At 43.7% G+C, this 288,358-nt stretch overlaps 3 protein-coding genes and 1 long non-coding RNA gene across 13 annotated transcripts; 3 read left to right on the forward strand and 1 right to left on the reverse strand.

The window, feature by feature from the left end:
* The first annotated feature begins 2,015 nt into the window (after positions 1-2,015).
* On the forward strand, positions 2,016-12,300 carry drc1 (dynein regulatory complex subunit 1 homolog (Chlamydomonas)). The gene is made up of 16 exons (XM_029631878.2): positions 2,016-2,257; positions 2,441-2,528; positions 2,640-2,752; positions 3,022-3,205; positions 3,275-3,412; positions 5,122-5,208; positions 5,326-5,448; positions 5,537-5,676; positions 9,426-9,560; positions 10,002-10,449; positions 10,592-10,681; positions 10,813-10,899; positions 11,047-11,192; positions 11,637-11,789; positions 11,936-12,038; positions 12,151-12,300. Exons 1-16 carry the CDS (start codon positions 2,130-2,132, stop codon positions 12,205-12,207), a joined length of 2,220 nt encoding a protein of 739 aa, XP_029487738.2. The 5' UTR covers positions 2,016-2,129; the 3' UTR covers positions 12,208-12,300.
* A 5-nt stretch (positions 12,301-12,305) lies between these two features.
* otofa (otoferlin a) lies at positions 12,306-154,162 on the reverse strand. 7 transcript variants are annotated; one of them, XM_029631868.2, is made up of 46 exons: positions 153,760-154,162; positions 133,366-133,424; positions 109,276-109,364; positions 93,723-93,822; positions 89,981-90,177; positions 53,482-53,552; positions 53,205-53,337; positions 52,972-53,026; positions 43,210-43,341; positions 41,878-41,940; positions 41,603-41,687; positions 41,311-41,470; positions 40,962-41,148; positions 40,529-40,715; positions 40,041-40,264; positions 38,626-38,734; positions 38,266-38,467; positions 37,718-37,838; positions 37,240-37,340; positions 36,925-37,015; positions 36,701-36,817; positions 36,208-36,360; positions 35,450-35,642; positions 34,349-34,473; positions 34,098-34,232; positions 33,195-33,356; positions 32,543-32,614; positions 31,039-31,158; positions 30,591-30,752; positions 30,252-30,414; positions 29,567-29,742; positions 29,308-29,337; positions 29,030-29,164; positions 28,787-28,862; positions 27,946-28,094; positions 27,283-27,555; positions 26,956-27,083; positions 25,311-25,481; positions 25,037-25,197; positions 24,692-24,834; positions 23,984-24,072; positions 20,854-20,952; positions 18,721-18,962; positions 18,042-18,220; positions 17,550-17,650; positions 12,306-12,730 (listed from the first exon to the last, which is right to left on the reverse strand). In XM_029631868.2, the coding sequence occupies exons 1-46, from the start codon at positions 153,836-153,838 to the stop codon at positions 12,544-12,546; spliced, it is 6,186 nt and encodes a 2,061-aa protein (XP_029487728.2). In that variant the 5' UTR covers positions 153,839-154,162; the 3' UTR covers positions 12,306-12,543. The 7 variants fall into 7 exon arrangements, with proteins under 7 accessions (XP_029487728.2, XP_064864983.1, XP_064864982.1 ...); XM_065008911.1 differs by lacking the exons at positions 32,543-32,614; positions 89,981-90,177; positions 93,723-93,822; ... (1 more) ...; positions 133,366-133,424; positions 153,760-154,162 and adding an exon at positions 56,570-56,788 and having other exon boundaries at positions 34,101-34,232; XM_065008910.1 differs by lacking the exons at positions 20,854-20,952; positions 32,543-32,614; positions 89,981-90,177; ... (2 more) ...; positions 133,366-133,424; positions 153,760-154,162 and adding exons at positions 20,549-20,647; positions 56,570-56,788.
* LOC115108017 (uncharacterized) lies at positions 65,300-76,983 on the forward strand. 4 transcript variants are annotated; one of them, XR_010460902.1, is made up of 3 exons: positions 65,300-67,385; positions 72,675-75,954; positions 76,278-76,983. It is a non-coding gene; the product is annotated as an uncharacterized LOC115108017 (long non-coding RNA). The 4 variants fall into 4 exon arrangements; XR_003860289.2 differs by lacking the exon at positions 65,300-67,385 and having other exon boundaries at positions 67,393-75,954; positions 76,278-76,471; positions 76,623-76,983; XR_010460900.1 differs by lacking the exon at positions 65,300-67,385 and having other exon boundaries at positions 67,393-72,819; positions 75,847-75,954.
* A 29,504-nt stretch (positions 154,163-183,666) lies between the features above and the next one.
* On the forward strand, positions 183,667-268,061 carry LOC115107505 (fibronectin type III domain-containing protein 1-like). Its single transcript, XM_065008915.1, has 23 exons — positions 183,667-183,801; positions 196,144-196,338; positions 196,633-196,719; positions 199,609-199,677; positions 204,131-204,412; positions 204,568-204,666; positions 211,329-211,446; positions 211,530-211,717; positions 212,218-212,325; positions 218,964-219,158; positions 219,304-220,560; positions 221,314-222,593; positions 222,745-222,856; positions 223,081-223,422; positions 228,869-228,901; positions 230,119-230,265; positions 235,695-235,931; positions 244,841-244,949; positions 262,665-262,744; positions 262,909-262,938; positions 263,750-263,911; positions 265,356-265,478; positions 265,725-268,061. Exons 1-23 carry the CDS (start codon positions 183,729-183,731, stop codon positions 265,838-265,840), a joined length of 5,442 nt encoding a protein of 1,813 aa, XP_064864987.1. The 5' UTR covers positions 183,667-183,728; the 3' UTR covers positions 265,841-268,061.
* Positions 268,062-288,358: the final 20,297 nt, after the last annotated feature.

A 288,358-nucleotide genomic window follows, 5' to 3' on the forward strand; every position in this document is an offset into this window, starting at 1 on the left:
TGACATTATGGGATATTGTGTGTAGGCCAGTGACTAAAAAAAAATCGAAATATAATCATTTTAAAATTCAGTCTGTAACACAACAAAATGTTATAAAGTTAAGGGGTCTGGATACTTTCTGAAAGCACTGTAATACAGCATAACACTTAAACACTATTTACCATAATCAAAAGTTGCATAAATAGCATTTACACACTCCACTACTATCTTACTCCTGCCTGGCTCTCTGTACACAATCTCATCAGTCGTTGGGCTCCAAGCCTCAGAACAGAACTCAGTCTCTTCACTCAGACCCCTAAATTTGAGATTAACATGAACGTAGAGGTGCTTAGGAAGACGACTGAAGCCTCAACCAGGTAGATTAGAATATGTGTGTGTGTGTGTGTGAGTAGGTGAGTGAGACAGAGGACATCCAGAGGCTGTCAGAGGGTAGATGGGGTGCAGTGTGTAGAAATGTAATGCACAGGACCAGAAATACCTCAAGTAATTTCAACAACTAAAGGAGACAAAACTAAGAGCCAGAAAGAAAGAACTCATGCAGGTAGACCAGGAAGACATGCTTTACACTGAACCACATTCTCATCAAAGATACATTTAACACAGCATCCTCGCTTTGAATAGAGTATTCCCTTTGCCAGGATGTGTGCAAATGGTTAGGCATATGATGAGCTCCTAAAGACATATATGTCTGGATCAGGACTCAGGAGAGAGAACAACATCAGAGACAGAAAAACTCTCTGTTAATAATGCATAGTCCATACTGAACAAAAATATAAACGCAACACGCAACAATTTCAAAGATTTTACTGAGTTACAGTTCATATAACAAAATCAGTCAATTGAAATAAATTCATTAGGCCCTAATCTATGGACTTCACATGACTGGGCAGGGGCGCAGCCATGGGTGGGCCTAGGGAGTTGTTGGGAGCGCACCCAAAGGGTAGCCAGGCCCAGCAAATCAGAATGAGTCCCCTCCCCCCACCGGTTGGACATACTTCATAATTCTCTAAGACAATGCTGGAGTCGGCTTATGGTAGAGAAATTAACGTTACATTCTCTGGCAATAGCTCTGGTGGCCAGTCCTGCAGTCAGCATGCTAATTGTACGCTCCCTCAAAACTTTAGAAATCTGTGACATTGTGTTGTGTGACAAAATGGCACATTTTAGACTGGACTTTTATTGTCCCCAGCACAAGATACACGTGTGTAAAGATCGTGCTGTTTAATCAGCTTTTTGATATGCCACATCTGTCAGGTGGATGGATTATCTTTGGTCACTAACAGGGAGGTAAACAAATTTGCGGACAAAATATGAAATAAATAATCTTTCTGTGCATATGGAACATTTCTGGGATCTTTTATTTCAGCTCATGAAACACTTGACATGTTGCGTTTATATTTTTGTTCAGTATACTAGGGTCTGTATTGATGAAGCTCCCTCATGCACAGGAAATAAGTTCATTCCACACCGCAAGTTGTAGATTCATAAATAAAGAGTGTAACCCCAATGGCAGGCTGTCAGAGTGGAGATATTCAGGGAGAAATATGCTGCTTGTTTTGCAGGAAACTGAACATCCAAAGACCTTTAGCCCACATGAGATCAAATACGATCTGGTTTTATAAACTTTTCATGAATAGAAAATAGTTAGATCAGCAGAATTCTAACATTATCCCACACGTGGGATGTTTCTCAACATTGACACTGAAGCTGATTTTCTTGTTAAATAACTACTCAGTATGTATAGGTCTTGACATGAATAGGCTACTTACCAGGGCAAAAATAGACAGTGTACCAAATGCCCATTATTTGTATTATTATTATTAGACTTGAGCAATAATAGTCTGAGATGTGAGGATAGCCTACCCTGTCTATTCCACATTAGAAGAAAGGTTATAATTTATTTTTCTGATTCACTTTTATTTCATAATCAGTAGCAAAGCGCGACATTTCACTGCAGTTCACATTTCTTTCCGGTAGGGTGCAGAATATCCTACTTTTTTAGACTGGCCATCGTACCCATAGCAACAATTACAACAACAAACCATCATATAAGTGAGTGATGTTGACACTTTCCACTTTTGTGTAGAAGCGAAGTAATAAGCTTAACTAGATAGTTAGCTAAGAAAAAAATGAGCCAAGCCGGTAACCTACGCGAGGATACGGAGGAGGCTGGACCTTCCGTGGACTCTGAAAATCCAGAGGAGAGAATTGCAGCCCGTCGCCTCCGGATAGCTGCACGAAGTGAAGCCAAGAAAAGGTAGCTAACGTTAGCTGGCTTCTGTTTGAGATAGCACCTGTTAGCCGCCTGTTAAACTTTTAGCTTAGCTGTTTAGCTATTGCAGGTGAAGGTGTACTCTGTCCTCTGCAACTTTAGTGTTAGCTATAGTTAGTTATATAGTACATGCCAAAATAAGATGTTCTTTTCCCATCTGTCATTCAGACAAGAACTGGGAGATGACTCCCGTGAAAAGAAAGAAATCAAAGAGGAGGCCAGGAAAAGCCAGCATCAAGTGGAACAGAGTGAGAAGGTACCATTAGGCCTATGTTATTGTTAGCATTAGAAATTAATTTGAAGCAATGAAACATAACGTCAACACAACACAGACACACTACATGTCTCCTTCTCTCATTCCCCCCAGCGTATGATAAAGCTGCAGAGTGATGGGACGGAGCTGGTTACCAACATCCAGGTAGCAGCTGATTCTAGGGAATCGCAGCGTCAAACAGAGGTGGAGGAGGCCCACAGACTCAGGTACCATACCCAGGATCAGTGACTGTGCCCCGCAGCAGTTGTAGTGGAAGTGCTCCCTCTGTTGACCATGGACTGTAAATGCGTATCTCATTAACACAAAAAGCAGGTCAAACTAATACAACCTCCTCACAGCACCGCTCAACAAACAAACTCTTCTACCAATAATTGGAACGTTGTTGACTATCAACCAAACATTCATGTGCTCCAACCCTCCTCTCCTCTCCGACCTCCCTCTATCTCTCTCCCCTCCCACCCCTTCCCCTGAGCAGGGTGGAGAAGCTGGAGAATGAGGCCAAGTCGAGCCTGGAGAAGTTTGAGGAGATCACCAGGAAGTGGACGGTGGCAAAGATGAAGGAGATCCCCCAGGACCTGAGAGACTCTCTGAGCAGCCAGCAGCAGCTGTGTGCCCTGCTCATTGAGGACAAGAACAAACTCATCCACGAGTTGCAGAAGGTAGTGTGTGTGTGCTTGTGTGTATTAATTTGTTTTGTCTGTATGTATAATGTGTGTGTGCGTGTGTAGGAGATGAAGTTAAGTGACGATCGCTACGTCAAAGATCTAAAGAAGCAGGCAGAGGATGTGGACCTGATGATTGAGAGGATGGAGGACCAGGTCAAGTTTCTGATGGGCTCCTACAGGGATGAACTGGACCAGATAGAGGTGGGACACATTCAGAATCAGTGTTTAATACTCACATGTACAGGCTTGCAGGTGTGAATGCAGGGTACTGTGAAAATCTTAGGCTCCGAGCTAAAACATGCAGGACAAATTGAAATAAAAGAATGAAAATGGTGATAAAAAAACAAAAACAATAAATATAAATAGCACTATATAGTAAAGAGTGTTGAGGACGTGGGGGGGGTGACCATAGGGGGAGCAACATGACCATTTAGAAGGTGTGGGGACCAAGTGAAATAAAAACAATGCAAATTCTAATAAAAACCATCTATAATATACATATTAAAAACTGCAACAGTGATGATTGTAGTTGGGATGTGGGCAGAGTAAAAGTCATTTGCGGGGGTGGGGGGGGAACGGTCCATAGTGAGATCAGCATGTAAGGTAAGTGACTGTTGAGTGGGTGTGGGGAGGGGGAAAGGTCCATAGTGAGAGCAGCATGTAAGGTAAGTGACCGTTGAGTGGGTGTGGGGAGGGGGAAAGGTCCATAGGAGGGGGAAGCAGCTGGTGGTGGCTATTCAGCAAACTATTGGCCAGTCTATTGCCATGATGCTCCTGTACTTCCTGCGTCTGAGGAATTGAAGCGGGGAGAACAGGACGTGGCTGGGGTCCTTGATGATCGTCTTGGCCTTCCTGCGACACCTGGTGTTGTAGGTGTCATGTAGGGCAGGCAGTGTCCACCCAGCTGTGGTTGAAGAGTCGTTGTCGTTTCTTCTTCATCACGGTGTCCGTATGGTTAGACCATTTCAGCTTCTCTGAGATGTGTATGCCGTTGGAATTTGAAGTTATTGACCGTCTCCATGGCGGCCCGGTTGATGAGGATGGGGGCGTGTCCAGCCTGGTTCCTCCTGAAGTCCACAATCAGCTCCTTTGTTTTGCTAATGTTGTGGGAGAGGTTGTTTACCTGGCACCATGCCGTCAGAGTGCCTACCTCCTCCCTGTAGGGTGTCGTTGTTGGTATACAGGCTGTTATGTACATTATGTTGGGGATATACGGACTGTTATGTCGTCAGTGAATTTGATGATGGAGTTGTAACTGTGTGAGGCCATGCAGTTGTGGGTATACAGGGAATACAGGAGGGGACTGAGGACGCACTATTGTGGGGCCCCCATGTTGAGAATGAGTGTCAAGAAGGTAATGTTGCCTAACTTCCCCACCTTGGGGTGGCCCGTCAGGAAGTCCAGGACACAGTTGCATAGGGAGGAGTTCAGACCCAGGGCCATGAGCTTTGTGATGAGCTTAGCACTATGGTACTTAAGGCAGAGCTGTAGTCGATGAACAGCATCCACACATTCCCTAGGGGTTACCCCTTGGTGGGTGATCCACGAGCTGACATGAAAGATATGAGCCAGGTGGGAGGACCTAAAGGAGGACGGGCTCATTGTATTGGGTGGAATGGAATTAATGGAAAGGAGTCAAACATGTGGTTTCCATACGTTGAATGTCTTTGATACCATTCCATTTATTCCATTCCAGCCATTACAATAAATACATCCTCCAATAGCTCGTCCCATCAGCCTCCACTGAGCCACCTTCTGTCTCCCCTGACCATGCAGTGTCCTGCCGACTTTGAGTGGAGCTGTTTCCTGCGTTTGGTTGGGTTTTTGGTCACCAGGATGGTTATTGTGGTTGTTGACATGTTCATTGATCTGTTTGTTGATGGTTGTTGACCTGCTCCTGTTTTGTGCAGAATTCCTTTGAGCACGAGCGGAAGATCCTACTCACAGGGAACAGGAAGAAATGGGAACAGTACACGAAGGAGCGCCGGGACAAAGAGGTAAATAAGATTCAAATAAATACACTCTCTCTCTCTTCTCTCCCTGAAAATATACTTGAACTGTTTGTGTCTCTCTTTGTCTCTCCTTTCTCTCTCTCTCTCTCTCTCTCTCTTTAGCTGGAGAACGTGACGCAGAGGATGAAGAGGGTGGAGGAGTATGAGGTGTTGCTGCAGCAGCTGAGGACAGAGGACACGGAGGAATACAATATGATCAAGATCAAACTGGACACAGATGTTCAGGTAGACGGAAAATATGAAAAAGTGGAACGAGTATGCAGGTATGTTAGGGACTGTATTTAAATGAGCTGTGGTGTGTGTGTGTGTGTAGATCTTGGAGCAGCAGCTGCAGCAGATGAAGGCTACGTACCAGCTGAACCAGGAGAAGCTGGAGTACAACTTCCAGGTGCTAAAGAAGAGAGACGAAGAGAACACCATCACCAAGTCCCAGCAGAAGAGAAAGATCACCAGGTAGCTACATCTACAATGATTCAAAAAGTATTCAGACCCCTTCACTTCCTTCATCCATCTACTCACAATACCCCATAATGACAAAGTAAAAACAGGTTTTTGAAATATCACATTTAAGTATTCAGACCCTTTACTCAGTACTTTGTTGAAGCACCTTTGGCAGCGATTACAGCCTCAAGTTTTCTTGGGTATGACGCTACAAGCTTGGCACGCCTGAATTTGGGGAGTTTCTCCCATTCTTCTCTGCAGATCCTCTCAAGCTCTGTTGGGTAGGATGGGGAGCATCGCTGCTCAAGTTATTTTCAGTTCTCTTCAGAGATGTTTGATCGTATTCAAGTCCGGGCTCTGGCTGGGCCTCATGGACATTCAGAGACTTGTCCCGAAGCCACTTCTGTGTTGTCTTGGCTGTGTGCTTAGGGTCGTTATCCTGTTGGAAGGTGAACCTTTGCCCCAGTCAGTCTCTTTGGATAATTCATTCCAATCATTTTAAAGTTAACAGCAGGTATTTTGCATGTAAGTTTAAGTATTTTGATATCTTCACAAATCTACAAAACAGCTGTTTTACATCCTGAGTGCTCTGGAGCAGGTTTTCATCAAGGATCTCTCAGTACTTTGCTTTGTTAATCTTTCCCTTGATCCGGACTAGTCTCTCAGTCCTTGCTGCTGAAAAACATCCAAACAGCATGATGCTGCCACCACCATGCTTCACCGTAGGGATGGGATTGGCCAGGTGATGAGCGTCACCTGGTTTCCTCCAGACGTGGCACTTGGCATTCAGGCCATAGAGTTCTATCTTGGTTTCATAAGACCAGAGAATCTAGTTTCTCATGGTCTGAGAGTCCTTTAGGTGTCTTTTGGCAATCTCTGGCTGTCATGTGCCTTTTACTGAGGAGTGGCTTCCGTCTGGCCATTCTACCATAAAAGCCTGATTGGTGGAGTGCTGCAGAGATGGTTGTCCTTCTGGAAGGTTCTCCCATCTCCACAGAGGAACTCTGAAGCTTGGGTTCTTGGTCACCTCCCTGAGGTGTTTGGCTGCTGGGCCAGCTCTAGGAAGAGTCTTGTTGGGTCCAAATTTCTTCCATTTAAGAATGATGAAAGTCACAAATGTTTTGATACCGTTCCCCAGACCTGTGCCTCGACACAATCCTGTCTCGGAGCTCTATTGACAATTCCTTTGACCTCGTGGCTTGGTTTTTGCTCTGACATGCACTGTCAACTGTGGGACCCTATGCCTTGTGGCTTCCAAATCATGTCCAATCAGATGATCAATGGAAAAAATGTAATCAAATCAAAGTGTATTTGTCACGTGGGCCAAACAACCTTCCAGTGAAATGCTTACTTACAAGCCCTAACCAACAGTGCAATTTTTAAGTAAAAAATAGGTATTAGGTAAACAATAGAGAAGTAAATAAAAAAATAAAAACAGTAGTGAGGCTATATACAGGTGGTACTGGTAGTCGGGGTATTTGAGGTAATATGTACATGTAGGTATAGTTAAAGTGACTATGCATAGATGATAAACAGAGAGTAGCAGCAGCGTAAAAGAGGGGGTTGGCAGATGGGGGGGGTGGTGCTGGGTGGCGGGACACAATGCAAATAGTCCGAGTAGTCATTTGATGACCTTTTCAGGAGTCTTATGGCTTGGGGGCAAAAGCTTTTGAGAAGCCTTTTGGTCCTAGACTTGGCACTCCGGTACCGCTTGCCATGCGGTAGCAGAGAGAACAGTCTATGACTGGGGTGGCTGGGGTCTTTGACAATTTTTAGGGCTTTCCTCTGACACCGCCTGGTGTAGAGGTCCTGGATGGCAGGCAGCTTAGCCCCAGTGATGTACTGGGCCATACGCACTACCCTCTGTAGTGCCTTGCGGTTGGATACCGAGCATTTGCTGTACCAGGCAGTGATGCAACCAGTCAGGATGCTCTCGATGTTGCAGCTGTAGAACCTTTTGATGATCTGACGACCCATGCCAAATCTTTTCAGTCTCCTGAGGGGGAATAGGTTTTGTTGTGCCCTCTTCACGACTATCTTGGTGTGTTTGGACCATTCTAGATTGTTGGTGATGTGGACACCTCTCAACCTGCTCCACTACAGTCCCGTCGATGAGAATGGGGGCGTGCCCGGTCCTCCTTTTCCTGTAGTCCACAATCATCTCCTTTGTCTTGATTACGTTGAGGTATAGGTTGTTATTCTGGCACAACCCGGCCAGGTCTCTGACCTCCTCCCTATAGGCTGTCTCATCATTGTTGGTAATCAGACCTACAATTGTTGTGTTGTCTGCAAACTTAATGATGGTGTTGGAGTCGTGCCTGGCCATGCAGTCGTGGGTGAACAGGGAGTACAGGTGGGACTGAGCACGCACCCCTGAGGGGCCCCAGTGTTGAGGATCAGCGTGGCAGATGTGTTTTTGTCTACCCTTACTACCTGGGGGTGGCCCGTCAGGAAGTCCAGGATCCAGTTGCAGAGGGAGGTGTTTAGTCCCAGGATCCTTAGCTTAGTGATCAGCTTTGAGGGCACTATGGTGTTGAATGCTGAGCTGTAGTCAATGAATAGCATTCTCACGTAGGTGTTCCTTTTCTCCAGGTGGGAAAGGGCAGTGTGGAGTACAAAAGAGATTGCATCATCTGTGGATCTGTTTGAGCGGTATGCAAATTGGCGTGGGTCTAGGGTTTCTGGGATAATGGTGTTGATGTGAGCCATTACCAGTCTTTCAAAGCACTTCATGGCTATGGATGTAAGTGCTACGGGTCGGTAGTCATTTAGGCATGTTACCTTAGTGTTCTTGGGCACAGGGACTATGGTGGTCTGCTTGAAGCATGTTGGTATTACAGACTCAATCAGGGACGCATGTTGAAAATGCCAGTGAAGACACCTGCCAGTTGGTCAGCACATGCCCGGAGCACACGTCCTGGTAATCCGTCTGGCCCAGCGGCCTTGTGAATGTTGACCTGTTTAAAGGGCTTACTCACGTTGGCTATGGAGAGTGTGATCACACAGTCGTCCGGAACAGCTGATGCTCTCATGCATGCCTCAGTGTTGCTTGCCTCGAAGCGAGCATAGAAGTGATTTAGCTCGTCTGGTAGATTTGTGTCATTGGGCAGTTCGCGGCTGTGCTTCCCTTTGTAGTCTATAAAGGTTTGCAGGCCCTGCCACATCTGACGAGCATCGGAGACGGTGTAGTATGATTCAATCTTAGTCCTGTATTGGCGCTTTGCCTATTTGATGGTTCGTCAGAGGGCATAGCAGGATTTCTTATAAGCTTCCGGGTTATAAGCTTCCCGAGTCCCAAACCTTGAAAGCAGCAGTTCTACCCTTTAGCTCAGTGTGAATGTTGCCTGTAATCCATGGCTTCTGACATACAGTCACTGTGGGGACAACAGGTATTGTGTGTAGATTAATGAGGAATTGTTTTTATTTAATACATTTTAGAATAAGGCTGTAACGTAACAAAATGTGGAAGAGTCAAGGTGTCTGAATACTTTCCGAATGCACCCTATAACACTATCACTCCACTACAATGTGGCGCTGAATTTCTGAGTTCTGTTTCCACCGCTGTCCGCTTCTGTGGTGCTGAATCGCCAATCTCTTCTATCACAGTGGGTTTGTTTACTTTAGCACCATTAGATATTTTAAACCTATTGACAAAAGTCGACAACAGTTTGGGGCTGTAGTTTGGGGGAAACTGGTTATCTTGTAAATAACACTTATACCTGTGTAGTTCTGCTGTAGTTACTGGGACTTTTATCATCTAGACTGCAGGATGTTGTCAACAACCTGAAGATCAAGTGTGCCAACCAGGAGAAGCAGTCTCGGGAGGAGAACCAGAACCTCACTGACGACTACACACGCATCATGCAACAGTACAAACACATGCAGAAGAAGATGAGGTGAGTAACACACACACACACGGATACACACACGGATACACACACGGACACACACACACACACACACACACACACACACACACACACACACACACACACACATACGGATACATACACGGATACACACACGGATATACACACACACACACACACACACACACACACACACACACACACACACACACACACACACACACACACAGAATGTAATTGTCAGTCTTTGCATTTTCATTTTCTCTCCCTGTCTAACGCTATAACCTAGGGATGGTCAAAACTGCAATTTAACTGTACCGAGCAGACCAACAAATGTCACGTCAAGTGCAATGTCTCAAGCACTTGGGGAGACTTCGACACAATGTCTTACTTGCTTTTCGCTTCAGAAAGCCTTGTTTTGCCCATTCCTACTAATAAGTCTATGCTCTTTCCCCTCCTTCCATTCAGGCACTTTGCGGCCATCGATGCCAAGAAGTTTGAGGAGGTGTGGCTGATGAACGAGGAGGAGGTCAAGGCGCTGGTGGAGAAGGCCCTGGATACAGACCGGCTGGTCCACGAGCAGCAGTTGGGCCTGGCCTGGCAGCGCCCATCACTGGCTTTCATGGAGCGCTGCGGCCCCCTCCAGCCCCAGAGACAGACCCAGAAGACTGCGCACCAGGCAATCTCCGAGCTGCTCCAGCTTGGGCAGACCAGTGGCCTGGAGAAGGGGAAGTACCAGGAGGCCGGGGTTGGGCCTGGGGCAGAGAGCCCTGGGTTGGCTGTGGAGGTGTATGACTCAGGAGCAGGGCTGGAGAGTGGGAGCAGTGAGGTGCAGAGAGAGAGTGAGGGGGAGCACAGTGGGACGGTGTCGGTGAAGATGGTCAAGAAGCTCCTGGAGCTGCTGTGTGACGAGGCGGTGAGCAGGCTAAGAGTTTGTGTGTCTGTATGACAGAGGAATAGAGAGAGGAAGAGGAACTGTGTCATCTAACTCAACTAGTTCAACATTTAGCCTTTACAGCTTCTCTGTCTCTCTCTCCTTCCCTCCCTCACCTCCACAGGGTTTTCTGATAGAGAGTAAACTTCTGAAGCTTCTCTCTCCACTGGAGAAGGATGAACAGTCCCTCATGAAGCTGGACTCCATCTTCACTGTGAGTTACAACGTGACGGCTATATGTATGTTATGTCACCTGTAACTATACATTTACTGTCACATAAACACATGACAGTCGCGACAGAGGAGCTGCGTCAGTGTTGTCTCCGCTCTGTTCTTCTCTGCCAGGCCATGGGGATCGAGAGCGAGGAGGACGTGTACAAGCTGGCGGATTTCTTCATGAAGTACAGACATACACAAGGGGAGCTGACCCAGGTAAGGAGGGGGGGGGGGGAAGAGAGGGGAGGGAGGGAAGAAGGCTGATGTTAGTAGCCATGATGACCAGCTCCGCACTGACGTCTTGTAAGAATGATCATAAAACATGATCCCCCCTCTTTCTTTTCTTATTTTTTTTGTATTCAGGATGTGTCTGCAAAATGGGGCGTGGCCAGTCCTCAGGCGGAGCGAGGGGAGTTTACCTCCTCCTGCAGCCCGCCGTCTGACCTCATCCATCCCAATGATGTCCTGGTGGCCCTGCGGGCCTTCACTGCTCAACACTGCCGGCCCAGGTCAGCACTGGGGCTCTCTGTTTCAATACCCAAACTAGCATACCACTTATAATCAAGCAATGTATTGGGCATGCATTCTAAGTGCCTTGCCCATGTATTAAGCAAAGGGGTGTAGTAAAGGATCAATATCCCGATGCAACACAGAGGTATATTGGCCATATACCACAAACCCCCCGACGTGCCTTATTGGTATTAAAAACAGCTCTTAGGCTGCTCTTAGGTACGCCGCAACACAGAATACCTGGATACCGCCCTTAGCCCTAGTATATTGGCCATATACCACAACCCCTCGGGCCTCATTTATTAATTATGTGGTGACACGTTGGACTCAATACGGCGAACTTAAATCAGTGTAGAAACCACCTTACAAATGTTATGTGGGGAAGCGTAACTTTACACACAATATTTCTCACAATGAAAGTGATGATTGTGACATTTCCCCAGAGAGTTAGCTGCCTCTCACCAGCCCAGTATGCTGGGTCTAGGAGGGAGAGATGACACCGAAGACACTGCTTACTGGGAGGCCATGGGTGACGTCATCCCTGAGGCCAAACTCAAGATCTGGGGCGCCCTGGAGGCAGCACTTGACAAGTACCAGTGAGTACCACACACTCGCCCACACACACATACACGCGATGACAAGATAGTAGCGGCCTCGTATGGAGTTACAAAACAGGCGATATAAAAAGTGGTGATCGATTGAGCGTCATTTTGATTGATTATTTGAATCTGTCTGTTCCTAGCATTGTTCTGACAGAGAGGTCCAAGTTCATCACAGACACACAGAGCCTGAAACAGCAGAACACGGAGCTACGGATGCTGCTTCACCAATACGTCAACTCCAGGGTGTGTGTGTGTGTGTGTGTGTGCCTGTGATTGCATCGAAAGGGTTTGTGTCCAGAATGTGTTTGCTAATTTAATGACACGTCCACTGAACCTATCTACATTCTTCTCATAGGTCAATGCTGAGCTGGAGATCCCGCCCAACCTGGTGATGCAGTTGGCTCCTGAGTGAACAAACTGACTAATCGGGAAGAGCACACACAAACCCACAGTGCAGTTGAAATGCTTCAATATTTAATGATGAAAATAAAGCACTTCATCAACATATGGTATGAGAATTGATGTTTAACACCTTTAATAGAAAATATAAAGTGCATAATGGGAGTATTACCTTATAGTAAAGTAGAATGTATAGAAGATTATACCAACAATATGTGATAATAGTGCAATGCATTAGAGCGTGTACAAAGAGCCTTTCAAATACCAACAATGCTTAAGAGAGTGCAAATACACTCAGGGATCAGGCACATTGAGAGAAAGTTTGCATGTGTGTGGTTGATAAGTGTGTTCAGCCAGCGATGTTGAAGATCTTGTTGCTGAGGGCAGAGGGCATGGAGAAGAAGAGCAGGCCCAGGAACAGTAGTCCCAGGACAGCCCCCAGCAGTAGAACACAGTGCAGCTTGTACTGCCTCCAGGCCAGGATACACACCACATGCATTGGGCTCAGCAACCACGACAGACTGGTATTGGGACGACTGCAGGAAGAGATGTTTACACACACACACACAAAACTGAAATGTACACGCACGGACACACAAACACTACTAATAACGAGTCATATTGATACATATTGAAACACACAAAGAACACAACGACACACACTGGACGACACATTGTAACCAGATACAAACCCAACAGTTGTCAAAATTGTTATTTCAATTAATTCCATTTATTTAAGATCATTGTTAAAACAGACAAAATGTTTGTATTGCATACTCATCAACAGGAGAATATAGACTTAGTGCAAACAAAATCAATTTTTGTTGGTTTTGTATTTTGTGAACATGAGATCACTAAAATGACTGCAACACAAATGATGTCATAACTACAAGTAGGTCAAGCAAGGGGAAACCAGAGGGAACTGCACACTGCAAACAAAGTAATCTGACAGGCCGACAGGGCAGAGGTCAAGAGGCCAAGCCACACCTCCCTTTTACCGGACCTCTTGTGCTATAAGGTGCACATAACCACTTCCGGGAAAATCTGCATGGATTAAAACGTGTCAGGATCCATACAGATAACAGGTTTAGAAGCCGACTATAAAAGCTATAGTAGAAAGGAAGTCATACCATATCTGATGATCATGTAAACTCAATCACCGTGAGATGTTAGAATACTGATGCATGCTTATATTACTACTGTATATTTTCTGGATAACTAAGAACCAATAAGAGCATTCCAGGTCACTGAAGAAAGTGGTGAAGAAACAAACTTTGTTCCATAAAATGTTGGTGTTTGACGACATAATTTAAGCCAAACAATAGCAAGTTTACTTCTCTAATGGATTCATATTCGAAAGCTATTCTTGTATTCCTTGTCCCATTATTTTAGAAGACGTGTGCAAAGGCTGCAAGAGCTAAAGAGGAACGCTAATGAACTGTTGGAAAAACATTTAATTTGATCCGGTTCAAAAGCTCACACCAACCCCATGATTCCCATTTCGAAACCGACACATAGTGCCTTCAGAAAGTATTCAAACCCCTTGACTTATTCCACATTTTGTTGTGTTGCAGCCTGAATTAAACATTTATATAAAACAACATTTTCACCCATTTCAACACAACACCCCATAATAACAAAGTGAAAACATGTTTTTAGAAATTTGAGAAAATGCATTGAAAATTAAATACAGAAATAATATCTATAATTTACATAAGTATATTTACCTTTGATAGCGATTACAGCCGTGAGTCTTTCTGGGTCTCTAAGAGCATTCTTATTTTCTAACTTCTTCAAGCTTGGTGAAATTGGTTGTTGATCATTGATAGACAATCATTTTCAGGTCTTGCCATAGATTTTCAAGTAGATTTAAGTCAAAACGGTAACTCAGCCACTTGAGTGTTGGCCTTGTGTTTTAGCTTATTGTCCTGCTGAAAGGCGAATATTTCTCCCAGTGTCTGGTGGAAATCAGACTGAAACAGGTTTTCCTCTAGGACTTTGCCTGTGCCAAGCTCCATAACATTTATTTTTTATCCTGAAAAGCTCCCCAGTCCTTATCGATTACAAGCAATAACCCTAACAAAGATTTGTTATAACTAACCCAATATAGACCACAGCCTATAATTTCTGAAGGCAGCAAATGAATCATAGTGGGCAGAACAAGCAACTTTGATAACCTCTTTATAATGTCTGCTTTTTAATTTTTTATCTACCAATAGGTTCCCTTCTTTGCCAGGCATTGGAAAATCTCCCTGGTCTTTGCGTTTGAATCCCTATATGAAATGTTAAATTCAGGTTGCAACATGACAAAATGTTGAAAACGTCAATGGCACTGAAGGCACTGTCTCATGGGGTGGCAGGTAGCCTAGTGGTTAGAGCGTTGGACCAGTAACTGAAAAGTTGCTAGATTGAATCCCGAGCTGACAAGGTAAAAAACCTGTCGTTCTGCCCCTCAACAAGGTAGTTAACCCACTGTTCCTAGGCCGTCATGGTAAATAAGAATTTGTTCTTAACTGACTTGCCTAGTTAAATAAATAGTTTACAACATCACTTGAGAAATGATCAAACTAACCATGTCCTTCCAAATAATTGTATATGTTTTTAGGAGACCAGGAGCTCCGATCGCCTTCCATATTTATTATTATTTTATTGACAAGACAGTTATAAGTACAGAATAGTAAACAATGGAGAGAGATACAGAAAGGAAGGGCGTGGACAATCCGCCGAGCCGGGGATCGAATCACCATCGACAGGGGGCATGTGTAGTCCGGAATCGGAAGCTTAGATTGCTACACCAGACTCCGGCAACTTCCAAATCAATTTAAGTCATAAATAAACAAATACATACATAGGTAAATAAACCATCTCTGAAAGGTAACATCAGGGTATGCTGCATTGCTGATGATGAGATCAGGGTTGAGTTGTTTGATTGGTTAGTCAGTGGCCAGTGCAGGGATGAGGTTTCTGATTGGTTAGCGTCCTGAAGCATTTGATCGGCTAGGCCCACTGTGCTACTGTAGCAGTCGAAAGTAGATGGTTGTTCCTAGTTTTCAGAAGACCAAGGGATAGGAAGTCCTTGAGTATGTGTGTTGAGCAGCACTGCCATGGTTAGAGGGGCGGTGGAGAAGGGGCAAGGCTGGGATGCGGAGGGAGTAGACTGGGGGGCTGCTGTCATCTTGTCTTCCCATCTATCCACCTTTCCCTCCCCTATTCTCTCCCTTACACCCCCCCTCTCAGCAGCACTGAGGCGAGTGTGTTTGGGGGGAGGGTACTGATGGAGAGACTGTGGGATGTTGTTTGGTGGATGTGAGTATTAACAATGGAAAGTGGAAGTGCATGGAACCCCGCCCACCACCCCCACCACTCCTCTGTGTCTCGACAACCCCAACCCACCCTGGTACCCATCCCTGCAGCCCCAATCAGCCCCCTCAGGCCCCCAGCATCTTCTTGACCAGGTAGCCAGGCATGCTGTAGAGGAAGAGCCCCAGCATCATGAGCAGCAGCAGGGCCACAACAATCTTGATGATAAGCCACTTGTAGCGGTTACACACCAGGTAGCGGATAGCCTTCAGCGGGCTCAGGAACCACAGGAATGTGGTGTCCGGCCGACTGGAGGGATGGGTGTAAGATTAGAGGGGAAGGATGAGGATAGAGGGGTAGATAGTGGGGCATGGGATGGATGGGATGGGGGTTGAGGGTTAAAAGGGTGTGATGGAGGGTATATGGGAAGGAAGTGGGGAAAGATATGGGGTAGATGGGGGCGGTTGTGGGAGAGGTAGAGGTGTGGAACAGAAGGGTGAGTGGATTAAAGGGAGGGTAGTGGGTGGGGTGGGGAAACAGTGGTAAATGGGGCCAAAGTGCAGGGTAAAGAGAGGAAAGATGAGAGCAAGCGTTAGTGGTTCGTAAGCCATATGATGTATCACTATTTCTAACTGATCACAATTTCTCCACACACTCCTACACAAACAACCCTGTTTACAAAATAGCAACGTTCTTTTTTATTTTATACAGAACCAGAAGAACCACCGCACAATCGGGAAGCACAGACGATGGAGACTCAGACGATGGAGACACAGATGTAAAATTAGATGGTGTTTGTTTGACAGCTCGCTTGAACGCAGCTACATATAAAAAAGTATTTCCCCTGAAGCCGCCAGTGTAATGACAGTGTGATGCACAATGGAAGACTCGGGATTGACACCAGACACTGGCAGGTTGAGCGACAAGAGACAGAGGACAGTATAGGGGACAGAGACAGGGACATGAAGATGCTGAGAGCAAAGAAAAAAAGGGGAGGGATGCAGCAAAAGCTACCAGAGACCATCTTTGTATATTTGAGGAAAGACAAAGACTGAGACATACCTGGGGGAAAAAAAGAGGACGAGATGAGCGGTTGAGGGATGGAAGAAAGAGGTTATGGAAAAGGAAGGTGGTCGAAAGCAGAGGAAAGAGGTGAGAAGGGAAAAGACAGAGAGTGAAGCGATGGGTTCAGTGAAAAGGGGGTAACAGAGGAGAGAACAGAGAGAGGGGAAAAGGAGAAAGAGGAGCTGACAGAAAATGCGGAACGGAGGAGAAGAGAGGAGAGGCTAGGATAGGACAGAGAGAGGGGGCTACCGGTGGCCCTGGTGGGTCGACGTTCTCTCAGGCCCCCAGCATCTTCTTGACCAGGTAGCCAGGGAAGGAGTAGAGGAAGAGGCCGAGCAGGAGCAGCAGTAGCAGCAGGCCCAGGGCCTTGAGGATCAGCCAGCGGTAGTTGTGCCAGATGAAGTAGCGGATGGACTTCAGAGGGTTCACAAACCACATGAGACTGGTGTCCGGGCGACTTCAGAAGGGGGAGGAAAGGAAGGGAGGGGTGGAGAGGATGTATATGGAAGGAAAGACAACGCAGGTTGGAGGGGAGGAAGAAAGGCAACACAAAGGAAGGAAGAAAAGAAACAGAGGGAGACAGGTGAAGGAATGACAGGAGGAGAATGGAGTGATAGTGTGAAGGTGTAATGGTGGCATTTTCACAGCGCAAAGAGGTGCTGTTGACAAAATAGGCCGTATGTCTTGTGTGCACCATATATCCTCTGAATAAACCATTATTAGCTTCTGATGGATGCACAATGAGAGGATTTGAATATACATTGACATTTGAATGAAATATGGTCCCAGTTTTTTTTTTTTTTTTTTTTTTTTTTTGCGTCTTGTAAATAGGACTCCTGAAGGAAGTGGATGAATATATGAGTCTGACTCCGCACCATTATTTTCTTTCCCACCTTCACGTTTAAAATATTTTTTTTTGTGATTGTGTTCATTTTGTCTGTATGTGTGTATCGTCTTAATGTGTGTATACTGTAACTGTAAATATCTTACTTTGGTTTCTCCAGAGGGTCAGGCTCATTGCGTCCCAGACCAACAGGACTTTTCTCCGCTTCCTCTGCCGACATCAGATGAAGCTCCGCCTCCACTTTACCCTGAGAAGACGACACAATCAATCCAATACTCCAACGTGTGTGTGTGTGTGTGCGGTGCGTGTGTGCGTATGCGTTTGTGTCTATGTATGTGTAATCTCTAGTGGACAGACTACTTAAAAGAAAGGGTATCATAACAGCCGTCAAAAGGGTTGTGGGATGCAACGACTAGCTAGTAACAGTAGTTCCAGTGCCCAGGTTTTTAGTCACTGGTTATTTGGACGGCTGAGAGTTTCCAGATAGGGGGGTGGAGACTTCGCTAGTCGCGTTAGTATCTTTCTCTCAACATCTTGACCCTGAACCTAAATAATCATGTGACATTTTTATTCTTGGTTTCGAAGATTAGTCTCTCTCTCTCTCTCTCTCTCTCTCTCTCTCTCTCTCTCTCTCTCACCGTGAGTTCCATCTCGTCGTTTTCGTCGCGGGCCACGAATGGCCACCAGCCCTTGACTCTCTTCTGTTTGAAGATGGAAATGCAGGGCAGCTCAGCCTCATTCTGGACCATGCCTATGGAACACTGCTTGGCTGTCTTCGCCCCGCGGGGAAACCTGTTCAGGTCCAGCTCTATTGCACCTGTCAGGAGAGAAAATACAGGGCATTAGTGAATAACTGAGGAAATATCTGAGGAGATACAGATGTCGGATCCTAATTTAAGCCTGTTTCCTACGGCAGGAAAATAACCCCGTAGCAACAGGAAATGTGAATTATTATGTTGAATTATAATTTACATTTTTGATGCATTTTTTCATACGGGAATATCAAGTCTGAAATATCAAAGTGGAAATGACAAACTTTAGAAAGTCTTATTAAACCTCAAATACACGACAAGTAAAACATTTCTCCTGCAATAGGGTTCAAATTAAGATCCTACGCCTGTACAAAGATGGAGAGGCAAAGACAGACTGAGATACAGCGAGAACCTGGAGAGAAAGAGGACAAGAGATGAAAGAGGTCGAGGGATGTGATCTAGGAGCTATAGAAGAAGTGGCTGAGAAAATACAGAACATTTTAGAAAATAGACATGAAAAGAAGAATATGTAGCATTCCAGAGAGCCCTAGCAGTGTAGGCCTACCTAGGAAGTCATCAGCGGAGAAGTGGTCAGCGTCCCAGACCTGCAGGGTGAGGCGTGCAGGGATCTTGTACTCTGTCTCATCCCAGGAGAACATGGACTCCTTCTTAGAGATGACAATCTTCTCCTCGGCCATCAGGTAGTCAAAGGGGAACACGAAGCGCCAGTTGAAATTCCCCTCGCCTGTCAGAGAGTGGTAGTGGACATCTGTGTCCTGTTTGTCCTCCTGTTGCCCTTTCAGCCACCTGGGATAAAGGGTTAAATATCACAGGGGTCAAATGTTAGAGGTCAGGGTAATAATGTTGTAAATTGGGTGTAAGGACCATGTTATTATGAAGTTTTTTTTTTTTACATATCAGCTAGCTCTGTGTGAAGGTTATCTGTGGAGGTTAGGCAGATGCAGTGAAGATCAACCATCTTACATCAGTGAATGTGATTTGAGATTGTTAGTGGATAATTTATAGTATGGCCGAATGTGTTTTATGCATTACAGGTCTGGTCCATTTAATACAAAAAAGGAAAGTTAGTATTTTAAAAGCAAAACACATGCATGATGTGACCCTCCAATAAAAAACAGTATGAGATTAATGATTCAAACAAATTGAAATATGCCTATGAAATAATGCTGATTGTGTGGACCTGGGTAAATTCCATATGAAGTGTACCATCTGATAACGACTGAATAAGAACACGGTTTGAACTGTGTATTTAAATACAAATGACCTGATTTGGTGTTGGGAGGGTCACATGATTTCTATTGCCATGCACAACACAAAGCTTTCCAAAAAACAAAAAAGAGTCACATAAATGATCTCAAAAGAGTTTATGACAGTGCTTTCCTTCATTGGAGGGAAGATGCATATACGACGAGGTTAACATAAGCAGAAGTGTCATACAATGCAAAATGTGTCTCAATGCAAGGCTCAGTAGAGTACTGTAGGTGAGTTGTACTGCTGCAGTGATGTCAAGCGGGCAGTGGTTGCTAAAGAGGGTTGGGTTCCATTCATTTTCAATTCAGAAAGGAAATCAAAATTCTCATTTCAATAATTTAAAAAAATGTATCTTTCAAAAATTGATGGCAGTTTTAAATTCTTCAACTGGAATAAAAAAAGAAAAGATGAATGGACTGAATTGAAACCCTGAAGGTGGGCACATTGGAGAAGCGGGAGGGGAGGCCAAAAACATTTCTATGACTTTCAATGTCCATTAGAATTGATTATACTATTATCATTAATAAGAAGAATCATATTACAATAAAATTGCAAAAAACAATAAGGACATTTCCCATGCAAACATTCTTGACTAATGCTATCGTTTAACCCCTGCCCAAGACAATGTAGGAATGTGCTGTAGGAATGCAGGACCATACCAGTTAAACAAATGGCAGTAAGGATGATTAGAAATTGGCTGCCATGGACATATCCTGGCTTATATCCAATATAATGTGTATGAGACCTACTGAAAAGAACAATTCTAAATCAATAGGTGTGTCATCCACAGAACATATTGCAAACTATTATCCATGATCTGGATAATTCAATAACGATTAGTCCATTTTAGATTAATAAATGGCCTGGCCCTAGTGTCATTTGTGTGATGTCTTTGATGACACTGACTCTTTAGGCGGTTTTAGTGGTATGGCCCTGATTGGCTCCCTCTGTCTGTAGGCGTGAAGGCATGGTGGTTTACTGCGTGCTGATAGGAGGGCTGAGGGAGAGGGGTGGGACTTGAGCAGGGGAGCAGAGTTCTGGTTGTTTAGCTGAGGAAGGGGCGGGTAAAGGGAGGGCGAGGGGTTTGTACGAGCCATGCGATGGAATCATATGTGTTTTACCCCTTGACATAGATGTCAGACATCTTCTCTCCTGTCATGAAAGCATCGTCCTCTAGAACTACGTCATCAGTGTTCCAAATAATAACACGCAGCTCAAAGCTAGACAACAGCACAGCATCGACACACAGGAGAGAGAGAGAGGACATCAAACGAGACACAACAAACAAACACCCAACACACGGAAAACGTAGAAACAAAAAACAACAAAAAAAAAACAATGATTAACACCAAAAAACGCAGCACGCCACTTTGTCACACCCACGGGGCGATCAGGGCTTAGCGCCACGGCCCTCTGTGGTACCTACCCCCTGACAAATATGTCACTGGACTTTTCCCCAGTGAAGTAATCATCGTCCTCGAGTATTACTTCGTCTGTATTCCATATAACCACCCTGAGCTCATATCTGGCGAGGAGGGAGGGAGGAACACACACAGTTGGACTGCTGTTGTCTGGTGCTAGTTAGCCTTGGAACATGGCTGTGTGGACTCTACAGCCATGTCCCAGGGTTAATACTAGATGACCAACCCACTCTAAGGACATAAAACACTTACCACAGAAAACCTGTAATCGCAATTTGTAGGAAAACTACAAGTCCATTTGATTTAAGAGTTATAAAAACAGCACTTCATATTGGACCATAAATAAGATACAATACTTCAGTCAACCTTTCAGAAAGGAGTTCATATGTAAAAGTTGTCACATGATATATCTGTGATGTATATACACCAGAGGTGTGGACTTGAGTCACATGACTTGGAATCGAGTCACAAATATGATGACTTAGACTTTGACACCAATGACTCGTGACTTGACTTGGACTTGAGCCTTATGACTCCGACCTGACTTGATACCCTCCCCAAGCCCAAATATTTAAAATGATGCTATTAAAAAAGTGTGCAGCGCATCAACTCTTCATTTAAACGGATTACAGTTTGAATTGGACAGCAGCCAATCAAATGTGCCAGCTGAGAAAAAGTTGTGCGTGGCAGTGCAGAGGAAAGTCGCCGGGTGAATTCAGATGGAGCCCTTGGAAAGATGATACCCAAAATTATTATTTTCGGATATAAAGACGACGCTGTATCAACAAAAAACGCATTGCAACTTGCAAAACATGCGGGAAGAAAATTATAGACGGAGACGCAACAATTTCCAACTTTGTTTGACATTTGAAGCTGCTCAAAGAACGGTAAGTCGTGGTTAATATAGCCGACAGCTATATAATTTATAACTTACTAGTGTAGTAATGTTAAATCAATGAGCCTCTACACAGTCAGTCAGTGCGGGAACGTGATCATTGCACCCAAGATTGAGCTACAACTGGCTAGGCAGTTGGTAGCCTAAATCCTGCCTGATGTTACTGCTGTTCCTAAAACCATTGAATACGTTAGCCTACTGTAAACACACACAGAGAGTGTGTGTGTGTGTGTTAAGGTTGGGCAATTGTGTACAAGCCTACATCGCCCGATTGCGCCCCATAGCGATCCTCGATAGTCGACCACTATTGGGGGTGTTTCTCATGGCTACCCATGTATTTACATGGAAATATAACGTTTATTTGGAAAGTAATAAATATATAGATATTTTTAAAAGCATTCATGATTTGCGTAAATGTAATATACACTGCTCAAAAAAATTAAGGGAACACTTAAACAACACAATGTAACTCCAAGTCAATCACACTTCTGTGAAATCAAACTGTCCACTTAGGAAGCAACACTGATTGACAATACATTTCACATGCTGTTGTGCAAATGGAATAGACAACAGGCGGAAATTATAGGCAATTAGCAAGACACCCCCAATAAAGGAGTGGTTCTGCAGGTGGCGACCACAGACCACTTCTCAGTTCCTATGCTTCCTGGCTGATGTTTCGGTCACTTTTGAATGCTGGCGGTGCTTTCACTCTAGTGGTAGCATGAGACGGAGTCTACAACCCACACAAGTGGCTCAGGTAGTGCAGCTCATCCAGGATGGCACATCAATGCGAGCTGTGGCAAGAAGGTTTGCTGTGGCTGTCAGCGTAGTGTCCAGAGCATGGAGGCGCTACCCGGAGACAGGCCAGTACATCAGGAGATGTGGAGGAGGCCGTAGGAGGGCAACAACCCAGCAGCAGGACCGCTACCTCCGCCTTTGTGCAAGTAGGAGCAGGAGGAGCACTGCCAGAGCCCTGCAAAATGACCTCCAGCAGGCCACAAATGTGCATGTGTCTGCTCAAACGGTCAGAAACAGACTCCATGAGGGTGGTATGAGGGCCCGACGTCCACAGGTGGGGGTTGTGCTTACAGCCCAACACCGTGCAGGATGTTTGGCATTTGCCAGAGAACACCAAGAGTGGCAAATTCGCCACTGGCGCCCTGTGGTCTTCACAGATGAAAGCAGGTTCACACTGAGCACATGTGACAGACGTGACGGAGTCTGGAGACGCCGTGGAGAACATTCTGCTGCCTGCAACATCCTCCAGCATGACCGGTTTGGCGGTGGGTCAGTCATGGTGTGGGGTGGCATTTCTTTGGGAGGCCGCACAGCCCTCCATGTGCTCCATGTGCTCATATGGTGAGACCATATGCTGGTGCGGTTGGCCCTGGGTTCCTCCTAATGCAAGACAATGCTAGACCTCATGTGGCTGGAGCGTATCAGCAGTTCTTGCAAGAGGAAGGCATTGATGCTATGGACTGGCCCGCCCGTTCCCCAGACCTGAATCCAATTGAGCACATCTGGGACATCATGTCTCGCTCCATCCACCAACGCCACGTTACACCACAGACTGTACAGGAGTTGGTGGATGCTTTAGTCCAGGTCTGGGAGGAGATCCCTCAGGAGACCATCCACCACCTCATCAGGAGCATGCCCAGGTGTTGTAGGGAGGTCATACAGGCACGTGGAGGCCACACACACTACTGAGCCTCATTTTGACTTGTTTTAAGGACATTACATCAAAGTTGGATCAGCCCGTAGTGTGGTTTTCCACTTTAATTTTGAGTGTGACTCCAAATCCAGACCTCCATGGGTTGATACATTTGATTTCCATTGATCATTTTTGGGTGATTTTGTTGTCAGCACATTCAACTATGTAAAGAAAAAGTATTTAAGAATAATATTTCATTCATTCAGATCTAGGATGTGTTATTTTAGTGTTCCCTTTATTTATTTGAGCAGTGTACTATTACTCTTGTTAAAAATATGAAATGGTATTACATTTGGCGAAGAGCACATTATGACTTGTTTGGGACTCAAAACTCAAAGTTTAGGACTTGAGACTTGACTTGGTGGTCTTGACTTGAGACTTGACTCGGACTTGCCTGTCTTGACTTAGGACTTGAATGCTAAGACTTGATACTTATTTGTGACTTGTAAAACAATGACTTGGTTCCACCTCTTGTATACACTGTATCTACACTGACTGAAGACTTGCGCCAGCCCCAGACAGGACCTACTTCTTTGGTTTCCGTGGTGATATGTCAATGGCGGGTCCAGGTGCTGGCATGTCCATGGGGAACATGTCTACCCACATCTCAATCCGCCCCTGTGGAGTTTAACAGAAGTCACAAAAGGTTATAACCGCTTATTACAGATTCATTATCCACTACTCTTAATTATTCACAGATCTGGGTTCAAATACATATGTATTTGAGTATCTGGTATTTCAAATACTTTTTTTCTATGTATTTTCCAATACACAGTCCAAAACATATGAGTATTTGAATGGCTATTTTAAAACCAAATAGTCTACCAAATTGTATTGAAAGTATTTTCAAATACTTAATTCAAACACTATTTTCAAATACCTAGGTTAAATTCAAGGAAGTGTATTTGAGTATTTTCAAATACTTTCCAAGTGTATTTAAACTGCTTTTCCTTTTTCCTAAAATATATCTAAATACTTATTTGAAATGCATGTGAAAGTAATTGAGATATTTGAGATAGAATTTGTACACAGGTCTGATTATCTCACCCTTGGCGCTACATTACCTTTAAATCAACTCAAAGCGCTACATTACATTTAAATCTGTTGGGAAGTTGCAAATTGGGGAGAAAAAAGGGGTAAAAAGGTTCTAGATAAACCCTAATAATAATATATATAATATATATATTATATAATAATAAAATGTGGATAGTTTTTGAGATATAGGAGTTGGTGTGACCTGTTCGATGCCAGGTTTCTCAGGGTGGAACAGGGGTCTTGTCTCGACGTGTTCTGGGATGAGTTTACAGCCCACCCTAGGGATCTCCTCCCAGTGCTTCAGCACCGTCAGCGCCAAGTGCTCATCTGTCTGCTTCTTTAGACCTGTACACACACACACACACACACACACACACACACACACACACACACACACACACACACACACACACACACACACACACACACACACACACACACACACACACACACACACACAAAATACCAGGTCTCTCTAAATGTAGACAAAGCTTAATAAAGCTTGCTCTGTTAAATTACATAAATGCATCAAATACTAACAACATACCAGTCTCATCCTCGATCTCTGTGGCACCCATGAAGATACGGTTGGCGACCTTGACCCTTCCCCCGGGGCCGTAGTGGGGTCCGTCCAGCTTGCCCTCCTTACAGAGCTTGGCCAGGATCTGGCTTGGCTTCATGGGGTCACGCCACATGTTGTAACCATGCCTACCAGGAACAAACAACACCACCAGACTGTTATCGATATTTACTTGCTTTTTCTTTCGAAAGAGACAGACAGACAGAGGAACATACTAACTAACAGACGGACAGGAACTCACACAGAGTAGTTGTTAGCGATGCCACAGGTAGCTCTGTGTTTGCTATAGTAGCGGTTCTCCAGGTCGATCTTGGTCTCCCCGATGAGGTCATCAGTGCCCACCAGATCCCAGTCGTACACTGACACGGTCAACATGGACTCCATGGGGAACGTAGCCTCCATGTCAAACGCCCTGAAAAGGATTTGAGGGAGGCAAGGAGAGGAAGGGATGGAAGGAAGGGATAGACCAAAAAGGATGAGATGAAGAGAGTACGGATGACATTTGAGATAAGATTTTGATATTGCAGAGTTCAGAAACAAATATTTAACTGTCACTTCACAATGATACACTGATACAAAATACGAATTATTTACAGAACCACATCGTGGACCAATCAAATTGAGTTGAGACACTTAAAACAATCATAGTCAAACATGGGACAGGCGTCATCTATAACACATAACATCATCTCTACCAGGGGTCCAGGGAGCAGAACTGCAGACCGAAAAATAACATCATTTTTTGATGAAGGGAAACAGAATCGGGAACGAAAGTGATCTCTGGTGTTCTGGAACAGAGCCGTTATTTTTAAATCTTGATGATTAATAATGTTAAAATGTTAATTTTTTGTTCCAAAAATATTCCTGATGTCTAGTATATCATTTTGTAATTTGGTGACGTTATAACGCTAATAATAGCCTAAACACATTCCAAGCCCCATCCATGCCCACCCCTCTCTGTCGCTCTGTCCTCTTCCCATCGTGAAATTTCAGTCGCATCTCACGGCTGCACTTATCTGACCAATCAAACATGTAAACAACTAGCTGACGCATTCCATACTGTAGAAGGATTCTCTATCCGTGCTAATGGTTTAAATAAATACATTTGTTATTATCTAAAACCTTTGTTGATTTCATTGGTAAAACAACAGAAAATAAACCATATGAACCGTTACTTTTTGGGGGGGTTCAAACTGGTCGGAACACTGGAATGGAACGAGAAAAAAAAGGGATTCTGTTCGGGATGGAAAGTTTGGAAAATGATTTTGGTTCCATCCCCTGATCTATATACATGTATGCATAAACAAAAACAAAGCACAGTAGATAAAAGGACAATTAGGCATTAATAAACAAATGTGTCCATTGGAGGATAAGGTGGCAGGCATTTACATTATTGTTAGCTGATAAAATGTCACCGTATTTATCATTTTCATCCAGACCGTTATAACATTCTCATTTGGTCTGGACAGCGGAAGGAAAATATCATACCTAATGTAATCGTATATCCCCACACCTAAAGCAAGGCTCGAGCTTCTGTTCAATGGAACCATTGTTACAAAAAGTACAAACACGTTTACCTAAGGGGGTATTTGTGTATCGACCAGGTTCAATAGCGAGGGGGGCCACTCCACATCAACATTTTCCAAAAGAGCTTTGATATTGCTTGGATAAAACTGTATGTCGAAAGGGTTCTGTCACCGAAGGTGTGTTTAAAAAGGCTCTGGATAACAGCGTCTGCTAAATGACTAAAATACAAATAGGAAATGGTAAGCTTTTCATAGATGGCGCTGCCGATGCATCTATGTGAGTTACAAGAGTCAAGTAATGCTTCAATGCAATAGCTGAATCAGAAGCAAAGTGCAGTCAGTGTATGCATCCACACTCACTTGCCAAAGACAGGGTTGAGCTGTTTGGAGATATAGTTCTCTTTATCCTTCAGCTCTGACTTGCCCAGTTTGATGATGACGTAGGGGTCCGCTTTCCCATTGACATCAGCAGGATGGAGGTCTGTGGCCTGGAACAGAAAGTTGAAGAATGTGGTATAGTTCAGGTTTTTATTCAATCATTTATTCTTAAAATCTTTTGAAACCTTATTTTACCCCCCAAAAAAATAAAAATAATTATTGACTGAGAATACATGACTAGGTCGCTATGCTTTAGAGCAACAAAGGTTTGGTTTATGGTCAGGTGTTAGAGTCTAGGCTGTTACTCACCCTGACCACGAAGACTCGCACCAGAACATTGATTGGGTCATTGTGTGGAATGCTCTGGAACATGCCCATGTTAGGGTCGAAGCCCGCCTCCCGGGTGATCTCCTCAGACAGAGGCAGCTTGTACATGCACATGGAGCCCTTGAATCTGCCCACGATCCTGTCGTCATCCAGGGCTGCTTCATCGTCGTCCCCTGCCTTCCCTCTGTACAAGTTGAAGGTGTGGAGCCAGTCCTCAAAGTTATCATACTCTGCCTCCAACTCCTTGTTGTACACCTGGAAAGTATAAACGCACGCCCCCACACACACACAGTTTTATAACTGACATTGTGGGGACACACAATTCAGTCCTGTTCAAAATCATACTTTCCCTAACCCCTAACCTTACCCTAACCTTAACCCAAAAACTAACCCTAGCTCCTAACCCTAAACCTAATTCTAATCATAACACTAATTCTAACCTTAACCCTAAACCCCCTAGAAATAGCATTTAACCTTGTGGGGACTAATAAAATGTCCCCAGTTGGTCAACTTTTTGTTAGTTTACTACTCTTGTGGATCCACAAGTATAGTTAAACATGTCCCCCCCCCCCCCCACACACACACAGGTATCAGAGCAAGGGGTGTGTATGTTTGTGCCCAGTGGAATCTCTAAGGCCTACTGACCAGCAGCTCGTTCACTTTGGGTTTGCTGGGGCGTTTCTCTGTCCCCTCTCCTGCATGGTGACTCTTCTTCTTGTCCTTGTTCCTGCTCTTGTCTCGGCTCTTCTCCTTCCCCTTGGAGCCTTTTACAGGGAGGTCATCAGGTTTGATATCTGAGGGTGGAGCGAGGGAAATTAGTGGAGAAGGGGGAGTGGAGGTGGCAGGGGGCAGGGGAGGGGAGTTGAGTGGAGCGAAGGGATGGACACGTTACAGCACCCCAGATATCAATCAACATGAAAGTTGACATCTGACCCCTCTGGCCATCCATTGCCATGGCAACTGATATCCATGCCATCATGAGTAATTTCAAATGGAACATATTTGTTATCACAAGAGCCACCTCATCCTTTATTCAAATTCTGGGAGAATGTCTTAACAGGAACTCGGTAAACAAGACATTAATAATTTATGTGTTTTAAAAAAATTTTTATTTAAAATTGAGTTCATGCTACATGCTAGTAGATGTATAGATTTATATACATGATTTGATATGGAGTCATGCTTTCCTTCTATTTTAGGTGGAGATGGGCGGGGGTAATCGGATGGGGGGGGGGGGTCCTAGGGATGAAGGAGGCGATTGATGATGGTGTGCAATGCATACAATGCCTTCACATTATCAACTCAACTGGTGCCCTCTCCACCAGTCCGCAAGCAGGCAGAGATAGACACTATGATCCTATAGCATCCATCTATAAAAGCACACATCACAGCCATCCACTGCTCCCATTCTTATCCACTATTTAGAGCTTAAACAGAATCCTGTCATTCTGAGAGACACGGTAGTCATCCTGAGAGACCGTTGTACCTGCTCCCTCTGCTGCTATCTCCTGCTCCTCCCTCTCCTCGGCCTCAGCCAGAGCTGCCTCCTGGGCCCTGAGGATCTGAGAAAAGATCAGGATTATTCCCACAACACATACATATAACTGACTTTATACTAGGACACTCTAGTAGTCTAATTGGAACTACTCAAACACTATTTCCAGAATATAACCATATTCCTACTAGACGGAACAAAAAGCAATATAATAGATTATACTAGATCTCTCACCTCCATCAGTGTCTCTATGGAAGCAAAATATTTGGACCACCAGTCCAGCATTCTCTCGTCGGTCTCATCGTCCTCCTCCACCTCTCCCTTCTTTTTCTTCTTCTTCTTCTTCTTCTCTTCTTTCTCCTCCTCATTCTGCAGATACGAGAGAGAGAGCGTCTGAACAAACGAACAAAAGTGCTACCTGGCATAGTAAATAAATGTTACAAGTGGCAATTGATGTCTGTCCACATGGTGAAGCTCTATCAAATGAGGAGGGACAGATCCATACCACTTACCACATCAACTTTAATTACTGCATCGGACGACTACAGGGAGAGGGTCACACAAAACGGCACCAAATTACACACAAATGAAAACGCTAAATATATCAATATAAAACACACACAAAAAATCTTGGTTTTACACCACACACAGCACCAGAGGTGTAAAAGCCATAAACCTCCATTTCAGTCCTTGAGTTCATTCTCTACTTCTGTCCTTTTCAAAAATCAAAAGAGATCAAAAAAAATCTGAGACATGCGTGCCAAAGCTTACAGCATCTAACTTCACCACCGTGTCCATTTTCCTGACTGAGGGGTTGGCACCCATGTTGACTATGACATCACCTGTGGGGTGAGAGAGGGTGCGGGGCAGGGTGCGGGAGTAAGGGGAGGAGGGGCGAGATTGGGACCCCCCGTTGGTCAGGACCATGTAGCCATTCATCAGTCTAGCTGGAGTGGGGTCAGGGGTGTGACCGAGGAGGAATAGGACAGGACGAGAGAGAGAGAGAGAGAGAGAGAGAGAGAGAGAGAGAGAGAGAGAGAGAGAGAGAGACAGACAGACAGACAGACAGACAGACAGACAGACAGACAGACAGACAGACAGACAGACAGACAGACAGACAGACAGACAGACAGACAGACAGACAGACAGACAGACAGACAGACAGACAGACAGACAGACAGAGAGAGGGAAAAGGCAAGCGCAGAAAGCTTCAATATAAGTAAAGCAGAAGGAAACATTCATATTCACACAGGTCTGAGAGGAAATCAAAAACAGTTGAAAAGAAAATGGAATATTAGACTCAGAAAATATACAGTATATCACCAAATGTCCAGTATATACTCAAATAGTATGAATGCATGGTATTGGATTCCCCTGAACAATACAAAAATGTAAAATCTTGTAATAGGAATAGAAAGTACTAGAAAAGTGTCTTGCATAGTGTGAGTAGGTCTACCTGCGCTGGCCCAGTTGTTTTGCGTCTTGTCTGGGGGGCTGTAGATGAAGCGTCGTAGGCTGGTGACGGCGTGGGAACCCACCAGGGTGTATCGGCCAAATGCCCTGCAGTCCACTACCCGGATGTTAAGAGGAGGGTGGAGCAGCTCGTTCTCTGGCAGGTCCTGATGGTGCCATGGGGGCAAAGGTCAGGGGGTCACATATCGAGTTAGGACTAGGTGGTATGAAGTTGCCCTGATCTAAGGTTTAAACATCTGGAATCTATTTTCTATACCCAGTACAGTATCTGTTGTCTTTCATTGTCTGAAAGGCCATCAAGATTTGACCAGATTCTACTCACCACCTCGAACCACTTGACCAGTGTGCTGAAGTTGGGGTTCTTTTTGAAGTTCACGATGAGTGCAGACTGGACTCCTCTCCCTGCACACTCTATGTCCACCCTGGGTCTGTCCACCTGGGCCAAATTCACCCTCTTCAGGTCCCGCAGGCCCCAGAACAGAACCTGGACCACAACCCATCACACTGGATCAGACCATTTGAACAGCACCCCCCCAGATCTTCCACTTATTTGGGGGTTCCGCATCTAACACACTTATGAATAACTTGTTTTGGGGGTTCCCTTTAGTTTCCCTTACAGGATCTCCACTTCTTGAGGGAGTTCCTCCTCCTTTATGTGTCTAGTTTTGGGGTAACTTCTCTTTGTCCTCTAGTTTGGGATACCATCCCCCTATTTGTAGTTTTAGTGACCTCTCGGAGTTCTGTACCCTAGTCATAGAGTGTTGTCTCACCTCTATGCGATAACGGCTTAGGACAGGTCTGATGCCCATTGGCACAGGGAGGATGGGTCCACGGTCTGAGTCTGTCGAACCATTGATGGCAGGAAGCTCCGCCCTCCCCCCTTGCCCAATCTACTCAGGGAAGAGAATTGGGGTTATTTGTAAAAAAAAAAAAAAAAATTGTTTTAACCTTAACTAAGCAAGTCAGTTAAGAACAAATTATTATTTACAATGGCGGTCTACCCCGGCCAAACCCCAACACTGGGTCAATTGTGCGCCACCCTATGAGACTCCCATTTACGGCCGGATGTGATACAGCCTGGATTCAAACCAGGGACTGAAGTGACGCCTATTGCACTGAGATGCAATGCCTTAGACCGCTGCGCCACATACAGTATACACAGGGCCAGTTGTTTTGGTTGTTTAAAAAAAAATGATTGACTGGTATTTCCAGCATTATCCACTTGGTTTGCTGCAGGTCGAAAATCCAAAATCAATCAATCAATGTGTGGTGGTGCGCGAGTGTATGGTAAGCCAGGGGAGGCGTAGTTGTACGAATCTTAATCGCACAAAGCGATTTATTATTTGTAGATCAGTGATTCGACATCTTACTTTGCTCAAGCTGATTCTCTCTAATGGACTCGGAAGTTGGTGCTAAAAAGGGGTCAATTAGGGGCAGGTTAAGGGGAGAGTAATTGAAACCAACCATGGAAGTATGTTATAAGGGATTTGGGCGTATCCCCTACCGGGACTCGAACCCGGGTCCAGTGACTATCAAGCAGGTCAAGCCAACACCTTAACCATTATATTATTATCTCCCCTTAAACTGCCCCTGATTGACCCATTTCTAGCTACGGTACATCTTTCAAGTCCATTAGAGAGGACCAGCAGCAAACCTAGTGGATAATGCTGGAAATACCGGGTTAAAAAAAAATCAACAAATAAAACAAACAAAACAACTGTCACTAAGTATTCAAAAAAACAGAAAAACATATACAAATTATACATGTAGAAATATACAAATTGATATACAACACAGTCAGCATCAGTATTCCGAGATAAAAGTGACCCAACTGAAGCTGTTGAAACTTAGTTTTTGGACTTAGGACTTTTAGTTTGGCTTCCTAGTTTGGCCTGGATTCTCTTCCTAGTTTTGCAGAGGTACAGACGTTCGAGAGAATCGTTACAGAGCAAGACACTGAATAGAGATGGATGGGGCAGAAAGGGAGAAAAGCACCTTTATAGAATAAAACATAGCAGAAGACGGAGGAGGCTGGTGGGATGAGCTATAGGACAGGCTCATTGTCATGGCTAGAATGGAATACATGGAATTGAGTCAAACATGTGGTTTCTATATAATTAATGAGTTTGATACGTTTCATTTATTCCATTCCAGCTGTTACAATGAGCCTGTCCTCCTATATCTCCTCCCACCAGCTTCCATTGGCAGAAGAACACTTAGAGTGAGAACCAGAGAGTGACCATAAAGGGATGGGCAGAAGAGTGAAAAGAGCACCTTAATCTGAGGAACTGCAAAGTCATGGACAGCAATCAGAGCCCTCCTGATCTCCTCATGGTCATAGGGAATCTGCAGAGCAGGGGCAGGATACCGGAGTATGTAGGTTGGAGGGCACAATGTAGGGGTCGTAGGGCGAGGTTCAGTGAGGGACAGAGGGAGAAAAGAAGAGGAAGGAGGGTCAAGGGACCACAGGGTGGGCGTGGGATTAGGAGACGGTGGGAGTAGGGGAGAAGAGGCATAGAGGAAGAAGGAGAGGAGGACACATAAATGTGGGAGAACAGACAATTAGATGAAATGGAAACGGATAACAGGCAGATGAAGAAAAGGAAAGACAGAGAGAGAGAGAGACCTTTCTTTTCTAGATTTGCTGAAGAGTTAGCTAGTGACCGTGTTCCGTGCGTAAGGGTGTGCACAACTGTTCAGTAGTTGCATATTCCATGCATTTAGTAAATCGGTAGAAGATCATTCTCTACGTGATGCATTTGTCCAATAACTTCTTGCTTGTACGTTGGGTGTGTATTTTTAAACTCTTTTCATGCTTGTCGCTGGCATGCTCTCAGTGTGTCCTTGTTATGTGTTAGTTTCCTAGTGTGTGTGTGTGTGTGTGTGTGCACATGTGTCTATGTGCGTGCATGTGTGATCAGTTTACCTGTAGCAGCTCGAAGGCAGCCAGTAGGTCACCGGCGGTAGAGTTACCACGGTAGATCTGGTAGTACTCTAGCTGAGGGGGGAACCTCGGGGGTCCGTAGTGCTCGTCACACATCTTAGTGATGGGCTTAGCAAATGTACGACCAATGAACTCTGCCTTGCCCTGGATGCCACCAACGGTAGAAAGAAAAACAAAGTTACAAATGTTTCTGGGGTGTACTTCCTGTCATGTCCACTGGGGGTCAGTGTAAGCACAAAGGTAATGCTGAAAACAGTGTAAAAAGCGGGGACTATTCAGAGAAGATGCGACTGTAATACTAACAAAATACTTAAAAGAAGTCCTACTAGGGGCCATACCCCTATGGGTTCCATCAGTTTATGAGAAGCATGCATGACTATTAGAGTAAACACTTTAACCAAACTAATCAACTACTGTTTCAGCTGTCAAACACAACCGTGTCTACAACTACTAACTTCAACCACTACCGGAGGAATGCAAGAGGACCATGCTTATGGCTACGTCATGGACAGATGGTAAACCTAGTTTGGGAAGGGCCTTTTAAAATAGCCTGTCCTGCCTCTTGTATGACTCCGCTAACTAGCTACATTGCTACGCAAACAGAAGCCCAAAGCAGGAGAGGCGCTACTTCAAGCGTTCACACTCTACTTAGCCCCAACAGCATCCACCACATGAGGAGGTACCGGAGGAACATGGTAAATGAAGACAAGAACAGATACACAGTCAGGACATATGGACAAAACACCGTGTTGGGATCACAGATCTCACAGTACTTTGAATCCTCGTATCCTTTGAATCCCACAAAACAATTGCTTCTCTATGGGTATAGATAGACCTCTAACACAATGATAGTTCCCCCCTCTCCCTCTATCTTTAGGGTCGTACCACAGTGTCCTGGTCGTAGACCTCTACCACAATGATAGGTGGGTCGTCTCGTAGCTCGCCGGCCTCCCCGAACAGCTCAACATCATCAAACACCAGCAGCTGATCCCACGTAGGGCACAGAGTCTCACTCAGGACCTAGAAACACACAACAGGTCTCTCTTGAAAAATATTTGTTAAATAAAAGTTTTAAAGAACTCACACCAGCACACACACACACGTACGCACACACGTACGCACACCCTCTCTCTTACCTCAGTGACCTGGCTGTGTGTGGAGAAGAAGACCCTGGCGAAGGGGTCTGACAGGCCACTGCTGTCTGCAGCAAACAGACTCCTGGCCTGGTACATGTGAGCCCTCAGCTGGAATACCTGCTTCACTGCAGCCCAGAGAGAGGACACAGAGATGAGACAACACTCAGATACACAGGAGAGCAGAGAGAGGACACAGAGATGAGACAACACTCAGATACACAGGAGAACAGAGAGAGTACACAGAGATGAGACAACGCTCACATACACAGGAGAGCAGAGAGAGGACACAGAGATGAGACAACACTCAGATACACAGGAGAGCAGAGAGAGAACACAGAGATGAGACAACACTCAGATACACAGGAGAGCAGAGAGAGGACACAGAGATGAGACAACGTTCACCTACACAGGAAAGCAGAGAGAGGACACAGAGATGAGACAACGTTCACATACACAGGAGAGCAGAGAGAGGACACAGAGATGAGACAACGTTCACATACACAGGAGAGCAGAGAGAGGACACAGAGATGAGACAATGTTCACATACATAGGAGAGCAGAGAGAGGACACAGAGATGAGACAACGTTCACATACACAGGAGAGCAGAGAGGACACAGAGATGAGACACCACTCAGATACACAGGAGAGCAGAGAGATGACACAGAGATGAGACAACGCTCACATACACAGGAGAGCAGAGAGAGGACACAGAGATGAGACAACACTCAGATACACAGGAGAGCAGAGAGAGGACACAGAGATGAGACAACGCTCACGTACACAGGAGAGCAGAGAGAGGACACAGAGATGAGACAACACTCAGATACACAGGAGAGCAGAGAGAGGACACAGAGATGAGACAACACTCACATACACAGTTGTGAGCCACTAACACTTGAGTACGTACTTCAATAAATGGGTAGAGGGAATGTGTAACTATAAAACTTGGCTTTTAAAGCAACTACCCACTGGACATGTCAATTCAATGTCTATTCCACATTGGTTCAATGTTGATTCAACCAGTGTGTGCCCAGTGGGTACTTACCTACTTTAGCTACAGTATACAGTGCTGTAGGGGTCACAGATTGTAGACAGACTTACTGTTATAAACCAGACTGATAGGGGGTAAAGACTGCAGACACGAGCCTGTCCTGGGAGCCTTGTTCTCTTCAAAGCCGTTGGGCAGGCCAGACAGGAAGTCCTTCCTTTGTTTGTTGAGGCCCAGCCACAGGTACATCTCCATCTTAGCCTGCACTGTCCACCCGGCTGGACCAAACCCCTTCTTACCAGGCAGCTGGGGACAAAAACGTTTACAGCGACGTTGCAGGGATATTTTTGTAACTTTCGTCAGCTATAGTAACATTTTCATCTTAGCTTGGGTTATAGAGACGCAACGTCAGACATACAACAGCAAACGCTAACGTAAATGGACTTTCATCAGCTCATTGTTTTATCACAGGTTTTGCACTCATCACTTCATTCTCTACCAGAAAGTAGGCTGGCCCTCTCTGACACTGCATTCTGTACATTTATAAACCCCTTTTTGCAAAAACGGCCACATCACCTAACATTGTTACTAACCTGTACGAGAGACCGTACCCGGTCACTCTTTACATTTTGTACCTAACTTACATAAATATTCTTCGCAATACCCTACAGTTGGACGCGTTGGTGCCTTTCTGGCAATCGGCATTGTCGTTAGAGGAACGCTTTACTGAGGGATGTGTTGTTGTTTTTTTATGTGTGTTTGTGGTACTTTTATTTGTGTGTTTCCAATGCTCCTGCCTTGATTGTGTCATGCAGGCATCCCTGGAAGAAGAAGCAGAGGGTGGACAGAGAACCACAGAAGCTTCACGTACCCTGAGGAAGACAGCTTTGACCTTGCCACAGTCCTTGCCTGTCTCCTCGTCTACGATGGAGTAGAGGATGTCTTTGGAGGGGATGCGGGCGTAGGCGATACGCTTGTTGCTACTCATCATCCATACAAACACGTCTGGGATACTGTGCTGGGGCTGGAGGGCACAGGGGATACAGGTTCAAAGTGTTATTGACACCCACATAGTGGTCAATACAGGCTGAAATTCCTGGGCGTAACATAAATGACATTGATATCCACAAGGACGCACACTATTTCAACAGTGAAGGGCATTTTATGAGTTCACAGTGGTGCTCTTAACTGTACAAAGCGATTGGTTATTATTAAGCTAGTGTTTTATATAAGGGAGAGTTAGGATCCACTGGCGGGAGGTTGCTGAATGTTTTTCTGAGGTTGCCTGTGCTCTCTCTATCAATTGCTCTGTCGATGCATCTGGAATGTGTTATAAATAAAGTTGAGTGTAACAGAATCTGTACCTCGTCGGCAAGGAAACGTAGCCTGTGCAGGAAGTTCTGAACCATCTTCAGTTTGTCTCTCACTGTGTTCCTCTTCACCTGGGAGCGAATCAGCTTGGCCTGCTGGCCCATGCTCTCCTATAGAGAAGGACATGACATTATACACATTCCCACCCTCTGCTGCATAAGGATAGATCCGTAACCATAGCAACTCTCTCCATCACTCTCTCAGAGCAGCGCTGTACCATCTCTCTCATGCAGGACTTGAGTCTCTCTTTGTCCAGTTTGGTTCTGCCTGCCTGGTTCTGGTTCTTGTTGGCCAAAGTGACGAAACGACTGAAAGTGAAAACACAGAGACACTTAAAGAAGATACTTTGCATAATAGGATCAAATCAAAATCAAATCAAATGCTATTTGTCAAATACTTACTAAACAACAGGTGTAGACTAACAGTGAAAGGCTTACTTGCAGGTCCTTTTTCCAACGTTAAAGGTAAAAAATAAAAAATAAAAAGTAATTATGAATTGATTATGGTTGTCGTAGCGATAATGTTATCTCACTTGCAGCCAGTGCTGAGTTCCTCCAGCACCCCTCTGAGTCTGCGCTCTGGATAGGCTGTCTCTGTCTTGATGATCTCCTGCACATCATTCAGACCCTCCTCCTGTCAGACACAACACACAAACAAGGGCATCAGATACAATATACTCTTAGACAAAAAGGTGCCATCGAGAACTTTAAAGGGTTCTTCGGCTGTCCCCATAGGAAAACACTTTGAAGAACCCTTTTTGGTTCCAGGTAGATCCCTTTTGGGTTCCATGTAGGACCCTTTCCACAGAGGGTTCTACATGGAACCCAAAAGGGTTCTATGTGGAACCAAAAAGGGTTCTCCCTGGAACCAAAAAAGGGTTCTCCTATGGGGACAGCCAAAGAACCATTTTTGGAACCCCTTTTTCTAAGAATGTAATACCTTGAGTTATTTGGATGAATTAACATATTATCCTGCACAATGGTGCACATTCAACATGAGTGATTACCGACCAGTTTGTCAGCGATCTTGTCCATGATGTTGGAGTTGTAAAGTCTTCTCCTCTGGTCCTGCCACCAGCTCTTGATGTAGATACACGGCTTCTTCTCAAAGTAGGGCAGGTGGAAGTAGTTCCTAAAGTTTGGCACAAATCAAATTAAACAACCTTTTCTAGACTGTGTAGAACAGATGTGATCCTGTCAATTCTTATCTGACAGGGGAGAGGAAGAGAGTTGACATTATCAGAGTGCTTCAGAGAATGAGATCAATGGAAACTGATTTCTTTCATATCTCTCTTTTTTTTCATGTTGTACCGTGAACCATGTTATTTTTTTAAAATCTCCATTATCTTATGTTAGAGTATTTTGGTATACATACTGTATCTTATTCTATGAATAAAGAAGACCAAGTGGTACACTGACTTTTTTGAGTTGTGACACCCCATCAGCAAAACAATATTTCTAAGCAGAACTAAGGCTTAGGGGTGACCCAGGAGGAACTAACGGAACATGACCAAACCACCACTGATGACCCCTGACCCTTGAACCCCTGCCCCTCTGACCTGTCTGTTATGACAGGTTTCATGGGTGGGGAGGAGGACACAGACACCAGGTCCCCATCATCATCTGCCTCGTCCTCACTGGAGTTCTGCTGGATCAGCTCTGACTCCTCCTCATCACTCTCTCCTCCTCCTCCTCCCTCTTTCTTCTTCTTCTTAGCTGCCGAGGGCTTGCTCACTCCATCTATCTGGTTGCCGTAGTTGCCTGGGAGAAGGAAATGGGGAAAATAAAGTAGTATAATTTTATGGTTGTGTTATTGTTTGTGTTATTTACATGCCAAACATACAAATCATTGAGTACTCTCTTTTTAGACAAATACTTATGACAAGTTATTACCGTATACCCTTGAATGTAGAACTTACCTATTGTGACCTCGAAGCTGATTGGCTTATCGCCGATCTTCCTGTCGATCATGGTGGCCTCCAGGAAGGAACCAAACAGAAAGAATTCCTCTACTTTCCCTGTAACACTCTGAACGACAGAATGAAGAAGACAAAGTAAACAACCGAATACAAATTAAAGGTAGAACCAACCCCCATTTGACCTTAAACTCACATACACACCCAGTATGCTAAATAAACAAATATAGTCTCAGTTACCGACACACAGGTTTCTCTTTTTAATCAAACAATGTATTGTTTAAAAAAATAATAATTTTTACCCCTTTTTCTCCCCACATTTTCGTAGTATCCAATTATTGTAGTAGCTACTATCTTGTCTCATCGCTACAACTCCCGTACGGGCTCGGGAGAGACGAAGGTTGAATGTCATGCGTCCTCCAACCCAACCAGCCGTACTGCTTCTTAACACAGCGCGCATCCAACCCGGAAGCCAGCCGCACCAATGTGTCGGAGGGTACACCGTGCACCCGGCAACCTTGGTTAGCGCGCACTGCGCCCGGCCCACTACAGGAGTCGCTGGTGCGCGATGAGACAAGGACATCCCTACCGACCAAGCCCTCCCTAACCCGGACGATGCTAGGCCAATTGTGCGTCGCCCCACAGACCTCCCGGTCGCGGCCGGTTACGACAGAGCCTGGGCGCGAACCCAGCTGCAGTACAGCGCCCTTAACCACTGCGCCACCCGGGAGGCCCTTAAACAATGTATTGTTTAGTACTGATTGAGATGTTGAGCACGTTAGGGTTTGCCTCGTTAATCTCTCTCTCTCCCTCTCTCCCTCCCTCTCCTCTAGGCTAAGGGGTAGTAGCTACACCTGCACCTGGAATATAGTCAAACTGATATCAACAACTTACTGCACCCAAGGGAGACATTAGGGAGGCATTAGCTAAACAAAGAGACAGCTAGGGGACAGTTGGAAAGCTAATGTTTAGCCTGGGGTAACACTGCTAACTGATTTCCCTAACGGCCAGCTAACAACTTTAACAGCAATATAATGTCAATGCAATGCAGTATAACAACAGAATGGAGACATCTAACCACTGAGTGTACATGGCGAGGTCAGGAAGTCATAGGCAGGGTCAAAGGGCAAAGGTGAAGACGCGTAGGGTTTTATGTATCTTAACTGAAAAGATTTGGGGATACTCAATAGTTTGGCAGTTTCTCCCAATAGCCCTATGCCTCATAATCAGAATTAATGGGGATGAGAAAGGTCATGTAAGGTAAATATAATGGAAAGTTTGAACATAGTACTGCAGTGTGAGGTGTGAGTCAATGACAGCCAGCCAATGTACACTCCCTTTTGAAAGGAAAAGCCAATGGCACTCACCTCAGACATACATGGCAACCAATGAATAGTCACCACCCAATCAGCACTCACCTCTGAGATGTTAGAGACAGGCTCCACCTGCACCTCGGAGGAGCTTACAATCTCAGTGGAGGTGGTGTCCAGGATCTCCACGGCAACGGAGATGAGGAGGCGGGCCCTGAAGGACACGCCTTCCCCCAGCCCCTCATTCAAGTCCTGGTGCTCATCCATCAGAGTGTACTGGCGGGTGGAGCCATACATGTTGACCCAGGCTGGGCCCATGGTGGGCAGGAACCCTGGGGGAGGGGAGGAGGGATGGAGGATGACAGGAGAATTCAACAAAGAACAGGGTCCTGAGAAAGGCTATTGCCTGTGTGGTGTCGGCAGGAGCAGAAAACCATTGTTGACTTTCTTTAATCATTTGGGTCAAAGCCCTCTAATGACTTGGTAAAAACGACTGACGACCAAAATGACTAATGTGCTACAATAAGATTGGATTGACCCGATGTCCTGGCAATATTCTACCTTTGAGCTATGGTTGGGGGCAGATAGGACCTCACCTTTGTCACCATCATTGGCGATCTTTCGCAGGTCAATGAAGTGTGTTCCTATGGCGACGTCGTTGACTTTGTCGGAGTCTCTTATCTGGACCTTCATGCGTTTGCAGAGCGGAGGAAACATCTCAGTGAAGACCACCTGCTCATTCCAGATCGGCTCATAACTACTCTTCTGGACCGACGTCTTCCCCTGGAGGAAATACCATCAACATACGCCTGGATTGACACCCATTCAACTCTTACACTGACACTTCATATTATGCAAATGGATACTGTATTTATAATGGGAATGTGATCCATTATGTAATGCTGTTTGTCTCTTTTGTTTATCAAGTAAAGAAATAAAACAGACAATAAGTTTCAATAAGACAGTTTCAGGTTCATGGTATGGAGAAGTCAGGACCTCCTGAGTAGTGGGTGGCTGTAGTGGACCTACTCTCTGTCCGGCGAAGAGCACTTGTACGTAGGGGTCCACCAGGTCTCTGTTCTCCCCTATGAAGGCCTTCTTAACGTTGGCCATGATGCTGGTGTTCATCTTGGGAAGGCCCTCAGCGCGGTAGATCTTCACGTAGAACCGCGCCCACTGCCTCTCCAAGGGAACACCCTCCGGAAGAAGGAGGTTCCTGACCAGAAACAAAAGGTTGAAAAACAGTTGTACGCCTGATTTCGTCTCAACGTAACCCCTTGATAACATTCTCCTGACTTTTTTATTTAACCCCTGACCCCCCTAAACATTGTATAACCCTTCTACAACATTCTATTGCCTGAATAAAACATGATCTTACCCTTCTATGTCGTCTTCATCCGTCTCGTTGGCCTTGTGGGGAGTCTTGATGTTGTCCCCCTTCCCCACCACGGCGATGTCACACTTGATGTAACCTTTGCAGCCGGCCGTGATGTCATCAGGGTCAGACAGTGTGGCCCACTTGTGGTAGAATTGGTGCTCTGTGACAGACAAGTATCAATCCAAAAATCAACCATTCTTTCAACGACTTACAGGAATTAAAATAATTCTAAATATGACCACGGCAACCATCAACATCACCCATGTGCCAGTCTCAGGACCTTACCACTTACCAGGCTGGGAGTAGACTGTGCCAACATCCAGCTTGAAAGTTCCAACTAAGGTGCCACTCCGCAGCAGGTTCTTAGAGTGGATCACCTGGTGAGAGAGAGAGGAGAGGAGAGGAGAGGAGAGGAGAGGAGAGGAGAGGAGAGAGAGAGAGAGAGAGAGAGAGTAAGGAGTAAGAGTGTGTGGGAGAAGGATAAAATGTTGATTTCATGCTCAAAGGCTGTTACTATAAAGAGAACGATTGAATGTCTGTGTGTGTGCGTGTAGAAGAGCCACTTACGGAGAGCTTCAGGATCTTGTCAAACATGACATCTGGTGGGACGTGGAAGTCAAAGACAAAGTACTGTGGGGAGAAGAGAAGGCATAATGTGATGTGACAGATACAGTAGCCTTACTTTCTGTCAAATGTATTGTATGATCATTCCATTGAGTTCAGTAGATTCAAAGGTTGAATTGAATGAATGCCACACAACACGTTTCTACATGCCTGATAGGGCTGGGAATTGCCAGGGACCTCACGATACGATATTATAAAAGCAAATCAAATTGTATTGGTTGCGTACGCATATTTAGCAGGTGTTAATGTGTTTGTGTAGTGAGAGGGAAAAAGAAACCCGCACACTGCTCTTGCTAGTATCACTGCTCTTTAATAAGCTTTACGTATCGGCCTCAAGGCCTTCGTTTCTTCTTTTTTTGTCATCTTATTCAACTGTTACCATGCAGGTAGGTAAGGTAGCTCAGATAGTAGTGTAGTGAAATGCTAGTTTTCCAAGCTCCAACAGTGCAGTAATATCAAACAATACACACAAATCTAAAAGTAAAAGAATGGAATTAAGAAATATTAGTATGAGCAGCGTTGGAGTCCGGAGTATGAATATATATACTGTATATGTGGTGTATAGACATTGTGGACAGTATGTGGATACTTATGTGCCGATATGATATGTATTGCGATTCTCATGATTCTCACGATTCTATATGTATTGCGGTTCGATACAGTGATTTCAATGCGATTCGATGATCAATAAATAATGTCTGGTGCAGAGGGACAAGAGAGAGCCATGGAGAAAATGAGTTTTGATCAGCCATGGAAATAAAATTGCTGAAAATACATTCCCTATTTAGAAAGAAGATGGAGAACAGGCTATGAAGGGAAAAAAAATAAAAAAATAATATTGACATGATATATCGTCCAAAATAATACCCCGATTTGTAACTGTATTTGTCCCCCCCCCCCCCCCCCATCACTAATGCTTGAGTTGAATAACCAACAGAATACAACCAACAATGATCAAATTAACAAATGAATCCATTTCTTTCAGAATTATTACAGACTAATGTCTAGCAGGATCAGGACACCAACTGAATAATGCTTTGACGCTTTGCTCAGCCTCCCTCTCGTGAAAGAAGAGTGTAATGTGCATGGCTCAAGGCAGAAAGGATTCCTGTTGAGCCCAGAGCAGAGGCTTTGATCTGAACACAGCCAGGCTGGTGCTGGAGCCTCTGAACTGAGACTGGCTTCTCTTCCCACTTTTTCTACTCAATTATACACAATGTAGAAGAGAGAGGGGAGGGGAGGGGAGGGAGAGCGGAAGGAGAGAGATGCACTTACCTCATTGTAGTAGGGGCAGTTAGTGGACTCCTTCATGGAGGTGTACTTCTTGTCGTCCCCAATCTCCACACAGACCACAGGGTCCATGTTAAGGCCAACCAGCTGCCTTGCCTCAACGACTGTGATGCTAATCTAATGGGACATATTAGCATTAGGGTTGTAAAGAAACAGAACATTTTCTGGAAAACCAAGGTTTTCCGGAAATCCAGCTGGAGGATTATCGTAATCGGGAGGGAATAAGCATGGAGGGAATCATTTCATTCCAAAACATTCCACCCAGATGTGAATGAAAGTACCATAATAAAAGGGTACGGCGTGAAACAAACAAGATGACAACTCAGACTGGAGGTTTAGACTACAGAGGCGACTTCTGTCCCTCAGGGTTAATTATCCCCGCTGTGAACATCTCAGTCGGTGTGCGCTGTTGTGGTTCCTGGTCACAGAGACTGGTACATTACTGTATCTAGGTCAGTTTGCTGTTGTTAGCAGGGGAGTTTATGCAGTTTGCAGTTAGGCTACGTTAATGAGCTGTTAGATTCTGTTCTTCCCACCCAGCCTTCACACTATCCCCTAATTGTATCCTTACTGGAGCGGTTTTTCTTTCCTCTCTAATAAACCCCATTCCTCCATCCTTCCTTCTCTCCTCTCTTCTGGCGAAAAATGTGTTCACTATGACCTTACCCTTCACCAATTCTACTGTGAGACCTGAGTCCAAGCCAACAACCTGTACACAGCATCCAGTCGAAGCTATTAACTGCCTTTGATCTCATGTCTTTTCTCTCAGGAGTGCGACATGGGTCCATGTGGAGGGAGCATGGAGAGACTTTTCTCATGCTGCTGGTGTACTGGTGGGAAAATGGGCAAGGCATAATGGGCTGTAACGGACAGTGGCGGCCCAGGTGAGAGACATTATCAAGGGCCATCCACTTTGAAACGAACTGACGAACTGAAACACTATCTGAAGCAGAACATGAAGAAATGCCAGAAGAAGATTGCCAGGAAGGAAGGGGGTGGTCAACTGTGCCTGTAAATTGATTTAGGGTTGCCCTAAACTGTTTATTTGGGGTATCATTATTTTGGAGGTCTACACACTAGGAAGATTATTGTGATTTAGATTGAAATGCATTGAGACACCGATCTGTCATTAACAAACCACTAAGTTGAGGGTCTTGCATTTGCGTGATAGACTCAAAGTAAAGCACGAAGGACTGTCATTCAGTCATAAATTTGGGTTGTATCGCTATTATGGGGACGGTGATAGTAGGGGTTTCAATTTACCATGTTATCATAATTCTAATGTTAAAGTGCATCAATACATATGGCTTTCTGGATAATACAGTACAATTGACATGAACATGTTTAAGTATGTTTATAACTATATACAGTACCAGTCAAACGTTTGGACACACCTACTCATTCAAGGGTTTTTGTTAATTTTTTACTATTTTCTACATTGTAGAACAACAGTGAAGACATCAACATTACAAAAGAACACATATGGAATCATGTAGTAACCAAAAAAGTAGCCACCCTTTGCCTCGATGACAGCTTTGCGCACTCTTGGCATTCTTTCAACCAGCTTCACCCGGAATGCTTTTCCAACAGTCTTGAAGGAGTTTCCACATATGCGGATCACTTGTTGGCTGCTTTTCCTTCACTCTACGGTCCAACTCATCCCAAACCATCTGAAATGGGTTGAGGTCGGGTGATTGTGGAGGCCAGGTCATCTGATGCAGCACTCCATCACTATCCTTCTTGGTCAAGTGGCCCTTACACAGTCTGGAGATGTATTGGGTCATTGTTCTGTTGAAAAACAAAAGATAGTGGGACTAAGCGCAAACCAGATGGGATGGCGTATCACTGCAGAATGCTGTGGTTGCCATGATGGTTAAATGTGCCTTGAATTCAAAATAAATCACTGACAGCGTCACAGGCAAAGCACCTCCACACCATCACACCTCCTCCTCCATGCTTCACGGTGGGAATCACACACGCAAGAGATCATCCACTCACCTACTCTGCGTCTCACAAGGGCATGGTGGTTGGAACCAAAGGACACATTTCCATCGGTCTAATGTCCATTGCTCGTGTTTCTTGGCCCAAGCAAGTCTCTTACTTTTATTGGTGTCCTTTAGTAGTGGTTTATTTGCAGCAATTAAACCATGAAGGCCTGATTCACGCAGTCTCCTCTTAACAGTTGATGTTGAGATGTGTCTGTTACTTGAACTCTGTGATATTTATTTGGGCTGCAATTTCTGAGGCAGGTAACTCTAATGAACTTACCCTCTGCAGCAGAGGAAACTCTGGGTCTTCCTTTACTGTGGCCGTCCTCGTGAGGGACAGTTTTATCTTGGCACTTGATGTTTTTGCGACTGCACTTGAAACTTTCAAGTTCTTGAACTTTTCCAGATTGACTGACATTCATGTCTTAAAGTAATGATGGACTGTCATTTCTCTTTGCTTATTTGAGCTGTTCCTGCCATAATAAGGACTTGGTCTTTTACCAAATAGGGCTCTCTTCTGTATACCACCCCTACCTCGTCACAACACAACTGATTGGCTCAAATGCATTGAGAAGGAAAGAAATTCCACAAATTAACTTTTAACAAGGCACACCTGTTAATTGACATGCATTCCAAGTTCATGCATACCTCATGAAGCTGGATGAGAGAATGCCAAGAGTGTGCAAAGCTGTCATCAAGAAAAAGGGTGGCTACTTTGAAGAATCTCAAATATAAAATATATTTTGATTTGATAAAATCTTTTTGGTTACTACAAGATTTAGTATGTGTTTTGAAGCCTTAAACACGGGCACCCTCATAGATATCATCCTAACCAACTTCCCCCCTAAATACACCTCTGCTGTCTTCAACCAAGATCTCAGCGATCACTGCCTCATTGCCTGCATCCGTAATGGGTCAGCGGTCAAACGACCTCCACTCATCACTGTAAAACGCTCCCTGAAACACTTCAGCGAGCAGGCCTTTCTAATCGACCTGGCCGGGGTGTCCTGGAAGGATATTGATCTCATCCCGTCAGTAGAGGATGCCTGGATATTTTTTTTAAATGCCTTCCTAACAATCTTAAATAAACATGCCCCATTCAAGAAAATTAGAACCAGGAACAGATATAGCCCTTGGTTCTCCCCAGACCTGACTGCCCTTAACCAACACAAAAACATCCTATGGCGTTCTGCATTAGCATCGAACAGCCCCGTGATATGCAGCTGTTCAGGGAAGCTAGAAACCGTTATACACAGGCAGTTAGAAAAGCCAAGGCTAGCTTTTTCAAGCAGAAATTTGCTTCCTGCAACACTAACTCAAAAAGTTCTGGGACACTGTAAAGTCCATGGAGAATAAGAACACCTCCTCCCAGCTGCCCACTGCACTGAAGATAGGAAACACTGTCACCACTGATAAATCCACCATAATTGAGAATTTCAATAAGCATTTTTCTACGGCTGGCCATGCTTTCCACCTGGCAACTCCTACCCCGGTCAACAGCACTGCACCCCCAACAGCAACTCGCCCAAGCCTTCCCCATTTCTCCTTCTCCCAAATCCATTCAGCTGAAGTTCTGAAAGAGCTGAAAAATCTGGACCCCTACAAATCAGCCGGGCTAGACAATCTGGACCCTTTCTTTCTAAAATTATCTGCCGAAATTGTTGCCACCCCTATTACTAGCCTGTTCAAACCTCTCTTTCGTGTCATCTGAGATTCCCAAAGATTGGAAAGCAGCTGCGGTCATCCCCCTCTTCAAAGGGGGACACTCTTGACCCAAACTGCTACAGACCTATATCTATCCTACCATGCCTTTCTAAGGTCTTGAAAGCCAAGTCAACAAACAGATTACCGACCATTTTGAATCTCACCATACCTTCTCTGCTATGCAATCTGGTTTCAGAGCTGGTCATGGGTGCACCTCAGCCACGCTCAAGGTCCTAAACGATATCTTAACCGCCATCGATAAGAAACATTACTGTGCAGCCGTATTCATTGATCTGGCCAAGGCTTTCGACTCTGTCAACCACCGCATCCTCATCGGCAGACTCGACAGCCTTGGTTTCTCAAATGATTGCCTCGCCTGGTTCACCAACTACTTCTCTGATAGAGTTCAGTGTGTCAAATCGGAGGGTCTGCTGTCCGGACCTCTGGCAGTCTCTATGGGGGTGCCACAGGGTTCAATTCTTGGACCGACTCTCTTCTCTGTATACATCAATGAGGTCGCTCTTGCTGCTGGTGAGTCTCTGATCCACCTCTACGCAGACGACACCATTCTGTATACTTCCGGCCCTTCTTTGGACACTGTGTTAACAACCCTCCAGGCAAGCTTCAATGCCATACAACTCTCCTTCCGTGGCCTCCAATTGCTCTTAAATACAAGTAAAACTAAATGCATGCTCTTCAACCGATCGCTACCTGCACCTACCCGCCTGTCCAACATCACTACTCTGGACGGCTCTGACTTAGAATACGTGGACAACTACAAATACTTAGGTGTCTGGTTAGACTGTAAACTCTCCTTCCAGACCCATATCAAACATCTCCAATCCAAAGTTAAATCTAGAATTGGCTTCCTATTTCGCAACAAAGCATCCTTCATTCATGCTGCCAAACATACCCTTGTAAAATTGACCATCCTACCAATCCTCGACTTTGGCGATGTCATTTACAAAATAGCCTCCAATACCCTACTCAACAAATTGGATGCAGTCTATCACAGTGCAATCCGTTTTGTCACCAAAGCCCCATATACTACCCACCATTGCGACCTGTACGCTCTCGTTGGCTGGCCCTCGCTTCATACTCGCCGCCAAACCCACTGGCTCCATGTCATCTACAAGACCCTGCTAGGTAAAGTCCCCCCTTATCTCAGCTCGCTGGTCACCATAGCATCTCCCACCTGTAGCACACGCTCCAGCAGGTATATCTCTCTAGTCACCCCAAAACCAATTCTTTCTTTGGCCGCCTCTCCTTCCAGTTCTCTGCTGCCAATGACTGGAACGAACTACAAAAATCTCTTAAATTGGAAACACTTATCTCCCTCACTAGCTTTAAGCACCAACTGTCAGAGCATCTTACAGATTACTGCACCTGTACATAGCCCACCTATAATTTAGCCCAAACAACTACCTCTTTCCCAACTGTATTTAATTTATTTATTTATTTTGCTCCTTTGCACCCCATTATTTTTATTTCTACTTTGCACATTCTTCCATTGCAAAACTACCATTCCAGTGTTTTACTTGCTATATTGTATTTACTTTGCCACCATGGCCTTTTTTGCCTTTACCTCCCTTCTCACCTAATTTGCTCACATTGTATATAGACTTGTTTTTTTTTACTGTATTATTGACTGTATGTTTGTTTTACTCCATGTGTATCTCTGTGTCGTTGTATGTGTCGAACTGCTTTGCTTTATCTTGGCCAGGTCGCAATTGTAAATGAGAACTTGTTCTCAACTTGCTTACCTGGTTAAATAAAGGTGAAATAAATAAATAAAAAATGTCTTCACTATTATTGTACAATGCAGAAAATGGTCAAAATAAAGAAAAACCCTGGACTGAGTAGGTGTGTCCAAACTTTAGACTGGTACTGTAAGTGGACTCGTGGTAGGGACTAATGTGTTATGGGTTAGATGGAATGATTTATGTGCAAATGTATTTGTAACCGGAGGCTAGGTTCACTGTAGTAGTAGCATCACATCTCCTGCAGAGTGGGCCAAATGATAGGTGACCATTGCTGTACATTCATACACTAGGGTGAAGGTATAAATTAAGTGATTGCCTTGTGTGTGGTGATGAAGCATGTACTGATGTTTAATTAATTTGTTCCTGTCCTCTTCTGAGAATGAACTGCACTATGTGAAGGTTTGAAACTCAATGACTGAGGTCATTTACAATTGTAATGTACTAAGTGTAAGGAAGTCTTTCCTTTTCCCACTTTCCAAATCATGTTAATGCTTGTTTGATGAAAAGCATCAACTGGCGCACAACAAGGGAAAATGATTTAGTGTAGAGGTGCTGATTAGCAGGGAATGGACTTTAAGCTATAAAACAAAGAAAGTCGCACACTCCTTATATAAAACCACCTAGTAATTTGAAGGCACAGTGATGCCGAAACATTGCCATTTTGTTACTCAATAAAATACTAGGAGGTAATACATATGGAGTGTGTGACTCTCTTTGTTTTTAATGCCTGTTTGATGAAAATGCTTGTAAGTAACTTTCCATTAGGTTGAGACTTAGTTTCAAAAGGGAGGAAATGTCACGAAAAATGACAAAATTAGACATACTATACTGTTTTTACTTAGAGAATTGTCCATTGCTATATGCTAGTTTTTTTTTGCTGTTGCAGGCTTGTCTTGTGTGACTTAGTCATAAGTCTGGGCGTATAGATAAGAGCCGGGTGCGACCGCAATATGTGACATCCCGTTTGTACTATCTGCTGGAACTTCTTTCATAAACCATGTTCCCCATCCCTGTTTGCACACATCTGCTAACTGCCACATAGACAAAGAGGTTGGACTTTCTATAAAAGCTGAGAGCCAACTCTGTTCGTTGGGCATTTAACTCTGAACTATGAGTGATTGTTGATTGATCCATTTTTTGCTAATCTTACAATAAAGGTTGTTGTTTGAAGAATATACAGTCTCTCTTTAGAATTTCCAAGACATCAGTCATCTTCCCCAAATTAAGGGGATGATGGTGCAATCTTTGTGAGAGGGAAGGAATATGATTTTATTGGTCCTCAACTAATGGCTCAGACACTCAGTTAACCCTGAGTTAGCCTGCAGGTTAGTTCTGAATGATTCATTGCCATATACATTTACCTGACTAAAAGGTGAGACATTTGCGTGGTACCGGTTATCCCGAGTTGAACTCAGAGTTGACCAAAGTGACTCAAACCATGTAAGTAATATAGGGATCAGGAGCAAAGACCAAGATTTATACCAGGACATTGGTCCATGGGCCCTTTCTCAAATTGTAAGAAACTCAAGTAGAGTAAACTCGAGTACAGTGCCGCACAGTAGAGTACAGTAGAGTAGGGTACAGTACAGTAGAGCACAGTACAGTACATTATATAATGGGTGGGTCTAATCATGAATGCAGATTGGTTAAAACCGCATTCCAGCCGGTGTCTATTCCACAGGTTACCACCGGCTAAATCTATGACATTAAAATGCCTATTTACTCTGTTCCATTTGACTGCGCAATCCACTGTCTCATCAGCCCAGCCAAGCAATTTATAAACTTGATCTCCACTATAAAAAGCATCTAGACTTTATCTCACATTTCCTTTAGACTATCATGTTGTTTTCAACAGCAGAGATCTGTATAAACCTTGCTGTCTGTCTCTCCAACATTTGCAACATTGTTTCAATATTTACATTTGATTTCCAGCTGTCCTATAGTAATGAATGTGTCGGGAGTCGGGACAAGACAAGACAGGCAGGGAGCGTTTCTCAGCCAGTCGAAATCATGAACCAGCTGACATAATTTCTATGGATATATACAATGAAATGTCAATTGAAGAAAGGTTAAATGAAACAAAGTGCAGCTAGTTTGTAGTCTTTCTATTGTCAGTTTGACGGGATTGTGTTAGCTGTGTTGTTGGCTAGCTCCTCTGAACAACAGTGTCCTGATGAGTAAGCACATTTTCTATGCTAGGCTAATTGTGCCTCATTAGGTCATTGTTATGAATGTCTCCAAATAAATGCAGCTTAAACAAATGCAAATGCAGCTACTTTGCTGTTATTTTGGCTGCACTTTTTGACGTGACTGTAAGTTAGCCATAGCTGGCTAGCTATAAAGCAAGGGATAAGAATGTTGCCAGCCAGTATGACAATAGAACATTTAGAACGAACGACTGGGTCACATCCAAAGATACTGTAATGACCTGACTAGATCATAACGGAACAATTGTCCAGACAGAGGTTTGAGTTTACGAATTGACGGTTTATAAACCCAACTTCACACAAGCTACTGTTTGGCCATAGCCCACGCCAAATACATGAAAGATACCCCACAAGCCAACCGTGACCTTCTCTTGTGAAGCCCAGATGTAAGAGAGAGAACAATGGCTAAACCTGGTCTTAACTTCCAATGCTCCATCCCCCTGCCCAACCCCCCTCCACGCCACTCCGCCAACCACCAGGATGCCCGGCATCAGAACATTCCAGGCATCCACGTGATTGGCACATAGCTGGTTGATTGGCATGTCGGACCCCGCGAACACTGCTAAGTACAACACAACCCACTAATAGCCTACCACATAACACACCGCTGTCTGTGCGGGTCGCTACAATACTGAACAAAAAGACTGAACAACTGGGTCGCGTCTCTAGGAACGGAACCGATACAACTAACGACCAATAATTATTTGAATATGTTGGTAACCCGTTGTATAAAAGTGATAATGCCCTCGAAACCGGTGCCAATATATCCTCCAAACACGGGCTTCTCTGGCATTATCACTTAAGTAGAACACAGTACAATACAGCATATTACAGTAGAGTACAGTAACGTCATGAGTTGTGATTATGGTCCTTTGTTATCTAGCTAGTTACATGACTTAACAAAAGACTCCACTCTAATTTTGGCAATGTACTGTATTTTCATTTCAAGTTAAAGTGTACTCTTAGCTAGCTAGCTAACGTTAGCTGGCTGGCTCGCTAACTAACGTTGCATCATGCGTTGGGATTCATTGTTTACCTAGCTAGCTATCTAGCTACATTTCTTAAAAAATACTCTCGTCTCAGTGTGCCAAAGTGCAGAATAACTGAGGCATTTTTGAACACTCAACACCCGTTGAATATGTCCAGTGTCAGTAAACGTTGGCAACAAAGCATAATTCAATTGTTGCCAGCAGCATATTTACAGTCACCAACACTCTGGATAACATAAAAAAAGTCTAACCAGCTCTGCTAGGGCGAGTAAAATGGTCAGAGTGGGGTGTTCTCTCATTATGTTTCTGAAAGTAGCTAGCCAATGTTAGCAAGGTAGCTTGGGTGCTTGACTGTAGTTGTGAGGTCACAACTTTCGGAACAACTCTACTTATTGGCCAGAGCGTCCAAGTGTGCGCTCTGAACGCGATAGGACGAGTAATGTTAGGGTGAGCTGTTCTCTCTCTCTCTCTCTCTCTCTCTTAGATCTCTGGAAGTAGCTGGCAAGTTCGTACAGAACGCACGGACCAACCCTTAAAGAGATGGGTGGGGCTAAGGCTTAAGAGGATATGAACAATGCTTTGTGTAGACAAAGAAGGGTGTTATATTGAAATAATAGTGTTAAATAAAAAATAATCATGAATTGCTTTATTTTCAAACATTAAGTTTAGGAGTCAGGTTTGGGACAGCCTGTACAAACAATGACATTGTACCATGTTCATTTAACAATATGTTTGTTATTGCCTAGAAATGAATTAGAACATACCATGATTTAAATAAATGTCCTAATTTTGGAATTTAACAGTTAAAAAAATAAAAAAATTGTGCGCACCTATTACTATGACTGAACCTGCAAAACAACACATGTTTAGATTGGCAAGTAGCCTAGCGGTTAGAGTGTTGGGCCAGTAACAGAAAGGTCGCTGGATCAAATACGTGAACTGAAAAATCTGTCAATGTGCCCTTGAGCAAGGCACTTAATTTGCTCAAGAGGTGCCGTACTACTATGGCTAACCCTGTAGAACAACACATTTCACTGCACCTATCAGGTGTATGTGACAAGAAAACATGTTTTTTTAATTATTTCCCTCATCTCACCTGGTAATCCACAGACCTCCCAGAACTAGGCTCCATCTTGATATCAGGCTTTGATCTGAGAGAGTCAAGGCACACAAATCAGAGCTTTTCCTAATGAAGTGTAGCCTGCAGTTTGCTAATTTACTCAACTAGTACTGTAGTATGGGTTATAAACATGAATAAGAGTGTTATAAAGGGTCAATCGTTGCAGTAACAGATGCACAATAAGTAAGTACATAAATAAGTACACAGACCTCTTGTTGGAGACATTGGTGGTGACGGCAGTGACCGAGGCCAGGGAGATGCAGTCTGGGTCCAGACCCCCCACCCCTCCCAGACGCATGGCCTTCCTGTTCAGATCCTCCATGTCCAAGATGGCTGGCTCATCTTGGGGGCGCCATCACAATAACCTATGTTACTATATGCCAGGGGAGGCCTGGAGAGCTACATGTCTCTCTCTCTATCTCTGCTCTAACACACCTGATTCAATTTATCAAAGTCTCGATGGGCAGCTGATTAGTAAAAGCCTACCTTTCTTGTGGTCATCCTTGGAGCTCTTGGTCTTGCCGAGCTTCATGGCTGAGAATACCCCCTTCCCCGCTCTGAGGGAGGAAGAGAAGAGTAGGAAGTAAAATAAACAAAGGAACTACTGAACACTTACACAGTGAAATCAGGTCAAATATTTTGGAAGACCTACCTCTTTGGGGATAATGACAAAGTCAAGTTCCCCAAATTCATGAACTATTCTCATTATTGTGACATTCAGAGGACTTTGTTAAACTCTCATGTAGGGACCTTTATATTTATCTGAGGAGGACCTCATTGAACAAGAAATGTATGAGTGCTTCAGCAGTACATTATGAAAAACTACAGTACCTAACTAAAACATACACCATGGGTAGGCAACCCTGTTCCTGGGGTGCCACAGTTACTGCAGGATTTTGTTCCAACGAGGCACCACACTTGACCAACTAAGCTAATTGATCAGTTCAGTGATTGCCTAAATTCAACATACACTATATAACCAAAATGTATGTGGACACCTGCTCATCGAACATCTCATTCCAAAGTCATGGGCATTAATATGGAGTTGGTCCCCCCTTTCCTGCTATAACGGCCTCCACTCTTCTGAGTAGGCTTTCCACTAGATGTTGAAACATTGCTGCAGTGACTTGCTTCCATTAAGCCACAACAAGAGCATTAGTGAAGTCGGGCACTGATGTTGGGCGATTAGGCCTATCACGCAGTCGGCGTTCCAATTCATCCCAAAGGTGTTTGATTGGGGCTGAGGTCAGGGCTCTGTGCAGGTCTGTCAAGTTCTTCCACACCGATCTCAACAAACCATTTCTGTATGGACCTCGCTTTGTGCACGGGGTATTGTCATGTTGAAACAGAAAAGGGCCTTCCCCAAACTGTTGCCACAAAATTGGAAGCACAGAATCGTCTAGAATGTTATTGTATGCTTTAGCGTTAAGATTTCCCTTCACTGGAACTAAGGGGCCTAGCATGAACCATGAAAAACAGCCCTAGCCCATTATTCCTCCTCCATCAAACTTTACAGTTGGCACTATGCATTGGGGCAGGTAGTGTTCTCCTGGCATCCATCAAACCCAGATTTGTCCGTTGGACTGCCAGATGGTGAAGTGTGAGAACGCGTTTCCACTGCTCAAGAGTCCAATGGCGGCGAGCTTTACACCACTCCAGCCGACGCTTGGCATTACGCATGGTGATCTTAGGCTTGTGTGCGGCTGCTCGGCCATGGGAACCCATTTCATGAAGCTCCCGATGAACATTACTTGTGGTGACGTTGCTTCCAGAGGCAGTTTGGAACTCGGTAGTGAGTTTTGGAACCGAGGACAGACGATTTTTACGCGTCACATGCTTCAGCACTTGGCGGCCAAATTCTGTGAGCATGTGTGGCCTACCACTTCGCGGCTGTGCCGTTGTTACTCCTAGTCGTTTCCACTTCACAATAGCACTTACAGTTGACCGGGGCAGATTTAGCAGGGCAGAAATTTGATGAACTGACTTGTTGGAAAGGTGGCATCCTATGACGGTTCCACGTTGAAAGTCACTGAGCTCCTTGGTAAGGCGATGGCTGTGTGCTCGATTTTATACACCGGCCAGCAATGGGTGTGGCTGAAATAGCCGAATCCACAAATTTGAAGAGGTGCCCACATACATTTGTATATATAGTGTACCTGCTCTTCCAGGACAGATCAATCAAAAACATGAAGTGCCTGTGACACTCCAGGATGAGGGTTGCCTACCCTGCCCTAAACCAACATAACTCATTGCACCATCAGGAGAGAAACATTTAGCAGAGATGAACATCACATGGACAAGACAGTCTCTTCACCCCCCGACCCCCATCACTATAGAACTCAGTGGTCTCCAATAACGACACACAGTTATTACAGAGGATCACATATCACCACCATAACAAAGGCCTGGACCGACAAAATGAGGGGCCTTAATAATGAACAACTATGAGCGTGACCATCCAATTAGCTGCAGATATAGATACATGTCAGATAGAAGACGAAAGGGAGGTTTTCTGTTTCGTCTTCTCAAACATTCTGAAGTGGAGTAGTTGATCAGTTCAATTTCAATTTCCAGTTACATTTCTGCTTTCCATCTTCCTTTCATTAATTCACTGATATCTATCAAACCCTCTTTCGATAAGAACCATAAAAGGAAGGAGATAAGATAGTGTTCTTTCAAGAAAATGTAGCATATTCAACATGACAGGTTTGGGAGGATGAATTGGAAAGGGAAAATCCTTTAGAAAGAAGCAATATACAGTAAGACTACAAAAACAATTGTTCACTCAAGGCTGGTTCACCTAGCTACCATACTATTATTATTGACATAATCACAATGCAATGGACTTCAGAATGTAACATTTGTAAAACGGTTCCACAAAATCAATAACACCTCAAAACAACGCTAGAGTGCAACCACCGGGTGTTGAATACAGATGTAGGATCTTAATTTGAGTTTGCTACAGAAGAAAAATAATCCTGCAGCAAAAGAAAACGTGAATTATTATATGGATTATAATTAATGGACCATTTTACTAGAGGTAGATACATTTTGTTGTTAGGGAAAATCAAGTCCCACATTTTAAAGTGGAAATGACAAACTTTAGAAAGCCTGTGTTGTAAACCTTGAATACACGACAAGTTTGCATTTCCTGCCGTGCAGGAAAATTCTCAGCAACAACAGAGCGATCAAATTAAGATCCTACATCTGTACAGCCTCAGTCAGATTAACAAACATTTAACCTTTTACTGCATTGGGCTAAATCAGGCTCACACAGAGTGATTCTTGGTAGTCTTAAACAAATCTATACACCTCACACACATGGTTATGGGCTTAAAAAAGAAGACGCTTGTAGCATGTCAGACATAGCATTGAAATCTATTCAATTTAGAGTATATACATCACAGAAGACTGAAATATAACAAAACTGTTTGACATAGAAACACGAAATTATGAAACATATTAATAACATTCCACCCATTAGGCTACAGAGGGCGCATTTGGTCCTTGGCTAGAGGAAAGGGCTATGCAGATCATACTAATCAATAAGCAAATGCAAGTGGTTCATACATACCATACGAAAAATACCAAGGGTCCAAACCCAGCTCAGGATGACAACACTAGCTACCTCTCTGTCTCTCAACAAAATAAGATTCAACTGTCCCTCATTCACTCTATTCCATGTTTGGAGTTCCTTCGTTAAACAGGAGCCTAGCTCACAGGTGCACTAGAATCCAAGTAGGTAGGTAAAGAGGAATACAGGTGTGCATGCAGGGAGGGAGAGGCAGGTGAGAGTATGAATCTAAGGCGAATATACAGCAGTGCACAAGCTGCTGTGGTGTTGGGGAAGAGGGAGGGGGTGCACTGCCGACCAAATAATATGAGTGTAGACAAGCATGGCAAGGGATCCATTGGAGCACATATACAGTACACTCTGAAACGAAGACACACACAGGCATGCAAGCACACACCAGGGTTTAGAACCAGTTCAGGGAACAGAACTGAAAACTGGAAAAGTACAAAACATTTTTAGAAACAGAATCAGAACCAGGAACAAAAGTGATCTATACAGTTCCGGAACAGAATCGATATTTTAAAAGCATGGAGACCGGTTAATAACGTTATTTATTGTTACGAGCATTTTTTCCCAGTCCCACAAAAAATGCAACAAAGTGCCTATGCAAAGCCTTCACTCTTTCACTCAGCAACTGCTTCCAGTGTCTGCCTGCCAGCTGAAAATCTTTTCCAGTGTGTGCAGGCTACCTACCCCTCCCAAAACACAAGCTACTGTAGCCTACTGACGTTACAAGTGTGATTAAGAATTTAGGGAGAGATAAAAAAAAAAAAAATTTAACTAGAGAAGAACGGATGAACTTTTTCAATGCTAGTTAAGGATGCTATAGTTATCATGTTTCACAAAGGTAAGACGTGTTTTTATTTCAATTCTGGTGCCACTCCGCACACACCAGCTTGTTAGCATGGTCCAATGTTAAGCCAACTCTCAGAAGTTCAAAGACATTCAAAATTCCTTCATAGAAGCCGCTCCTCCGTAGGTATAATTCTGTGGGCCTAATTGAAATAATGCATGTCATAAAAAGATGGCCAGCGTTTCAAGTCAAGCCTCCTCCTCCACCCTCTCTGGCTCTCACGCCTACACTTGTCTGCCCAATGCATGTAAACTACTAGCCCATTTCAGAGGTTGAAAAAGGTTCGAACCAGTTCATAACTTTATTTTTCTGGTCAAAACAGTCAAATGGAACAAAAAAACAATGGTTCTCTTCAGAACGAAACAATTGGAAAATAATTGTTACCAACCTCTAACGCACGCACGCACACACACACACACACACACACACACACACACACACACACACACACACACACACACACACACACACACACACACACACACACACACACACACACACACACACACACACACACACACACACACACACTCACTCACACTCACTCTGCCAGAGCAGAACGCTACTCTTGAATGAACTGGGAGGATTAAAGAGGAAAGTTTGGCGTCTGTCTGTCAGAGAACTATAGAGGATCACAGCGTCTTATTACAGTCAGCAGGAACAAAATGGAGGAGATGGAACTGGAGCAGACAAGTTCAACCACAGAGTGAGCTGTCACCAGGGATGAAAACCCACAGACAAATGGGCTTAATACATTTCAACACCTCTATAACAAAGAGACACACTAATAAAGTTACCAACATTATAAAAGAAACACAGAGCCGATACCTACTTCTCTTTTCTGCCTTTTCCAGTCTTCTCTTTTCCTTTACTGTGCCAAGCACAGAGTGAATGCAGATCGGGACAAAAAAAGAGTTAATAAACATCACTATCTTTTGAGAGAAGCAGTGTCTGAGCGAGAGAAAGAGAAGAGAACTGATTGAGAAGCTTCGCCTTTTTGCTGTTGTTTAATCAGCGACTCTAGTTTAATAAAGAGAGTAGAGACGGGGCTGTTTGAGTATGTATGAAAGGTCAGTGAGTAGGCAGAGCAGAGAGATGCTAAATGGAAATTAAAAACTGACTGAACTTCAGAAAGGGTTCAATTTGAACAAATATGCTGCTGGAGGGGCAATTTCTGCACTGTTTTTCCTCTCGGTGGAATGGAATTCCAACTCAATGAACAAAAGTAACGTTATCCCTAAAATCAAAAATGTCTTTATGGGCAATAATACAAGCTATGTGTAATCAGAACAATGTCACCAAGTACCCAGTATTTTTGCCCTTTTCATTTAAACTGAAATGGAAGAAAAACCAAGTAAAATGTATCTTTAATCAAAACACTGCAAATCAAACCAATCAAATCACATCAAACCAATCAAAACCACACAAACCGTTTGCTTGAATCAGGTTGTGGAATAACTCATCAGACCAACATCAATGACTGACCAATCTTGATGTAACCAACCCCCTACTACCGACCATGTCGATTAATACTGATCAATATTATCTATGGAGTTATTTGGTGTAATTACAAGGAATATTTTGTGTTCGGTATTGGTATATAGTGAATAAAAGTGCTCATAACTCATGGGATAGTTGTTCCATTGATATTGGGGTTGCTTGTCAATCTGACAACCATTCCCATTGTAACAATGTACACAGACTGCTAAATGACGTTGAAAAGACGTTGAGAATACTTCATATCCGGATGTTGAAAAGGCATCTATGTTTCACAAGCTTGAACAGCACAATACAGCACAGCACAGTACAGTAGAGTTTAATTCAGCAGAGTACAGTATAGTAGAGCAATGTACAGTAGAGTTTAGTTTAATTCAGTGGAGTACAGTAGGGTACAAAGTACATTATACTGTGCTCTACTGTACTGTAGTGTACTGTAGTGTACTGTACTGTCATATACTTTACTTTTCATTACCCTACTGTGCTCTATTGTACTGTACTGAGCTATACTCTACCTTTTCTCTACTTTACTGTACTGTCTAAACTTATGAAAACTTGTTTTTTTCTATGATTGGTTCTGATTTGGTAGGGCCAGACCAAAAATCGACAAAACAAAGATGTCCAAAAGACGCTAACCACTGTGCTCAGTGGTTATTGACATTTTAGTTTTTACTTATTTGAAGAAATTTGAGATGGTACGCAACCACAACAGAAATACAGAGAGGGGCAGCACGCTACCTGACGTAGTGCTCAAGAGACACACACGCACGCGCACGCACACACGCGCACACACACACACACACACACACACACACACACACACACACACACACACACACACACACACACACACACACACACACACACACACACACACACACACAAAAGGATTCCTTTTTTTCAATTTACCAAAAGGAGGGGAGAGAGGAGGGGAGAGCGAAAAATAGATAAAAAGAGAGAGGGTCGGAGAGAGAAAGAGAGAGAGGAGAATGGTCAGTATAAAATCAAAAACTTGCAAAATTTAATATCAATAAATAAAAGAGGAGGAAAAAAGAATTGAGCTGCAAGTAATTAATAATGCATCACCACAAAGCTCTGTTCTGCTCTGGGGGCTCTGCTGAATAGTCTCTCTCTCACACACATGCACGCACATACACACACACACACACACACACACACACACACACACACACACACACACACACACACACACACACACACACACACACACACACACACACACACACACACACACACGGTGTTCTCTCAGGAGTGTCTCGTGATCAGATGGTCAGGCAATGATCAGGTGAACCAGACATCCAGAGTGGTGGTTCAATGTTCTAGAGCGGACTGTTCCGGTCGAAAAAAAGATTTACCATTTCACTGCCTTCTCATGAAGTTCTCTCCTATTATTAATATTAATATCCACAGAAATGGTTTTCTAAATCTCTATTTCAATGACAATTATGACGCAAGCAATGCCATCCGACTTCTATAAAAATGTAGCCTTTTGAAATATGACTGTCAATATCTCAAGAGCTTAGCTGTTCTGTCTGGTTGGCTGCAGGGGCTGCAGGGGTATTGAATATGGCCTCTTAGCTATTGCTTAGATTTTTTCCCTCTGTGTAATTGCAAAAAGCTTGTATTCTGGGCTGCTGGTGTGGTATTCGTTCCTCTGTGTATTTGTAATAAGGTTGTATTCTGGGCTGGTGTGGTATTTATTTCTTCATTAGTGTAAAAGGCTTTATCAATATTTAACATCAGAGAACAATCCTTTGAGTCTATGTACCCTATACTGGATGAAAACAGCCTTACATTTGTGTGTGCATGCGTGCGTGCCTGCTTGTTGAAGATTAAGAAAAATACAGAACAAGCGATGACAGAAAGAGAAAGGAAGGAAGGAAGAAGAGAGATATGTAGAGGAGGTAAACATATCCGGCTGGTCACAAGAAAAAAGCGGTTGACTTCGGATGTAACAAAAGGTCCTGAGGACGTCGATATATGCCTTCCTCAGTGCCTCACAACAAACAGTGGCATAGCACTGGACTCAAACTCACGAGGTTCAGAGCCTTCCCCAAACCATAGCCTTAACCACTTGGAATGAATACCTAAACTTAACCCTTTGAGTTGTTTCTGTTTTAACCCTGTAACCAGGCGGAATTAATGGGTCAAAAATCGGCGTTCATCCAATTACGGCAAATTTTGAAGTCAAACTATGAGATCAGGTTGCAAAATACAGCAGTTGACTGAGGAAGGAGGGAGAGGCTGAATAGTAGTCGTGGCTAACTTTCACTCGGCTTTCTCTGAATCCCCCTCTGTCTTAAAAATGTTATTCTGCTCATGAAATAGTGCTGTTGCATTTTTAAGTCTGGTATTGCATCACGCTTCAGGCTGCTTTCTGCCTGTTGTTTCAAACACAACTCCCTCTCTAGAGCTAGGTAACATGCCTTGGCAAAAAATAAAATATCTATGTTGACATCCTTAACCTGTTGATCCTACCCCCTACTTTTTCGAACATTCTGTTAAAAATCGCGCAACATTTCAGCGCCCTGCTACTCATGCCAGGAATATAGTATATGCATATGATTAGTATGTGTGGATAGAAAACACTCAGACGTTTCTAAAACTGGTTAAATCACGGCTGTGACTATAACAGAACGTGCGTTTCATCAAAAAGCGCAGGAAAATCTGATCACTGAAAATTGGAAAATATATCAATGTGCCACTTGTATGTATTGTCTATGGGAAAGCAAATTAACTGGAGCCGAGATTGCAATTCCTACAGCTTCCACACGATGTCACCAGTCTTGTCATTTGCCTGGGCTTTGTTTCTTGGTCAAACGAACAAGAGACAGCCCATTTCTTCCGGTCTCCGACCGGATATTTTGGTTGAGATTTACCTGGACATTATTTCAAGACGTACAGCTATAGAATATACATCGCCTCGTGATCATTTTGATCGATTATTAACGTTTACTAATACCTAAAGTTGCATTACAAAAGTATTTCGAAGTGTTTTGTGAAAGTTTATCGTCGACTTTTTTAATTTAAAAAAATGACGTTGCGTTATAAAACACTGTTTTTTTCCTTGATCACACAGTCTTCATAGATCGATATCTAGGCTATATATGGACCGATTTAATCGAAAAAAAGACCCAATAGTGATGTTTATGGGACATCTAGGAGTGCCAACAAAAAAGATTGTCAAAGGTAATGAATGTTTTATATTTTATTTGTGCGTTTTGTGTAGCGCCGACTATGCTAATTATTTTGTTTACGTCCCCTGCGGGTCTTCTGGGGTGTTGCATGCTATCAGATAATAGCTTCTCATGCTTTCGCCGAAAAGCATTTTAAAAATCTGACTTGTTGGCTGGATTCACAACGAGTGTAGCTTTAATTCAGTACCCTGAATGTGTGTTTTAATGAACGTTTGAGTTTTAACGAGTGCTATTAGCATTTAGCGTAGTGCATTTGCATTTCCAGATGTCTAGATGGGACGCCTGCGTGTCGGGGGGACGCAAGAGGTTTTAATGAGAGGCTGCCTGGATCTTTCATTTAACGACCCTTGCTCCCTTCGGTCTCAACGTAGACTTTGATCTGAAGCCATTCTTGTGATTATTGTGACTTTGCCATTGTAATTGTTTGTAAGTTTGTGTAGTCTAAAATGTATCTATGATCGTATGGTATCCATTTGTTTTTTTTGTATGCTGTTCTTTGTATGCCATTTTAACATTTGATAATTAACCAATGATATTAGGCCACACTTGGCCATGATTACAGACACCTGTGTCTTTTGACACTATATAAACGAGTCATACCGCAGTGTTTGATCATACCCTGATGAAGAGAGCTTGTCTGTCGAAACGTTGGACATGACATTTTTGCATCTGAGCTCCTAGAGTGTGCGACTTTCCTTTATTTTCAAGACATCCTTAATGATATCTGAACTCTTTAGGATGACTCGTTTTCACAATATCATCTCTCAACCTTGTATCATAATCCAAAAAGGCCGATTAGACAGTATAGTGTAGCTTCTACTCTTATTTCTCCTGTTTTTTAAAATTTGTATTTGTATTTTCTTTAGTTGATATTGAATACTGTCCTGTTGGGTAGGACTTGCACATTAAGTATTTCACTGTACTTGTGCATGTGACAAGTCAAACTTGAACGTGAACTTATGATTTGACATTATGTGTGATGACATTTCACCATAATGAAACAGTATGTAATTCCATACATATAAATCAATGTCACAACAGAAGGTGCTTTCTATTTAATGTATAATAATCAGGATCATATTGTGATTATGCTGAGGGCTAAATGTGGACGGTGAGAGGTAGTGGAATCTGGTGTGTGGGATATTCATTACAGTTTTTTACAATCGCTAGGATCCATTTCTCAATACTTAGGTCACTTTTTCCAAACTCTTCACACAATTCTCCTAACCAACTTTCAGCTTGGCACAGCAGTTCATTTCACATCCAAAATGCACTAAAACTACCAAAACCCTTTATACATGTCTCAAATCAACTCATTCTTCCATAACACTAGCAAAGGTTGTCACCCAACAGGCAAACAATGACCTAAACAACACTAACAACCGGTAGCATTACACCATGTTTTCTTTTGTAAAATGTCTTTACAAAACAAGAATGACAACTCTCTACTGTTTAGAATTCACTGCAGTATATGTTACAGGAATGAATCAGACATGATGCAATATGCTTCAAGATGTTTTATATCATTTAATGACTCCAACCTAAGTGAATGTACACTTCAGACTTCAACTGTACTTCAGTTAAAGTCTCTCACTATAGAACCTATATGGGAATTATCAGTCAAGATGAAATAGGGGTCAGATTTATGCATGGCACAGGTGTTGCTATAAGGATTTATCCCAGGAGGCTGTTCATGGGATCATCATGGTGATCTCCTCTCACACCGTGGCTTTAGACAGGAAGTCAGAGAGGGTCACTTAACACGCTCAGTCAGTCAACATAGGGGGGCAACACAGTGGCACATAACACACAGGGAATACACCACAAAAAACACAGCACTCAGACACACTGAAGACACAGGCAATCCTCGAGGAAAAACGGGGAGATAAAACACCAAGGAAGAGTTGGTTGGCAAGCACTGCAATAACATGAATCTAAAGTTACCTCTTCAGCGACAGCATTTGATGTCTACAACTGAAGCTCTTCTCTGAGTACTTCAAACAAGCCACAGCTTCAAACAAAAGACATATTGCTAAATTAGGAATCAACGACCCCAGAACATTCTACCAGTGCTAAGTTCATACTGACCTCATATGAATACAGACCCTCTACATTAAAGACTAATTTGTTAGTGCTGCTGTGAGCTCATACAGGCCCATAAAGACCTTCTACATAAAATACTTAATGTGGTAAAGGTGGCAAAAGATGGCGCCGATAGAGAAGGCCGCCATCTTACGAGTTCCAACCTGACTTTGACACTTAGTGACTTTTTTTTGTGTACAGTTTTTGTATCTGTACCGACCAATCACTTTTGGACATCAGATTGACAGTTGCTAACCTGACTTTAAATTTCTCATTTTGACGTTAATACCGACTTCAACTCCGACTCAGCTGTTCGCTTGTTCACACTGGACATAATTCCTTTGTTTTATGGGCTACCTAAACGCTGCCGACGTAGACGTGGAAGATGGGCTGGCATCTTGGTGAGACTGAGAAGAAGAGAAAATCGATCAGCACTCCCCTCTGTTTTATTGGCAAATATCCAGTCACTCAAGAATAAGATGGATGAGATGTGTTTGAGATCTCCTATCAGAGAGACTTGAAAAGCTGCAATGTTCTAAAACTTGGCTGGTTGAATCTATGTACATAGAACTGGTTTCAAGTCCAAAGGGGGAGGGGTGTGCCTCTTCATTAACATCAACTGTTGTGCTGCTTCCAATGTGAAGGACATCTCGAGCTTCTGCTTACGTGATATAAAATACGTCATGGTGAGCTGCAGACCTTTTTATCTACCAAGAGAATTCTCATCCGTAATTATCACGGCTGTCTACATCCTTCCACAAGCCAACACCACTTTTGCACTCAGTGAACTGTATGGGGCCCTAAACAAACAAGAAACCATACACTCAGAGGCAGCGTTTCTGGTGGGAGGAGACTTTAGCGCAGGGAGACTTAAAATCATTCTATCTCATTTCTATGACACGTCTCCTGCTCCACTAGGGGCGATAAAACTCTAGACCACCTTCATTCAACCCACAGAAATGCATACAAGGCCCCCCCTCTCCCTATTTTTGGTAAATCAGACCATGACTGTATCCTCCTGCTTCCTGTTTACAAACTCAGCTCAAACAGGAAGTACCAGTCACTCGCTCAATACGGAAGTGGTACAATGAAGCAGATGTGAGGCTACAAAACTGTTTTGCGTGTATAGACTGGGAAATGTTCCAGGATTCATCCAATTACATTGAGGAGTTTACCACATTAATCACGGGGTTCATCAATAAGTGAAAAGTGACTATACGGACATATCTGTGCTGGGCTAAAGGCTAGAGCTACCGCTAACAAGGAACTGGACACGGACAAGGATGCATACAAGAAAGTCCACTACGACCTCCAACAAGATATCAAACATGCAAAGGAAATATAGGGGGAAGGTGGATTCCTAATACACCGGCTTCGACGTGTGTCAGATGTGGGAGGGCTTGCAGACGATAACGGATTACAAAGGGAAACACAGCTGTGAGATGCCCAGTGACGCAGAACTCCCAAATGAACTAAATCCTTTTTATGCTTGTGTCGAGGAAAACAAAACAGTTCTGCATGAAGGCGCCTGTTGTTTCGGGTGACTGTGTGACTCGATCTCCATGGCCGATGTGAGTAAAACTTTTAAACAGGTTAACACTCGGAATACCAGGGCTTGTTCGCAGAGCATGCGCAGACCAGCTGGCAAGTGTCTTCACCAATATTTTCAACATGTTTCAAGCTAACCACCATTGTCCCTGTTTCCAAGAACTTCAAGGTAACCTGCCTAAATGACTATCGCCCCGTAGCACTCACATCTGTAATTAGGAAGTGCTTTGAAAGGATGGTCATGACACACATCAACACCATCATCCTAGACACCCTGGACCCACTCCAATTAGCATACTACCCTAACAGATCCACAGATGACACAATCTCAATTGCACTTCACACTGCCCTCTCCCACCTGGGCAGGAGGGGAAATAACTATATGAGAATGCTGTTCATTGACTACAGCTCAACATTCAACATCATTCTCACCTCCAAGCTCATCATCAAGCTTGGGACCCTGAGAACTCTCTCTACAACTGGATCCTGGACTTCCTGACGGGCTGTGCCCAGGTGGTGAGGGTAGGCAAGAACACCTCCGCCACGCTGTCACTAAACACGGGTTCCGCTCAGTTGTGCGTGCTTAGTCCACTCTTCTACTCCCTGTTCACCCACGACTGCATTGCCACATACGACTCCAACGCCATCATCAAGTTTGCTGGCAACACGACGGTGGTAGTCCTTATCACCAACGGCGTTGAGACAACCTACAAGTAGGAAGTTAGAGACTTGGCAATGTGGTGCCAGCACAACAACCTCTCCCTCAACATCTGTAAGACCAAGGAACTGATCATGGATTACAGGAGAAAGAGAGGAGAACACGCCCCCATCCACATGGACAGGGCTGTAGTGGAGTGGGTCGAGAGCTTCAAGTTCCTTGGTGTCCACATCACTAACTTAACATGGTCCACACACACCTGCACAGTCATGAAGAGGGAATGACAGCGTATGTTCCCCCTCAAGAGGCTGAAAAGATTTGGCATGGGCCCTCGGATCCTCAAAAAGTTCTACAGCTGCACCATTGAGAGCATCTTGACTAGCTGCAGAGGATGGTGCGGACATCCCAGGAGATCACTGGTGCCGAGCTCCCTGCCATCCAGGACCTCTATCAGGCGGTGTCAGAGGACTTCAGCCACCAAAGCCATAAACACTCTGCTACCGTCCGGCAAACGATACCGGGGCATTGGTTCACGGACCAAGAAAGCTTTTATACCCTAGCCATAAGACTGCTAAATGGCCATAAGTCTGTTAAATAGTTCATTCTATCTGCATTGACCCTACAGTATCTTTCACTGACTCTATGCACACTCACAATACTATATATACACACTATATACACACAGCTACTGCATTCTTTATTCTTACTCTTATTCTTATGAATTATCTATCACTTTACACTGCCTTCATGTACATATTGTGACAATTCTCTTCAAGGTTAAAATGAAGTGAAAGACCAACACAAAATCACACCAGAGAGTGTTCTTTCCAACAGGTCAGTACCTGAATGTTTGTTTCTTCGGCCTGGACCGCCCCAGGCCGCAGGTGTGGTCCTGGGTCGTAATGTACGCTGGTCGAGCCTCAAGTACCTGATATGGCCTCATGCTCACTTTTCTCCCAGGTAGGGAAACAATATCATGAGCCGTACACCTCAGTTCGCACTGTATCCCTGAAAATACATCATTGTTTTTCTGGATCAAGGTCTTTACTTCCTGTACTTGTGCTGGAGACAGTGTAGGTGAAACATGCACTTCGGCTGCACGCCTGAGTGGGTGTGGGGTATATGACAATTAGTGTTTCTCTCTCTAAAGCCACGCTTTTAACAGGTTTACGTGATATATCTGTTCCGGGGACCGACGACCTGGCTGTCGGATCCGATAATAAACCTCTCCTATTTTCTCCAGCACTTGATATGATCCCTTCAATGTGGCTAACAGTTTACACTCTACCATGGGGATCAGCACATTATGTCCCGGTTGAAATTCCCCCAGGGTAGCCTGCCGCTTATAAGTATGCCGCTGGTGCTCTGGTGCTCTTGTGCTTGTGGTTATCCTGCCTAGCATGGCTGTGATGTGCTCTGTAACACTAGTATAAGAGGTGAACTGGTGCTCCCAGGTTTCCCGTGCGATGTCTAAGATTCCCTGGGTATGCCTCCCATATACCAGCTCAAAGGGTGAAAACCCCCGCGAGGCTTGGGGAACCTCTCTAATGGCAAACATCAGATACGGCAACATGAAATCCCAGTTTTCCCCATCCTTATCTATTACCTTCCAGAGCATTGACTTCAGGGTGCGGTTGAATCGCTCAACCAGCCCATCCGTCTGAGGATAGTAAACCGATGTCCTCAACTGTTTCACCTGCCACAACTTGCAAAGGTCTGCCATAAGGCGGGATAATAAAGGGGGTCTCCTGGTCAGTAAGGATCTCTTTTGGAATCCCTACCCTGGTGAACAGGGGCACTAATTCCTTAGCTATAATTTTGGAAGACATCGTCCGAAGGGGATTGCCTTCTGGGTAGCGAGTGGCATAATCTAGGATGACCGGAATGTATTGGTGCCCTCTGGCGGATTTGGGTAGCGGGCCCACTATAACCATCGCTATCCTCTCAAATGGCGTTTCAATTATGGAGATGTTAACTGGAACTCGGAGCACCCCCCACAATCCAGTACTCCAGTGCTAGCCTCTCGACACTGGCTTCCCATTAAGGCAAGGGCTGATTTCAAGGTTTTACTGCTAACCTACAAAGCATTACATGGGCTTGCTCTTATCTATCTTTCCGATTTCGTCCTGCCGTACATACCTACACGTACGCTACGGTCACAAGACACAGGCCTCCTTACTGTCCCTAGAATTTCTAAGCAAACAGCTGGAGGCAGCACTTTCTCCTATAGAGCTACATTTTTATGGCATGGTCTGCCTACCCATGTGAGGGACGCAGACTCGGTCTCAACCTTTAAGTCTTTATTGAAGACTCATCTCTTCAGTAGGTCCTATGATTGAGTGTAATCTGGCCCAGGAGTGTGAAGGTGAATGGAAAGGCCCTGGAGCAACGAAGCGCCCTTGCTGTCTCTGCCTGGCCTCTAACCCTTTTACAGGGGCCGAGTCACTGGCTTACTGGTGCTCTTCCATGCCGTCCCTAGGAGGGGTGCGTCACTTGAATAGGTTGAGTCACTGACGTGAAAGTTTCTTCCAGCGCCGACAGAGATGGCCGCCTCGCTTCGCGTTCCTAGGAAACTATGCAGTTTTTATAGTTTATTTACGTGTTATTTCTTACATTGGTACCCCAGGTCATCTTAGGTTTCATTACATACAGTTGAGAAGAACTACTGAATATAAGAGCAGCGTCAACTCACCATCAGTACGACCAAGAATATGACTTTCCCGAAGCAGATCCTGTGTTCTGCCTTTCACCCAGGACAAAGCTACCCTTGCTCGGAAATCCGAGCAAGGGTAGCATTCCAGAGGGACATCAGAGACTGTAACGTTCTTTGCTTCACGGAAACATGGCTCACTCGAGATACGCTATCGGAGTCGGTGCAGCCAGCTGGTTTCTCCACGCATCGCGCCGACAGAAAAAACATCTTTCTGGTAAGAAGAGGGGAGGGGGCGTATGCTTTATGGTCAACAAGACGTGGTGTGGTCACAACAACATACAGGAACTTCCTTCTGTTCACCTGATTTAGAATTCCTCACAATCAAATGTCGACCGCATTATCTACCAAGGGAATTCTCTTCGATTATAATCACAGCCGTATATATTCCCCCCCAAGCAGACACATTGATGGCTCTGAACAAACTTTATTTGACTCTTTGCAAACTGGAAACCACATATCCTGAGGCTGCATTCATTGTAGCTGGGGATTTTAACAAGGCTAATCTGAAAACAAGACTCCCTAAATTGTATCAGCATATCGATTGCGCAAACCAGGGCTGGTAAAACCTTGGATCATTGCTATTCTAACTTCCGCGACGCATATAAGGCCCTCCTCCGCCCTCCTTTCGGGAAAGCTGACCACGACTCCACTTTGTTGCTCCCTGCCTACAGACAGAAGCTAAAACAACAAGCTCCCGCGCTGAAGTCTGTTCAACGCTGGTCTGACCAATCTGATTCCACGCTCCAAGACTGCTTCCATCACGTTGACTGGGATAAGTTTCGTATTGCGTCAAACAACAACATTGATGAATACGCTGATTCGGTGAGCGAGTTCATTAGAACGTGCGTGGAAGATGTCGTTCCCATAGCAACGATTAAAACATTCCCAAACCAGAAACCGTGGATTGATGGCAGCATTCTCGTGAAACTGAAAGCGCAAACCACTGCTTTTAATCAGGGCAAGGTGACCGGAAACATGACCGAATACAAACAGTGTAGCTATTCCCTCCGCAAGGCAATCAAACAAGCTAAGCGTCAGTATAGAGACAAAGTAGAATCGCAATTCAACGGCTCAGACACAAGAGGTATGTGGCAGGGTCTACAGTCAATCACGGATTACAAAAAGAAAACCAGCCCAGTCACGGACCAGGATGTCTTGCTCCCAGGCAGACTAAATAACTTTTTTGTCCGCTTTGAGGACAATACAGTGCCACTGACACGGCCCGCAACCAAAACATGCGGACTGAGTAAAACATTTAAACGTGTTAACCCTCGCAAGGCTGCAGGCCCAGACGGCATCCCCAGCCGCGCCCTCAGAGCATGCACAGACCAGCTGGCTGGTGTGTTTACGAACATATTCAATCAATCCTTATCCCAGTCTGCTGTTCCCACATGCTTCAAGAGGGCCACCATTGTTCCTGTTCCCAAGAAAGCTAAGGTAACTGAGCTAAACGACTACTGCCCCGTAGCACTCACTTCCGTCAGACTAGTCAAGGACCATATCACCTCCAACCTACCTGACACCCTAGACCCACTCCAATTTGCTTACCGCCCAAATAGGTCCAGAGACGATGCAATCTCAACCATACTGCACACTGCCCTAACCCATCTGGATAAGAGGAATACCTATGTGAGAATGCTGTTCATCGACTACAGCGCAGCATTTAACACCATTAGTACCCTCCAAACTCGCCATCAAGCTCGAGACCCTGGGTCTCGACCCCGCCCTGTGCAACTGGGTACTGGACTTCCTGACGGGCCGCCCCCAGGTGGTGAGGGTCGGTAACAACATCTCCACCCCGTTGATCCTCAACACTGGGGCCCCACAAGGGTGCGTTCTAAGCCCTCTCAATTCAACGGCTCAGACACAAGAGGTATGTGGCAGGGTCTACAGTCAATCACGGATTGACTGCACGCCTCCAACTCAATCATCAAGTTTGCGGACGACACAACAGTGGTAGGCTTGATTACCAACAACGACGAGACGGCCTACAGGGAGGAGGTGAGGTTCCCTCGGAGTGTGGTGTCAGGAAAATAACCTCACACTCAACGTCAACAAAACTAAGGAGATGATTGTGGACTTCAGGAAACAGCAGAGGGAACACCACCCTATTCACATCAGTGGGACAGTAGTGGAGAGGGTAGTAAGTTTTAAGTTCCTCGGCGTACACATCACAGACAAACTGAATTGGTCCACCCACACAGACAGCATCGTGAAGAAGGCGCAGCAGCGCCTCTTCAACCTCAGGAGGCTGAAGAAATTTGGCTTGTCACCAAAAGCACTCACAAACTTCTACAGATGCACAATCGAGAGCATCCTGTCGGGCTGTATTACCGCCTGGTACGGCAACTGCTCCGCCCACAACCGTAAGGCTCTCCAGAGGGTAGTGAGGTCTGCACAACGCATCACTGGGGGCAAATTACACCACCCGATGTCACAGGAAGGCCATAAAGATCATCAAGGACAACAACCACCCGAGCCACTGCCTGTTCACCCCGCTATCATCCAGAAGGCGAGGTCAGTACAGGTGCATCAAAGCTGGGACCGAGAGACTGAAAAACAGCTTCTATCTCAAGGCCATCAGACTGTTAAACAGCCACCACTAACATTGAGTGGCTGCTGCCAACACACTGACTCAACTCCAGCCACTTTAATAATGGGAATTGATGTAAAATATATCACTAGTCACTTTAAACAATGCTACTTAATATAATGTTTACATACCCTACATTATTTATCTCATATGTATACGTATATACTGTACTCTATATCATCTACTGCATCTTTATGTAATACATGTATCACTAGCCACTTTAAACTATGCCACTTTGTTTACATACTCATCTCATATGTATATACTGTACTCGATACTATCTACTGCATCTTGCCTATGCCGCTCTGTACCATCACTCATTCATATATCTTTATGTACATATTCTTTATCCATTTACACTTGTGTGTATGAGGTACTAGTTTTGGAATTGTTAGCTAGATTACTCGTTGGTTATTACTGCATTGTCGGAACTAGAAGCACAAGCATTTCGCTACACTCGCATTAACATCTGCTAACCATGTGTATGAGACAAATACATTTGATTTGATTTTTATTCCTGTCCGGGTTGGCACCCCCGCCTTGGGTTGTGCCGTGGCGGAGATCTTTGTGGGCAATACTTGGCTTTGTCTCAAGATGGTAAGTTGATGGTTTAAGATATTCCTCTAGTGGTGTGGGGGCTGTGCTTAGGCAAAGTGGGTGGGGTTATATCCTGCCTGTTGGCCCTGTCCGGGGGTATCGTCGGATGGGGCCACAGTGTCTTCTGACCCCTCCTGTCTCAGCCTCCAGTATTTATGCTGCAGTAGTTTATGTGTCTGGGGGCTAGGGTCAGTCTGTTATATCTGGAGTATTTCTCCTGTCTTATCCTGTGTCCTGTGTGAATTTAAGTATGCGCTCCCTAATTTTTTTTTTTTCTCTCTCTCTCTCTCTCTCTCTCTCTCTCTCTCTCTCATTCTTTCTTTCTTTCTCTATAACCTTGCCTCAGGACTTCCTGGCCTGATGACTCCTTCCTGTCCCCAGTCCACCTGGCCATGATGCTGCTCCAGTTTCAACTGTTCTGCCTGAGGCTATGGAACCCTGACCTGTTCATCAGACCTGCTGTTTTCAACTCTCTAGAGACAGCAGGAACGGTAGAGATACTCTGAATGATTGTCTAAGAAAAGTCAACTGACATTAACTCCTGAGATGCTGACCTGTTGCATCCTCGACAACCTCTGTGATTATTATTATTTGACCCTGCTGGTCATCTATGAACATTTGAACATCTTGGGATGTTCTGTTATAATCTCCACCCGGCACAGCCAGAGGAGGACTGGCCACCCCTCATAGCCTGGTTCCTCTCTAGTTTTCTTCCTAGGTTCTGGCCTTTCGAGTGAGTATTTCCTAGCAACCGTGCTTCTACACCTGCATTGCTTGCTGTTTGGGGTTTTAGGCTGGGTTTTTGTACAGCACTTTGTGGCATCAGCTGACGTAAGAAGAGCTTTATAAATACATTTGATTGATTGATTGAATCCCTGGCCAGTAAAACCTCCTCACAATCTTGTCTCAGGTTTTATCAATACCAAGGTGCCATTTTGTGCTTTGCAGTTCACCATCTGGCCACACCCTAGTGAGAGGGCAGAGCCCGTTTATTTGTTCTGCCCTCACATATCTGCCATTTATCACTCAGCCCCCTTCTTTGTCACAAAATCTACCTCAAATACCTCATACCTCTGCACATCAACTCGGTCCTGGTACTCCCTGTATATATATACATATATACACTAAAATAACACATCCTAGATCTGAATGAATGAAATATTCTTATTAAATACTTTTTTCTTTACATAGTTAAATGTGCTGACAACAAAATCACACAAAACTTATCAATGGAAATCAAATTTATCAACCCATCGTGGTCTGGATTTGGAGTCACACTCAAAATTAAAGTGGAAAACCACACTACAGGCTGAACCATCTTTGATGTAATGTCCTTAAAACAAGTCAAAATGAGGCTCAGTAGTGTGTGTGGCCTCCACGTGCCTGTATGACCTCCCTACAACGCCTGGGCATGCTCCTGATGAGGTGGAGGATGGTCTCCTGAGGGATCCATAGCATCAATGCCTTCCTCTTGCAGGAACTGCTGACACACTCCAGCCACATGAGGTCTAGCATTGTCTTGCGTTAGGAGGAACCCAGGGCCAACCGCACCAGCATATGGTCTCACAAGGGGTCTGAGGATCTCATCTCGGTACCTAGTGGCAGTCAGGCTACCTCTGGCGAGCACATGGAGGGCTGTGCGGCCCCCCAAAGAAATGCCACCCCACACCATGACTGGCCCACCGCCAAACCGGTCATGCTGGAGGATGTTGCAGGCAGCAGAACGTTCTCCACGGCATCTCCAGAATCTGTCACGTCTGTCACATGTGCTCAGTGTGAACCTGCTTTCATCTGTGAAGAGCACAGGGCGCCAGTGGTGAATTTGCCAATATTGGTGTTCTCTGGCAATGAAAAACATCCTGCACGGTGTTGGGCTGTAAGCACAACCCCCACCTGTGGACATCGGGCCCTCTGTTTCTGTTTCTGACCGTTTGAGCAGACACATGCACATTTGTGGCCTGCTGGAGGTCATTTTGCAGGATTCTGGCAGTGCTCCTCCTGCTCCTCCTTGCACAAAGGCGGAGGTAGTGGTCCTGCTGCTGGGTTGTTGCCCTCCTTCCGCCTCCTCCACGTCTCCTGATGTACTGGCCTGTCTTCTGGTAGCGCCTCCATGCTCTGGACACTATGCAGACAGACACAGCAAACCTTCTTGCCACAGCTCGCATTGATGTCCCATCCTGGATGAGCTGCACTACCTGAGCCACTTGTGTGGGTTGTAGACTCCGTCTCATGCTACCACTAGAGTGAAAGCACCGCCAGCATTCAAAAGTGACCAAAACATCAGCCAGGAAGCATAGGAACTGAGAAGTGGTCTGTGGTCACCACCTGCAGAACCACTCCTTTATTGGGGGTGTCTTGCTAATTGCCTATAATTTCCACCTGTTGTCTATTCCATTTGCACAACATCATGTGACATTTATTGTCAATCAGTGTTGCTTCCTAAGTGGACAGTTTGATTTCACAGAAGTGTGATTGACTTGGAGTTACATTGTGTTTTTTAAGTGTTCCCTTTATTTTTTTGAGCAGTGTATATATATATATTTATATATGTGTATGTATCTATTCCTCTTGTGTTACTGTTTTTCTTTGTATTATTATTTTGTAACTCTACGTTGTTGGGAAGGGCTCGTAAACAAGCAATTCACGATTAAGTCTTGTATTCGCAGCATGTGAAAAATTAAATTAGATTTGATTTCACTTTCTACATCTGTCATTTGGTGCTGCAGTACACTTATAAACATAAAAACTATAGAGTTAACAGACTTCACAACACCATCCCAATGCTGTTTGATGCGCAGCCAATCTGCTGCATTGTGGGTAGGATCAAAGGCGGTCCAGAAAGCAGGATGGCCTCACACTGGCACAGAATGAGCTTGGTTGCATCCCATCCCAACACAAAACAAACCAAATGAATGAATGAAGTAAACAAAAGCCTAATCAAATTAACCTTCTCATCAATCCCTGCCTCAGTTTCCTCCGCTTTGTAAATGAGGAGTATGGATATTTCAATAGCTCAAACAAATAAAGATAATTTAAGTATGGCATACGTGTCAGTGTGCTAGTGTTGATTAATTCATGACTGTGGCATCCAAAGGGATAATGCCTTAGTCTCTCACACTAAAGACCCAGGTGTTGTGGTATTGTGATGAATATCAAAAGGGGATACAAATGTTTCCCTCAGGTAAATCCAAGGGGAACTTTCTGAATATATCATTATACTGTATTCTGCAGACAGTAGCACGTTTGTATGAAGGCGTGGTTATTCACAGGCAAATTGCTATATGCTAAGGAGGTACATTTGTGTCTTTTTGTCGAGGGCAAAACCTTTTTGATTTTCAATCAAAAATAATCTAAATTAAAAGTCAAAGCGGACACCTATGAAGATGGCATCTCAGGTAAGCAGCACTGGGCTGTACTGACGTATCCTAAAAATGACATCTGCTGCATTAGATTGAACGGTCACATCTCAGTTATTGTTTTCATATCTACAAAAAATAAGCTGTTTTCTTTACTTTCAGAAAGCGAGCTGACCAAGGGGTCGAAAAAGTAGATATTGCCAGATGTTCACTGTCCGAGAAACAGGCCATGGGAAGCTTTATTGATGGCAAAAGTGTACATAACCAGAGGTATTTAAACTGTTCTGTGTTTTTTTTCTCCACCTCTGCCTGTCTTGTTGTACATGGAACATGTCTCACATGCATTAATTAAAAAACTCTTAAGATGTCAGCTGCTAATTTTCCCATTTACACCACATAAACACAGCCATTTTCTCTGGACTATCTGTTGCTGCCAAGTCATGATTTCTCTGGGGGTTAGCCTTGCAATAACCAAGTGGTGAGACACATAGCCCTCTATATTTCAGGTACACTCCGATAGGTGTCTGCATCACATACAGTATCTTCTATTGACATTATCTTCTATTGTTTGTCCTCACGTGTCTGTTTTTCAGCATAAAGTACTCTGTAGCCACTTAGTGTGGACACCATGTGAGACCACACACAGTCTCTCTTCTTCACTTCATCCCTCTCCCACATCTCCCTAAATCCTCTGGGTTATACCAGCTATTTTGGTGAACCCCTCCCGCATCTGAACTGGCAGATACAGAGGGCTAAGCATGATGTGACTTGGTCGGGTCAACAAGAGGTATTATTAAAGAGATGCAATACAGACAGAGATGTAGTAGTCCCAGAGTTAATGATCCAAGGTCAGTTTTGCATTTCACCTCCTGATTTAAGATGACTGACCGTGTTAGAATTTAAAAAACCAATCCTAAATCATGCTCTCTCGTCTGCAGGTATGTTTTGATGTGAGAGAGGAAGCCAGTCCTGTCATCGCCACCTCAGCCGCTCTTAGGATAACCTTCGGGCCAACTGGGGGCCCAAGGCTGGTTAGGAGACACCGCAATTGTGATGAACTGAGAGAATATTAGGGTAGCACTGTAATTGATGAATCATATACTGTCTGCCTCTGTTCTTACCTCTTTCCCTTTCTGTCTTCTACACCTCTCTCCCCACCTTGTCTTTCTTCCTCGTTTTATAATGCACAACATATGCCCATTGAAGTATTTATAATATTACAATTATCATAATTATAATGCATTTATGTATTTATAACACCTGGATAATGAACTTCTTTCAATAAAGCGTTTCACATTCTCCACTGGTTGAAATGATCTCATTGAAATACTATCCTGTGTCCTCAGATGAATGCAGATGAAGGGAGTTAGACATGCATAGTTTCTTTTCTTCTGTATATGTGAATTACAAATCAATCATGTTTCTAGTCTATTGCATAGTAACAATGTGTAATCATTGATGTCCCAAGAACGGTAAACACTGTTGAAGTGTATAATTGTAATACATACACATATACACAGCATCATTCAAATAATGGAGTTTGATATGACTGAAGAAATGATGTCTCAGAGATTCATACCTGAACCACACCTTCATTTGCCAAGGAAGAGTACATGATCAGTGAATATATTCAATGTACAGGCTACAATGTGGGAATCTCATGCGTGGTAATAACTACAGTATATGTGTATATAGGACTTGCATCCTTGGCACAATGAAGTTATTATATTCTACTCTATCCAAAGGCTTCATTAATGCCATTCAGACTTGAAGTTGATATAACAACTATGATAGCTGAGGTTCATAGATTTGGTATTTTTATTTATCCGTTATTTTACCAGGTAAGTTGACTGAGAACACGTTCTCATTGGCAGCAATGACCTGGGGAATAGTTACAGGGGAGAGGAGGGGGATGAATGAGCCAATTGTAAACTGGGGATTATTAGGTGACCGTGATGGTTTGAGGGCCAGATTGGGAATTTAGCCAGGATATTAGTTCAGAACCTAACGTTTTAGATCGGCTACATACTGCTACATACTGCTACATACTGTAGCTAGCTACACATCCATAGGCATACAGTTATTTTTATCCTCCACTATACTATAAGCAAGTAAATAGTTAGCTAGCTACATTACTTCAGCTGCATTTCAAGGCAAGCTTACACAATTGTACATTCAATTTGCAGTAAATGCTATAGCTAGCTAGATTCTTTACACCCACTGTTTCACAAGACAACAAGCCTGGTTTGCTGGTTTTCTCAGGAGTCCCTATAACATTAAACAACATGAATTACAAATTAACATTTACATTTACATTTAAGTCATTTAGCAGATGCTCTTATCCAGAGCGACTTACAAATTGGTGCTATTCTCATAACACTAACTAGCTGGATAATAAATTAACTTTATGACCCAAAAAATATGCACAAACGTTTGTCTCTACATTAACTAACATATTTCTCTCAATTGTAAATGTTTTGCTTGACTCGTTATGACGTTATAACAACTTACATCTGGTTCCACCGTAATATTTTGTCAGCCATCATTGTTTAAGAACGCCACAAAGGCAAGGGTGGCTCGCGTCAAAATTCATCATTGGAACCACTCGATATGATTGATCATATAAAAACCTTGGGACCCAAATGCATAACGAGTGCTCTAACTCCCCCTTGTGGTGGTCTGGAGCAATGAAGCCGTGGCGCTGGGTACCTCTAGGTCCCGTGGTGCAAGCTCGCAACTTTTAAAGGAGGAACCACTGTAGGTCTTCCAACACTTGTTGTGGCCACAGTGTCAAAAACGTAGGTTGCTCCCAATGCCAACCCATTCATCACAACTAACTGAGTGTGTGTTCCATATTTAGTGGATGTGCTTTACTGGCAGTATACCAAGACAAGTGGGAGGTGATTTATATGAATAGAAAAACCCCTGCAAAACAAGCTGGCTATGGCCGGGTGGAGATGATATAAAATGCATTAAGAGGTCAGCAATAAATCATTCTGGACTCCCAGAGAAAGGGGTAAAGCCTATAACTGGTGAGATGGGGTAGTGTGTGTGTGTGTGTGTGTGTGTGTGTGTGTGTGTGTGTGTGTGTGTGTGTGTGTGTGTGTGCGTGTGTGTGTGTGTGTGTGTGTGTGTGTGTGTGTGTTTGTGCGTGTGCATGTGTGTGTGAGAAAAGAGAAACCACTTTCTCTTCAATCACTCTATCGTGGCAGCTCAGACCCGAAGACCACAGCACACACTGCTTCATGTCACGTTCTGACCTTTATTTCCTTTGTTTTGTATTTATTTAGTATGGTCAGGGCGTGAGTTGGGTGGGCAGTCTATGTTTGTTTTTCTAGGTTTTGGGTATTTCTATGTTTCGGCCTAGTATGGTTCTCAATCAGAGGCAGGTGTCTATTAGTTGTCTCTGATTGAGAATCATACTTAGGTAGCCTGGGTTTCACTGTGTGTTTGTGGGTGATTGTTCCTGTCTCTGTGTTTGCACCAGATAGGACTGTTTAGGTTTTCGTACATTTATTGTTTTGTTAGTTATTTCATGTCTAGTTCCTTTATTAAAGAACATGAATAACCACCACGCTGCATTTTGGTCCGCTTCTCCTTCACCACAGGAAAACCCTTACAGAATCACCCACCACAACAGGACCAAGCGGCGTGGTAAACAGCAGCTGCAGCAAAAGCAGCAGCAGGAGAAGGAACAGCAACAGCGAGGTCAGGATTTCGGGACATGGGAGCAGAATCTGGACTACACAACTTGGGAGGAGATAGACAGGTGGGCGGTCGACCCAGGGAGAGCCCGCCTGGGATTCGATGGAGCAGTGCAAGGAAGGTTACAGGAGAATGAGGTTGGCGAAGCCAGCACGGCAGTGCGACAGGTACGAGAGTCAGCCCCCCATTTTTTTTGGGGGGGGGGCAGACGAGGTGTGGTACTAAGCCAGGTAGCAGACCTGAGCTCACTCCTCGTGCTTATTATAAGCAGCGCATTACTGGTCAGGCACCGTGTTATGCGGTTAAGCGCACAGTGTCGCAAGTACGTGCCCATAGCCCGGTGCGCTATAGGGCAGCCCCCCGAAAGTGCCATGCGAGTGTGGGCATCGAGCCAGGGCGTATGGTGCCTGCTCAGCGGGTCTGGTCGCCGGTACGCAGTTTTGGTCCAGGGTATCCTGCGTCGGCTCTGCGTGCTGTGTCTCCGGGGCGCTGGGAGGGTGCAGTGCGTCCTATGCCTGCGCTCCGCTCGTGCCCGGCAAATGTGGGAGTGGAGCCTAAGGGAGAGGTGCGTGTAGTAAGCACTAGATCTCCCGTGCTTACCCACAGCCCGGTTCAACCTGTGCCTGCACTCTGGAGGGTCCGGGCTAGAGTAGTTGTCCAGCCTGGGGAAGTGGTGCCAAGGTTGCGCACCAGAGCTCCAGTACTCCCCCACAGCCCGGTCCTTCAGGTGCCTCCTAACACCAAGCCTCCTGAAGGTCTCCCCAGCCTGGTGGTTCCTGTGGCAGCCCCACGCACCAGGCTGTCTCTCTGTCTCCTCCCTGCAGGTGGTCCCGCCTGTCCGGCGCTGCTGCCGGAGTCTCCCGCCTGTCCGGCGCTGCTGCCGGAGTCTCCCGCCTGTCCGGCGCTGCTGCCGGAGTCTCCCGCCTGTCCGGCGCTGCTGCCGGAGTCTCCCGCCTGTTCGGCGCTGCTGCCGGAGTCTCCCGCCTGTCCGGCGCTGCTTCCGGAGTCTGAGGCGCCAGAGCCCCTCAGCCCAGAGGCGCCAGAGCCCCTGCCCCTCTGTCTTGAGCTGCCCCTCTGTCCAGAGCTTCTGCCCCTCTGTCCAGAGCTTCTGCCCCTCTGTCCAGAGCTGCCCCTCTGTCCAGAGCTTCTGCCCCTCTGTCCAGAACTTCTGCCCCTCTGTCCAGAGCTTCTGCCCCTCTGTCCAGAGCTTCCGCCCCTCTGTCCCGAGCTGCCCCTCTGTCCAGTGGGGTCATTGAGAAGGGTGGCCATGGTTAGAAAGCCACAGAGGCAGACAATAAGGCGGACTAAGACAATGGTGAAGTGGGGTCCGTGTCCCGCGCCAGAGCCGCCACCGCGGACAGACGCCCACCCAGACCCTCCCCTATAGGTTAAGGTTTTGCGGCCGGAGTCCGCACCTTTGGGGGGGGGGGTACTGTCACATTCTGACCTTTATTTCCTTTGTTTTGTCATTATTTAGTATGGTCAGGGCGTGAGTTGGGGTGGGCAGATTATGTTTGTTTTTCTATGATTTGGGTATTTCTATGTTTCGGCCTAGTATGGTTCTCAATCAGAGGCAGGTGTCATTAGTTGTCTCTGATTGAGAATCATACTTAGGTAGCCTGGGTTTCACTGTGTGTTTGTGGGTGATTGTTCCTGTCTCTGTGTTTTGCACCAGATAGGGCTGTTTTTGGTTTTCCACGTTTATTGTTTTGTAGTGTTCATGTTTATCTGTTATTATTAAACATGAATCAATATAACCACGCTGCGTTTTGGTCCGCCTGTACTTCACCACAGGAAAACCCTTACACTTCATCTCTCTTGTCCTCTATTTATACCAAATGGGAGAGGGAGAGGAGTACATATGCGTGGTGGAAGAAGACTGAGAGGAAGATCAAGAGCTGTAGTCTCAGATGCGATTAGGGCTACTATAATTGATCATGTAATAAATCATGGTCTATCAATGAGAGAGGCTAGTCTGTGTCACGACTTCCGCCGAAGTCGGCTCCTCCGTCACCGGCTATCTAGCCATCGCCGCTCCATTTTTCATATGTCCATTTGTCTTGTCTTGTTCCATACACACCTGGTTTTCATTTCCCCAATCAATCTACTTGTATTTAACCCTCTGTTTCCCATCATGTATTTGTGTGGAATTGTTTCATGTTATGTGGTGTTTGATTTATGCGCTTGACTTTTATTTATGTTCCGTGTTTTGAGCGCGTTAGATTATTGTAGTGCTCTCGTTTTGGAACGGAACACAAATGTGCGCTAATGGAGTCAGCAGGAGCAGGTACCCCGGTTAGAGGAGTCAAGGAGTGCGTCCAGGAACATTCGGCCATGTTACATCATCATCCAGTGGGATGCGTATCTCCCTTCCCAGGGAGTATGATGGAACGGCAGCACAGTGACAGGGATTCTTGTTACAACTGGACCTCTACCTGGCCACTGTGCACCCAGCTACATCGGGAAGGGAGAGAGTGGCCGTCCTTGTCTCCTGCCTCACGGGAACAGCTCTGGAGTGGACCACTTCGAGGAGTTCACCTGTCGCTTCCAGGCCGTCTTCGACCATCCACCCGAAGGTAGAGCGGTGGGGGAAAGGCTCTTCCATTTGAGGCTGGGGACTTAGCCGCCGGAGCAGGCTGGAACGACAGGGCCCTCATCGACCACTATCGATGCAGCCTACGAGAGGACGTCCGACGTGAGCTGGCCTGCAGGGATGCCACCATTTCCTTTGACCAACTGGTGGATTTGCCCATCCGGTTGGATAACCTGCTGGTCACCCGCAGACGTCGAGAGATGGCTCTGTCGGTTCATCTTCCAGCACCCCCACTCCGGTGCCCATGGAGTTAGGAGGGGCTGCTCATAGGGGGACTGGAAGAGGAGCCATCACGTGCACCATCTGTGGCCGCAGAGGACACACTGCCAGTTGGTGCCGTGTTGGATCCTCTGGGAGTCGAGGCAACAGGCAGGGCACTCTGGCGTCACCCCAGGTGAGTTTGCACCACACTCATACAGAGTCCTCTGCTGATCAACTGTTTGTGCCTGTTTGTTTCCCTGCGTTTTCCCCACATTCCCAGCATAAGGCGCTTGTCGAATTTTATCGACAGAGCATTAGCCATTAGGTTAGGGGTCTCCATTTTTCCTATAGTTAGACCCTTCCCGGTACACGCTCTAAATAGTCGACCATTAGGGTCCGGACTAATCAGGGAGGCCACTATCTCCTTGGCCATGATTATGCAGGGGGATCATGAGGAGAGAATCAGCCTCTTCCTCATTGACTCTCCTGTGTTTCCTGTGGTACTAGGCCTTCACTGGTTGGCTCTGCATAACCCCACTATTTCCTGGCAACAGAGGGCTCTCATGGGGTGGTCGTGAGAGTACTCAGGGAGGTGTGTAGGGGTTGCCATTGGTGCTACCACGGTGGAAAGTCCAGACCAGGTCTCCACCGTGCACGTTTGGCTCTCGTCTTCTGTAAAAAAAAAGGCGACTCAATTACCACCTCATCGATGGGGAGATTGTGCGATAAATCTCCTGGCAGACACTGCGCTTCCCAGGAGTCACGTGTATCCCCTGTCACAAGAGGAGACGGTAGCTATGGATATGTCTCTGAATCCCTGCGTCAGGGGTACATTTGGCCCTCTACTTCACCCGCCTCCTAGAGTTTATTTTTTTGTGAAGAAGAAGGATGGAGATTTACGCCCGTGCATTGACTATAGAGGTCTCGATCAAATCACGGTGTGGTACAGTTACCCGCTACCTCTTATCGCCACGGCGATTGAGTCAATGAATTGGGGGTGCTTCTTCACGAAACTGGATCTCAGGAGTGCGTATAACCTGGTGTGTATCCGGGAGGGAGACGAGTGGACGACAGCGTTCAGTATCACCACAGGGCATTATGAGTACCTCGTTGATCAATGCTGGTTGATGAATGCTCCATCGGTTTTCCAATCCTTTGTAGATGAGATTTTCAGGGACCTGCACGGGCAGGGTGTAGTGGTGTATATCGATGACATTCTGATATACTCCACTACACGCGCCGAGCATGTGTTCTTGGTGTGCAAGGTACTTGGACAACTGTGGGAGCATGACCTGTATGTCAAGGCTGTGAAATACCTGTTCTTTCAGCAGGCTGTCTCCTTCCTAGGGTTTCGCATTTCCACATCAGGGGTGGAGATGGAGAGTGACCGCATTGTAGCCGTGCGTAATTGGCCTACTCTCACCACGGTAAAGGAGGTGCAGCGATTTTTAGGGTTTTTAGGGTTTACTACCGGAGATTTATCCGGGGTTATGGCCAGGTTGCTGCGCCCATTACCTCACTGCTGAAGGGGGGTCTTGTACGGTTGCAGTGGTCGGCTGAGGCGGACAGAGCAGCTAAGAGCTCTGTTTACTTCGGCTCCCGTGCTGGCCCATCCGGATCCCTCTTTGGCATTCATAGTGGAGGTGGACACGTCTGAGGCTGCAATAGGAGCCATGCTCTCACAGCGCTCGGGTACGCCACCGAAACTCCGCCCCTGTGCTTTCTTCTCAAAGAAGCTCAGCCCAGCGGAGCATAACTATGATGTGGGGGACTGGGAGTTGTTGGCTGTGGTTAAAGCGTGGAAGGCGTGGAGACATTGGCTTGAGGGGGCTAAACACACTTTTCTCATCTGGACTGACCACCGCAACCTGGAGTACATCTGGGCAGCGAGGAGACTGAATCTTCGTCAGGCAAGGTGGGCCATGTTCTTTACCCGTTTTGTGTATACCCTGTCCTACAGACCAGGTTCCCAGAATAAGAAGGCAGACGCACTGTCCCGGCTGTACGACACAGAGGAGCGGCCCATGGATCAGACTCCCATACTCCTGGGCCTCCTGCCTGGTAGCGCCGGTCATGTGGGAGCTGGATGCGGACATTGAGCAGGCGTTGCGTACAGAGCCCGCTCCCCTCCAGTGTCCTGTTGGGCGTATGTACGTTCCACCTGCTGTCCGTGACCAGTTGATCTATTGGGCCCACTCGTCTCCCTCCTCTGGTCATCCGGGGCTCGGTCGGACGGTGCTCTGTCTGACTGGTAAGTACTAGTGGCCCACCTTGGCTAAGGACGTGAGGGGTTATGTTTCCTCCTGCTCGCTGTGTGCCCAGTGTAAGGCTCCGAGACACCTGCCCAGAGGTAAGTTACATCCCTTACCCGTTCCACAACGACCTTGGTCACATCTGTCAGTGGATTTCCTAACAGATCTTCCTCTTTCATAGGGAAACACTACGATCCTGGTCGTTGTGGATTGTTTTTCTAAGTCATGTCGTCTCCTCCCTCGCCCGGTCTTCCTACGGCCCTACAGACTGTGGAAGCCCTGTTTACTCATGTCTTCCGGCACTACGGGGTGCCTGAGGATATAGTGTCAGATCGGGGTCCCCAGTTCACGTCGAGAGTTTGGAAGGCATTCATGGAACGTCTGGGGGTCTCGATCAGCCTTACCTCAGGTTTTCACACGAAGAGTAACAGGCAGGTATAGAGAGTCAACCAGGATGTGGGCAGGTTTCTGCGGTCCTATTGCCAGGACCGGCCTGGGGAGTGGGCGGCGTTCGTGCCCTGGGCCGAGATGGCACAGAACTCACTTTGCCACTCCTCCACTAACCTCTCCCCCTTTCAGTGCGTATTGGGGTACCATCCGGTTCTGGCACCGTGGCATCAGGGTCAGACCGAGACTCCTGCGGTGAACGACTGGTTTAAACGCACGGAGGAGACATTGGAGGCCGCCCGTGTCCATCTCCAGCAAGCCACGCGTTGCCAGAAAACCAGCGCAGACCGTCACCTCAGTGAGACCCCGGTGTTCGCACCGGGGGACCGTGTCTGGCTCTCGGCCCATAACCAGCTCCTCCGCCTGCCCTGCCGAAAGCTGGGTCTGTGGTTTGTGGGACTATTTAAAGAGGAGGGTGAACAAGGTATGTTACAGATTACAGCTTCCATCTGATTATTGTATTAACCCCTCATTTCATATGTCTCTCCTCATGCCAGTGGTCGCTGGTCCGCTCCAGGAATCTGAGGTGCGGGAGGTTCCTCTGCCCCCTTTGGACATCGAGGGGGCCCCGGGTTACATTGTTCGTTCCCTCCTGGATTCGAGGACTCAGTACCTGGTGGAGTGGGAGGGGTACGGGCCGGAGAAGAGGTGCTGGGTTCCGGTTGAAGATGTTCTGGATCCTGAACTGCTGCGGGAGTTTCACCGTCGTCGGCCGGATCGCCCTGTGCCACGTCCTCCGGGTCGTCCCCGAAGCCAGTGTGTGTGTGTGTGTGTGGGGGGGGGGGGGGTACTGTCACGACTTCCACTAAAGTCGGCTCCTCTCCTTGTTCGGGCGGCATTCGGCGATCGACGTCACCGGCTTTCCTGCAACTGACTTCGCCTCCAGTACACGCCATAACAGTCTGAGAGTGCAGCCAAATCTGCAACGCTCAACAGTGGCATCTATTGTGAGAAATTTCCTGCAAAATAGCAGGTAAGATGTGCATTCTGCATGGGCATCTGACTGAACTGCACATTACAGAAGCAAATTGAACAGAGCCTCCAAACCCACTTGTGTGTAATTGTTTTTGTATTTCTGCTTAGAACCCAACGGTTACGTCCCACAGGCGGGACAGGTAGGAATTTCACTGCTGTGCAGGAAACTGCAATCGTTGATATGGTCATCAGAAACAATGGCATACAACTCACAGAGATTGTTGGCAGACAACATCACATTAGGAAATATTCACAATGTAAGCATACAGTAACAACTATTTCTAGAGTCCTGAAACAACATCAAGTCAGGATGGAGCAGTTTTACACTGTCCGCTTTGAGAGGAACTCTGAATGAGTCGAGCAACTCAGGAATCAATATGTCCAGGTAAGGTGACTATAAAATACAGAACTGGTTTTGAACAACACCAAACAGGGCAGAGGCACACAATGGCATGTTTTAAGGTATATTGTAAACTACCGTAATAGCCTAACTCTTATGTTGCCTTGTACATTTATTTTAGAGAGTCATGGAGATTGAAGCCAGGCAAACACCCCACATATTCATCTTTGTGGATGAGGCTTGTTTCAATCTGGCCAAAACACAGCGGCGAGGAAGGAATGTGATTTGGAAAAGAGCCACAGTGGATGTCCCGGGCCAGAGGGGGTGCCAACATCACAATGTGTGCAGCAATATCCTCTGATGGATTGCTTTTACACAAACCGCTAATTGGGCCGAGCGTCTCATTTCATTCCTGGATGACCTCTATGGAAGGGTTGTGTCAGGTGAGGAAAGGGTTGCAGAGAGGCGAAATCGGCCAACGTTTGAAATTGTCTGGGACAATGTGGCATTTCACCGCTCCCGTGCAGTCACAGAGTGGTTTGCCAGGATGGTGTCACTTTTCCTCCCACCTTACTCTCCATTCCTCAACCCCGTAGAGGAATTATTTTCCTCAGGCAGGTGGAAGGTTTATGACCACCATCCACATGATCAAATGTCCCTCCTGGACACAATGAATGCTGGATGCCTGGACATATCTGCAGAAGATTGCCAGGGATGGAGCAGGCATGCCAAAATATTCTTTCCTATGTGTATTGCCCAAGATGACATAAGATGTGATGTGAATCTGTGGCCAAATGCAGAAGACAGGGTTGACTAACATTGCCAGTGTATCTGTATCGGTAGATGGTGTATATACAAATTATTGTATTTTGCAATCATTCAATGCCAAAAAATGATATAAAACATATTGAAATATATTGCATAATTTCTGATTCATCCTGTAATATACACTGCAGTAAATTCTAAATAGTAGACAGATCCGATCAGTCATTCTTGTTTTGTAAAGACATTTTACAAAAGAAAACATGGTGTAATGCTACCTGTTGTTAGTGTTGTTTAGGTCATTGTTTGCCTGTTGGGTGACAACCTTTGCTAGTGTTATGGAAGAATGAGTTGATTTGAGACATGTATAAAGGGTTTTGGTAGTTTTAGTGCCTTTTGGATGTGAAATGAACTGCTGTGCCAAGCTGAAAGTTGGTTAGGAGATCCTAGCGATTGTAAAAAACTGTAATGAATTTCACACACACCAGATTCCACTACCTCTCACTGTCGACATTTAGCCCTCAGCATAATCACAATATGATCCTGATTATTATACATTAAATAGAAAGCACCTTCTGTTGTGACATTGATTTATATGTATGGCCGGTATGGAATTACCTACTGTTTCATTATGGTGAAATGTCATCACACAATGTCAAATCATAAGTTCACATTCAAGTTTGACTTGTCACATGCACAAGTACAGTGAAATACTTATCGGGCAAGTCCTACCCAACAGGACAGTATTCAATATCAACAACATAAAAAATAAATAAAAATTAAAATACAGGAGAAATCAGAAATAAGAAAAGAAGCTACAGTTGATGTCGGAAGTTTACATACACTTAGGTTGGAGTCATTAAAACACGTATTTCAACCACTCCACAAATTTCTTGTCAACAAGCTATAGTTTTGGCAAATCGGTTAGGACATTTTACTTTGTGCATGAAGTCATTTTTCCAACAATTGTTTACAGACAGATCATTTCACTTATAATTCACTGTATCACAATTCCAGTGGGTCAGAAGTTTACATTCACTAAATTGACTGTGCCCCCTGTCCCCTCTGTGTGTGTTTTTCCATGAGTTTACTGTCCTGTACGACTGACAGGTCTTGCTCTTTGTTACCACAGTGATTAGGGGATGACAGGTGCTCTCGTCTAGCATCAAGGACAGGTGTGTGTATACTGTACTTGTGGACAGCACAGTGGAAACTGAGTCTGTGTCTGTGTTTCTAGACTGCAAGTGTGGAATGGATACAGTGTGTGTGTGTGTGTGTGTGTGTGTGTGTGTGTGTGTGTGTGTGTGTGTGTGTGTGTTTGTGAAATAATACAGTTCCTCCTTAGTCTGTGTCTTCCTTACAGGACACGTACAGTATGTACAGTTATTTCCACTTTAGTTTATTTGGTACATATTTTCTTAACCGTATTTCTTGAACTGCGTTGTTGGTTAATGGCATTAGTAAGCGTTTCACAGTAAGATCTACACCTGTTGTATTCGGCACATGTGACAGATACAATTGGATTTGATTTGACGATGGGGACACACTATAAAAACTATTTCCAGTAAATAGAACCCACTAAATCAGTATATCTAAACTCTCTGAGATTATAAGAGTTATTTTCAGTTCAATAGATGTTTGATGAAGATTCATGGCCAGAGCCCCATTTCATTGTAATGCCCAGTTGACTCCCATTATAACCTATTATATTCTATTATATGTCTATTATATGAAAGACTCATGTTAATACATCCAAATAAGTGGCTGATGTATGGCCACACACACACACACACACGCATGTACAGACATACACACACAGGCGATCGCGCATGCACACAAACACACACACGCACACATTCACAACATTATGACGATGGATTAAGGGTCCTAGCCGAGCCAGGCAGACTGGTCAATGTGAAATCAATATCACCTACGCATTATTAGCCCACACATTATTCAGCAGAAAACACAACACCACACAGAGAGAGAGAAGGCTAAAGTCGGGTCTACACTTGACACCAACATGTGACTTATGCTATCAGAATACGAAGATCGCATTGAAAGGACGGGTCTAGACACACAAAAGGGGTCTGATTGTGTTCAGATCTGGCTGATCACAGGTGGTCAGGGATGCATTGTGTGTGGATTTCTCCTTAGTCTGGATGCAATCGGGCTACCGAAAGCCCATACAGTCCCACAAGTCCAAAAAACTGTTGTTTTGGGACCGGGACGCACCTTTTCATTATAAAGTTGGAGGAAATATGTTCATAACGTGTTTGCTGGCTAGCTAATATTTATATACATTTTGGGGGATTTGGCTAGAGTTCTGCTAACAAGTATGCTATGCTTTTAGCGTTGCTTGCTAGCTTGCTGGCTAGTTACAGAGGTTATCTGTCTAGTTAGCAACAGCAGTTAGCAACTGCCAACAGTTGTTGTTGTGTTATGATCGTATTTAGCCTTTTCCACCGTTTGTAGAATGCATACTGGCATTTGAATATAACACAGGAAAAGGAAATCCGGACACACTGTGGACACGGTAGACACATTTAAATGTAGGTGTAGACGCATGACACGTTCAGAATTCCATGATCAAAACTCGATGATCAGAATACTAAAGCTGCACGTACTGTCAAGTCTAGACAGGGCCTACTGGTCATCCGCAGAAAGCACTGCCTGGAGGCTGGCACATACTGCTGTAACACTTTCACTCCATACAAACTTGTAGACTATGGTGCCAGCTACAGGGGTAGTAAGGTCTGTTCAAATGCATGGTGTGTACAGTAGATGATGATTACGGTGATGTCTTTACTTTAGTTGTTATTAATGATGATGAAGATATATATTTTCTATATGGTGTATTTTGAGCGTAATGTTGTATTTAATGATTATGCTCACAATAATGATGTCTGCTTTGATATTGTTTTTTTGTTAATGACATTGTTTTAACAATGGTGTTGATGCACGCACATTTTTAATGATGCTGGTGATGTTTCAGCTATACTAATGGAGTTGTCGACTCACTTCCTAAAAGTGGGAATTCCATGGAGGGATTGCCCCTGTGACACTCCTGACCCCTGGCTGTGTCCGGAGAGCAGACTGTCCGTCTCAAACTGGAACGTTCCCTCCGGGTCACCCGGGATGTCCAGGAATTCTCCGTCACTCCAAACCCCCACAGTCCCATCCATCGTCGTGTACTTGATGTATATGGTAACACTGGCCTGGAATGGAAGCGTCAACCAATGAAAATTAGGCAAAACAAACTAGAAACACACTATGGTCAGACAGTAAATTAACAACAACTAATAAAGGCTTCATAGAGCATTCACAAGGTCATCATTAGCAATACATAGATGCTCCACAAATCATTCATAATCAATTTCATATTGCTTAAATGAAATGGTAATTTAAAAGTGGCAGTGAAAGAGGTAGCCAAGGTCCGTTGCTCTAATCTTTTCTTGTTTTGTTACGTGACATGTATGCCTCAGGATTGGGGCATCCAGGATTAGTTACCCTCTCTGCTGGTATGTAAGTCAATGGGTGAGAGAGAGGGAAACACACTAGGGGTAACTCAACCCAACTCTCCCCTAGCCATTGCTCCACGACAGGGTAGGTAACACATCTCCAAACTGTCCCCATAGGGGACATCTGTAGTTAAAGAGACTCAAAATCTTCATAATGACGTCTTTAATTAAACTGGAACAAAGAATCCATTCTTGGTTGAAATTAAACTAAAATTGACTTCCGGCTTTCTTGACAAGTGAATATGGGGGGAAAAAAGTGTGACAACTGTAAATTTGTGAGACAGAATCTGCCTACAATTTCTGTAAAACAATTGTTGTAAAGCTCAATATTGGTTGACAGAGACAGTTGTGGTCACTTGCGGCACAAAGATACATTTGGTTTGACAGTAAGTGCTTAGATTGATCTGAACAGGAAGATGCAGAGACAGAGCAATTTTTCTTTCCTGTCTTCTGGGAACTAATACACCTCCCTGGACAGTCAACTGATCTTTATTACAACCCAAGCAATTTGTTACATTTCTCTTGCTCTCATTTTATCTCCTTTTCTCTCTTTCCCTCTTTCTCCCCTCTCTCTCTCACTCCCTATCTCTGCCCTGTGACTGCAGAGCCAGTGAAGTTAGAGGCGTTACCATGGTATCCCCGCATCTTTCAGCAGGACGCGGTAAATAAAAACACCTCTGTTCAGTTTAAACACAGGTGAGACTCTGGGCCGGCTGTGTTCATCTACTCTCCCTCATCAGGGACAGAGAGGTGTGCAGAGGGGCTGAGAGCTGTGTGAGAGCTGTGTGTGTGAGCATGCCCAAGGCCATTCTGACTTGTGTGACATCATCTCTATGGAGCCATTTTCTGGCTGCGTCATGAAAAGTTGCAGATACCAGCTTTGTTTACTAGCAGTGGATACGACCACATGCAACTTCAAATGTCGCTTGTGCAAGTAAACAAACACGTAATCAGATGATTATCGTCTACAACATCGCTATTGTAACGGCCGTCGTCGGTGGAAGAAGTTGAGGACCAAGGTGCAGCATGGTAAGTGTTCGTGATTTTTAATATAATCAAAACTAAACAAAATAACAACTAGGAAGAACGAACAAACGAAACAGTCCTGTCTAGATGACACACAAAACAGAAAATTATCACCCACGAAACACAATAGAAAACAGGCTACCTAAGTATGGTTCTCAATCAGGGACAACGATTGACAGCTGCCTCTGATTGAGAACCATACCAGGCCAAACACAGAAATAGCAAATCATAGAAAAACTAACATAGACAACCCACCCAACTCACGCCCTGACCATACTAAAACAAAGACATAACAAAAGAACTAATGTCAGAACGTGACAGCTATGTAATCAGAGGATTGATTACCTAAATGTTAGCTAGCCAGCGAGGCTAGGTAAAATATCACAACTAGAGCTAGATAAAGACAGAAAAATAAAATACTTGTTGAACATAATTATATCCATCAGTCCTGTGTGTTTTCATGGTTATCACTCATTCCCTGTTAAGTTTGTCAAGGTCCCAACATCAGTGTTAGCTATTGTTAGCTATTGGTGCCGGGATAAGCTCTCACACAGTCTCTCTCTGTTTCTCTGTCCTCCTCTCTATATCTCTCTTGATATCTCCATCCCTTGCTCCCATTATCTCACACTTTCTCTTTTTCATTCTCTCACATACTGTTTCTTTCTTTATACAGTGCATTCGGAAAGTATTCAAACCCCTTGACTTTTTCCTAATTTTGTTACGTCACAGCCTTATTCTAAAATGGATTAAATGTTTTTTTCCCCCTCATCAATCTACACACAATACCCCATAATGAGGCAAAAACAGGTATTTAGAAAGTTTAGCAAATGTATTAAAAATAAAAAACTGAAATATCACATTTACATATGCACTCAGACCATTTACTCAGTACTTTGTTGAAGCACCTTTGGCAGCGATTACAGTCTTGATTCTTCTTGGGTATGACGCTACAAACTTGCCAGCTCTGTCAGGTTGGATGAGGAGCGTCGCTGCAGTGCTATTTTCAGTCCCTCCAGAGATGTTCAATCGGGTTCAAGTCCGGGCTCTGGTTGGGCCACTCAAGGACATTCAGAGACTTGTCCCTAAGCCACTCCTGCGTTGTCTTGGCCGTGTGCTTGGCCGTGTGCTTATTGGAAGGTGAAGAACCTTTGCCCCAGTCTGAAGTCCTGAGAGCTCTGCAGCAGGTTTTCATCAAAGATCTCTCTGTACTTTGCTCCGTTCATCTTTCCCTCGATCCTAACTAGTCTCCCAGTTCCTGCCACTGAAAAACATCCTCACAGCATGATGCTGCCACTATCGTGCTTGACCGTAGGGAGGGTGCAAGGTTTCCTCCTGACGTGACGCTTGGCATTCAATCCAAAGAGTTCAATCTTGGTTTCATCAGACCAGAGAATCTTGTTTCTCATGGCCCGAGTCCTTTGGGTGCCTTTTGGCAAACTCCAAGCGGGCTGTCATGTCCCTTTTACTGAGGAGTGGCTTCAGCCTGGCCACTCTACCATAAAGGCCAGATTGGTGGAATGCTGCAGAGATGGTTGTCCTTCTGGAAGGTTCTCCCAGCTCCACAGAGGTTCTCTGTGCTCTGTCAAAATGACCATCGGGTTATTGGTCTCCTCCCTGACCAAGGCCCTTCTCCCTCGATTGCTCAGTGTTGGCCGGACGGCCAGCTCTAGAAAGAGTCTTGGTGGTTCCAAACTTCTTGTATTTAAGAATGATGGGAGGCCAATGTGTTCTTGTGGACCTTCAACGCTGCAGACATTTTTTGTTATCCTTCCCCAGTTCTGTACCTTGACACAATCCTGTCTCTGAGCTCTACGGACAATTTCTTTCACCTCATGGCTTAGTTTTTGCACCTGAGCTCAATTTCAGGTCTGATAGCAAAGGGTCAGAAAATTTTATTTGTAAACATTTCTAAAAATGTGTTTTTGCTTTGTCATTAATGGTTATTATGTGCAGATTGATGAGGAAAAAATATAATTTAATCAATTTTAGAACAAGGCTATTAAGTAACAAAATGTGTAAAAAGGGAAGGGGTCTGAATACTTTCCAAATACACTGTATGTGGCTGTTGGATCAATACTCACCTGAGGTCAATAAAATACTTATCTTTTTGGCTGTGTTCAGTATATACTGTATGATGTCCATAGATCAGTATGGAGGATTCTCATTCTTATGGCTATGGATATCTAAACTGATCAGGGACCAGTGTTGGGAATTACCCTGATGGCGGTGTTGTTGTCGTCGATGAGTGTGTCTGTCACCTCTAGCTGGCCCTCCTCTGCCACCTTCTGTAGAACCATCTTGAAGGTTCCAATGACTCTGGAACAACAGAACCACAATAACCATGATCAACCACTGTTTCACAAAAAGAGCAGAATATTCCTGATTCAGTGGGTCGTGGCATAGAACTGTGCCTTGGCTAAAAACACTGGTATTTTTATGTGATTGTTCAGAGATAAGACTTCAAGTAGGCCACATTTGCATTTTAGCTGGGTTTGCTAGGTTCCATTAGGTTGATAGTGTTGTCCTTGCACAGCTCAGTCTGTCTCTCTGTATCCATCTCTCTTTTCACAGTCTTCCTTGACTATCTGACATTCCCATATGTGTGTGTGCCTGTGTGTGTATGTGTGTGAGTGTGTAGGCAGAGTGATGGGAACTGGCTCTGACAGGCAGGGAGAGTCGTTGGCCGCTACAACAACTAACCAGTAAAGAGGAGCAGACGGAGAAATAGACTCTTATTAGAACAACAGAGATAGAGCTACAGACACGGACGCAGATACGGACGCACACAAACACTGAATAAAGGGTAACACACCCTATTTGCTCTATACACTTTCACTTTCTCTATTCCGATACTGATATTGTCACTTTTCCCTGTGATCTCATGCCTGTTTCTCTCTCAGAGAATATTAAACTGCAAAAATTCAAACCCGGCCAGGTCGCTCAAGATCCACTGCGAAATTAGACGTCCGATCATGTAAGCAGGATGTCAGGAGATTACTTCAAAACCGTCCTCTAGGGACAACGGTGAGCACTATTACAATTATTTTGGCTTGAGATTTGCTAGGGTGTTGTGGGCGGGCGTAAACTGCCAGCTCCGGCTCCGAGGGTCGCCTGTTCAATCCCAGTGCTAGGCAATCCCAGTGCAAACCTTAACCCCTAAACTATTCAGAATTAATGCCTGAATTTTAACTTTCAAAATGTTACGTTCATGGACAAGGGATTGGACGCCTGATTTTGCGGTAAGACAGTCAGAGCTTGTTGTCAAACCAGCAGGTCTGTTCTCGACAAGCACACACACGGACACACACAATATCCTCTGCCCAGCCCCATCACCTGTCCTCCAGTGAGTACTTGTTGAAGTTAAGTAGCAACCAACTCTATCCCCATTCCAACACCTGACAGTTATTTCCTTACAATATTGTCGGGGGAAACCCATTAGCTGCTATCGCTGCCCTGAGGAAAAACAACTTTAACAAAGTGTCTAAGAAAACGTAGGTGATTTATTCCTTTAGGATATCAACTTCAGAGTGCTGTTAACTTCCTGTCCTTTAGCAAAGTTGCTGCCTAGAATAACAACAGTTTAGCAAGATTGCTGCCTAGAAAAACCACATTTTATTATTTTCAATTGTTTTTGACCCCCCAAAAAAGCCAAAGGCTGCAAATGACTTTATTGGGCGATAAGCCTATCTCAATTCTCATTCTCTAACATTCCATAGTTTCCCAATGTACCAGACTGCATACAGAAATATGGGTTACACTCTATGACCAACAAGAACAGTGTAAAGGATTCATTAAGCCTTCATAGAGCATTTATAAGGCCTTCATATGTGCTTCACAAATCATTTACAAGCAAATGTAATTTGAATTTGCTGTTTGTTAAAAGTGGGAGCGAAACCTGGTACCATTTGTATTCAGTCAGAGAATTATAAAGGTGTGAATAATTGATATAGTTTCCCCCGGACAATATTGTAGCAGAGCAATCAATCACACACCACACAAAGACCCAGTATACTACTACTATATATCCACACACACACACACACACACACACACACACACACACACACACACACACACACACACACACACACACACACACACACACACACACACACACACACACACACACACACACATTAATCCACTGGGAGCCCAACTACACGTAATATAAGCCAACCACAGTCAATAGTATAACATTTAACATTGTCACATACACACACACTGGAGGAGGTTGAGGGGGTATTTCTCCTAAGGGATGGTCAGTAACAGTGAGAGGCCTGGGGATTATGAGAAGTGACAGGCAGGGAGCAAACTTGGGCCATTAGGATATGTGTGAGTGTGTGTGTGTGTGAGAGAGAGAGAGTAAGAGAGAGGCTATTTGGTGCTTTCACTAAAATACCAATCACAAACCACCATTGTGTTCATCACTCTAAATTCTCTGTATCCACTTTTCTTTCACCAACCAATCTCTCTTACCTGGTTGCATCCAGTTCTAACTTTTCAACTTTGTGCAACTAGTTGCAAGCCTCAGCCAATCAAAGCAAAATACTTTTGTCACATGATCCATTCGAAGTTTCAGAATTCTAACCAGTTATCATGTCAACACAGCTGCCTGTCACTGCCAGTGTGCATAAAGGTTGACAGAAGAGACATTAGCAGAATAGGAGATATCTACCATTTGGCATCATGGCTAGTCAAATGAACATGGTTTGGCAGTCAATAAATGCAATTATTGAAGTGAACCCAAACCTTTCCCTGACCAGTTTCAACTGAAATTGTTCACCCTGAACTGTACTAATTAGCTAGCTAACATTAGCTTAATTCCTTGCTAGCATGGTTAGCTCGTTGCTAGCTAGTCATGTTGGTGTTCGCAATGTCATTTTAGCTAGCTAGCTAAATTGTACAGACTGCATTTTGTCTATATCCATGCTGTTACAATAACCAAACAGTTGGACAAACAAAGAATTGGTGAAACGACGATGTAATGCAGCAGCTCAACATGGGGGTAGTGCAGAATAAAAAAATAAAAATATGACAGAAGCAGCCTCAATCTGATTTGCTGTTGCAAGCTATTTTTGTTGTTGCGTCATGTAACAGCAAAGTTGCTTGAGATGATGTCACTTGCAACCTGGAACTGCAACTAAAAGTGTGTGAAAGTTGCTTCGTGCAATTCTAGCCTCACTCTCTCTTGCTTTCCACCCTTTCCCTCCCTTTCCCTCCCTTTTTCCCTTTCCCTCCCTTTCCCTCCCTTCCCCCCCCTTTCCTCCCTTTCCCTCCCTTTCCCACCCTTGCACTCCCTTTCCCTCCCTTTCCCTCCCTTTCCCCCCCTTTCCCTCCCTTTCCCTCCCTTTCCCTCCCTTTCCCTCCCTTTCCCCCCTTTCCCTCCCTTTCCCACCCTTGCACTCCCTTTCCCTCCCTCTCTTTCCTCCCTTCCCACCCCCCCCTTTCCCCCTCCCTTTCCCACCCTTGCACTCCCTTTCCCTCCCTTTCCCACCCTTTCCCACCCTCTCCCTCCCTTTCCCTCCCTTTCCCCCCTTTCCTTCCCTTTGTCTCCCTTTCCCTCCCCCCCTTCCCTCCCCCCTTTCCCTCCCTTTCCCACCCTTGCACTCCCTTTCCCTCCCTTTCCCTCCCTCTCCCTCCCTTTCCCCCTTTTCCCTTTTCCCTCCCTTTCCCACCCTTGCACTCCCTTTCCCTCCCTCTCCCTCCCTTTCCCCCCCTTTCCCTCCCTTTCCCACCCTTGCACTCCCTTTCCCTCCCTTTCCCACCCTCTCCCTCCCTTTCCCCCCTTTCCACCCCCTCCCTTCCTTCCCTTTCCCTCCCTTTCCCTCCCTCTGCCTCCCTTTCCCTCCCCCCCTTCCCTCCCTTTCCCTCCCTTGCCTCCCTTTCCCTCCCTTTCCCACCCTTTCCCACCCTCTCCCTCCCTTTCCCTCCCTTTTTCACCACCACCCATGTCTCTCTCAATTTAAGGGCTTTATTGGCATGGGAAACATATGTTAACATTGCCAAAGCAAGTGAAGTAGATAATAAAAAACAAAGTGAAATAAACAATAAAAATGAACAGTATCATTACACTCACAAAAGTTCAAAAATAATAAAGACATTTCGAATGTCATATTATGTTCAAATAGTTCAAGTACAAAAGGGAAAATAAAAAATAAATAAATATGGGTTGTATTTACAATGGTGTTTGTTCTTCACTAGTTGCCCTTTTCCTGTGGCAACAGGTCACAAAAATCTTGCTGCTGTGATGGCACACTGTGGAATTTTACCCAATAGATATGTGAGTTCATCAAAATTGGGTTTGCAGTATGTACATACCCAGCGTGCTACAGAGCTGCAGGAGTTGTGACCTGTTTTTGTTGGTTATGTTGTCGTAGTTCTGCCTATGGGGGCGTATGGGGGAGGGAATGCTATCACCTCCAGGCAGGTGTCTCTCTCTCTCTTTCGCTCTCTCTCTCATTCTCACACTCTCTCACCCTCTCTCTGTATCTCTCATGCTTTCCCTCTCTCCCCCTTTTCTCTGTGCCTGTAATCTCCCTCTCTCCCTCCCTCCTGAGAGATGGATGCAGTATGCAGCACAATACTGCAGCCAAATAATAACAACTGCAGCCAAATGAAGGAACCATTAGTCAATACAGACTATAGAGGATAAACCTCATGGACAGAACTTAACACCAGGTTTAATCCTCACTGTCACAAATCATTCCCCCACCAACGCAGACAGCTAGGCTTCATCTGGAAGTAGCTAAGTCTTTCCATACTGAGTACTGAATAATACCATGGTATACATGTCCTTATTTGGCTCATAGCCAGAATACCTTGGATTATTCTCTAGTTTGGAATATAGCTTATCTCTTATCTCTTTCCAATATCAACTTTTATTGCATCCATCTATTTGGTACAGGAAGATGCAGGATACTGTCTCCTTCACTGTTCTCTCTCCTCCACCCCTTTCTTCTCTTCCCCCCCATCTTCTTCTCCTCTCTACTCTGTCCTTTCGTTATCACGATGGTGATCGATACCTCGATACCTCCTCAGAAAAGTGAACGGTTTGTCGGTTCCTTTCAGCCTTTGTAAGCGTGTACAACTCCTGAATAATTGAAGAAAACCAGCCTATCATGTTCTGGCTCACTTTTTGGCTCTTCAAAAGGTGCCATTCATTATTGATCCTGATGTGCCAAACAATTTACTTTCATCTGCTTCATAATTTAGAGCAGAGGTCATCTCCTTCCTTCTCAAGTGAAATACATTTTTTCTTTCTAGGTCAACCCTCAAAATCTCAAGTTAGCTGTCTTTAAAAAATGAATAGCAAAATGTACCTTTACTTAACTAGGCAAGTCAGTTAAGAACAAGATCTTATTTACAATGATGGCCTACCTGGGAAGAGTGGGTTAACTGCCTTGTTCAGGGGCAGAGCGACAGACTTTTACCTTGTCAGCACCCTTTTGGTTACTGGCCCAACGCTCTAACCACTAGGCTACCTGCCACCCTGGCTTCTATCGAGCAATACATTAAATTGAAGCTTAACTACAATAATAAGTGTTGCTGTTCGAAGACATGAATGCAGAGAAGATCTTGGAGTATGAGTGGGAAACGATGCACAGGTTGTTTAGTATTCTCTCATGACTGTATGCTTTACACTTGCACATGATTTAGTTTTCATCATCACATTACAAAGCAGTGCCCCCCGTTGGTCAACAGTGAGACATGAATAAAACTTGTACACACACAGACACAGACACAGACAGACACAGACACAGACACACAAACACACACAATCTCTCTTGTCTGCCACCCCTATAACAGTATGGTTATTGTTATGTCCCTGTAAAGGTTAAGAGGCAGTTTATGAGTTCTCTATGTGAGGGGCAGCTACTCTGGGGAATGACAATGACCCTCTGCACTAAAGAGCCTGAGGAGGTTTCTATGTTAAAGTAGCCAATGCTTGGTTATAATAATGTGGCTACTAAACGTGAACGTCTTGTGTAAAGAATATGTTTGGCAACATTATTTCTAGTTATTGAACCAACTTAATTAATTGTTTTACAGGGAATTTATTTAATTATTTGAAGAAATTTGGATAGCTAATTCCAAATGAAAAAGTGAACTTAGAAGAAGAGGAAAACAATGGGTTGCATTTACATGAAGTATTAGTTTGTATTTGTTATTTATTAGGTTTAACCAAAGGGTAAAATTAAGTTGAGTGTTGAAAGATTGCAACTTAAAATATAGGTTTGCCAAAACAGTTGGCATTGAATCATATATTTGGTTTCAACAAATGTAGTATTTTTCAATTGAAAAAACCTAACTCATTTAGTTGTAACCAGTTAAATATTTTTTGTTGTTGGTTGATCCAAAGAGTCTTTGTTTACAGTGCAGAGGAAATGAGGGATAATAGCGATGAAGGCATAATTTGCAGTCTGTGGGGGAAGAGAGGGAGGGAGACGGGGGGAGAGAGCGGAGGCGAAAGCAGCAAACAAAAGAGTTTGGGAGGAGAAGATTCACATGAATTATACAATGCGGGGGGTTTGTGGAGGAAGGATTTCATATGCTCACATCCCTTAACACAGATATAATTGGAGGAAAAAACTTTGAGAAGCAAATAATGTTTTGGGTTGTATTAAAGTGCAGTGTTCCCCATTAGTGCAACACCGAGGTTGCATCAATAGTATATGAGGTGATATTAAAGTTTTAAAATGATGCATATAACTGGCCGGGTAAACCTCTAAAGTGCGCATGTGCGTGCATGTGTGTCATCATCATCACGAAACTCATTGTGTTTTGGTAACATGACCAGGTCATCCCACCACTCCCTCTTACCCTCCATTGCAGTGAACCAAAAGGTTATGAGTTCAAATCCCAGGTGAGGACATATTGAGTAATAATTACTGTATAAATGAACATGCACAATGTAATCATGTATGTTAATGAGGGTGAAATACAGTGTATTCGGAAAGTATTCGGACCACTTCCCTTTTTCCACATTTTGTTACGTTACAGCCTTATTCTAAAATGTCTAAAATTATTTTTTCCCTCATCAATCTACACACAATACCCCATAATGACAATGTGAAAAAAGTTTTTGGGCAAATTTATTACAAATAAAAAACAGAAATATCTTATTTACATAACTATTCAGAACCTTTGCTAAATGACTCAAAATTGAGCTCATGTTTATCCTGTTTCCATTGATAATCCTTGAGCTGTTTCGACAACTTGATTGGAGTCCACCTGTGATCATTTCATTTGATTGGACCGGATTTGGAAAGGCTATGTCTATATAAGGTCCCTGTCTATATAAGGTCCCAGAGTTGACGATGCATGTCCGAGAAAAAAACAAGCCATGAGGTTGAAAGAATTGTCCGTAGAGCTCTGAGACAGGATTGTGTTGAGGCACAGGTCCCCAAGAACACAGTGGCCTCCATCATTCTTACATGGAAGAAGTTTGGAACCACCAAGACTCTTCCTAGAGCTGGCCGCCCGGCCAAACTGAGCAATCAACTGAGCTCCAGAGTTCCACTGTGGAGATGCGAGAACCTTCCATAAGGACAACCGTCTCTGCAGCACTCCACCAATCAGGCCTTTATGGTACAGTGGCCAGATGGAAGCCACTCCTCAGTAAAAGGCAAATGACAGCCCGCTTGGAGTTTGCCAAAGGCACCTAAAGGGCTCTCAGATCATGACAAACAAGATTCTCTGGTCTGATGAAACTAAGATTGAACTCTTTGGCCTCAATGCCATGTGTCTTGCCTGGAGGAAATGTGCCACCATCCCAACGGTGAAGCATGGTGGTGGCAGCATCATGCTGTGATGTATTTCAGCTGCAGGGACTGGGAGACTGGTCAGGATCGTTGGAAAGATGAACAAAGTACAGAGATATCCTTGAAGAAAACCTGCTCCAGAGCTCTGAGGAACTCAGACTGGGGCGAAGGTTCACCTTCCAACAGGACAACGACCCTGAACACACGGCCAAGACAATGTAGGATTGGCTTCAGAACAAGTCTGTATGTCCTTGAGGAGCCCAGCCAGAGCTCGGACTTGAACCCGATCGAACATCTCTGAAGAGATCTGAAAATAGCTGTGCAGTCATCCAACCTGACAGAGCTTGAGATGATCTGCAGAGAGAAATGGGAGAAACTCCCCAAATACAGGTGTGCCAAGCTTGTAGTATCATCATATCACATTGTCCCCATGTGCAGTTGCAAACTGTAGTCTGGCTTTTTTATGGTGGCTTTGGATTTTCTTCCTTGTTGAGTGGCATTGATGTAGGACTCGTTTTACTGTGGATATAGATACTTTTGTACCTGTTTCCTCCAGCATCTTCACAAGGTCCTTTGCTGTTGTTCTGGGGTTGATTTGCACTTTTCGCACCAAAGTACATTCATCTCTAGAAGACAGAACACGTCTCCTTCCTGAGCGGTATGACGGCTGCGTGGTCCCATGGTGTTTATACTTGCATACTATTGTTTGTACAGATGAACGTGGTACCTTCAGGTGTTTGGAAATTACTCCCAAGGATGATCCAGACTTGTGGAAGTCTACACTATTCTTTCTGAGGTCTTGGCTGATTTCTTTTGATTTTCCCATGCTGTCAAGCAAAGAAGCACTGAGTTTGAAGGTAGGCCTTGAAATACATTCACTTGTTCACCTCCAATTGACTCAAATGATGTTAATTAGCAGAAGCTTATCAGATGTCAATTATCAGAAGCTTCTAAAGCCATGACATCATTTTCTGAAAATTTCCAAGCTGTTTAAAGGCACAGTCAATTTAGTGTATGTAAACTTCTGACCTACTGGAATTGTGATACAGTGAATTATAAGTGAAATAATCTGTCTGTAAACAATTGTTGGAAAAATTACTTGTGTCATCCACAAAATAGATGTCCTAACCAACTTGCCAAAACTGCAGGAAATTTGTGGAGTGGTTGAAAAACGAGTTTTAATGACTCCAACCTAAGTGCATGTAAACTTCCATCTTCAACTGTACATGTAGGTTGGGTTATTAAAGCGACTATGCATAGATGATAGCAACAGAGAGTAGCAGCGGTGTAAAAGGGGAGGGAGCAATGCAAATAGTCTGGGTGGCCATTTGACAAGATGTTTAGGAGTCTTATGGCTTGGGGGTAGAAGCTGTTTAGAAACCTCTTGGACCTAGACATTGTGCTCCAGTACTACTTGCCGTGTGGTAGCAGAGAGAACAGTCTATGACTAGGGTGGCTAGAGTCTTTGACAATAGGGCCTTCCTCTTACACCGCCTGGTATAGAGGTCCTGGATGGCATGAAGCTTGGCCCCAGTGATGTACTGGGCCGTACCCGCTATCCTCTGTAGTGCCTTGCAGTCGGAGAACAAGCAGTTGCCATACCAGGCAGTGATGCAACCAGTCTGGATGCTCTCGATGGTGCAGCTGTAGAACCTTTTGAGGATATGGGGACCCATGCCAAATTCCGCCATAAGCAAACAAGAAAACGCTCACCCAGAGGTGGCTCTCCAAGTAGCCGGGGACTTTAATGCAGCGAAACTTAAATCCATCTTACCAAATTTCTATCACCATTTTGAATGTGCATTGCAGTGCTAGAGGCGTTACTACAGATCCAGGTTCATTCACGGGCTGTGCCACATCCGGCCGTGGCCGGGAGTCCGATAGAATGGTGCACAATTGGCCCAGCGCGGTCCGGGTTAGGGAAGCGTTTGGCCGGGGGAGTTTACTTGGCTCATCGCGCCATAGAGCTCCTTGTGTCATTTCCGGTCACAACTTGTAGACTTGTTTACGTGCTGCTGTGCGGTTTGTGCGGTCTGTGCCACCAATAAATGCAGATAGTAGTATAAATCCCCTCGCACAGTCCCCGTAGCCGAACAATTTTCTCATGGCTTCTGGAAGGAAATGCTGTAGGAATGCTCAACCGGTGTCGCTCATTCAGCAGACAGAAACATTCAACCGTTCTTCCCATTAAGCAACAGGTCGGAGTCAGAGGCCGAGCCTTCTCTGGTCTCTCCTCCTCCCATTACGGGGTCTAAGACACCGAAGCCTCCCACCATTAGCTCTGACAAATTGAAAACCCTAGTCACTGGTGACTCCATTACCCGTAGTATTAGACTTAAGGGCCATCAGACTGTTAAACAGCCACCACTAACATTGAGTGGCTGCTGCCAACACACTGACTCAACTCCAGCCACTTTAATAATGGGAATTGATTGGAATTGATGTAAAATATATCACTAGCCACTTTAAACAATGCTACTTAATATAATGTTTACATACCCTACATTATTTATCTCATATGTATACGTATATACTGTACTCTATATCATCTACTGCATCTTTATGTAATACATGTATCACTAGCCACTTTAAACTATGCCACTTTGTTTACATACTCATCTCATATGTATATACTGTACTCGATACCATCTACTGCATCTTGCCTATGCCGCTCTGTACCATCACTCATTCATATATCTTTATGTACATATTCTTTATCCCTTTACACTTATGTGTATAAGGTAGTAGTTTTGGAATTGTTAGCTAGATTACTCGTTGGTTATTACTGCATTGTCGGAACTAGAAGCACAAGCATTTCGCTACACTCGCATTAACATCTGCTAACCATGTGTATGTGACAAATAAAATTTGATTTGATTTAAAACGAATCATCCAGCGATCATACACTGTTTACCAGGGGGCTGGACTACGGACGTTAAGGCTAATCTGAAGATGGTGCTGGCTAAAGCTAAAACTGGTGAGTGTAGAGAGTACCAACAATGTTAGAATGAAACAGTCAGAGGTCACCAAGCGCAACATAGCTTCAGCCTGTAAATCAGCGAGAAAGATGTGTCAGCATCGAATAATTGTCTCTGGCCCCTCCCAGTTAGGGGGAGTGATGAGCTCTACAGCAGAGTCTCACAACTCAATCACTGGTTGAAAACTGATTTTTGCCCATCCAAAAATATAGAAGTTGTAGATAATTGGCCCTCTTTCTGGGCCTCACCCACAAACAGCACCAAGCCTGGCCTGCTGAGGAGTGACGGACTCCATCCTAGCTGGAGTGGTGCTCTCATCTTATCTACGAACATAGACAGGGCTCTAACTCCCCTCGTTCCACAATGAGATAAGGTGCAGGCCAGGCAGCAGGCTGTTAGCCAGCCTGCCAGCTTAGTGGAGTCTGTCACTAGCACAGTCAGTGTAGTCAGCTCAGCTATCCCCATTGAAGCCGTGTCTGTGCCTCGATCTAGGTTGGGCAAAACTAAACATGACGGTGTTCGCCTTAGCAATCTCACTGGAATAAAGACCTCCTCCATTCCTGTCATTATTGAAAGAGATTGTGATATCTCACATCTCAAAATAGGGCTACTTAATGTTAGATCCCTCACTTCAAAGGCAGTTATAGTCAATGAACTAATCCCTGATCATAATCTTGATGTGATTGGCATGACTGAAACATGGCTTAAGCCTAATGAATTTACTGTGTTAAATGAGGCCTCTCCTCCTGGTTACACTAGTGACCATATCCCCGCGCATCCTGCAAAGGTGGAGGTGTTGCTGACATTAACAATAGCACATTTCAAATTAGACAATCAAAAACGACTGTGTTTTCGTCTTTTGAGCTTCTAGTCATGAAATCTATGCAGCCAACTCAATCACTTTTTATAGCTACTGTTTACAGGCCTCCTGGGGCGTATACAGCGTTCCTCACTGAGTTCCCAGAATTCCCATTGGATCTTGTAGTCATGGCAGGTAATATTCACATTTTTGGTGACTTTAATATTCACATGGAAAAATCCACAGACCCACTCCAAAAGGCTTTCGGAGCCATCACCGACTCAGTGGGTTATCTGCAACATTCCTCCAGACCTACTCACTGCCACTGTCATACTCTGGACCTAGTTTTATCCCGTGGAATAAATGTTGTGGATCTTAATGTTTTTCCTCATAATCCTGGACTATCAGACCACCAGTTTATTATGTTTGCAATCGCAACAAATAGTCTGCTCAGACCCCAACCAAGGATCATCAAAAGCCGTGCTATAAATTAACCACCTAACTGAGGAACTCAATTTAAACTTGCATAATACCCTAGATGCTGTCGTACCCCTAAAAACAAAAACATTCGTCATAAGAAACTAGCTCCCTGGTATACAGAAAATACCTGAGCCCTGAAGAAAGCTTCCAGAAAATTGGAACGGAAATGGCGCTACACCAAACTGGAAGTCTTCCGACTAGCTTGGAAAGACAGTACCTACAGTAGCTACTTCCTGTTCTTGACCCTCCTATGTTGAACATAAACGTTTCCCTATACACCGGATGTGTACCAAACTCACTAAAAGTGGCAGTAATAAAGCCTCTCTTGAAAAAGCAAAACCTTGACCCAGAAAATATAATAACTATCGGCCTATATCGAATCTTCCATTCCTCTCAACATTTTTTGAAAAAGCTGTTGCGCAGCAACTCACTGCCTTCCTGAAGACAAACAATGTATACGAAACGCTTCAGTCTGGTTTTAGACCCCATCATAGCACTGAGACTGCACTTGTGAAGGTGGTAAAATGACCTTTTAATGGCGTCAGACCGAGGCTCTGCATCTGTCCTAGTGCTCCTAGACCTTAGTTCTGCTTTTGATTTTACTGCTAACCTACAAAGCATTACATGGGCTTGCTCTTATCTATCTTTCCGATTTGGTCCTGCCGTACATACCTACATGTACACTATGGTCACAAGACGCATGTCTCCTTACTGTCCCTAGAATTTCTAAGCACACAGCTGGAGGCAGGGTTGTCTCCTATAGAGCTCCATTTTTTATGGTCTGCCTATCCATGTGAGTGACGCAGACTCTCGACCTTTGTCTTTATTGAAGTCTCATCTCTTCAGTAGGTCCTGTGATTGAGTGTAGTCTGGCCCAGGAGTGTGAAGGTGAACTGAAAGGCACTGGAGCAACGAAGCGCCCCTGTTGTCTCTGCCTGGCCGGTTCCCCTCTCCTCACTGGGATTTTCTGCATCAATATCTACTACGGCGGTTGAATCCCTGGCTTACTGGTGCTCTTCCATGTTGTCCCTAGGAGGGGTGCGTCACTTGAGTGGGTTGAGTCACTGACGTGATCTTCCTCTCCGGGTTGGTGCCCCCCTTGGGTTGTGCCGTGGCAGAGATCTTTGTGGGCAATACTCGGCCTTGTCTCAGGATGGTAAGTTGGTGGTTGAAGATATCCCTCTAGTGGTGTGGGGGCTGTGCTTTGGCAAAGTGGGTGGGGTTATATCCTGCCAGTTTGGCCATGTCCGGGGGTATCGTCAGACGGGGCCACAGTGTGTCCCGACCCTTCCTGTCTCAGCCTCCAGTATTTATGCTGCAGTAGTTTATGTGTCGGGGGCTAGGGTTAGTCTGTTATATCTGGAGTATTTCTCCTGTCTTATCCGGTGTCCTGTGTGAATTTTCTCTCTCTTTCTCTCCCTCTTTCTCTCAGAGGACCTGAGCCCTTGGACCATGCCTCAGGACTACTTGGCCTGATGACTCCTTGCTGTCCCCACTCAAATCAAATCAAATGTTATTTGTCACATACACACGGTTAGCAGATGTTAATGCGAGTGTAGCGAAATGCTAGTGCTTCTAGTTCCGACCATGCAGTAATATCTAACAAGTCGTTTAACAATTTCACAACAACTAACTTATACACACAAGGGTAAAGGAATTAATAAGAATATGTAGATAAAAATATATGGATGAGCGATGGCCTAACGGCATAGGCGAGATGCAGTAGATGGTGCTGTAGATGAGTACAGTATATACATATGAGATGAGATGAGTAATGTAGGGTATGTAAACATTATATAAAGTGGCATTGTTTAAAGTGACTAGTGATACATTTATTACGTTACATGTTTTATTATTAAAGTGGCTAGAGATGAGTCAGTATGTTGGCAGCAGCCACTCAATGTTAGTGATGGCTGCTTAACAATCCGATGGCCTTGAGATAGAAGCTGTTTTTCAGTCTCTCGGTCCCAGCTTTGATGCACTTTTCAGTCCACCTGGTTGTGCTGCTGCTCCAGTTTCAACTGTTTAGCCTGCGGCTATGGAACCCTGACCTGTTCACCGAATGTACTACCTTGTCCCAGACCTGCTGTTTTCATTTCTCTAGAGACAGCCGGTGCGGTAGAGATACGCTGAATGATCGGCTATGAAAAGTCAACTGACATTGACTTCTGAGGTGCTGACCTGTTGCACCCTCTACAACCATTGTGATTATTATTATCTGACCCTGCTGGTCATCTATGGACATTTGAACATCTTGTCTGTTATCACCTCCACCCGGCACAGCCAGAAGAGGACTGCCCCCCCCCCTCACAGCCTGGTTCCTCTCTAGGTTCCTTCCTAGGTTCCGACCTTTCTAGGGAGTTTTTCCTAGCCACCGTGCTTCTATACCTGCATTGCTTGCTGTTTGGTGTTTTAGGCTGGGTTTCTGTACAGCACATTGTGACCAGCTGATGTCAGAAGGGCTTTATAAATACATTTGAATTTTGAAATTGGATTGATAGCGATTCTTTGTGACGGGCCGGGTGCCTGAAGGCTGACCCCGGTCGCCGGTTGAACAGTGTTTAATCCGACACATTGGTGAGGATGGCTTCCGGGGTTAAGCTGGCGAGTGTTAAGGAGCACGGTTAGGGGGGGAATGTTTTTGGAGGAATCGTGAGTCCACCTGGCCTCTCCCGAGTTCGTTGGGGAGTTGCAGCGAAGAGACAAAATCAAAATTGGGGAGAATTTATTTATATTTTTAATTTACAATAATAAATAGACAGCCTCCAAAGTTAGTGATGATGTATCTGTAGTAAGAATGTCAACAGTTAACAGTGCCTAAAAGAAACGTGGTCTGTCGATTCATTTGTATAATTGGAATCAAATGAGTCCGTGCTTATTTTAGTTATTTCTTCATGTATCTCATCTATCATATGCACACGCATACAGAGCCTACTTTGAGTGGAATATCATCTCTAATCATAGAGATAGACAGAGATATAGCATCTACTGTATATACTGTACCTGTGTTTTTACTTCATCCTTCAAGTCTCGCCCTTAGCGTCTGAGTAGTTGAGCTCAGGTGCGACAGACGCATCCATTAGCATACGGCGCTAATACAATTTCATGACTGCCTCGCTCCACTCTATTAGAAGCCCATTCGGATGCTGCACTGCAGCCAATCCCACATACAATTGAATCAATCTATCACCTCGTAGTCAAGAAGCGTTAGCGATTATCGTGTGCATTATGTCCGTCTGAGGATGGCAGGAGGAAAGTGATGGAAGGGTTATGGTGACCTTCCCTCAATGTTCCAACTGTTAGTTAGACCCTGGTTAGTATGGTGGTGTGTGGCAGCGTTGTGCGTATTATTATTCCTCTGACCCGTGTTTGGAGTGTGTATTGAGCATGCTGAGATTCAGGTATTTGTTGGTTTGAGTTTTGTTAGTAGTAGCAGTACTCGGTTCTGTGTCCATATGTGTTTAGAGACAAAAAAATAGGACGAGGATCAGAACTGAAGCGGACCTCCGCACCTCTCTCTTTGCAAGTTATGGCCAAATGTCCCCTCGCTTTCCGAAATTCGAAAGATGCTGATACCTGTGAAATCGGGATTTGTCCAAAGCACCGAAACTTTCGCTGCTCATTCTCTCACGCATCCCATTGTATCATGAGAGATCGACGGTACTATTTATGTTTATGTAGTCTCTCCACGAGAGATTATGGTAGTACTTATGTTACAGTGTTGTGTTTGAGTGTATTGTAGGTAACTGACCTGTTGGTGAAGACTTTGCTGTAGTTGAACACTTGAACTTCCAGCATCTCATTTTCATCCACTCTACTGGCAATTGGCCATCGGAACGTCTGAGGGGCGAGAAAGACTAATTAAGGATTCAGCCCAAAACTATGTGACAGTGTGACAGGCTGCATAACCACAGGCTATAATGATTCAACCACAACATCCACAGTTTACAGGAAAATCATTTGACTGACCGGTTTAAAAGTATTTAATGTCAATCATTAACCACAACAGGCAATTTAAAAAAGCCCACCAGCCTTCTCTTACTGGGCCATAGAATATCTAATTACTTGTTTTACTAAGCAAGTGAAACATTTTCAACCCAACGCCAAAGCAACACCACCGGCAACATGAATAACTGAAATTGTGAGAAAACCTTAATTGGATTTCTTCAAGATAAACCCAAGTTGTGCTGCTGAGTCATCTCTAATAAACACAACAGAAGTTGCACCACAGCATGCAAACGCTATGCATCTCAGTGATCTAATCTCTATTATAAACTGGTTGGTTCGAGCCCCAAAGCTGATTGGCTGACAGCCGTGGTACATCAGACTGTATACCACGGGTATGACAAAATGTTTATTTTTTTACTGCTCTAATTATGTTGGTAAGCAGTTTATAATAGCAATGAGGAACCTCAGGTTTCTTTTATTTATTACATTTGTATTTAACCTTCATTTAACTAGGCAAACCAGTTAAGAACAAATTCTTATTTTACCCCAGACAAAACCTCCCCTAACCCGGACGATGCTGGGCCAGTTGTGCGCTGCCCTATGAGACTCCCGATCACAGCAGGTTGTGATACAGCCAAGGATCAAACCAGGGTCTGCAGTGATACCTCTAGCACTGAGATGCAGTGCCTTAGATCGCTGCGCCACTCGGGGGTTTGTGATATATGGCCAATATACCTTGATAAGGGCTGTGTCCAGGCACTCTGCATTGCGTCTTGCATAAGAACAGCCCTTAGCCGTGGTATATTGGCCATATCCCACACCCCCGCGGGCCTTACTGCTTAAAATGACTGTCCACAGTTGATTAGCCAATCAGCAGCCTTTCCCCCTGTGTTATCACCTTATGTAAGTTCTGTTTAAAAAAAAATTGAGGGTGGAATGGGGTAAGGATCCAAAGAGTGAGAGAGAGCCTAGCTAAATCCTGTCAAGGGTACAACAGCAAGACAGAGCTGAGGGAATTCAATTGTTCTTTGTCAGTCTTGTCTGTTGTAACGCTGAACTAAATGTGTCTATGTCAGTGCTGGATGTGTGATGGGAAATGTTTGAAGCTCATACAGCCCTTGCTGGTCCTTTCTGCTCCTGGTTGCTGACAGCACAGTGGGCTGTTTTTACTCAGAGCAGTTATCCACCAGGCCTGCCCCTTTATTTAAACCTGGGGTTCCACCTGCCACTGTAATCCATACAGACAAGAGACAAGCCCTTAGGTGTGTGTGTGTGCGTGTGTGTGCACCCACATGAACAAATACTATAGTATACAGTACTTAAATGTTATACTATTACCTGTAGTGTTTTGGTGGACTTTACTGGACTAAAACCCCACAGTGAATACTGTATACTGTAGCATGCTGTAGTATTTACAGTTAACTATAGAATGAATATTGTAGTTAAAGAAAACTGTAGAATATACTATTGTAATCAACGTAGTGTTTTTTCAGACACACTGTAGTATTTACTATAGTGTTTTTGTTCGACATATCTTTGACATACAGTAGAAGTGGAGGCCTTCACCTTGAGGAAACCTATTGGAGAAATACTAAAAGAGCAGAGGGGTTGTGTTTAGGTAGGTTGGTGGGTAGGTAGGACTGGGGTCTGAACAGATAGTTCAGAGCTTCTGACCTTTTCTACAACCTGTAGGGAACACGATATACATTGCATGTGGACACCCCTTCAAATGAGTGCATTTGGTTATTTCAGCCACACCTGTTGATAAAATGTCTTCCCTGCTAGAGCTGCCCCGGTCAACTGTAAGTGCTGCTACTGTAAGTGCTGCTAAGGGGAAACGTCTAGGAGCAACAATGACTCAGCCGCAAAGTGGTAGGCCACACGAGCTCACAGAACGGGACTGCAGAGTGCTGAAAAATCGCCTTTCCTCAGTTGCAATCCTCACTAATGAGTTCCAAACTGCCTCTGGAAGCAACGTCAGCACAAGAACTGTTCGTCAGCAATTTCAAGATATGGGTTCCCATGGCCGAGCAGCCGCACATAAACCTAAGATCACCATGTGCAATACCAAGCGTCGGCTGGAGTGGTGTAAAGCTTGCCACCATTGGACTCTGGAGCAGTGGAAACGCGATCACCATCTGGCAGTCTGACGGATTAATCTGGGTTTGGCGGATGCCAGGACAATGTTACCTTCCCGAATGCATAGTGCCAACAGTAAAGTTTGAGGGAGGAGGAATAATGGTCTGGCACTGTTTTTCATTGTTAGGGCAAGGCCCCTGTGCTTCCAACTTTGTGGAAACAGCTTGATTCAGCATGACAATGCCCCCGTGCACAAAGCGTGGTTTGTCGAGATCTGTGTGGAAGAACTTGACTGGCCTGCAAAGAACCTTGCCCTCAACCCCATTGAACGCCTTTGGGATGAATTGGAACACCGACTGCGAGCCAGACCTAATCACCCAACATCAGTGCTCGGCCTCACTAATGCACTTGTGGCTGAATGGAAGCAAGTCCTCACAGCAATGTTCCAACATCTAGTAGAAAGTCATCCTAGAAGAGTGGAGATTGTTATAGCAGCAAAGGGGGGACCAACTCCATATTAATACCCATAATTTTGGAATGAGATGTTTGACGAGCAGGTGTCCACATACTAGTGCGATCTATGGTTGGCATGTGGGTATCTAACTTATTGGGATATTGGGATACGGGGAAGGGGAATGGGCAGGGTATACAGTGCATTCAGAAAGTATTCAGACACCTTCAACTTTTCCACATTTTGTTACATTACAGCCTTGTTCTAAAATGGATCACATTTTTTAAAAAGTATCATCAATCTGCATACAACACCCCATAATAACAAAGCGAAAACAGGTTTTTAGTCGCTAATTGTCGCTAATTTATAAAAAAGTATCAAATAAAGAAGTATTCAGACCCTTTGCAATGAGACACAAAATTGATCTTAGGTGCATCCGGTTTCCATTGATCATCTTTGAAATGTTTCATTACATTACATTTACATTTAAGTCATTTAGCAGACGCTCTTATCCAGAGCGACTTACAAATTGGTGCTTTCACCTTATGACATCCAGTGGAACAGCCACTTTACAATAGTGCATCTAGGTCTTTTAAGGGGGGGGGGAGGGGGATAACGAGCAGCCTGGTGACCTAGAGGCCGGATAGGGAGCACAACTTCATTGGAGTCCACCTGTGGTAAATCGATTGGACATGATTTGGAAAGGCACACATCTGTCTATATCAGGTCCGCTCCTGATTCGTCATTTTGGTCGGCGTCCTGCGGCTGGAGACGCGCGTCGGAGAGGCGGTACTGTCACGTGTGCTCCCTATCCGGCCTCTAGGTCACCAGGCTGCTCGTTATGGCGCACACCTGTCACCATCGTTACAAGCACCTGCATGTCATCACTCACCTGAACTCCATCACTTCCTTGATTACCTGCCCTATATATGTCACTCCCTTTGGTTCCTTCCCCAGGCGTCATTGTTTCTGTTTCCTGTCTGTGCGTTGTTCGTGTGTCTTGTTTTGTGTTATGTTTCATTTATTTATTAAAACATCCACTCCCTGAACTTGCTTCCCGACTCTCAGTGCGCATCGTTACATCAGTAAGCTAGTGACTTTAAAAAGAAATTGTGCCTTTCTAACTTTAGTAGCAAGTCACTAGCTAGCTATTAGAGTGCAGTTTTCTCCACCAGAAAGTATTGGATTTTTTGTTGAATAACCCATTTCATTTCCCACATCAGATTCAACATCTGGGAAAAATCTGCTTCAATCATGTTGTGGAAGTCTGTGTATTAAACTGCACAACACAACGAGAAGGTAAGAAGAAACAGGGATGTTCTCAAGCAGCTTATCGACACTACTGTATTTTTGGGCATGCAACAGTTGGCTTTTAGGGGGAACATTCCGCTAACAAGGGCAACTACAAAGAGCTTTAAATGTTTCCTCTCCAGGAACTGTGAGTAGCCCTGTTCATTTTATGTCATTGGGGTATGTAGAATCAATCACATACACAAACACAATCACATTATTGCACATCGATGTGCTTTTAAACCTTGCTTGGACAAACTCATTCTTAGCTAATTTTATTGGTCACATAACACATATTTAGCAGATGTTATTGCGGGAGTAGCGAAATGCTTGTGTTCCTAGCTCCAACAGTGCAGTAGTATCTAACAATACACATATTTTAAAGTAAAAGAATGGAATTAAGAAATATATAAATATTAGGACGAGCAATGTCGGAGTGGCATTGACTAAAATACAGTAGAATAGAATACAGTATATACATATGAGATGAGTAAAGCAGTATGTAAACATTATTCAAGTGACTATTGTTCCATTATTAAAGTGGCTAGTGATTCCATGTATTTAGGGCAGCAGCCTCTAAGGTGCAGGGTTGAGTTGGAGGTGTACGAGGCCACGCAGTCATGGGTGAACAGGGAGTACAGGAGGGGGCTGAGCATGCACCCTTGTGGGCCCCCTCTGTTGATGATCAGGGAAGTGGAAGTGTTGTCTCTACCTTCACCACCTGGGGGCGGCCTGTCGGGAAGTCAAGGACCCAGTTGCACAGGGCGGTGTTCGGACCCAGGGCCCCAAACTTAATGATGAGCTTGGAGGGTACTATGGTGTTGAAGGCTGAGCTATAGTCAAACATCCCTCCTGAGATATGTGCCAACCTGGTGGTCAACTACAAGAAACGTCTGACCTCTGTGATTACCAACAAGGGTTTTTGCCTCCAAGTACTAAGTCATGTTTTGCAGAGGGGTCAAATACTTATTTCCCTCATTAAAATGCAAATCAATTTATAACATTTTTGACATGCATTTTTCAGGATTTTTGTTGTTGTTATTCTGTCTCTCACTGTTCAAATAAACCTGCCATTAAAATTATAGACTGATTATTTCTTTGTCAGTGGGCAAACGTACAAAATCAGCAGGGGATCAAATACTTTTTTCCCTTACTGTACATGGACGTGACGAAAATCATAGATAATTCCCTTGGCATGTGATTGTGATGTATTCTAGGTTGGGTGAACAAAAGGACTTGAGTTTCTGTATGTTATCACAATCACACCATGAGTCGATAATCTTCTTCTCGAAGAGTTCTTTATTCCTGTCTGCGTGATGAACTAAGGTCATCCTCCTGCAGCTGTAAGTTCCAATCACCTTGTCCAGGTTGTCCACACCTCCTTTGTTGTGGTTGTAGTCCAGGATGATGGCTGGCTTCCTGTCCTCACGATCACTGATCTCAGCCATTTTGTGCAGTGTGCTCAGGAGGACCACATTCTTGTTCCTCTTTGGGAGGTAAGAAACTAGAGTAATGGTTGGGGTGAAGGCAAACTGATGAGAAGGACTCTCTCCCCCTAATTGCGAGGAGTGCAGGGGGAGCTCAGGCTTGTTCTTTCTAACTGTGCCGACCATGGTGATCTTCCTCATCAGGAGCTGCTGGCTGAGTTCAATCAGTAGCACACATAATCTCAATTTCTCAGTGTGTGTGTTTGTGTATGTGTGAATGTGTGTGTGTATGTGTGTGTGTCTTTGTGTTTTTGTGGTGTGTAAATGATTGAATAACTGCCGGGTCAAAAATGACCCTAAAGACCCTGGTGGTGTACAGCTTTCATGGAAATATGAACAAAGGCGATGTTTCACTTTTTCTAATGTTGGGGTCACTCGAGGATAATTAATCAAATTTCAAGTTGAAAAAATATCATTTAGGGGATTTTCTCTGCTGTTAAACATCGTGGCGGGTCATTTTTGACCCTTAAGACAACACAAGGGTTAAGCATTGTTGTGGACTTAGAACATCCCCCGGCACCCAGTGTAGCTGTATATGTGTACTGTTTTGTATGTGTGTCTTTCGGAGGGGTTCGGTTAAAGGACCCAACGTGTTGGCATCTTCCATAAATTGAACTCCACCATAGGAAGAGTTCGAAAGAATAAGATGAAGCTCCGGTAATATGGATAACTGTTGAAAGACATTGTAATGGACACAGTGCAACCTTTGGTAGGTAGGCTGCTGGCAGGCTTTGGCTACGGTACAGCAAACCAGCCCCAGCCCCTGCTCATCTCACAGGGGAAGGGAAATGGCTACAATGACTTTGTGGTAACACTTTACTTGACAGCTTGCGTCATAACACTTTATGACATGGTCATAACCATGTCATAGTATGTCATAACAGCGGTCCTAACATGCAATAACCTGTCATAACACTGTCATGACGCATATATTTACACTTGTTGAGATATATATTGCGTGATTTTATGGCTGGTTATGACACCCACATTTACAGTAGTCAAATGTGTTTTTTCCTTCTGCCAAGAAGTGTCCTTTCGTTTGAAAGTGTGCTTCTTAAATCCTTTGTTGTTGTCAAGAAGCATTATGACCATCCGAATCATATGAGCCAGATAGGCCTATCACATGCCCTTATGTCAGTCATCAGTCAAAAAGAGGGTGTCTTGTCCTGCTCCTGAAATCTGCTCCTGCATTCATCCCGGTCATCAGCAACAAAGCATTGGGTCAGGGGCATGTCTGACATCAACGTGTAAGCAATTGCAATGATAATTGAATATGGTCAATTTCAGAAAATGTTACAGTATTTAACATAAACATACTGTTGACAAGTTGGCTATGGTGTAATGGAATGTTTTTGCCTTGTGTGGTAGGTTTTGTGGTGTTTTATACAATGTAGTAACCTAGCATGTGCTTCAAAAGTAGCTTGAATTCATATAGGCCCAATATGCTATATCTCAGTCAATTAAACAAATCTATCTTCTGGTGCCCCTGAATTGTATGTTGTGATCCGCACTTTTTTAAGTTGGGAGCACCAGTGTTACCAATACATAACATTTTTAAGAGGGACAAAGAGCTCAATTAAAAACGAGATGTTAATTAATCCCATGATCTGCTGTGAAACCAGGGCGACTAGAAGGGTGAGCGGCATACTGCGGTCCTAGCCATATCACATGATTCCTCCTAACTATTGCCATATACACAGATGATGAAAACATCTAGGCTGAGATAAATTATGTAGCTTATAGGCCTCTCTGTCTCAATCACAGAGAGCAGCTTTGAGGTATAAAGTATCTATAATTAAGAGCTCCTTATAATATTCTCTCTGAGAGTTTATACTTAACATCTGCTCGGAAGATCCTTTCAAACTTAACACCTACTTCATTTGATGTCCTTTTCAAGTTTCAAACCCATCAAAAGCCATGTAAAAGAAATGATCATATACTTATGTAATGTGTTGAATAAAAACAGTTGGATCAGCCTGATCATGGCCTATGCTTCATCCCTTAGATAACACCTCACTCCAGTTGGAGGAATAGCTATAGGTCATTTTCAGGGGAAGTGATGTAATATTTAGTGCTGTTAGTGCTGAGCGGTTAACTGAAATCCCACTTATATTTCGTATTTCTAAACAACTAATTGACCAAATTTGGTTCAATTATTTGAATTCCATGTCGTTCAGTTTTTTTTTCTGTGAACTCAATGTGCAAATCGCACAGTTTCTCGAGAGATAAATCAGATCCAGTCTGACCTGTGGGATGTAGTAATTAACTGCAATGACCACAATCCATTGCGCATCTACTTTTTCTTTTATGACTGCCATGTAAGAGAGAAGAATGCACGATCGTGAGGTGTTATATAGAGCAGCTTTTGTTTCACGGGGTATCTCTACCTGAAAAGGCATGATTTAAGTGATTGATAGTTGCTATTAAGCAGTCATAAAAGCATGCCTTATTTACTCTGAAGAACTACAAAATCGTGATTTTGCCAGACAGCGTAGGCAGCAGCTCGACAGAGATGAGATGGTGACTGGGAATGAAATAATAAAGTTCTCAAAAAAAACAAATGTAATATACACAATTACTGAAATATTTTATTAAAATAAAGTAATGTGAATAAATTATGGTTAATAAGTGATCATCTGTAATGGGCAGTCACTGTTTTATTTGTTTTATTCTGTGGGACATTCAACCCACATAATGCATAGTGCATTTATTAATGTTAATTTTCTTTAATCAAAAACCTTTTTCCTTTTTCCTTCATTTTAATTAAAAACCGAAATCGAAAACCGTGATAAAAAAAATAAATAATGGAACCCAAACTGAATTGACCTCAAAATGCACTAATCGCTCAGAACTAAGTAATGTATTTCCTGGACAGGGGAGGGGAAAGGGGAGGTAGTCTACTCAAGGTTTACCATCCTGTATTCAGCACTCCACTGAGCATGTAGGCCTAAAGCCCAAGCTCAACTCTAAGAGTTGCATTATTGAAGAGCAGAGGATCGTTGCGACCTCACATCACATCACACCAACACACACACCCTCACTTTCAGAGATGGTGACATATTACATAATTCACTAGTGTTTCTTTCAATAATTTGTTTTATCTATGACTTGAGAGATCGGGTCTGGCACTACAGGATAAGGTGCTGTACAGAGACTGCAGATAATGCTATTGTATGCTCACTAATGGTGAACAGATTTTCAAAGTCTTTATGTGTGTTTGTTTGCGTGAGTGGGTGGGTGTTTCTCCTAAGATGAAACAGCATCTCTTATATACTCTTAGAAAAAAGGGTTCCAACAGGGTTCTTCGGCTGTCCCCATAGGAGAACTCTTTTTGGTTCCAAGTAGAATCCTTTTTGATTCCAGGTAGAAATCTTTTGGGTTCCATGTAGAACCCTCTGGGGAAAGGGTTCTGCATGAAACCCAATAGGGTTCTACCTGGAATAAAAAAGGTTCTACCTGAAACCGAAAAGGGTTATTCAAAGGGTTCCCACATGGGGACAGTTGAAGAACCCTTTTAAGTTCTAGATGGCACCTATTTTTCTAAGAGTTCAAGCTTGGTTCGCTGGCTGAGAAATTCCATCTTGTGCAACTCTCCCCATTTCGCTCCTACACTTTCTTTCTCTCTTTCTCTCCATCTCTTTTTGTAAATTGGACAGTCCATTTCTCTTTTTCTCCATAGCCTCTGTCTCCCAATCACTCAAGCATCTCTCTCACACGTTCTTACAGTCTTGCTATATCTTTCCCTATTCCTTTGTATCTCTGCATCTTTCTCTACACCTTCAGCAACACATGCAATGATTCATGTTGAGTGCCATACAGCCACTCATAGAAAGTAATTATTCTTTACGTGCCAAATGAAACCCGATGCAAATAACATGACAATAAAAATAAAAAACACTTGTTGACATTAAAACTCTTCAGTATAAATTAGATTTACACAGCAAATTATCAATGATGATCATTATGGTCATCAACGCATTATGGTCATTAACGCCATCAGTTAATGACACTTCCATGAACACATTTTTATCTGATTAATGATGCACATAATTAAACTATCCTTCCCACACAAGTACAATCAAGAACATCCACCAACAAATAAGGTAATTAAAGTATAAAAAAATAAGTGCAATATACTTACCGCATTGAGTCAGCTTTTCTCTGACTGCTGCACTCTTTCGAGCTGATCTAAAGTGATTTGATTGCGAACTGAATTAGACTAGACTGCAGTCTTGATTAAACTCCAATTAGTGTTTGCTTTCTTGCTGTGTGAGGCACTGAGGCCATCTGGTGTGGAGTTCACTGCAGAGAGGGAACATATGTCGAAGCAGCTTTCACAGAATCGTACATGGTCGATTAAGCAGATAGAACTATGCAATCAAACTGCACAAGTTTCTTATCTTCACCCTAAAAAACTTTTGCTTAACCTCTGCTGTCCAATGTAACAATGTAACGAGTCAGAATTATCTGCTGATACTTCACTAAACTATCCCTAGCCTGTGGAGATTCGGAAATGGGATCAAACAATATAGCTGCGAGCAGTAATGCCAGGGTTCAAGTTTTGGCCCCATCGAGCTACCATCAGGACATATTGGACATATTGCCTTAGGATGAGCTACTTCTGTTATCCTTACCACACTTGCCTAATATCAGAACTCAACATAGAACAGATCGATTAGGTAATTTTGACAATTTTCAACGATGTTGATTACTTTAAACGCCATCTTCTCCCGAACCACTGGACCAATTGGCACATCATTTTATATTTATCATCTATGAACCCATGTCTTTAAACGCATGTGCCAGGCCTCTAGCTCAAATGATATGGCCTCTATGAGCCAATGAGCTTGCATAAATGGTTTTGTCCTTCCACCATGCGTCTAAAATGAACCATAGCATAGTCATATCCCTGAGCATGTCTGCCAAATTTCATTATTTGGAGACAAACCGATCAAGAGAGATAAACATGTGCCCCTTATAGCACCACTGTGTGGTCAATCTGAATGTGCTAGCATATGTTGACTCTTAACAGTGTTAACAACATGTTTCCCAAGTTTTGTTACAATACTAATCCGTGTCTGAAAATATAGACCTTGGTCAATAGATATCAAGTTCATGAGAGGGTGAGGCCAAAGCATCCTTCTAGGTCTCATTATCTGATGGATATTTAATTATTCTTTCACCAAAGTGGCAGAATTGTTATAATACTACTAATAATAATAATGTCCGAGAAGAAATACAAAGCGTTTCACCAGCTTCGCTGCTTGAACCCCTAACAAGTGTTAGCGAGAAGTACACTATAGACACAAAAGTATGTGGCCACCCCTTCAAATTAGTGGATTTGGCTATTTCAGCCACACCCGTTGCTGACAGGTGTATAAAATCGAACACAGAGCCATGTAATCTCCATAGGCAAACGTTGGCAGTAGAATGGCCTTACTGAATAACTTAGTTACTTTCAATGTGGCACCGTCATAGGATGCCACCTTTCCAACAAGTCAGTTCATCACATTTCTGCCCTGCTAGAGCTTCCCCGGTCAATTGTAAGTGCTGTTATTGTGAAGTGGAAATGTTTAGGAGCAACAACGGCTCAGCCGCGAAGTGGTAGGCTACACAAGCTCATAGAATGGGACTGCTGAGTGCAGAACCGCGTAGCGTGTAAAAATAATCTGTCCTCGGTTGCAATACTCCCTACCGAGTTCCAAACTGCCCATGGGAGCTTCATGAAATTAGTTTCCAATGCTGAGCAGCCGCACACAAGCCTAAGATCACCATACGCAATGCTAAGCATTGGCTGGAGTGGTGTAAATCTCACCACCGTTGGACTCTGGAGCATTGGACTCTGGGGCTGTGGAAACGCGTTCTCTGGAGTGATGAATCAGGCTTCACCATCTGGCAGTCCGACAGACGAATTTGGGTTTGGTGGATGCCCGGAGAACGCTACCTACCCCAATGCATAGTGCCAACTGTAAAGTTTGGTGGATGAGGAATAATGGTGTGGGGCTGTTTTTCATGGTTCAGGCTAGGCCCCTTAGTTCCAGGGAAGGGAAATCTTAAAACTACATCATACAATGACATTCTAGACATTTCTGTGCTTCCAACTTCGTGGCAACAGTTTGGGGAAGGCCCTTTCCTGTTTCAGCATGACAATGCCTCAATGCACAAAGTGAGGTCCATACAGAAATGGTTTGTCGTGATTGCTGTGGAAGAATTTGACTGGCCTGCACAGAGCCCTGACCTCAACTCCATCGAACACCTTTGGGATGAATTGGAACGCTGACTGCGAGCCAGGCCTAATCGCCCAACATCAGTACCCGACCTCACTAATGTAGTGGAAAGCCTTCCCAAAAGAGGGGGGACCAACTCCATATTAATGCCAATTATTTTGGAATGAGACAAGCAGGTCTCCGCATACTTTTGGTCATGTGGTGTTTCTTAAAAGCTTTTACATATAAAGTGCCTTCAGAAATGATTCTTACACCTTGACATATTCCACATTTTGTTGTGTTATAGCCTGAATTCAAAATGGATTAAATATATTTTTCTCGCCCATTTACACACAATACCCCATAATGACAACATGAAAACGTGTTTTTAGACATTTTTAACATTTATTGAAATTTAAATACACAAATATATAATTGACATACTATACTGCAAGTCTTCACCCCCCTGCGTCAATAATTTGTAGAAGCACCTTTGGCAGCAATAACAGCTGTGAGTCTTTCTGGGTAAGTCTTTAAGAGCTTTGCACACCTGAATTGTACAATATTTGCACATTCTTCTTTTAAATATCCTTCAAGCTCTGTCAAGTTGGTTGTTAATCATTGCTAGAAAGCCATTTTCAAGTCTTGCCATAGATTTCCATGCCAATTTAAGCCAAAACTGTAACTAGGCCACTCAGGAACACTCAATGTTGTCTTGGTAAACAACTCCAGTGTATATTTGGCCTTGTGTTTTAGGTTATTGTCCTGCTGAAATGTGAATTCATCTCCTAGTGTCTGGTGGAAATCAGACTGAACCAGGTTTTCCTATAGGATTTTGTCTGTGCTTAGCGCCATTCTGTTTATTTTTTATCCTGAAAACCTCCCCAGTCCTTAATGATTACAAGCACACACATACCATGATGCAGCCACCACTATGATTGAAAATATGGAGAGTGGTACTCAGTAATGTATTGTGTTGTATTTGCCCCAAACATAACACTTTCTATTCAGGAGAAAAAGTTAATGGTTTGCTACATTTTTTGCAGTATTACTTCATTGTCATGTTGCAAACAGGATGCATGTTTTGGAATATTTTTTATCTGTACAGGCTTCCTTCTTTTCACTCTGTCAATTAGATTAGTATTGTGGAGTAACTACCGTGTTGTTTGATCCATCTTCAGTTTCCTCCTATCACAGCCATTGAACTCTTAACTTTTTTAAAGTCACTTTTGGCCTCATGGTGAAATCCCTGAGTGGTTTTCTTCCTCTCCGGCCACTCAGTTAGGAAGGACCCCGGTATCTTTGTAGTGACTGGGTGTATTGATACATCATCTAAAGTGTCATTAATAACTTCACCATGCTCAAAGGGATAATCAATGTCTGTCTTTTTTTCTTCTTACCCATCTACCAATCGGTGCCTTTCTTTGCTAGGCAATGGAAAATCTCCCTTTGTTGTTGAATCTGTGTTTGAAATTCCCTGCACGACTGAGGGACATCAGTCGTGCAGTGTATGTGTGGGATACAGAGATAAGGAGGTCATTAAAAAGTATTTTTAAACACTATGATTGCAAACAGAGTTAGTCCATGCAACTTATTATGTGATTATGTGTTAAGCAAATTTAGGCTTGCCATAACAAAGGGGTTGAATACTTACTGACTCAAAACATTTTAGCTTCTCACTTTTAATGAATTTGTAAAAATGTACTTGCTTGACCATGCTGTGGGTCATGCAATATGCAATATTTGCTTGGTGGTCTTCACCGGACAGATATTGCTCTCTGGTTTTGTGATGAAACTAACATATGTGTAGTTGAATTTATTCCGCCACTGTGTGACTTTTGTCTTTTTGTTGTCTCTGCCTTATTGTATATCACTGTGGCATATAAACGAATGGGTTATAGTGCAAATAATGCAATTATCACAACATATAGTAGGTTGCTATATGGCTTTTTTAACGGCATGGCTTGGCTTCCCCACTGCTTTTACCCACTGGGTTCCTGACTGGGGTTTGTATTGGGTTCTGTGGAGGGAACATCATCTTGGATTCAATAAAATGACTTACTTGCAGATACCCAAATAATTGTCTGTATGGTATAGCAATTTTGGGGGGGATTTGCTGAAACTATTGCAATGTGTCACCATCAAACATATATGATATCGACCTTATACCTTTCTGGTACCGGAGGTGGAAAATGCTATCAGAAATGCTAGTGGGAAGACCTTGTTAGTAGCCCTTTCCTACAGTCAATGACCAAAAACGCTCTCTTAGGCCTTATGGGTGGAACGTGATGGGTGAACAGGTGATCGAAGCAATCTTTAAGCATGGAATCAGAATGGTCGGACCAGCGTTGAACAGACCTGAACATGGGCATTTCCTGTTTAAGTTTCTGTCTATAGGCTGGGAGCAACAAAATGGAGATGTGGTCAGATTTGCCGAAAGGAGGGAGGGCTTTGTGTGCGTCGCCGAAGTTAGAGTAGCAATGATCCAGAATTTTGCCAGCCCAATTTCCTGGGGTAACAGCGTAAGAAAAGAATACATTAAAAAAATACTGCATCATTTCCTAAGAACGCGAAGCGAGGCGACCATCTCTGTCGGCGCCATCACGAGAGGAGTAGGCATGCACAGTAGAAAAGAGGAGGAAACATTCCCCTCAGAAATGACACTGTCTGTCAGTGTGTGCGCGCGTTTGTTAAACAAAAACGAATAAAAACAGCAATGAATAATCCACAGTGAGAAATGCAATGAGGAACTTCGTAGTCACAAGTACCTGAAACCACTGCCTTCAGTAAAGCTGTGTGGGGAAAAATAAGAATCTAAGGTGCAGGAATTTCTTGCCTTCAGCATTATCTAGGAATACATTTCTTCTTCCATTTCTTCAATGTGCTGAGATTTTGGAGAATATCTCTCTAGGGCAGCCCTCCAACATTAGAGAACAGTGTGCAACCAGCCAGGAATATTTTGGAAGTGAAAAACAATCCAGTCTCTATGTAGTCTACAGATGCCTGTAGTAAACATCTCACAGTTGCAAAGCCCTATGACAAACCAGCATATTTCCTGGAGCTTGGTTATTCTGGTTTGGTTAGTCTGACAGGAATATCGTTCTCTCCATGAACTGGACGCAGGGGCGCTGAGTTAACGAGAACACTCACTAAATTAAACCCCGTCATAACAAACAGTCACATGAGTGCCCTTGTTTCCTGCAACTCAACCACAGGCCGGGGTAATCAGGGAAGTGATGCGGGGACTTTCAGGAAGTTACCTCACAGTGGCCAGCAACTAGCCACTGGGGTCAACCACAGCATGAGAGGGCAGGAATCAAGACAAGGCTTTCAGTGAGAGGTAAGGTGGGACTTTAAGTGTAACCACTGTAGGCCTGGCTGACAGGTACAATATGCTATGTAATGAAGAGAATATGTAATATGTAAGCAAATGAAAAAGTCATGAAAAAGTCAATACATTTTTAACATGTTGCTTGGAGTGCCTCTCATGAAAAAGTCAGTCTATATGCCCTATGCATTATCTCTATGAAGGTTCCTCTGCCTGAATTGGGAAGCAAGTTTAGACACAGAGAGAGAGTTATGCGAATTCATTTTTAGATCTGCATCCTCAGACTTGTCTGTTTTAAAGCACAAATCACTTCCCAACACTCCGACTGCTGTTAACTAGAGGCCCAAATACACACCAGTATTCTAGCTGGAAGAGATAGCTGCATGGTGGTATATATACAGTATATACAGTGGGGCAAAAAAGTATTTAGTCAGCCACCAATTGTGCAAGTTCTCCCACTTAAAAGATGAGAGAGGCCTGTAATTTTCATCATAGGTACACTTCAACTATGACAGACAAAATGAGGAAAAAATCCAGAAAATCAAATTGTATGATTTTTCATGAATTTATTTGCAAATTATGGTGGAAAATAAGAGGCCCCTCTGTCCTCCACTCGTTACCTGTATTAATGGCACCAGTTTGAACTTTTTATCAGTATAAAAGACACCTGTCCACAACCTCCAACAGTCACACTCCAAACTCCACTATGGCCAAGACCAAAGAGCTGGTAAGCAGCTCTTTGATAAGCAGCTTGGTTTGAAGAAATCAACTGTGGGAGCAATTATTAGGAAATGGAAGATATACAAGACCACTGATAATCTCCCTCGATCCGGGGCTCCACGCAAGATCTCACCCCGTGGGGTCAAAATGATCACAAGAACGGTGAGCAAAAATCCCAGAACCACACGGGGGGACCTGGTGAATGACCTGCAGAGAGCTGGGACCAAAGTAACAAAGCCTACCATCAGCAAGGGCATTGAAGATGAAACGTGGCTGGGTCTTTCAGCATGACAATGATCCCAAACACACCGCCCGGGCAACAAAGGAGTGGCTTCGTAAGAAGCATTTCAAGGTCCTGGAGTGGCCTAGCCAGTCTCCAGATCTCAACCCCATAGAAAATCTTTGGAGGGAGTTGAAAGTCTGTGTTGCCCAGCAACAGCCCCAAAACATTACTGCTCTAGAGGAGATCTGCATGGAGGAATGGGCCAAAATACCAGCAACAGTGTGTGAAAACCTTGTGAAGACTTACAGAAAACGTTTGACTGTCATTGCCAACAAAGGGTATATAACAAAGTATTGAGATAAACTTTTGTTATTGACCAAATACTTATTTTCCACCATAATTTGCAAATAAATTCATTAAAAATCATACAATGTGATTTTCTGGATTTCTTTTCTCATTTTGTCTGTCATATTTGAAGTGTAATAATGATGAAAATTACAGGCCTCTCTCATCTTTTTAAGTAGGAGAACATGCACAATTGGTGGCTGACTAAATACTTTTTTGCCCCACTGTATATTTATATTCCGAACTCTGACATTGCTCGTTCTGATATTTTTGACATTAGTTTTACTTTTTGTTTGTTGTATTATTAGATATTGCTGCACTTTTGGAGCAAATCTGTGTACAAGACCAATAAACTTTGATTTGATTATTTTGATTTGAGTGGGAGGCCCCGATTTAATGCAGCTAAAAGCTAACCCTCAAACCCAGCTGCGTTGAATTATGAATACAGATTCAGCATCCAGTCGAATATCAAAGACATGTTCCAGGCCATGCATGAAGAAACAGGCCTCCTATCTTTATGCTAATGTTGCGGTGCTCTGCTAGAGATCCTGGGCTGGGTTATACAGTGAGTTTTATAAAGAAGATGATGAGGAGGATGATGATTAGGATGATGAAAATTAAACTGCTATCACATCCAAAGCTTTTTGGGTCAACTTTTAAGATAAAACACCCACATACTCACACTGTTGAGGCTTTGCTCTATGCCCTAGGCTGCCTGGGGCCAGACTGGACAATCTATTGATGTTGAGTTGACATAAAGACCTCATCATCGTTTAATGGTTTGGATACATAAAGACAGGGCAGGGAGAGTAGGATAAGGCTCTGTCTGATCAGATCATTTCTCCTACAGTAACTGTACCAGCTACTGTTAGTGAGAGCTCAAGGAAAGCTCAGAAAAGTAGTGTGTGTGTGTGTGTGTGTGTGTGTGTGTGTGTGTGTGTGTGTGTGTGTGTGTGTGTGTGTGTGTGTGTGTGTTCATCTGTCTCTGGGGAAGTAGATAAAGTGTACCATTGCCAAAATCCCCAAGTATCCCTTTAACCCTTGTGTTGTCTTAAGGGTCAAAAATGACAGCAGCGAAAACCCCCTTATTATATTTTTTTCAACTTGAAATTTGATTGCTTTTCCTAGAGTGGCCACAACAATAAAAAAAAAAGTGAAACATCGCCTTTGTTCATATTTCCATGAAAGCTGTACACCACCAGGGTACAAAGATTGTCTTAGGGTCATTTTGACCCAGCAGTTATAAAATAATTTACACACCACAAAAACTACAAATACACACACACGCAATGAGAAATTGAGAATATGTGTGCTACTGATTGAACTCAGACAAAACTAAAACTTTCTTGGGCATGTGCAGCGTCTCCCCTACCATGATCCCAAACATGACAGAAAAAGTTCACAGACAAAATATACAACATTTCAGACAAAATAAACATGTCTTGAAAGCATTATTTACTAATGGGGAATGCAGTCAGAGGCTATAAAGGTGCTGCAGATGACAGTCCCCCCAGTTCTCTCTTTGCTGAAGCCATGAGTGCACGTAAAGTCCATGGAGAAAAAGACCACCTCCTCCCAGCTGCCCACTCTACTGAGGCTAGGAAACACTGTACCACCGATAAATCTACGATAATCGATCATTTCAGTAAGCATTTTTCTACGGCTGGCCATGCTTTCCACCTCGGGGACGCAGAAACTGTTATATACCTATATCCATCCTGCCCTGCCTTTCTAAAATCTTCGAAAGCCAAGTCAACAAACAGATCACCGACCATTTCGAAACCCATTATGCAGTCTGGTTTCTGAGCCGGTCATGGGGGAACCTTAGCCACGCTCAAGGTCCTAAACGCCATCAATAAACCGCCAGCGATAAAAGACAGTACTGTGCAGCCGTCTACATCGACCTGGCCAAATATTTCCACTCTGTCAATCATCCTATTCTTATCGGCAGACTCAATAGCCTTTGTTTCTCAAATGACTGCCTTGCCTGGTTCACCGACTACTTCTCTGACAGAGTTCAGTGTGTCAAATCGGAGGGCCTGTTGTCCGGACCTCTGGCAGTCTCTATGGGGGTGCCACAGGGTTCAATTCTCAGGCCGACTCTTTTCTCCGTATACATCAATGTCGCCCTTGCTGCTGGTGATTCTCTGATCCACCTCTACGCAGACGACACCATTCTGTATACATCTGGCCCTTCTTTGGACACTGTGTTAATTAACAAACCTCCAAACGAGCTTCAATGCCATACTCTTTCCGTGGCCTCCAACTGCTTTTAAATGCTAGTAAAACTAAATGCATGCTCTTCAACCAATTGCTGCCCGCACCCGCCCGCCTGACTAGCATCACTACTCTGGATGGTTCCGACTTGGATGGATCCTAATATGTGGACAACTACAAATACCTAGGTGTCTAGGTATTCACTCATTCTGCCAAATATACCCTCTTAAAAATGACTATCCTACCGATCCTTGACTTCGGCGATGTCACTTACAAAATAGCCTCCAAAACTCTACTCAGCAAATTGGATGTAGTCTATCACAGTGCCATCCGTTTTGTCACCAAAGCCCCATATACTATCCACAACTGCAACCTGCATGCTCTCGTTGGCTGACCCTCGCTACATATTTGTCGCCAAACCCACTGGCTCCAGGTCATCTATAAGTCTTTGCTAGGTAAAGCCCCACCTTATCTCACTTATCTCACTTAGCTCACTTGTCACCATAGCAACACCCTCCCGTAGCACGTGCTCCAGAAGGAATTTCTCACTTGTCATCCCCAAAGCCAACACTTCCTTTAGCCGCCTTTCCTTCCAGTTCTCTGCTGCCAATGATTGGAACGAATTGCAAACATCACTGAAGCTGGAGACTTATATCTCTCTCACTAACTTTAAGCATCAGCTCACCGATCACTACACCTGTACACAGGCCATCTGTAAATAGCCCACCCAACTACCTCATCCCCATATTGTTACTTTTTTTTGCTCTTTTGCACACCAGTATCTCTACTTGCACATCTATCACTCCAGGGTTAATGGTAAATTGTAATTATGTCGCCTATATGGCCTATTTATTGCCTTACCTCCCTAATCTTACTACATTTGCACACTGTCATACCCTGACTTTAGAGAGCCTTTTTATTTCTCTATTTGGTTAGGTCAGGGTGTGATTTGGGTGGGCATTCTAGTTTTTCCATTTCTTTGTTGGCCGGGTATGGTTCCCAATCAGAGGCAGCTGTCTATCGTTGTCTCTGATTGGGGATCATACTTAGGCAGCCTTTTTTTCCACCTTTAGTTTGTGGGATCTTGACTATGTTTGTGTGTAGTTGCTTTCTGCACTGCATGTAGCTTTACGTTCGTTTTTGTATGTTGTTGGTTTTTCAGTGTCATTTAAAATAAAGGAAAAATGTACGCCTAACACGCTGTACCTTGGTCCAATCCACATTTCAAAGACCGTGACACACTGTACATATACATTTCTACTGTGTTATAGACTGTACGTTTGTTTATCCCATGTGTAACTCTGTGTTGTTGTTTTTGTCGCACTGCTTTGCTTTATCTTGGCCAGGTTGCAGTTACCTGGTTAAATAAAGGTGATATAAAATAAAAAAGACCTGCAAGATATGTGAGAGACAAACTAGCGGCCATAAGAGAGGTCTGGGAGAAGTGGGTGGAGCGTCTGCCATACCTCTACAACCCTGGGCCTGAAGTAACAGTGGATGAGCAACTGGTTCCATTCATAGATACATTTTTACTTTCATATCTGTAATGTAAGGGATTTTCACTGTTTATTATGTATTGCTGTAATATCATTGATTTATGTGATTGTTTTCTGTGACACTGATACTAATTACTGATAGTAATCTCTTTTGTCAAAGGGTTGGTGTTCTTTCCGGCAGTATTGTCACACCCTGATCTGTTTTAGTTTTCCTTGTGTTTGTCTCCACCCCCTCCAGGTGTCGCCCATTCTCCCCATTATCCCCTGGGTACTTATACCTGGGTTCTCTGTTTGTCTGTTTCCAGTTTGTCGTGTTTGTCAAGTAAACAAGGCATTTGTTTCTCAGCTCCTGCTTTTCCCCATCTCTCTTTTCTCGCAGTCCTGGTTTTGACCATTGCCTGTCCTGACTCTGAGCCCGCCTGCCTTCCACTCTGCCTGACTCTGAGCCTGCCTGCCGTCCGGTGCCTTTCCCCCTACTCTGGATAACTGACTCCTGCCTGACTTGACCTGTCGTTTCCCAGCCCCTGTTGTTGTAATAAACATTGTTAATTCAACACAGTCTGCACTTGGGTCTTGAAATGAAATGTGATAAGTATATGCCCAGCAAGCCAGCAAAGTATTGCATCAAGACATGGTTGGCCTGTGATGCACAATCCAGCTACGCTTGGAAGATGCAAGTCTACACAGGGAAGCCGACCGAGTGGAGGCCCGGAGAAGAACCAGGGGATGCGGGTTGTGCTTGATGTGACAGATGGACTGAGGGGGTACATTGTCACGTGTGACAATTTCTGAACTCATCCAGCAGCTCCTGAAGAGGAAGAACAAGCCTGAGCTCCCCCCTGCACTCCTCACAATAAGGGGGAGAGAAGCCTTCTCATCAAAGTTTTCCTTCACTCCCACCACCACTCTAGTTTCTTACCTCCCAAAGAGGAACAAGAATGTGGTCCTCCTGAGCACACTGCACAAAATGGCTGAGATCCGTGATCGTGAGGACCTGAAGCCAGCCATCATCCTGGACTACGACCACAACAAAGGAGGCGTGGACAACCTGGACAAGGTGATTGGAACTTACAGCTGCAGGAGGATGACTGCCCGCTGGCCCCTGGTCATCTTCCATAACATCATTGATGTGTCCTCATACAATGCCTTCGTGATATGGAACAAGATCAACCCTACCTGGATGCCTGATAAGCGGAACAAGAGAAGGGTGTTCCTGGAGCAGACTATTGGCCTGATCCACCTGAGGCTGAAGCTGGGGCAGGCAAGAGGAGGATAAAACAAATACTATATGCTGCACATGTGAGAAATACATCTACAAAGTCCATGCACACACTCTTGCATACTGTCCTACATGTGCTAATTAGAGTTGATTGATTTATGTTATGTTTTATGTTTTTGATTTGTATCTAATATCTTATTCTATTCTTGTTTATTGTTGTTGTTTATACACCTTGTGGGTGAGGGCAATGGTTCAACAAATGGGAGAAGACTAGTATTCTGTAGTTGAATTCCTCATTGTACAGTGTATAAGAATATGTCATTATGTTGCCAAAAAAGCTCAAGACTGTTATTGTTTTCCTTCAGTTAAATGCATTCAAAACTACTTTCTGCACATTTCTGCTACTTTCTTAGGCTATAAAGTGCTATCTCTTGCTAAAAAAAATTGTGTTTACACCTATGCAGTACCTTTAGATATAATAATAATAAACCAACATAGAATGCCCACTCAGATCACACCCTGACCAACCAAAACATAGAAACATACAAAGCAAACTATGGTCAGGGTGTGACAGATACAGAATGTTAAGACGACACAAGGGTTAAGTCCCATAAAATCGTTGATCCTGATTAGACTCAGACAATAGCGCTGGTTATGAGCAAAGGAAACAGCACTCAGTGCCTGAGCCAAGCTGCTCCCATCAAAGGGAACATGTTCTGCCCTTAAACAACAAGTAGTAACTCTCAAGCTCTCTTCTATGTGAGATTAAAACTGTAATGTCAATGTCATGGGAATGCATAGTCTTTTGTCTGGTACACTTTATCTCTCTCTTTCTATCTCTCTTTCCCTCTTTATATTTCTGTCTTTCCCTCTTTATATTTCTGTCTCCCCTCTCTCTGTATTTCATTCTCGACCCCTCTCACACTATACTCCACCATCTTTCAATTCCTCCTACCCTGCCTTCCCTCCTTCCCTCCATCCCATTCCCACTGGTAGCCTTCATGTCTAAAAGCATTACAAAGCTGATTTTCCAACCTGACAAGAGGAATCCTACTGAGAAACGTCCATGAATCCAAGAGCTACAGAGCAAAACAGAGGCAGCCTCCACCAAAGCTACTGGATCCTGAGGCATTACAGGTCTACAATTTATTATAATCATATTCAGAGTGGAGCAGGGATCTAATGCCTGCTAATGTCATTTGTTCATTTATATGGCCGATGTAAATGTACATTTCTCCCTATCATATTCCAGATAAATCTCAGGTCTCGCTCGCCCCCCTCCTCCTCTCTCGCGCCCACTCTTTTTCAGACTTTCAGTAGCCTGTAGTTTGTCTGGTGGAATCACACTATACACCAAGTATTTAATGTCATACATGGCTGCCATCCTCTACCTCTCACGGCCATCTCAACCCCACATAGACCTCCACCAAATACCGAAGTTGCAAGTGGCCCATTAGAGTGGACAACAAAGGAGATTCCTTCCTCTTATCTTAAAGAGATTCTCCGGTAGGTTTGTATACTTTTTAGCCAGTAGTTTTGAAAGTAGCACTCACAAGCCAAAGGTTATGTGCAGATATGTGCACCACATCATTGCTCTCTCTCTCTTTAATGTGTCCACTGAGCCATTGACCCCGCCCTGCAACATCATTGGATAAAGCTGGACAGGCCTCTTGCAAGCTGTCATTCAAATGCAAGGGGCTGAAGCTCATTGGCTTGAATCCTGTCTCAGCCTCCGGTATTTGGGCTGCAGTAGTTAATGTGTTGGGGGCTAGGGTCAGTCTGTTATATCTGGAGTATTTCTCCAGTCTTATCCTGTGTCCTGTGTCAATTTAAGTATCTCTCTCTCTCTCTCTCTCTCTCTCTCTCTCTCTCTCTCTCTCTCTCTCTCTCTCTCTCTCTCTCTCTCTCTCTCTCTCTCTCTCTCTCTCTCTCTCTCTCTCTCTCTCTCTCTCTCTCTCTCTCAGGACCTGAGTCCTTAGACCATGCCTCAGGACTTCCTGGCCTGATGACTCCTTGCTGTCCCCATGGCCATGCTGCGGCTCCAGTTTCAACTGTTCTGCCTGCGGCTATGGAACCCTGACCTGTTTACCAGACGTGCTACATGTCCTAGACCTGCTGTTTTCAACTCTCTAGAGACAGCTGGAGCGGTAGAGAAACTCTGAATGATCGGCTATGAAAAGCCAACTGACATTTACTCCTGAGCTGCTGACCTGTTGCACCTTCGACAACCACTGTGATTATTATTATTGGACCCTGCTGGTCATCTATGGACATTTGAACATCTTGGCCATGTTCTGTTATAATCTCCACCCGGCACAGCCAGAAGAGGACTGGCCACCCCTCATAGCCTGGTTCCTCTCTAGTTTTCTTCCTAGGTTCTGGCCTTTCTAGGGAGTTTTCTTCCTAGCCACCGTGCTTCTACACCTGCATTGCTTGCTGTTTGGGGTTTTAGGCTGGGTTTCTGTACAGCACTTTGTGACATCAGCTGATGTAAGAAGGGTTTTATAAATAAATGTGATTGATTGATTGATATTTTTGAGTTAGAAAAGTCAATAGGTAGGGGGAGATGGATACATTACATACATAGGCACTCAGACATGAAGGGTTAAGATGGGTATCGAACATATAACCTGTCTGTCATTCTTTCTGTCTCCATCATTGGGCGGCAGGTAGCCTGGTGGAAGAAATCTAGAGAAGAACCAGGCTATGAGGGGTGGCCAGTCCTCTTCTGGCTGTGCTGGGTGGAGATTAAATATAAACTCGAAAGAGAAAGGGCTTGATAGCTATTTGGAAGCTATAAGATGGAATGGGACTAATAGAAGAGTTACAAACCTCATCAAATCTGGCCTCATCCTCACAGTTTTCCAGCACATGAGTGTAGAGTGACAGACCTGAGGAGTGGAAGGACAGAGGTCAGGGGTTAGACACGTTCAAAAGTCTCAAATGAAATGACAAAAATAAAAATGCATGTGTGTCAATGAGTCTTCTATACAGTATGAGTTGAATAACACATTGCAAAGCAAATATATACATCCACTGGACATTTCACACCATTGCCGTTGGGTGCCAAAACACTTGCAAATGTTGGCGTTTCGCAAGCGTATTCCTACGGCTAGTTCCACTGTTATTATAAAAAGTTAACACGCAAGAAGAATGAGCAAAAATTCTATATTTCAAAGTTAAAATGTTTATTGTATCGCAGCCCTTACGAAAAATGATTGCAGTCAGAGTGCAGTATGACTGCAGTTCGATTGCAGTATAACTCAAATCAAATCACATTTTAATTTGTCACATGCACCGAATACAACTTTTACCTCTCTACTTGGCTTGATTCGACGAGCCAGAGGAGAGAAAGACAGGCAGACGGATAAACGACTAAATTAGGACTCATAATGACACTGAATGTGACAGGCAAAAAAAGTGAGAGGAAAAGAGAGAGAGAGAGAACTACATCTCTCGACGCATACATTATGTTTTTAAATAAAAGGAGAAGGAATGATTGTGGATTACATGAAAAGGAGGGCCCCATTCTCATTGACAGGGCAGTAGTGGAGCAGGTTGAGAGCTTCAAGTTTCTTGGTGTCCACATCACCAACAAACTAACATGGTCCAGACACACCAAGACAGTTGTGAAAGACGGCACGACAACGCCTATTCCCCCTCAGGAGACTGAAAAGATTTGGCATGTTTCCTCAGATCCTCAAAAAGTTCTACAGCTGCACCATCGAGAGCATCCTGACTGGTTGCATCACCACTTGGCATGGAAACTGCTCAGCCTCCGACTGCAAGGTGCTAGTGAGGGTAGTGCGTACGGCCCAGTACATCACTGGGGCCAAGCTTCCTGCCATCCAGGACCTCTATACCAGGCGGTGTCAGAGGAAGGCCCTAAAAATTGCCAAAGACTCCAGTCATAGATTGTTCTCTCTGCTACCGCAGGGCAAGCAGTACCGGAGAGCCAAGTCTAGGTCCAAAAGGCTTCTAAACAGCTTCTACCCTCAAGCCATAAGACTCCTGAACATCTAATCTTATGGTTACCCAGACTATTTGCACACACCCCCCATTTGAGATTCTTCAAAGTAGCTACCATTTGCCCTGAACCAGCATCACGAAGTAGTCACCTGGAATGCATTTCAATTACCAGGTGTGCCTTGTTAAAAGTTAATTTGTGGAATCTTTTCCTTCTTAATGTGTTTGTGTTGTGTTGTGTCAAGGTAGGGAACTCCTTCAAGACTGTTGGAAAAACATTCCTCATGAAGCTGGTTGAGAGAATGCCAAGAGTGTGCAAAGCTGTTATCAAGGCAAAGGGTGGCTAATTTGAAGAATCTGAAACATAAAATATATACTTTTTGGTTACTACAAGATTACATTTGTTCTTTCATAGTTGTGATGTCTTCTCTATTATTCTACAATGTATAAAATATAAAAAAGAAAAAAAAACTGGAATTAGTAGGTCTGTCCAAACTTTTGACTGGTACTGTACATATTACCTTAATTACCTCAACTAACCTGTACCCCTGCACATTGACTCGGTACCAGTACCCCCTGTATATAGCCTCATTATTGTTATTTTTTTAATGTATTTTTTACTTTAGTTAAGTTAGTAAATATATTTCTTAACACTTATTTTTCTTAAAACTGCATTGTTGACCAAGGGCTTGCAAAGAAGGAGCTGCAATTACTACGTCCAAAATACCAGTCGACTGCAGTTACTGCACTTTTTACTGCAATCTTTTTCGTAAGGGAGACCCGTACTCACCACCGCAAATTGTTTGTGGACTGAAGAGCAGTAATTAGAATGTTCTATGTTGAGTGGTGTTTTCCTAAAACTGTATCTTTATTTGTTAAATGTTTGTGATATGACATTCTGAGGTGTTGAAATGTATTATGTATTGGCCATTGATATGATATTATTGATTGTGAAGGAAATCATTTGTGTTAATTAATTAAATACCTGTTAAGGTGCATTTTGGATTATACCAGTGTCAGGGGTTGGGCTTTTTTTCCTTTTCAAGTTGCTCATTTTTAGGAGAGCTTTGGCTGGAGTGACATTTTGTCAGGTGTGTTACTAGCACTTTGTCAAAGATTTAGGCGCTCTGCCTTAGAAGCCTTTCGCTTCTGTGAATTGGCTGTTGCATTTATGTTACTTGTTTGTTATTTTTGCCAGTCAAGTGTTCATGAATATCAATATACATGATTCCAGCTCACCTTCTGCACCTGTAACTGAATACCACCATTTTGCACGTGAATTCCATGTGACTCCTCATGCTCCGTACCCCTGACAAGACCGTAGAGTCCACTATCTTACAAGATCCTAAATGTGTCAGACTAAGTGGAAAGGGAAAGACAGAGTAATGGGGCTATAATAACCTAATGACAAACATAAAACCACACTTGATACGAGGAGCCAAAGGAGAGAAAGACAGGCAGACAGATAAACGACTAACTTAGGACTCACGAAACAGAGGGGGGAAAAATAGAGAGAGAGAACTACATCTCTCTATGCAGACATTGTGTTTTTAAAAGAAGCACGAGCACAGCAATACCTCCATTATAATTCAATTACCACTGTGTGAATTTGTAGATAAACATCTTTTACATTTTCCATCAGGTTGTTTAAGAAATGATGCACCAATATACGCTGAGTATACAAAACATTAATTAAGGACACCTGCTCGTTTCATGACATAGATAGACTGACCAGGTGAATCCAGGTGAAAGCTATGATCCCTTATTGATGTAACTTATTAAATCCACTTCAATCAAAGTAGATGAAGGAGAGCAGACAGGCTAAAGAAGGATTTTTAAGCCTTGAGACAATTGAGCCATGGATTGTGTATGTGTGCCAATCAGAAGGTGAATGGGCAAGACAAAAGTTTTCAGTGCCTTTGAATGGGGTATGGTAGTAGGTGTCAGGCGATTTGTGTCACGAACTGCAACGCTGCAGGGTTTTTCACACTCAACAGGTTCCCGTGTGTATCAAGAATGGTCCACCACCCATAGGACAGACAGCCAACTTGACAAAACGGTGGGAAGCATTGGAGTCAACATGGGCCAGCATCCCTGTGGAACGCCTACGATACCTTATGGAGTCCATTCCCCGACGAATTGAGGCTGGACTCGAGGCAAAAGAGCAACTCAATATTAGGAAGGTGTTCCTAAAGTTGGGCATATTCAGTGTACATACAGTATGAAAACAAACACAGTAAATACAGTGCCTATTTGGTCTATTCTTGTGAATGAGACAACGAATACAGCGGTGAGTATTTCTGGGTAAGTCACTGGGTAAGTCACTTCTACACCTGAATTGTGCAACATTTGCCCATTATTCTTTTCATAATTCTTCAAGCTCTATCAAATTGATTGTTGATCATTGCTAGACAATCTTTTTCTGGTCTTGCCATTGATTTTCAAGTAGATTTAAGTCAAAACTGTAACTCCGCCACTCAGGAACATTCACTGTCTTCTTGGTATGCAACGCCAGTGTATATTTGGCCTTGTGTTTTAGGTTACTGTCCTGCTGAAAGTTGAAATTATCTCCCAGTGTCTGGTGGAAAGCAGGCTGAACCAGGTTTTCCTTTAGGATTTTGCCTGTGCTTAGCTCCATTCAGTTTATTTATTTTTTATCCAGGAAAACTCCCAAATTCTTGCCGATGACAAGCATACCCATAACATAATGCAGCCACCACCGTGCTTGAAAATATGAAGCGTGGTACTCAGTGATGTGTTGTGTTGGATTTGCCCCAAACATAACACTTTGTAATCAAGACATAAAGTTAATTTCTTTGCAACATATTGAGGAGTTTTTCTTTAGAGCTTTGATGCAAACAGGAAGCATGTTTTGGAATATTTTTAATATGTACGGGCTTCCTTCTTTTCACTCTGTCAATTAGGTTAGTATTGTGGAGTAACTACAATGTTGTTTATCCATCCTCAGTTACTTTGAAGAATCTCAAATGGGAGGGTGCAAATAGTCCGGGTAGCCATAACATTAGATGTTCAGGAGTCTTATGGCTTGGGGGTAGAAGCTGTTTAGAAGCCTTTTGGACCTAGGCTTGGCTCTCCGGTACTGCTTGCCCTGCGGTAGCAAAAAGAACACTGACTATGACTGGAGTCTTTGGCAATTTTTAGGGCCTTCCTCTGACACCGCCTGGTATAGAGGTCCTGGATGGCAGGAAGCTTGGCCCCAGTGATGTACTGGGCCGTACGCACTACCCTCTCTAGCACCTTGCAGTCGGAGGCTGAGCAAGTTTCCATACCAAGTGGTTCTCCATTCACAGCCATTAAACTCTGTAACTGTTTTAAAGTCACCATTTGCTTCATCTCTGTATCTCACACATACAATTATCATACAATTATCTGTAAGTTCCCTCAGTCTAGCAGTGAATTTCAAACACAGATTCAACCACAAAGACCAGGGAGGTTTTCCAATGCCTCGGAAAGAAGGGCACCTATTGGTAGATTTAAAAAAAAAAAAAAAAAAATTAAAAAGCAAACACCTTTGAGCATGGTGAAGTTATTAACTACTCTTTGGTTGGTGTATCAATATACCCAGTCACTACAAAGATACGTCCTTCCTAATGTAACAGTATAACTTTAGTCCGTCCCCTCGCCCCTACCCGGGCTCGAACCAGGGACCCTCTGCACAAATCAACAACAGTCACCCACAAAGCATCGTTACCCATCGCTCCACAAAACCACGGCCCTTGCAGAGCAAGGGAAACCACTACATCAAGGTCTCAATGTGAGTGACGTCACCAATTGAAACACTATTAGCGCGCACCACCGCTAACTAGCTAGCCATTTCACATTGGTTACACTCACCCCCCTTTTGACCTCCTCCTTTTCCGCAGCAACCAGTGATCCGGGTCAACAGCATCAATGTAACAGTATAGCTTCCGCCCCTCTCCTCGCCTTGAACCAGGGACCCTCTGCACACATCAACATATGACACCCACGAAGCATCGTTACCCATCGCTCCACAAAAGGCGCAGCCCTTGCAGAGCAAGGGGAACCACTACTTCAAGGTCTCAAAGCGAGTGACGTCGCCGATTGAAACGCTATTAGCGCGCACCACCGCTAACTAGCTAGCCATTTCACATTGGTTACAGAGAGGAAGGAAACCGCTCAGGGAGTTTAATGGCTGTGATAGGAGAAAACTGATGATGGATGAACAACATTGTAGTTCCTCAACAACAATACTAACCTAATTGACAGTGTAAAGAAGAAAGCCTGTACAAAATAATATTCCCAAACATGCATCCTGTCTCTGTAAATCTTATCAAATTTGAATAAAAATAAAACAAAAAACTATTTTAAATAGGCTATGTCTAAATACAGTTACAGGCACCATCATTACTCCCTGTGGGCGTATAATACAGACAAGCCTACTTAGACTATGGATGGTTTTACGTAAAGTTGAAGTCGGAGGTTTACATACACCTTAGCCAAATACATTTAAACTCAGTTTTTCACATTTCCTGACATTTAATCCAATTAAGAATTCCCTGTCTTAGGTCAGTCCCAAAGCATATCAGACTGCTTTTTCTCTACCACATCTCCGGATTCCTACCGCAAGCTCTGAAGCTTTATACCGGATCATCGTAAATAGCTAGCTGCAATCCGAGTGGCTACTCCTGGCTAACGTCTCTGTCCCAGAGCAAGCACCAGTTAGCCTGGAGCTAGCCTCGAGCTAAACCCATCTCCCGACTACCCGAAGAGGTCCAAAAATACCTAATTTGCCAATTGGCCTGGACCCTCGACTGACCCTCTACTGCCGACACGGAGCCCCGCCGATCCATCACGACTGGTCCGCCGACATAATCGTCCGAGGGGGTTTCAACAGGCTTCTCCGCTGCGACATCGCCAAAGATCCATCTACTGGCCAAGGCCCGCGAGCTTTCTGAATCGCTGTATCTCCAGCTCACCGCATGAAGAGGAATAAATAAACAGACTCACCCCATCGCGACGTCCCCCAAAGGTTAACTCTCTAGCCCTCGCTATCTCCCTGCTTGCTAATTCGGCCTGCTAACGGCTAGCTTGTCAAGCTCCGGTCCGCTAACTGCTACCTTGTCTAGCTCGGGCCTACGAACTGTTAGCTTGTTAGCACAGGCCTGCTAACCGTCTGTACCACCGCGTCCCAATCACTCTCTGACCCCATTTACTTTCTATCTCTTTTTGATTTTTAATTTGTTTATACCTTCCGGAAACCTGCCTCACCCAATGTGATACGGAATCGCTATTACTTTTACTCTTATTTTTATTTTTATGACACTCAAGAACCTCCAGACGCTAACCAGCTAACTAGCTACAAGCTAGTTAGTCATTGTTAGTTAAAAAAAAAAAAAAAAAAAAAAAAAAAAAAAAACCTGAATCACTCGCCAGCCCCCCTGCCCATCCACCGCTGCCCCCTGGACACTGATCTCTTGGCTACATAGCTGACTCACGCTGGACTGTCCATTAATCACGGTACTCCTTTCTGCTTGTTTGTCTTACCTGTCGGCCCCGTTGCCTAGTCAACGCCATTTTACCTGCTGTTTGTTGTGCTAGCGGATTAGCCTCGCCTACTGTTTTTAGCTAGCTTTCCAAATTCAACACCTGTGATTACTGTATGCCTCGCTGTATGTCTCTCTCAGATGTCAATATGCCTTGTATACTGTTGTTCAGGTTAGTTATAATTGTTTTAGTTCACAATGGAGCCCCTAGACCCACTCTGCATACCCCTGTTACCTCCTTTGTCCCACCTCCCACACATGCGGTGACCTCACCCATTACAACCAGCATGTCCAGAGATACAACCTGTCTCATCATCACCCAGTGCCTGGGCTTACCTCCGCTGTACCCGCACCCCACCATACCCCTGTCTGTGCATTATGCCCTGAATATATTCTACCATGCCCAGAAACCTGCTCCTCTTATCCTCTGCCCCCAACGCTCTAGGCGACCAGTTTTGATAGCCTTTAGCCGCACCCTCATACTACTCCTTCTCTGTTCCGCGGGTGATGTGGAGGTAAACCCAGGCCCTGCATGTCCCCAGGTACCCTCATTTGTTGACTTCTGTGATCGAAAAAGCCTTGGTTTTATGCATGTCAACATCAGAAGCCTCCTCCCTAAGTTTGTTTTACTCACTGCTTTAGCACACTCTGCTAACCCTGATGTCCTTGCCGTGTCTGAATCCTGGCTCAGGAAGGCCACCAAAAATTCAGAGATTTCCATACCCAACTATAACATCTTCCGTCAAGATAGAACTACCAAAGGGGGCGGAGTTGCAGTCTACTGCAGAGATAGCCTGCAAAGTAATGTCATACTTTCCAGGTCCATACCCAAACAGTTCGAACTACTAATTTTGAAAATTACCCTCTCCAGAAATAAGTCTCTCACTGTTGCCGCCTGCTACCGGCCACCCTCAGCTCCCAGCTGTGCCCTGGACACCATTTGTGAATTGATCGCCCCCATCTAGCTTCAGAGTTTGTTCTGTTAGGTGACCTAAACTGGGATATGCTTAACACCCCGGCAGTCCTACAATGTAAGCTAGATGCCCTCAATCTCACTCAAATCATCAAGGAACCCACCAGGTACAACCCTAACTCTGTAAACAAGGGCACCCTCATAGACGTCATCCTGACCAACTGGCCCTCCAAATACACCTCCGCTGTCTTCAACCAGGATCTCAGCGATCATTGCCTCATTGCCTGTATCCGCCACGGAGCCGCAGTCAAACGACCACCCCTCATCACTGTCAAACGCTCCCTAAAACACTTCTGTGAGCAGGCCTTTCTAATCGACCTGGCCCGGGTATCCTGGAAGGACATTGACCTCATCCCGTCAGTTGAGGATGCCTGGTCATTCTTTAAAAGTAACTTCCTCACCATTTTAGATAAGCATGCTCCGTTCAAAAAATGCAGAACCAAGAACAGATACAGCCCTTGGTTCACTCCAGACCTGACTGCCCTCGACCAGCACAAAAACATCCTGTGGCGGACTGCAATAGCATCGAATAGCCCCCGTGATATGCAACTGTTCAGGGAAGTCAGGAACCAATACACGCAGTCAGTCAGGAAAGCTAAGGCCAGCTTCTTCAGGCAGAAGTTTGCATCCTGTAGCTCCAACTCCAAAAAGTTCTGGGACACTGTGAAGTCCATGGAGAACAAGAGTACCTCCTCCCAGCTGCCCACTGCACTGAGGCTAGGTAACACGGTCTCCACCGATAAATCCACGATTATCGAAAGCTTCAATAAGCACTTCTCAACGGCTGGCCATGCCTTCCGCCTGGCTACTCCAACCTCGGCCAACAGCTCCGCCCCCCCGCAGCTCCTCGCCCAAGCCTCTCCAGGTTCTCCTTTACCCAAATCCAGATAGCAGATGTTCTGAAAGAGCTGCAAAACCTAGATCCGTACAAATCAGCTGGGCTTGACAATCTGGACCCTCTATTTCTGAAACTATCTGCCGCCATTGTCGCAACCCCTATTACCAGCCTGTTCAACCTCTCTTTCATATCGTCTGAGATCCCCAAGGATTGAAAGCTGCCGCAGTCATCCCCCTCTTCAAAGGGGGAGACACCCTGGACCCAAACTGCTATAGACCTATATCCATCCTGCCCTGCCTATCTAAGGTCTTCGAAAGCCAAGTCAACAAACAGGTCACTGACCATCTCGAATCCCACCGTACCTTCTCCGCTGTGCAATCTGGTTTCCGAGCCGGTCACGGGTGCACCTCAGCCACGCTCAAGGTACTAAACGATATCATAACCGCCATCGATAAAAGACAGTACTGTGCAGCCGTCTTCATCGACCTCGCCAAGGCTTTCGACTCTGTCAATCACCATATTCTTATCGGCAGACTCAATAGCCTCGGTTTCTCGGATGACTGCCTTGCCTGGTTCACCAATTACTTTGCAGACAGAGTTCAGTGTGTCAAATCGGAGGGCATGCTGTCCGGTCCTCTGGCAGTCTCTATGGGGGTGCCACAGGGTTCAATTCTCGGGCCGACTCTTTTCTCTGTATATATCAATGATGTTGCTCTTGCTGCGGGCGATTCCCTGATCCACCTCTACGCAGACGACACCATTCTATATACTTTCGGCCCGTCATTGGACACTGTGCTATCTAACCTCCAAACGAGCTTCAATGCCATACAGCACTCCTTCCGTGGCCTCCAACTGCTCTTAAACGCGAGTAAAACCAAATGCATGCTTTTCAACCGATCGCTGCCTGCACCCGCATGCCCGACTAGCATCACCACCCTGGATGGTTCCGACCTTGAATATGTGGACATCTATAAGTACCTAGGTGTCTGGCTAGACTGCAAACTCTCCTTCCAGACTCACATCAAACATCTCCAATCGAAAATCAAATCAAGAGTCGGCTTTCTATTCCGCAACAAAGCCTCCTTCACTCACGCCGCCAAGCTTACCCTAGTAAAACTGACTATCCTACCGATCCTCGATTTCGGCGATGTCATCTACAAAATGGCTTCCAACACTCTACTCAGCAAACTGGATGCAGTCTATCATAGTGCCATCCGTTTTGTCACCAAAGCACCTTATACCACCCACCACTGCGACTTGTATGCTCTAGTCGGCTGGCCCTCGCTACATATTCGTCGCCAGACCCACTGGCTCCAGGTCATCTACAAGTCCATGCTAGGTAAAGCTCCGCCTTATCTCAGTTCACTGGTCACGATGGCAACACCCATCCGTAGCACACGCTCCAGCAGGTGTATCTCACTGATCATCCCTAAAGCCAACACCTCATTTGGCCGCCTCTCGTTCCAGTACTCTGCTGCCTGTGACTGGAATGAACTGCAAAAATCGCTGAAGTTGGAGACTTTTATCTCCCTCACCAACTTCAAACATCAGCTATCCGAGCAGCTAACCGATCGCTGCAGCTGTACATAGTCTATTGGTAAATAGCCCACCCATTTTCACCTACCTCATCCCCATACTGTTTTTATACTGTTTTTTTATTTTATTTATTTATTTACCTTTCTGCTCTTTTGCACACCAATATCTCTACCTGTACATGACCATCTGATCATTTATCACCCCAGTGTTAATCTGCAAAATTGTATTATTCGCCTACCTCATGCCTTTTGCACACATTGTATATAGACTGCCCATTTTTTTTTTTTTTTCTACTGTGTTATTGACTTGTTAATTGCTTACTCCATGTGTAACTCTGTGTTGTCTGTTCACACTGCTATGCTTTATCTTGGCCAGGTCGCAGTTGCAAATGAGAACTTGTTCTCAACTAGCCTACCTGGTTAAATAAAGGTGAAATAAAAAAAAATAAAAAAAAGTTAGGATCACCACTTTATTTTAAGAATGTAAAATGTCAGAATAATAGTAGAGAGAATGATTTATTTAAGCTTTTATTTCTTTCATCACATTCCCAGTGGGTCAGAAGTTTACATACAGCCAATTAGTATTTGGTAGCATTGCCTTTAAATTGTTTAACTTGGGTCAAACGTTTCGGGTAGCCTTCCACAAGCTTCCCACAATAAGTTGGGTGAATTTTGGCCCATTCCTCCTGACAGAGCTTGTGTATAACTGAGTCAGGTTTGTAGGATCTCTTTTTCAGCTCTGCCAACATATTTTCTATATGATTGAGGTAGGGGCTTTGTGATGGACACTCCAATACCTTGACTTTGTTGTCCTTAATTCATTTTGCCACAACTTTGGAAGAATACTTGGGTTCATTGTCCATTTGGAAGACCCATTTACGACCAAGCTTTAAGACTGACGTCTTGAGATGTTGCTTCAATATATCCACATCATTTCCCTTCCTCAAGATGCCATCAATTTTGTGAAGTGCACAAGCACCCCCACAACATGATGCTGCCACCCCTGTGCTTGACAGTTGGGATGGTGCTCTTCGGCTTGCAAGCCTCCCCCTTTTTCCTCCAAACATAACGATTATGGCCAAACAGTTCTATTTTTGTTTCCTCAGACCAGAGGACGTTTCTCCCAAAAGTACAATCTTTGTCCCCATGTGCAGTTGCAAACAGTAGTCTGGCTTTTTTTATTGCGGTTTTGGAGCAGTGGCCTTTCCGGTTATCTCGATATAGGACTCGTTTTACTGTGGATATAGATACTTTTGTACCTGTTTCCTCCAGCATCTTCACAAGGTCCTTTGCTGTTGTTCTGGGATTGATTTGCACTTTTCGCACCAAAGTACATTAATCTCTAGGAGACAGAACGCATCTCCTTCCTGAGTGGTATGACGGCTGCGTGGTCCCATGGTGTTTATACTTGTGCACTATTGTTTGTAGAGATGAACGTGGTACCTTCAGGCGTTTGAAAATTGCTCCCAAGGATGAACCAGACTTGTGGAAGTCTACACGTTTCTTTCATAGGTCTTGGCTGATTTCTTTTGATTTTCCCATGCTGTCAAGCAAAGAGGCACTGAGTTTGAAGGTAGGCCTTGAAATACATCCACAGGTACACTTCCAATTGACTCAAATGATGTCAATTGGCATATCAGAAGCTTCTAAAGCAATGACATCATTTTGGGGAATTTTCAAAGCTGTTTAAAGGCACAGTCAACTTAGTGTATGTAACCTTCTGACCCACTGGAAATGTGAAACAGTGAATTATAAGTGAAATAATCTGTCTGGAAACAATTTTGGAAAAATGACTTGTGTCATGCACGAAAGTAGATGTCCTAACCGACTTGCCAAAACTATAGTTGTGGATAGGGTTGAAAAGCTAGCTTTAATGACTCCAACCTAAGTGTATGTAAACTTCCAACTTCAACTGTACATCCAAACTTTTCACAGAAGCTGGATAAAGATCCAATATAAAGAGAAAGGGGGAATGTCTACCGTTATACTGCTGGGAAATGTAATGTTTTTTAACCTTCATGGTACCATCTTACTGATCATATTTGCACTACTCCAGAAATAACTGACGAAATTGCATTGAATTCAAGCTATGTTTGTTTTCAAGTGTAAACCCATGGACGGTGAATCTCTCTCATAAGTTAGTTTTTTGTCAAATTAAACGAAAAGGCGGGAAACCAATATTTGAAAAAATATATAGAATTATACGAGACTCACCGGTACAAGAGGCATATCTCACCTTCCATGAGCACTGTGCATCATGGCTGGATAGCCTGCGCTTCCAATGTCAAAATCCATGCCATTATCAACTGTGTAACTGTTAAGGCCTGCTTTTTGTGGGTCTTAAAACTTCCCATTACCACTGCATGAAATTCTCACTTTTACGCTTGTTTTTAAGGACACACCTTAAATATTGCCACCGTTCCCAGGCCATAATGTTATGTAAGTACGCTTAACACCAAACAATTCAAATGTAACAAGGCATCGGGAGTGAGAGATTTAAAAAAACAACTGGTAATGTGGGACCATGGCAGAGATATAAATGACAAAGGCAAAGCGGAGCAGCAAGTCAATGAAAACAGAAAGAGAGAGAGAGACAGAGACAGACAGACGTAAGGAGATTGAGAGGGAGAAAATGAGAAAACACCTACAGCGAGGTACGTCAATCAATATATTACGTTGAATAGTAGACACGGGGACAGTCTGTGCACTTTCAATTACCTGGGGATTTATAGAGTGAGAGCATTTTTTTTTACTGATATCTTACTGTAGAGTGAAAGTAAAAGGTTATACCAGCAGAGCAGAGGGAAAAAATATATTTGCAGTGTTCTGTAATTAAAAAAAAGATTTACAGGAAAGAGAGCGTTCAGCAACCTGTTTCATTTCTACAATTTAGCAGAGGAACAGAAAGAAACAAATTGAGTGACAGAGAGGGAGGGAGAAAACGAGAGAGTCCCTTTCATAACTATTTCAAATTTGAGAGAGAGAGAGAGAGAGAGAGAGAGAGAGAGAGAGAGAGAGAGAGAGAGAGAATTATCTTAAGCAGGCAGAACGATAACAACTTCTTTGAGAATCAAGTAATCTGTAATTGAATCTCAACCAGAGTGAATCTGACTCAGTTCTGTGATGGTGGAAATAATCATTTAATTTCTCATTTATTTTATATACAGCGTAACACATTGGCTGTGCTAACTTCGCCTCAGGCCCGGGAAGAGAAGACAAGCATTACCATCAAGCCCGATTACAGTGCAGTAGAAGTTAGAGTATCTGGCTTTAGAATAGGGAAGTGCTAGACTTCAGAATAGGGAAGTGCTGGGCTAAGGAAGATAACAAAGCCCCAAACAATCTATTTTTACCAGCGGGCAATTCAACACCCTTCCAAAATTATGTTGGTGAAATATTCATGCTGTCATTCAACACATGTTGACAATAGATTTGGGAAAATTCTTGGCACTACCCATCACTGAAATGTACAGTACCAGTCAAAAGTTTAGGCAGACCTACTAATTCCAGGGTTTTTCTTTTTTTTAAACTATTTTATACATTGTAGAATAATAGTAAAGACATCAAAACTATCAAATAACACACATGGAATCATGTAGTAAGCGAAAAAAGTGTTAAACAAATCAAAATAAAGGTAATATTTGAGATTCTTCAAAGTAGCCACCATTTGTCTTGATGACAGCTTTGCACATTCTCGGCATTCTCTCAACCAGATTCACCTGGAATGATCTTCCAACAGTCTTGAAGAAGTTCCCACATATGCTGAGCACTTGTTAGCTGCTTTTCCTTCCCTCTGCAGTCCAGCTCGTCCCAAACCATCTCAATTGGGTTGAGGTCGGGTGATTGTGGAGGCCAGGTCATCTGATGCAGCACTCCATCACTCTCCTTCTTGGTCAAATAGCCCTTACACAGCCTGGAGATGTGTTGGGTCATTGTACTGTTGAAAAACAAATGATAGTCCCACTAAGCGCAAACCAGATGGGATGGCGGATTGCTGCAGAATGCTGTGGTAGCCATGCTGGTTAAGCATGCCTTGAGTTCTAAATAAGTCACAGACAGTGTCACCAGCAAAGCACCCCCACACCATCACACCTTCTCCATGCTTCACAGTGGGGACCACACATGCAAAGATCATCCATTCACCAAAGAAATTGGGGGGAGGCACACGAGGTGTGGGGCTGAGCCAAGTAGCAGACCTGAGCTCACTCCTCGTGCTTATTATAAGCAGTGCATTACTGGTCAGGCACCGTGTTATGCGATTAAGCGCACGGTGTCGCCAGTACGTGCCCATAGCCCGGTGCGCTACAGGGGAGCCCCCCGAGAGTGTCATGCGAGTGTGGGCTTCCAGCCAGGGCGTATGGTGCCTGCTCAGCGTGTCTGGTCGCCGGTACGCCGTTTCGGTCCAGGGTATCCTGCGCCGGCTCTGCGTGCTGTGTCTCCGGGGCGCTGGGAGGGTGCAGTGCATCCTATGCCTGCACTCCGCTCGTGCCGGGAAAATGTGGGAGTGGAGCCTAAGGGAGAGGTGCGTGTAGTAGGCACTAGATCTCCCGTGCTTACCCACAGCCCGGTTCAACCTGTGCCTGCACTCTGGACGGTCCGGGCTAGAGTAGTTATCCAGCCTGGGGGAGTGGTGCCAAGGTTGCGCACCAGAGCTCCAGTGCTCCCCCACAGCCCGGTCCATCAGGTGCCTCCTCCTAACACCAAGACTCCTGGAGGTCTCCCCAGCCTGGTAGGTCCTGTGGCAGCCCCACGCACCAGGCTGTCTCTCTGTCTCCTCCCTACAGGTGTTCCTGTCTGCCCAGAGCTGCTAGAGTCTCCCGTCTGTCATGAGCTGCCAGAGTCTCCCGTCTGTCATGACCGCCAGAGCCGCCAGTCAGCATGGAGCCGCCAGAGCCGCCAGTCAGCATGGAGCCGCCAGTCAGCATGGAGCCGCCAGAGCCGCCAGTCAGCCAGGATCTTCCAGAGCCGCCAGTCAGCCAGGATCTGCCAGAGCCACCATTCAGCCAGGATCTGCCAGAGCTGCCATTCAACCAGGATCGGCCAGAACCGCCAGTCAGCCAGGATCTGCCAGAGTCGTCAGCCAGTCCGGAGCTGCCGTTCAGTCCTGAGCTAACCCTCGGTCCGGAGCTACCCCTCGGTCCCGAGCTGCCCCTCAGTCCCGAGCTGCCCCTCGGTCCAGTGGTGCCATTTAGCAGGGTCGCCGTGTTTAGGAGGCCACGGAGGCGGACAATGAGGCGGAGAAAGACTGTGGTGAAGTGGGGTCCACGTCCCGCGCCAGAGCCGCCACCGCGGACAGACGCCCACCCAGACCCTCCCTTATAGGTTAAGGGTTTTCGGGGGGGGTACTGTCACGTTCTGACCTTTATTTCCTTTGTTTTGTCATTATTTAGTATGGTCAGGGCGTGAGTTGGGGTTGGCAGTCTATGTTTGGTTTTCTATTATTTGGGGATTTCTATGTTTCGGCCTAGTATGGTTCTCAATCAGAGACAGGTGTCATTAGTTGTCTCTGATTGAGAATCATACTTAGGTAGCCTGGATTTCACTGTTTGTTTGTGGGTGTTTGTTTCCGTGTCTGTGTTTTTCACCACACGGTACTGTTTTGGGTTTAGTTCGTTCCACGTTTATTGTTTTTGTATTCAGTTGTATTCATGTTAAGTATTTCTTATTAAAAGAACCATGGACACTTACCACGCCGCATATTGATCCACCGATCCCTCTCGCCTCTCCTCTTCGGAAGAAGAGGAGGAAATCCCTTACATTGTCACAACACAACTGATTGTCTCAAACATTTAACATTACATTTAAGTCATTTAGCAGACGCTCTTATCCAGAGCGACATACAAATTGGTGCTTTCACCTTATGACATCCAGTGGAACAGCCACTTTACAATAGTGCATCTAAATCTTTTAAGGGGGGGGGTGAGAAGGATTACTTTATCCTATCCTAGGTATTCCTTAAAGAGGTGGGGTTTCAGGTGTCTCCGGAAGGTGGTGATTGACTCCGCTGTCCTGGCGTCGTGAGGGAGTTTGTTCCACCATTGGGGGGCCAGAGCAGCGAACAGTTTTGACTGGGCTGAGCGGGAACTGTACTTCCTCAGTGGTAGGGAGGCGAGCAGGCCAGAGGTGGATGAACGCAGTGCCCTTGTTTGGGTGTAGGGCCTGATCAAACGCATTAAGAAGTAAAGAAATGCCACAAATTAACTTTAACAAGGCACACATGTTAAATTAAATTCCTTCCAGCTGACTACCTCATGAATCTGGTTGTGAAAATGCCAAGAGTGTGAGAAGCTGTCATCAAGGGAAAGAGTGGCTACTTTGAAGAATCTGAAATATATGTCTTTATTTGTTTAACACTTTTTTTGGTTACTACATGATTCCGTATGTGTTATTTCATAGTTTTGATGTCTTCACTATTATTCTACAATGTAGAAAATAGTAAAAATAAAGAAAAACCTTGGAACGAGTAGGTGTGTCCAAACTTTTGACTGGTACTGTATGCATTGTACAGCACAGCATGTGTATGTTCAGGTTTTTGTACTGTATATCTGGACTTAAAACATATATTATCTTAAACTTCTTCTACTTAATAGACACATTGGTCAATCTATATGCCCCCCCCCCTCTGTGGTTACTGGTAACAAAGCTTACATAACCTTCCCCAGTGTCTGTCCCTGTAAGGGATATAGGTTGGCCTGCCCAGTGGGGCAGGGGCTTCCTGAGAGAACCCTTCCTCTCCAGACAGGAAACAGTCTGATTTTAAAGTACCCAGGAGGCCTTGCTGACAGCATGTACTCCAGGCAAGGAGCTATCAACAACATCTCAAACACCAGAGAGAGAGGGGTGGATAGGGAAGGAAAGAGAAAGGGAGATGGAGAAGGACAGGGGGGGGGGACAGAGAGTGAGAGAGAGAGACTAGGTTTTCTTTCACTGTTAAATCAGACACATGGCCATTCTGCCACCCTAGGCGAGACAAACAAATTGCAGCTGAAAATAAAATGCATATTTTTCCAGACGTTGAAGTTAGGTTCAATTTAGGATCTGAATGAAAGGTGGAAATACGTATTTTCCGGATGCTGAAATCAGGTTAATTTTCCATTCTGAATGAAAGATGAAAATGGGTGTTTTACAGATGTTGAAAATATATATTTTCAAGACATTGAAATCATGTTCATTTTGGTTCTGAATGAAAGTTGCAAATATGTCATTTATAGACGTCTATGTTTAGTTCAGATTTGGTCCGGACCGGACAAAAAAACAATGTCCTTGGACGTGGAAATCAAGGCTGGTCTGGACTGCACCAAAAAAACAATGTCCTTGGATGTGGAAATCAAGGCTGGTCTGGACTGCACCAAAAAAACAATGTCCTTTGGACGTGGAAATCAAGGCTGGTCTGGACTGCACCAAAAAAACAATGTCCTTGGACGTGGAAATCAAGGCTGGTCTGGACTGCACCAAAAAACAATGTCCCTTGGACGTGGAAATCAAGGCTGGTCTGGACTGCACCAAAAAAACAATGTCCCTTGGACGTGGAAATCAAGGCTGGTCTGGACTGCACCAAAAAAACAATGTCCTTTGGACGTGGAAATCAAGGCTGGTCTGGACTGCACCAAAAAAACAATGTCCTTGGACGTGGAAATCAAGGCTGGTCTGGACTGCACCAAAAAAACAATGTCCCTTGGACGTGGAAATCAAGGCTGGTCTGGACTGCACCAAAAAAACAATGTCCCTTGGACGTGGAAATCAAGGCTGGTCTGGACTGCACCAAAAAAACAATGTCCTTTGGACGTGGAAATCAAGGCTGGTCTGGACTGCACCAAAAAAACAATGTCCCTTGGATGTGGAAATCAAGGCTGGTCTGGACTGCACCAAAAAAACAATGTCCCTTGGACGTGGAAATCAAGGCTGGTCTGGACTGCACCAAAAAAACAATGTCCTTTGGACGTGGAAATCAAGGCTGGTCTGGACTGCACCAAAAAAATAATTCCAGTCTGGACAGGATCAAAACAATACTACGTCCAAAATGTGTTAAGCTCAAGTCCGTGCTTTCTGAGGTATAGCCTACAAAAGGGATGTGCAATTCCAGTTCCTTGGGGCTGGAGTGGTGTCACACTTTCCCCCCATCCCTAGTCAACACAACTGATGAAACGAATTGCATTCTAAACAGAAGATCGTGATTAGATGATTATTGGTGTCAGATGTGTTAGCTGGGGCTGGGGAAAAAGTGTGACACCAATCAGGCCACGGAGGACTGGAGTTGCCCATTCCTGGCCTACAGTGTCACCTGAAATGTAATTTTAGTAATGCCCATCTATGTGGTAGGCCTTCGTTTGTAAAAAATATATATATATTAAAGACGTCCATAAGATGTCGGCCTTAGTCTGTGCTTAGTGCGTTCGTTGCATGGGCTTTATCAGTGCTGATTCCTGTCTCGAATCAATGTGGCTATTCATGCTCTTAATATCAGCTACCCAACTTTATAAAGAGGAGTTATCCTGAGCCCATTTGCAATGTGTTTGCACAGTGGGAAATGCAGAAGAAGCATTTTATTTTTCGCTATGATTAGCTCACAAAACATGCACAGATACAAACGTGAAACGACTGATCATGACAACTTAGCCCAAGGGATGAAACTCCTGGACAGCAGTCGTGTGTAAGCCTGATTGTCCATACCATGTTGTCCATTTTACTTTGACCTGTCCTGTTTTTTGTTAAACATGTCAGCTAATCTTTTATTTGATTGGGCGCCATTTTAGTTCAGGCTATTTGATCGGAGAAACCGGCATGATGTAAAATGTTTGTCTCGTTACATTATCTCCAGCCTGTAGGCTACAGAAAATACCACATACTCTTTCTACCATACTTTATATCTGCTACATGATTTGTGTTCGATACTTTTTGGGTCGGAATGTTGCTGGAGCGCCACAGTAATGCGTCTCTCCAACAACACCATGGTGAGTCACGTTGGGAATGGTAAATATTTAGTCTCCCCCTGCCTTTGACAAAGTAGGCACGGCTTATCATAGGGCGGCAGCAGCACTCACCTAAAAAAACAACATATGCCATCGGTTGAGATAATATTTTTTTTTTGTGTGTGTGGGGGGGTATGTGAGGTTTTATGTGTGGTTGAATGTCAATTTAGCTCAGAAAATGCCGCCTTAGTCAATCTGCAGCCATAGGCGTCCGCATATTCCTGCCTAATGAGCGGGACGGCCCTGTTACTAAGTTGTTGCCCATTTCACTGACATCCCAAGTTAATAGTTCAGAAACCGAACATCTTATATGGTTCCTTAGTTAAACTGAACAACAAGCCACATAATTTACGGTTTCAGTGCCAGACAGCTTATACAGCAGGTGTCGACTTCAACTGGTAAAACGGCAGGTATAACCTATGGCCAATACCGTTTAAGCAGGGTTACTGTGTAAACAGTTATTGGCCTTTATTCTACAAACAAGTAGGCTACTCATTGTCATAAAGAGTTATCGCAACATTTCTTTCAATTACTAGTTCAGCATTGTGATGTCATAAATGTTAACAACAAACAATTAGTCACTGTGATGTCATAATAGAGTTATTAACCAAATCAGAATTTGCTTTCCGTGGTCCTGAAACGGGCAAACAGTTTCAAACAGAAAACACACAATTCCCTCCACACGAATGCGTAGCAGTCTAGCCTTCATCCACAGTGCCTATATTGTTCATTCGTTTAATTGTTGCATTGGGATTACCAATCTGTTTCCAATCAGACCTGCCTGGCCAGGGGAGTTGGCCATAATGGACCACCGACCACGGGACAGCTTCCTTATTAGAGACTCATTCCTTTCCGTGATGGAAATCAATGGTTTTTGATACTGTAAGATCCAGCTCAGCTGAGCGCATTGCAAGGGAGGCTAGCCACCGTGGAGAAAGATGAGAGCTGTAGAACTGTAAAACGTGAAATAACGGTTGCGTATAACGACTCGGCCTATAGGGAAGAGAATATCCTTCTGATCGATAGGATTATAGGTTATTGAACACATTTTTAAACTTGACGGTTAAAAAACGATGTCCTAACTAAAACTACTCAATAAATTATTATTTATTTATTTATGGGTATTATGTATTCCAATGCATAAAAGCCCTCCTCGCCTCCACAATCTGTGTCTCTCTCCATCACCTCCTGGGATTGTGGAGGCAGGCGGGGGTTTCCCTAACTTTTCAGCGCAACCACAGGAGACGCGTCACCACCTTGGGGTTTACCTATCCACAGGCTCATACACCAAATCACATCGATCACATCGCAAACTCCTAGGCACTGCGCAATCAGTATGACTATTCCTATTGGGTCACAGAGAGAGAAAACATCCCGGACAACGCATCTGTAGTGATAATAAAGTATTTGAGTTTCTTACCTCGAAATGTGACTTTGGCGATTCTGTCCCCCTTTCCACGAAGGTCCCGGATCGTCTTAAGGTGGACTAGAAGAGCCATGTCAACTTCGGTACAATACAGCACTTCAGGAAAAAATTAACTACAGTATTTTCCTTCACAGAGCAAAAAACTCGTATATTCTGCTGATAAGCGTATCAACCAAATGTTCAATGATCTCTGAACCTAGACCCTCTCATTGCGTATTTGGTGAAACAAAATCTCCTTCCATTCCGCATGAAGCATCTGCTTTATCTCCTTTGACAGAAATGAAGGAAGGATGTCCAATTACTCATAAGCTTTCGTTTTATCCCGCGCTATATGCTTCGCGACTGCTGGGTCTCGCGCATCCAGGTGACTGACTGGCGCGTGTGGTGAAGACAGGGGTCTGCGCTTCGACTCGCGGTCATACCAAGGGATGGGGCGGGAGAAAGTGTCTTGGACAGGGAAGGTTGCATTCTCAGATAAAAAGGTTTACCATTGTTGAGAGGAAATCCACTATACAGAATATTTTGTGTGTATGTATTGATATGTAGGATATGTGTGCCGTTTTTACATGTATGTAGTTCTGTCCTTGAGCTGTTCTTGTCTATTAATGTTCTGTATTATGTAATGTTTCATGTTCTGTGTGGACCCCAAGAAGAGTAGCTGCGGCTTTCGCAACATATCCTAATAAAATACCAAAATACAGAATGGGGTATCAATATTAAAAGTCTGTTCGGGAATTACATTTTATTTCATTTTGTTAATACCAAAAGAGCCACTAACAGTTTTGAACATGCATCAATAGGCTAGGCCTACATACCAATTGATTTGTGTGACTTGTGCAGATCTAATTCTAGATGAAAATTATGTTGTGACTTAGCTACATTTATCTTGTAGGGTACATAGGATAGGCCTACCTTGCAAAAATGTGTATCTGTCAGTGGCAACCAGTCATCCAGGGCATGTGGAGCCTCACTGTCATGCCCTGACCTTAGAGATCCTGTTTATGTCTCTATTTTGGGTTCGTCAGGGTGTGAGTTGGGGTGGGTTTTCTATATTCTATTATTTGTATTTCTATGTTTTGGCCGGGTAGGGTTCTCAATCAGGGACAGCTGTCTATCGTTATCTCTGATTGAGAACCATACTTAGGTAGCCCTTTTTTCCACCTGTCTTTGTGGGAAGTTGACTTTTGTTTATGGCACATAGCATGTAGTGTCACGGTTTGTGTTATCTTTTCTAATAAAAACAAAAAAGTTCACCACTCTGCACCTTGGTCCACTTCTTTTAACGGCCATGACATCCACCAGTTTTGAGCCCCATATTTTCTGCAAAAATAACTGTGCCTCTCCTGCCCAACATGTGCATGTTGCTGTTTTAAATGTTTACTGTTGGCTATCTTCATCTTATCCGACTTGCCACAACTGAAGATCCTTTAAGAAAAATAAAGTCTATTGCTGTAAAAATAGGCTGTCCTGCTCCTCTCCTCTCCTCTCTACCTAACTAACTAACCCTCACAGTCCATTCAGTTTCCATTAAGTCCTGTTAGTTTGGCTGCTCAGCCTACCTAAATGATCCCTCACCCATCATAGCCCTGCCATTCCCAACCAATCAGAAATAACACATTTAAATAACCACAACAATAGCATTCCAAGTCATTCGAATTACCAAAATCATATAAACATCCTCAAATAGAAACAGCTGTACCTGGGTGTATGTGCATGTGGTGGTGATCAAGAGTACAGTCAATGGGCCTCAACATCATCTACTAACCGGACAGCTCTATAGAGGCCAGAACCAAACCAATCAAATCAAATCAAAGTTTATTTGCCACGTGCGCCGAATACAACCTTACAGTGAAATGCTTACTTACAGGCTCTAACCAATGGTGCTAAAAAAAGTTGTGTGTGTGTAGGTAAGTAAAGAAATAAAACAGTAGAAAGACATTTGAAAAAAGAGTAGCAAGGCTAAATACAGACACCTGTTAGTCAGGCTTATTGAGGTAGTATGTACATGTAGGTATCGTTAAAGTGACTATGCATATATGATGAACAGAGAGTAGCAGAAGCGTAAAAAGAGGGGTTGGCAAGTGGTGGGACACAATGCAGATAGCCCGGTTAGCCAATGTGCGGGAGCACTAGTTGGTCAGGCCAATTTAGGTAGTATGTACATGAATGTATAGTTAAAGTGACTATGAGGAGAGAACCGTCTATGAACCGTCTATGACTGGGGTGGCTGGGGTCTTTGACAATTTTTAGGGCCTTCCTCTGACACCGCCTGGTGTAGAGGCCCTGGATGGGAGACAGCTTTGCCCCAGTGATGATCTGGTCCGTACGCACTACCCTCTGAAGGGCCTTGCGGTCGAAGCCCGAGCAATTGCCGTACCAGGCGGTGATGCAACCGGTCAGTGATGCAACCAGTCAGGATGTTGCAGCTGTAGAACTTTTTGAGGATCTCAGGACCCATAACAAATCTTTTTAGTTTCCTGAGGGGGAATAGGCTTTGTTGTGCCCTCTTCACGACTGTCGTGGTGTGTTTGGACCAATCTAGTTTGTTGTTGATGTGGACAAGCAATTTGAAGCTCTAAACCTGCTCCACTACTGCCCTGTCGATGAGAATGGGGATGTGCTCGGTGCTCCTTTTCCTGTAGTCCACAATCATCTCCTTAGTCTTGGTTACGTTGAGGGATAGGTTGTTATTCTGGCACCACCCGGCCAGGTCTCTGCTCTCCTCCCTAAAGGCTGTCTCGTCGTTGTCAGTGATCAGGCCTACCACTGTTGTGTCATCAGCAAACTTAATGATAGTGTTGGAGTCGTGCCTGGCCATGCAGTCGTGGGTGAACAGGGAGTACAGGAGGTGACAGAGCACGCACCCCTGGGGAGCTCCAGTGTTGAGGATCAGCGTGGCAGATGTGTTGCTACTTACCCTCACCACCTGGGGGCTGCCTGTCAGGAAGTCCAGGTTCCAGTTGCAGAGGAAGGTGTTTAGTCCCAGGATCCTTAGCTTGGTGATGAGCTTTGAGGTACTATGGTGTTGAACGCTGAGCTGTAGTCAATGAACAGCATTCTCACATCGGTGTTCCTTTTGTCCAGGTGGGAAAGGGCAGTGTGGAGTGCAATAGAGATTGCATCATCTGTGGATCTGTTTGGGCGGTATGCAAATTGGAGTGGGTCTAAGGTTTCTGGGATAATGGTGTTGATGTGAGCCATTACCAGCCTTTGTAGTATGATTCATTCTTAGCCCTGTATTGACGCTTTGCCTGTTTGATGGTTCGTCGCAGGGCATAGCAGGATTTCTTGTAAGCTTCCGGGTTAGAGTCCCGCACCTTGAAAGCGGCAGCTCTACCCTTTAGCTCAGTGCGAATGTAATCCATGGCTTCTGGTTGGGGTATGTACGTACAGTCACTGTGGGGACGACATCCTCAATGCATAAAGCAAGTGACTGATGTGATGTATTCCTCAATGTCATCGGAAGAATCCCGGAACATGTTCCAGTCTGTGATAGCAAAGCAGTCCTGTAGTTTAGCATCTGCTTCATGTGACCATTTTTTTGGTGCTTCCTGCTTTAATTTTTGCTTGTAAGCAGGAATCAGGAGGATAGACTTGTGGTCGGATTTACCAAATGGAGGGCGAGGGAGAGCTTTGTACGAGTCTCTGTGTGTGGAGTACAGGCCGATCTAGATTTTTTTTTGCACGTTTAACATGTTGATAGAGATTTGGTAGAACTGATTTAAGTTTCCCTGTATTAAAGTCTCCGGCCACTAGGAGCGCCGCCTCTGGGTGAGTGGTTTCCTGTTTGCTTATTTCTTTATACAGCTGACTGAGTGCGGTCTTAGTGCCAGCCTCTGTCTGTGGTGGTAAATAAACATCCACGAAAAGTATAGCTGAGAACTCTCTAGGCAAGTAGTGTGGCCTGCAGTTTATCACAATATACTCTACTTCAGGCGAGCAAAATATAGAGACTTCCTTAGATTTCGTGCACCAGCTGTTGTTTACAAATATGCACAGACCCCCCACTCCCCGTCTTACCGGAGTGTGCTGTTCTATCCTGGGGCAGTGTGTATCCCGCTAGCTGAATATCCATGTCGTCATTCAGCCACGATTCCGTGAAGCATAGGATATTACAGTTTTTGATGTCCCGTTGGTAGGATATTCGTGATCTTACCTTGTCTAGTTTATTGTCCAATGATTGCACGTTGGCGAGTGATATTGACGATAACGGCAGCTTTCCTAGTTGTCTTCTGCGGGTCCGGACGAGGCATCCGGCTCTTCATCCTCTGCGTCGCTTCCTTTTGCAAAAAATTGGCATGTCTGCCCTGTGGGGTGTTTGGAGAATATCGCGTGAGTCCTGCTTGTTGTTGAAGAAATCTTCGTCTAACCTGAGGTGAGTGATCGCTGTCCTGATATCCAGAAGCTCTTTTCTTCCGTAAGATACGGTTACAGAAACATTACGTACAAAACAATTGACAAATATCGCGAAAAAAACCACATAATAGCACAATTGGTTAGTAAAACGGCGGCAATCTCCTCCGGCGCCATTTATAAGTATATAGCGAGTGAGGCCATTCATAGCCAACCACTCAGATGGGTGAGGGCATACCAGCCAACCGTTTTTACGTGGTTCTTCTAGACAGATTTAGTGACCATATGTTCTCCAGATTTAGCGACCAATAGTTTTTACATGGTTCTTCAGATCACCGGATTCTGATCTGGTATAGTTGAGATGTTGAAGTACCCAGAAGAGGAGTTGTTTCCGCGCCCCAGATTGCAGACAAGTTATCCTGCAAGATGTATGGGGCTGCTGTCACCACCCTCCACATGCGAAACCATCAGTGGTAGTGGTCAGTGACCATACCCTCACCACTTGGGAGCTGATGAGGGAATACGAGTACCTGCGTCACGAGCAGCAAGAGATCAGGAGGGTGTGCTCTAGACCCTCCCGGCCTGAGTCATAGCCACGGAAGAACAGGTACCACTGCTACTGTCCGGACCACCACCGCTCTAGGCCTTCCTGGCTAGAGACATCGTCACTGCCACTGGAGTGCCATCAATGCCGTTACTCCCGAGTTGGCCTGGCTACTCCCCTGAGAGACACGACACCAGGCCCTCCCAGCCTGAGTGTTCACCATCTCCACTGTACCATTGGGACCCCCACTACGTCCCGAGGTGTCCCAGCTACTCAACAGATCTTCGTGGCTCCAGGCCCCCCTGGATGGAGCTTACGTTGTCTCTGCCACTGCCATAGTGTCGGGAGCGCCACCTCCACCCAAGGTGGTCCAGCCCCTCTCCCGACCGACGACCCTTTAGGCCTCCCTGACCAGTGGCACGGGAGTGTCAGGTCCACTTCTGCTCCCAAGAGAGGCCTAGCTTCCCAGCAGATGACAAACAACTCCAGATTTTGCAGTCCAAGACATGAAGGTCTGCACCCTCCTCAGCTAGCTCTTCGACTAGCCACAGTTAAGGAGACTCCCGCTCCAGCTGTGGAGCCACAGCCAGCCACTGCAATGGCTCTCCCTCAGGAGCCCCTCACTAATCCTGGCCCAAAGCCCAAGACCGCGCTGAAGTCGTTGCCTGCACCTTGGATGGAGCCACAGCCTGCAGCTACTGCAGAGGTCAAGTACAGGCCAGACATCGGGGCCTCTCCAGTCACAGCCTTGTGGGACCTACCGGTCCCAGGCCTGGAGTCCCTGCTGGCCCCACCTGATAGCACCATGCTAGTTCTGGCCCAGAGGGTCCTGCTACCTCCAGACCTTGCCTCAGGGTTCCTGTCTGACATCAACCCGGGTGACCCACCAGATGTAACCCCTGATGTCTCCCCTGACCTAGTTGTCCAGTACCCTTCCTTCCCGGTAGGCTCAGAGTTCCCTTCCCAGCCGGTAGATTCAGAGTTACAGTTTTGGGCCTACTGGCATGTGTAAAGTGTCATGGCTTTGAGTGTCCTGCCCCTCAAGTAGGTCCAGTCTATCCTGCCTCCATGGTAAGGCCAGAGTTCTCTGCCCTTCCAGTAAGTCAAGTATGTTCTGACCCTCAAATAGGTCTAGTGTATCCTGCCCTGCATGGACTGCAGAGCCCGCTACCATGCTAGGCCATAATTAGCTACCCCATCTGCAGGTCTGCAGTCTCCTGACCTGCTCAGATTGCAGCCCACTGCCTTATTTATTAGGCAGTTGCCTACCCCACCAGGTTTAGAGCCTCCTGTCTTACAAGGCCCCAAGTTCATTGTACTAGGCTCGCAGTCTCCAGACATAGTCAGCATACAGCTCCTTAGCCCGCCTGGCTTAGAGCCTTCTGCCCTGCTAAGCCACAAGTTACCTGTGCTTGGTTCTCAGTCCTGAGCCCTCATCTGCCATCGGTCTTTAGCTTTAGGTCTTTGGTCTCCAGCTGCACTAGTTCTGCTGTCTCCAGCATTTGTCGGCCCTCAGTCCCTAGCCCAGGAAAGTCATCAGTCTCCTGTCCCGCTAGGCTCAAAGGTACCAGTTTCTCTAGTAGGCCCAGTACTCAACTCTTCTCTAAGTCCAGCATCAGTTTCCCTGGCAGGTCCAGCATCGTTCTCATTGTCAAGTTCAGAGAAATTTTCCCTGTCACGTTCAGAGTTGTTCTCCCTGTCAGGTTCAGAGTCAGTTTTCCCTGTCTCCTTGTAGCACTCAACTCTGTCATGAAGTGCTTTGAGAGACTAGTCAAGGATAATATCACCTCTACCTTACCTGGCACCCTAGAACCACTTCAATTTGCTTACCGCCCCAATAGATCCACAGACGATGCAATCGCCATCACTCTACGCACTGCCCTATACCATCTGGACAAGAGGAATACTTATGTAGGAATGTTGTTTATCGACTATAGCTCAGCATTCAACACCATAGTACCCTCCAAGCTCATCATTAAGCTCGAGGCCCTTTGTCTGAACCCCGCCTTGTGCAACTGGGTCCCGGACTTCCTGACGGGCTGCCCCCAGGTGGTGAAGGTAGGAAACATCACCTCCACTCCGCTGATCCTCAACACAAGGATGCGTGCTCAGCCCCCTCCTGTACTCCATGTTCACACATGACTGCGTGGCCAAGCATGCCTCCAACCCAGTCATCAAGTTTGCAGATGAAACAACAGTAGTAACTTGATAACCAACGATGACAGTCTACAGGGAGGAGGTGAGGGCTCTGGGAGTGCGGTGCCTGGAAAATAATCTCTCACTCAACTTCAAGAAAACAAAGGAGATGATTGTGGACTTCAGGAAACAGCAGAGGGAGCACACCCATCTACATCGACGAGACCACAGTGGAGAAGGTGGAAAGCTTCAAGTTCCTTGGCGTACACATTACTGACAAACTGAAATGGACCACCCACACAATGTGGTGAAGAAAGAGAAACAGAGCCCCGTCAACCTCAGGAGGCTAAAGAAATATGGCTTGTCATCTAAAACCCTCACAAACCTTTACAGATGTACAATTGAAAGCATCCTGTCGGGCTGTATCACTGCCAGGTACGGCACCTGCACAGCCCACAACCACAAGGCTGTGGTGCGTTCTGCCCAACGCATTACCAGGGTCAAACTACCCGCCCTCCAGAACACCTACAGCACCCGATGTCACAGAAAGGCCAATAAGATAATCAAGGACATCAACCACCCGAGCCACCGCCTGTTCAGCCCGCTATCATCCGGAAGGTGAGGTTAGTACAGGTGCATCAAAGCTGGGACTGAGAGATTGTAAAACAATTTCAATGACATCAGACTGTTAAATATACATCACTAGCACATCAGAAGCATTTAGGCATAGACTAGGAATCACTGGCCCCTTTAAGGAATGGAACACTATCACTTTAAAAGGATGAATCCCTTTTTTTCAATTTTCACCTAAAATGACATACCCAAATCTAACTGTCTGTAGCTCAGGCCCTGAAGCAAGGATATGAATATTCCTGGTACCATTTGAAAAGAAACACTTTGAAGTTTGTGGAAATGTGAAATGAATGTAGGAGACTATAACACATTAGATCTGGTAAAAGACAATACAAAGAAAAAAACAACCGTTTTTTTGTATTTTTTGTACCATCATCTTTGAAATGGAAGAGAAAGGCCATAATGTATTATTCCATCCAGGTGAAATGTAGATTTTGGCCACTAGATGGCAGCAGTGTATGTGCAACGTTTTAGACTAATCCAATGAACCATTGCATTTCTATTCAAACTGTTGTATCAAGACTGCCCAAATGTGCCTAATCTGTTTATTAATAACTTTTCATGTTCAAAACTGTGCACTCTCCTCAAACAATAGCATGGCATTCTTTCACTGTAATAGCTACTGTAAATTGGACAGTGCAGTTAGATTAACAAGAATTTAAGCTTTCTGCCAATATCAGATATGTCTATGTCCTGGGAAATGTTCTTGTTACTTACAACCTCATGCTAATCGCATTAGCGTACATTAGCTCAACCGTCCCGAAGGGGACCCAACAATCCTGATGAAGTTTAATAATGTTTACATATCTGGCATTACTCATCTCATATGTATATATTGTATTCCATACTATTCTATGGTATCTTAATGTTTACATCTGGCATTACTCATTCATGTGTATATACTGTTTTCTATACTATTCTACGGTATCTCATTCACTTAACTTCTTATGGCTGCAGGGGCACTATTGAGTAGCTTGGGTGAAAGATGCCCAGAGGTGCCCAGAGTAAACGGCCTGCTCCTCAGTTTCAGTTGCTAATATATGCATATTATTAGTAGTATTGGATAGAAATCACTCTGAAGTTTCTAAAACTCTTTGAATGATGTCTGTGAGTGTAACATAACTCATATGGCAGGCAAAAACCTGAGAACAAATCCAAACAGGAAGTGAGAAATCTGAGGTTGGTATATATTCAACCCATTCCCTATTGAAATCCCCTTGAGATATGAATGAAGATTCACATCCTAGGGCTTCCACTAGATGTCAACCGTCTATAGAAATTTGAATGAGGCTTCCACTGTGTTGTGGGACTGAATGAGAGGGGAATGAGTCAGACTACTGGCAGAGAGCCAGTTCCAGGTCATGCGCATACCACATGATATCCTCCTGCGTTCCGTTCCTCCTCAAGATACAAAGGAATTATCCGGTTGGAACTTTATTGAAGATTTATGATAAAAACATCATAATGATTGATTCTGTACTTAGTTTGAAATGTTTCTTCAACCTGTAATATAACTTTTTGAAGATTTTGTCCAAAAAAATGGTCGACCAGCTCCAGCGTTTGGATAGGTGTACCAAACGTACTAACCAAAGTAGCTAATTGGACATAAATAACGGACATTTTCGAACAAATCAAGCATTTATTGTGGACCTGGGATTCCTAGGACTGCATTCTGATGAAGTTCATCAAAGGTAAGGAAACATTTATCATGTATTTTCTGGTTTCTGTTGACTCCAACATGGAGGCTAATTTGGCTACTGTTCTGAGCTCCGTCTCAGATTATTGCATGGTGTGCTTTTTCCGTAAACATTTTTAGAAATATGACACAGCGGTTGCATTAAGGAGAGGTATATCTATAATTCCATGTGTATAACTTGTATTATCATCTACATTTATGATGACTATTTCTGTTGAAACGATGTGGCTATGCAAAATCACTTGATGTTTTTGGAACTAGTGAATCTAATACGCCAATGTAAACTCAAGTTTTTTAAATAAATATTAACTTTATCAAACAAAACATGCATGTATTGTGTAACATGAAGTCCTATGAGTGTCATCTGATGAAGATAATTCAAGGTTAGTGATTAATTTTATCTCTATTTCTGCTTTTTGTGAATGCTATATTTCGCTGGAAAATGGCTGTGCTTATTGTGATTTGGTGGAGACCTTAACATAATCGTTTGTAGTGCTTTTGATTGAAAAGCATATTTGAAATCGGACACTTTGGTGGGATTAATAACAAGATTACCGTTAAAATTATATAAAACACATGTATGTTTTAGGAATTTTAATTCTGAGATTTCTGTGGTTTGAATTTGGCGTCCTCTGTTTTCACTGGTAGTTGTTTTAGTATTCTACTGTATCTTAGTCCGTTCTGCTCTGACATCATTTGTCCATAAGTGTATAGTCTTAATTCATTCCTACTTAGTTTTGTGCGTATATGGGGTATATGTTTTGTAATTTGTTAGATATTACTTGTTAGATATTACTGCACGGTCGGAGCTAGAACCACAAGCATTTTGCTACACCCGCAATAACATCTGCTAATCATGTGTATGTGACCAATCAAATTTGATTTGTCCAGAGTCAGTTTCCCTGCCAGGTTCAGAGTCAGTTTCCCTGCCAGGTTCAGAGTCAGTTTCCCTGTCAGGTTCAGAGTCATTCTCCCTGCCAGGTCCAGAGTCATTCTCCCTGCCAGGTTCAGAGTCATTCTCCCTGCCAGGTTCAGAGTCATTCTCCCTACCAGGTTCAGAGTCAGTTTCCCTGTCAGGTCCAGAGTCATTCTCCCTGCCAGGTCCAGAGTCATTCTCCCTGTCAGGTCCAGTCGGTTTTCCTGTCAGGTCCAGATTCGGTTTCCCTGTCAGGTCCAGAGAATTGTCAAAGTTAAAAGTTAGCAGCACTAAGCTCCCAGCCTTCAGCCGTTCTCAACCTGTTGTCTCTAGTTCTGGGCAGCTGCCTGCCTTCTGCCGTGATGACCCTCAGCCCTTCCCACGTGGGAGACCATCTGACATTGCTTCTAGGGCCCAGTCAGCCCCTGCCTCCAGATCCCTGATGATCCTCACCCATGGGAGTCATCGCTTTCAGCAGTGGTGAAAGAGTTACCAGCCTCAGCCGCAGCAAGTGAGCAGCCAAGGACAGTTGTGGCCAGAATGCCACATTCCTCCGCCAAAGTAGGCGAGCCACCTGCTTCAGCCGTGGCTGGCATTGCACTCAGCATCTAAGGATGGGCCCAGCTGCCCTACACCAACTGAGTTAGAGGGCCCTCCCCCTAATCGCGTGGCCCTGCCTATCCTGCCGGGTAGTATTCAGCATGTTAGGAAGAAGAATACCTTTGAGGCCTGTGGCTTTTCAGATACTTTGTCCCTTTAAATAACGTGGCCCACATTAGAGACTTTGCCACGTAGGTTAGAGGCCTTTTCATTGATGTTCATTAACTCATCCAGAACGCCGCAGCCCGTCTGGTGTTCAACCTTCCCAAGTTCTCTCACGTCACCCCGCTCCTCCGCTCTCTCCACTGGCTTCCAGTTGAAGCTCGCATCCGCTACAAGACCATGGTGCTTGCCTACGGAGCTGTGAGGGGAACGGCACCTCAGTACCTCCAGGCTCTGATCAGGCCCTACACCCAAACAAGGGCACTGCGTTCATCCACCTCTGGCCTGCTCGCCTCCCTACCACTGAGGAAGTACAGTTCCTGCGCAGCCCAGTCAAAACTGTTCGCTGCTCTGGCCCCCCAATGGTGGAACAAACTCCCTCACGACGCCAGGACAGCGGAGTCAATCACCACCTTCCGGAGACACCTGAAACCCCACCTCTTTCAGGAATACCTAGGATAGGATAAAGTAATCCTTCTCACCCCCCTTAAAATATTTAGATGCACTATTGTAAAGTGGCTGTTCCACTGGATGTCTTAAGGTGAACGCACCAATTTGTAAGTCGCTCTGGATAAGAGCGTCTGCTAAATGACTTAAATGTAAATGTAAATGTTCATTTTTCCATAAGAAATATTGGGGTGGCTGTAAAAAAGGCTGTCCTGCTCCTCTCCACTCTACCTAACTTCCCCTCACAGTCCATTCAGTTTCCCTTAAGTCCCGTTAGTTTGGCTGCTCAGCCTACCTAAGTTATCCCTCATCCATCATAGCCCACTCAGGTCAGAGTGCTATCGTCGTCCGAACAGAGAAGACGCACATTTCTGAGGACTTTTTATTGACCAAAGTAACATGAATGTCTGAATGTTGTGTGATTCCAAGTCATTCGGACTACCAAAACATATAAATATCCTCAAATAGAAACTGTATGTGTGTGAGCGTGGTGGTGAAATGTTCTCATAGAATAGAATAGATGTTTCAGCGGTTGTCTGTATTCTCCTCCTCGGTTTACGTAATTTCTAGCTGACTAAGATTTGCTCTTATTCTGTAGGGATCGATAGTCTCAGAGTTGAAACATTTCCAGCCGTGTAGCCAATACTCCACATGGAATAGCCTTTGGTAGAGTTGTAGTTTCAACCACTTCACACAGCATGTTTTGGTCTCAGAAATTAAACCATTTGCAACCTCAGCTGGGGTTTGCTTAGTCTTAACTACTCGCCACCACAGCTCACGGTGGACTTTGCTTTTTCTGAAGTGAATTTCATCAGGTGTGGGTTTTATGCATTTCAATAGAAAAGTGCGTGGGCGTGGCCACTGACTAGTTCATCTTTATATGAAAAATCCATACTCTCATTTAGAAGCTTAACATCACATTACATCTTTTCACAAATAGTTTCATGTTTAATCACATACGTTTCACAATATTTAGACCTGACAGCTGGGAAATGTACACTTTAAGAGATACCGTTATGTGTCTTTCATGAGATCTCCAAATGAAACACACTCAACCTAACTCTCCCTTAAGTGTTCATGGACCATTCCCACACTCTCAAAAGTAGACATATTGTTTAATTATCCTATTTTGGGGATTTAGGAGTTTGCCCAAGTGAAGTCCTTTGTTCTCTCTCTGTGATCTCTCTGCATGACTGGGGGAGAGAGTCTCTGCCAGGAATTTACAACCTGAGACAATAAAACCTGGGTTTAGGAGAGAAAGTGAGAGAGAGGGGGAAGCCACGATCTACACCCAGAAAAGGCCACGTCATGACAACAGCCAACCGCTCAGACGAATGAGGGCATACCAGCCAACCGTTTTTATGTGGTCCTTCTAAACGGATTTGGTGACCAACAGTTTTTTACATGGTCCGTCACTTCTCTGGATTTAGCGACCAATAGTTTTTACAATTCCACCTAAGCTACCATAATTCCATATATTTCCAGACCATTTGCAATTTCTATATAGCTTAGATTTCAAGAGGATCAACGTTTTTCTAAATAGTATATTCCTAAATCTTAATTCAATTGTAATTTCAATCTTATTAATCGTCTTTATGTGATATCCTATTTTAGGCCATCCTAGAAAATGACAGTGCAGGTATGGCAGTTTTATCCCATTCTATTTCTATAATTCTGTTATTATTTTGTGACCAGAAGGACCATTTTGTATAAAAGGGTAGTTGCCATGCAACTCTTTGTTGCCCTCTGTTCGCCTGGTGTTAGTGCAGAGGTGTGGGTCAGGTAAGTCTCTGTCCGTGTTTGGGTCCGGTGCTGGGCAGCTGCTTGTAGTGCTCCTTGAGTGGTCCAAGGGATAATACCAGTAACATGACGCTCAGAGGGGATGGAACACTTATCACGCACAACAACAGACACCTGCCAAATGGCCCATATCGAATGGTTTATCTAGACAAGGAGGCTAGGATAAAACATGATTCATAAAATGTTGTTTACTTTCTTTCACATCTTTTAAGGTACCAATTCTTAAGGTACCATGTCCTAAGCACTAAGTAATTATACAGGGACACGTTCGGGATTGCCCAACCATGTGTCAGAGCTTTTGTATTATTCTGTATATAAATCAGAGACACTCCATTTAGTATGATATGTTACCTTCCTATGGTATGTATTCGTTTGTGGATATCCATCACCCATTTCGTTTGATATGTTAGGAATTTGCAAAACGTACAATATGTTACAAATTTGCTAAATGTATATGTTACCAAGTCCAGTTTGGTGGCTAACGTTAGCTAGCTGGCTAATGTTAACCAGACTAGGGGTTAGGGTTAAGGTTAGGTTTAAGTTTAAGTTTAAGCGTTAGGTTAAAGGGTTAAGATTAGGGTTAGCTAACATGCTAAATAGTTGCAAGGAAGCTAAAAAGTAGTATGTAGTTAAAAAATGGTTAATTAGCTAAAATTTAAAGTTGTCCGTGATGAGATTCAAACTTGCAACCTCTGGATATAAGCCCACCCATTCACCCCGACCAACCACCCTACTTTTGTTTTTGCTAACAACCCTACTTTTGTTTTGGCCTTAAGTAACCGCCGGTCTTATGTAACCATACTAAACGTAACATATCATACTAATTTTAGAGGGCTGGATTTACTTTTACTTTGTTACGTCTAGTCTATGAGACAAGGCTCGAATGCCACCATCAAATACTTTCAGGACTTCAGCAGCGGGGCATAGGCCTGCAGCATGATTCACTACAGCAGGGATACTCAAGTACTATTTGAGAAGGTCCGGTCACACAAATGTTCTATTTGTGGCAAAGGTCTGGATGGATAGTGTAATTTATCGGTGTAGTAACAAACCCCTACCTCGCAACCCATGTGACCTCAAACTCTAACTGAGCAGATACAAGGTCTAAATCTGGAAAGTTAAGAAATAAATGAACAAACCTCCCTGTGCTGGATGAATATATATATATATATATATATATATATATATACACAAAAACAATCAAGCACACATTATTATTACCCATCTCCTCTCATCTTTTTCTGAAATGCATTATAAGCCTGTCTCCATCTGAACCTGATACACAATTTGAACAACCACACATCTCAAATGACAAGCTCTTGGTTTCACACCTGTTTAAAGACAGACATTAAACATTCAGTACCATGATACAGCATAAAGCTAGACCTGACATAAATACTTTTAGGGCCTTACATCTAACAGGACAGGGAACCTTCTAGATCACCAGTTGTGAAACGCTATCCGAAGAGCAGGTCATTCTATGTGTGTGTGTGTGTGTGTGTGTGAGAGAGAGAGAGAGAGACCTTAGATCAGAAGTATTGAAAGATAGATATATTTGATGAAAATACTTTCGTAGCTGCTTAGGTGGCATTTAAAAAAATGTTGAGGCCAGTGTTATAAAGCTTTTTATGCTGACTCTGGATTGCAAAGGTTGCTTTGTGTGTGTGTGTGTGTGTGTGTGTGTGTGTGTGTGTGTGTGTGTGTGTGTGTGTGAGTGTGTGCGTTTGTGCGTGCGTGACTGGCAGAATAATAGGACCTAGGTAAAGAGTGAGATTGTTGAGACAGCACAGGGATGAGTTTATAGCACTAAAGCTATAAAAATGTGATTTTTGAAAATTAAGATATAAAACTCAACTGCAATTCAATAACAACCTAAGCCCTGGGGGACAGGCTAGAGAGAATAATAGTTCTCTCCATATTGATTTTGTGAAAACTTTGATGTCAAGGTAAGTTCTTTAAGTTGTTGGTTCACACTAGAAAAATTACTGTATTGATGAGTCATCACTGACTTTATTTAAAGGTCCAATGCAGCCGTTTTTATCTCAATATCAAATCATTTCTGGATAACAATTATTTGGTCAGATTGTTTTCAATTAAAATGGTCAAAAAGTTTTCAAAAAATTGCTTCATTGCAAAGAACAATTTCTCAAGCAAGAAATCAAATCAAATCAAATTTTATTTGTCACATACACATGGTTAGCAGATGTTAATGCGAGTGTAGCGAAATGCTTGTGCTTCTAGTTCCGACAATGCAGTAATAACCAACAAGTAATCTAACTAACAATTCCTAAACTACTGTCTTATACACAGTGTAAGGGGATAAAGAATATGTACATAAGGATATATGAATGAGTGATGGTACAGAGCAGCATAGGCAAGATACAGTAGATGGTATCGAGTACAGTATATACATATGAGATGAGTATGTAAACAAAGTGGCACAGTTAAAGTGGATAGTGATACATGTATTACATAAGGATGCAGTCGATGATATAGAGTACAGTATATACGTATGCATATGAGATTAATAATGTAGGGTAAGTAACATTATATAAGGTAGCATTGTTTAAAGTGGCTAGTGATATATTTACATAATTTCCCATCAATTCCCATTATTAAAGTGGCTGGAGTTGAGTCAGTGTCAGTGTGTTGGCAGCAGCCACTCAATGTTAGTGGTGGCTGTTTAACAGTCTGATGGCCTTGAGATAGAAGCTGTTTTTCAGTCTCTCAGTCCCAGCTTTGATGCACCTGTACTGACCTCGCCTTCTGGATGATAGCGGGGTGAACAGGCAGTGGCTCGGGTGGTTGCTGTCCTTGATGATCTTTATGGCCTTCCTGTAACATCGGGTGGTGTAGGTGTCCTGGAGGGCAGGTAGTTTGCCCCGGTGATGCGTTGTGCAGACCTCACTACCCTCTGGAGAGCCTTACGGTTGAGGGCGGAGCAGTTGCCGTACCAGGCGGTGATACAGCCCGCCAGGATGCTCTCGATTGTGCATCTGTAGAAGTTTGTGAGTGCTTTTGGTGACAAGCCAAATTTCTTCAGCCTCCTGAGGTTGAAGAGGCGCTGCTGCGCCTTCTTCACGATGCTGTCTGTGTGAGTGGACCAATTCAGTTTGTCTGTGATGTGTATGCCGAGGAACTTAAAACTTGCTACCTTCTCCACTACTGTTCCATCGATGTGGATAGGGGGGTGTTCCCTCTGCTGTTTCCTGAAGTCCACAATCATCTCCTTAGTTTTGTTGACGTTGAGTGTGAGGTTATTTTCCTGACACCACACTCCGAGGGCCCTCACCTCCTCCCTGTAGGCAGTCTCGTCGTTGTTGGTAATCAAGCCTACCACTGTTGTGTCATCCGCAAACTTGATGATTGAGTTGGAGGCGTGCGTGGCCATGCAGTCGTGGGTGAACAGGGAGTACTGGAGAGGGCTCAGAACGCACCCTTGTGGGGCCCCAGTGTTGAGGATCAGCGGGGAGGAGATGTTGTTGCCTACCCTCACCACCTGGGGGCGGCCCGTCAGGAAGTCCAGTACCCAGTTGCACAGGGCGGGATCGAGACCCAGGGTCTCGAGCTTGATGACGAGCTTGGAGGGTACTATGGTGTTGAATGCCGAGCTGTAGTCGATGAACAGCATTCTCACATAGGTATTCCTCTTGTCCAGATGGGTTAGGGCAGTGTGCAGTGTGGTTGAGATTGCATCGTCTGTGGACCTATTTGGGCGGTAAGCAAATTGGAGTGGGTCTAGGGTGTCAGGTAGGGTGGAGGTGATATGGTCCTTGACTAGTCTCTCAAAGCACTTCATGATGACGGAAGTGAGTGCTACGGGGCGGTAGTCGTTTAGCTCAGTTACCTTAGCTTTCTTGGGATCAGGAACAATGGTGGCCCTCTTGAAGCATGTGGGAACAGCAGACTGGTATAGGGATTGATTGAATATGTCCGTAAACACACCGGCCAGCTGGTCTGCGCATGCTCTGAGGGCGCGGCTGGGGATGCCGTCTGGGCCTGCAGCCTTGCGAGGGTTAACACGTTTAAATGTCTTACTTACCTCGGCTGCAGTGAAGGAGAGACCGCATGTTTTCGTTGGAGAGACCGCATGTTTTCGTTGCAGGCCGTGTCAGTGGCACTGTATTGTCCTCAAAGCGGGCAAAAAAGTTATTTAGTCTGCCTGGGAGCAAGACATCCTGGTCCGTGACTGGGCTGGATTTCTTCCTCTAGTCCGTGATTGACTGTAGACCCTGCCACATACCTCTTGTGTCTGAGCCTTTGAATTGAGATTCTACTTTGTCTCTGTACTGCTTAGCTTGTTTGATAGCCTTGCGGAGGGAATAGCTGCACTGTTTGTATTCGGTCATGTTACCAGACACCTTGCCCTGATTAAAAGCAGTGGTTTCACGCGAATGCTGCCATCAATCCACGGTTTCTGGTTAGGGAATGTTTTAATCGTTGCTATGGGAACGACATCTTCAACGCACGTTCTAATGAACTCGCACACCGAATCAGCGTATTCGTCAATGTTGTTATCTGACGCAATACGAAACATATCCCAGTCCACGTGATGGAAGCAGTCTTGGAGTGTGGAGTCAGCTTGGTCGGACCAGCGTTGGACAGACCTCAGCGTGGGAGCCTCTTGTTTTAGTTTCTGTCTGTAGGCAGGGATCAACAAAATGGAGTCGTGGTCAGCTTTTCCGAAAGGGGGGCGGGGCAGGGCCTTATATGCGTCGCGGAAGTTAGAGTAACAATGATCCAAGGTTTTTCCATCCCTGGTTACGCAATCGATATGCTGATAAAATTTAGGGAGTCTTGTTTTCAGATTAGCCTTGTTAAAATCCCCAGCTACAATGAATGCAGCCTCCGGATAAATGTTTTCCAGTTTGCAAAGAGTTCAATAAAGTTCGTTCAGAGCCATCGATGTGTCTGCTTGGGGGGGGATATATACGGCTGTGATTATAATCCAAGAGAATTCTCTTGGTAGATAATGCGGTCGACATTTGATTGTGAGGAATTCTAAATCAGGTGGATTTGAGTTCCTGTATGTTTCTTTCATCACACCATGTCTCGTTAGCCATAAGGCATACGCCCCCGCCCCTCTTCTTACCAGAAAGGTGTTTGTTTCTGTCGGCGCGATGCGTGGAGAAACCCCTTGGCTGCACCGCTTCGGATAGCATCTCTCCAGTGAGCCATGTTTCCGTGAAGCACAGAACGTTACAGTCTCTGATGTCCCTCTGGAATGTTGCTAGGACAGCCTGAGAGTAGTTTGAGTGGGAAGGGGAAAACATAAAATTAGCTGTTATTGGCAGAGAGGTTAGGAACTCTCTTTCTTATTGGTTTATTAACTAATTTACCGCATGGTCGTGCCACTATGGAAGTCCAGAACTCCCTCCCACCAATACAGGCTGAAATTTCTGGCAGTCTTAGAAAAAAATACTTGGAAGAAGGAAACCTGCACAAAAAAATTGAAAAAATGCTAAAGGGGTAAATGCAAAAAGAAAAAATATTTATTTGGTCATCATGATGCCAAATGAGTGTACAGTACAAAAAGGTGAAATACAAAATACAAACGTTTTGGCTGAAATCACACCATCATCAGTATAATAGGAAGGCACACACACCTGGCTTATATTTTGAAGGATAATTACATTTACATTTACATTACATTTAAGTCATTTAGCAGACGCTCTTATCCAGAGCGACTTACAAATTGGTGCGTTCACCTTAAGACATCCAGTGGAACAGCCACTTTACAATAGTGCATCTAAATCTTTTAAGGGGGGGTGAGAAGGATATAGACATACGTCACATGATCAAGAAAGAAAATGTCAAGAGTGTGCAAAGCTGTCATCAAGGCAATTGGTGGCTACTCTGAAGAATCTAAAATATCAAATATATTTTGATTTGTTTAACACTTTTTTGGTTACTACATGATTCCATATGTGTTATTTCATAGTTTTGATGTCTTCACTATTATTCTACAATGTATAAAATAGTAAAAAAAATAAAAACTTGAATGAGTAGGTGTGTCAAAACCTTTGACTGGTACTGTATATATTATATACATCAGTGGACAGAGAAACATCATCAATAATTTTGTTACATATTTCATCAGAATAAAGAACACACAAAAGTAGTGGGTCAACAAGACCAGAATACAGAAGTAGAAGCTATGGCGCTAGAAACGATAGGCTACTACATGGGGGGATATAGCATCTAAAGAAGCAATACACCATTTACAGAAAACAATTCAATACCAATTCTTTGTTTATACCTGATGGGTGGAGAGTTAAGATAAGAGATCCGGGGGCCTCTCAAGGGGCGCAGCCGTGTAAGGCGTCACTACAGACCCGGGTTTGATACCGGAATGGATCACAACCGTGATCGGGAGTCCCATAGGGCTGCGCACAATTGGCCTTGTGTTGGTAGGGGAGAGATTGGCCGGGGAGGCTTTACTTGGCTCATTCCGCTCTAGCAACTCCTTGTGGCGGGCTGGGGCGCCTTCAGGCTGACCTCGGTTGTCAGGTTAACGGTATTTACTCCAACACATTGGTGCGGCTTGCTTCCGGGTTAAATCAAATTATTTTAGTCACATGCGCCGAATACAACAGGTGTTGACCTTACAGTGAAATGCTTTCTTCATGAGCCCCTAACCAACAATGCGGTTGAAAGAAATACAGATGAGAATAGGAAATAAAAGTAACAAGTAATTAAAGAGCAGCAGTAAAATAACAATAGAGAGACTATATACAGGGGGGTATCGGTACAGAGTCAATGTGCAGGGGCACCGGTTAGTTGAGGTAATATGTACATGTAGGTAGAGTTATTAAAGTGGCTATGCATAGATGATAACAACAGAGAGTAGCAGTGGTGTAAAAGAGGGGGGCAATGCAAAAAGTCTGGGTAGCCATTTGATTAGGTGTTCAGGAGTCTTATGGCTTGGGGGTAGAAGCTGTTTAGAAGCCTCTTGGACCTAGACTTGGCGCTCCGATACCGCTTGCCGTGCAGTATCAGAAAGAACAGTCCATGACTAGGGTGGCTGAAGTCTTTGACAATTTTGAGGGCCTTCCTATGACACCGCCTGATACAGAGGTCCTGGATGGCAAAAAGCTTGGCCCCAGTGATGTACTGGGCAGTTCACACTACCCTCTGTAGTGCCTTGTGGTCAGAGGCCAAGAAGTTGCCATACCAGGCAGTGATGCAACCAGTCAATATGCTTTCGATGCTCGTGCTCGTGTCACTGGGCAGTTCTCGGCTGTGCTTCCCTTTGTAGTCTGTAATGGTTTGCAAGCCGGGTTAACTGGGCGGGTGTTAAGAAGCGAGGTTAGGCGGGTCATGTTTCGGAGGACGCATGACTCGACCTTCGCCTCCAGAGCCCATTGGGGAGTTGCAGCAATGAGACAAGATCAAAATTGGGGAGAAAAATAAAAATAAAGATTGTAGATCCACCTACATTCTGTCTAGAGATAACTAAGGTAAAGTTTTAATCATCCAGTCGTCCATGATTCCTTTTCGGGGGGACATAAGTGTCAGCCCTAGAGATAAAGTCCCTTACACTGCTGGCGCTGTAGTGTGAGAAGAGAGGAGGGTCAGAGAAAATATTTAATCAAACAGGATCAGCCATGAGGACATTCCTATGTTTCTTAATAGGTCCCTTAATGTCAACACTTAGAGGATAATATGTAGTATTACAGACACAAGAGTGAGAGTTTTTACTCTTATCCCTTGTGGTTGACCAGACCTTACTAAGAGACGCATAGTGTAGAAATATAATATAAAACACAGGAACATCACATTTTTGACTGCACTGGGACTTTAAGGCCTTACTACTTACTTCTTCTCTGCCACAAATAGCACCCTATTCCCTACACAGTGCACTTCTTTTGGCCAGCCCTGTGGGTCATGTTCAAAAATAGTGCACCAAATAGGGAACCATTTGGAATTCAGTCTTATTTAATTATAACTGAACTGATTAAGAAAGCCTCCAATAAACATTTGCTAAATGTATGCACATACTGTAGCCTAGCGGTTAAGAGCGTTGGGCCAGTAACCGTAAAGGGTTCTGGTTCGAATCTCCAAGCCGACTAGGTGAAAAATCTGCCAATGTACCCTTGAGCAAGTCACTCAACCCTAATTGTTCCTGTAAGTTGCTCTGATAAGAGTGTCTGCTAAATGACTGAAATGTAAAATGTACAAGCTGAATAAGTATTGCTAACATGTTTTCTGAACATTTCACCAACCCCCACCCCTAACAGAGAACTGCACCCTGTGAAGGCTACCTTAGATAGGGTCCGCTGGTACCAGACCTTCCCATCATGTCATCTGAACATCTCTGGAGTAATGTGGGATGTGTTCTTCAAGTGCAGGTAGAGCCTGTGACCACCAGATGGAGGTGTTGGCTAGGTTCAGAGATAGACTGACACTAGAGTGGGAGTCTGTGTCCAGGGCTGTTGTTGGTGCTACTGATGGTTTGTTTACATAGCAGGTTAGAATAATTAATGTAGCAGGTTAGGATAATTAACGTGGCAGGTTAGGAGAATGAGGTTAAGGTTAGGAAAGGGGTAAGAGTTAGGCTTAGCTAACATACTACTGTTGTGAACAACTGTTGTCCTTGATGTGACAACTAGATGGAGCGTTAGGCCTACTCCATCAAGCCACAACCATAGAAATGTAAACAAACCATTAGTATCATAACTCTCAGTCTGGTTCTCAACTTACTGTGGAGAGTTAGAATAGTAGAATACACAAGATGCAATTTCAAAATTTGGTTGTGCATAAGCAGTTTTTTTATTCTGTTATGTCAGTCACTGACATGGTCACTCAATTAGCCCATGTCAGCTGGCATTTTCTAGTTTGGTAAGTTAGTCTAGCCAGTGATCTAAACTTGCAGTAATCATGGTCGAATTACCGACTGGGCAGGGGCCCTGATCTATAGGAGACCCCGATTGCTTTTGTTAGTCACTCTCACTCAGATATCATATTAACATGACATGGCAAAATGTGTAGAATTGAAGGAAATGAGCTATAAAACTAATAAAATGCGTCTCCACACCATGTCAAAATGTGTATATTTTCAAGAAATGTTCAGTAAAACTGTTCAGTAAAATGTTTCAAAATTTGTAGAATCGCATGACATTTTGTTATAAAATGTTATCTCCAACCCATGGCAAAATGAGTAGAATTGCATGAAATTAATTATATAATTGCAATATTTTCTCTCCCACCTCATGGCAAAATGCGTAGAATTGCAGAAAACTTGCTTTAAAACAGCAACATTTTTTCTACGCCTCATGGCAAAATATGTACAATTGCAGGAAATTAACTTTAAAATGTACTTGTTTTCTCTCCATGTCAAGAGGGGGGCCACTAAAATGTGCTAGGGCTGGCCCTGTATTGCATTTTTATTTTTTTAATCATTTAACTAGGCAAGTCAGTTAAGAACAAATTCTTATTTTCAATGACGACCTAGGAACAGTGGGTTAACTGCCTTGTTGAGGGGCAGAATTACCTTGTCAGCTTGGGGATTTGATCTTGCTACCTTTCAGTTACTAGTCCAACGCTCTAACCACTAGGCTATCTGACGCCCCATATAGCTATCAGATACTGATATACTGAACGAAAATATCAAAACGCAACATGCAAGATTTTACTGAGTACTAGTTCATATAAGGAAATCAGTCAAATGAAGTGAATTCATTAGGCCCTAATCTATTGATTTTACATGACTGGGCAGGTGCACGGCCATGTGTGGGCCAGGGAGGGCATAGGCCCACCCACTTGGGAGCCAGTCCCAGCCAATCAGAATGAGTTCAGAATGAGTTTTTCCCCTCAAAATGGCCTTATTACAGACATAAATACTTGTTAGTTTCATCAGCTGTCTGGATTGCTGGTCTCAGACGATCCCACAGGTGACGAAGCCGGATGTGGAGGTCCTGGGCTGGCATGGTTACACGTGGTTTGTGGTTGTGAGGCCGGTTGTACGTACTATCAAATGATCTTGTTCTCTAAAGCACAACAAAGGGAGATAGATCTGAAAGTACTTTGAAACCAGTCAGGCCATCCTATACCCTCAAAAGGGTTTGATATTGGTCGAAACAGCCCATACTGTATATGTTTGATCTTGGTCTAGGAGGTGGATGTATATTTTTATCTGTTTGAGCAGATTGCCAGATTCTCAAAATGGCAGCAAGATATTTGGTCACGGCTCCTCTAAAGTGTTGTTGTGGGAAAAGCTCAGAAAGTGTACGTCGCTTTATCGCTTGACCAGAGTTCAGATTATGACACTGTTAATAAAGCTGCTATCCTTCTGGCTTACGAGTTGATCCCAAAGGCATACAGACAGCAGTTCTGTAAGTGACAAAATACAGAATCACAAAGCCATGTTGGGTTCGTAAGGGAACAAGCGTGTCTTTTTGATCAGTGGTGTGGTTCTCAAAAGGTCAAGAACCTTGAGGATTTAAAGAGACTGACATAGTTGCCACCTGCATTCATGAGCACAAATATCTCACTCTTGAGAAAGAAGCCGTTCTTGCAGATCAGCTTGTGTTGTTCCATAAAACTACTGTCACAAACAAAGCACCCAGTAGTTATCCCTACGCAAAAAGCAATCCAGAGATGTCACCCTCTACCATGCCTGTGAGGTTTCAGTCCTTTCCTACAGTGCCCAAAGATAAAGATAGTTAGAAAGCATTTTTTTTTGTATCCACCAGTTTGTTATTACTTCCGTGAGAAAGGACGCATTGTCTCTCAGTGTCCTAAATTGACACAGAAAATGTTGAGAGAAAAAGCCATTTCTTCTTGTGGAAGCACTCCAGCCAATTAAGTCTCTGGTTGGGACTGGTGTATCTCCTAAACAAGATTTTGGATCAGATGTGTACGAACCCTTTGTTTCAGACAGGTTCGTGTCTCTGCATAGTGGTGATTCTGTTATGGAGACGGTGAAGACACTGTGAGATACTGGGGCAGCCCATCCTTCATTTTGGAGGGTGTTTTGCCTTTTTCTGACACTTCAGCAAATGGTTACACTCTGTTAGTACGAGGGTGGAGATGGGTTGCATGGAATTTCCTTTGTATAATTGCAACTCAAGTCTGATCTTATTTCTGGTTCCGTTGTTGTTGGAGTGAGGCCTAGCCTACCGGTGAAGGGGGTCTAATTCATTTGGGGAACGATTTGGCTGGAGGGAAGGTTGTGCCAAATCCTGTCGTTTGTAAGGAACCCAGAGTAGAGGAACCTGATGGGTTATCAGAAAAGTACCCTAGCGTGTTCCCAGCGTGTGCCAATACATGTTCTACAGTGGCAAGAAAAAGTATGTGAACCCTTTGGAATTACCTGGATTTCTGCATAGATTTGACATAAAATGTTATCTGATCACAACAATAGACAAACTCAGTGTTCATAAACTAATAACACACACATTTTTGTATTTTTCTTGTCTATATTGAATACATCATTTAAAGATTGATGTGTAGGTTGGAAATAGTATGTGAACCCCTAGGCTAATGACTTCTCCAAAAGCTAATTGGAGTCAGGAGTCAACTAAACTGGAGTCGAATCAATGAGACAAGATTGGAGATTTTGGAGTTGCCCTGCCCCATAAAAAACACTGACAAAATGCGAGTTTTTTTATAGAACGCTACTTGCCAAAATGCATAGTGCCAACTGTAAAGTTTGGTGGAGGAGGAATAATGATCTGGGGCTGTTTTTCATGGTTTGGGTTAGGCCTCTTACTTCCAGTAAAGGAAACACTACAGCATACAACCACATTCTAGACATTTTTGTGCTTCCAACTTTGTGGAAACAGTTTGGTGAAGGACCTTTCCTTTTTCAGCATGACAATGCCCCCGTGCACAAGGCAAGGTCCAAACCAAAATATTTTGGTTTGTCGAGATCCATGTGGAAGAACTTGACGGGCCTGCCCTGACCTCACTACGGCGACTGTGAGCCGGGCCTAATCGCCTAACATCAGTGCCCAACCTCACTAATTCTGTTGTGGCTGAATGGAATTAAGTCTGTGCAGCAATGTTCCAACATCTAGTGGAAAGCCTGTTATTGAAGCAAAAAGGGGACCAACACCATATCAATGCCCATGATTTTGGAATGAGATGTTTGATGAGCAGGTGTCTGCATACTTTTGGTCATGTAGTGTATGTCCATATGAGGAGTTTGATGATGTTTTTGTGGGTGACTTTGACAGAGATGGTGTTCTAATGAGGAAATGTTGTTCTCGCTTCACTCCTGAGTAAAACGATTGGCCCAGATGGTAGTATGGCAGGCCATCTTGAGTTCAACAAGACGTATGACCGTGTCTTGCATAACTTCTTCTGGCCTTCTGGAGAACGTAACACCGGGAGGAATGCCTGTCCTTCACCGAGGGAACAATAAAACCATTTAAACTGAGAACCAAAAACCCAAGCATAGCCCTGTGGGCCCAGAAGTCAAACGGCAGATGTTACGAGATAGGCCAGTCTATACTACTTTGAAGAGTTTTATTTATTACCTCTACGCTGTTTCGGAGGGCAAGCATTCTCATCTCCACCCTCACAGTACAAGGGGAACTAATGTGAATGTTTGTAAAATCGCCAATGACTTTTCCTTTTACCAAGGCTTAGATCCTCCTTGCAGTAACCACCAGTTTGCAACCTCATTTTTAAAAATATCCAGCACAATACCCGTGTCTACAGATGTGAGAAAAATATATGCATGTAGTATATAAAGTTAAAAAGTTCTACCTGATGACATCATCAGAAGTTGACTTTCTTTAAAATAAACAGTGTTTTTTTTAAACACTATGAGATTTGCGGTGAATTGGGGAGTAAGAGAATACCCTCCCTCTGGCTAGGGAGATTTTTAAAATCAAAATTGTTCTTACTTTCAAATCAAATCAAATCAAACTTTTAATCCTACCCTGTGATATCACAGAGAAGCATTTAAAAAAACAACTTTTGTCAAACATTTTTTAACTACAGATCATAGAAACGCTCTGTTTTAACATATGTAGACACAGGTTTGGTGCTGGAGATAAAGACTTGGAGGTTGAAAAGTAGTGGAATTGCCCTTTCAGGCTATGGTTATTGGAGGCAAGGCGCAAACCTTCAGGACAAAGCAGTCATCTCAACAGTAGCAACCCACTGGACAAAAACTGGTTGAATCAATGATGTTTCCACATCATTTCAAGCAAAAAAGTCAATGTGATGACAATGAATCAATGTGGAAAACTGATTGGATTTGAAAAAGTAATCAACGTAAGAGAATTCGATATTTATTTCACCTAAATCCAATGACATGGTGATTTTTTTGTTGTTGATTTCACGTTTAACTCACGCTAGTTGACAACTCAACCAAATGTAAATCAAAAGGGGGTGCAAGTATAGCCCTATATATAATGTTTGATTTGATACATTCTACATGTTCCCCAATAATAATTGTCTCCTGGAAAACACTAATAAAAAACGTTGGTTCCTACTCTAGTACATGCACATATTTTATTCCTTCAAAAAGACAGGTTGACTGAGAATTTAGACATAGAATCACACAGCGTTTGACAGTGAGGCGTTTTTTTTTATGTCTGCCAAAGGGTAGGATACAGTTTTGAAAACTGATTTAGACCTAATTTCCCTTGCTATAGACTCTAACTCCAGAATCATGCAAATTTGAGGTTAGTCCTATTCCTCCATCTCGGTGCGAAAGTGGAAGACAGATGTACAGTAGGGGGAACAGAGCGCCAATGTCAACCAATCCAGTAAATGTGGCGAAGGAGTTAAGACGGTGTATCGCCTCGTTAACTCAGAAATACCAGAGATACTTTTGAGGAGATGGGGAAACTCCATTGGAATCAAATCAAATCAAATAAAAATGTATTTGTCACATACACATGGTTAGCAGATGTTAGTGCGAGTGTAGCGAAATGCTTGTGCTTCTAGTTCCGACAATGCAGTAATAACCAACAAGTAATCTAGCTAACAATTCCAAAACTACTACCTTATAGACACAAGTGTAAGGGGATAAAGAATATGTACATAAAGATATATGAATGAGTGATGGTACAGGGCGGCATAGGCAAGATACAGTAGATGGTATTGAGTGCAGTATATACATATGAGATGAGTATGTAAACAAAGTGGCATAGTTAAAGTGGCTAGTGATACATGTATTACATAAGGATGCAGTAGATGATATAGAGTACAGTATATACGTATACATATGAGATGAATAATGTAGGGTATGTAAACATTATATTAGGTAGCATTGTTTAAAGTGGCTAGTGATATATTTTACATAATTTCCCATCAATTCCCATTATTAAAGTGGCTGGAGTTGAGTCAGTGTGTTGGCAGCAGCCACTCAATGTTAGTGACTGTTTTTCAGTCTCTCGGTCCCAGCTTTGATGCACCTGTACTGACCTCGCCTTCTGGATGATAGCGGGGTGAACAGGCAGTGGCTCGGGTGGTTGCTGTCCTTGATGATCTTTATGGCCTTCCTGTGACATCGGGTGGTGTAGGTGTCCTGGAGGGCAGGTAGTTTGCCCCCGGTGATGCGTTGTGCAGACCTCACTACCCTCTGGAGAGCCTTACGGTTGTGGGCGGAGCAGTTGCCGTACCAGGCGTTGATACAGCCCGACAGGATGCTCTCGATTGTGCATTTGTAAAAGTTTGTGAGTGCTTTTGGTGACAAGCCGAATTTCTTCAGCCTCCTGAGGTTGAAGAGGCGCTGCTGCGCCTTCTTCACGATCCTGTCTGTGTGGGTGGACCAATTCAGTTTGTCTGTGATGTGTACGCCGAGGAACTTAAAACTTACTACCCTCTCCACTACTGTTCCATCGATGTGGATAGGGGGGTGTTCCCTCTGCTGTTTCCTGAAGTCCACAATCATCTCCTTAGTTTTGTTGACGTTGAGTGTGAGGTTATTTTCCTGACACCACACTCCGAGGGCCCTCACCTCCTCCCTGTAGGCCGTCTCGTCGTTGTTGGTAATCAAGCCTACCAGGGTCTCAAGCTTGATGACGAGCTTGGAGGGCACTATGGTGTTAAATGCCGAGCTGTAGTCGATGAACAGCATTCTCACATAGGTATTCCTCTTGTCCAGATGGGTTAGGGCAGTGTGCAGTGTGGTTGAGATTGCATCGTCTGTGGATCTATTTGGGCGGTAAGCAAATTGGAGTGGGTCTAGGGTGTCGGGTAGGGTGGAGGTGATATGGTCCTTGACTAGTCTCTCAAAGCACTTCATGATGACGGAAGTGAGTGCTACGGGGCGGTAGTCGTTTAGCTCAGTTACCTTAGCTTTCTTGGGAACAGGAACAATGGTGGCCCTCTTGAAGCATGTGGGAACAACAGACTGGGATAGAGATTGATTGAATATGTCCGTAAACACACCAGCCAGCTGGTCTGCGCATGCTCTGAGGGCGCGGCTGGGGATGCCGTCTGGGCCTGCAGCCTTGCGAGGGTTGACATGTTTAAATGTTTTCCTCACGTCGGCTGCAGTGAAGGAGAGTCCGCATGTTTTAGTTGCGGGCAGTGTCAGTGGCACTGTATTGTCCTCAAAGCGGGCAAAAAAGTTATTTAGTCTGCCTGGGAGCAAGACATCCTGGTCCGTGACAGTGCTGGTTTTCTTTTTGTAATCCGTGATTGACTGTAGACCTTGCCACATACCTCTTGTGTCTGAGCCGTTGAATTGAGATTCTACTTTGTCTCTATACTGACGCTTAGCTTGTTTGATTGCCTTGCGGAGGGAATAGTTACACTGTTTGTATTCGGTCATGTTTCCAGTCACCTTGCCCTGATTAAAAGCAGTGGTTCGCGCTTTCAGTTTCACGCGAATGCTGCCATCAATCCACGGTTTCTGGTTTGGGAATGTTTTATTAATGTCATATTAATGCCCACTGTGTGCGTTGCCCGTCAATGGGCCATGTGGTGCATTCTGGATACACTCCGACAAGGAGATCTCTCATTCAAGGAGTCAATGGCAGTCATTTGTGCACTAGCAGAAAAACCCAACATGAGCATGATTTACGTGAACAAGAAGCTTGCAATATTAAGTACTTTGAGGAAAGTATGCAGGTTTCTCGACTCATATCCTGACCTTTAGAAGGGATTGTTTGATGATTAGTTTAGCAACGGCGTGACTCAGCCTGACAATGTGAATGCGATTGGTCGACAGGCTGCTGGGTGGGGCATTATACGTTTCCCCATTCATTGGCCACTGAGATTCTTATCTCCTCTGAAGTATCCCTGGGAATACTGGTTAACATCCAAAAGCGGCAGTCATGTCACAGGCTCACTTCCATTTCCCCTATAGAGAATGATAGCGGCATCTAGTGGCCAAAAGGCTGTATTTACATTGGCAGCGCCATTAGAGGCTTCCGCCATTTTAATGTAGTACTTCCAACTTCATTTGGCGACCCTGTTGGAGTCATGTCCAACGGGTTCATCAGGAGGGATCAGCCAATCGTGAAGAAGAAAATGTGCTATTTCGAAATGGAGATTGCCTCAATGGCACTGCCCATGCTGTCACAGACGCTATAATGGCACAGATACAAAGATGAGTACTCTATCTTACTCTATGAGTTCCCCTGAAAACCAGATGCATCCGGTTATTACTGTCCCCGCTGAAGGTGCTCCCAGTCCAGCCAGCCTTCCCTCTCCCTCCTCTTTCCCTCTGTTGCGCAGCACCGCGGGACTAGAGCACTATACTCACTATGGCATCCACCACAGCACGGACTCTCTTAGTGCTTTTCGCCACCTTCTGTGCATCAAGTACTGGATCAACAGGTAAAATCACCCTTTTCATTTATATTTTCAGAGCAGATGCATGGTTTTAGTTTTTCACTAATGAGGTAGCACCCTAGTAATTGATTTATGTCTGGGATATGTGGAGCTGGGCTAATAGCCTAATCGATAATCAATTAATTATTTACCCCATAAATATAAATATCCAGTTCCCAATCCACAATTGTTTTTCTTTGTTTGTTTTATATCACGTCAAGAAACCAATAGCTTCTAATTAAGCTGCTGCTGGGACATATATCATAATTACCACGTTGCATTGCAGGGAAAAGTGTTTGTGAGAGACTCATTTTAGCAAATCTTCTGGTTTGTGGCATTAACAAACTATGCAAAATATGAGGGAAAGTATATTATTTTGGGGACAAATGGTTAAAAGAAAAATGCTTAACAGTTTGCAGATGGGGAATGAACATACCAGTCAAAGTGAGCAATAATAATGAATTTGGGCTGTGAAACTAGGTCTTTCATCGTTTCTGGTCTGGAAGGAAAATGTGATGTAGCCTTTTGAGCGCAGGAGTCATGGAATATGCGCTTACCTCATTGGCGCACACTGAAGTAGTTTTGCTCTACAATTAAAATAAGATGACGAATATTAGATCATAAGCCATATGATTAGTATCAATCACCAAACCAAAGAAATATGAAGAAAAAACTGCTTTGATTGATAATGGGACGTCACAGTGCCAAAAGGGTATTCTAATTGGCGCCAGTAGCAACTCCATATGATGGCCCGGATTTCAACTCCAACCTCGCAGGGAGAAGGGGCAAGGAGGAAAAGGTTGACTTTCTCATAAAGTTTCTGTCAATCTCGCTCCATATGCATCTAGGTGTCACTATAGCTTCCACGTATTAGCAGTTTGACTTTTATTGGGATGAATCTTGTCCCGGAGGCAGAGATGAAGGATTTCCTCCCGAAAGTCAAAATTGGCTATAATTCCTCCAGAAAGAATTCATACTCCTTGACTTATTCCACATTTGGTTATGTTACAGCCTGAATTCAACATAGATTCAATATTTTTGGGTCACACAAACTATGCAAAATATGAGGGTATATTATTTGGGGGACAAATGATGAAAAGAAAAATGCTTAACAGTTTGAAAACCTGCTTTTTGAAATTGTGTCAAATTGATTGAGAATTTAAAAAAAGAAATATCTCATAAGTATTCACAGTCAATACTTTGTAGAAGCACTTTTGGCATTGATTACAAGCTGTGACTTTTTTTCGTTGTTGAATTTTACCTCCTTTTCTCCCCAATTTCGTGGTATCCAATTGTTAATAGCTACTATCTTGTCTCATCGCTACAACTCCCGTACGGGCTCAGGAGAGACGAGGGTTGAAGGTCATGCGTCCTCCGATACACAACCCAAGTCGCACTGCTTCTTAACACAGCGCGCATCCAACCCAGAATCCAACCCAGAATCCAGCCGCACCAATGTGTCGGAGGAAACACAGCACACCTGGCAAACTTGGTTAGCGCGCACTGTGCCCGGCCCGCCACAGGAGTCACTGGTGCGTGATGAGACAAGGATATCCCTACCGGCCAAACCCTCCCTAACCCGGACGACGCTAGGCCAATTGTGCGTCGCCCCACAGACCTCCCGGTCGCGGCCGGTTACGACAGAGCCTGGGCGCTGCAGTACAGTGCCCTTAACCACTGCGCCACCCGGGAGGCCCTCAACAGCTGTGACTTTTTCTGAGTTAAACTCCATCAACATGCTTCAAGCTCTGTCAAATTGGTTGTTGATCATTGCTGGTCAACCATTTTCAGGTCTTGCCATATATTTTCAAATAGAGTTACAGTACCAGACAAAAGTTTAACTCATCTTGTCACGACTTCCGCCGAAGTCGGCTCCTCTCCTTGTTTGGGCAGTGTTCGGCGGTCGACGTCACCGGCTTTCTAGCCATCGCCGCTCCATTTTTCATTTATCCATTTGTTTTGTCTTGTTCCCTGTACACCTGGTTTTCATTCCCCAATCACACTACATGTATTGTATTTATTCCTCTGTTCCCCCTCATGTCTTTTTGTGAGATTGTTTTGTGTTACGTGTCTATTTTGACGCGCTATACTGGTATGCGTTTATTCCGTGTTTTTTTTCACGAGGTATGTTTATTTGTTTGTACTTAATATTGTGATTGTTTGCGTATTTGCACTTTTGCCAATTGGCTGGAGGTTTCGACGCAGTGGCGTCCGTCTGTTGGTTTCTCCAACAGAGTTTGCCGTCTGTTGGTTTCTCCAATAAAGTGTGTGCCTATTCACAACTCTCTGCTCTCCTGCACCTGACTCTGCTCCCAGTACGTACACCATTGACACATCTACTCATTCAAGGGATTTTCTGAAATGTTTGAAAAAAAACACATTGTAGAATAATAGTGAAGACATCAAAACTATGAAATAACACATATGGAATCATGTAGTAACCACCCAAAAATGTATATTTTATATTTGAGATTCTTCAAGGTAGCCAGCCATTGCCTTGATGACAGCTTTACACACTCTTGACATTTTTTCAACCATGCATTAAGTAGTCGCCTGGAATGTATTTCAATCAACAGGTGTGCCTTGTTAAAAAGGAATTTGTGGAATTTCTTTCCTTCTTAATGCGTATAAGCCAATCAGTTGTGTTGTGACAAGGTAGGGGTGGTATACAGAAGATAGCCCTATTTGGTAAAAAGCAAATCCATATTATGTTAAGAACAGCTGAAACAAGCAAAGAGAAACAACAGTCCATCATTACTTGAAAACATGAAGGTCAGTCAATGCGTAAAATTTGTGTCATCAAGTGCAGTCGCAAATACAATCAAGAGCTATGATGAAACTGGCTCTCATGAGGACCGCCACAGGAAAGGAAAACTCAGAGTTACCTCTGTTGCAAAGGATAAGTTCATTAGAGTTACCAGCCTCAGAAATTGCAGTCCAAATAAATGCTTCATAGAGTTCAAGTAACAGAAACATCTCAACATCAACTGTTCAGAGGAGACTGCATGAATCAGGCCTTCATGGTCAAATTTATGCAAAGAAACCACTACTAAAGGACACCAATAAAAAGAAGGGACTTGCTTGGGCCAAGAAACACGAGTGATGGACATTAGACTGGTGGAAATATGTCCTTTGGTTTGATGAGTCCTAGTTTTAGATTTTTGGTTCCAACTGCCGTGTCTTTGTGAGACACAGAGTAGGTGAACGGATGCTCTCCACGCTTGTGGATCTCACGTTGAAGCATGGAGGAGGAGGTGTGGGGGTGCTTTTCTATTGACACTGTCTGTGATTTATTTAGAATTCAAGGCACACTTAACCAGCATGGCTACCACAGCATTCTGCAGCGATATGCCATCCCATCGGGTTTGCACTTAGTGGGACTATCATTTGTTTTTCAACAGGACAATGACCCAACACACATCAAGGCTGTGTAAGGGCTATTTGTCCAAGAAGGAGAGTAATGGAGTGCTGCATCAGATGACCTGGCCTCCACAATCATCCGACCTCAACTCATTTTAGATGGTTTGGGTTGAGTTGTACTGCGGAGTGAAGGAAAAGCAGCTAACAAGTGCTCAGCATATATGGGAAATCCTTCAAGACTCTTTGAAAAGCATTCCAGGTGAAGCTGGTTGAGAGAATGCCAAGAGTTTGCAAAGCTGTCATCAAGACATAGGGTGGCTATTTTGAAGATTCTAAAATATTAAATATATTTTGATTTGTTTAACACTTTTTTGGTTATTTCACTGTTTGGATGTCTTCACTATTATTCTACAATGTAGATCATTTTTGAAAATAAAGAAAAACCCTTGAATGAGTAGGTGTGTCCAAACTTTTAACTGGTTCGTTAAGTCAAAACTGTAGCTCGGCCACTCAGGAACATTCACTGTCTTCAGCACAGGAGGTTGGTGGTACCTTATTTGGGGAGAACGGGCTTGTGGTAATGACTGGAGCGGACTCAATGCATCAAACACATTGTTTCCAGGTGTTTGATGCCATTCCATTCACTCCATTCTGGCCATTATTATTACCCGTTCTCCCCTCAGCAACCTTCTGTGAACTCCAGTGTAGATTTGGCCTTGTGTTTTAGGTTATTGTCCTGCTGAAAGGTGAATTCATCTCCCAATGACTGGTAGAAAGCAGACTGAACCAGGTTTTCCTCTAGGATTCTGCCTGTGCTTAGCTCCAATATGTTACATTTTTATCCTGAAACACTCCCCAGTCCTTAACGATTACAAGCATACCGATATCATGATGCAGCCACCACTTTCCTTGAAAATATGGAGAGTGGTACTCAGTAATATGTTGTATTGGATTTGCACCAAACATAACACTTTGTATTCAGGACAAAAAGTTAATTGCTTTGCCATATATTTTGCAGTATTACTTGTTGCAAGCAGGATGCATGTTTTGGAATATTTCTTATCTATACAGGGTTTCTTCATTTTACTCTGTCAATTAGGTTAGTGTTGTGGAGTAACTGCAATGTTGTTGATCCATCCTCAGTTTTCTCCAATCACAGCCATTAAACTCTGTAACAATTTCAAAGTCACCATTGGCCTCATGGTGAAATCCCTTTCTGGCAATTGAGTTTATGAAGGACATTTGTATCTTTGTAGTGACTATTGTTATTTTTTTACCCATCTACCTGCTTTGTGTTTGAAATTCACTGCTCGGCTGAGGGACCTAACAATTTTCTGTATGTGTGGTGTACAGAGATGAGGTAGTCATTAAAAAATCAGGTTAGTAAGAGTCTAATGACTCGCCCTTGCATCAATCTAAGTAACATAATTTTAAAAATCCTCATCAAAATCTGTCAGTTTAAGCTAGAGATATGACCACCGTCTCAGTCCAACGCATCTGCCAACGTCAGCCTTCCGCATCTGCGGTGGAAGGTCGGTGAGCTACAGCCGTGTTTGTCAGACCAGGGCTAGGCCCTCAGAAGCTAAATAGAAGGCATCTGCCATTCAGCTGTATTAGCGCCAGGGTTGGGGTCAATTCCATTTACATTACAGTCAAATTCCAATTCTCTTCAAAGCTTTCCAATTAGGAAAATGTGGAATTGGAATTAGAATTTGGTTTACTTTATAAAATGACTTTAATTCAAATTAATTGAACCTGACCCTGATTATGGCAGAATTTTGGAGTGACAGTGGAATCAACCAATTACAATTTTTACGTATGGAAATGTCTGCCTTCTCGAAGGCCGGAAGGTCATTACCAATAGTGAGCAGTAGTTTTCCCACGGTCTAGGTAAGTACTTTGTTGTAGGTTAGTTAAAAGCATGTAGCGGCTGCAGCAGGTGTTATCGAAGAGGATGTTGTTGCTAATTTGTTAGTTTGGCCCTTTTCAAGATTAAACTTTCAACAAGAACTTAAGTTTCAAATGATCATTATAAAACAGGTTGTCTGGATCCTGGATGCTGATAGCATGGAGTTATAGCATCGCAATCCCCACATTCCACAGGCAATGCTTGTTAACAGTTCCAGCAGATGTATCCACTGTCCCATAGCCCAGCTAGCGTCTAGTCATGATTTCCCTATGCTACTAGGCTATCACTTGTTTGCAACAGTTGGGGTTTGTATAATCCTTGTTGTCTGCCTCTACGACCTGTGCAACAATGTTGCATATATTTGTTTTAAATACACTTATGTTTGTGAAACATTGTTGCATTTAAACTTCATGTGAATGTGAAGACGATGTTGGAGTAATAGTTGTACTTTTCGACTGGGAAATGCTTAGCCTAATGGTTGTGTTTTTGTCTCCTTATCATTGGAATCTACCTGCGTATTATGTCAGAGTGAATGTGCTGCTTATTCTTTAACTTCAGGCTGTGAGTGACAGCTGTCTTTCTATCGGCCCTCTGTGTTTTACAAAAAGTATTCTCTCCTACATGGAGTGTGCTGGTATTACGGACACGGTCCTTTCAGCATCACACGCCTGTTACACTCACATCCTTGGATGTGTCACTGTTGTCGCTTTTGGTAATAGTGGGAAAGTGATGGCGTTAGGCTGTGCAAGCAGTGTGCTTGTTGTTGCTATGTCTGTGTGAGTGGCAGCATGAAGCGTGGCTTAGCCTCAGGTCTGTTAGATTCAGCTGGGCGCATTAAGTGATGCTATGTTATTTTTCTGTTTTGCGTTTGGTACAATGTGCTGGAAGATTTTTTTTTACCCACTGAAGGCCTAGGTCCAATAGCCATGGTTCGTCACTGGAAACAGGTGTCTCTCAGTTTCCTCTGTTACCATAGGGATAGGAGAATAGGTCAACACATGCTTCTAACTAATTGGAATGATGAACATCGGGGTGGACAGAGTCATGGAATATCCATCTCGAAAGACCTCCCTGAGCACATCCCCTAACCATCATTATTGTCAGTAGAAGCCCATTGGGCACACACAGGTTGAGTCAACGCTGTTTCCACGTCGTTTCAATTAAATCACGTTGAATCAACGTAGAATAGTCGTTGAATTGACGTCTGTGCCCAGCGGGAGGGTTATTCAGTGTGACAGGGAAGTGTAAAATATGCTCAAACAATGACAACAACAAGACACTTTGAAGCCAAATGACTTGGCAGGCTGACAAATGATCCAGCATTTTGATCTGTCAGATAGGAAGTTCTCCCTGAGCAGGTTGAGGGGCACAGGCAGGTTACCTTGTGTTTTACTGGGGTCTCATTATCACTATCCATTCCATTCCATGTTAGCAGGTGAAGTGCAAAATGGAGATAGCACAGGCAGACAGAGTATTCCGATCCACAGACAGTACAGATGTTTTAGAAGTGCCTAGAGCGCACGGTTTGTGAAATCAATTTGGAGCCACGCTCACACTTGCTGTGAGAGTACCTGTTGCTCACCAGAGGAAAAAAAAGGCCTGAGTGGAAAAAATTCAAAAGGCTGGAGTTTTGGAGAAGATTAGCCAGCTAATGAATCCCTGTTGATCTGATTTAGCTGCCACGTTACAATAGCCCTCTCTTCTCCCTTACCCTTTCTCCCCTAATCTCCTCTCTCTATCTCTCTCCATTTCTCATCAAATCTTTCTTAACCCTCTTTGTCTGACTTCCTTATTTCCAATTCCTGTCTTTGCTCACTTTCTCTACTTTCTCTCTCCCTCTCTCTCACTCTCTCTCTTTCTCTACTCTCTCTCTCTCCCTCTCTCCTGCTCTCTCACTCTCTCTCTTTCTCTATTCTCTCTCTCTCCAGCTCTCTCTCTCTCTCTCTCTTTTTCTCAGACATGCGTGCTCAGTGAGTGAGGTCATCCAATTAAACGTAGATGCTGTTTGTTGTGGTTCTGTGCTTTTCTTGTCCACTGCTCCCCCTTCCTCTTTTACTCCTCTCCACTCCTCCAGACTTCCACACAGTGCCGAAGGCTATTCATTTCTTACAGTAAGCACTTAGTAAAAGCACAAAAGCCTAGAATCCCCAAAAGCCTAGCCAAGTATGACACTACTGTAGCATTGTGATGAACAAAATAAGAGGAGTTCCGGGGAGGGACCAGGCTATTGGAACAGAGTCGACAGGAGGTCACTGGTTGAGTGACAGAGAGACAGAGAGGCGGAGAGACAGAGAGAGAATCAAGTTAGAGAAAGGGAGAAGGGGAAAAGAGGGAATCATGTCCTCGCAAGCCACAGGAATTTCTCCGTTCCGCCTCACCAAGAGGAATTCTACAGGAGCACTTCTACAGGATTGGCAGATCTCAGATTGAGCTTCGGGTTTCAACTGTAACACAGGGGAGAAACAGAGAGAAACATCTATTGAGACAGACTGACAGACAGGGAGCGAAAGCATGTAGCTAATACTTTCCAGCGTGTCGACTGCAAGCGTGTTTGATCACCTGACGTGGGGCCGACCCAGGTTCTCTCACCTGTCACTCAGGTGTCCATCAACCCTACCGCTGATGGGTCTCACCTCGGGATGTCATCTCTGGGCGTGGTTATGTTTGGTTAAACGGGTAGCACCTGGGCTAGTGAACATCTGTCACAGAGGGACTAGAGAGTGAGAGTGTGTGTGTGTAGAGAGTGTGTGTGTTGGACATAATGTGTTTGTGTAGAGCGAAAGTGTGAACTCCTAATTCACAGGATTAGCAGTAGGTAGCATTGCAGTGTAGTTGACTCATGGCTACGCTGGTTACAGAGAACCATGATGTCATGATGGTTTGGGGTTGGTGTATTGATCATGTGAAGGGATGAGTATATTGGGCCATGGTTTCACTGGTTTGCTGAATTTGTGGAGAGTTGTATGTGGCAGGCGCGAAAATCTGATATCAACTTTGGAGGGGACAATTACATGAAATCTTCTCAAGAGCAATTCCTGAGGGGCACACCAAAAGTAGTGCTGTAACACAGCCTACGTTGTAATATGTTAAATGTATATTGAGGAACCATAATTACTACTACTGGATAATTGATAGGTACAGTAGTTAACTGAAGGGTTGTCCCAACTTGTTCAAATGTTTAACGTCACCCCGCTCCTCCGCTCTCTCCACTGGCTTCCAGTTGAAGCTCGCATCCGCTACAAGACCATGGTGCTTGCCTACGGAGCTGTGAGGGGAACGGCACCTCAGTACCTCCAGGCTCTGATCAGGCCCTACACCCAAACAAGGGCACTGCGTTCATCCACCTCTGGCCTGCTCGCCTCCCTACCACTGAGGAAGTACAGTTCCCGCTCAGCCCAGTCAAAACTGTTCGCTGCTCTGGCCCCCAATGGTGGAACAAACTCCCTCACGACGCCAGGACAGCGGAGTCAATCACCACCTTCCGGAGACACCTGAAACCCCACCTCTTTAAGGAATACCTAGGATAGGATAAAGTAATCCTTCTCACCCCCCCCCCCCTTAAAAGACTTAGATGCACTATTGTAAAGTGGCTGTTCCACTGGATGTCATAAGGTGAAAGCACCAATTTGTAAGTCGCTCTGGATAAGAGCGTCTGCTAAATGACTTAAATGTAAAATGTAAATGTTTAAATCATTATAATACTACTACTATTAATAATAGTTATAGCACTGTTCCTTATCAGTCCAGTATGTACCTGGTTAAATAAAGGTGAAATAAAAAATGTAAAAGTTCCCTGGCGACAATTTAGCTTTTGCAACGAGACCGTATCACAGGGACTTTGAAGCACTACAGCTGCATGCTGATCTTGGAATAAACTGACGATAGCGAAGATCCCATCTTTGACGACGCCACATAAATGGAATAGGTACTAGCTAACTTGATAGTAAATGTTTGCTTTAGTTTGCGCGCCAGCTCTGCAAATTAGTGTGTGAACCCTGCCAACATTATTATTTTTTAAACATTGATATGGCACGATTGACTGGATTAACCTCACGTCAGTTACGTGCATTGAGTGCCTTTCGGACAGTAGATACGAACCCTCTATTATCTTGCCAGCTAAAGAACTGGCAGTGGATCAAACCATTGTGAGGCAAAGGGCGGGGGGGGGGGGGGGGGGGTCGCAATCTTTTGAATCTTAAAACTTGTTGGGGATAGGGGGCAATATTTTCACTTTGGATTAATTGCGTGCCCATAGTGAACTGCATCCTACTCTTTCCTAGATTGCTAATATATGCATATTATTATTACTATTGGATGGACAACACTCTGAAGTTTCTAAAACTGTTTGAATTATGTCTGTGAGTATAACAGAACTCATATGGCAGGCAATCTTCCAAACAGGAAGTGAAATTCTGAATGTGGGTCAAATTTGACATCATCGCCCCTTCCCTTCCAAATAAGATATTGATCTGGTAGCACTTCCTACGCCTTCCACTAGATGTCCTCATTCAGTAGAACGTGGAATGGGGCCTCTGGTGTGAACTGGGTGGGAGGGGTAATAGTCACTGTCTTGGCAGAATGCAATTTCCCTGTGGCGCATTTGTCTGTTGATGTCACCGTCGTTCCATTTGGCTGTAGATGAAAACGTATGATCCTGTTGGAACGTTTTTGGATATATATGAAAATAACATCCTGAAGATTGATTCTCTACTTAGTTTGACCAGTGTATTCGACCTGGAATATATATTTTTTTAGTTTTCGTCCGAGTTCTCCTGGACCAGCATCAGCTTTTGGGCACGTGAGCTGAGAGTGCTAGCAAATGCAGCTAATTGGACACTAGTATAGGACATTATGGAACAAAACAACAATTTATTGTGGAACTAGGACTCCTTGCACTGCATTCTGATGAAAGATCATCAAAGGTAAGGGAATATTTATGATGTAATTTCGTATTTCTGTTGACTCCAACATGGCGGAGAAATATATTTACGTCTGAGCGCTGTCTCAGTTTATTGCATGGTATGCTTTTTTCATAACGTTTAAAAAAAATCTGACATAGCGGTTGTATTAAGAACCAGTGTATCTTTAATTATATGTAGAACATGTATCTTTCGTCAAAGTTTATGATGAGTATTTCTGTTATCTGGCGAAGCTATCTATAATTCCTCCGGATATTTTGGAGGCATTTCTGAACATGGCGTCAATGTAAACCGAGATTTGTGGATATAAATATGCATATTATCGAACAAAACATAAATGTATTGTGTAACATGTCATATGAGTGTCATCTGATGAAGATTATCAAAAGGTTAGTGATTCATTTTATCTCTAATTCAGCTTTTGTGACTATCTTTGGCTGGAAAGAATTGTTTTTCTTTTGATTTGGTGGTTGTCTAACATAAATATATGTTGTGTTTTCGCTGTAAAACGTTTTAAAAATCGGACATGATGGGTAGATTAACAAGATGTTTATCTTTCATTTGCTTGAACTTTATCTTTCACTTGCTTGAACTTGTTAATGTGTGAAAGTCAAATATTTCTAAAGAATATATTTGAATTTCCCGCGCCACCTTTTCAGCTGAATGGGGGGGGAGTTCCCCTCGGGGAACGCCTTGCCATAACATGTTTTAATTAAAAACACGCTATTAAGTGTTTTTATAATCAGGACAAGTGCTTTCATTGCGTATTATTAATATTATTGAAAATACATAGTTATGTTTACAGTGATATATTGGGGGAGGCATGTCCCCCCCGTCCCCCCTGGGATTTCCGCCTATGGTATGTGGGTTAGAGTACCCACTGAGGTGTGTGTGTGTGTGTTGTGGGAAAAAGGGGTTGGTAGGCTGTAAAAATCAGACCTGCAGAGAAGCGCAGGTGCATGACCCAGAGGGGTTCTGAGACAATTTTTGGACGAGGCTATGACACATCCTTAGGGCTTACTTCTGCACATGCTGCTTGCTCAGTTGCATACACACGCACACACACACACACGCACACACACACACACAGAAACACACACACACACACAAGTATCTCCAGTTATTGTGTTTGGCTCTGTGTTCCTGGGCTAGGCGCCAGAGTGGTTGCATCATACAGTAAGCAGACATAGTGGTGAGAAGCGCTTTCAGCAAACAGTAGAAATATAGAGGAAGGCAGAGAAAACAGATCAGTCCAATAAAGATTTGGGAGAGCCTGCTTACTGCAGTGTGACACGGGATCGCGAAACCCTGATTTCCATCTGGAAATTATGAGCGAGGAGGGTTCTAACAGGACTGACACCTGGAAACTACTGTAGGAGACTCCTACAGGCAGTTAGTGAACGTGATAGAGGAAGCCACCCTGTAGACTGTTGGAGAGATTGCACAATGATCATGAGCATCAGGTGGGGATTTTCTTTAGACAGTTCAGGACTAGATCATGTTTCCTATTCACCTAGCAGATACTTCAATACTGCAACCAGGACTCCCGTGCATCCCTTTGACTATGTGTAATAATTGTCTTTTGGCATTACAGAAGATAAGAATCAGCTGGAAGTTGTGTTATCCGAGCCAACGACAGGCTGGCGTTGTTTGTGATTGTGATGAATTATTTTCTGTGTTCTCCTTTGTGAGTGTCACAACTGGAGTTATCAACTGCTGGAGATTTACCAACTGCACACTCACACATGGCCGTTCACACGAGTTAGATTGGGAGTTTTATATTCATGTTTCCACAAAATGCTTTATTGCGTTTGCTAGGTCTGACGTTGGACTTAGGAGCGTGTTATTCCGGTCACCTCAATAACATGCATTTTCAACACTATCAAAATAAAGAATACATGAAGAGATCTCAAATGTTATCTTTCCGCGTGTATTATTATTATTATTTTGAATTGTATTATACTGGTATTTGCTTGGCTTTGTTTGGAATAAGTGCAGACAAAAAGAAGACAGAAAAATAACCCTCACTCTCGCCGTTCCTCATCAGCCCCTTCTCCTCCTTCTTTTGAATTTACCAACATTTAGTCATCTATAATGCTTTCATTTCCTGAAGATGTTATGTTTTTGTGATGTGTGTGTGTGTGGTGTGGTGTGTGTTAGCCGACAAGCCCCTGCGGCCGCGGAACGTGCAGCTGACGTTGGTGGACAAGGGCCTGAGGGTAAGCTGGGAACCTCCCAACGAGCTGGACGGTCGGCCGGTGGACCGCTACAACATTGGCTACGGCAAGTCCATGAGGACACTCCGCTTCATCAAGGTGGACAAGGACAGACGGTCCAAGGTACTGGAGGATGTAGGTAAGAGTTGGAGAAAGTAAGACAGAGAGAGGGTGGGAAGGGAGAGAGTGAGAAAGTGGGAGTGGGAAAGGTGTAGAAAGAGAAAGTGGGAAAGAAGGAGGGTGAGAGAGAGGGCGGGGGGGAGGGAGAGAGAGAGAGCGAGAGAGAGAGAGGGCGGGGGGGAGAGGGAGAGAGAGGGCGGGGGGAGAGGGAGAGGGAGGGAAAGAGAGAGAGAGAGACGGGGGAGAGGGAGAGGGAGGGAAAGAAAGAGAGAGAGAGAGAGAGAGAGAACCTAAACTACGGAGTGTGTTTCAGAGCCCGGAGTTCTGCACTTTCTCAAGATGAGTGCTGAGAACAAGGAGGGGATAAGCAAACCTGTGTACAGAGCAGAGACGCCAGGAGGTGAGGTGTGTGTGCGTGCGTGTATGTGTGCGAGCAGTATGTGTTCCACTGTAAACCAGAAGGTGGGAGATGCATTTCAGCACATGATGTTAAACGTGTACTTTGGGCCAACAGTGTTTTTACAGTCACAACAAACCCCAACTGAAACATAGGCACTGAGAGGTAACATCAGCATAGTTATTTTAGATTTTTACTGGGCATTATTTTTAGGGCTTTATGGGTTTCTCTGGTTATTCTTAATCTCACCTTATAAAACCCAATTCAAGACATTACGTTTTTATACACACAGGCAGCAGCAGTTGCTGCAGTATAAAACCTACCAAGCCTGCTTTTGTCATTACTCCATTTGCCTCTGAGCTTGGAGCTTGGCATCACAGGGCTATACTTCATCAGCAGCCAACCCTAGTTTTCCACTTCCAAACTCAGCCTCGGTCCAATAACCCAAACCCCTGTGTTGTGGTCAATCACTGACTCTGTCTGTCTGTCTGTCTGTCTGTCTGTCTGTCTGTCTGTCTGTCTGTCTGTCTGTCTGTCTGTCTGTCTGTCTGTCTGTCTGTCTGTCTGTCTGTCTGTCTGTCTGTCTGTCTGTCTGTCTGTCTGTCTGTCTGTCTGTCTGTCTGTCTGTCTGTCTGTCTGTCTGTCTGTCTGTCTGTCTGTCTGTCTGTCTGTCTGTCTGTCTGTCTGTCTGTCTGTCTAAACCTGTGCGTGGGAGTGTGTTTGCGTCTATGTACCCCATCTGTCAAAGTTGTGGTTGCTGCATGTACATTACCGTTCAGTTCAATCAGTTTGGGGTCACTTAGAAATGTTTTTGTAAGAAAAGCACATTTTTCTGTCCATTAAAATAATATCAAATTGATCAGAAATACAGTGTAGACATTGTTCATGTTGTAAATGACTATTGTAGCTGGAAACAACTACAGCTACAGCTCAAAACTGTTGTCCTGATTAAAGAAGCAATAAAACTGGCCTTTCTTAGACTAGTTGAGTATCAGAATAGAAAGAGGAGTTGCAAAGAAAAAGCAATATCTCAGACTGGCCAATAAAAACTGGCCAATACAGACTGGCCAATAAAAAGAAAAGATTAAGATGGGCAAAAGAACACAGACACTGGACAGGGGAACTCTGCCTAGAAGGCCAGCATCCCGGAGTCGCCTCTTCACTGGTACTATTTAATGAAGCTGCCAGTTGAGAACTTGTGAGGCGTCTATTTCTCAAACTAGACACTGTAATGTATTTGTCCCCTGTGCACCGGGGCCTCCCACTCCCCTTAATATTCTGGTTGGAGCCAGTTTGCTCTGTTCCGTGAAGAGAGTAGTACACAGCGTTGTACAAGATCTTCAGTTTCTTGGCAATTTCTCGCATGGAATAGCCTTCATTTCTCAGAACAAGAATAGACTGACGAGTTTCAGAAGAAAGTCTTTGTTTCTGGCCATTTTGAGCCTGTAATCGAACCCACAAATGCTGATGCTCCAGATACTCAACTAGTCTAAAGAAAGCCATTTTATTTGCTTCTTTAAATCAGAAAAACAATTTTCAGCTGTGTTAAGATAATTGCAAAAGGGTTTTCTAATGAAATATCCTATTAAAATTATACACTTGGATTAGCTAAAACATTGTGCATTGGAACACAGGAGTGATGTTTGCTGATAATGGGCCTCAATACGCCTATGTAGATATTCCATTAAAAATCAGCCGTTTCCAGCTACAATTGTCATTTACAACATTAACAATGTCTACACTGTATTTCTGATCAATTTGAAGTTATTTTAATGGACGAAAATTGTGCTTTTCTTTCAAAAACAAGGACATTTCTAAGTGACCCCAAACTTTTGAACAGTAGTGTGTGTCTGGATGGATGTGTGTGTGTGTGTGTCGTGTTGTGGTCCCAGCGGTCTATCGAACACCATTCACCATAAATCAGTGCAAACGCTTGTGTGTGTGTGAGACGACGTGCTCCTTGCAAATCTATCTGTTCCCACAGCATGCTAGCAGCATTAGTCATCGTAAATAACACCACGTTGCTTCTGCATCATTAATGTGTCTGGCCAGACATAGCGCTCTATTATAGCAACATGTCCATAATATCACTTACGGATAGAGAGGGAGAGAGACAGAGAGAGGGGAGAGTTAGAGAGACAGAGAGAGGGAGAGAGACAGAGAGAGGGGAGAGTTAGAGAGAGAGAGACAGACACAGGGGGAGAGTTAGTGAGCGAGATAGGAGTGAGAGAGAGAGAGAGAGAGAGAGAGATAGAGAGACAGAGAGAGAGAGGGGAGAGTTAGAGAGACAGGAGAGAGGGAGAGGGAGAGAGACAGAGAGAGGGGAGAGTTAGAGAGAGGGGGAGAGTTAGCGAGCGAGACAGGAGTGAGAGAGAGACAGAGAGAGGGGAGAGTTAGAGAGCGAGACAGGAGTGAGAGAGAGGGGAGAGTTAGAGAGCGAGACAGGAGTGAGAGAGGGAGAGAGAGAGAGACAGAGAGAGGGGAGAGTTAGAGAGTGAGACAGGAGTGAGAGAGAGAGAGACAGAAGGAGGGAGATAGAGATGGGGAGAAACAGAGAGAGAGCGAGAGAGTGTGACAACTCGACTGAAATGTCTGTAACAATAACACCATTTTTCCCAGTACTAATAGAAAGCATATCTTATCATGTCTTTGTACTCCCCGATGAAGGCCATGTAGCCGAAACGCATCAGAGGTTTTCAACTTTGTTTCCATTGAACATGCCATATAAATAAAGGCATTTTAATTAATTATATGAAGAGTGCCTTGGTCCTCCTTTCTTTTTGCTCACCTGTATTTGTTTGACCTGTGTGACGTCTACAGTACTTGTATGGATGTTTACTTGTTCTAAGTTGACCCTAAGGGTTTACCTGTGTATGTTTACCTGTTCCCCAGGTGGTGAGTGGGTCAAACTGGATGGCTTCGCAGTGGCGGACGGGGCACCTGTTAACGTATCAACTCCAGGTAACACCAAAATGAATATTGTTCCTTCACATTTTAGTCTTAGAAGTTAAACAATCCTAAGAAGTTCCATTGCAGAGGCAAATGTAAAATTGCAGCTATCATCGCAGAGTTAAAAAATATATCCCTTTTCCGGTCCTCCGGCCCTAATGTTATGACTCTGGTAGACAGAGAAACAGTCAAGTGGGTCTATCTATCCCAAACTAATGGTATGTCTGCCCTGGCCTGGCCCATAGCGCATTGGATCCCCAGGCTTCAGGAAACACAGAGGCTGGCATCTGGTGGTCGGAGGATTGTTGAGTCGATGCTCCAGACATCTGCAGGCTGTAGCCCAAGTAAAATTATGCGCAGGACCACTTTTGAGAGAGATAAAGAGAGAAAGAGAGACAGACAGACAGATAAAAGGAACAAAAAATCAGCTGGTTGAAACCAAATTGGGACATTTCTTAGTCTGCTCTCTGCAGGAGCTCTTTCTCTCTATGAGGTACAGACAGGCAGAGTGGTGCAGAGAGAGATATAATAATAGACGAGATAGGATTTCTCATGTTTCAATGCGCCAACAGTGAAGAGGCGACTCCGGGATGCCGGCCTTCTAGGCAGAGTTGCAAAGAAAAGGGTGGCTAATTTGAAGAATCTCACATTTTTAACACTTTTTTTGTTTACTACATGATTCCATATGTGTTATTTCATCGTTTTGATATTTTCACTATTATTCTACAATGTTGAAAATAGTCCAAATAAAGAAAAACCCTTGAATGAGTAGGTGTGCCAAAACTTTTGACTGGTACTGTACACAAATAACTATCAGTAGAAAACAGGTCAAATGAAACGAAGTGCAGCTATTTTGCTTCCTTTCCAGCTTCACGCCAGGTGAAAGGGCAATGGAACATTTAGAATGAATGACTGGTTCGCGTCCATAGATACAGAACAAAAAGACTGAATGCCTGGGTCGAGTCTCTGGGAACCGAACCGATCAGCAACCTTAGATTTGTGTCGGGACTATATCTTGTGGATGAAATAGTATGAATAAATGGATCAAATAAAGTTAACGAAAATATGTTCATCATTATTTGAATATGTTGGTAACCCCGTTGTATAAAAGTGATAATGCCCTCGAAGCCGGTGTTTGAAGGATATATTGGTACGGATTCCGGCCCTCGACTTCTTTTTCGGGCCTAACAACAACGGTGCCAATATAACCTCCAAACACCGGCTTCGAGGGCATTATCACTTAAATATATTTGTCTCTTGTAGAATTGACTTAACTTGGTGGAACTTGATGTGCACCAGATTAGCCTAGAACACACTGAAAGAGTGTGAGGTTAGTGGAGGAGTGATGGAGGCAGAAACGCAGCCCGCTCCCTTGGCCGATCCTGACAGTAACTAGGAACCTACCCAGTTCCTGATTTACTCTACCACTTGCCCAGTTGATTGGGGACGGTACCCAGAGGTGAGGCTGACCGTGACCCCCAGTCATTCCATGAAGGCCTTCCAGACACAGGAGGTGAACTGAGGACCACGGTCAGACACAATGTCCGCCGGGATCCCGTAGTGCTGGAAGACGTGAGAGAAGAGAGCCTCCATTGAGACCAGGCAGAGGAATCAAACGACAGGCTTTGGAAAAACCGGTCCACAACGACCAGGATGGTGGTGTGCCCCTCCGAGGGGGGAAGGTCTGTGACAAAGTCCAGATGGGACCAGGGTCGTTGTGGAACCGGCAGCATGTGGAGTTTGCCATAGGTGGAGGTGTCTTGCTTTGTGCGTAGGTGGAGCAGGAAGATACGTAAACCCAGATGTCCCGGGCCAAGGTGGGCCACCAGACAGTAGATAGTACGGGCTATACATGGGTGCCCCGACACAGGTGCTGTGTGTGCCCAGGCGAGGAGACGGTCCCACACATCACAATGCATGTAGGTACGCCTTTCAGGACAGTGGGCAGGTGAGCCACAATAAGGGACAGAGGAATAATAGGTGTCACTTTCTCCCTCCGAACCTCTGAGTCATGCACCCGGGATAATGCATCTGCCTTGATGTTCTTAGATTCTGGCCGGTAGGTGAGGGTAAAGTCACACCTGGCGAAGAATGGGACCCACCTGGCCTGACACGGGTTCAGCCGCTGCTCGAATATACTCTAGGTTCCGGTGGTCCGTCCAAACAAGGAAAAGGTGTTGAGCACCATCCAGACAGTGCCGCCATGTATTCAGCGCCTTCTTGACGGCCAGCAACTCACGATCCCCCACGATCCTCCATATCCTGGGGTTATGCAACTGTAACCAGGGGAAACCTAAAACTACGGGGTGTGCAGGAGAGTCGAAGATGAGGAAAGTGATGTGTTCATGGTGGTTGTGAGCAACTGTGAGGGAAATGGGAATCGTGGTCTGGCACACCAGTCCTGTTCCTAGGGGATGGTTGTTAAGGGCATGGACTGTGATAGGGGCTTGTAAAGGGACTAGAGGAATGCGTGAGAATGAGGCTACGGACCAGTCTAGGAAATTGCCTGCACTGGGGCAAGACTTAGTGGAGGACCAGGATAGTCTGGGAAGGTGTCAGGAAGGAGGATGGGCTTGGGGGCAGAGACTCCGCATTAGGAGTCCGACTCCCCGCATTAGGAGCAGAGACCCTGTTGACGGTGGCGTTGACGTTCCTCTGGGGGAAGGTGTGTCGTGCCCACCTCCATTGGCTCAGGCTCGCTGGAGGTTCATGGGAGAGAGCCGAACCCCCGGGATGGGCGCTGACGGGCACTCAGGAGAGTATCCAGGCGGATGGGCATAACGATGAGCTGGTCCAGATAAGCCAGCTCGGTCTGGATGTCTGCCTGTAGCCCGCTGCGGAAAACCGTCAACAGGGCCTGGTCGTTCCAGCCAGTGGATGCAGCCACCGTCCGGAAACGGTGACAAGTCCAGAGTTGATGAGTGAAGGGCGTTTGCCAGCAGCAGGTTTGGTAGCAGCTAGAAGGCCGGCGATGCCGATCTCCTGAGCTGGACAGGAGGCGGAGCCAAAGCGAAGGCTGGTGTGACAGTTGGTTAGCTGGCGGATGAGCAAGAAACAGATGGGAACACAAAGCGCCCTACTGAAATGGCCACTATACCACTATACCAAATAAAACGTTTGAATGTAAAGAAGTGCTTTTTAAAAAATGTAGTAGTTAGGATGAATGCAACTCAAAGAGCTAGAATTGACACAATTGTTTAATTTGGGAGGAACTTGTTCTAATTGAGTTGAAACATGATTACCTGAATACATCTGGCCAATTTCTAATGATTATTTCTCAATTAAGTAGTGTTTCAATAACACAATTTAATTAAGTAGATCTGTATTAATAATTTAATGTAAAAAATAATATGTTTTCATTAGCTGTAACTACTCACAAAAATGGAATGAATCAGATCCCAAAATCTTTTTTTACATGTAGTAAACTTGTGTCGTGCCAGACAGAGCTCCACTTAGCTGTGCAGCCAGGGCCAAGGAGGAAAAGAGAGTGGAAAGGTGAATAGAGCAGGGAGGGCTAGGAGAGAAAGGAGAGAGAGCAGGGAGGGCTAGGAGAGAAAGGAGAGAGAGCAGGGAGTGCTAGGAGAGAAAGGAGAGAGAGCAGGGAGGGCTAGGAGAGAAAGGAGAGAAAGGAGAGAGATCCTCCCCAGGTCAGCAAACCCTCTGACATACAGACTTTGTCGCGTCAGGACCTCTTGTCCTATCCTCCTTTAATCCCAACTCCTACTACCTCTCATTGTATTCCCTTCTCCTCTCTCTCTCTCGCACTGATCCAGCAGGGAATAATTCATGCAAGTCCACTGACTCACCCTGTCTGACCCTATCTTATGCCCACATCTACTCTGACTTGTCAGGACTGTATCAGCCTCTGCTGCATAGGAATACATTTACTCTGAGGGAAAGAAGACAAGAGAGCCTTCCATCTGATAATGATTATGAGAGACAGAGGGATGAGAGATGAGGACAAAGGCAGGGAAATGTTTTTTTAATTGTTATGTTGTCCGTGCTATCACTCGGGAAGCCAGCAAAGCAAGGGAGGGGAGGTGAAGACGGATGGGGGGATTGTCAGCCTGTCTGTCTGAGATGGCTGTCCAGGCTGGAGACAGACATCATGTGATTACACCAGGAAGTAAGAAGCAGGAAGTGGGAGCATTGGGAGACTGTGTTGTCCCTGGTCTCTGTCTGTGTCCACGTTGTGACATCTCCCATGATTACAGTGTCTCAGAGGAAAGTCTTTTGGCAAAGTAGGACATATGGGTAGTTTCCCTGTGTTCTCCATTTCATTTGAAACATTTCAAAACATAATTATGAGATATAAAACTCATTGAAGTGAAAATATATATTTTAAAGACTTGGTACTGGCCTGGCCCTCACACAGTTATCTCAGCATGTCAACCATGTCGACCTTGTCTTATCAAGGTCAGGTGAACCATGCTGAACTTCAGCTGTATTTTTCTCTCTCTTCCAGCTCGTCCATCTCCTACTCCAGACATGTGGACCAGGGCTAACTCCCCTGTCGGGATCCCCGTGAGAACAGGAAGAGGATCAGTGGTTGATGGGGGGGTGCGCCCGTCAGGCCTGACCTCCTCCAGGGGGCAGCGGATCCGGAGACCCCCCCAATCATCCTCCGGCCCTCGTCAGCCAGATAGGGCCAGGGCAGGGACACCCCTGCTGGACCAGAGGTCGCAACACCACCACCACCACACCCAGCCACAGGCTGACCAGAGAAACAGACACAACCCCAAACTAGGTAAGAGCACCTGGATCTCTCTCACACCGGGTTTGCTACTCATTTAGAATATTCTTGTGTGAACAGTATGTAGAGTGTGTGTAGTGTGTCCATCAATAGTGTGTCCTAGTGTGTAAACGCTGGCCTATGTGTCTGGTATGTCCCTCTATTCGTAGCGTCTGAGTCCATCTATGTGGTATCACTGCAGGCACAGAGAGCCACGGGGCGGAGCGTGCCAAGCAACAGAGCCACCCTGACCAAAAAAACTCCCCCAGGTAGGCCTTATGACCACCTTATGACCACCTTATGAGCCTTTATAATATATTTATGAGCCTTTATAACATGATTAGATGCCTTTATAATCACGCATAACTATGTCCAGCTGCGAGGAACTCATCTTCAGACAACACTCAAGAGTTTTAAACCATTTCAACCACTCGACAGGCTGAGAATATACAGTAGCAATGTAAAAACCAACTACATATTTTTTGTCAAAAAGTATTCAGACCCCTTGACTTTTTCAAAAGGTTGTTAAGTTACAGCCTAATTATAAATGGATTAAATCAATTAAAATCCACAGCAATCTTTGAGCTACTGTGTTCTTGGGAACCTTCAATGCTGCAGAAATGTGTTGGCACCCTTCCCCAGATCTGTGCTTCGACACAATGCTGTCTCTGAGCTCTATGGACAATTAATTTGACCTCATGGCTTGGTTTTTGCTACAAGCTTGGCTACCTCCATCATTCTCAAATAGAAGAAGTTTGGAACCACCAAGACTCTTCCTAGAGCTGAACGCCCGGCCAAACTGAGCAATCGGGAGAGAAGGGCCTAAGTCACGGATGTGATCAGAACCCGATGGTCAATGTGACAGTGCTCTGGAGTTCCTCTGTGGAGATGGAAGAACTTTCCAGAAGAACAACCATCTCTGCAGCATTCCACCAATCAGGCCTTTATGGTAGAGTGGCAAGACTGAAGCCACTCCTCAGTAAAAGGCACATGACAGCTTGCTTGGAGTTTGCCAAAAGGCACCTAAAGACTCTCAGACCATGAGAAACAAGATTCTCTGGTCTGCTGACACCAAGACTGAACACTTTGACCTTAATGCCAAGCGTCACATCTGGAGGAAATCTGGCACCATCCCTACGGTGAAGCATGGTGATGGCAGAATCATGCTGTGGGGGTGTTTTTCATCGGTAGAGACTGGGAGTTTAGTCAGGATTAAGGCAAAGATGAACGGAGCAAAGTACAGAGAGATCCTTGATGGACCTAAGACTGGGGTGAATGTTCACCTTCCAAAAAGACAACGACTCTAAGCACACAGCAAGGACAATGCAGGAGTGGCTTCAGGACAAGTCTCTGAATGTCCTTGAGTGGCCCAGCCAGAGCCCGGACTTGAATCCGATCTAACATTTCTAGAGAGACCTGAAAATAGCTGTGCAGCAACACTCACCTTCCATCCAGACAGAGCTTGAGAGGATCTGCAGAGAAGAATGGGAGAAACTCCCAAAATACAGGTGTGCCAAGCTTGTAGCGTCATACCCAAGAAGACTTGAGGCTGTAATCACTGCCAAAGGTTATTTAACAAAGTAGTGAGTAAAGGGTTTGAATACTTATGTAAATGTAATATTTCAGTTTTTGATTTTTAATAATTTAGCAAACATTTCTAAAAACCTGTTTTTGCTTTGTCATCATGGGGTATTGTCTGTAGATTGATGAGGGGGGAAACCATTGAATACATTTTAGAATAAGACTGTAACCTAACAACATGTGAAAAATGTCAAAGGGTCTGAATAATTTCAGAAGGCACTGCATCATAGGAAAACATCATCCTAACACGTTTTGGTAAAAATTTAAAATGTCACACTAGCTGACTTTTCTTCAGTACATTGCAGTCAATGGAGAAAGATGTGGCACAGGGTTGATAATTTTCTCAATATATTGCAGTCAATGTGAAAAGATGAGTGTCACAGGGTTGAGTTTTTCTCAATACATTGCAGTCAATGGAACAAGATGAGTGTCACGGGGTTGATGTTTTTCTCAATACATTGCAGTCAATGTGAAAAGATGTGTAAAAAGGTTGACGTTTTTCTCGTTTATCTCATGTCTGTCGTCTCACTCTCTACCGCCTTTTAATCCCTCCTCATTTTCTTCTCTCAATTCAATTCAATTCAAGGGCTTTATTGGCATGGGAAACATGTGTTAACATTGCCAAAGCAAGTGAGGTAGATAATATATAAAGTGAATATATAAAGTCAAAGAAACAATAAAAATGAACAGTAAACATCACACACACAGAAGTTTCAAAACAATAAAGACATTACAAATGTCATATTATATATATATATATACAGTGTTTTAACAATGTACAAATGGTAAAGGACACCATATAAAATAAACAAGCATAGATATGGGTTGTATTTACAATGGTGTGTGTTCTTCACTGGTTGCCCTTTTCTCGTGGCAACAGGTCACAAATCTTGCTGCTGTGATGGCACACTGTGGAATTTCACCCAGTAGATATGGGAGTTTTTCAAAATTGGATTTGTTTTCGAATTCTTTGTGGATCTGTGTAATCTGAGGGAAATATGTCTCTCTAATATGGTCATACATTGGGCAGGAGGTTAGGAAGTGCAGCTCAATTTCCACCTCATTTTGTGGGCAGTGAGCACATAGCCTGTCTTCTCTTGAGAGTCATGTCTGCCTACGGCGGCCTTTCTCAATAGCAAGGCTATGCTCACTGAGTCTGTACATAGTCAAAGCTTTCCTTAATTTTGGGTCACTCACAGTGGTCAGGTATTATGCCGCTGTGTACTCTCTGTGTAGGGCCAAATAGCATTCTAGTTTGCTCTGTTTTTTTGTTAATTCTTTCCAATGTCTCTCTCCTTTCCCCTTTCACCTCCACCCTCTCTCACCCTCTCCCTCACTCTCCCTCACTCTCCCCCTTCTCTCTCTCCCTCCTCCCCCTCCATTATCTCTCTCTGCTTCTTTCCCTGCCTCCTCTCCCTCCCTCTTTCCCTCCTCGGTCTGTCTGTCTGTTGACTCTCTCTCCCCTTCCTCCTCTCTCCCGCTCCCTCCACTCTCTCCCACAGACAGGCAGGCAGGCAGACAGGCAGACAGGCAGACAGGCAGGCAGACAGGCAGACAGGCAGACAGACAGACAGGCAGACAGGCAGACAGGCAGACAGACAGACAGACAGACAGACAGACAGACAGACAGACAGACAGACAGACAGACAGACAGACAGACAGACAGACAGACAGACAGACAGACAGACAGACAGACATGCCACATTCGGGGATCAACCCTAAACATAGCCTCAACCCTAAGCCTAACCCTAGCTTCATATCAACTCCCTGCTAACCCCAACCCTAGTCCACGCTTCATCTCCACATCTTGGCTCAGCCCTAACAATAGCCACATCCCTAACATTAACTTCTTGTCCACATCCCGGCTCAACCCTAACTCCAAGAGCTGAGTCAAGATGTGGAGAGCTAGGGTTAGGGTTTTTACTAGGGTTAGCGTTGAGCCAGGTTGTGGACATGAAGCTAGGTTTACAGTTGAGTTTAAAGTTTGTCTGCCTACCTGTCTGTTTATTTGTCTGTCTGTCTCTCTGTCTCACTGTCTCTCTGTCTGTCTGTGAGTGGATACAGTATATCAGTCAGTCTGTATGTCTTGTCTGTCTGTGAGTTTGTATGTCAGTCTGTCTGGTTTACCCCCACTGTATTCACATCCTACCATACCTTTGTCAATACATTATGCCTTAAAAATCTATTCTACGGTGCCCAGAAATCTGCTCCTTTTACTCTCTATTCTGAACGTACTAGATGGCCAGGTCTTTTAGCCTTTAGCCATACACTTATCCTACTCCTCCTCTGTTTCTTTGGTGATGTATAGGTTAATCCAGGCCCTGCAGTGCCTAGCTCCACTCCCATTCCCCAGGCTCTCTCATTGATTGACTTCATTAAATGTTAAAGCCTTGGTTTCATGCATGGTAACATTAGAAGGCTCCTCCCTAGGTTTGTTTTATTCACTGCCCTAGCACACTCTGCCAACCCGGATGTCCTAGCTGTGTCTGAATCCTGGCTTAGGAAGACCACCAAAAACCCTGAAATTTCCATCCCTAACTATAACATTTTCCAACAAGATAGAACTGCCAAAGGGGGCAGAGTTGCAATCTACTGTAGGGATAGCCTGCAGAGATCTGTTCTACTTTTAAAAATCCACCTCTCCAGAAACAAGTCTCTTACCTTTGCCGCTTACTATAGACCACCTTCTGACCCCAGACGTGCCCTGGACACCATATGCAAATTGATTGCCCCCCATCTATCTTCAGAGCTCGTGCTGCTAGGTGACCTAAACTGAGACATGCTTAACATCCCGGCCATCCTACAATCTAAGCTTGATGCTCTCAATCTCACACAAATTATCAATGAACCTACCAGGTACAACCCCAAATCCGTAAACATGGGCACGCTCAAAGATATCATCCTAACCAACCTTCCCTCCATATACACCCATGCTGTTTTCAACCAGGATCTCAGCGATCACTGCCTCATTGCCTGCATCTTTAATGGGCCATGCGGTCAAGGGACCACCCCTCATCACTGTCAAAGGCTCCCGAAAACACTTCAGTGAGCAGGCCTTTCTGATCGACCTGGTCCGGGTAACCTTGAATGATATTGACCTCATTCAGTCAGTAGAGGATGCCTGTTTATTCATTAAAAGTGCTTTCCTCACCATCTTAAATAAGCGTGCCCCATTCAAAATATGTAGAACCAGGAACGGATATAGCCCTTGGTTCACTCCAGACCCGACTGCCCTTGACCAGCACAAAAATATCCTGTGGCGTATTGCATTAGCATCGAATAGCCCCCGCAATATGCAACTTTTCAGGGAAGTTAGGAAAGCAAAGGCTAGCTTTTTCAAACACGGAAGGAGACAGCCCTGCACCCCTCACTGCAACTTGCCCAAGCCTCCCCCATTTCTCCTTCACCCAAATCCAGATAACTGATGTTCTGAAAGAGCTGCAAAATCTTGATCCCTACAAATCAGCAGGGCTAGACAATCTGGACACTCTCTTCCTAAAATTATCCGCTGAAATTGTTGCAACCCCTATTACTAGCTTGTTCAACCTCTTATTCGTATCATCTGAGATCCCCAAAGATTGGAAAGCTGCCGCAGTCATCCCCCTCTTCAAAGGAGGAGACACTCTAGACCCAAACTGCTACAGACATATATCTATCCTACCCTGCTTTTTGAAGGTCTTCGAAAGCCAAGTTTACAAACAGATCACCGACCATTTCGAAACACACCGTAACTTCTCCGCTATGCAATCTGGTTTCAGAGCTGGTCATGGGTGCACCTCAGCCACGCTCAAGGTCCTAAACGACATCATAACCACCATCGATAAGAGACAATAGTGTGCAGCTGTATTCATCGACCTGGCCAAGGCTTTCGACTCTGTCAATCACCACATTCTTATCGGCAGACTCAACAGCCTTGGTTTCTCAAATGACTGCATCGCCTGGTTCACCAACTACTTCTCTGACAGAGTCAAATCGGCAGTCTCTATGGGGGTGCAACAGGGTTCAATCCTCCGGCCAATTCTTTTCTCTGTATACATCAATGATTTCGCTCTTGCTGCTGGTGATTCTCTGATCCACCTCCATCCAGACAACACCATTCTGTATACTTCTGGCCCTTCTTTGGACACTGTGTTAACTAACCTCCAGACGAGCTTCAATGCCATACAACTCTCCTTCCGTGGCCTCCAACTGCTCTTAAATGCAAGCAAAACTAAATGCATGCTATTCAACCGATCGCTACCGTTACTTGCACACTCATCTTCTGCACATCTATCACGCCAGTGTTTAATTTGCCATACTGTAATAATTTTGCCACTATGCTCTATTTATTGCCTACCCCCCTTATCCTACCTCATTTGCACACACTGTATATACTATCTCTATTGTATTATTGACTGTATGTTTGTTTATTATGTGTAACTCTGTGTTGTTGTTTGTGTCGCACTGCTTTGCTTTATCTTGGCCAGGTCGCAGTTGTAAATGAGAACTTGTTCTCAACTAGCCTACCTGGTTAAATAAAGGTGAAATAAAATGAATAAAAATAAAAGTCTGTCTGTCTGCCTTTCTCCCTCTCTGTCTGTCTTAGTGGATCTGTGTTTCTGTTTGTCTGTCTGAGTGTTTCACCAATTTACCCATCGCAGCTCTATCACCAACCTTTTTGCCTTGAATGCAATGTATTGACTTGTGTGCCAATACCCTTGAAGCATATCTATGCGTCAATATCCTGTCTGTGGAGTTGGGAAAATGGAGAGAGAGGTGGAGGTCGGGGAGAGGATGGAGTGAGAGGAGAGAGAGAAGAGGGAGAGGGAGAAAATATTAGAGGGGGGAGAAGGCGGGAGATAGAATGTAGGGGGGAGGAGGGAGCGAGAACGAGAAAAACGGGAGGGAGACGGTGGAGGGAGGGGATAAAGAGAGAGAAAGGAGGGAAGAAAAGATAGACCAGAGAGAGACGAAGGTGTCATGTCTGTGATTCCGTCCTCCATTTGTCCATATTGTGATGCAAATCATGCCCAATTGAATGCAATGTATTTACTTAGGCATCAACCCTGTGACTCATCTTGTCCCATTGACTGCATTGACATAAGACTCAATTGGTTGACAATTATCTTTTCCCATTTACTGCTATGTATTAACATATGCATCAACCCTGTGACACTCATCTTGTCCCATTGACTGCAATGTATTGAGTTAAATGTCAACCCTGTGGCCCTCATTCTTTCCCATTCCCTGAATTTTATTGAGAACAACAGCTGCTGTAATATTTGACATTTTCTGGCTGATAATGGGCTGCAATTCTACTTAGACCTGCAGCCCTCTAGACCATGTTTATTGTTATTTGTTCCCCATGCAGAGCCTGAGGAGTATGAGGCCAAAGACATTGGTGTGAGGGTCATGTCCCCTCAGTCTGTCCTCATCAGCTGGGTGGACCCGGCTATCGAGATGGAGAAGGTCCTACCTGGTGGCTCCAGGTGAGAGTAGGCTTGTGTGTGTGTGTGTGTGTGTGTGTGTGTGTGTGTGTGTGAGAGAATGTAATGTATCTTCCTCTCTCCAGACACTACACAGTGAAGTACAGGGAGAAGGGTGAGTCTGCTCGATGGGAGTACAAGGAGACCAACCAGAGGAGGCTGCTGATAGATACCCTGTCAGCTGATGGGATGTACGAGTTCTCCGTCCGAATCTCCCAGGGAGACAACCACGGCAAGTGGAGCGTGTCCGTGTTCCAGAGGACCCCAGAATCTGGTAGGTTGTCTTACTGCCTGTCTGAAAATATAAAATAAACCCAAGTCTTCCATGTAATTTCCCATTTTTTAAGAGAGTAAATGGCATCCTACAGTGTCATACAAATGAAAGATTTAGGGATAAATCATAGTTCTAACCGGTTTTTGCATTCATTCATATTTCATTCAGATTATTCCCTTCAATGAAATCCTTCATGAAAACCTCTGCCATAATTCATAGCTGCTTCTGGCTGAATAAGTAAGGGTTCAGGGAGATTTTCAGCCTGGCTGGCTCCGACTTGGAGCTCTAATCTAAATTTCCTTAGAGGATCTCTGGGTTTTATTCTCTGGAAATCTATAACAGGACGTGAATTTTTCCCCATTTGAACCCCATTGGCAGGAGAAACACTACTGTTACTGTTACAGCGTCTTTCTTTCTGCTCTCCTTGCTCCTGTTTTCTCTCTCGGGACTCATTATTTCTCCTCCTTTTTTCCATCCCTTTTTTCCTCTGTGTTCTTAAGCTCCCTCTGGTCCTCCGGAGAACTTTGATGTTAAGCCACTGAGAGGGAAGGGAACCGCTGTCACGGCGACCTGGGACCCACCTGAGGAACCCAACGGGAGGATACGAGGTCCGAACACGAGAACATTCAGGAGATTACTTCACTGTATCTCTCTTATTAATCAATCGCATAATATATAGTATATATGTAAAAGACAAAATAAACATTGCCCTTTTTTTTCTTGGCCCAGCAAATCAAGCATGCTAATCTCGGAGTTGAATTAGATGACACGACTTTGGGGATATTATTGTATGCAGATGATAGTGTCCTCCTTGCAGAGAGTGAGTTTGAGTTGCAATGTATGTTGAACACTGTCAATCTCTGGTGTACCAAATGCAGATGAATGATTAACCAAGATAAAACCCAGATAATGCACTTTTTAAAAAAAGGGTAGGGTAAGAAGTATTCATGGCTTCTCTTTTGGAACAATGCCCCTAAACTACACAAGCTCATATAAATACCTTGGTTTCCTTTTTGATAAATGTATTTATTTTTATTTGATTTATTTAACCTTTACTTAACCAGGTAGGCTAGTTGAGAACAAGTTCTCATTTGCAACTGCGACCTGGCCAAGATAAAGAATAGCAATTTGACACATACAACAACGCAGAGTTACACATGGAATAAACAAAACATACAGTCAATAATACAGTAGAACAAAAGAAAACAAAAAGTCTATATACAGTGAGTGCAAATTAGATAAGTTAAGGCAATAAATAGGCCATGGTGGTCGAAGTAATTACAATATAGCAATTAAACACTGGAATGGTATATGTGCAGAAGATGAATGCGCAAGTAGAGATACTGGGGTGCAAAGGAACAAGATAAATAAATACAGTATGGGGATGAGGTAGGTAGATAGATTGGCTGTTTACAGATGGGCTATGTGCAGTGGTTTGTGAGCTGCTCTGACAGCTGGTGCTTAAAGCTAGTGAGCTAGGGAGATATGAGTCTCCAGCTTCAGTGATTTTTGCAGTTCGTTCCAGTCATTGGCAGAGAACTGGAAGGAAAGATGACCAAAGGAGGAATTGGCTTTGGGGGGGACCAGTGAGATATACCTGCTGGAGCGTGTGCTACGAGTGGGTGCTGCTATGGCTGCTGCTATGGTGACCAGTGAGCTGAGATAAGGCGGGTCTTTACCTAGCAGAGACTTGTAGATAACCTGTAGCCAGTGGGTTTGGCGACGAGTATGAAGCGAGGGCCAACCATCGAGAGCGTACAGGTCGCAATGGTGGGTAGTGTATGGGGCTTTGGTGACAAAACGGATGGCACTGTGATAGACTGCATCCAGTTTGTTGAGTAGTGTGTTGGAGGCTATTTTATAGATTACATCACCAAAGTCGAGGATCGGTAGGATGGACGCAGTGCCCTTGTTTGGGTGTAGGGCCTGATCAGAGCCTGGAGGTACTGAGGTGCCCCCCCACCCCCTCAGTTTTATGTTCCGCTACAAGACCATGGTGCTTGCCTACGGAGCTGTGAGGGGAACGGCACCTCAGTACCTCCAGGCTCTGATCAGGCCCTACACCCAAACAAGGGCACTGCGTTCATCCACCTCTGGCCTGCTCGCCTCCCTACCACTGAGGAAGTACAGTTCCCGCTCAGCCCAGTCAAAACTGTTCGCTGCTCTGGCCCCCCAATGGTGGAACAAACTCCCTCACGACGCCAGGACAGCGGAGTCAATCACCACCTTCCGGAGACACCTGAAACCCCACCTCTTTAAGGAATACCTAGGATAGGATAAAGTAATCCTTCTCCCCCCCCCCCTTAAAAGACCTAGATGCACTATTGTAAAGTGGCTGTTCCACTGGATGTCATAAGGTGAAAGCACCAATTTGTAAGTCGCTCTGGATAAGAGCGTCTGCTAAATGACTTAAATGTAAAATGTAAATGGATGTTTGGCAGCATGAGTGAATGATGCTTTGTTACGATATAGGAAGCCGATTCTAGATGTAATTTTGGATTGGAGATGCTTAATGTGAGTCTGGAAGGAGAGTTTACAGTCTAACCAGACACCCAGGTATTTGTAGTTGTCAATGTATTCTAAGTCAAAGCCGTCCAGTGTAGTGATGCTGGACGGGCGAGCAGGTGCGGGCAGTGATCGATTGAATAACATGCATTTAGTTTTACTTGCGTTTAAGAGCAGTTGGAGGCCATGGAAGGAGAGTTGTATGGCATTGGAGGTGTCTGCGTAAAGGTGGATCAGAGAATCACCAGCAGCAAGAGCAACATCATTGATGTACAGTATACAGAGAAGAGAGTCTTCCCGAGGATTGAACCCTGTGGCACACCCATAGAGACTACCAGAGGTCCGGACAACAGGCCCTCCGATTTGACACACTGAACTCTATCAGAGAAGTAGTTGGTGAACCAGGCGAGGCAATCATTGGAGAAACCAAGGCTGCCGAGTCTGTCAAGAAGAATGTGGTGATTGACAGAGTCGAAAGGCTTGGCCAGGTCGATGAATACGGCTGCACAGTAATGTCTCTTATCGATGGCAGTTATGATGTCGTTTAGGACCTTGAGCGTGGCTGAGGTGCACCTATGACCAGCTCTGAAACCAGATTGCATAGCGGAGAAGGTACGGTGGGATTCGAAATGGTCGGTATTCTGTTTGTTAACTTGGCTTTCGAAGGCCTTAGAAAGACAGGGTAGGATAGATATATGTCTGTAGGGTCTAGAGTGTCACCCCCTTTGAAGAGGGGGATGACCGCGGCAGCTTTCCAATCTTTGGGAATCTCAGACAATACGAAAGAGAGGTTGAAAAGGCTAGTAATAGGGGTTGCAACAATTTCGGCAGATAATTAAAAAAAGAGAGTGTCCAGATTGTCTAGCCCGGCTGATTTGTAGGGGTCCAGATTTTGCAGCTCTTTCAGAACATCAGCGATCTGGATTTGGGTGAAGGAGAAATGGTGGGGGCATTGGTGGGTTGCTGTTGAGGGTGTCGGGCAGTTGACCGGGGTAGGGGTAGCCAGGTGGAAAGCATGGCCAGCCGTAGAGAAATGCTTATTGAAATTCTCAATTATCGTGGATTTATCGGTGGTAACAGTGTTTCCTAGCCTCAGAGCAGTGGGCAGCTGGGAGGAGGTGCTCTTCTTCTCCATTGACTTTACAGTGTCACAGAACTTTTTTGAGTTAGTACTACAAGATGCAAATTTCTGTTTGAAAAAGCTAGCCTTAGCTTTCCTAACTGCCTGTGTATATTTGTTCCTAAATTCCCTGAAAAGTTGCATATCACGGGTGCTGTTCGATGCTAATGCAGAACGCCACAGATTGTTTTTGTGCTGGTCAAGGGCAGACAGGTCTGGAGTGAACCAAGGACTAAATATATTCTTAGTTCTAATTTTTTTTGAATGTATGACCTTTGAAGAGGGTATAAAGTCTGTATCAGATTATGCAGGGAGAGCATTGGGGTCTGTAAGTAAACTGAAAATCTGTAAAGACCATGACTATGGTATCTATTCACAGCTCTATAATTCATGTGTGTGTCCTATACTGAACTATGCTGCTGGAATCTGGAGTTTTATCAAATCCAAAACTATTCAGAATACAATATTTTTGGGAGTGCATACGTTTTCCCCAAGCCTTGCTATTCAAGGTGACATGGGGTGGAACCCAGTGAAATATGACAGAGTGGTGAAATGATTAGGTTATGGAATATGCCAGAGGACAGAATAACAAACAGCTTTTTAACTGGGATTAAACACACAACTACCCCTGGAGAAAGGAAATCAATTCCACATTTAAGGAAGCTGATCTATAACACATATTTAAAAACAAGTTACTCTGCAATGTCAATATGATCAAACACAAGTTAATCCTAACCTACAAAGAAAAATAGTCAACTGACATATGGCTAAAACCAAAACTCAGAACTCAGAACAACCAGATCAAAAACGGCCACAATCCAGAACCTTATATCACCTCTCACTTAACCAGAAACCAATGGTCCTTGTGTGCTCAGTTGAGAACCGGGATAGTGCCTCTGGCAATTGAAATAGGTAGGTTCAATGCCAAAGATGAAGAAGAATGACTATGTACAGTCTGTGATTTAGGAGAGGTAGAGAATGAACTGCACTTTTTATTTTATAATACTTTATATGATCATTTGAGAGCTATACTTTTTGATACAATTTTTCTGGATTAGAGATGAAGAAAAACTTGAATGGCTATTTTAGCAAAGATGGTTGCAAATTTTATCTCGAAAGCTTGGGAGATGCAACAAGACAAGTTAAAACCTGTTGGGGATACACGTTCCCTTTTAGGAACCCCCCCCCCACCCCCTCAGCTGGAATGTGGCGCATGGAACGCAAGAAATATTCCTAAAAATATTTAACCTCCACACATTAATAAGTAAAATAGCTCAAATGAAAGATAAACAAGTTGTTTATCTACCCAGCAAGTCAGATTTCTAAAATGTTTTACGGCGAAAACATAGCACATATTTATGTCAAACCACCACCGCAGACATAGCTCATTAGCATAGCCAAGTAGGAAAAAATATGCAATCAACAAACGCAGGATTAAAAGAAAAATCATTTCACTAACCTTTTGAAATCTTCATCAGATGACAGTAATATAACATGTTACATTCATTTTTTTTTCAATAATCTGCAATATATATCCATAAATCTCTATTTACAATGACGCATCGTTCAAAAAATGCTACTAAAATGTCAGGAGAAATGACGATAGCTCCGGCAGATAACGTCAGCTAACAAGGAATACACATCATAAACTTTGACTAAATATGCATGTTTTACATATGTATAGGAAGATACACTTCTTCTAAATGCAATCGCTGTGTTACATTTATTTTTAACGTTACAGGTTGCGTTCACTAGGCTATACTAGGAGTCGGCGCTCCAAAATTAGCATTATGGCTCCTCTATCTTGGAGTCGACAGAAACCCAAATTTACCACATAAATATTCCCTTACCTTTGCTGTTCTTCCATCAGAAGACCTGGAAGGGATTATAATGACCAAAACAGCGTTTAGTTTTCAAGTCTGTGTCTTTCGGTTCTCAAAAACGACACATTTCGGTCGAAATGTAGCCAAAATTCAAGTGGATGCGCACCAAAACGTCGAAATTATATATTATATGTCGAGTAAACTTGTCAAACTATGTTCATAATTAAGCTTTAACATGTTATAAAGGTGCACAGAAATCGTGAGGACGAACAGAAACACACACGTCGTTTAATCGATCCTGAGGAAAAGACATCACCCGACCAGAGCGCGCATAAGCGTACCCTTTTTTTTCGTGTGACCGAGACCTTTCGGCCCGCTCAAACTCTCCTGAGCACGTGATTCTCACAATGAGAAGCCCCATTGAAAGCAGGCTTCGCGCTGAACACGTACAGACTGTTCCCAGAGCTGTAACTGTTTGGGAGGTGCGTATACGATGACGTCAAAGTTGGGCCAACTTTTTCCATGACAAGAGAGACTTTGGGAGAATGCATGCCCTGAGACTTCTGCTTTACATAGAGACAAAATTTAAACGGTTTTAGAAGCTTTAGAGTGTTTTCTATTCGATAATATTTTTTATATGCATATATTAGCAACTTTTGACAAAAATTTATCCTGTTTTATATGGGTACCCAATTCCTCCAGAAGGGGCAGTAAACAAGGCTAGCCTTAAGGTTTTTGTTTTGTTTTGTTTCCTCAATTGTCTGTCATTGCCGTATGAACATATGTTTCTACTGTATATACACTGAGTATACAAAACATTAAGAACACCTGCAGCTTCATTAAATAGTACCCGTAAAACACCAGTCTCATCATCAACAATGAAGAGGCGACTCTGGGTTGCAAAGAAAAAGCCATATCTCAGACTGGCCAATAAAAATAAAAGATTAAGATGGGCAAAATAACACAGACACTGGACAGAGGAACTCTGCCTAGAAGGCTAGCATCCCGGAGTCGCCTCTTCACTGTTGACGTTGAGACTGGTGTTTTGCGAGTACTATTTAATGAAGCTGCCAGTTGAGGACTTGTGTGTGAGGTGTCTGTTTCTCAAACTAGACACTCTAATGTACTTGTCCTCTTGCTCAGTTGTGCACCGGGGCCTCCCATTCCTCTCTCTATTCTGGTTAAAGCCAGGTTGCGCTGTTCTGTGAAGGGAGTAGTACACAGCGTTATACAAGATCTTCAGTTTCTTGGCAATTTCTTGCATGGAATAGCCTTCATTTCTCAGAACAAGAATAGACTGATGAGTTTCAGAAGAAAGTCTTTGTTTCTGGCCATTTTGAGCCTGTAATTGAACCCACAAATGCGGATGCTCCAGATACTCAACTAGTATAAAGAAGGTCAGTTTTATTGCTTCTTTAATCAGAACAACTGTTTTCAGCTGTGTTTGCAAAAGGGTTTTCTAATGATCAATTAGCCTTTTAAAATGATAAACTTGGATTAGCTAACACAACGTGCCATTGGAACACAGGAGTGATGGTTGCTGATAAATGGGCCTCTGTACACCTATGTAGATATTCCATTAAAAATCAGCCGTTTCCAGCTACAATTGTCATTTACAACATTAACAATGTCTACACTGTATTTCTGATCAATTTTATGTTATTTTAATGGACAAAAAAATCGCTTTTCTTTCAAAAACAAGGACGGTGTTTGAATGGTAGTGTACTTTGTGTCCCTCATTACTCAAGTGTTTTCAGTTGGTGCTAATATGTAATGATCCTGGTCCTCCTCCCCTCAGAGTACATAATGTCCTATGCTCCTGCCATGAAACCTTTTGGGATGAAGTCAGTGACATACCGCGGCAGCACCACCTCAGCCATCATAGACGGCTTCCTGCCTGGGGACCTCTACATCTTCAAGATCAGAGCCACCAACAGGAGGGGCCAGGGTCCCCAGACCAAAGCCTTTAGTGTAGCCATGCCTGGAGGCACCGGTAAGCATATATACTGTGTGTGTGTGTGTGTGTGTGTGTGCGTGCGTGCGTGCGTGCATGTATGTGCCTGCATACGTGATGTTAGTTACAATTTTAATGTCCTAATGGTGTGTACACTTAACTAATACTCCATCTTACTTGCCAGCCAGCAGTGCTGCCTCCTCGCCAACTCAAGGTGGCCGTAGAACCAGCTACACCCCCTCTCAGGCGTCCAAACAGGACAGTTACCGTGACGATGTCGTCAACCTCCAATTAGAAGACGTAACCAAGGAGCCGACCACACCCACTCAGACCACATCTGCCCCGCCCACCTCCAAGCGGACACGGCCCCTCACCAAGACACGCTCCTATCACAGCATCTTCTCAGATGTGAGGGGCACGGTCAGGAACAGGGCGACCAATCAGCGACTAGGAGCCGGTACTGCTCCAGCCAGAGACAAGGGGAGAAAGACAGAAGCAGAGGATGAACAGGAGGAGGAGAACAAAACAACAGAAACCACTCAAGACGAAGAGGAGGAGAAGCTCACTAACGAAGATGTGGAGGAGAAGAAAGAAGCAGTGACTCAGAACAATGTTGTTCCTTCTACACCTGAGGACAGTGGCTACGTCAGAGGGAGAGGTAAAGGGAAGGATGTAGATGAGCCCTCCAGACCCAGCCTCAAAACAGAAGTTCCCTCATCAGAGGGCTCCTCATCATCCTCTAAACCCTCCTACCCTCTCCGCAAACCTCTCTCTGGCAGACGCATCAATTCTGGTCGAAGACCATTCTCCCGGACATCAGTCTCAGGGTCAGTGTCCCAGTCAAAGACACAGGATGCAGAAAAGGACAGCGCCTCCTCATCCTCCTCATCTTCTTCATCCTCCAGCCCATCCCCCAACGAAGAGTCTGCAGCCATCAGGAAGGACGACACTGTCACCAACTACTCCGAGGGCAAAAAGATCTACAACCAGCCAAGTGCCGCAGCGGCCAAACCCTCCACCTCAACCCCTACCCCAAACCAGGCCATCTCAGAGCCCAAGACCGAGGCACCATCTGTGGGAAGAGGATCTGCTCTGCCGGGCCGTGGATATGGTTATGGCAGGCGGAAACCCGGGATCCTGTCTCGAGGGAATCCAAATGGCCAGGTTCTTACTGGACTCATCAAACCTGGGTCAGACTCGACTTCCGCCGGCATGTCCCAGTCCACTCTACCAACCAAAGGCAAGATCCCAGAAACATCACACACTCACGGCTCACACACTCCTAGCACACAGGACTTAACACATCACCAAGACAATAATGACTACAACAACTACAAAGTCACAGAGGCAGAGGCCACCAAAGAAGAAGAACCCATTTCCAGTTCCCGGACCATTTCCACTAAACATTCTTCTGAGGACAGGACACAGGACAAGAGAGAGGAGGGAGGGAGGGGAGACAGGAGAGAGGAGCGAGGGAGTGGAGATAGGAGAGGGGATGGAGGGAGGGGAGACAGAAAAGTACAGGAAAGGAGGGGAGACAGGGGAGAGGATGGAGGGCGTGAAGACAGGAGAGAGGAGAGAGGGAGGGGGGACAGGAGAGTAGAGCGAGGGAGGGGAGAGAAGAGAAAGGAAGAAGGGAGGGGAGACCGGAGAGAGGATGGAGGGAGGGGAGACAGGAAAGAAGATGGAGGGAGGGGAGAGAAGAGAGAGGAAGAAGGGAGGGGAGACCGGAGAGAGGATGGAGGGAGGGGAGACAGGAAAGAAGATGGAGGGAGGGGAGACAAGAGAGAGGAGGGAGAGAAAGGAGACAAGAGAGAGGAGAGAGAGAGAGAAAACAGGAAAGAGGAGGGAGCGAGGGGAGACAGGAGAGAAGAGGGAGAGATGGAAAACAGGAAAGAGGAGGGAGCGAGGGGAGACAGGAGAGAAGAGGGAGAGATGGAAAACAGGAAAGAGGAGGGAGCGAGGGGAGACAGGAGAGAGGAGGGAGAGATGGAAAACAGGAAAGAGGAGGGAGCGAGGGGAGATAGGAGAGAGGAGGGAGAGATGGAAAACAGGAAAGAGGAGGGAGCGAGGGGAGACAGGAGAGAGGAGGGAGAGATGGAAAACAGGAAAGAGGAGGGAGGGAGGGGAGATAGGAGAGAGGAGGGAGGGAGGGGGGAGAACTACTACAACACCCCAGCTCCCCCACCTTCCAAGACACCTGCTCCCCCTGCCTCCAGGATTAACCCCTTTGTGAAACGGCACCAGAGCAGGTTTGGAACAGGGATGGGGAGCAGTAGCAGGGTGTCTTCCCCCCGCGCGGACGGGAGGGTTCCCTGGAGCAGGACAGCCTCCTCATCCTCTGTTGGGGCTGGAAGACCCATCCTGAGAGGATTCCCCTCTAGGACAGCTGCCTCGGGGGCAGCATCTGCCTCAGGGGCATCAAGGACCTCTGCAGTGCAGGAGACCAGTGAGGATGCTAAAAAACCCTCCACCCTCTATCCGTTAAAGAATGGGGTGGGGGCTGGGGCACTTAAACCCTCTCTGCCCAACAGGAATACCGTTCTAGGTGAATCGAGGAATCCCATCACCTCCTCTTCTTCTTCTTTCTCCTCGTCCTCCTCCAACTCCTCCTCTAGTAGTCGTAGAGACACCAGTGAGCCCGTCCACAGAGGAAGCAGCACCAGGGAGGACAGCAGTAATGACCATAAGGAGGACTATCTCTACAAGGGGAGTAAGGAGATGTATGAGTGGAATGAGAAAGTCACAGACCCAACCACCGCCCCCAAAACTACTGCCACCACTACCACTGCCACCACTACCACTACCTCAGCCCCAACTACCGCCCGCAGGGTGCCCCAGAGTAGGGCCATCGAGAGTGTGGACAGGGAAGCCACACCTGGTAGAACCAGGCCCGGTTTCGTCCCCGGTTCTACGCTCCCCCGCCGTACCATTATAGGTCCCAACGGGAGGGTGCGATCTCCCCTGCTCATAAACAGGCAGACAGGTTCTAGGTTCCCGCTTAGAGCACAACCAGCACAGAGCACACGGTTAGGTTCCTCTAACACAAACACATCATCTTCCTCTTCTTCCTCTTCCTCCTCTAGTCTGTCGCAGCCAGATCACGGGGTTAGCGGGGCCGCTAGTGTTAGCACTGGAGGCTCCTCCCCTTCCCTCTCTCGCCCCTCCCACAGACAGACCTCCATTGGCAGCAGCCAGGGATCTCAAGGCTCCTCTTCCTCCTCGTCATTCTCATCCAGAGACTCTGTGGTGGGCCAGGGTACAAGGACACGCTACCCAAGCCGGTCAGACCCCCATCTCAGGAGTAAAACCCCCAGTGGAGGCCTCAAGCCCGGCTACGGAAATGGTCATGGAAATGGTAAAAATGGCCGCCCCAATCTCACGGCGACCAGTGACAAAGAGTCCAGCACATCCAATGACAACACCAAACCTAATGGAAGAAGGTACATCACTGGGCCTGATGGAGCCAAGTGGGTATGTGTGTCTGTGTCTCGATACATTTTATTGCAAAGTAAAGGGGATTGAAAGGAGACATTTCATCTACAATGTTAACCATTCTGCAGACTCTCCGTAATATGTTTCCCTATGACGTATCTCCAACCCTGGGACGTGTTCTATTCTCCAGGTGTTGGACTTGGATAAGGGGGTCCTGATGAACGAGGATGGCAGGGTTCTCCAGGACTCTCAGGGCCAACCCAAGAGGGTGGTTCTGGGAGAGGACGGACGCACCATCTTTGGTGAGATACTGTCAACTAATACCTTCTCTTATATTGAACACTGTTTCTAGGAGTATTAAAGGTCTACATTCCTAAGAGCCTTGTAATGTGTTGGTATATAAAGACACTTCGTCCCCCCCTATTTATTCCTCCTTAGGAGAAAGGGAGATATCACACTTACGACACAGACCCATACTGTTTTGTTTACACAGATAGATAACTGATTGATTGTTCTCCCCTGCTAGACCACCAGGGCAGCCCATTGGTGAACCAGGAGGGCCAGGCTCTGTTTGGTCACGGACGGGAAAGCCAACCGGTGGTCAACCCCAAAGACAAGTTCCTGACTGTGGGTGGCAAACCCATCATTGGCCTGGACCGGGCTAAACCAAGGACCACAACCACAACCAGACCTCCTACCACGACCACACCTGAACCGACAACGCTACCAACCACCACTGAAATGTCCACAGAGGAGACTATAACCATGCCGGTGTTCCCGACCTGTCCTCCAGGAACATTTTTGATCAGGGATGATGAGGGATTCCCAATGCTGGATGCTGATGGCATCCTGGACTGTTATCCTGAAGGCAAGTCTGACTAACGCTGACTAACGCTTCTGTATGTACTGTCAGATTACTAGTATTGTTATAGTAATCAAACTAGTACTATCATAGTAGTAGTACTAGTAGTAGTTGTAGCTGTTGTAGGGCCAGTTTCCCAGACCCAGATTAAGCCTATTCCAGAGGGGTGTACTACGACGCTAGCTAGATCTACTCAGGTTTTTATGAAGCTAGCCAGCTTCAGTTAGCTTCACATTCCAGTTCAGGCTTCATTCATGTTACGAAGGAGGATATTTATCCTCTATCTTCCGTTAATTCCAGCCAGGCTTGTGACTGCGCTTGTATGTCGCAAGTGGATAATCCCAGCAAGTCAAACGACAAACTCTTCATTTGACAATGCTGAAACACCAATCCATGTCAGAGCCACATTTTCATTTTTGCCAAAATCAGCATGAAAGCGAAGTTACCTCGCATATTCAGCAGGCTATTGTCACGTATTATAGTCATTCAAAAGTTTTACTATCCGTGAAGTTTCAAATGCATCCTGTCGTTACTAAATGTGTAAGGTGATAGATATTTTAATATTCTTCCTCAAATTAAGCGGATGATGATGCAATCTTAGTCAGAGGGAGGGAATCTGATGTAATTGGCCCTCAACTCGTGGCTCAGACAGTTAGCTGTGAGTTAGCCTTCCCTGGAAGTTACAGCTGAAGAATTCATTGCCTGAAGGATTCAAAATTGACCTGGCTAAAATGTGGGCCACTTTCGTGTCAACAGTTATCCTAAAATGAACTCAGAATTGACCAAAGTTAGCTCACTAAATAATTTATCCTGCTTCTTAGTATACCTATCTGGATTTATGCACTTTCAACTGAGAATGATTTTCAGTCCAGGACTAGGCTTAATTCTGAGCTTGTACGATCTATTACATCTTATGCAGGCTAAAAGCAGTGGATCAGAATGGAGTCTGTCATCAGTTAGTCTGTGAGCTGTTGTTGTTTACCATCTCCACAACATACTGACCATAATAAGTAGAGAGCCCTGCAAGATCTGGCCAGGCACAGTCGAGACCAGTGGAACCTGATCAGGACCTGGGACCAAAGTTAGCTCACTAAATAATTTATCCTGCTTCTTAGTATACCTATCTGGATTTATGCACTTTCAACTGAGAATGATTTTCAGTCCAGGACTAGGCTTAATTCTGAGCTTGTACGATCTATTACATCTTATGCAGGCTAAAAGCAGTGGATCAGAATGGAGTCTGTCATCAGTTAGTCTGTGAGCTGTTGTTGTTTACCATCTCCACAACATACTGACCATAATAAGTAGAGAGCCCTGCAAGATCTGGCCAGGCACAGTCGAGACCAGTGGAACCTGATCAGGACCTGGGTCCAAATACTTTTTGAAAAATTTTCAAACACTTTGAGCATTTTTCTTAGCCTGGCTGGAGTTGGCAGGCTAAAGGCTGGTTTTCAGTTGGTCTCTCGACATGTCTGTAGACAGTTATCGCAATAACATCATGAACATCCTACTGTTGCCGGAAATCAAACTTGTCGTTGTCGTTATGAGAAAGTGTGAACACAAAAACGACAGGCTGTATGACATCAGCAGCCTGGTGGTCCAAAATAGCATAACTGAAGTATTTTAACATCAGTAAACCCATCTGTTTAAAAATGTATTTGCTACAGTGCATTCGGAAAGTATTCAGACCTCTTGACTTTTTCCACATTTTGTTACGTTACAGCCTTATTCTAAAATGTATGAAATCTTTTTTTCCCTTATCAATCTACACACAATACCCCCTAATGAAAAAGCAAACAGGTTTTTAGAAATTTTAGCAAATGTGTAAAAAAAAAAACGGAAATATTACATTTACATAAGTATTCAGACCCTTTACTCAGTACTTTGTTGAAGCACCTTAGGCAGCGATTACAACCCCGAGTCTTCTTGGATATGACGCTACAAGCTTGTTGTGGTGGGAAAAGTACTCAATTGTCATACTTGAGTAGAAGTAAATACACCTTAGTAGAAAATGACTCAAGTAAAAGTAAAATACTACTTGAGTAAAAGTCAAAAAGTGTTTGGTTTTTAATATACTTAAGTATCAAAAGTAAATGTAACCGCTAAAATATACTTAAGTATCAAAAGTAAAAGCATAATTTATTTCAAATTCCTTATATTAAGCAAACCAGGTGGCATGATTTTCTGGTTTTTCATTTATGGATAGCCAGGGGCACAATCCAACACTCAGACGCCATTTACAAATAAAGCATTTGTGTTTAGTGAGTCTGCCAGATCAGGAGACAGTAGAGATGACCAGGGACTTATCTCTGATAAGTATGTGAATTAGACAATTTTCTGGTCCTGCTTAGCATTCAAAACATAACGAGTACTTTTGGGTATCAGGGAAAATGTATGGAGTAAAAACAACATAATGTTCTTTAGGAATGTAGTGAAGTAAAAGTAAAAGTTGTAAAAAATATGAATAATAAAGTAAACTACAGATAGTCAAAAAAACAACTTAAGTAGTACTTTAAAGTATTCTCACATAAGTACTTTACACCACTGCAAGCTTGGCACACCTGTATTTGGGGAGTTTCTCCCATTCTTTTCTGCAGATCCTCTCAAGCTCTGTCAGGTTAGATGGGGAGTGTCGCTGCAGAGCTATTTCCAGGTATCTTCAGAGATGTTCGATAGGGTTGAAGTCCAGACTCTGGCTGGGCCACTCAAGGACATTCAGAGACTTGTCCCGAAGCCACTCCTGCTTTGTCTTGGCTGTGTGCTTAGGGTCGTTGTCCTGTTGGAAGTTGAACCTTCACCCCAGTCTGAGGTTCTAAGCACTCTGGAGCAGGTTTTCATCAAAGATCTCTTTGTATTTTGCTCCGTTCATCTTTTCCTGGATCATAGCCAGTCTCCCAGTCCCTGCCGCTAAAAAACATCTCCCCAACAGGATGCTAACACCAGCATGCTTCACCGTAGAGATGGTGCCAGGTTTCCTGCAGACATTGTGCTTGGCATTCAGGCCAAAGAGATCAATCTTGTTTTCATCAAACCAGATAATCTTGTTTCTCACGGTCTGAGTCTTTAGGTGCCTTTTGGCAAACTAAAACCAGGCTTTCGTGTACCTTTTACTGAGGAGTGGCTTCCATCTGGCCACTCTACCATAAAGGCCTGATTGGTGGAGTGCTGCAGAGATGGTTGTCCTTCTGGAAGGTTATCCCATCTCCACAGAAGAACTCTGGAGCTCTGTCAGAGTGACCATCGGGTTATTGGTCACCTCCCTGACCAAGGCCTTCTTCCCCGATTGTTCAGTTTGGCCAGGCGGCAAGATTTAGGAAGAGTGTTTGTGGTTCCAAACTTCTTCCATTTAAGAATGATGGAGGCCACTGTGTTTTTGTGGACCTTCAATGCTGCAGACTTTTTTTTGTGCCTCGACACAATCCCGTCTCTGACTTCTACGGACAATTCCTTCAACCTCATGGCTTGGTTTTTGCTCTAACATGCACTGTCAACTGTGGGAGCTTATATAGACAGGTGTGTGCCTTTCCAAATCATAGCCAATCAGTTGAAGAAACGGGATGCATCTGAGCTCAATTTCGAGTCTCATAGCAAAGGGTCTGAATACTTATGTAAATAAGGTATTTCTGATTTTTTTTTATTTGATAAATTTGCAAAATATTTTAAAAACCTGTTTTTTGCTTTGTCATTTTGGGGCAGTGTGTGTAGATTGATTTATTTGATTGTATCCATTTTAGAATAAGGCTGTAACGTAACAAAATGTGTCAAGTGGTCTGAAAACTTTCCAAACGCGCTGTATATGTCAATCTAGCAAGCCAGGTAACTAAAATCAACTTTCTAAACAATGTTTTGGTTTAGTTTTAGCCTATTAGCTAGCTATCTATCCAGCTTCTTAAATTTAGCAAATGTATTCATTATTGTAGGAAAATAAATTTACAACGAGATCATTATTTACAAGTTAATGGCAAGCTAATTACAGAAAATATTGTGCGATGACTGTGACGAAAAAAAAGCATGGCATTCTACCTGGGAATTTTAGAACTTGTGCACTCATTGCAGTCTTAGTCGGGTAACCATGGCAACGGACCGAGCAACAGGGTCAAAGTTGAACTTTTTTCATCTGCCTGCAGCAAGGAAAATGACAGTCGTAGCGACAGTCTACAGACATTCCACAGGAGTATAAATTAAATGTTGCTTTGAACAGTGAGACTTGTCGCATTCTAACTGTCTCCATACATGTCGATAGACAAAGTATAAACCAGCCTGAAGATGGGCAGGGTTTGCAGTTTTGGGACTATTCTATTGGTGCCATCAGTTGTATTCTTTGTATTATTTTTAATAGTATTTGAATCCAGATCTGATGGGAACCACATCAGGGCCAGCCACATCAGGGCCAGCCACATCTGGGCCAGCCACACCCTAACCCATTCCCTGAGCTAAGCAGTTAGTCTCACTACACAATTATATTTACCACAAGACACACAATTAACACACACTTGTTAAATGTTAGCAATTTGTGTTATTCTTCTACAACACAGACTGTCAAAGCAAGTCAGGGGGAGAAAAATATATTTATTCAAAGAGAACAAATCAATTGTTGTTATGCTGGAAAGTAGATGGTAGATGGTCATTCTTCCCTGGCCTCAATGTTTCTCCTCTGAACAAAGAGACAGGATGTAGTTTATACCCAAGCCTAGCCTGTGGTTGTTCAATTAGAATTCCTTGCAGTAAAATTGGGCCAATGGCCAAGTATTCAGTTTCAGGCTCAACGTATAGACAATTCAGACCAATGAGAACTTGCCACATCACATGTAGGTATGAGTCCCAGACTGGAATTCTACCCGTGTCCCTGACCCATTAATCTTCAGTTCCCCATGACAAATAAACTATTTCCATTGATCATTCATTCGCCAGTACAGAAAAACAACTATCTTCCATTGATCGTTAATTCCCTCTTGACCTTTAGTCCTCTGCGTTGTGTATTTATCTTTGAATATTCTTACACGTCCAAACACACTTTTATGGCTTAGACCTAAGTGTTCCGTAGGGATTAACACAGTACAGACACAAAGCCCACATTCAGACACATACATAGTATTAGGCTCTTATAGGGGTTATTGTAACAAACATACACCCAAAGGCAGACAGCCATAAGTCATATGTTTTCCAACGGAATTCTCCTTTTTTGCAAGTTTAAGGGAATAACCATCCCCAGTTGTTTTGAGTTTACGACAAGGCAATTGAGATGACTAAGAACAAATAACGGAGGAAATACTTCCTTCTTAACTCAAAACAGTGCACCATTTTTTTTCCACCGTCAACTTGAAACTTTGTGCTGGAGCTAGAAAGACAAGTGTTACTGCATGTTTATATGTGTGTGTATATTTGTGTGTGTGTGTGTGTGTGTGTACAGTGGTTTCTGGTCATGCTATAGCCTGTCTCACTTCTCCTACAGAGGAATCCTCGGGACTGGAAACGGACTCTATGGGTATGGTTGCCATGTTGTCTGATGCTTTAGCCATTGAGGAAGGTACCCGGCTGAGTAATGGCTACGTACCGACGGCCGTAGGGCTGGGCCTGCCTGCCTGCATTGTTTCTTTCAATGTTTATCTATCAGTTCATCTGTTTGTTGACTGTTTCCTCTATTTGATGTTTCCTTGCCTGTGGTCTTTTCTATGGTCGGTTGTGTGTTTGTTTGGGTTGGGTTTGGGTTCCTTCCATCATCGGCTGTGTTTCTGATGTTTTATCTGGCCAACTCAACTCAACCGCTACAGTGTCTGTGAACTGCATTACTAACCCGGAGAGAATGCGCTGGCATGCTCTACTGTACTGTTCTGCTCTGTGATGTTGCTGCATGTGATGATGACTTGTGATGATTTACACTACATAACCAAAAGTATGTGGACACTTGTCGAACATCTCAATCAAAAATCAGCAAAGATTGACACCACTCCAGCCGACACTTGGCATTGTGCATGGTGATCTTAGGCTTGTGTGTTGCTGCTCGGCCATGGAAACCATTTCATGAAGTTCCCAACGAACACAAATTTGAAGGGGTGTCCACATACTTTTGTATATAGTATATAAAGTGTATCATGTCATGTTATGGTATACTGGTAATGCATGGTCATTCATGGTTTCAGTGAATGGAGGAACTGTGATTACGTTATGTTTGGTAAGCATACGCCATGATGTTATAGTTTGATTAGTGCCATGAGAAAACTATTGCTCGTATATGCACTACTCGACAAATTGCATCCCAATATATTCATAGTGTTTCCCTGCAAGGCTGTGTGTGAGGCACATGATGGTGTCATGCAGAGGTCCGTTGGCACGCCACAGGCCAGAACGCCTGGTGCTGCTGGAAGTAACTCATTGATTTGAATGACTTCACTGACTTAATCCTTACACATTTGTTAGGCTCAGAACCATGAACATTACAGTAATCTACTGCGAAACGGGCATGATGTTCAAAAGCCGGTGCCTCAGGAATGGAAAGATATTGGCAGCAAAACATTACACATGAAGAACTTGCCTTTTAAAAGGAAAAAAACATCAAGGTCATTTCCAATGATATCACACTCATTTCAAGAGCTATTGCATGCTTATTTACATGCCAATTACAAAAGTCTAGTGCTACATGCAAAATGTCACACAGACTAAATTCAGTGGTATTTGGATTTAGTTTGTGTCCCTTTTTCCTAGATGAGTTGTTGTGGCAGACCACGCGGCCCCCCACGCTGCCCCCCACCACCACTACGACAGACCACCCCACCCCTGAACCAGACACCAGGCCCTTCAACAATAGCCCCTCCAATGAGTTCGACCTCACCGGGAAGAAACGCTTCACAGGTAGGCTACGGTATGGAGAAAAGTGACAACAGTAGTATGTGCAATGTGTGGGAGCATGCTTGCTTGCATGTATGTGTGCCTGATTGGGTGAATGCACCTCACATGCACGTGGGTGTGTGCTTGTAAGTGTGTTTGAGCTGTTTGTGTTTGAGTTTGACAAACTATCTATCTCTCCCCTACGTTGATGTAACATACCACTTGCGGTTATTTCAGCATCACTGTCTAAGAGCTTAGCCTTGTCATCTGTGGATTTAGACTTTACTGTTTCGAACTTAACACTGTCATCACACCCCATTACCCTTATCTATATGATGGATCTCAGTTTAAACAGAGCTTAACCTCTTCAATCATACAGTAGTGAGTGATTAAAAAAAATAATAATAATAATGGGGGGAAGCTTCTGTGAAGTCCCTCTAAATGCCAAAGAGAAAGGCCGTTTTTTTTCGTAACATAAATAATGTTCATCCAGGCATCCAGCTGAAACACCTGCATGCGTTTGTGTTTGATTGAGTGAGCGTGCTCGCATTTTAAGTGTGTGTGTGTGTGTGTGTGTGTGTGTGTGTGTGTGTGTGTGTTTGTGCGTGCGCTTGTATGCAACACGTGTGTCTCAGCCTTATAAATAATTATAGTCCTATTTGGTGTGTGTTCAGTTTTCTTTCACGGAGGAGAAATGAACTCTGGCTCTCTATATCTTGGCTCGTTCAGTCGCACATCATAAATACATTCACAGTTCTTGACTAGCGCCTATATTTACATGATTACCCCTGGGCCAAGGAAAACCCTTTAGGTGAGGGAGTGCCATCTTTCCATTGGTCTGGCAGAACCATCAGAGTTGTATCTTCTTTCAGCTAACAGATGATATCCTGAAATGACCTCTAATGTTGTTTCACCCCTCCGTGACCCTCTCTTGCAGAGATTGACGGTCAATCATGGTCCTGGAAAGCTGTCTGCATTGTTTGCTGGGTTTTGTTCCAGCCCAATACTAACACAGCTGATTGAACTAATCCAGGTCCTTGGTCTAGATTGAAGAGCATGATTAGTGTTAGTGCTGGGCTGGAACAAAGGCACACTAGGGTTGCTAAACTTGCATCTGCAAGGAGGAACCCCCTTCTCTGGTCATGGTGTACATGATACATGGGACTGGGTCTGTGTGTAAAGTGTCACTATGACAGGTTAGAGATTTGGAGACAACGGAGTTAGTTGAGAATGTTGTTGGTAGAACTAATGGTTGCACTGTAGGCCTTTGTACTTTTCCCAATGCCACTCGCATTGTAAGGGCCAGGGTCTTGACAGTTCAGGGTCCACATGACATGGGCGACAGTGGCAAAGTTGAATTGGCTTTGCATAGCCTAACTGTGGGGCTAGTTAGGGAACATCAATACATTTCACAATGTAAATGAGACAATATGTTCATGTTGCACACCTTTTAGTTGTCTCATTAAATGCTTTCAATATTTTTATATGCATTTCTACAAGTTATAGTTGGTTTAAGGTTTTTAGGGCATTGACATTTAAAAAAAAATTCCCATGTACATTGTGTAATTTACGGATGGTCCCTGAGCATTACGATCAGGTCGCATGCAGCTGTGAGCCATTTTAATGATTACTTGGGTACTGCCAGCTGTGGGCATGTGGGCAGGATTGAAATAAACCCAACCCAAAGAAAGCCTTTCATTCCGTGACATGCCATTTTTTCCTAAATATCTCGCAAATCTGTTTTGGACGAGACTGACTGTATGACCAAAATTTGCACTTTGTAGTCAATTTTGAAACTAGAATAAATGTTTCTGACTCATATCAATGCTACGTAAGCTGTTTCCAAAAGGAGAAGTTGCTTACTACGTTCAGTTGCTCTTGAAGCATCCTGCTGTCTCTTTACCATTCTAAAGTGCTTGCTTTGGCCTCGTCTGTCTCTTCCTCTGTCTGCTTTATCCACATCCACTCCTATCGCTGGAAAAACAGACTGAAACCCCCACACACTGAACAGGAATAAAACCAACATCTCTGATTCCCCATCACCCTCTCTCTCTCTCTCCTTCCCTCCCTCCTACTGTCTCTCATGAAGGAGCCTCTCGGTGGTTGTTGGGCTCCTAATGATGATGTGTACATTCCTGCTGAGCCATCAGAGAGCGCCACTCACATCTCCCATGTGAATGTGTTGGCGTGGCATAGTTGGACAGTACGCTAACCGACGGGTCTCAGTAACAGCAGTGTTAACTGGTATTGTTCACTATGAGGACCTGAGTTCGAAATGTGTCAGTGATATTGGACAGCCTTTGAAGCAAGGCTACCGGTTAGACCGGCGGATCCGGCCTGCGAGCCCAAACGGATCTGGCCCACGAGCCCATTCAATCCGGCCTGGGGGAGGTTTGTGTAAAAACATTATTACAAACAGGTCACTCTTCAACGTTTAAAATAGATAGAAATGATGTAGAATAGGTCCATTATAACATTTTCAAATAACTGCCCTTATTCTGGCCCGCAAATTTCTTTTGACGAACAAATCGGTCTGCAAAAAAATCTGTGGAACCCTCTGCTTAATTTTGCAATCCCGATGTGGCCCTCGAGACGGAATTATTGCTCATCCCTGAGTTGGGCAGTACCACCAATTGGAACAGAATTGGTTCCAATTGTTTGGCTGGTGCACGATGCTTAAAACACCAGAGGCATGTGTACTGAAAATGGTGTAGGCTTATGTGTTGACAGCATTGGATGAATGTCTTCTTTAATTACCATATTATTAAAATGTTGTTACAACATTGGCCCCTGAACCAGGTCATCTAATCCAGCTAAACTATCCTGTGAGCCGAGGCCGGCGGACGCACAGCAAACACATCTGATGCTCATTACATCTATTATAGAAATCCTAAGACAGAATGAAATAGAGTAAGAATAACAGTGAAATAATGAAAAAATATGAAACCCGCTGATATCAGCAGTGAGAGGAGAAGAGGTCCCAGACGGCCAAACAAGGAGACCTACTCTCTCATATTTACGAGTTTAATATATCAGATCCAACACAGCAGCCAGCTTTCTGACACGTCCACCATTCCTCTATCTGGAGGGGGTTTGACCATGCTAACTCAATTGACCAATCGTGTCAGTCAACTGTACTGGCGCCAGACAAAGGGTATTGGGTTCCTCTTTACAGGCCGACACATGTTATCTGAAGACTCGTATAGAGCGTATGATGTAAGTCAATGGAGGGTTACAAAAGGGAAGAAAAGTATAAAGTTATCCTTTCCCTTATGTTTGATTTGGCCTACACCGTTTATGTTCCGGGTCAATTTAATAAATATATGATTTTAACCTCTCAAAATGTATTTTCCAGTAGCTGAGAATGTTAAGTAGCTGAAAATGTTAAGTCAAATGTTTGAATACTGTACCAAATTCGTAAATCCATCAAATTACTACATACATTTTTAGGACATAGGGAGATTATACATGAACTTATATCTACAGTATGTGATATAAGATATAGGTCTACAGTATGTGAAATCAGCTTGTTTCTAGGACAAACCGTTCAAAGGTTATATAGACCAAGGTCAAGATCAAATTGCAGGGGTCAAATTGCGGGTAAAATTGAACCAGAACATTATGGATGTCGCTACCAGGTCAACTTTTTTGTTTTCTTTTAAATTACATGTTTTACAAGTTTGAGACCCATACTTAGGAAAGTAGATGACGGGTCATGGTGGAAAATTACATGAAATAGTATTTTAGTGATTCCAAACTGTTCCGGAACATAAAGGAAAGGGTTAAGAGCACTATATCTACTTCCTCAGAATGTAGTAAATCAAAAGATAGATATAGAAACACTATAGAAGACACAATATCTCAAAAGTAAGATTCCATGTGGAAACAGACACATGTTGTCAGGCATATGTGTATAGGTGGCAGGGAAGTCAGGCGCAGGAGAGTCAAACGGAGTGTAAAATGGAGTCTTTTAATAATGTCCTAGTAACATGCTCCATAACACTAAACAGGAAAAGAACATAAACAAATATGGGTACGAAGACCCGTCGCGCACCTATACAACAAAAACACTACACTGACAATAAACAATCTCTGACAAAGACATGAGCGGAAACAGAGAGTTAAATACACAACAGGTAATGAATGGGATTGAAAACAGGTGTGTGGGAAGATAAGACAAAACCAATGCAAAATGAAAAATGGATCAATGATGGCTAGAAGACCGGTGACGTCGAACGCCGAGCACCGCCCGAACAAGGAGAGGCAATGACTTCGGCAGAAGTCGTGACACATGTATACATCTAGAAAAGAACATACGCAGACAGACACATACATCAGTGTCCAGATATGTAGCTGTAAGGACATTATTAGATGTAGTTGAAACGTTCTCAAATCTATTGTATTCTTTAAAAAAGGAGAGTAGAAACCTTGTAGCCCTGTTGGACAGTGTCTGTTGGCTACAGTTGCCTGTCCCGAGTCGTGTGGTGGGGTTGGACTGAGTCCAGCCAAATTCCCATTCCCATCCCAATCATACTGAGAATTCTGGGAGTTCTGGAAGTGTTCACAGCTGTGTATGGATCCAACTGGCACTACAGTAGCTCCCTCGGACACGAAGAACAACAGAAATACAGACAGAAAATCACCCAATGGGGAAGAAGAATGGGACCAGGGGTCTCACACGACCTGTTATGCTACGCAAGATCACCCACTCTGACTTCTCCTGAACTCCTGATAGAGGGAACCCTAGTAGACTCAGTTATAAACGGAATAGATTGTAATATGACACTTTATTGCCCACCAGCAGATGTTAAAACATTGCCTTCTTGTATTAAAACCTCTATGCAGTCTTTTTAATTAAATCATTTTAAATCATCACTGTGTGTTGAATAAATCATCATGTCATAAAAATCATCATGTCATAAAAATAACTCCAAATTAAATTATTTTCCTGAGTGCCCTTTTGCCATGGAAATGCTCAGTCTGATCGTGTGTGGGCCTGTCGATGCAAATTTGAAGGCGGTATATTTATATACACAACCCTTATTGGCGAATAGGGTCATTTAGAATCTAGAGCCTACCCCGCCTACACCTTCAAAGTAGTAGGATACATAAGCAAATAAAAGATGACTGGTCATTGGTCAGAATGATCACATCAGATTGTGATGTCATGATCTGGGCCAAAAACTCCATCCCACCTGAACAGATTAGGCATGATCATAATTTTCACAATTTCAACCTCATAGTGTGGAAATGTCTTTTTTTTTTAAACATGTATTTAGCTGCACTGCCTCTTCAACATAATTATTTTATTGTTCAGTGAAAATGTAGACCGAAGAAAACATTGTGCTCTCCCAAGGGGTTTCTTGGTTGGTGTATAAACCCAGCAAAGATTGTACACAATTGATCAACCATCTTGCTGCTTTCCCATCCCTCCCTGCCATCCCTCTCTCCAGCTCCGTATGTGAACTTCATCCAGAAGGATCCGGGCGCTCCGTGCTCGCTGACGGAGGCTCTGGAATACCTACAGGTGGACGTCCTGGAAAACCTGCTCAAGAAAGACAGCCTGGCTACTAATCAGAAACAGCCGCCCAAAAACAAGCCCCACAACATCACGGTGGTCGCCATGGAAGGCTGTCACTCATTCGTCATCCTGGACTGGGCCATCCCACTGAAGGATGACATGGTGTCAGGTGAGTGGACCACAATGTCACGCAGGGTGACTAGCAAGCTTGGCCACATAGTGGGGTGTACTGTAGATACAATGTGAGAGGTGCGAAGAGTATTCTGTCAGTGCTTCAAGCAGTTAGTGTGCACTTATGCTGTAATTATTCTGATCTTTTTTCACTAATTAGTCTTTTGACAAATCAGATCAGCTCTTAAAAAGATCTGATGTGATTGATCAAAAGACATATTAGTGGAAAATATATCAGAAATGGGATGCCTCTGTAAAGGTAGCCTATGTCTGACTTCAACTTTTCTATCCTGACCCATTTGTTATGGTTTTCAAAGGATCGTAGCAGGTCAGCAGACATAATCGAATTATCACGTTTAAGGTAAGACACAGGTGCAGACAGTGTCGAAATAACAAAGTTTATTATTCGAACAGGGGCAGGCAAAAGAACAGGTCAAGGGCAGGCAGAGGTCAGTAATCTAGATTGGTGGGGCAAAGGTTCAGGATGGTAGGCAGGCTCAGGGTCAGGGCAGGTAGGCTCAGGGTCAGGGCAGGCAGCATGGTCAACAACGGGGAAACTAGGAAACAGGAACACTCGTGAGACAAGAGCAGAGGGAAAACCACTGGTATGATAGACGAAACAAAACAATCTGGCCACAGACAAACAGAGAACACAGGTATAAATACACAGGGGATAATGGGGAAGCTGGGCGACACCTGGAGGGGGGGTGGAGACAATCACAAAGACAGGTGAAACAGATCAGGGTGTGACACTAACTAGTCAGCTGCTCGTTAGATTTTAGGGAGTCACCCAACCCCCAATGTTTTCGACGTCAGTAACCGAGTTTTGAGTACTGTAAAACTATATTTGATAGATCGAGGGATCCAGTCTGTAATGAGTGTGACTTGTGAACAGTGCTTCAGTCAGAGACATGGGTTCAGTCATCCAGAGAGAAGCTGTGTGTTACCTTTGGCTCGCCAACAGAAGCTCCTAGTCCTGGAGTGGGCTGGGCCATTCTCTGATGTCTAAACCACATAGTATCGCAGACCTGCACCACTTTCTCTCTCTTTCCCACTATTTCGATCTCTCTCTCATTTCAATATACAGTATTTAACGTCTTTGCTAAAAATGGATGTAGTGCCTTAAAATGTATTCCAGAGATACATGTACATACATTTCCTCAAATGCATGTACTGTTTGTTATGCCTGACAATATTCCAGAAAGGCATGGCTATGACATCTATCTACAGGGTGGCCAAAGGGGTTCCTAATTCGCCTTCTTAAATTACTCTTTACATATTGATCAATGGAGACAATTGTTTGGGTCACCAAGCCAAAACTGCCAGTGATATGTCATTTAAATTGTGATGGTGAGTAAAAAAACAAATCTGTTGGATGTCACCGAATTTTAACATTCTGTCATAAAGAGTACAAGTTCAACTTGATAAAAAACACATTTTCCCCTCTTAAAAAATGTAATAAAAAGTGTGACTAGTACGTGCCTCTAGTATCACGGGCGCTAGGCTGTAAAAAAATAAATAATAATGTATAATCGTTTTTATCGATTTTAACAAATTATACATTGTACAATGCTCCACAATATGTCAACGTGGAGGTCTAGGCTTTGTCCTTCCAATGAGTGGTATTATATGGCTCTACAGTGTATGGTTAGCGGTGTTATGGTGTGTTCATAACCAAGTGGGAAGCGGGAATTTACCACATCTGGGAAAAATTGAACAGAAATAACTAGTTAAATCAGCCATGAATCATCTTGTGACCGGGGGAGTTGAAGCTTGTTGTGTGCAACAGGAAGGGGCATTTGAATACAAGATTCAAAATAGTAATGTCAATTGGTAAAACATTTCTAGCCTGTCTATCTATGGGTAACAGGGTTGATGTGTTATGCTCAACACGCTCAGTTTTTCACCACACAACACCAGAAAATTGTCAAAAAGTGTAGAACCAGCTCACCTGCTTTTACACTATGATTTGAGTATTAGATGGTCAATGTTAATAATAAAAAAATTAAAAATGTAACTTTGTTTATTGAATTTTCAACACCAGCATTTACAAAAGAAACTTGTAAGTTATTTGGTAGTAAAATAAAACAACTCAACACATCAAAAACAACAATACAGCAAAACAGAGAGAGAGACAGACATAAAAACATACAAATACCAAAAAATTTAAAAAACAAGAGAAAAAAATATATATACATTGATACAGTTGTTATAGGTCAACAAGCACAGATAATACAATCCTTAACATCCGAGATGTTGTGTATGCACCAGGCCTCTTACATCACTAATATGTAAATATACATCACTCTGGAACTGCAGGAAAATGTAGTTGTTTAACATTTTTATTTTACCTTTATTTAACTAGGCAAGTCAGTTAAGAACAAATTCTTAGTTTCAATGACGGCCTAGGTTGGTTTCTGGAAAGACATCTTTAACACACTCAGAATTAAGAGTGTGGGTTAACTGCCTGTTCAGGGGCAGAACGACAGATTTGTACCTTGTCAGCTCGGGGATATGAACTTGCAACCTTTTGGTTACTAGTCCAAAGCTCTAACCACTAGGCTGCCGCCCCATAAGAAAATATAAGAAAAGAAGGGAGCCCATATTGCATAGAATTTGTCTACAGACCCATTGAGTGTGTGTTTAATTTTTTTCAACTTTTTTCAATTTTTTTCAAATTTTTTTCAAATTCAAAATGGATTTAATCCAAAGAGTATGAGTAGGAGGTGCAGAGGATTTCCATCTATGTAACATTAATCGTCTCGCTAACAAAGTGACACAGGCAATTACATCCTTATTCATTTTGGTCAGTTGTATTGTGGGTAAGGAAACCCCAAATAGTGCAATAAAAGGGTCTGGCTAGATCTGTGTGCCGCTTAATTCTGAGAGTGTGTTAAAGATGTCTTTCCAGAAACCAACAAGAGATGTGCAACACCAAAATATGTGTGCATGATTAGCAGGAGACTGATTACATCGTACACAATTAGGGTTCACATCCTTGTAAATTTAGAATAATCTTGCTTTGGTCCAGTGGGCCCTATGAATGAGTTTGCTATGTTTGCTATGAATGCTATGAATGAGTTTGCTATGTACCCTTTTGAGTGCCCCTTCCCATAGTTCATCAGATATTTCCTCACCCAGTTCCTCCTCCCATGAGGATTTAATATTGTTTAATGAGATGGTTTGCTGTGAGCAAATTTGACTATAGATTATTGACGAGGTGCCTTTCAGAGTAGAAAGTGGGATACGAAATGTGTCAAACTGTGTTTCACCAGGAAAGGTGGGGAATCCTTGATCTTTGCTGTGGACATAACTCCGGACTTGTAAGAACCTAAAGAAATTATTTCTGGGGAGACAGAATTTAGCTGATAATTGTTCAAACGTACTAAATGTATTGTTAATATACAGATCCCTGAATCTTTTAATTCCCGATACTAGACTATGTTGAGAAAGCACCATCAACCATAGATGGGGGAAAAGCTGGATTTGAGGCCACCGGATCCAAAGAAGAGGTTGTCTGGAACCCAAAGTGGCGCCGAAATTGATTCCAAATCTTCAATGTTGTTTTGACACATATATTTTTGGTGAAGGAGGAGTAAGGGTCTGTAACGGAGGAGTGAGCGAGGGAAGACAATGCTGCCGGTATAGATGAGGCGACCTCCATCTCGAGCCAAATTGGGGTTGGGAATATCTCTCTGAATGATCCTAATGTTAGCGGCCCAATAATAGAATCTGAAATCTGGTAGAGCTAGACCGCCGTCTGGTTTGGGCCTCTGCAAAGGCTGTTTTTGTATCCTGGGGTGCTTTTTGTCCCATATAAAGGGCAGTATTAGGCCATCGATCTTTTTGAAAAATGTATTGGGAAGAAAAATCTGAAGGCACTAATAGAGATATAAGAATTTAGGGAGAGTATTCATTTTAATATCATTAATTATTGCGACTAAGGAGAGGTGTAGCATAGAACAGCGTTCCAAATCGTCCTTAGTACAGGTTGAAAGAGGAGCAAAGTTGGCATGAAAAATGTTTTCAAATCTGATTGTGACATGTACCTCGAGATAAATATATCTACTGTGAGCAATTTTAAATAGCAAGTTATGTAAAGGGGAATTTTATGCGGCCATATTAAGCTGCATCAATTCGCTTTTACTGAGATTCAGTTTTTACCCTAATAAGTGATCGAAGGATGCGAAAGTGGCAAGGGCAGCAGGAACAGAGGCAGAAAGGTTGGATGTGTATAATAATAAATCCTCTGCATATAGAGACAGTTTTTGTTTGTGTCCGTATCTGACTATACCTTTGATGAGGGGGTTGGAGCGAAGCGAATTGCAAGTGGTTCTATGGCGAGGGTAAACAGTAATGGACTTAAAGGGCAACCCTGGCGTGTTGATCGTTGCAAAGGGAAGCAATCTGATTGAGTGTTATTAGTCCTGACAGAGGCTTGAGGGGATGAGTACAGAAGTCTTATCCAAGTCATGGATTTGGAGCCAAAGCCGAATTTATTTAGAGCGTAAAAAAAGGTATTTCCATTCCACCCGGTCAAACGCTTTCTCCGCATCCAGGGATATAATGGCTTCAGAGGTATTGGCGACAGAAGGATTATATATAATATTAAATCATCGTTGAAGATTGAAAAATGAGTGTCTATTTTTAATAAATCCGGAGAGATAATTGATGGGAGGACTGTTTCCAGACGCGTTGACAGAAGTTTGGCTAGATTTTTATAGTCAAAATTTAGCAGGTTAATTGTACGGTATGATACACAGTCAAGAGGGTCTTTGTTTTTTTAAGAATAAGACAAATGGTTGCCTGAGTGAGAATCTGTGGGAGAGCACCATTTATAAATGGTTGCCTGAGTGAGAATCTGTGGGAGAGCACCATTTACAAATGGTTGCCTGAGTGAGAGTCTGTGGGAGAGCACCATTTACAAATGGTTGCCTGAGTGAGAATCTGTGGGAGAGCACCATTTACAAATGGTTGCCTGAGTGAGAGTCTGTGGGAGAGCACCATTTACAAATGGTTGCCTGAGTGAGAGTCTGTGGGAGAGCACCATTTACAAATGCTTCATTGTACATTTCAATTAGAATAGGGGCTATTTTGGAGATAAACTTTTTATAAAACTCTGCTGAGTAGCCATCAGGCCCTGAGCTTCTCCCAGATTAAAGGGATTTGACAGCATTCGACAATTCTTCAACTTCTTGCCTTACTCTGAAATGAGGAATGGAACACCTGACCCACCCATGCTCTAATTTTTTTAAACCAAATCCCGTCTGACCGAAGGCACAGCAAGTGAGTGGAAGAAATCCTCCAATTCCGATGCATCCACATTACTTTCAGAAGTATATAGAGACTGGTAAAATCTCTTGAACTCATCATTGATCCCCCTAGGGTCTAATGATATCCCAGACGATGTACAAATTTTAGGAATCTAAAATGATGATGATGGTTGACGTAACTTGTGAGCTAATAATTTACTGGCTTTATCTCCTTGTTCATAGTAAGTGCACCTAGACTTGATAAGTAGTTCAGTAACATGGTCTGGTAATATTGTGTCAAATTCTGCTTGCAAAGTTAAACGTTCCAAATAAATAGCCGGAGAATGTGAAACGGCATAAATGTAATCTAATTGGGCAATACAGCGTGTTAACATAGATAGCCTATCCTTATTCAGTTTGTTCTCAAGTGTGGTGCAGGAAATAATTTCACCTCTGATATAAGCTTTCAAAGTTTCCCAAAGAGTAGACGCAGAGATGTTTGGGGTTCTATTTGTGATCATGAAAGTCGATTTGACTCAAAACAAAATTGACAAAGTGTTCATTCCCGAGCAGTTGAGTATTGAGCCGCCAAGGCGGTCACTCACAGATTGTCAACAGTTTGAAAGACTGCTTCCATAGTAACAGGGGCGTGGTCAGATAAAACAATTGGATTATATGAACATGAAGATATGGAATGGAGAAGCCTGTCATCTACAAGGAAGTAGTCTATGCACGTAAAAGGGTGGTGAACCGTTGAGAAAAAAAGAGTATGCTTTTCCAGATAGATTAAACATTCTTCAAGGATCTGAGACTGCGAATTCAGACATAAAGGTTCGGACAACTCTAGGTGAGGTTGATAAGGTGGTAGGTTTAGTGGAGGATCGATCCAAATGTGGGTCTAACCAACAGTTAAAGTCACCACCTAAGATGAACATATGGGAAGACATATCTGGGAGTGTAGAGAAAATCGTTTTTTTTTAAATCACCATTGTCCCAATTAGGAGCATAAATATTAACGAGAAGTACGTTCGTATTGAGCAGCCTACCACTGACATTTATGTATCTACCATGGGGATCTGCGATCACATTAGAACGGTATCGATCTGTGAAGTAAAATAGATTGATCGTGAAGACATCACAACTATGAAATAACACATATGGAATCAAGCAGTAACCAAGTAGTAACCAAAAAAGTGTTAAACAAATCAAAATATACTTGATATTTGAAATACTTAAAAGTAGCCACACTTTGCCTTGATAACAGCTGTACACACTCTTGGCATTCTCTCAACCAGCTTCATGAGGTAGTCACCTGGAATGCTTTTCCAACAGTCTTGCAGGAGTTCCCACATATGCTGAGTACTTGTTGGTTGCTTTTCCTGCACTCTGCGGTCCAACTCATCCCAAACCATCTCAATTGGGTTGAGGTCAGGTGATTGTGGAGGCCAGGTCATCTGATGCAGCACTCCATCACTCTCCTTCTTGGTCAAATAGCCCTTACACAGCCAGGAGGTGTGTTTTGGGTCAGTGTTCTGTTGAAAAACAAATTATAGTCCCACTAAGCGCAAACCAGATGGGATGGCATATCAGTGCAGAATGCTGTGGTAGCTATGCTGGTTAAGCGTACCTTGAATTCTAAATAAATTACTGACAGTGTCACCAGCAGAGCACCCGCAACACCATCACACCTGCAAAAACTTTACGGTGCAAAACTTAATGGTGGGAACCACACATGCGGAGATCATCCATTCACCTACTCCGCGTCTCACAAAGACACGGCGGTTGGAACCAAAAATCTATCATTTGGATTCATCAGACCAAGGACAGATTTCCACCGGTCTAATGTCCATTGCTTGTGTTTCTTGGGTCAAGCAAGTCTCTTATTATTATTGGTGTCCTTTAGTAGTGGTGTCTTTGCAGCAATTCAAACATGAAGACCTGATTCACACAGTCTCCTCTGAACAGTTGATGTTGAGATGTGTCTGTTACTTGAACTCTGTGATGCATTTATTTGGGCTGCTATCAAAGGTGCTGTAATTTCTTATCCTCTGCAGCAGAGATAACTCTAGGTCTTCCTTTGCTGTGGCGGTCCTCATGAGAGCCAGTTTCACCATAGCGCTTGATAGCTTTTGCGGCTGCACTTGAAGAAACTTTAAAAGTTCTTGACATTGACTTGCCTTCATGTCTTAAAGTAAGGATGACTGTCATTTCTCTTTGCTTATTTGAGCTATTCTTGCCATAATATGGACTTGGTCTTTTACCAAATAGGGCTATTTCTGTATACCAACCCTACCTTGTCACAATACAACTAATTGGCTCAAACGCATTAAGAAGGAAAGAAATTCCACAAATGTACTTTTAACAAGGCACACCTGTTAATTGAAATGCATTCCAAGTGACTACCTCATAAAGCTTGTTGAGAGAATGTCAAGAGTGTGCAAAGCTGTCATCAAGGCAAAGGGTGGCTACTTTGAAGAATATAAAATATAAAATGCATTTTTTGGTTACTACATGATTCCATATATGTTGTTTCATAGTGTTGATGTCTTCACTGTTATTCTACAATGTAGAAAATAGTAAAAAATAAAGAAAAACCCAACAAAATCTTTCTAAAGATTTTTAGCAAATATTTTGATAAATACGTGTGAAAATGTATATGAAAATATATTCTAAAATACATTTTCAATGTACTTCAGATTGTATTTTGAAATACGTTAAACACACAATGCATTTAATATATATTGTGAAATACATTTTACATACATTTATATATACATTTTGTAATATATGTTGGAATGCATTTTTTTAACACATTATTTGGCCAATATGAAATATTTCACGTTTTCTCATTTTTATTCCCTTATGGGCTGCGTTGTCAGAAAGATGAGCAAAGTAAAGAGGAAAGAAAGAGAGGGAAAGAGAGGCAGCAGGGTTGAGAGAGAATGAAAGCGTGAGGAGAGAAGGATACAGTAAGTGAGTGACAGGCTGCACCAGTGCTTCTGTTTTCACACTTCTGATTACAAAATATAGTCATAGAGAAAAAATTAAAGAGAGGGAGAGAAAGAGGGATCAACACAATCAGAGAGCAAGAGTGGTGCCTGTGGTAGTGGTTCCCTCCTCCTCCTCCTCTCCACCTTGAGCCAGCTGTGTTGGCCAGGCTCCAGAAAAAATATGAACACATAGGAGCTGGATGTGGCAGGGAGCACCGCCCTTGTAGAGTTTCCACTGGCTGAGTGGCATAATCTGAGCATTCCATGACCTCAGTACTCACGTACTGGCCTGGGGCTTTATGGAGGTTTACCCTTCTGTGTGTGAGAGGAGAGGCAAAACAAGAGGTGAGAAACAGAGAAACAGATTGTCTCTGTATGTGTAGTGGTTGGCAGATCCACAATGTGACTTACTGTGGCTGTCTCTAGTTTAAAACCACTGATATTAGTTGGGATCGTTCTTCTGCCTCCAATCACTCTCCTGTCAAATTAAATATTTCCTCTCTAACATCAGACCACCCTTACCTTGGGCTACACCTCAAAACCAACATGGACACATTTTATTTCTCCTTCTCAAACTTTAAAATGTATCCATGTTTGTTCCATCCCCTCTCTAACCTCTGGTGACATTTGGCCCCTGACCCACGCCTTGTGTGTGACCCCTGCAGGCTACATGGTCCACAGTGCCTCATACGATGACGTCCTTAACAACAGGTGGTCCTCCAGTGCATCCAGCGGCTCACATCTGGCTGTTGAAAACCTCAAACCTAACTCCAGGTGAGAATATGCTCTCTGTGTGTGTGCGAGTGTTTACGGCGTCTTTCACAATGGGCTGCTTATACAAACAAAGGATTTGCGAGATGTTACGGCTTATATATTCTTTACCCATGTGTGTGCGTCTGGGGAGGTGTTTGCCTGCGTGTTTGCGTCTGTGTGTAAGTATTTGTACCTATAAATCAAATCAAAATGTATTCATCACATGCACAGAATGCAGCTTGCGCAGACTTTACAGTGAATTGCTCGCTTATGAAACATTCCCAGCGATGCAGCGTTTAAAAAATAATAATACGACATAAAATAGTAACCAACATGAAATGTATCAAATAAAATAGACAAGAATGAAGCTACAGTATATACAGGGAGTCCCAGTACAGGATCAATGTGCAGAGATACAAGGTACTTGAGGTAGATATGTACATGAAGGCAAGGTAATGTGACTAGGCACCCGGATAGATACAGTAATAATTAGAGTAAAATAAAGAACAGAGTAGCAGCAGCATATGATGAGTGTAAAAGTGTGTGTGTGAGGGTGTGCATGCGTGTATGTATTTGTGTTTGTATCGTGCCGGTATGCGTATATGTCAGCAGAGGGTCCTCAAAGGAAGAAAGGGAGGACCATCCTCCTTAGTGGATTTCAGAAAAAAAAAACATTTCAGATAATACTACACTCAGTATATTCACATCACCAAATAATTGGTTCAAACACACTGCTTTGCTATGAAGGTCTACAGTAATGTCGTGACGTGACTATCATTAATGTGATGATGGCTATTTTATCAAATCAATTAACTGTGTTTAATTATTAAATGAATCACGTAACAATTAACTCATTAGTAACTTGGGGCACAACGGAAAAAGTTTGTTTAATGAGTTACCGTTTCCCGAATTAACAAAAAAATATATCAGAATATATCGTTATTATCACGTTCTGACCTTAATTTCCTTTGTTTTGTATTCATTATTTAGTATGGTCAGGGCGTGAGTTGGGGTGGGCAGTCTATGTTTGATTTTCTATGATTTGGGGATTTCTATGTTTCGGCCTAGTATGGTTCTCAATCAGAGGCAGGTGTCATTAGTTGTCTCTGATTGAGAATCATACTTAGGTAACCTGGGTTGCACTGTTTGTTTGTGGGTGATTGTCTATGTTGATTGCTTGTTTCGGCACAGTTCTCATTAGCTTCACGGTTGTTATTTCGTTTATTGTTTTTGTATAGTGTTTTCTTTATTAAAATTCTTGATGAACACATACCATGCCACATTTTGGTCCTCCGATCCTTCTCTCCTCTTCAGATGAAGAGGAGGACGACCGTGACAGTTATCATATTAGTCATCCATTAATTATTATTACCTCATATCAGTCTCGTTCTGAACGTTGTTGACTTCAAATCTGCATGAACCCTAGTCTAAATGCCGATTCAGCGATACACAAATTTGCTTCATTATTTATTTACTAACTAACTAAATAATCACACAGAATGACAATCACACACACAGGATAGATTATACGTTGATTACTAACATAATACAATGGGAAGTCCTTTAGTGGACTAACCCGATATGGCGGCTTGGTACACAATGAAAAGGGAGGGGCATGTAAAGGAGAGGGAGAGACTGTAAGGATTGGAGGGAGGGAGTGTCGTAAGTGGGATATAAATATCTGGATGGGACAAATGTTGGTTTGTCTGATTACAGCTGTACAGAACCTCTGGGAAGAATTCAAATTGGTTAAAGATTCTCCAGTGTCCGCGAGTTATTTACTCTGAAAAATAAGAACCTAACAATAGTAATATGAATACTTTGCACATGAACGACCGCTCATTCGAAAATAATTGCAATGTATATATATATTTACGTGTGTATATCTTTGTCATCTCTCTGTTGAAATCGCCCGGTCCGTCTGTGGAGAGTAGTTTGATAGAAGTTTGTCAACCAGAGACTCCTTTGTGGTTGTAGCTTCTAGGTCTAACAGTGTCTGTTAGAACGGTTCCTCCAGAGATGTACCACACGGTGTTCAGAGAGGCTTGTTAGAATAGATCTTTTAGAGGTTTCTATGGTGGTGAAAGGAAACTGTGCTTTGTCTTCGGCCAAGTTTCCTAGGCTAACAGTACTTAAACAGCTGCAGACTGAATGTTCCTGTGTAGTCTTCATCTTCTTCACTCGGGAGTTTCAGAGGGTCCCACCATTTTTTGGACTTGTAGTTTTTAATCCATTTCATGAAGTGTGGACCAAATCCTCACGTTCTCTGGTCTCAATGGTTGATTATTCAGGGTACAGCTAGGATCACTTACCACACCGGCAGCGACCCGACATTTTTCAGTCTGTGGTAAATTTCATTAGCAGTCCTTTTATGCACTCTGGAAAAATGGGGCATTCCATACTGTTGACATAATGTCTGTGCTCACGTGGACGTGGTTACTGACTTGGTAAAACTTTCTATGACAAATTTTATCTCATTTCGAAGGCTAAAATCATCTTGCTATCTTTTCACAAAGAGTTTTATATTTAATCATATAAGATTAAAAACATTTAGATGTAAACCTGACTCCTTGAATGCGTACACTTTCAGAGATACAGTTATTTAGTTAAACCATCCTTAAAGATATCACAACTAATTTTACATGATTATTGATTGGAGCCCCAACAACCATTTCCCACATTATTTATTTTAGAAATATTGTTTCAATATCCCATCTTTTGATGTTAAAATACTGCAACGCTTCTCTCTGTTGTAACACTCAGACATTCCACTCTCAAGAGAGAGAGGAGGGCTCTCTTTGATCCTCACCTTGGAGGGAAAGTCATGACAGTAGCCTCAACTAGCTTCCATCCTCCTCGGGGTACATTGACTTAAATACAAAACCTAGGAAGCTCAGGGTTCTCACCCCGTTCCATAGATTTACACAGTAGTTATGACAACTTCCGGAGGACGTCCTCCAACCTCTTAGAGCTCTTGCAGCATGAACTGACATGTTGTCCACCCAATCAAAGGATCAGAGAATGAATGTAGTAAGCATAAGCATAAGTTACAGCTAGCTAGCACTGCAGTGCATAAAATGTGTAATAGAAATAAGGCCATGCTCATAAAAAAATAATTGTCCTTAAACAACACGATCACCATTGGCGTGTGTATTGTGTGTGCGTGTGTGCGTGTGCGTGTGTGTGTGTGTGTGTGTGTGTTTGTAGTGTTTTTGAATGTGTGAGGGTTTTGTGTGGGAGTGACAATGTAGTGTGTGTGTATATGGTCTGTACAGTTGGAAGCCGGAAGTTTACATACACTGGTTGGAGTCATTAACACTCATTATTCAACCACTCCACAAATGTCTTGTTAACAAACTATAGTTTTGGCAAGTCTGGTAGGACATCTACTTTGTGCATGACACAAGCAATTTGTGCATGACACAAGCAATTTACAGACAGATTATTTTACTTATAATTCACAATTCCAGTGGTTCACAAGTTTACATACACTAAGTTGACTGTGCCTTTAAACAGATTGGAAAATTCCAGAAAATGATATCATGGCTTTAAAAGCTTCTGATAGGCTAATTGACATACTTTGAGTCAATTGAAGGTGTACCTGTGGATGTATTTCAAGACCTACCTTCAAACTCAGTGCCTCTTTGCTTGACAGCATGGGAAAATCAAAATAAATCAGTCAAGACCTCAGAAGAAAAAGGTAGACCTCCACAAGTCTGGTTCATCCTTGGAGCAATTTCCAAATGCCTGAAGGTACCACGTTCATCTGTACAAACAATAATACACAAGTATAAACACCATGGGACCATGCAGCCATCATACCATTCAGGAACGTGACGCGTTCTGTCTCCTAGAGTTGAATGTACTTTGGTGCGAAAAGTGCAAATCAATCCCAGAACAACAGCAAAGGGCCTTGTGAAGATGCTGGGGGAAACAGGTACAAAAGTATCTATATCCACAGTAAAAACGAGTCCTACATCGACATAACCTGAAAGGCCACTCAGCAAGGAAGAAAATCCAAAGCCACCATAAAAAAGCCAGACTACAGTTTGCAACTGCACATGGGGACAAGGATCATACTTTTTGGAGAAATGTCCTCTGGTCTGATGAAACAAAAATAGAACTGTTTGGCCATAATGACCATCATTATGTTTGGAGGAAAAAGGGGGAAGCTTGCAAGCCGAAGAACACCATCCCAACTGTGGCAGCATCATGTTGCCAGGGTGCTTTGCTGCAGGAGGGACTGGTGCACTTCACAGACTAGATGGCATCATGAGGAGGAAAATTGTGTTGATATATATATATTTTTTGAATATTTTATTTTTGCATTTTCCAATTAAGAACATTCAAAACAAAAGTGAAAAGATATTAGACAACGATAGGACAAAGTGACAGTAACAGACGAGCGTAACAAAAAAATAATTATCATTATATATACAAACATACAATAAGAAAAAAATAATAACGAGACATTGGATTACCTGCCGTAGGCTACATATTATACATTACGTGTGAAACATTATGTGAGGATTATATATAGATTCAATCAATGAGATGTGGGGGGAGATTCTCCATATAGTCAATAAAAGGTTGCCAAATTCTCTAAAATGTCTTTAACTTATTCCTCAAGCAGTAAGTGATTTTCTCCAAAGGGATACAACTATTAACTTCCGATAGCCACATTGCAACTGACAAGGAGGAATCCAATTTCCATTTCAAGGCAATACATTTCTTGGCAATCGCTAGCAATATTTCTGTTAGCTTTATAGTATGGCTTTGCCTAAGATTGGTGTTAGTAAAGTTACCCAGTAGACAGACCTCCGGGTCTAAAGGGAATGCAACCCCGTGAATTGAGGATATGGTATTGCATACCCCCTGCCAGAAACCGTGTAGTTTTGAACACTGCCAAGTGGAATGGAGGAATTTTCCTTCATCTGAGCCACATCTAAAACATAGGGAGAATATATCTGGGTTGAACTTGTGCAGTCTAGGTGGGGTGATGGAGGAAATGAAACTGGATCAGTCTGTATCTGGAGTTCAATGTGGATGTAACACCATCCCTGCATAGGTCACTCCATAGATCCTCATCAAGATCAATACCCAGATCTTTTTCCCATCTAAATCGGGGTTTATCTAGCCCAGGCAGTGTTAGTCCTGACATAAGAGCATCGTATACACGGGAAATGGTCTTGAACTGTGGTTGGTCTGCGTGGCAGAGTTGTTCAATAGGTGACATCTTAGGTAGGTTCCATTGTCCCTTCAGAGTCACTCTAATAAAGTTTCGTAGTTGTAGGTAGCTAAAGAAGTCCCTGTTAGGCAAGTGGTATTTCTGTTTCAGCTGATCAAAAGACATAAGAACTCCCTCCTCGTAACAATGTTCCAGAAGAGTGATCCCCTTATCAGACCATGGTCTAAAGTTACTATTCTGGAAAAACATAGGGATCAATCTATTGTTCCATAAAGGGGTTTTAGGGGAAAGGAATCTCTCTCGTCCGAACAGCTCATGCAGTTTGCACCATGCCAGGACAGAATGTATGATTAAAGGGTTGTCTGTGATGGTTTTTATAGCTTTTCTGTCCCATTTGTAAAACAATTCTGCCCCAGTGTCATCATTTACCTCAAGCTTTTCAATGTTCAACCATGAGGGAGAGGGACCATTGTCAAACCTCTGAGCCAGAAACCTAGACTGTGCAGCCCAGTAGTACATTCTAAAATTGGGGAGGTTTAAGCCCCCTTGACTGTAATCAATGGTCAGTTTATCCAGGCCAACCCTAGGGGTTTTGCCGTGCCAGATAAACCGTCTGGTCAGCTTGTCGAGAGAGGAAGAAAATGCTGCGGGAACAGGGATAGGGAGAGATTGAAACAGATATAGAAATCTGGGCAGGACATTCATTTTAATTACATTGATTCTACCCAGTAGAGTGAGAGGTAAGTCCATCCATTTTCCATTTAAGGTCAACCTCCACCCTTTGCAACAAACTGGCCAGATTGAGTTTATAGAGGTTGTTCAGATTACCATCCACCATTATGCCCAAATATGTGAAGCCCATAGGCGACCATCTAAAAGGAAACTTGTGCTTGATGGTAAAGACAGACAACCGTAAGATTTCACTTTTATCAAAATTGACCTTATATCCAGAGAAAGAACTATAACACTGTAGTAGGATCTGCAAGTGAGAGAGGGAGTGTTCTGGGTTTGTTAGAAATAAGATAAGGTCATCCGTAAAGAGTGATAATGTATGGGTATGGGGGCCCACCTCAAAGCCATGTATGTCAGGGCACGTTCTAATAGCCTCAGCCAAAGGTTCGATGGCGAGGGCAAAGAGGTGGGGGCTAATTGGGCAACCTTGTCTGTTCCCCCTATAAAGAGGGAACAAGGAGGAAGTAATCCCATTGGTAGCAATCCTAGCTTTAGGAGATTTGTAGAGTGATTTTATCAAATTTACAAACACAGTACCTAAAACGAACTATTCCAAGACGCGAAAGAGGTATGGCCATTCAACCCTATCAAAGGCCTTTTCGGCGTCGAGGGAGACTGCGACACTAGGTATTTTGTTTTTGTTAGCAAGGTGAATTATATCAAAGAACCTTCTGAGATTATTGGAGGACAATCTATTAATTATGAAGCCAGTCTGATCTGGGTTGACCAACAGGGGAAGACATGACTCCAGACTCTTAGATAGCATCTTGGTGACCAGTTTACAATCTGTGTTAAGGAGAGAGATTGGTCTAAAGGAGGCGCACTTTAGCGGGTTTTTCCCTTTCTTGTGGATTACAGTAATCACTGCTTGAGAGAAGGACTCTTGAAAGCAGTTGTCTTCTCTGGCTTTTTTAAGTACCTCCATAAGGTAGGGGACCAACAGCTCCCTAAATTCTTTATAGAACTGTGGAGGGAAACCATCCTCCCCAGGAGATTTATTAGAAGGTAAGGATTTAATGGCCTCCAACAATTCAGGAACTGAGAAGTGTTCACTCAGGCGCTCGCTGTCTTCACCTGACAGGCATGGGAGGTTGAGAGAGGAGAGAAAGGAGTCGATCTCTGATAGATCATCGCTTGATTGGGAAGTGTAGAGGTCTTCATAGTATTTCTTAAAAGTATTATTCATTTCAGTAGGGATTAATTGTCCTCATACTTTCCTCTGCTTTCAGTTGCCATGCCAATACTTTGTGAGCGTTCTCTCCAAGCTCGTAACAACGCTGTTTGGATTTAGTGATGGCCCTCTCAGCTTGATATGTGTTCAGAATATTATATTAAAGTTTTTTATTTACCAAAAGCCTGTATAGATCTTTAGTCGGGCCTCTTTGGTAGGTTTTCTCTAGCTCAGAGATTTCAGATTCAAGGGCACTCAGTTCCGCACCATGTTTTCTCTTCAGCCCTTTAGTATAGGAAATAATCTGTCCCCTCAGATAGGCCTTCAATGTGTCCCAAAGAATGAAGCTGTCAGGGGCGGAGGGTTTGTTTGTCAAAGTAAAAATATTGATCTGCTTTTTGATGAATGCACAAAATTCAGGTTGTTTTAGGAGTGTAGAATTTAGTCTCCATCTATATGCTCCATTTACCTTGGTAGGAATGGAGATTGATAATACCAGAGGAGAATGGTCACTAAGCAATCTGGGGAGATTCTCGACATCTAACACTCTTTGAAACAGTTGTGTCGAAAGTAAAAAGTTATCTATGCGTGGGTGTGTCTTGTGTGGGTGTGAATAAAAAGAGTAGTCCCTATCCTGTGGGTGCAACTGTCTCCAGATGTCTAGTAAATTGAGATCTTTCATGAATGACATGGTGAGCTTGCCGGCTTTGGTGAGGGTTTATCAGAAGACCTATCAAGAACTGTATCTAAGCAAAAATGAAAATTTCCTCCAACCAGTAGCCATCCTGGTGGTGCTTGAGCGACCTGAAGGAAGACATTCTGAATAAACCTATGGTCATCGAAGTTAGGAGCATAAATATTCAATAGGATCCAAGACTCTGAAAACATATGCCCCTGCACCAAAACAAACCTGCCAGAGGGATCAGAGATGGTGTTGTTAGAGCAGAAGGGGATGTTTCTACTTATCAAAATTGCAGTTCTTCTTGCTTTGGAGTTAAAAGAGGATGCAAAAACTTGTCCTACCCATTCCCTCTTCAATGTCTTGTGTTCACTGGCTGTAAGATGTGTTTCTTGTAAAAACACAATGTCAGCCTTTCATTTCTTAAGGTATGTATAGACTATTTTCCTTTTAATCGGGCTGTTAAGGCCTTTTACGTTGAATGTGACATATTTTAGTGGATTAAGCATAGGTTGGGTTTCAAATATGTAACTGAATGGAAATCTATCATATGCAGATAATTAGGAAATGTTTCAAAAGTGACCTATGTGTCTCTTTAGGAAGGAAACAATAAACATAGAAAAAAGGAAGAAAAAAATGTATAAAAATCTCACCCACCCCGATTGTCAGACTAAAACAACAATCCCAACAATCAAACATGAATACCCTTGTAGAGATACGTTGCTGCTCGCTTTCCATCTTGCTCTTACTAGCTAAACCTTGGCGTAAACTAAAACCTGCGAGCTCTCTAAGTTGAAAACAAATGTTGTGAATAGATATTTATGGCTGAATATTTAATGCCCACGGTAAGGGCTGCTTGAGTCTCATTTCGGAAGATTAACATAAATGAGGGGGGAAAGCAGTGGGCCTTCGCCCAGTGGATATGGACTAAACCAAAATATACTCTCCTGTAAATGTAATAGAACTCACCCCGGAAAGATACGGTTAGTTGAAAATGTACACATCAATTATAGTGACCGAGAGATACCAGCAGTTCAGTCCGGATAAGAGAAAACAAACAAACTGCATTTTATCCCCCAGAGAGACCGTCCTGGCTCAGACGTTGCATTTTATCCCCCAGAGAGACCGTCCTTGCTCAGACGTTGCATTTTATCCCCCAGAGAGACCGTCCTGGCTCAGACGTTGCATTTTATCCCCCAGAGAGACCGTCCTGGCTCAGACGTTGCATTTTATCCCCCAGAGAGACCGTCCTGGCTCAGACGTTGCATTTTATCCCCCAGAGAGACCGTCCTGGCTCAGATGTTGCTCAGTTCTTTGAAAAAAGTGTGCACTTCTCCCGGTGTGTTGAAGAGATGGCTTCGGCCTTTGTACTGAACATTCATCCGCGCAGGGTGGATGAGGTAGCCGGTGATGTTCTTCTCCTTCAGTGCTTTGGCGGCAGGTCTGAACTGCTTGCGACATCTGGCGAGATCCGCGCTCATATCTGGGAAAAGGCTGACCCTCTTTCCATCGATGGTGATGTCCCCTTTGGCTCTTGCGAGTTGCAGTATCTTCTCTCTGTCTTGGAAACGGAGGAACCTGATCAGGATGGCTCGTGGGGGCTCATCTGGCCAGGGTTTCGGCGCTGATGTTCTGTGGGCGCGTTAGATTTCCAGCAGCTTGGTGAAGTTGATTATGCCTAGGACCTCCGGGATCCATTGAGTGAAGAAACGGACCGGGTCACGGCCCTCGCTGTCCTCTTTCAATCCCACCACACGGATATTACTACGTCTACTCTGGTTCTCCATCTGATCTACCTTGTTTTTGAGGTAGGCATTGTCCTTTTGCAGTTGTATCAAGACCTGGTCATGTTGAGCGATGGTATCTTCAACTGTGCTAATGCGCAACTCTGCCTCAGTCGTTCTCAAAAGGAGATCATTCATGGAGCATTTCAGGTCGTCAATGGAAGAATGGAGTTCAGCCATTTTCTTATAAATTTTCATAGAAAGACCTCTGTTTACCATCCTGAATTTCCCGGAGGAGAGTAGCCAGCATGTCGGCAGGCTCGCAAGAGACTGCTGAGAGCAACAATCTGGAACTGTCGTCTGAGTTATGAGGGCTAATGCTAATCTTGCTAGCTGTAGCGTTATCGTTATCTTGGGAATCAACAACGTTTTGGTTGTCCTTCTTGCCTCTCGGTTGGAGGTCCATGGCTCTTTGTGAAGGTAAGTACTTGACAATTTATCAGCCGATGTTAGAATATTGTTTCAACGTTGTTATTTAGGTAAAAATAGAATAACTTTGAAGAGCTCGGTTTGTCAACGTCTGCTCAGCTCCGCGGCATCACGTGCTCCTGTGTCCCCCCCCCCTTAAAAGACCTAGATGCACTATTGTAAAGTGGCTGTTCCACTGGATGTCATAAGGTGAAAGCACCAATTTGTAAGTCGCTCTGGATAAGAGCGTCTGCTAAATGACTTAGATGTAATGTTAAATGTGTTGATATATTAAAGCAACATCTCAAGACATCAGTCAGGAAGTTAAAGCTTGGTCGCAAATGGGTCTTCCAAATGGACAATGACCCCAAGCATACTTCCAAAGTTGTGGCAAAATGGCTTAAGGACAATAAAGTCAAGGTATTGGCCTTGACCTCAATCCTATGGAAAATTTGTAGGCAGAACTGAAAAAGCGTTTGAGAGCAAGAAGGCCTACAAACTTGCCTCAGTTATACCAATAATCTGTCTTAAAATAAGGTGATTTTTACGAGGATTAAATGTCAGGAATTGTACCATTAATTCACTATTCAGCAGTCTGGCTATTTATCAGTCTTATGGCTTGGGGGTAGAAGCTGTCTCGATGCCTGTTGGTCCAAGAGCCGATGCTCCGGTACCATTGGCCAGACGGTAGCAAAGTGAACCGTATATGGCTTGGGGTGGCTGGAATGTTTGGCAATTTTTTTGGGCCTACCTATAGGGTATTGGAATGTGCGTTTATATGATTATTGTTCCCGGTAGGTCTCAGTGATGTTAGACACATAACATGTGTTCACTGTATCTGTCACTGTGTGTGTAATTCTATGCATGTGTGTGTGATGTCAGCCCCAGTCAGAGACCAGCACTGTGTGGTATTGTAATACTTATATACAGTAAGTTATTAAGAAGCCCTCAGAGTGATGTAAATCAGAGCTAACTGGGTAGAGGCAGGTTTGAAAACACGTTTAAATCATCCTGAAAACATGATGTACCAGCCAAAAGTTTGGATACACCTACTCATTCAAGGGTTTTTCTTTATTTTTACTATTTTCTACATTGTAGAAAGTGGAAACTTAATGCAGAGCAGGTGTGTCGATAAATCACGAGCAGGAAACCTGACAGCTCTGTAACAGGAAGACACGCAAATGCACACACATACACAGTTCTGGGTGTTAAACAGAGCAGGGTGTCTAAGGGAGACACAGGGTCTGGCAGGGGGTGGTGTGCGTTTGTTAGCTCTTCCAAGTAGCCATAAAGCTTTCCCTCCATGGTGCCAGACCCAAGTCAACGATTCAGACCCGAGCCAACGGTTCACGCTCATGTGTTAGCCATGCATATATGTAGGCCTACACAAATCAGCACACTTTGTTACTGTCACACACACACAATCTCACACTTGATGAACTGTCCCACGAACATCACACACACTCGCTTAAACACTCATCTATTGCCACTGCGGGGACACACACAGACAGATGTTCCTAAATACATAACTTTGGAATGTAGAAGCCTACTGTGCATGCATTTGCTCTTGCTCTGTGGTTTGTGTGTCTGTCTGTTTGTGCATGACTGCATATGACTTGTGCGTGTGTGTACATTCATGAGTAAATACTTTGTGTACGAAAAGCGGATAGAGTGATTGACAGTTTATAATTGTTCATGAAAGGTTCACCTGAGTCTGGGTGTGGCTGTCTGTAAGGATCCATCTAAAGGCATGTATACATTTCAGTCTCTCTGCACTGTAGCAACACTACCCCTCGTCTCCACATACACACACGTGCACAGCGCATGAGCACACGCACACGCGAATGAATAATTCACAAAAAAAACAATATTTTGTCATTAGTCCACACTTTCTACATTGTAGAATAATAGTGAAGACATCAAAACTATAAAATAACACATGGAATCATGTAGTAACCAAAAAAGTGTTAAACAAATCAACAAATGTTTTGTATTTGAAATTCTTCAAAGTAGCCACCCTTTGCCTTGATTGACAGCTTTGCACACTCTTTGCATTCTCTCAACCAGCTTCATGAGGTAGTCACCTGGAATGCATTTCAATTATCAGGTGTTCCTTAGTGAAAGTTAATTTGTGGAATTTCTTTCATTCTTAATGCGTTTGAGCCAATCAGTTGTGTTGTGACAAGGTAGGGGTGGTATACAGAAGAAAGCCCTATTAGGTAAAATACCAAGTCCATATTATGGCAAGAACAGCTCAAATAAGCAAAGAGAAACGACAGTCCATCATTACTTTAAGACATGAAGGTCAAGTCAATCCGGAAAGTTTCAAGAACTTTTAAAGTTTCTGGAAGTGCAGTCTCAAAAACCATCAAGTGCTATGATGAAACTGGCTCTCATGAGGACCGCCACAGGAAAGGAAGACCTAGAGTTACCTCTGCTGCATAGGATAAAAAATTACAGGACCTTTGATAGCAACCCAAATAAATGTGTCACAGAGTTCAAGTAACAGACGCATCTCAACATCAACTGTTCAGAGACTGCGTGCATCAGACCAAAGTAACCACCACTAAAGGACACAAATAAGAATAAGAGACTGGCTTGGCCCAAGAAACACGAGCAATGGACTTTAGACTGGTGGAAATCTGTCCTTTGGTCAAAATTTGCGATTTTTGGTTCCAACCGCCGTGTCTTTGTGAGATGCAGAGTAGGTGAACAGATGATCTCCACATGCGTGGTTCCCACCGTGATGCATGGAGGAGGAGGTGTGATGGTGTGGGGGTGCTTTGCTGGTGACACTGTCTGTGATTTATTTAGAATTCAAGGCACACTTAACCATCATGGCTACCACAGCATTCTGCAGTGATACGCCATCCCATCTGGTTTGCGCTCAGTGGGACTATCATTTGTTGTTCAACAGGACACTGACCCAACTCCAGGCTGTGTAAGGGTTATTTGATCAAGAAGGAGAGTGGTGGACTGCTGCATCAGATGACCTGGCCTCCACAATCACCAGATCTCAACCCAATTGAGATGGTTTGGAATGAGTTGGACCGCAGAGTGAAGGAAAAACAGCCAAAAAGTGCTCAGAATATTTGGGAACTCCTTCAAGACTATTGGAAAAGCATTCCAAATGAAGCTGGTTGAGGGAAAGCCAAGAGTGTGCAAAGCTGTCATCAAGGCAAAGGGTGGCTACTTTGAAGAATTTAAAACATAAAATATATTTTGAATTGTTTAACACTGTTTTGGTTAGTACATGATTCCATATGTGTTATTTCATAGTTGTAATCTACAATGTAGAAAATAGTAAAAATAAAGAACAACCCTTGAATGAGTAGGTGTGCCCAAACTTTTGGCCGGTACTGTATATGAGAACATTTCTCTCTTTCTGCCTCTCTCTGTGATTTTCACTCTTCCCTTTTTCTGCCTCCTTTTCTCTTTTCTTTTCTGATATTTTGGTCAGTTTCCACATGGCTCCAGTAATTGGATCCAGACCGGCAGACTTTACGTTGTTAAGGATTTGGGTGGAAATTAGCGGACTGTGAAATTACTGTATGTAACCCTACAGCAGGGGGAGAACACACAAAGACACACATTGTCAACTATATGGACAGATTGCAAAACCTCGTCTCACGGTGTTGTTTTGAATATGAGGGTATTAAATAATTCCTCCCCTGTACAGTATGTATTTAAAACACACTGAGACTAAAGTGAAGTGACCTCACCCTTACAAACCCCCAAATATTTAAAAACTGCTTGAAAAAAACGTGGTTTCCGGACATACTTGAAAAAAACGTGGTTTCCGGACACGCGTGAATAGATCACGTGAATTTGTATTTATTTTTGTATGTGTTTTTCCCTCATGTGAAAAGAAAAATTCCCCACATTGCATTTTGTTCTTCACAACTTCCAGCTATATCTGGTCTCCCATCCAGGGACTGAGCCTGCTTAACTTCAGAGGTACCAGCAGTGGGATGCAGGTTTCCATGTTGCTAGAATGAATGTGTCAAACCTCGCAACTGGAAAAAAAAGGCAGTGAAAACAAAGGCCAGGATAACAAAACCAAAGATAGGGAAAATTTGTTCTTAGATTTCAGAATGATTTCCATAAAATATTTGGTTTTGCTTTGGGGTTTTTCTCTTTGAAATACTATTCATTTTGTTCTCAACTTTAGAGGTTTTGCTTGATATTAATGGCACAAAGTAACTCACTTACTAGAGGATTGCACCATATATTAAATAACACTATTCCTCCATTAACACTATTCCTCCATTGTGGAAATGTGAAAGCAATGTAGGAGATTATAACACAATATACAATGGAAGACAGAAGTTTACATACACCTTAGCCAAATACATTTCAACTCAGTTTTTCACAATTCCTGACATTTAATCCTAGTAGAAATTCCCGGTCTTAGGTCAGTTAGGATCACCAGTTTATTTTAAGAATGTGAAATGTCAGAATAATAGAAGAGAGAATTATTTATTTCAGCTTGCATTTCTTTCATCACATTCCCAGTGGGTCACAAGTTAACATACACTCAATTAGTATTCGGTAGCATTGCCTTTAAATTGTTTAACTTGGGTCAAACGTTTCGGGTAGCCTTCCACAAGCTTCCCACAATAAGGTGGGTGAATTTTGACCCATTCCTCCTGACAGAGCTGGTGTAACTGGGTCAGGTTTGTAGGCCTCCTTGCTTTTCCCCACACTTTTTAAGTTCTGCCCACAATTTTCCTATAGGGTCGAGTTCAGGGCTTTTGTGATGGCCACTTCAATACCTTGACTTTGTTGTCATTTTGACCCAACTTTGGAAGTATGCTTGGAGTCTTTGTCCATTTGGCAGACCCATTTGCGACCAAGCTTTATCTTCCTGACTGATGTCATGAGATGTTGCTTCAATATATCCACATCATTTGACTTTCTTATGGTGCCATCTATTTTGTGAAGTGCACCAGTACCTCCTGCAGTAAAGCACCCCCACAACATGATGCTGCCACCCCTGTGCTTCATGGTTGGGATGGTGTTCTTCGGCTTGCAAGCCTCCCTATTTTTCCTCTAAACATAACAATGGTCATTATGGCCAAACAGTGCTATTTTTGTTTCATCAGACCAGAGGACATTTCTGTAAAAAGTATGATCCTTGTCCCCATGTGCAGTTGCAAACCGTAGTCTGGCTTTCTATGCCGGTTTTGGAGCAGTGGCTTCTTCCTTGCTGAGGGCCTTTCAGGTTATATCGATATAGGACTCATTTTACTGTGGATATAGATACTTTTGTACCTGTTTCCTCCAGCATCTTCACAAGGTCCTTTGCTATTGTTCTGGGATTGATTTGCACTTTTCACACCAAAGTACATTAATCTCTAGGAGACAGAACGCATCTCCTTCCTTTGCGGTATGACGGTTGCGTGGTCCAATGGTGTTTATACTTGCGTACTATTGTTTGTACAGATGAACGTGATACCTTCAGGCGTTTGGAAATTGCTCCCAAGGATGAACCAGACTTGTGGAGGTCCACAATTTTTGACTGATTTCTTTTGATTTTCCCATGCTGTCAAGCAAAGAGGCACTGGGTTTGAAGGTAGGCCTTGAAATACATCCACAGGTACACCTCCAATAGACTCAAATGATGTCAATTAGCCTATCAGAAGCTTCTAAAGCCATGATATAATTTTCTGGAATTTTCCAATCTGTGTAAAGGCACAGTCAACATAGTGTATGTAAACTTATAATTCACTGTATTACAATTCCAGTGGTTCATAAGTGAAATAATCTGTCTGTAAACAATTGTTGGAAAATGACTCTTTGTCATGCACAAAGTAGATGTCCAAACCGACTTGCAAAACTATAGTTTGTCAACAAGAAATGTGTGGAGTGGTTGAAAAACGAGTTGTAATGACTCCAACCTAAGTGTATGTAAACTTCCAACCTCAATAGTATCTGGTAAAAGATAATAAAAAGAAAAAAAACATACTTTTGTATTTTTTCATACCATCATTTTTTAAATGCAAGAGAAAGGCCTTTATGTGTTATTCCAGCCCAGGTGCAATTTAGGGTTTGTCCAGTAGATGGTAGCAGTGTATTAGCAAAGTTTTAGACTGATCCAATAAATCATTGGTTTTCTGTTCAAAATTTTGTATCAAGACTGCCCAAATGTTCCGATTTTGTTTATTAATAACTTTTCATTTTCAAAATGGTGCACTCTCCTCAAGCAATAGCATGGTATTCTTTCACTGTAATAGCTATGGTGAATTGGACAGTGCAGTTAGATTAACAAGAATTTAAGCTTTCTGCCAATATCAGATATGTCTATGTCCTGGGAAATGTTCTTGTTACTTATAACCTCATGCTAATCGTTAGCCTACGTTAGGGGACACCGATCCCGAATAAGTTTAATTGAAACATTAGCAAAGGCTTCTTCCTACCAAAGTTTTAGTTTAAAGCTCAGGGATGGGGCTGGAGAAATCAAATCAAATCAAATGTATTTATATAGCCCTTCGTACATCAGCTGATATCTCAAAGTGCTGTACAGAAACCCAGCCTAAAACCCCAAACAGCAAGCAATGCAGGTGTAGAAGCACGAAATGCAACCTATCTCAAATCCATAGACTATGCTAAGGACTGACCAGCCATGATATAAAAAATTATAGGTTTAACCATGTTTTTAGGTTGTTCACATTTACTTTGTTTACAAACATTGCATTAAAGCAAGCTTATATTCTGGGTTCTGGTGGAGTAAAAAAAAGTGAAACTAAAGTAATGATGAAAAATACGTTATATTCTTCAAAAATCAATGGGTACATGTATATTTATAAATCCAAAACTTTATGTAGAATTGAATTGCCCCTTTAACAGGCAGTGACCTTCATACAGCAGAACTATGTCGCCATTTGAATGTGATTCATTAACCTGTCCCCCCAAAAATGTTAGCTGTCCACACTTCTGCGAATGTCCCGTAAAATCATTCCCCGGTCCTGCATTTTGGGCTTTTTAGTTGTGGTCACTTTAGTTCCACCAGGGGAAACATTGCTACTGCTAACACCATGTTAACACCATCTTTCACATGTGGGGAGAATAACATTATTTCAACCCCACATGTGAACTTGCAATTCAATATGTGAAAAATGTATTTTCGCATGTGAAAGTTTTCTTACATGTGAAACTCCACATTTTATTTTCATTTTCAGATGTGGAATTGCAAGTTTGCATGTGAAAATAAATTGCAGTTTCACATGTTAAAACATTTAACTTGATCAAATGTGATTTTAAAATTTGAAACTGCAAAATTGACATGTCGTTTTTTTGTAAGGGCAGAGCTCAGTCAGGAGGGACATTGTGTCATATAGGAAAGCTCTCAGTGAGAATTTGCTGACTTAAGGACTTTTTTCTCTTCCTCCCTCCCTCCCTTCCCTTCCCTCCCAAACCATACAGTACCTCTCTCCCTCACTCCCCCACTTTCAATCTACTCCATTCCCCTTCTTTCTTTCCTTCTCTCTCCCTCCTTCTGTCACTCCTTTTATCCCTCTTCAACACATGCCAAATTACCATTTTATTGCGTTCTGCTCATTTTAGATTCATAAGAACATAAAAACAGTCTTCTCTTAATTCTACGAGTGCTGCCTCCCTTCCGGACATCGAGTGCTGCCTCCCTTCCGGACATCTGTTCTAGTCATTAGAGTATAAATACATTTCATGTGGCAACAGAGTCCTGTCTAAATGACTCTTTAACTCCTAGATTAATGACTATACACACACTCTGTTTTGTCTTATTTTACCTCAGGTACTACTTCAAAGTGCAGGCGAAGAATGTCTTTGGGCTGGGACCGGTCAGCGATACAATCACCTATGTCACTGAGTCAGGTCTGTATGAGTATTAGGTCAGGTTACTAGGGTCAGTTTTACTTTGTGCCTGCGCTAAGGCCACATCAACCTGAGTTGTCTGTATCCTCCCGTTTTTAGTTGATGTATAAATTCAGTCCCAGTTCATGTCTCTCATTTAAACACATTTTTAAAATCTTTTTCAGACGACCCTCTTCTTATTGAACGACCACCTGGTGAGTGGTGTCGATAGTTCTCATATATTACTCAAAACTTCTTGGCTTATACTCTAGTCCAGACCAACATTGCTTCAGATCATTTGAAGAAACCCAAAATGACAGCTGGAGTGAGCTTGTGAGGAGTTAACAGTCTGTGGAGAGACATACATACAGTTGCATACAACTACACTTACATTTACTGGACTTGGCAGACAGCCATAGTGGTAAAACGTTGTCAAAGTAGAGTTTTGATATTCATTGTTTTTAATTGAGAGAGTCAGTCAGGTATTTCAAAGAGGAGGGACAAGGGGACAGGCACTGGTTCCCTCCTCAACCCTCTCTCACCCTTCCCCCTCCCCCGGGTGCTATGCACAATGAGTGGAGGTGATTTACTGTGTATCTGAATAGGAGAGACTGGCATAGTGCACACTGTCAGTAAAGGGGTTGTAAAGGAGTTGAGTGTAGTTAGTCATGACTAGCTTTGTGAGAACTGACAGGTTGAGTGTAGGTACAAATGACTAGCTTTGTGAGAACTGACAGGTTGAGTGTAGGTACAAATGACTAGCTTTGTGAGTGTAGTATTGTCAAGCACTCTGTCAGATAGAGGAACTGTCATTAAAGATATGCTGAACGCTTAACCTCAACCGTTTTGTAGTATTGTAATATATGCCACTTTTATCCCATGACTTTCTGTAAAGTGAAATCATAGATTTGAGTATATGTGACCCCAAAAGAGATCAAACCCACAACCCTGGCCTTGCTAGAGCCACGGTCTTACCAAATTAGCTACACAGGACAGTCTCCTGTTAATTGCCCCCCTCCCCCACAGGTGGAGAGCCTATCTGGATCCCCTTTTCCTTCCGATACAACCCCCAGCACAGTGCCTGTAAGGGCAGCCAGTACGTCAAGAGGACATGGTACAGAAAGTTTGTAGGTGTGGTCCTCTGCAACTCACTGAGATACAAGATCTTCATGGGAGATGGGCTGAAAGGTACTACTGCTGTAACTTCCCCCTCTCCTCTCTTCCTTTATCAACACAGAATACAAATAATACGCAGCATGTAAAGTTTTGGTCCCATGGTTCATGAGCTGAAATAAGAGATCCCAGAAATGTTCCATACGCACAAAAGCTTATTTCTCTACATCCCTGTTAGTGAGCATTTCTCCTTTGCCAAGATACTCCATCCACCTGACAAATGTGGCATTTCGATTAAACAGCACGGTCATTACATAGGTGCACCTTGTGCTGAAGGACAATAAAAGGCCACTCTAAAATGTGCAGGAATGTCCACCAGAGCTGTTGCCAGAGAATTAATTGTTCATTTCTCTAACATTAACCTTCTCTAACGTTGTTTTAGAGAATTTGGCAGTACTTCCATCCAGCCTCACAATCGTGTATGGTGTCGTGTGGGCAAGTGTTTGCTGATGTCAGCATTGTGAACAGAGTGTCCCATTGTGGCGGTGGGGTTATGGTATGGTCAGGCATAAGCTATGAACACAATTGCATTTTATCGATAGCAATTTGAATGCACAGATATACCGTGACAAGATCCTGGGGCCCGTTGTTGTGCCATTCATCCGCCGCCAACACCTCATGCTTCAGCATGATAATGGACGGCCCCATGTCGCAAGGATCTGTACACAATTCCTGTAAGCTGAACATGTCCCAGTTCTTCCATGGCCTGCATACTCACCAAACATGTCACCAATTGAGCATGTTTGGGATGCTCTGGGTCGACATGTTGGTCAGCATGTTCCAGTTCCCGCCAATATCCAGCAACTTCGCACATCTATTGAAGAATAGTAGGACAACATTCAACAGGTCAACCAATAGCCTGATCAACTCTATGCGAAGGAGATGTGTCGCGCTGAATGAAGCAAATGGTGGTTACACCAGATACTGACTGGTTTTCTGATCCATGCCCCTACCTTTTTAAGGTATCTGTGGCCAACAGATGTATATCTGTATTCCCAGTCAGGTGAAATCCATAGATTAGGGCCTAATGCATTGATTTCAATGGACTGATTTCCTTATATGAACTGTAACTCAGTAAAATCTTTGAAATTGTTTCATGTTGTGCTTATATTTTTGTTCAGTATACTTCTCTCTTTCTCTCTCAGTTCAAGTCTTTTCTCAATTGAAGTAGCTTTATGATTACTCCTAATATTCCTCTTTCTATTAATAATCTCTTAACCACCATCTCTCCCCCTTCTGCTTTTCCTTCCTTCACTAACACCCATTTTGCGCTCTCTCTCTCACTCTCTCTACATTTCTCTTAATCACACTTTCTCTCCCTCTTTCTCTTCTACATATTGTGTTTTATAATTTTTGGGAATATGTGGTAGCCGACCAGGCTCTGTCTCATTACTTAATATAATATTGTTTGAGAGTGTGTTCTGTTGTTAAGCTTTGACTGCTCTTTCTCGCCCTCCAGAAACATTCTACAGTATAGCAGACACATTCGGTCATGGGGAGGACCACTGCCAGTTTGTAGACTCTTACCTAGATGGGAGGACAGGCTCCCCCAACCTCTCAATGCATCTGCCAACAGCACAAGGTAAAAAAAATATATAATAATCAAACTTCCAGAGTTCATCATTCGCCTACAGCCTTTTGTAGGATTGTTTTCATAGTATTCAGTAAAGAAATATTCTCACAGATTAAGTTCCAGAGTCTTGATTATATACAACCTCAATATCCATGCTCTAGAAACAGTCAGAATCATCTAACGAAGCATTATAAATGTTGTGGTACGTCCATTCATAATGCATTATAATCATTTGTCCTGTCTGCCCCTGTGCAGGTTACTATCGCTCATACAGGCAGGAGCCAGTGAACTTTGGACCTATCGGCCGGCGTACGCCACATCTCTTCGGAGGATGGTATGAGTGCGGGGTGCCCATCCCTGGCAAGTGGTAACACAGGGGGTCACAAAGAGTTCGTCATCGAGGGCAACCCAACTCCATCCTGCTGCAGCCTTTCTCATGCTGTTACTGACCCCGCCCCCTGGAGATAAACTGTTGCTAACCACAGCAGAAAGACAACAACATTGCAAATGTATATTACTTCAGATTGAAGAGAATATAATACTTTAAACAACAATTAATATTTCCATGTATTCATTAACATGCACTTTTATAAAAGCAGTCTGTATATGAGGGAGGAAAAGCATGTACAGTGGCTTGCGAAAGTATTCACCCCCTTGGCATTTGTCCTATTTTGTTGCCTTACTACCTGGAATTAAAATGTATTTTGGGGGGGATTTTATCATTTGATTTACACAACATGCCTACCACTTTGAAGATGCACAATATTTTTATTGTGAAACAAACAAAAAAACAGAAAACTTGAAAATGTGCATAACAATTCAAAGTCAATACTTTGTAGAGCCACCTTTTACAGCAATTACAGCTGCAAGTATCTTGGGGTATGTCTCTATTTAGCTTGGCACATCTAGCCACTGGGATTTTTTTGCCCATTCTTCAAGGCAAAACTGCTCTAGCTCCTTCTAGTGGGATGGGTTCCGCTGGTGTACAGCAATCTTTAAGTCATACCACAGATTTGATTGAGGTCTGGGCTTTGACTAGGCCATTCCAAGACATTTAAATGTTTCCCCTTAAACCACTCAAGTGTTTCTTTAGCGGTATGCTTAGGGTCATTGTCCTGCTGGAAGGTGAACGTCCGTCCCAGTCTCAAATCTCTGGAAGACTGAAACAGTTTCCTCAATAATTTCTCTGTATTTAGCACCATCCATCATTCCTTCAATTCTGACCAGTTTCCCAGTCCCTGGAGATGAAAAACATCCCCGCAGCATGATGCTGCCACCACCATGCTTCACTGTGGTGGTGTTCTCACGGTGATGAGAGGTATTTGCTCCAGACATAGCGTTTTCCTTGATGGCCAAAAAGCTCAATTTTAGTCTCATCTGTCCAGAGCACCTTCTTCCATGTGTTTGGGGAGTCTTCCACATGCCTATTGGCAAACAAACAATGGCTTTTTTTCTGGCCACTCTTCCGTAAAGCCCAGCTCTGTGGAGTGTACGGCTGAAAGTGGTCCTATGGACAGATACTCCAATCTCCACGTCAGGGTTATCTTTGGTCTCTTTGTTGCCTCATTGATTAATGCTCTCCATGCCTGGTCTGTGAGTTTTGGTGGGTGACCCTCTCTTGGCAGGTTTGTTGTGGTGCCATATTCTTTACATTTTTTAATAATGTATTTAATGGTGCTCCGTGGGATGTTCAAAGTTTCTGATATTTTTTATAACCCAACCCTGATCTGTACTTCTCCACAACTTTGTCCCTGACCTGTATGGAGAGCTCCTTGGTTTTCATGGTGCCGCTTGCTTGTTGGTGCCCCCTTGCTTAGTGGTGTTGCAGACTCTGGGGTCTTTCAGAACATATATGTGCAGATCATGTGACACTTAGATAGCACACAGGTGGACTTTATTTCACTAATTATGTGACTTCTGAAGGGAATTGGTTGCACCAGATCTTATTTATAGTATAGTCTAAAAAATGTAGAATGTTTTCAAACAAGTACTTTTTTTCATTTCACTTTACCAATTTGGACTATTTTGTGCATGTCTATTACATGAAATCCAAATAAAAATCCATTTAAATGACAGGTTGTAATGCAACAAAATTGGAAAAATGCTAAGGGGGATGGATACTTTTGCAAGGCACTGTATTACTATTGCTTAGTTTAACTTCTGTCTTCCGGATCAGAAAGTGTCCTTGTTTATTCCCATTCCCAACTATTGCCGATTGCCGAGTCAGCCCCTGGCATTATTTATCTCATCAAAGTGCACCTGTGATTATGATATCACTAATGAAATGGAGATCATGTAAAAGACCAAAGCACAAACTGAACAGTACTAATGGGAGCTAAGGGTTTGTATGTGTGTTTATTATTAATCAAGATATTTGGTTCATAACAGTAGTATGATAGAGTAATGGCTTTTGACAACTACTTTTGGTGTCAGTTGTTTTCTTGAACATACATAGTGTTTTTATACTCTTTGGTATTTACGAGACGATATGAGAAGTTGGTGTGGAAGTGTTGTATGTATACGGACATTGAAAAAAAACTAATATTTGCTCAGGAATGGTTGGACATTGAATAAAGGTACTATGGAAACCAAGGACCCCCTAAACAGTTCATTTGTTCAGTGAGGATATCTGAATGGCCATATTTAGTGTCACATACAGTGTATTGTTTCCACGTGTAGGTAAACTCAAACTGTCAAAACCCGAGCAAATATATTCAGTTTCAGTTTTACTTGTTCAATTTAGTTTCATAACCTGTCAAAACTATGTATTACACATACAGGGACATACAGTGCCTTCGGAAAGTATTCAGATCTCTTGAACGTTTTCCACATTTTGTAACAGCCTTATTCTAAAATGGATTTTAAAAAATCCTCGGCAATCTACACACAATACCCCATAATGATCAAGTGAAAATAGGTTTTTAGAAATTTTAGCAAATTTAAAATAAAAAAAATCTAACAGAAATACCTTATATGCATAACTATTCAGACTCTTTGCTATGAGACTCGAAATTGAGCTCAGGTACATATTGTTTCCATTGATAATCCATGAAATGTTTCTACAACTTCATTGGAGTCCACCTGTGGTAAATTCAATTGATTGGACATGATTTGGAAAGGCACACACCTGTCTACTAAAGGTCCCTCAGTTGACATTGCATGTCAGAGCAAAAACAAAGCCATGAGGTCGAAGGAATTGTCCGTAGAGCTCTAAGACAGGATTGTGTCGAGGCACAGTAATGGAAGGAAGGATACCAAAAAATGTCTGCAGAATTGAAGGTCCCCAAGAACACAGTGGCCTCCATCATTCTTAAATATAAGAAGTTTGGAACCACCAAGACTCTTCCTGGCCAAACTGAGCAATTGGTGGAGAAGGGCCTTGATCAGGGAGGTGACCAAGAAACCGATAGTCACTCTGACAGAGCTCCAGAGTTCCTCTGTGGAGATGGGAGAACCTTACAGAAGGACAACCATCTCTGTAGCACTCCACCAATCAGCCCCTTGTGGTAGAGTGACCAGACTGAAGCCACTCCTCAGTAAAAGGCACATGACAGCCCACTTGGAGTTTTCCAAAAGGCACCTAAAGACTCTCAGACCCTGAGAAACAAGATTCTCTGGTCTGATTTAACCAAGATTGAACTCTTTGGCCTGAATGCCAAGCATCACGTCTGGAGGAAACCTGACAGCACCATCCCTATGAAGCATGATGGTGGCAGCATCATGTTGTGGGGATGTTTTTCAGCGGCAGGGACTGGGAGACTAGTCAGGATCGAGGCAAAGATGAACGGAGCAAAGTACAGAGAGATCCTTGATTTAAACCTGCTCCAGAGCGGTCAGGACCTCAGACTGGGGCGAAGGTTCTTCCCACAGGACAACGACCCTAAGCACACATTCCAGACAACGCAGGAGTGGCTTCGGGATAAGTCTCTGAATGTCCTTGAGTGGCCCAGCCAGAGCCCAGGTTTGAACCCAATCGAACAGGTCTGGAGAGACCTGAATATAGCTGTGCAGAAACGCTCCCCATCCAACCTGACAGAGCTTGAGAGGATCTGCACAGAAGAATGGAAGAAACTCCCCAAATACACTTGTGCCAAGCTTGTAGCGTCATACCCAAGAAGACTTGATGCTGTAATCTCTGCCAAAGGTGCTTCAATGAAGTACTGAGTAAAGGGTCTGAATATACATGTAAATGTGATATTACACTTTGATTTTCAGAAAAATATCTAAAACTCTGTTTTTGCTTTGCCATTATGGGCTATAGTGTGTAGATTGATGATGATTTTTTAAATTATTATTCTCAATTTTATAATACAGCTGAATACTTTCCAAAGGCACTATATGTCCACAAAATCACTTAGAAACGGTTGAAATTGCCAGCATGGCCAACAATATCATTTTTAAGTGGATGGGAGGATGAGAGAGAGAGAGAGAGAGAGAGAGAGAGAGAGAAAGACAGAGGAGAGACTTAGCTGAAGGAAATCTTTAATAATAATAAGCGAGATCAGGTGACAGGTGCAGTGCTTGCACAGCCACATGTGTTACGATGCACCTAGCCAGAGAGAGGAGAGGGAAAGAGAGAGAGAGAGAGAGAGCATCTGTTAGTTAAATATTCCAGCAGAAGTGAGTGGCAGGGCCCAATAACTTTCAGTGAACGACAGGTTTCTATGTATGAATTGTGATTGAGCTACTTGTACACTTTCACTGTCACTGTCACTTTCATGCGATAACAACATAGTGATTTGTCATATATTCAAGAATTGAGGAGTTCGCTGGAGGAGCCGAGATGTTCTTTGGAGGGGAATAGAGGAACTTTCTGGAAACAGTTTTGCCATTTTTATGGTTGAATGTTAATTTGCTTTACTGCTTTTCTCTGTTGAACAATCTCAGTCTATGCAATGTGCAGTTTTTCTGGAAACTGTATTTCATTCTTGAAAGGTAACTACACTATTTAGTTTCCACATTACCTCCCTAAAAGTTAAAAAATATTCCTACTAAAATGTAACAACTTATTTTTCAGGGGAATTCATTCTCATTGTCAGTCTTTCTGGTTGTAGCTTACTTGTATATGCACATTATTTGTGTCCTGACTATGAGATTGAGATTTAAAGACCCAATAAAAAATACATTCTTCCTAGGAATCACAGAGGCACTGGCGATAAGAGAGTGAAATAGTGGTGAGGTTTCACTTGCTTTAGTTTGCTACATAAACATGACACACTCTCACTCTAAAGGTCCATTCATCTTTTTTATTCCATACTATAAGTCTCTGATTGATGCCTTCAATAACTCTGAACAGTAAGACCAGCAGGCTAGTCTGGCCTCTGCTACATAAGTCTGGAACGTCTTGAGTTTATTAAAAAGGTTGTCCTATGAGAGTAATTTCTCTAATTTACCAGGGTTTTCATAATGTGCGTTCCTCTGTTTTCTGTGCCCACAATAGGTCCCCACAGCAAGCTAAATCGGAGAAAGAAACGGGCCCTACTCCGCACAGCTGCACCCAAAGATAAATGTATCATCCAGCAGTCTTATCAGAGTGAACCCATTCCTTCTCTGCGGCATTTAAACAACGTTGTGTTTGGGTTGGCTGATAGTCAGACGCGTCATGGCGGTCGGTCCCATTTAAAATGCATCGCAGCAGAGTAAACAGGGAGACATCTCTAATAGGGCAAGATAATGGGTTGGGTTGTCAACACGTTACTGCACATCTGTCAGATGTATACATATTTTTCCAGACAGGGTTGTGGGTGATGGCTGCTTCTTCTTTACTTCTGGGTTTGACTTCTCTACGCAAAAATATTTTTATTGGCTCCTCCCTGTCTTAGAGTGCAGCTATTCTGAGCTGAAGATGGAACAGTGGCATTTTGGTCAGTGTTCTTAACAGCATGGGGTGGCCCCAAAGTTGATACACATTCAAGACTATACTATAAGCCTGAGTACGTATCTTTCTTTTGACATTGGGGAAGAGGAGACGAGTGGGCGAGAGAATGTGAAGGAAGGAGATAGGGGGAAGAGAAATGCACTGCAAAAGCACAAGCTATGGGATAACTACATCTGCTACAGATGTTAGATGTGTGAGAGAGAGATTCAGAGAGAGAGGGAGAGGGAAAAAAGAGAGCATCAACAGAAAGGATAAGAACAGGTCAGGAATAATGAGAGAGTAGAAAAGAAAAGAAGAATAGTTGGGCAGATCACTGATGGTATCCCTTTGGAACAGCAGCTTAGCTGGTTCTAAAGAAGAAAAAAACATCAGAGTTACTTAAAATATGTTTGATATGATCCACAAGCACAAGAAGCTGAGCATATCCCGTATAATGCACTACTTTTGACCAAAAGTAGTGCATTCTATAGGGAATAGAATTCCGTTTCAGATGCACCAGAGAGAACTCTTTGGCTGCTCTCATAATGGCTTATTCCTGTTGTTCTTCAGTTTCCTGTTGTTGGATAGAAAATAAAAGCGAGTTGACTTTCCCCTTTCCTTGGCAGTAAACATTTAGTTTAGTTGGATTGTCTATGGCAGCATTTGCTTTAGTCTAGCATCAGGGCCAATGATGAGCTCACTCGTCTGATGAGAGCAGGAGAGCAGAGAAGGACAGACGGCCTAGTCAAATGGCGCAGGGAGCTCAGCACAGGTAACCTGAAATCAACAGGTTGGTACAGTCCACGGCCTGAGGTTCAGGAAATCAATACTTTCAATCTTCATCTGCACTATCCTCTCCTCTTCATTGACTCACGTTCATATCCATGTATTACACTGCTAGCCTATACATTTGTTCTAAGCAGCGGGACCAAAAACTGTACATGTAAGACATTAATGTCTGTGTCATATCCTCCACAATATTTTTCTTTCATTTAAGGGAAAGTCAAGGTCTGGATACTGTGCAAGCACTGCAGATCCTTTATACTAAAGAGGGGCAAAAGGCCATGTATAACGCTCTGGGCGTAGTGGGTGTGAAGTCAGGCGCAGGAAGCAGAGAGTACAGGGTAGTGCTTTTAATTGCACACACGGCGAACATAAGCCACCCCACGAAACACAGGGTGCACACAAAACAAACGCCCCAAACACGGGGACTCAAACAGTCCGGAGAAAAGCCCACTAACGAAAAACACGTCAACCTCAAACGTGCACATAAGCAACACAAAACAATCCCGCACAAAGAGCAGGCGGGCCTACTGGCTAACATAGCCCGACTAATCAACCTACATACAAAACAGGTGAAACCAATAAACATAAAGGGGAAAAGGGATCAGTGGCAGCTAGTAGGCCGGTGACGAGGACTGCTGAGTGCCACCCGAACAGGAAGGGGAGCCACCTTCGGTAGAAGGGTGACATCATGCTGGCTTGATAGTCCAGGCACAAGTCCTTTTCCACACGTGGACCTCATATTATAAAACTCTGCAACTTTTTCAGAACAGCTCCCAAATACCATGAGATCAAAAAACACAATGCTATTGGTTACACCATATTCATCAAGAGTGACCAATTTCCATATATTTGAATAACGGACATAACAACGCTTAATTACAAGGTTATTAAAACGTAAATTAGAACAATTTGCGTGCGAAGTAAAATGATGCAGGTCTTTTAACTGTTTTCCACATGCTGATTCTTTTGTGTGTGTGTGTTGTTTTGAATAAGTAGGTCATGCGCTGTTTGGGCTGGAAAATGTTAGTCCTCATTCTGGAGAGATTAAATCATTGCTATAGGAATCGGTAGAAGGTCTGAGAGGATAGAGAACGAGAGAGAAACCGAGGCTGTGCATGTGTGAGTTAGAAAGAAAGAGAAATTACACTGGTTCTTTGATAATGTGAGCGAGACATATCACGTTTGCCAGGACCGCCTACTACTAAGTACCTACTAAAAGCATCTGTTGGAGACAGACAGGTAGGAAACATCTCACTCATTATCAGAGAACCGGGGTTGAGCCAGTAAGTTCTCAATCAAATACTCAATTCGATGTATCACGTGGGAATATGGCCAACTACAGTATTTCAAAAGTTCCAACATCAGCAACCCTCAGAGGTCCCGAAAACAATGGAGTGTAGACAGAGAAGGTGCAGAGACAACCCATCGGGAAAAATCTCACAACAAAGTGAGGGGAAGCCCTATATATGGTGCACAAAATCTCAGTATAATGAGAGATGTCCCAAAAACAGTGCCCAAGAGGTAAACTCCTCTGAAGGAGAGGGCCTTTCCAAGCCCCTCCATCACCTCTGCATTATATACTAAACAAAAATATGAACACAACATGTAAAGTATTGGTCCCATGTTTCATGAGCAGAAATAAAAGATCCCAGAAATGTTCCATATGTACAAAAAGCTTATTTCTCAAAAATGTTGTGCAAAAATTTGTTTACATCCCTGTTAGTGAGCATTTCTCCTTTGCTAAAATAATCCATCCACCTGACAAGTGTAGCATATCAAGAAGCTGATTAAACAGCATGATCGTTACACAGGTGCACCTTGTGCTGGGAACAATAAAAGGCAACTCTCAAATGTGCAGTTTTGTCACACAACACAATGCCACAGATGTCTCAGGTTTTGAGGGGGGCGTGCAATTGGTATGCTGACTGCAGGAATGTCCACTAGAGCTGTTGCCAGATAATTGAATGTTAATTTCTCTACCATAAGCTGCCTCCAACGTCATTTTAGAGAATGTGGCAGTATGTCCAACTGGCCTCACAACCACAGACCAGGACCTCCACATCCGGCTTCTTCCCCTGCGGGATCGTCTGAGACGAGCCACCCAGACAGCTGATGAAACTGACGAGTATTTTTGTCTGCCCATTTGGGGTGAAAAACTAATTCTGATTGGCAGGTCCTGGCTCCCCAGTTGTCCTCATGATCTGGCAGGATATAGTAAAAAAAATAGGGACCCACCCTTGCCCGAGCTCTCCTACAATCCAAGTAGATGCGAACCGCACATACCAGACAACGACAAGGATGCCCTTCTAGAGAAGGTGACAGATGGGGAAAAAGTCGACCAGTGCCAAATGTGGGGTTAGAAACCCCTGGGTAGACTATGGGCATGAACAGTAGCTGGTAGAGCACAGTCCACACTTACGCTTAGGGACGCCAAGGGCAGTGGTAAAGGGAAAGAAGAATGAATATGACATCTCCACGCTTTTCAGGGGTTAATAGCTGCTGTGAAAGGACACTAGTCACATCCCTGGATGATCTAGAAGCTTAGAGACTGGGTGTAAGCGGCGTTCCCCCCTTATGGATAAACTGTATCACTATAGGGGCCTTGGCTGGCCGAGAAAGCGGCAAAGGACATTAGCAAGATTAACCTTCACCCTGTCCAAAAGATCATAGAAGCATGGGACAGTGGAAAACAGAGTATAGGGAGGAACATACAGTAGTAAAGCCACTTCTCCATGACAAAAGCACACCAACTGTAAAAATAGAGAGTGTGCATAAGGGGCTGGATCTCTTTTCCAAGAGTCGCAGGTTTGTCTCTTTCCCCTTTTTCTCCCCTTTTTTTCTCCTTTCTCAACAGCTTGAATAGATTTGTTTGCTAGGGTATAAGCCCTGCATGACGATAGCTGACAGGACTGGTTGTAAGCAGGGTTGTAACTACAGACTGGAAAATCACTGGTCATCAAGGGGTTCGAAGTTGAGGAGGGAAAGCATCACCAACTTCTACTGGGTGTGTCAGCCCTTCCACCCCAAACAGCGTGGACACTGTGTTATAGGATGGGGTCTCCCTGTGCCCTATAGCATCGTCACTTCTACCAGGGTGCAGTAAGTCAGTCTGGATAGATGCAGGAAGTGGACTCTCTTAGGACAGAGCAGCCAGCACCATAACGTAAGACATCAGACAATATAGCCAAAGCAAATAGCTCCACAGCAGTTTTAGGATAGCTACATAACTGGCATGTCTTGAACCTGTTGAGTTTTATAATGTTAGGGACATGTGTGGAAAATGACTTGGGCCGGGATAAAAAGTGCTTCTCCTCCATTTTCTGAGCATAGTCACGAAAATGAGCTGCTGCACAGAGAATTGGGTTTTGCCTTCGAAATTCGAAGAAGGGAAGGAGTAGCAATCGTTAAACCCAAAGAGAGAGGGTAGGACAGAGAGCCGTAGCCTTGCACACTATCCTCCTCAGCCGCCAGAGCTGGGCCCTAGGTTAGCCGACCCTTCTTACCTCCATAGATCCTTGCTGCGGCTGCAGCGTAATACTGCTCCCCTACAGCCTTCAGAAAGAGTGCTCCTGCGACCGACGATGCCGTGAACGCTAAGAAGACGGCCTAGTTAACATAACGGGTGAGCATAGGTTAACTAGACTAGAGAAGGGAGGTAGCAATGATACCGTGTTGCAGGTAGGTTATGCTAGTGAGGTTAGAAGAGACAGAAGTAGAAATGGTATTTCCTACTCAAAAACAAAAACCTTTCAGTTAGTCTTAACCTCTTGACAATGTCTGAAAGAACTACACTCGGCACAGCTAGGATAAAGTGAGTAAGGGTGCAGTTTAAATCGGTGAGGGGCACAATTTTGGGGGGTTCTTGCATTGGAATTATATTGAATTCTGTAATAACTGAGTATTCACGCCACTCTTCATATGAACCAGCTGATATTAAATTAACATTTTTGGACAGAAAAACCTGCGGTTAGGGTAGGATTCTAGGCTAACCTAGGCTGGCTCCTCTGTTCCAAAATCGTCAGGAACAGTCGGAGGTGGAGGGGGCTATGGAGCCATTATCCTGGCGGCGCTTGTAGAGGTGTGGGTAGGCTCTGCACATGGTACTGCTGCTGCTCATCACTCTCCTTCTCCTTTTGGCTTTGTTTTGGTACTTTGGCAAAGCCAGTTTATGATATCCATTGTGGCAGTGGCATATTAGCTGGTTCGAGCTAGCTAAATAGGCTAGCTAAATAGGCTAATAACACTAACACTTTTTACAGATAGCTAAAAAGATAACTAAAACTCTGTGTGAGGCATAGAGTGAAGCAGGGACATTTTTTAACTAGCTGTTATTGTCAGAGATTTGGAACTCTCCTTCTTGGTCTATTAACAAACGTATCGCCTGGTGATGTCACCGGGCAGGCAAAAACTCCATCCCAATTGACAGAATTTTCAGGCAGTCTTTTCAAACAGCTCTTACACTAAACGAGCATTATCATAATTTTCTCAATTTCAAAGTATTATTCAGACCTCATAGCGTGGAAATATATATAAAACACAGGAAAATCACATTGTTTTTAATTTGAATAAAATGCCACAAAAATCAAGAGCAAGCCAGCAAATAGAAGGCTGGATAGGAAAACAATGAAAACTAAAGCAAATAAATAACAGGTATGGATAGCCAAATGAAGACCTGAAAATAAACATTTTTCTCAAAAAAAAAAAAAAAACTGTTGTTCCTAGGGCCAAATTATTCATGCTCTCCACAATCTGATTTTGGCATCCTGGACGCAATCTCTCCAAATCTGAGTACCATTTACACAATGTGGTGGTATCCAGTGGTGGGAAAAGTACCCAAATGTCATACTTGAGTAAAAGGAAATATACACTACATGACCAAAAGTGTGTACACACCTGCTTGTCAAACATCTCGTTCCAAAATCATGGGCATTAATATGGAGTCGGCCCCCCTTTGCTACCATAACAGCCTCCACTCTCCCGGGAAGGCTTTCCGCTAGATGTTGGAACATTGCTGCGGGAAATTGCTTCCATCCAGCCACAAGAGCATTAGTGAGGTCGGGCACTGATGTTGAGCAATTAGGCCTGGCTCACAGTCGGCGTTCCAATTCATCCCAAAGGTTTTCGTTGGGGTTGAGGTCAGTGCTCTGTGCAGGCCAGTCAAGTTCTTCCACACCGATCTCAACAAACCATTTCTGTATGGACCTCACTTTGTGCATGGGGCCATTATCATGTTGAAACAGGAAAGGGCTTTCGCCAAACTGTTGCCACAAAGTTGGAAGCACAGAAATGTCTAGAATGTTATTGTATGCTGTAGCGTTAAGATTTCCCTTCACTGGAACTAAGGGGCCTGGCTTGAACCATGAAAAACAGCCCCAGACTATTATTCCTCCTCCACCAAACTTTACAATTGGCAATATGCATTGGTGCAGGGAACATTCTCCTGGCATCCGCCAAACCCAGATTCTTCCATCGGACTGCCAGATGGTGAAGCACGATTCATCATTCCAGAGAACGCTTTTCAATGGCGGCAAGCTTTACACCACTCCAGCTGACTCCTTGCATTGCGTGTGGTGATCTTAGGCTTGTGTGAGGCTGCTCGGTCATGAAAACCCATTTCTTTAAACTCCCGATGAACAGCTATTGTGCTGAATTTGCTTCTAGGGGAAGTTTGGAACTCAGTAGTGAGTGTTGCAACTGAGGACAGACACATTTTCTCAGCACTCAGCGTTTTTTCACACTTGCTCCTAGACATTTCCACTTCACTTCCACTTAAGTATCGAAAGTACATGTAATTGCTACTATCAAAAGTAGTATCAAAGTATCAAATTCCTTATGTCAAGCAAACCAGACGGCACCATAAACATAAAAAAAAAATAATGTTTTATTGAATATCCGAAACATACAATATACTTACAGTGAAGCCGCTCAACAACTACATCACACCAGTCATCCAACAACTACATCACACCAGTCATCCAACAACTACATCACACCAGTCATCCAACAACTACATCACACCAGTCATCCAACAGACTCCCATTCAGAGCGACACACCGAAGCATCCAGGATCAATGCCCTGCTCAAGGGCACATTGACAGATCTCCCACCAGGCCAAAAAACATCAACCCGAACCCTCCAAGATCCCCCCCCAGTTCCCCAATAGCTGTCCCTTAACAATTCGAGACTCCTCCCACAGTCCTCCCCAGAAGACAAATAAAAAATAACATTAATTCCATTCCCCACCCTCAAGAACCCCCCCAATGCACCAACAACCAACAAAAAGAGAATGAACTAAAGAGAAAAAAGAAAAAGACAGAAGAAAACAGCAAACAACAATGTTTCTAAAACTGTTAAAATAATGTCTGTGAGTATAACAGAACTGATACTGTATGTCAGGCGCAAACCTGAGGAAAATCCATCCAGAATTTTATTTTGAGGTCACAGGTCATTTCAATGCTAACCTATGGGATATACAAATAAAAAGGACCCAGATTGCAGTTCCTATGGGTTCCACTAGATGTCTTTAGAAAGGGTTTCAGGCTTGTTTCTTGAAAAATGAACAAGTAGTTGTAGTTATTCCAAGGTGTCCCTCACTAGAAAAAGTCTTGTTGCGCGCTTGAATGAGGTGCGTGCTCTTCGTTATTTATCTTCCCTATTGAACATACTATTTTCCATCTTAAATGTTACAGTTTTAGATATTAGAGTACCTGAGGATTAATTAGAAACATCGTTTGACTTGTTTGGACGAACTTGACCGGTAACTTTTTGGATTTGTTTGTATGCATGTTGGATTACTGAAATCAATGGCGCCAATTAAACTGACATTTTTTGGGATATAAAGAAGGACTTTATTGAACAAAAAGACCATTCATTGTGTATTTGTGTCACGATCGTCGTATGGAGTAGACCAAAGCGCAGCGTGGTGTGAATCCATTATTTTCTATTTAATGACAAAAAACAAGAAGAAGACTTAAACAAAACAACAAAACGAACGTGACGCTATGAAACCGAGTGCAGACACTACACATAGACAATAACCCACGAAATACCCAAAGAAGATGGCTGCCTAAATATGGTTCCCAATCAGAGACAACGATAAACACCTGCCTCTAATTGAGAACCAATCTAGGCAACCATAGACCTACATAAACACCTAGATGGAAACAACCCCATAAATCTACAAAACCCCTAGACAGTACAAACACCCTAGATGAGACAAAAATACACATATCACCCATGTCACACCCTGACCTAACCAAAATAATAAAGAAAATAAAGAATACTAAAGTCAGGGCGTGACAATTTGGAAACCTTGGGATTGCAAACAGAGGAAGATCTTCAAAGGTAAGTGATTTATTTAATTGCTATTTGTGATTTTTGTGACGCCTGTACGTACTGGTTTGAAAATTTCTTTCGATGTGGGGCGCTATCCTCAGATAATTGCATGGTATGATTTCGCCATAAAGTCTTTTTGAAATCTGACAACGCGGTTGGATTAACAAGAAGCTTTTAAATGATGTAGGCCACTTGTATGTTCATGAATGTTTAATATTACTATTTTGTCATTTGAATATGGCGCACTCCAACTTCACTGGATCGGATCCCAAATTAACATGGATCAAAAGTTTTGGGTAGCCTTCCACAAGTTTCCCACAATAAATTGGGTGAATTTCGGCCCATTCCTCCTGACAGAGCTGGTGTAACTGAGTGAGGTTTGTAGGCCTCCTTGCTCACACACACTTTTTCAGTTCTGCCCACATATTTTCTATAGGACAACTTTGGAAGTATGCTTGGTGCCATTGTCCATCTGGGAGATCCATTTGCGACCTAGCTTTAATTTCCTGACTGATGTCTTGAGATGTTGCTTCAACATATCCACATCATTTTCCTCCTCATGATGCCATCTGTTTTGTGAAGTGCACCAGTCCCTCCTGCAGCAAAGCACCCCCACAACATGATGCTGCCACCCCTGTGCTTCACGGTTGGGATGGTGTTCTTCGGCTTGCAATCCTCCCCCTTTTTCCTCCAAACATAATGATGGTCATTATGGCCAAACAGTTCTATTTTTGTTTCATCAGACCAGAGGACATTTCTCCAAAAAGTACAATCTATGTCCCCATGTGCAGTTGCTAACCGTAGTCTGGCTTTTTTTATGGCGGTTTTGGAGCAGTGGCTTCTTCCTTGCTGAGTGGCCTTTCAGGTTATGTCGATATAGGACAGTTTTACTGTGGATATAGATACTTTTCCTTCAGCGTCTTCACAAGGTCCTTTGCTGTTGTTCTGGGATTGATTTGCACTTTTCACACCAAAGTACGTTCATCTCTAAGAGACAGAACGCGTCTCCTTCCTGAGCGGTATGACAGCTGCGTGCTCCCATGTTGTTCATACTTGCGTACTATTGTGTGTATAGATGAAAGTGGTACCTTCAGGCATTTGGAAATTGCTCCCAAGGATGATCCAGACTTGAGGGGGTCTACAATTTTTTTCTGAGGTCTTGACTGATTTCGTTTGAATTTCCCATGATGTCAAGCAAAGAGGCAATGAGTTTGAAGTTAGGTCTCGAAATACATCCACAGGTACACCTCCATTTGACTCAAATGATGTCAATTAGCCTATCAGAAGCTTCTAAAGCCAAGACATTATTTTCTGGAATTTTCCAAGCTGTTTAAAGGCACAGTCAATTTAGTGTATGTAAACTTCTGACCCACTGGAATTGTGATACAGTGAATTATAAGTGAAATAATCTGTCTGTAAACAATTGTTGGTAAACTTGCTTGTGTCATGCACAAAGTAGGTGTCCTAACCGACTTGCCAAAACTATAGTTTGTTAACAAGAAATTTGTGGAGTGGTTGAAAAACTAGTTTTAATGACTCCAACCTAAGTTTATGTAAACTTCCGACTTCAACTGTTTATTCCATTTTACATGTACAGGTGTAAAGTTGTCAATTATTTGTTCACACCCTGGCACGGCATAATGCCTTATGCATCTAAAGACTGGCTGTAGGGCACTATCCAATTTAAGTGGGACCAAATGTAGGGACAAAGTCTATACTAGCTGTTAGTTCCATGTAGTGTTATTGAACAACATTCCTGTTGAAGTCCTTTATCAGTACCTTGACTGGAGTAGCAGTAGAAAAGGGAAGAGCAGAGAGCCAATGAGGTTTTGTATCCTTGGCAACAAAATACTCTGGAATGGAAGGACTGACCATGTCACAAGGCAGCGAACAGGAGCCGCAAACAATGTGCTGAGGAAAACACATCCCTCGCCAAACGTATGACTACATTTCACGAGAGATGTAAAATGGAAATGTAAGACCTGGGGATTGTCAACTACCAAGAGGTAGTTAATATTTATATTATATAATCGCCATCATTATAGACTAAACTCAAGTCACCTCAGGAGATGTTTTTCCTGCCAGCTTTATTCGTGTCATGAGGTTTTGGAGGTCTTTAGACTCAGCTTTGGTTTCTGTGGAAATCCTGCTTTACATTCCATCTTGCCATTAAAAAGCGAACCCGTTGTAAATGCAACAAGACATGCTGTCTTGAGTTTAACATTATAAGGCTATGGAACACAAAAATACCACAAACATGCACGCACGCACACACTCCATACCACTATCTGGGCTATAAAAGAGGGAAAAGTTGTTGAATATTTTTGTGTCAAACTGATTTCCAGGCAAGTAGGTCACCTAAGAGACGTTTCGCCCCATATCCTAATTCTGTCACCAATTAATAGTGATGCAACTGTCTAACATTCCCGTCTGAAATGGAGAAGGAAAAAATCCTGGAAAAATGGAGTTTGGACTTGTCATTTTCATTGAGGAGAGAAGAGAGGGGATGAGGAGAGTAGAGTGTATTTTCTTTCTCAGTCCCTTAACTGTATAAATACTGTGACTGATCGATTGCTAATGACTACCTCTTTGACTGCCTGTGGAATCTGAAGCCAATGAAACTCTCATCTGTCGTTAAAGACATACAGACACGTGCGCGCGCACACACACAGGCCTCAGTCATGATTTTTTTTTACACATAATCAGAAAACATAAAATAAGATAGATTTATGACATTACGTATATGTAATATACATTCTGAGGTCACTGGAGGAAAACCTTTCCAAGTCGAAAGAGCAAACCCAAGGGTTTCTGGGTAACGAACTAGCCCATAAACGACATGGATAAACTGGAGGATTGTGGGTAATGGCTACAATGATTTTATCTGGGGGCTACACTAAGCCTCTCTGTTATATTGTCTTAGCAGAATGTATATTTAACATCTGATAGAGATGTATGAAGTGAGCTTGACATTGACACAGATACAGCATCTTTACTGTCTCTGTAAAATCACTAATGAAGTCGGGTTTGAAACACTATGATGGATTAATGAGACACCAGTCCACTTGGACATCTCCTTCACAGCCAAGTCAGCGCCGAGCTCTGCGTTCAGAGTCATTTCTTTCAACTGGGATACTTTGGTGAACTCTTTAACAGCATGACGTGTTTTCTATTTTTGTCCCTAACAGCTGCAGGGGTTAGTAGTGTTGGGGAAGTTACTCTAAAAATATAGCATACCAGGCTACCAATTACTTTAGAAGTTAAGCTATACTAAAGCTACCCTTAAATATAGTTTACTTAACTAAAGTTACTTTGAAAAAGTAGTTCACTACATCCAAACTACTCAAATTATCATATGTAAATGTCACGAATTCCGCTTCCTGAGTCTGTTTGCCTGTGTTTCTGTCCTGGAGTGTGTTTCCGGTGTCCTGGAACGCACCCTGTCTGGTTGCCGGGCGAATTAGCTTGTTGGGAGATCGATGTTCACCCGCACCTGTATCCCATCAGTAATCTGCACACCTGTCCTGATCATCACCTCTTCCCTTCAAAAACTGACCTGACATCCATTCCCTGCCGGATCGTTAGCCATGAACAGTATGTTGTGCCCACGAACCAGCCTCCAATTTATAGAGTTTGTTTTGTTTTATTGTTTTGTACGTCTTGCTTGCCTTTAACTTACCGCCATTTGTTTTGTCTACAGCCATTCACCCGGAACCCATACCCTATCCCTGTCTGCTCGTTGCCAGTGTGTTGTTATCCATTGGATCTGCCTATCCACTCCCATCAACCCACCTCCGCTGCCCGCTCCTCCACCCGGAACTATCTACCTCCACGTTCTCATTGATTAATAAATACTCACCTTGTCCTGGTCTGCTTCTGGGTCCAATTCTGGTAAACCTTGACAGTAATTCTGAAATGACAAAACCAGATCACTTTGGGGTCATATGTTCACAGAATGTTTAATTTAGCATATTAAACACGAGTGATGTTTCAAGTGAGAATTAGGCAGGTCTGATGCCGAAAAAGAACCTATATTTTGTTTTTGTAAAAAAAGTAGTGTGTAGTTCGCTACTCCACTACATGGCAAAAAAAAGTTATTAACTACTAACAACACTACCTAGATTATAATTTAGTTCAACTTCCACCACCAAGCTAATGCAACATGTAGTTAAATTACTAGTTGAACTACATGTAGTTAACTAATCCCAACACTGAATGTTAGTGCTTTTTATCTATTTAATCTATTATCGAAATATGCATTTGTTCTTCCTCGTTTTCCTACTCTTCCCTGTCTGCTCTCCCTTTCCTTTAATCAGCTGATCAGAAGGAGAGATTTAAGACTGGTTTAATAAGCATTAGAACTCAATGCAGTGGGCATTAGCAAGAGGCTAACAATGTTAACCAGGCTACACTCTTAGAAAGAATTGTGCAATCTAGAATCTAAAAGGGTTCTTCGGCTGTCCCCATAGGAGAACCCATATTTTTGGTTCCAGGAAGAAGCCTTTTCACAGAGGGTTCTACATGGAACCAAAAAGGGATCTTCAAAGGATTATCTCATGGGGACAGTCGAACAACCCTTTTGAACCCTTTTTTCTAAGAGTGTAGAAGTCTATGGATCCCAGGGAGAGAGGAGGAGGGAGAAGGAAAAACAGAGAGAGGGATGAGGGAGACAGATACGAGGAGAGAAAAGAGAGAGAATGGGGGAGAAGGGGAGAAATGTGTCCTTAAAGAGAATATTTTAATGGCCACAGAACTGATCATGGAAGTGAGACTCCATTCCCTACATGAGGCCATTCGGCCCAGAGCCCAATTATCCACACAGTACTGCTTTGAACTCGCAGCTGCTTTAGTGTTGTATTTAATGTAATGTAATGAGTGTAGCAGACAGCCACAGTAGATGGCATTTAATAGCCAATAGCCTGGGCCTTCTGTCACCAACTAGACATCTAATCTGGGTAGTCTATTTAACTCTAGAACTGCCTTAGGCCAACGGCCACTGACATTTGATTTTGTAAACAAAATAAATCATGCAAATAAAGCAACTTCCTTCCCTGACATTTCCTAAATGTTTGTATTTTACGTTGCTAATTTGTCCGAATTTTGAAATCACAAACAGATAATCAATCAAATCAAATTTATTTCTAAAGCCCTTTTTACATAACCCAATGTCACAAAGCGCTATACAGAAACCCAGCCTAAAATCACAAACAGCAAGCAATGCAGATGTAGAAGCACGGTGACTAGGAAAAACTCCCTAGAAAGGAAGGAACCTAGAAAGAAACCTAGAGAGGAACCAGGCTCTGAGGGGTGGCCAGTCCTCTTCTGGCTGTGCCGGGTGGAGATTATAACAGTACATGGCCAAGATGTTCAAACGTTCATAGATGACCAGCAGCGTCGAATAATAATAATCACAGTGGTTTTGAGGGTGCAACAGGTCAGCACCTCAGGAGTAAATGTCAGTTGGCTTTTCATAGCCGATTATTCAGAGTTAGAGACAGCAGGTGTGATATAGAGAGAGAGTCGAAAACAGTAGTTCAGGGACAAGGTAGCATGTCCGGTGAATAGGTCAGGGTTCCATAGCCGCAGCCAGAACAGCTGAAACTGGAGCAGCAGCACGACCAGGTAGACTGGGGACAGCAAGGAGTCATCAGGCCAGGTAGTCCTGAGGCATGGTCCTAGAGGGAGCATTCTTAAATTCACATAGGACACCGGATAAGACGGGAGAAATACTCCAGATATAACAGACTGACCCTAGCCTCCCAACACAAACTATTGCAGCATAATTACTGGAGACTGAGACAGGTTAGAGGCAGAGAATCTCAGTAGAGAGAGGAGACCTGGCCAGGCAGAGACAGCAAGGGCGGTTTGTCGCACTAGTGCCTTCCTGTTCACCTTCACACCCCTGGGCCAGACTACATTTACATTTACATTTAAGTCATTTAGCAGACGCTCTTATCCAGAGCGACTTACAAATTGGTGCGTTCACCTTAAGACATCCAGTGGAACAGCCACTTTACAATAGTGCATCTAAATATTTTAAGGGGGGGGTGAGAAGGATTACTTTATCCTATCCTAGGTATTCCTGAAAGAGGTGGGGTTTCAGGTGTACAGACTACACTCAATCAAAGGACCTACTGAAGGGATGTGTCTTCAATACAGACTTAAAGGTCGAGACCGAGTCTGCGTCTCTCACATGGACAGACAGACCATTCCATAGAAATGGAGCGCTATAGGAGAAAGCCCTGCCTCCAGCTGTCTGCTTAGAAATTCTAGCGACAATAAGGAACCCTGCGTCTTGTGACCATAGCGTACATGTAGGTATGTATGGCAGGACCAAATTGGAAAGATGGGTAGGAGCAAGCCCATGCAATGCTTTGTAGGTTAGCAGTAAACCTCGAAATCATCCCTAGCCTTAACAGGAAGCCAGTGTAATGAGGCTAGCACTGGAGTAATATGATCACATTTTGGGGTTCTAGTCAATATTCTAGCAACCGTGTTTAGCACTAACTAAAGTTTAGTTAGTGCTTTACCCGGGTAGCTAGAAAGTAGAACATTGCAGTGGTCTAATCTAGAAATGACAAAAGCATGGATTGTCCTCTGACAAATCAACTGTACATTTTGGTGTTCCTCAAGGTTCCGTTTTAGGACCACTATAGTTTTCACTATATATTTGACCTCTTGGTGATGTCATTCGGAAACATAATGTTAACTTTCACTGTTATGCGGACGATACACAGCTGTACATTTCGATGAAACATTTATTTATTTATTCGTATTATTTTTTCACCTTGATTTAACCAGGTAGGCCAGTTGAGAACAAGTTCTCATTTACAACTGTGACCTGGCAGATGGTGAATGCCAGCCCACTGAATGAATGACAAATGGATGAATGTGTCATGTATTGTCATGTTATGTCTTGTTCCTGTTCTTTCTCTTCACTTCGTTTCCCCCTGCTGGTCGTATTAGGTTACCTTCTCTCCCTTTCCTTCCCCCAGCTGTTCCTCATCTCCTCTAACTACCTCGTTTACTCTCTCCCACCTGTTCCCTTTTTTCCCTCTGATTAGGTCTCTATTTCTCTCTCTGTTTCTGCTTCTGTCTTTGTCAGATTCTCGTTTGCTTCACCCTTGTCCCGTCCTGTCGTAATCTGCCTCTTCATCAGATGCTACGTGTGATCAGGTACCCCTGTCCTCTACAACCCGCGCCTACCCGGAGAGACCAGCAGTCTGTTGCCGCTAACCCTGCTATTCTCCTCTGCTGCTAGAAGGGGACTCTCCTGTAAAGATCAGAGGACTTTATGATTTATTTGTCGCCCTCTCTGCGGGTTGTCTATTTTGTCAACCGATACATCTGAAGAGGATTTATGTCTTCCCTGTGTTTGGACATTAAAAGACTCTGTTTCTGTTAAACCGCTTTTGGGTCCTCACTCACCCGTATAACAGAATGGGCAATAATTGTGCATATTACTTCATGATCAAACATTTACTTCAAGAAAAAGTAGGGGCTTGGATCAGAAAACCATTTAGTATCTGGTGTGACCGCCTCATGAAGCGCAGCACATCTCCATTGCATAAAGTTGATAAGGCTGTTGATTGTGGCCTGTGGAATTTTTCCTCTTCAATGGCTGTGTGAAGTTGCTGGATATTGGTGGGAACTGGAACACGCTGTCGTACACGTCAATCCAGAGCATCCCAAACATGCTCAATGGGCGAGTATGCAGGCCATGGAATTGGGACATTTTCAGCTTCCAAGAATGGTGTACAGATTCTTGTGAGATGGGGCCATGCATTATGATGCTGAAACATGAGGTGAAGGCGGCGAATGAATGGCCTCAGGATCTCTGTGAATTCAAATTGCCATTGATAAAATGCAATTGTGTTCATTGTCTGTAGCTTATGCCTGCCCATACCATGACCCCACCGCCACCATGTTCACAACGTTGACACCAGCAAACCGCTCGCCCACACAATGCCATAAACGTGGTCTGCGGTTGTGAGGCCAGTTGGACGTACTGCCAAATTCTCTAAAACAACGTTGGAGGCGGCTTATGGTAGAGAAATACATTTTCTGCAGTGGCAGCTTGACATGGAATGCAGTGCTGAATTGCTTTTTCCACCATGTGATCTATGCCTGGAACCCAAACCGTCTCACTCAGTAGCTGTTTTGTTTTCACAATACCGAGATGTCCTGTGTGAGCGAGGTTGATAGCTTTGTTCTGGAGAGAGATTGGAAGAACGAGCCATGTTCCTCTCAGAATGACGTTTGCTTCGCCATTGATGTCTCATGCGAAAGAGTGTTTTTAATGTCGCTTTGGGAACTGTGTTGTCAATGATAAAGTTCACATATTCCTCTGCCATGCGAGAGGAGGTACTTTGTGGTGTTTCCCCTGCGATGGGATATCTTTACATGTAGTCGGCAGGGTTGTCTTTACCGGCTTTGTACTTCACAGTGTAGCTGTAGGTTTGTAGTCTGTCTCCATCACTCAAGTCACGCTGGGGTGTAGCTTTTGGGTTGTTGAAGATAAGCTCTAGTGGTTTATGGTCTGTGATGACCATAAAGTGAGCTCCGTAGAGATACAAGTGAAAGTGTTCGCATGCCCAGATGATCGCCAGAGCTTCTCTCTCGGTTTGTGAGTAGTGCTGGTCACCTCTGAACGCCCATGGCTGGCATATGCGATGGTATGTGCGTCATTGTAACTTGTAGGGAGGGTTGTGCTGACTTAGTATGGCACCTAAACCAACTGGGCTGGCGTCAACTAACAGTGTCGACCTCTTGGCTGGGTCAAAGTAGGCTGTCGGTGTCTGCTGCATCAGACATATTGTTCTTTTTTTCAATGCAGACGGATGCTGTGTTCCCCATGACCAGGTGTGATCTTTTCTTGTGAGCTCACAAAGAGGCTGTGCCGTTGTTGCAA

The sequence above is a fragment of the Oncorhynchus nerka genome, linkage group LG24 (assembly GCF_034236695.1).
Source record: "Oncorhynchus nerka isolate Pitt River linkage group LG24, Oner_Uvic_2.0, whole genome shotgun sequence".
In the NCBI taxonomy this organism is placed as follows: Eukaryota; Metazoa; Chordata; class Actinopteri; order Salmoniformes; family Salmonidae; genus Oncorhynchus; species Oncorhynchus nerka.

What these genes read in the sequence shown, in the direction of transcription:
- drc1 (XM_029631878.2), top strand. Translation starts at nt 2,130, where the DNA reads ATGAGCCAAGCCGGTAACCTACGCGAGGATACGGAGGAGGCTGGACCT. An exon ending in GAGGAGGCCCACAGACTCAG is followed by an intron (nt 2,753 to 3,021) that starts GTACCATACCCA and finishes TCCCCTGAGCAG; the next exon opens with GGTGGAGAAGCTGGAGAATG. An exon ending in TCATCCACGAGTTGCAGAAG is followed by an intron (nt 3,206 to 3,274) that starts GTAGTGTGTGTG and finishes GTGCGTGTGTAG; the next exon opens with GAGATGAAGTTAAGTGACGA.
- otofa (XM_029631868.2), bottom strand. Translation starts at nt 153,838, where the DNA reads ATGGCTCTTCTAGTCCACCTTAAGACGATCCGGGACCTTCGTGGAAAG. An exon ending in CTGTCTCTAACATCTCAGAG is followed by an intron (nt 38,735 to 40,040) that starts GTGAGTGCTGAT and finishes TCTGTCGTTCAG; the next exon opens with AGTGTTACAGGGAAAGTAGA. An exon ending in GATAGCAGCAGAGGGAGCAG is followed by an intron (nt 28,095 to 28,786) that starts GTACAACGGTCT and finishes CTCCACCCTCAG; the next exon opens with ATATCAAACCTGATGACCTC.
- LOC115107505 (XM_065008915.1), top strand. Translation starts at nt 183,729, where the DNA reads ATGGCATCCACCACAGCACGGACTCTCTTAGTGCTTTTCGCCACCTTC. An exon ending in ATCAAGTACTGGATCAACAG is followed by an intron (nt 183,802 to 196,143) that starts GTAAAATCACCC and finishes GGTGTGTGTTAG; the next exon opens with CCGACAAGCCCCTGCGGCCG. An exon ending in GGCCTGATGGAGCCAAGTGG is followed by an intron (nt 222,594 to 222,744) that starts GTATGTGTGTCT and finishes TCTATTCTCCAG; the next exon opens with GTGTTGGACTTGGATAAGGG.